The following is a 244,156-nucleotide window of genomic DNA, read 5'->3' on the forward strand; positions in this document are numbered from 1 at the left end:
CTTCCCTCCCTCCAAAGAGACAGTCAGAAAACCTCAAAGACACCTTATGATGTCCCATCAATTCCCAGTGTACTGCCTGGGTCCAGAAGATTGAGGACAGAGGCATCGGCTGGCAGCCCTAAAGTTCCTGTGTTTTTGTACTGGCTCAGCTCCAGCTAAGATGCTTGTTGGTGGTCAGATAGACACGTGTCTTTGTCTGGACCTGGGTTTTCCTATTTGTAGAATGAGTGGATCTCTGCCTTCACCTCCCTTCCTCTGAATTGGCTATGGGGGAAAGAGCACCAGACTTGTGTTCTGATCTCAGTTGTCTTCACTAGCTGTGGCAGTCTGGAGAACTCACTTAATCTCCCCAAACCTCTGTTTTGCAATAATGCCCACCCCCCCCCAAGTTTTTGTGAGCATCAAATAAGATAGCATGTGCTGAAATGCTTACTTAACTAGCTCAGGGAGTAAACACGAGTTAACTGAAAGGGTCATTTGAAAGAAAAGTTCCAGATGGCAAAAGATTTTGCATATCTCACATCTTCCACTGCCTCTAGCACAGTGTTGGGGGCACAGGACAGAAAGTCAGTAAACACAGGTCAAACTGAACTGAAGACGCATATGGAGAGTTATTAAATGAGCTCACCGGTATCCTAGATGACTTCTTTCTCGGGTAATAGACAAGAAATGGTGCATAGATATGCTGGCCCCTAAATGCAGTGCCGTGTGGCGTGGAGAAAAGCGAGCTGGGAATCTTCTAACTTCTAACTTCTGATTCTCCCCTCCCCTCCCCTCCTCCCTCCGCACCCCCCTCTCGCCCCCCACCACGAGCCGAGCGTTCTCGGACCAGTCACTTCCCCCAGCTGCATGTTGGGGCGCGTCCTGCAGGCGGCGCTCTCCCATCATCTCAGCCTCGGCTGGGGCAGGGAGCGAGGGGGAGAAGGGAAGTGTGGAGGAAAAACAGCCCCACGCGCCGCTCACATATTTACATCTGAACTGTCAAAATAGTTATTTTTAAGTCGAGTTCCGTCTGCTGCGGGCTGGGAAGCGGCCGGGACGGGGGCGGGGGCGCCCCGCGGCGGCGCGAGGGGGCGGGCGGCGGGGCCGAGCGCGCGTGCGCGCGGCGGCGGCGGCGGGGCCATCTGTCCCCGCCAAGGGGCCGGGGGGGGGGGGAGGTGTCCGGGGGGGGTGTCCGGGCCGCGGAGCGCGCGAGCGGGGTGCCTGCGCCCCCGGCGGCCGCCCCTTCGCTCGCGGCTACGCGGTCCCCGGCTCGAGGGGGAACGCGCGGCCCATCCCAGCCAAGATGGAGCTCTGTGCACTTCTGTCCGCTGGAAAGGAGCTGCCACGACTGTGGTTCTCCACGCGCCCGGTCCCTGATCGCCCTCAGTCTGCAAGTTCTTCTCCTTAGCCCGTCTCCGTAGCTCTTAGCTACACCGTGGGCCCATTCCAGATCCAGGTCCGATTTTGAGGGCCAGCCCCCCACCTACACACAGCCATCCCCACCATCAGCCCTTCCCAGGAGAGAAGGAGTTGAAGGATTTTTCGGGAGCTGGTCAGCGTTGGGGGGTGCCTGAAGATAAGGACCCTCGGGTGTGCAGGCAGTGGTGAGAACGACTTAGCCCTAAATGTCCGGAGTGGCAAGCACTAATTTTTCTCGGCAAAGTGAGGGGCCTGCGGGTTTGACACTGATGACACTTCTTTCTGGCTCTTTCGCTTGCTCTCTCAGGGGCAGTAGGATTTGAGACAGACGCTGGCTGGCCCTGCTGCCATCAATATGTGTCCCAGCCCTGTCCAATGTCTGCCCTGTAATGAGTAGTGTTTCGGAATGTCACCTCTGTTAATGGGGAAGCGGCACCTGTGCACAGCCAGAACCACCTCTCTGTCTTCATTAGGCAGTCCGCAGCCTGGCTGCCGGGGGCTCTCGCTCGCTGGGTGACAGATGATGGGGATGAGGAGGGAGAGTAGCAGCCTCCTGCTGTCCAGGATTCATTCCCAGACAATGACTCTGAATGCCCATCCCTGCCCTCCCCTCCCCCCAATAGACAGCTGGGGGAAAAAATGCCCTTCTAGGGCAAAATGCAAGGACTGATGAAAATCAGGTGAAGGAGAGTTGGAGGTGTCATTTCCAGAAACAGACACCTGCCTAGCCACCGCGGTCTCCTGTCTAGACTGCGTTTTGGGGCATCCTCCTCCCTACCCCAGCTGTCTTCACGGGCCATCTTTTATGTCCCTGCTAATTTGTGCGCCATGCAAAAGTCACAGGACTGAAATTCTAATGCTAGGCTTCCCTCTAGCTGGACCTGCATATTGCTTCCCAGCCAAATCCTGCTCCTTTTGAATCTCAGCCATCATAACCACCTGAGACAGGGGACATTGAGATAAGCCAAGCCCCAACATGGCATGAGACACAGACATGACTTCAGAGGACCCCTGCTATGATGATAAAAGCATCACCATGGAGACCATATTCCTCTGATTCAGCTTAATGTTCCCACCCTCCCCCAGAGGCTGTGGCATCTCCTTCATCTCCTCCACTGCCCAAGCAAATTAAGCTGGACGCAGAAGCATCCTTCCATACTCTCTGTGTAATCTCTATGTGATTGGAAGTGGAGGTAGGTTAGTACCAACTTTGGAGGGTTAGGGGTAACAGTGGTGATATTTGGAATTTCCTGAGGCAACTGTCTGATCCAGAAGCTGCATAGATAGGTGGTTTCTTGATTGGAGCTGGTGGTAGGAGTGGCTTCACTTTGCCAGGCCCTCACTTTGAAAAGCTGTGAGGGGGCTCCCTGGGGGTCTGAGCTCCGCCCATTACCCCTCTTCTCTGTCTCAGTAAAGGGCACCCTGTCCACCTAGATATTCGAGCCAGAAATCATCCTTTCATTCAAGCTGGAGAGTCGTTCTTGACACCCCCACTCTCCACCCTACATGCGAATCATCACCAAATCCTGTTGGTTCTCCCTCCTAAATCTCCCCCAAATATACTTACCTGTACCTCCACCGCCGCCACCTCAGTCCGGGCCATCACCTCTTCTTGCCTTGCCTCTCTGGTCTCATCTCTCCCATGCTCTCGCTGATGTTGTTGCAGCCACCTGGCTTTCTTGTTCTGGGCACACGAGCATGACCCTCCCTGACCACTGAATCTGAATTAGCCCCCTGCCCCCCAAGTCCTTCTCTGTCACATCAGACTGTCTCATTGTCACACTCTGAAATGTTCACTTCATTTGCTTATTTGTCTGCTTTCCCCTCCTAGGACATGAGCTCTAGGAGGGCAGGAACACCATTACTTTATTTACCCTTAAATTCACAGCATGAAGAACAGTGTCAGGCACGTGGCAGAACTCAGGAATTATTTGTTGAATGAATGAATGAATGGTTGGTTGGTTTGCTGCAACCTAATGATACCCCTGCGTCCAGTTGTGCACTCTTCTCTCAGAAGCATCTAAAGGCATCCTTCTCAGACACAAATGCCTTCACGTCACTCCCTTGCTCAAAGCTCTTTGCTGACACGCAAAATGTTCACAACTGCTGAAGCAGAGTGAAGGGTATGTGTGAGTTTCATTAAACTTTCACTTTACTTGCTTATAATTTCCTTCTGCTTGAAACTTTTTTTTTTATTCATTTGACAGAAAGAGAGAGAGTGAGCACAAGCAGGGGGAGTGGCAGGTAGGAGAAGCAGGCTCCCCACTGAGCAGGGAGCACAATGTGGTGCTCAATCCCAGGACCCTGAGATATGACCTGAGCAAGTAAAGCCCAACCACCTGAGCCACCCAGGCACCCCTGCTTGAAACTGTTTAAAATTAATTGGGTTATGGGCGCCTGGGTGGCTCAGTTGGTTAAGCGACTGCCTTCAGCTCAGGTCATGATCCTGGAGTCCCGGAATCAAGTCCCGCATCAGGCTCCCTGCTCAGCAGGGAGCCTGATGCGGGATTTAATTTAATTTAACTGAATTTTTAAAAAATTCAGTTAAATTAAATTAATTGGGTTTAAAAAATTATGGAAGAGCACCTGGCTGGCTCAGTCAGTGGACCATGCGACTCCTGATCTCGGGATTGTGAGTTTGAGCCCCATGTTGGGTGTAGAGATTACTTAAACATTAAAAAAATAAAAATCTTAGGGGCCCCTGGGTGGCTCAGATGGTTAAGCGTCTGCCTTCGGCTCAGGTCATGATCCCAGGGTCCTGGGATCGAGCCCCGCATTGGGCTCCCTGCTCAGCGGGGGGCCTGCTTCTCCCCCTCCCTCTGCTCTCCCTGCTCATGTTCTCTCTCTCTCTCTCTGTATCTCTGTGTCTCGAATGAATAAATAAAAAAAAACTTAAAGAAATCTTTAAAAAATTATGGAAATAAAAAATGGCTCCCACTGTTCTCAGGATAGAGCTGAGAGCTCCTTGTGTTTCCCAGCACCCCTCCTTCCTGTGCCCCACCACTGCCCGTTCAGCCTCGCCCCTTAGCTGTCACGCCATTGCTCTACACACTCAGAGGTTCCCCAAGAAACATCCACACTTCTTTTTAGTACCAGGAACAGATAGAACTCTCTGGAACAGTTTTGTTTTTATTTTATGATTATGGAATGGACTAGATTTTTGTGTGGCTGCTGGAAAGCTCTGTCAAACTGGAACTGCTCCGGCCAGTGCAGTAACTGTGTATACAGGCCATTAGGGTTTCTTTCTCTCTTAGCCTCGTTCTTGGCTCCATTTTATGTTCCTACTTGTTCTTTCTTCTTTTGCTTCCACCTTGATTACCTTTCTGTGGCTGTCCTAAACTCTTGCAGAAGTCTCCTGTAAGCCATGAGAATTGACCTCTCCTGGGTTTTCAGGACAGGTCTGGATCTCCCACCATGCCCTCTCCACTTGGTTTGTCTAGTCTTTTCTCAAATGTGGCGGCTCCTTAGTGAGTGTTCTGAGTGCTCCTCGTGCCAAATGAACACTCTCCCCTGACTGAGCTGGAAGCCCATCTCCCCCCCCCCCCGGCCCCACCCCAGTGCAGTCCCTCTCTCTTAAAGTTTCCTTGGAAGAAAAGCAGATCCCTGACTGTTCTTTATAGAAGGACAAGCTGCTTTCAGTTTCCCTGGCTTCAGGAGGAAAGGTGGGGTTGAGGTTGAGAGATGCCCCTGTCATACCTGTGTCCCCTCCCCACAGACAGCCCCGGGATATGTCCCTAACGCATGGCATAGTAATGAGGCTTTACTTACAACTCACACTTTTGAGCGCTTATCCATGGGCACTTATTGGAAATAGTGTTTTAGGGGCGCCTGGGTGGCGCAGTCGGTTAAGCAACTGCCTTCGGCTCAGGTCATGATCCCGGGGTCCTGGGATCGAGTCCCGCATCGGGCCCCCTGCTCGGTGGGAAGCCTGCTTCCCCCTCTCCCTCTGCCTGCCTCTCTGCCTGCTGTGCTCTCTCTCTCTCTCTGTCAAATAAATTAATAAAATCTTTTTAAAAAGTGTTTTAAGCACTTGGGATGCATTAATTCAGTCTTCAGTAATTCCATGAAGAATGTACTATTATTATTATAGTTCCACTGTAGAGATGTGAAAGCCAGGGCCCGGGGACACAGAGCTTATAGTAAGTGGCGGGACCAGGATCCAAACAGAGGCAATCTGACCTGAGAGTTTGTGCTCCTGACCACTCTGCATTTGCCTCCCAAGGTCCTCTGGTGGCTTCTGAGCTCCTGATTGGGACTCTGGCAGGCCAAAACCTCACTGCGTTCCCTCCACTACCATTCATGACCATTTCGTGGGGAGACTAGGGCCAAGAACCCACGGCATCTCCCTGCTGGTGTCTCTTCCTCCAAAATGCATCTTGCCCTGCACTCTCAGGCTAGTCTTCCTGATGGCCTTGCTCTCATCACTGAGCACCCTCTGTCAGTGGCCTCAAGGGGCAACCCATCATTGTCATCAGAGGGCCCCAGAATGGGAGGATCCTGGAGGCAGAATGGTCCTGGGGGCCTACACCTTAATAGGAAATCCTCGGGCTCTCTGGTTCAACCACATCTGTCCGCTTCTCTAAGCAAATCCTTTGCCGACGCCAGCCTACTCCATTCCTTTGTTCATAATGTGTCCCTGCCCAGAAGGCCCATCCTCCTGCTTCCTACCTAGCCAGACCCTGCCCATGCGTTAGCTCACACTCTGAATTCCACCTCCTCCAGGAAGCTTTCCCTGAACACTTGCCACTCCCAACCAGTGCTGATGTTTTTCCTCTGCTTCTGAACTTCCGTGGCACTCATGGGTACCACTGTGTTGGTATTCGATTATGAACTTTGATTTACCTTTTCCCTTGTGTGTTTTTTATTTCTCCATTTAGAACATAATCCCTTTGAGGACAAAAACCATCAGTGAGAGAGCACAGCAGGCAGAGAGGCAGGCAGAGGGAGAGGGGGAAGCAGGCTTCCCACCGAGCAGGGGGCCCGATGCGGGACTCGATCCCAGGACCCCGGGATCATGACCTGAGCCGAAGGCAGTTGCTTAACCGACTGCGCCACCCAGGCGCCCCTAAAACACTATTTCCAATAAGTGCCCATGGATAAGCGCTCAAAAGTGTGAGTTGTAAGTAAAGCCTCATTACTATGCCATGCATTAGGGACATATCCCGGGCTGTCTGTGGGGAGGGGACACAGGTATGACAGGGGCATCTCTCAACCTCAACCCCACCTTTCCTCCTGAAGCCAGGGAAACTGAAAGCAGCTTGTCCTTCTATAAAGAACAGTCAGGGATCTGCTTTTCTTCCAAGGAAACTTTGAGAGGGACTGCACTGGGGTGGGGCGGGGGGGAGATGGGCTTCCAGCTCAGTCAGGGGAGAGTGTTCATTTGGCACGAGGAGCACTCAGAACACTCACTAAGGAGCCGCCACATTTGAGATGACAATCCATGGATTATCTAAAATTTCTTGCAGGTTTATGCACAATAAATCTCCATATGCAGGACTTATAGGACACCAGGAAGGAAGCCCTCAGGATCATAATTTGTCAGTATCTAAGGTTTGGTTTGTCTTCATAACACGACTAGAAGTCATTTTGCTTTTAAGAAGCAGTGCAGAAAACGGTCTAGATTAGTAGCTTCCTAACTTTGTGTAGTAGTGACATTCTCCCTTTAAAGGCAGGCTTCAGGGGCGCCTGGGTGGCTCTGTCAGTTAAGCAACCTATTCTTGATTTCGGCTCAGGTCATGATCCCAGGGTCATGAGATGGAGCCCCAAGTTAAGGCTCCGCTCTGCGCATGGAGCCTGCTTAAAGATTCTCTCTCTCCCTCCCCTCGCCACTTACCCCACCCCGACTCATGCTCTCTCTCAATAAATAAGTAAATAAATAAAACAGAGGCAGTCTTCATAGGAGCTCAATATGGAAAGCAGACAGGGGTGAGGTTGCTCTGGTTACACTTAAGTGGGGCTGCTCTGTGCCTCCACCCCTCCATGGTAGCTCGGAGGAAATCTTGGAGCTGAAGTATTATAGCTTAAAAATCATTAGGGAGCATCACATCTTCACATAAGAGGAATTTATAAATTTGAGTTACTGAAAGAAAAAACCGTATGTACTCATTTTATTAAAAGCGTATTTGCTGGGGCGCCTGGGTGGCTCAGTCGGTGGAGCGTCTGCCTTCGGCTCAGGTCATGATCTCAGGGTCCTGAGATCAAGTCCCACTTGGGGCTCCCTGCTCGTCGGGGAGTCTGCTTCTCCCTCTGTCCCTCCCCCCTCTCATGCTCTCTCTCTCAAATAAATAAACAAAATCTTTTTTAAAAAGCATATTTGCTGGTATGTTTAAAAAACAGCAATTAAATGACTTTCTCCCCTTTGTTTCATACAAATTTGTTTTTGGTTTTTTTCTCCATAAACCTTGTTCATGCCTTATTCTCTTGAGAAGGTGCTTCTGCCAGAGCCCTGACTGCATTTGATTTAAAAGATCTGTTTACTCCTCCGTTGTCCCCATTAAACAGGCAGCTCCTTGACAGCAGAGACTCTGCTGTGTTTGTCTTATCTTCAGGCTTAGCCAGGTGCTTGGCACATAATAGGTGCTCAGTGCATGGACTCCCAAGGGATTTGAGTCTCTAGTTATAGGTGCCTCTCAGTGAGCTAGACCCAGCTCGTGGCCCCCACGGATGATTCACCCTGAATTTTTATTTTTTTTAAAGATTGTATTTATTTATTCGAGAGAGAGAGAGAATGAGAGATAGAGAGCACGAGAGGGAAGAGGGTCAGAGGGTCAGAGGGAGAAGCAGACTCTCTGCCGAGCAGGGAGCCCGATGTGGGACTCGGGACTCGATCCCGGGACTCCAGGATCATGACCTGAGCCGAAGGCAGTCGCTTAAACAACTGAGCCACCCAGGCGCCCCACCCCGAATTTTAAATATGAAGTGGCTTTCTCCTGCTGCTCAGCCTGAGTCTGAGCAGCTACCCTGCCCTCCCCTTCCCCCGCTCTCCCCCTCCCCTGCCCAGCTGTTACAGGCTCGGAGAGTATTAGTTAATTTTAATATTAGCCTAAGAAAGATTAATTAGGAAGGCAAATTTGCTCTAAAAGGTGTAATTAATTCCAAAGCCAAGTAGAAGAGAGTTATGGATTATCTGCCTTGCTACTGCCTTCAAGTAGTGTGGATAATCAAGGGCTGATGAGAAGAGAACAGAATCATTTCGGTGTCAATGCTGTGTAGACCACACTCCATACGGTTCCTTCCGTAAGTGGTCTCATGGCTGAGACAAAAGATTTAGAGGGAGCTCGTGCCTGCGCCACTGAAGTCAGGAGGAAACATCCAATCAGACATCCTGCCCTGGCTCTTCTAGCTCCTAAATCATTCCTGAATCCTGTATCTTCCTCTCCAGTCCTCCCTCCCACTGGCCTGGTCCAACTCTGAATCAACTCTTTTCTGGCCTGTTTTAACAATTCCCCCAAGTAGCCTCCAGACCCTGCACCACCAGCTCAGCCTCTGCTCAGAACCAAACCTCAAGTGTATCAAATGCATGAACACAGAACCCCCCCAGCCAGTGTCAAACAGAAATTTAATCTTGCGGTGTCCCACTTCCAAACTTCCAAATGTGCCCAAAGGTGAAGGGTTAACTCTTCCACATGGCCCACAAGCTCCTTCACAAATTATCCCCACCCTGTCCCGCAGCTCATTTCCCTCGCTTCCCTTCTATCACTATGCTCCTAGAATGGCTCTCCTCAGTCCCCTTGTTATAGGCCAAACTACTGCTCATTCTGGAAGTCTCAGCCTAAATGAATCTTTGAACGCTTAGGGGCTTCAGAATCTGGGCTCTGGTAGCCCTCTGCTAACAGCTTACCTGATTTTCCCATCATTATTTGTTCTCTTTTTCTTTTTTTTTTTTAATTTTTTTATTGTTATGTTAATCACCATATATTACATCATTAGTTTTTGGTGCAGTGTTCCATGATTCATTGTTTGTGCATAACACCCAGTGCTCCATGCAGAACATGCCCTCCTCAATACCCATCACCAGGCTAACCCATCCCCCTACCCCCCTTGTTCTCTTTTTCTTAAAGGAGACAATGAGCACCTTAAAAGGAGGACTGTATCTTTGTATTCTCCTCCCCCACTCCCTAATTTAGGCCAAGCCTGATGTCTGTCCCATAGGAGATGATCAAAAAGTATTTGTTGAAAGGGATGGAGTCAGTTAATGACTCCAATGATGACGCCAACTGAATTTGCCCATTTGAAATCCAAACTTCCTCTTTTCCCCCTAGTCAATAGTAAATGCATTTTGAAATATCTGGGAAGATGCCTCAGTTCTCCACTTCCTTTTGCCCGCCTCGCTGAGGCTCAGAGGCAGGTGCCTTCAGGAGGAAAGTCTAGGATAATGGCAAGTGATGCAGACTTCAGCCTGACAGCTGCTGATCTTTGCTTTAGTTGATTTCCCCCTTTGCAAACGGTTATTGGCAATTGAAACTGCAAATCTACTATCTGCTCCCCTATGTAAATTGCATTTACATTTAAATTGTGCATTCTTCCAAAGGATGGGGTTGGTAAATAACAGCAGATTAAACTTGAGAGGAAATTGTGCCCCACGTCAAACCTGAGACCGAAGTGACATCTGGCTTTTACTATTTCCGTTATTTCGGTTTAATAACAGCATGTGGCATTAAGGGAAAAGAAATTGGATCTACATTTTAATGAAAAGAGGAAGCTCTCAGGGTTTAGATACCTTATCATGCTGAATACCTACTCGATTGGCAATTAAAACTTGCTTCCCTCAAGAAATGGAATAAAATATCTTTGCAGCCATGGAGGGAATAATAAACGAAAAACAAGCAAATACCCAGGATTTCACAGATAAAACCGAGGAAAAGGGGTGCTGCAAACATCAAAACCAAGTATTTCTGGATCCTGCAGAGTATAGGAATTCTTAAACAGAATAATGCTGAGAACAGAATCATGGATAGGCTAGTGGGCTCTTCAGGAGAATAATTTCAGACAGAATAGTTTGCACATAATAATAGGAGGCTCAACCCAATCAGATCATCTGATTGGATCCTTTGTCAACCTAGCTTCCTTTAAACCGCAGAGGTCTAAGAAAATATTCTAGAAATGCCTGTTTCATCCTAATAGTCTGTTTAAATGCAAGCAGTTCCACCTGCTGGCTGCTTTTTTGTTGAAAGCAATTCTGGGAAATGTAAACAAAATGCTTATGCATCCTAATAACCCAAGCCTATCATTTATTTGCTTTGATTGAAACAAATGTGTCAATTTTCCAAGTCTTTGTTTGGTGAATCCAATGTTTGGATGTTGGCAAATGTTTGCATTACATGTTTGTTTGGCAACTGATGCTCTATTCAGAAACTCTGGAGCTATAGCCCTCGAAACTACAGCCTGGAATCAGTCAATGAGTCTCCCTGATGATACACACAAAGATGCTTAATCTTTTCCCAGAATCCTGATAATGTTGAAATGGTCAAGTCCCATGGGCAAGTGTAAATGGGATGGGACCTCCTGAGGAAGAAACTAGATGTGGAGACTTTGAGGATATGGCTCACGAATAATTAGAATAATGGGAAACATTTATATAGTGCTTACTAGGTGCCAAGCATTTTATGTGTATTATAAACTCATTGCCACCGAGTAACAATCCTGTAAGGTAGGTACCATTGTCATCCCCATTACAGATGAGCAAAAGGAGACACAGTGAGGTTAGTAACTTACCTTCCCGATGTCACCCAGCTGGGAAGAGAAAGAGCTGCAATTTGACTCCAGGCAGCTTGGCTCACTGTCCCCTTCACCCTTTCAGGTGACTCCCTCCTATCCCTGGCACTTAATTAAGGCAGTGTGTTCTCCCATATTTACATTTCGTCTTGCATAATTGTTTCTAAAGTCTCAGCAGTCTTTTTTTTTTTTTTAAGATTTTATTTATTTATTTGACAGAGACAGCGAGAGCAGGAACACAAGGAGGGGGAGTGGGAGAGGGAGAAGCAGGCTTCCCACGGAGCAGGGAGCCCGATGTGGGACTCGATCCCAGGACCCTGAGACCATGACCTGAGCCGAAGGCAGACGCTTAACGACTGAGCCACCCAGCCGCCCTCTAAGGTCTCAGCAGTCTTTTTTAAAAAGACTCAAGCTAATAGTCTGAAGAATGTTCTTATTCTTCAATGAGCAATCCCCTGACAAGTTAATACAGCTGTCTTCTCCTTTCTTACTCTGCCTAGAGTCCGTGGCCAAATTACCCATCTACTACCGTGGATCTTTTGAGGATGGCCAAGATGCTTGAGTTTGTTTGATTTTTCCCTTATCTTCCCAGTTTCCTCTTACTGTTTGGTTGGGTAGCAGCACTTTCCCCCCACTTCCTGTGCATAATGATAACTTCTCTGCATCTCTTGACATTTTATCATGGCAGGCTGCCTATAAAGTCAACCAGTGACTCCTTCTGTCTGAACGTAGGTTAAATTAATCATCTGGCTTTCACATCAGTCTGTTGCTATGGGGTTTACTGATGTCACACTGTCATATTGTGATTATCATAATATCTAACAGGCAAAAAGGGACTGGTTGCTACTAGAAACCCTTGGGTGAAACTCCTCCAGCTTTAGTACCCAACCCAACTGCATAGACTTTAGACAACCATGTAAAGGGGTAAGTAGATTAATCATCCAGCTGGATTCCATTTGAATACTTTTCTTCCATATGTGTGTTTCCTCTGGGCGGTTGTCTAGTGTCGCTTGAAATTGATGAGGGTTCTTTTGGAGGTTATTTTGGAGAAGGCTGTGAAACAACAGACAGCTGTTCTCAGGAAGAAATGTCGTAGGATGGGCCTAAGCTAGCTTCTAATGGTAATAACAATAAAAATAATCTGAGGTGTATTGTTGGCTTCCTTTCTATATTAGATCGTTTCCTAGGGGCCAAAAATGTTAATTCAGCTTCCCCAACACATAGAAAAGAAGGAAACTTTCATTTACTAAGCCCCTACTCTGTGCCAGAATGTGACTCTGGTCCAAGTGTAGCTTTAAGGAGAACTGTAAAGCAAGGTGTTCTCCAACAACCCTGTTATACATGACAACTCACAGCTTCTTCCAGCTTGTATACAATGTTCTTAATTGGACATTGATTGATCACCAATAAAGGCAAAGTCATTACTTAAAATTGGTCCAGATCCTCTGATGCTGAGTGATCTTCTTGCGGTTGTTTTCACTGCAATATTAAAAAGTCTGGAAATGTAATAGCAGTGAGGTACAATAAATAAACTTCTACATTACAAATCTCTGTTGAAAGGTGTAACAAATGCGTCTTTTTCAGGATTTTGTTAAGTAGGTGGAGGGGTCCTTTTGGGGGGATAAAGAGATCAAGTGCATAAATGTGATTGAACTTGAGACTGGTGTAGGACAGGAAAGCCAATCAAGACTTGTGTAAGCTTATGTAAATCAATTTATGTGCCAGAGAATGAATAGCTGACTTTTTTTTTTCAAATGCCAATTTAGCAATTACAAAGTCTGCTGGCGGTTAATTAAAAACTACCATCTCGTTATGTTCCGAGTTAAATTACAAGTGCGAAAACTACTAGTGTTTGCAATAACTGAACACTCTGGACTCTGTACTCTCATCAAAAGGAGGGCAGGGATAAATAACTTTTATTTAACTCACTAGAAAATCTCTCTCAGCTCTTTCGTATTTAATTAACTTCTTATCTTCTCAGAGCCTGAGTCTTACTCAGAGTTCCTGAGCAGTCATAGAAATATTTGTTCACGTGTTCGTTTGGTGCAGAAGACTTTTCTCACATGAGTTAGGTAGAAAAGTTAGAAATAATTCAACCCCGGAGACATTGGGGAAAGTGACACCCAAACCCAAGAGAGATTTATTGCAGAGAATGCTGATTTGGGGGGTTATTGCCCGTGTACCTTCAAAACAGGAGAGATTGGGTTGTAAGCACTTCTGTGGACTTTCGGGAAAATTTTAGTTCTTATTTGTAAGGCTGCTTTAAAGAATTTAATGTTTTCCGGGCGCCTGGGTGGCTCAGTCATTAAGCATCTGCCTTCCGCTCAGGTCATGATCCCAGGGTCCTGGGATCGAGTCCCACATCGGGCTCCCTGCTCCGCGGGAAGCCTGCTTCTCCCTCTCCCACTCCCCCTGCTTGTGTTCCTGCTCTCGCTGTGTCTCTCTCTGTCAAATAAATAAATAAATAAATAAATCTTTTTTAAAAAAAGAATTTAATGTTTTCCTCTTTCATAGATTCCACTGTCTGAAAGAGACCGAACTCCTGTCACACCATGGTGGATGTGAAGTGTCTGAGTGACTATGAATTACAGCATGAACTTAATAAGCTTGGATTTTCACCTGGACCAATACTACGTACGTATGAGGCAAATATTAGAGACTCGTTGTTTATTACTTATAAACTACCTCCCAAGATTTAAAATTATTTACAGTGGAAGGAACATATGCAATAAAAAACACTGAAATGGAAATAGAAAAAATTTCTTAAAACACAGAAAACCATAAAGGGGGAAGAAGTGATAAATACACCCAGATGCTACACACAGGTTACTATGTATGATGCCTGAGAGAAAGGATTGTTTTTTTCCAACAAGGAAAACCCATTTATTCTTGGTTGTATCACCCTGTTGGTTTTTATCGTTTCTAGGATGTGCACTATGTTAACTGTTTATGTACTTATTGTTCATATTCCCCATAGATGGGAAGTGCAACTTTGTCAGTCTTACTTTTGGATATATCCAATGCCTGCCTCCCTGGCTAATCCATGGAGGCCTCAACTTAATTGTTTGTGGAAGGATAGGAGTGTGTTGAGTAGCTGTGGGGTGGGCCCAGTTGTAAAAGGCCATAATTAACCAACAGTGTAAGTTACAAGAATAAGGATCCCGTGGTGAAATACCGTATGTGCAGTGGGATCGCCTACACAAACGAGATAACTTAATCTGTTCTCCACATTCTTCTTCAGCTTCCACCAGAAAAGTGTATGAAAAAAAGTTGGTGCAACTGTTGGTCTCACCTCCCTGTGCATCACCTGTGATGAATGGACCTGAGGAGCTGGACGGAGCTCAGGATGATGACGACAGTGAAGGTACCATCAGAGGCTGTGCTGCTAGATGGCAATTGCGTGCTTATTCATACCTTGTCTGGGATGATCTATATAGTTTGAAATGCTATGCAAGGGTGACCTATGAAATGTCCAGATGGCCTGTTTGCACACAGTGCCTGGGCTGCAAGAGGAATCCGTTATTCCATGTCCATGTTCATGCCAGCGACCCCATTGGATGGAAAATGGAGGGGGGCAGATCTGGTCAATTTGCATGTCCTCTTACTAGCCAGAGCCAACTCTGTGTTTGATTTCTAAAACCGGGAGTTCCTGTAGGTAGTTTCCACATCTCCTTTGAGGTCCCAACCTCTGCTTTGCCTCAATCAATAAATGGGACAATTATTTTCTTCAGATTAAATGATTTCAAATCCATTCAGAAAGATGAACCAAATGGTACCTTCCAGAACTCTTATGCCTACTGCCCTCCTGACTTCACGGGAGCTGACCACAGCTGGTCTCTTCTGGGCCCCAGGGTAGGTGCAGAGCTGTGGGGATCCAGGGGCTTCTGTTCCGGTGGCCCCTGCCCCCACAGGCACCATTCTCCTGTAGGAGGTGGGCTTGAAGATTCCTACAATCCATTCCAAGGCTGTTTCATTCAATAAATATTTATTAGGAGTCCTCTGTGAGCCACAGTAAAATAACAGGAACTACCATGCCTTGAAGGCCACCACTGCACTTCTGGCCTTAAGTGCAATATCTCATTTAACCCTCACAAGCTTTTAGCTGAAGTTCTGAGAAGCTGAGTGACCGGCCCAACATCGAATAGCTAGGAAGCAGCCCCAGAATGTGCCATGAAGAGCAAGATGCATTGTCTCTGTCACCATTACACGTCTAGCTCCTGGAACAGTACCAGGCACGGAGCAGGAATGCACAATGTGTTTGTTGAAAGAGGGTGGCAGAACTGAGATTTGAACCCAGGTCTGGTTCTCATAATTGTGCTCTTTCCACCACACACCTTACACTGTTCTCACAACTTCTATTGTGAGGATGAACACATTACCTTTTTGACCATGTTTGACCTACCAAAAAATGGCAATTTCATACAGCTCGAGTGAATAGTTTAACAAGTAAGGTAAGTGCCTGGGGCCTTCTGAAAAATCCCCTGGTGGTGCAGTTCTGAGAGCTTCCCCTAAGTCCTGCGTGGCTGGCCTCATTTGAAAGAGCAGCAGGACTGGGGGATGGACCCACCGGCCCCTGAGCATACCCCAGACCCTTTCTGGTTGGGGGATATGTTCAGAGTCCTGCCCCAGGCCTGGGACTGCGTGTGTTTCCTGCCCTACACAGGAACTGAAGGGATTAGACTAGCCCTCTGATGAAATGAAGGGCCAGGTTGGAAGATTCCAGGGAGGAAGCCCTGTGTCCTTATTGCTCACAGCTGCCCAGGACTGCGGGTCAAAGCAGCACAGCCGAGCTGTGGTGGTCCCAGGCCAAGCTCTCTTGCTTCCCAGCGCACAGCACTCTGCAGAGGGGCATGTATGCCCAGGCTGCGAGAAAATGGGTCCTTCAGTTTGTAAGTTTTGCCTTTGCCTTACAGACTGTATTCACCTGATGCCAGCCAACTGCAGGCAGTCAGGTCAGAGGTGAAAGCTCTGGGTCAGTCCCTCCCTTGTCATGCAATGCTATGGTGCCAGTGGACAGTGCTTAGGTCAAGTAGGCAATGACTGCTGTCTCCGGGTCAGGTCTGAATCAGATGTTTGAGTCTGCTCATTGGAGGATCCTCAGAGACCCCGTTGCCATCAGAATGAAGGGGTTGCCACGGGACTGATAAGGTCCTGGGGAGATCCAGCCTTGGGAGCTTCACAGAAACACCTCGTAATGGGGTGGGGTCGCGGTGGGGAGCCTGTGACAGGGGCCCAGTTCAGACCTAAGGCGAAGCAGTAGGTTATCCAGACAATGGGTGGGTTTGATTTTTTTTTTCTGATTTTCACTCATTGTTTTGGCACCGAGTGGACATAGCTTTCATAAGGTCGAACCTCTTTTCCAGCTTCCCAAATATTCTGGAGTCGTAGGGCTCCTTTAAAATCCCCTCCAACAGCTCTTCTGAGTGTGTAACAGCCCCTGATTGCTCCGAGTTTATCAAAATGCTTCTCCACCGGCTGAAGCCAAGGGTTGATGAACAACCACCTTTCCTGCCCCCAGCAGTTTCCCGGATGTTAAAGCCTTTTAGCGCAGGTCTGGCCTTCCCTCCTCTGGGGGCTTCTTCGGACACAGAAGGAGAAAATCCTCCCGCCCGATCCAGACATTCAAGGATGCGTGAGGCTTGCAGCTGGTTCAAAGGGGCACCAACTAGACTGAAACCAGCCGCCCAGAGGAGCGGCCAGCTTGAGCTCAGCAATGTATTTCTCCCGGAGTCAGACAGACATGATGGCCTTCCTGTTAGGAGCCCTCCCCGTGTCCCCCGGGGAAGGCCTCAGCGCTTTGCACAAAGGCCACTGCAGAAATGCCCTTTGCCCTCGGAAGGGCAAAGTGAATTTTATTCCCCTCATGAAACTCTTCTGCCCTACAATTGGTAGAATTCACCCCGATGAGTGGTGTTTATTTCCCTTTCTAGCTCGTATGTTCTCATGGCCTATTTTCCTTTTGTTTTCCATGATCCAGAGCTTAATGCCACTATCATTTTGAAAGGAAATACCATTCTCTCATCAGAAAAAAACAAGGGACCCAAAAAAGTATGTACAATTCTAACGCATGAATACTTTTACCCATAATATATTAAATATAGGAAATAGCACTCCCCCTATGTATTAAGAAAGGGAATAGCAAGTGACTCCATTCTGGTCGAGCGGTAAAACCCTAGTTTACAGCAGCTTGTTGTAATGCAGGTTTCTGTTTTGTGAAACTATTTCCGTGTCTGACGCTTAACCGACTGAGTCACCCAGACGCCCCCATATTATTTTTTATTTTTTATCGGAACAATTGTAATATCCTCCTAACTGACCTCCGCCTCTAACCTTTCGTGATTCCAGTTCAGATGTACAAGCAGAGCTTGAGCCATGACATTCACTTCGCCTGGAAACAAGGCGCAAACTTACCACACGCCACGAAGAGACTCCAGTATCTCCCTCATCACCCTCCAGGCTCTTCCCTGGTTTCCCACCTCTCGCACTTCCTTCCCATGTGCCTTTGCCTCAGCCGTTCCTTATGTCTGGCATTCTTTTCATCCTCCGCACCCCCATCCCCTGCCCATTTTTCTTCTGGTTCAAATCCTGTGACTGTTTAAGGACCCGACTCCAAAGCCATGCCTGTGCATCCGCTTAAAATTGCCCTCCCTCCCCCGCAGTAGCTGGTACAGGCTCCCACACAGAGTAGGAGCCCAGAGCTCACCTCATCACATCTGCCAAACTGCTCTAGCGACAAACAGGTTAGTTTGCCAATATGGTCTAGTGTTTATTTGTTTATTTTTATTTTTTTTAAAGATTTTATTTATTTATTTGACAGAGACACAGCGAGAGAGGGAACACAAGCGGGGGAGAGGGAGAGGGAGAGGGAGAAGCAGGTTCCCGCTGAGTGGAGAGCCCAATGCGGGGCTCAAACCCAGGACCCCGGGATCATGACCTGAGCCGAAGGCAGACACCTAGTGACTGAGCCACCCAGGTGCCCCGGTATGGTCTAGTATTTAAACTCCTCCCTGAGTTTCAGCAAGTGAAAAGGAAACCCCAAGTACACATTCCTGTAGTTGGTGGTAGCTTTGGCTTCCCATTTGAACAGAATTCAAATCTGTTGAAGTAATTCTGATAGCTTATCAAACTTTCTAAAAGGATGTTTTAAATCTTCCAAATGGCTCATCAGAGGAATCCTTTCCATTCAAAAAACCTCCTGTGGGCAGAGCACCCCTTTGTCTCGATCCTGCACAGACACGGAGGGGAGAACAAAGCAACCTGAGTATTTGCAATGCATGGGGGCGGGGCCAGCGCCCTTCGGGTCTTTGCTTTCCATAAACCTGAAATAAAACCACATCAATATTTTGAATTGGCAATAGAATTCAACCAAAAGTTTGTGAGGGCCCGAAATGTTTGGATCTGAAGGATTTATATAAGCCGTTCTGATTCTCAGAAGGGCCTCAAGACATCTGTTCAACTTTAAATTCTGAAGTAAATGTAAATAAGCATTTAAATTTCCATGTAAAAGGTGGTAAAAAGTGTGTTTATGGAGTCAATTGTCTAACACCATAGACTTTAATTACTTAAGAGCAGTGGTGTGTACCTAACTGCCCTCAGAGTAGCTGGAGAGGCAGAATTCTCATTTTTTTGAAACATCAACGAATACATATTTCCCTCTCATCCTAGCAGGGTTTCCAGTGGAATACAAACCACTTTGAGATTTTGATTATGTCCGTTTCCGGATGCTTTGTAATCCTGCATGTGTGAGTGTTTTATCAGATCACGAAGGCAGCGCACTGCTTTGGAGATTAAGATCACCCAGAAAGTCAGGCCAATATATATTTTTTAATTGGGGACTTCTTCATCAGATGGACTTGGGGCGCAGCAGGTGCCTCCTGTGATGGAGAAGGCAGGAAAGCCAATGTGTGTAATGCAGGCTCTAAGTCCCTTCTACCAAAGAGGGGGAAATGGGATTTGGGGTGTTCGGGAAGCAGAATGATCTGCAACGTCAGGCTGCATAAAGTGGCCTCTGAGTAAGGCGACCATGTCATTTACACCCCCGGCAGGATGCTTTTGAGAATGAAAGGGGACACTTCTAGAAGAGAGGCTGGAACAACAGGAATCAGACAGGACTGTCCTGGCAAACCAGGGCATCTGGGCACCCTGGGCTTAAGAGTGGTTCCAGGGGTGGAGATGTTTGCACATGCACTCCCATCTCTGGACGGCTGCTTGTCCAATCCCAGAGGGCTAGTGGGCCTGGGAGCTGTGTGCTCTGGAGCGCTCCTGGCCCCCTGGGTGTCTCCTTGTTCCCTTCCAGACACGCATGCTCGTTCCTGCCAGAATCCTGGTTCTCTGTTCTCCCAGCCCGGAATACTCTTCTCATCTTGCCACCTATGCGACACATTCCTCTAGGAGCTTCTAAAAATGTGTTCTGTGGGTCTGGGTCTAGCAATCTGCCCTTTCAATCTGCCCCAACTCCCACCCTCTGCCTAAGAGCTTTGGCTTCAGGTTGTAAAACTCGGAGCGTGAAAACCTATGTCTTTGAATCCTCTGCATTGAATCCAGTGCCAGCCGTATGGGGAGAGGGAGGAGGGAGTTACTCAGTCTTTGTTGGCTGAACCCAAGGGAACCTTTGTTATATATTTATGTTGATGATCTCCCTTTCTCTGACTTCCTATTCTGTACTATCTCTTTTGTCTCTTAGACATACCTTAACGTATTCTCCTGAGGGACAATGCTTAGGGCACAGTGAATTGATGACCACCCAGGGAACGGTTGGAACAGACCTTCCACCCCTGGGTCTCAGCCTGTGAGTTAACAACTATTTATACTGGGCATTGTGCTAGACCTTTTTGAGGAAGAAAATAGATGCAAAAGGAGCCATGGTTCCTGCCCTGGCGAAACTTTAAAATGAGCTTTGGAAACAAAGAATATGTGTATCAAAAATCTGGACTCCAGAGCCAGACTGTCTGGGTTCAAATCCCAGTTCTGAGACTGACTTGGACAAGACACCTGACCTCCCGGTCTTAATTTCCTCATCTGTAAATCAGGACAATAATGGTCTCAACTTCATAGAGCGTTGCGAAGATTAAGTTAACGTATGTAAAACAGAGTAGTGATGCTACACCGTAAGAGCCATATAAGTACAATAATAACTACTATTATCATCAGTACTCTCATGGAAAAAGCACGATATTTAATTATCTACAAAACAAAGCAAACTGCTTAATGGAAAATAATATGATGGCAACTGAATCTCAGTATTGAACTCCTAAGTGCTGCAGAGAAGGATTTATCAGAGTGCCCACAGGTATATTTATCTATTATATAATTATATAACAGGTATATTTATCTTTTTTTACAAGATTTTATTTATTTATTATTTTATTTATGCACAAGCAGGGGGTGAGGCAGGGAGAGAAGAAGAAGCAGGCAGGCTTCCCGCTGAGCAGGGAGTCCGAAGCAGGGCTCCATCCCAGGACCTTGAGATCGTGGTGTCCTGAGCCCAAGGCAGAGGCTTAACCATCTGAGCCACCCAGGCACCCAATATACAGATATAATTATCTGTGATAATAATCCCTGTGAGTGCTGTGTGTTGAATGAGGCAGACCAACCTTAAAAAAAAAAAAGTCCTATGTGCCCTCCTTGTATATAAGGACTCCTTCTTAATTTTATGCTAAATCCTTCCCCTGCCTTTTGAAACATTGAAAAAATAATTTATTTTGAACTAACTTCCAATTTAGGGACAGTGGCAAGATTAGTATAAGGAACTCCTAGGTTGCTTCCACCCAGCTTATCCAGGGGTTAGCTTTTACTGCATTTGCTCTGTGTGCATATGCGTGCACGTGCATGTGCGTCTGCACGCACGCGACCTACCATCGTGTCTGAACCGTTTGAGGGCCAGCTGTAGACGGGAAGTCTCTCAGCTCCCCTGCACGTCTTCTGCCTACCACCAAAGGACACTTTCCTCCATAACCACCATGTGACACTCCAAAGAAGGACATTCACATTTATTCAATGCTACCGTCTAGTATTCAGACCCCATACAAGTTTCACCACTTGTCCCCAAAATGTCTTTCTGCATTCTGGTCCACGACCAATCCAGGAATGCACTTTGCCTCTCGGTCTGGAGGAGCGGTACCTCAATCTTTTCCTGTCATTCACGCCCTTGACTATTTTAAAAAGTACAGGTCTTTCATTTCTGTTGGGTGATTTTTTTCTGTCTGATTTTTCCTTTTGACTATTCATAGAGGCCTTGCATTCTGGGCAGAAATTCCTCAGACGGGGTGCTATGCTCTTCTCAGAGTGTCACAACGGGGAACAATGTCATCCTGTCCACTCCTGGTGATGGTAACCTAAATCACCTGGGAAAGTTGGCATCTGTCAGATTTCTCCATAAAGCCGTCATTTTCCCCTTTGTAACTGAATGGTCTTTTGTGGGGAATTATTCTGAAATGATACCAACATAGTGTTCCTCATCAAACCTCATCCGTTAGCCCCAGCACCCGTGAAGGACTGCCTGATTCCACCTCCATTATGATGATAGCCCATTAAGATTTTTTATTCCTAGGGGCGCCTTGCTGGCTCAGTTGGTGGGGCATGTGACTCTTGATCTCGGGGTTGTGAGTTCAAGCCCCACGCTGGGCAGAGAGATTACTCAAAAAATCAAAAATAAGGATAAAAAGATTTTCTATTTCTATCCTTCCTTCTATATTTATTAGTTGACATTCTACTGTAAGGAAGAGCTCCCCTTATTCATTAATCCACATATATTAGCATGGACTTGTTGATTCCTTTTGATTCAGTAGGTTGTATACATTGATATCGTTTTAATGCTTAAATTGTTTCAGATTTGGCCAGTGGGAGCCCCTTCAAAACAGATACTGTGTCCTTTTAACATGTCCTCATTATTCCTTGAGGATTTTCTTAATTTCTGGCACAAGATATTTCAGCCCCTTCTTGTGCTTTTCCTGCTCTGGGAGCCTTGGTTCCTTTTATTGCAGGGTGGTATTTGGAAACCCAAATCTAGACCTTTAGGGAGCTCATTGCTACTGGGGAGTCATTGCTTCCAGGCCCTCTCAGTGAATAGAGATAAAAAATAAATGTCTGCAAACGTACACATACAGCTAAACGCCTATAACTCTCTCTATATAAAGTTAAAAGCCATGAGTCCATGTTGATCTCCAGTTCCAATCCACCATTTCAGTGTCCCTTCTAACCTTTCCCCTTCCTACAACTGTGAGAAACCTGGCTTCCATTATCCTCAATATATTTTGCTCAATTTAAAAATTTTACTCAGTGTAACCAATCTCCCATCGTAACAGCCACCACTCCTTCTGCATAACCCCCATCACCCCTTCCTCCACCACTGGACTTGCCAAACCCTCCACGTGACCGTCCCCTCACCGTCTCTCTTCCTTGGACACAGGGCACACTAAATGCCTTCCTGCTGTCCCCTCCCCTACCGTTCCCATTCTTCAGCCACGAGGCACCCCAGTGCCCCCCTCCATATACGCAGCCCCCCTGCACTCCATCTCTTTGGCCTCTGGACATGCTGACCCTCTGCGTCCATGTCCCCCCTCTTCCCACGCTGACTCCCAGGGGAGGAAAAGGAAGGGAAGGAAAGCTTCATTTCTCTTTTTTGCTTCCAATTTTGAGGTCTGTTTCCATATCTTTGTGCCAAAACTTTAATAAGATTTTTACTCTCTTAATATTGCTGATAAGTTACCTTGTAGGTCTATAATTAGCAGGTGCATTGACTACCCCAAATGCTGCCATCGGGAAGCCCGATGTGCCAAGGGAATATGTATTAAAGGACTACTTAAGTGTGCAGTTTAGGTTGAGTTGTATGTAAAGGTTTTAGGAGACCGACGTTAAACATCACTGTAACAGTTTTGTAATCAATTGAAAAACATCCTTATTCCCAGCAGTAGTTGTATATTCCACTTGGGACAAAGTGAAGGGTAAATTACATATTCTATAACTACTTAATAAGCCCTCTGTTCTTACCTGTAACATGTGCTAATGGGAGCTAAATGCTGTCTTTACAAGGAATGTAATTCAACATTCTCCCTATAAAAATACTAACCCCCTGGTAGATATGCTTAAATATGCTTAATGATCAATATGACTTTATCTTATTGATCACATGCTGATGTAATAGAACCCAGTTTTTGAAATGCAAGAACAGCAGGAAGAGATAGTGAAACCAAACTCTGATTACAGTGATAATATGTTAATAAAGGTAAAGTTATTTTCATAAAACTGAATTATGAGTAGTGGTGTTCTCTTTCTACTGGAAAATATGAATTTATTTAGAAAATTCAGCTTCTCCTTTTCACCTCCGAATATAACCCTGACTTTAGCTAATTTATCCGTTGCATTATGGGTCTATGGCTATATGTATCAATTTAGGGAGAGGAGTTTCCCCGTTGTACCTCCCATACGAGAACCCCAGATTACTTTAATCTCTTGGGACTTGTTAAGGTTTTGCAAGCACCAGGCCCTGTTCATCACAATTCATGAGTTCAGGAGTGATTTATTGTAATTATTGATCATGGAATTTCCTGTTTGAAAGTCTTCTTGAAGGAGGCTGTGTGGTTCCTTACAGATGAGGAAAACGGCCGAGAGGGATTATGACTCGCCCAAGACCACACAGAGAGGTAGCAGAAAAATCGGAAATGGACTTCCAGCCTCCTAATTTCCATCCTATTGCCGTTTCCATTAGATCAGGCTGCCATAAGGCAAGGAAAGACAACCAGGCACCTGAGTAGTGAAACAGCTCCCCCCAGTGTCTCTTTCCATGATATCGCAGAAGGACTCCTGGACATCTGTTCACCCATGGAAGCAAGAGGCTTCTTTTCTGATGATTGCTTTGTAATGAGAATCCCTATGAGGCACTCTTTGGTGGCCCTTCCATTCACACATAGAAGCCCTGGTACAGAAATCAGCACAGTTTAAATGGGCCGACAGATATGCAGATGGGTAGCTGGAATTTGCCCAAGGGAATAGAAAAAAATTCAAACCTGAAAATATTTTTTGATGGTTTATGATAATAGATCTTATGCATCTAAAAAAGGTATAAAGAATTCTATAATGAGCAGTTAGATTCCCATCCCAGAGATTAAAAAAATAAATCAATTCCGTTGAAGACCAACGTAGCCCTCCCTGATCATATTCCTCTTCCTTCCTTTCCCCCCAGGTTACCACTATCCTGAATTTACTACTTCTCATTCTTTTCCTTTCTTTATAGTATCCACAACTTTAGTTTCTCCTGATTTTAGATTTTATTTAAATGACATCATCATGGGGCACTTGGGTGGCTCAGTTGATCAGGCATCCCATTCTTGATTTACGCTCAGGTCATGCGTGGAAGACTGCTTGGGATTCTCTCTCTCCCTCCCTCTGCCCCCGTGCTCTCGCCCCCCACTTTCCCTCGCTCCCTCAGTAAATAAATAAATAAATAAATAAATAAATAAATAAATAAATAACATCATCATGTAAGTATTCTTCTATAACTTCCCATTATCATTCAGCATTATGCCATGGGCTTCTTCCAATATTTGTAGTGCTGGTTCTTTCATTTGCACTGCTATATAGTTATTGTAAAAATATATTGATCAATTCCTTATTTATTGGACATTTGGATTGTTTCCAAGTTTTTCTGTTATGAGCAATGCTGCTACAAACATTGTGATGTGTGAACCATTATATACATGTGCAAGAATTTTTTTCTGATTGAATGAATACACCTAGGAGTGGAATTGCTAGATAGCCAGGGACACAGCCCTGTTCAACTTTAGAGATCATGTTAAATCACCCTACAAAGTGACCGCACCATCTTACATTCCTACCAGCAATATATGGAGAGCTCCGTCATTCTCAATCTTCTTCAAAATTTAGTATCGCCACACTTAATGTTTGTCAAAGTCATGGGTATAAGATTGTATTTCATTATAATAATAATTTGCTCATTATTGCTTATAAGGTTGAGCATCTTCTTACATGTTTTTGGTCATTTGTGTTTTCTCATCTATGAAGTGCCAGTTCGTGTCTTTTGCTCATTTTTCTATTAGGTTATCTTTTTCTTGTTAATTTACAGCATCTCTTTATATATTTTGGATACTAAGTCTTTGTCAGTCATAAGTGTAGCACATATCTTCTAATAGTCTGGGCTTATCTTTTTTTTTTTTTTTTACAGGAGTTTTGGGTTCGCCGCAAAATTGAGAGGAAGGTGCAGGGATTTCTTATCTACTCCCTGCCCCCACACATGCATAGCCTCCTCCATTACCATCCCCCACCTGGGCCTTGTCTTTCACTCTTTCCTCAGTGCCTTTAAAAAAAAGTAATGAAAAAAATAATTTCAAGCTTACAGAAAGTTTCTAACAAATCTTCTGTGGCCTTCACCCAGATTTATCGATTTTTAACATTTTGCCATATTTGTTTTATAATTTTATCTGTTCTTTTCTTGGACTAAATTGTAAACATCCTGATCATTTCACTCCCTCCCCAAAACTTCAGTATGTATTTCTTTAGACTGAAGACATAAGGATATTCACACTACAGTGACAAAAATCAGAAATTCTTCTTTTTTTAAAATATTTTATTTATTTATTCAAAAGAGAGAGCATGAGCAGAAAGAGCACAAGCAGGGGGAGTGGCAGAGGGAGCTGCAGAGGGAGAGAGAGAAGCAGACTCCCTACTGAGCAGGGAGCCCAGGACTCTGGGATCATGACCTGAGCTGAAGGCAGATGCTAACCAACTGATCCACCCAGACGTCCCAGAAATTTTTCTACCAGGATTAAATTCACATAAAATTCACCATTTTATTTTATTTTTTAAGATGTTATTTATTTATTTGACAGAGAGAGACACAGCGAGAGAGGGAACACAAGCAAGGGGAGTGGGAGAGGGAGAAGCAGGCTTCCCGCGGAGCAGGGAGCCCGATGCGGGGCTCAATCCCAGGACCCTGGGATCCTGACCTGAGCCGAAAGCAGACGCTCAACGACTGAGCCACCCAGGCGCCCCTAAAGTTTACTAAAGTGCACAATTCACTGGCATTTGGGGCATTCATAGTGCTGTGACACCATCACCTCTATCTAGTTTCAAAACATTTTCATTACCTCAAAATAAAACTCGGTGCTCGTTAAGCAGATCCTCCCCAGCCCCTTCTTGGCAACTACTAATCTGCTTTCTGTTTATGGATTTACTTCTTCTAGCTATTTCATATAAATGGAATATTCAGTATGTGATATTTTGTGACTGCCTCCTTTCACCCAGCTGATGGTTTGTAAGCTTCATCCACATTATACCATATATTTGCATCAGGGCTTGAGTGAATAGTGTTCCATTATATGAAAAGACCACAGTTTGTTTATTCATTCATCTGTTGATGGACATTTAGCTTGTTTACACCTCTTGCATATTGGGAAAAGTAATACTGTAAAAATTCAAGGACAAGTATTTGAGTACCTGTTTACAATTCTTTCAGATATACACCTAGGAGTGGAATTGTTGGGTCATGTGGTATTTCTGGGTTTAACATTTTTAGTAATGGCTAAATCATTTTCCACAATAGCTGCAGCATTTTACATTCACACTAATGTCTGAGGGACCCAGTATCACCATATCCTTGACAACACTTGTCCTTCTATGCCAACTTGTTTTTAGTAGCCATCCTGGAAGATGTGAAATGGTATCTCAATGTGTTTTGATTTACATTTTGATGACTAATGATTAATGATGTTGAGCACTCTTTTCATGTGCTATGGGCCATTCATGTATCTTCTTTGGCGAAATGTCTAGTCCAGCCCTTTGTCCATTTTTTAACTAGGTTGCTCGTCTTTTTATTGTTGAGTTGGAAGAGTTCTATATATTCTGAAAGCCAGGCTGTTATCAGATGAAAGATTTGCAAATATTTTTTCTCATTCTGTGGGTTGCCTTTTTACTTTCTTGGTGATGTCTCTTCATGCACAAAGGTCTTCAGAAGTTTGATTATGATTTGGATTTGGCATAGATTTCTTTGCATCTGTCCTGTTTGGAATTCACTCAACTTCTTGAATCTGTACTTTTATGTCTTTGGCCAAATTTGGGACATTTTCAGCCATTATTTCTTCAAATATCTTTTTCAGCCTGACCTCATTCTCCTCTCCTTTAGGGACTCTGATGACACAAATGTTAGATCTTCTATTGTAATCCCCCAAGACTCTGTTTATCTGTTTTTTGTGCTTTTTTTTTTCTGTTTTCTCTCTGTGTTTTGTTGTGGGTGATTTATACAGTTCTATCTTCACATAGATTGATTCTTTCCTCTGTGCTCCCCATTCTTCTGTCAAGCCCATTTAGTGAGTTTTTAATTTTGGTGGTTGCATTTTTTTCCCCACTTCTAAATTTACATGGGGTTCGCTTGACCTACACTGAGAAAATTTCTTATTTTCTTGTTAAGAAATTGCCTGACCAATTTCTTCCTGCAAAAAGCACAGTAAAGTCGGTGCCCATACCTTCCCCTCACTGCCACCCCCCGGGGGTTCTTCTGTATATTTTCTACTTCTCTGCAAGGAGTTGATTTTTTTTTTTCATTTATTACAAACCTTTTCATATTGCTCCTTGAAGCATTTTATGATGGCTGCTTTAAAATCCCGGTTAGATAATTCCAACACTTGTGTCATCTCCATTTGTTGATGTTTATGAGACTCTGGATTTCGGTTAAACCTTTTGTTTTAGCAGGCCTCCTCAGCCTCCACACTGCTTGGGATAGAGGGGTGTCAGCTCTTTGCTGTCAGGTGGGGATAGAAGTCCAGGTCCCCCACTGGGCCTCCACAGCCACCCTGGTCTTCATGTGGGGTGCCTTGTTGCTGGGCTGCTGGGGTGGCTCCCACGTGGCCTCCATTGACTCCACCCCTGTGGGAAGAGGGAGGGTTTGACACCTGGGGCTGGTGGTCCAGGCTTCCCCCTTGCACCTTGGCTGGTGGGGACGGAGGTAGGCTCTGTGGCTGGGGTAGGACAGTGACTGTCAAAAAGTCTTCTGTCTTACTTGGCCGCCCCTTTCTCCTTTCCTGTCCTTTGGCTTTTCTGGGGGCTTTTTCCATTTGCACCCATTACCGTTTTCAGGTTGCCAGTTTTTCCAGCACTGCCTCTGGGGTATGGGAGGTAAAAAGAAGACCCAGGGCACTCACCACACATCAGTCCTTGGGTGCCAAGGTCCCTAGTCCCTCTGCTTCTCTCCACCTTTCAGTGTCTTCTCACCTTTGCTTTATATATAATGTCCAGGCTTTGGAGAGATATTCAGCAGAAGAAACTGAGAGAAGCATATCTATCCCATCTTGTTCCCAATCCCATTTTTGAAGTCTGTCCTTTTTCTTCTGCTCTGCGTTGTTAGTTTTTGTCCTATATCAAATTTCCATACCTACATGGGTGTTTCAAACTGTACCCATCAGGTACGGTGACAGACATGAGGCACTACCACTGAAAGAATTCATGGCATGCAGGGCCACGTGGGGAAGTATCAGGGTCAAGTGGGGGGGTGGCAGTGAGGGGAAGGTATGGGCACCGACTTTACTGTGCTTTTTGCAGGAAGAAATTGGTCAGGCAAGGTATGCATTTTAGGATTGGCTAGTTTGAACAATTTCAGTGGACTCCGGGCTACAAGACTGGTTCCTAGTTGGCCAGTAACTGGGCTGAATTGCAGCGGGGGAAAATATTGGCTTGGCATATGAGAGACAAAGGAGGTAGCTGGGGATATGGCATTGGGGTTGGTTGACTTGCCTATGAAAGGCTTGCTCATGTGCATTCTCTCTACGATTAACAAGACTCGAGATGTCAAAGCATCATAAACCATGGAAAACAAAAGCCGTGATTAGTTCAACGGGGTCTCTATTCTGATCAGCTTGTCCAGCCTGTGCCGACAGCAGAATGTTTTAATGATCTTAGCAAGCCCCTATCCTCCTTGTTGTTTTAAAATAGTGTCTCTATTTAACTTATGCTTTTGTCCTTCCATATAAATTTTAGAATGAGCGTATCAAGTTCCATGAAAAATTCATATTGAAATTTTGATTGAAATGTTATTGACTTTATGAATTAATTTGGAAAGAGCTAAATCTTTACTCTGTTGAGTCTTCCTGTTCATGTTCTTCACATTAATTTACATTTTCTTTAATGTCCTTCAGTAAGATTTTATAATTTTCTCAGTGTAGGTCATGCTCATCTTTTGTTAGCTTTAGTAGGTAGCTGTGCTAGGTTTTTAATTTTTGTTACTATTGGGGATGGTATCTTTTAAAAATTATGTTTAAATGGTTTGTTGTTAGTATATAGAAACAAAATTGACTTTTGCATATTGATCTTATAACAATGACCCTCTGCAATTATAATAATTTTTCTCTAGATTTTTTTTAGTCCGGTTTGTATACCCTTCATTTTTTTGGTCTTGTTTTGTTTTACTGGACTGGCTAAGACCCCTTTATTATAGTATTAGGTAAGAGTGATAATAAGAATTCTTTCCTTGGGGGCGCCTGGGTGGCTCAGTTAAGTGTCTGCCTTTGGCTCAGGTCATGATCCTGGAGTCCCAGGGTCGAGCCCCACGGCTGGCTCCCTGCTCAGTGGGGAATCTGCTTCTCCCTCGTCCCCTGCTCCGACTCTCTCTGTCTCTCTCACTCTCTCAAACAAACAAACAAACAAAGAATTCTTTCCTTTGTTCTGATTTTAAAGGAAATGCATTTAGCATCTTGCCTTTGAGTATGGTTTTTGGTGTAGGTATTGGAAGACACTTTTTGTCAAGTTAAAGAAGTTCCCGTTCTATTCCTGGTTTGCTAGAAGATTCCCTTTAAAAAAAACAAAACAAAACCAGGAATGGTGATGATCATAAGGTTGCCAACCTTTCTTTTGTTAATGTGGTGCAGATTACTTTAGAAGGCTTTTAATAAATTCAAAATCATGACTTAGGTTAACAGAGCACAATGTTGAAAATGAGAGCTTTATTAAATCAAGGCTGAGGTAAAAACAACGAAGAGTCTGAAATTACTGTAGGATCTTTTATTAACAGAATCATTTTTAGTCAATAAAGGGATTTGAGGTTAACTCAATTTTAAAGAGCTCTAAATCAAAAGGTTTTTTCCCAACTGGGAGCAGGTTCACAAGTGCCAGTTTGCCAAGCCATTGGTAAAAATGTCTGCTTCTATAATATAAGCTGTTTTTGAAAAACTACGTCCATGAAATAGAGTGGAAAGTGTAACGCATTGCAGTTAGGAGAGGATCTCATCCCCACCGCCAGGAACAGCACTGCCTCCTGACTCCTCAGAGGCCAGCAGTAAGAAGTCCTGGGAGAGGGATGCCTGGGGGGCTCAGTCGGTTGAGCGGCTGCCTTTGGCTCAGGTCCTGGTCCCAGGGTCCTGGGATCGAGTCCTGCATCGGGCTTCCTGCTCAGCGGGGAGTCTGCTTGTCCCTCTCCCGGTGTCTGCTTCTCTCTCTGCTTGTGCTCTCTCTGTCTCTAACGAATGAATAAATAAAATTTAAAAAAAGAAGAAGAAGAAGTCCTGGGAGAATAAGAGAAAGGAACGGGGAGGAAGTTGGCACAGCCCACGACACGCCCTCTCTGACTGCCTGTAACTACAGGGCTCAGGCTATGGTATCTCTGGCTTGGTTTGGGTCCTACCTTGTCAAATATACATCTCGCGGAAATGCAAACACACTTGTATTTCCTCATGCCCCAAAATGAATGGCTTTAGTCAAAGGTGATCATTTTCAAAAACCAAATACGTTTTTTGATGAGTAAGTATTGAATGGGAAAACAAAATGTTTCTTGTTCTTCTGGTTCTGGATATTAGCCCAGAGTTTTGTACTTCCCTGTAATACAGGAGAACATAATATCTCATACACGCTCCACTTTCGGATTCCACAGATATACTAAGTAGGCCAGAATTAGCACAAAATTAGCCTACCTAGAAAAATCTTCTTAAAAAAAAAACAATTCATCGAAAATATTTAAGAAGAGATCAGATGGCTACAAGTGTCACTTCCACGGGAAATGAATTAATGATTTGATCATTTATCAATTAGTGAAAACAGTTTTTAGAAACATGTTTTTGCTCTATTTTTCATGATGTTTCCCCAATAGAAATATTATAAAACAAGAACAACGGGGCACTGGAGACAGAATATGGGGGTTTCAGTTACGGTTGTGCCTTTTCCTAATTGTGTAACCTGGGCAAAAAATTTCACTCCCATAAACCTCTCTTTTCTCATCTATAAAATGGTCACTGCAGAGTTGTTAGAAAGATTACGTGGCTCGGGGTATGTTGAATGCCCAAGACAACAGATGCTCAGAACACAGTATTTCTAATTCTCTTCTAGTAAAGCCTCATTATCCACCCTCTGCAGGACAGCAGGGTGATCGTCAGCAGGGGCTCTGAGACTACACTACCTGAGTTGACTCCTGGCTCCACCATCTCACCAGCTGTGTGACCGAGGGCACTTGACTTAAATGCTCCATGCCTCAGTTTTGTCATCTGTGAAATGGGCACCATAAAAGCACTTTCCTCATAGGGTGGTATTGAGAATTCAATGGGTTTATTTATGTAAGATGCTTAGAGTGGTGCTTGGCACACAGGAAATAACTATATAAGTGTCAGCTAGGATTATATTAAGACACTCATTGTTTATTGCATTGGCATATCTCAGAATTATTATATTTGTAACTACAGTTGTGATCAATGATATGTGGATGGGTGTCATTTTCTGACTTGAAAGCCAGGGGCAGTAGTGAAGAGGGTGGGGAAGCAGAGGCGGCCCCACACCCCCCTCACCTTCAGCTGTGAATGCTTTGGAAATAGCCAGCTTTTTTTTTTTTTTGCAGATTCTAGCTCTGGGCATAGGGAGAAAGGAGCATTACACTCCCCCATGGGTACGATTTCACTCCCACTAAGCCATTGCTTTAATGAACACCAATATTTTTTCGTTCCATTGTAAATGGTGTTCATCTGAAAACCGTATTTTATCAACATTAAAATAATTTTTTTAAATGAAAAACGAATTAACTCTAAACACGCCACCTGACACAAAAACCGTTTCATTGTTTCTATTTCCCTCTAGGTGTTGTTTATGTGCGTATGCTGGGTAAGTTTAGCCAATTGCCATCACTGTGTGTGTACAAGTCTATACGCTGTTTACTGTGATCAATAACCCTTTCCCCTGACTTTATAATTATTATTATTATTGATGGCTGCACAGGCAGGTTAATAGGCCATAATTGCTCCTTTTTTGAAAATCGCAATGTCCACATTTTACATGCTGTAGGAGAACTCTACATGTGAATGATAGTAAAGGACAGCAATGATCAAAGAAAAGGCAATCAAAGACCTAAACCTGCTGTGGCAGGGGAGAAGAGAAGGGTGGGAGTATTGGATGGCCTAAGAGCTGTGAAATCCTATAATTTGATTTTGCAAAAAGCTTCTACCCCCAGTGTTTTATTTAACAGACCTATTTTTACATGTAAGGGAATTAAGAAGAAGTTGCATGTGTTGGGTACGTGGAGGCTCATTATACTGTTGTCTACTTTTGCGTCTGCTTGAAGCTTTCTGTAATTAAAAAGGTTGAAAAACAAATGATGTGCTTATAAACAATTTTTCCTACACCCTTGGAAATAGTTTGAAGTGTCTCTCGATGAGCAAACACTAGCCCACATGGCTCCTTGGTGAGAATTTTCAAAGTCCCTTTTCCTCAAGGGTCCCCCTCTTCCAGGAAATTGTAGAGGTGTGTACGTGTGCAGTGTCTACACTGAGCTGCTTCATTGGATGCGGCACCCCTGTGCTAGGCACAGCTTCCCACCATCGGCAGAGGCCTGGCTTGGGTACCACTAAACCACTGTTAAGAACAACTTCTTTGGGGCACCTGGATGGCTCAGTTGGTTAAGCAACTGCCTTCAGCTCAGGTCATGATCTCAAGGTCCTGGGATCGAGCCCCACATCGGGCTCCCGGCTCAGTGGGAAACCTGCTTCTCCCTCTGACCCTCCCCCTGCTTGTGTTCCCTCTCTCGCTGTCTCTCTCTCTGCCAATTAAATAAATAAAATCTTAAAAAAAAAAAAAAGAACAACTTCTTTAAGAAGGTGAGGCAGGGAGTGGAGGCGAGGGGCGGAGGCCGTAGCTGCTTGGGCATCTGTGGCCAGTACTGGGAAAGGGGTGACCAGCCGTAAATGATGGCACACCAGGCCCTGCCCTCCCCAGCCCACCTTGGGCTGAGACCATCGGTCCTGCAGACACAACACACCTGGCCTGGACATTGCAGACATTTGAGGATGAGGAGGCCTGCATCATAACCATGAGTGGACAATCAAGGAAAACCAGGCCTATGAGGAAAAACAGCAACGCGCTGTTGTTGTTATTATTAATGTTATTAATATGCTGTTATTATTAATGTTATTATTAATGAATAATAATTACCAGAATCATAATTATTATTGCTAATGTTCATTCAATGCTGACTATATGCCAGAAGATGTTTTCATCATTTTGCGTATGTTATTTTTTTTTCTTTTTAGACTTTATTTATTTATTACAGAGAGAGAGCACGCAAACATGACCAGGGAGAGGGGTAGGGGGAGAATCAGGCTTCCCACTGAGCAGGGAGCCCAATATGGGGCTCGATCCCAGGACCCCGGGATCATGACCTGAGCTGAAGTCTCGACTTCTATCCCTCTTACAGGACAACATTTTCATTTTCTGAAATTACTTTCCAGTTTTTGTCCATGGCCAACTTGCTTTTTTATTTTATTTTATTTGTATTTTTTATTTATTTATTTAATTTTTTAAAAGATTTATTTATTTTTTGAGAGAGAGAGAGCATGCACATGTGAGCGCACAAGTCGGGGGGTGGTTGCCGAGGGAGAGGGAGAGAGAATCTCAAGCAGATTCCCCACGGAGCACGGAGCCCCACGCAGGGCTCAATCTCATGACCCTGAGACCACGACCTGAGCCAAAACCAAGAGTCGGTCGCTTAACTGACTGAGCCACCCAGGCGCCCCCCGAAATTGTTTTTTAAAATGACGTTATTGTTTATATACAAATGACGCCTGCTCGTAGAGAAAGCTCCAAGCAATAAAGTACAAGAGCAAAATAAAGAGTTGATATTTAAGACCAGAATGCTACTTCCATCATGTGACCCTCTTTTGTGTCAATTGTTAATGTGTGAGTCACTGAAGTAAAATATTACTCCATGGCACTTGAATGTTTTTGCTAATTACTGAGTAAAGGCAAACTTAAAGTTTGTGTTATGAGGTGGCTAAATACCTGACATACCAAAAACATCTATCAGGACTCAGATTATATGACTTTTTCTAGAATAAAAAAATAAAGTCCTTTGTACAAGACATTGGAAACAATAAATTCTTCTTGATATTTTCTTTCTGTTCATTAGAGACCCGAGACTTCCATCACTAAACAAAAAGCCCTAGATATCTACTGCCTGGCTTGTAAGACTTCTGAGAGAATAAGGTAATGCTTTTCTTAGTGTACGAGAGGATATTGTTGTCTTATATAACTCCTGGGGAAAATTTGTTATTCAGATTTCTGTGAAAGATTTGAGGCTGAAAAGAATCTGTTGAGAAAGAAGAAAGATTCATAGTATCTCATCATTTTTTTTTAAATTTTCACTTATTTGTCAGAGAGGGGGAGAGAGAGAGAGAAAGAGAGAGCACAAGCAGGGGGAGTGGCAGGCAGAGGGAGAAGCAGGCTCCCCGCTGAGCAAGGACCCCCTATGCGGGGCTCGATCCCAGGACCCTGAGATCATGACCTGAGCTGAAGGCAGATGCTTAACCGACTGAGTCACCCAGGCGTCCTGTATCTCATCATTTCAAAGCTGAAAGGACTTTGCATACTGTCCAGTTCACCACTTATATTTGGAGATAAAGAAACAGTCCAGAAAGGCTGAGGAGGATGCCAAAAGTCACAATGAACTGAGACCAGAAGTCACGTGTCTTGATTTGTAGTCTTTGGAGACGTTTATTCCTATTTGTGTCTTGGAAAATAGGGAGAGAGGGGGGGAAAAGGAGCAGGTAGCTGAAATAAGAGCTCAAGACAGGCTGTATTATTTGTTGTTCAGAAAGTAAAGTCTTCTGGAAAGTTCCAGAACTTCTGAATAAAAGGCAGATTTCCAGGATTAGACAAGTGGGTACCTAGAACTCTAAGAGATTTCAGAACGTACCATCTTGTCCTTTTAAACCAACATTAGCCGATTTCAAAAGCACTTCCCATCCCACCCCTGAGGGGTAGCCCTTATTCACACCTGTGAAGAGAGAAAGGAGAGAGCATGGGTCCTGGTGTCCCCCATCCACCTGTACCGGTTTCCAGTGGGGACTGAAGGATCTGCAGCTCCCTGCGGCAGGCCTTGGGCCAGCATTGAAAGATGTTATGCAAGCAGGTGGTAATACTAAATAAATGCTTTTGGAGATTTTAGGGATCTCACATTCCTGTGATACCTTGTTAATCTCACTTGTTGAAATCAGCATAGGTTTTAAACAAGTAGAGGGCTGCTCACTAAATTTTAGCCCCACCACGGTTGCTCCCTTGGGGCTCAAGGGCCACATTCTTTAAGGGGGTGCTCAAATCATAGCTGTCCACAACCCTAAGAGCCACTAATGTTTTCACAGGTTACCTTCAAGAGCATCAGACACCCGATTCAAAGGATGGAGTAGCACCCGAGAGACAGACTACTGCCCCGTGAACAGGAGTTTTGAGTGTGGGAACCTAGAAATTCTTCCAGTGGGCTTGAAGCTTGCTATGTTTGGCATCTTCATCATTGTGATCTTTGTCTACATAACGGTGGAAAGGAAGCCGTTCTTTGGCTAAGTGCTTTAGGAAGTAACGAGAGAGCCCCTGAGTGCTACTCTAAGCCCTCCGGGTGCAGGAGAGAACAGAAAGACTGCTCCGAAGGGGGATGCCCAGCCCCATAGCTTCCCACTATGCTGCTCTCACAAATCCGTACCCAGCTCATAATCTCAAAGCCGAAGGGCCTTACGCACTGTCTAGTTCACCACTCGTGCTTCAAGATAAGGAAATAGGCCAGGGCGGTAGAGGGGAATGAACAAAAGTCATAATGACCTGAAACCAGCATCCACGGTGGCAGGAGCGAGGGAGAGAACGACGCACTCTTGTCCAAGAGCTTGAGGACAGGGAACTCCCTGAGGCATGCTGGCCATCATTAAAAACGCTGCCACATTTGAGCATACTTCTGAAAAGAAAACCACGCCTGGTGTTTTTTCTTTTGAACTGCGGTGCTAAGCCCATAGGTCCCACTTTATTCACTCTTCCAATGGTAGAGTCGACTATGCGAAAGGCCACAACACAACAGGTAAATAACAAAAAAGGAATGTGTCTGGTTCGGCAAACACCGAGCCGTATCCAGCATCACCAGTCGTGAAAGGAAAACAATTTAGAACAAGACAGCATTTTTGCCAACCTTGCCAAACTAGCAAGGTTTGAAGAAATTAATGCCCGATGAGGGAATGTTGGCATTGTGGCCTCCGGGAGCAGGCAGAGCTGGGGAGGCGCCTGGCTCCCCTATTTATTGGTTCTGTGAACTTGGGTGAGTTCCTTGTTCTCTGTGCTTCAGTTTCAACTTCTGAAATTAGGGATAGAATAGACCTCTTAGGGGATGAAGAATTTGAAGAAATAATCCATACAGAGTACTTAGTGTGATCCACACCTAATGGGTAATAAGCCTTCAAGAAATGCTCAAACAGGGGTGCCTGGGTGGCTCAGTCGTTAAGCATCTGCCTTCGGCTCAGGTCATGATCCCGGGGTCCTGGGATTAAGCCCCTCGTCAGGCTCCCTGCTCGGCGGGAGGCCTGCTTCTCCCTCTCCCACTCCCCCTGCTTGTGTTCCCTCTCTCGCTGTGTCTCTCTCTGTCAAATAAATAAATAAAATCTTTTTTAAAAAAATAAAAAAAAGAAATGCTCAAGCAATGTTACACTTCAGCACAATATTTCTACTTCCTGGAGGGACTAATTCTAGATACAGAGACGTCTTCCCCCATCCCTCTCTTTTTAAAGTTTTAATTTAAATTCCAGTTAGTTAACATACAGTGCAATATTAGTTTCATTTTTGTACAATATAGTGATTCAACAGTCCCATACAAGACCGGGTGCTCATCACAACAAGGGCATTCCTTAACCCTTATCACCTGTTCAACCCATCCCCCACCCACCTCCCCTCTGGTAACCAGCAGTTTGTTCTCTATAGTTAAGAGGGAGAAGTCTTTTTTTTTTTTAAGTAAACTCTTAAGTAAACATGGGGCCCGAACTCACGGCCCCAAAATCAAGAGTCACTCACTCTATTGACTGAGCCAGCCAGGTGCCCCAAGAGGAGTCTTAAGTATCAATAAGTTGACTGTAGCAATTTTTATGATAACCAAAATGTAGAACCATCCCAAATATCCAACAATAGGGGAATAGTTTGATAAATGGAAGTATAGCCTCTTGATAGATTATACAACAATTAAAAATACTAGCAATGAATTTATCATAAGAGAAAATGCTTATTTATAAAAATTTAATAACAGGTTTATTGAGATATAATTTACAAGTCAGACAATTCACCTAAAGTGTACAATTCAATGATCTTTAGTATATTCATAGAGTTGTACAGCCATTACCCAATCAGTTTTAGAATATTTTCATCACCCCTAATATGCTTTTTTTTTAAAGAAAACTTTACACCCAATGTGGGGCTCAAACTCATGACCCCAAGATCGAGAGTTGCACATCTACTGACTGAGCCAGCCAGGTTCCCTACCCTTAATTTACTTTAAAGTTTTTATTTTTTATTTTTTATTTTTTTAACTTACTTTTGTTAATGGTACACAAAAGACACGGGTTTGTTATTACTGTGTTATCCCACTGTCCACACAACACCAGAAGAAAATACACAACAATGTTAACAGTACTTCAATGATGGGATTCTCTAATTTTCTTTTTTTTTTTAAAGATTTTATTTATTTATTTGCGAGAGAGAGAATGAGAGATAGAGAGCACGAGAGGGAAGAGGATCAGAGGGAGAAGCAGACTCCCCGCTGAGCAGGGAGCCTGATGTGGGACTCGATCCCGGGACTCCAGGATCATGACCTGAGCCGAAGGCAGTCACTTAACCAACTGAGCCACCCAGGCGCCCCGGGATTCTCTAATTTTCTTTTCCTTATTCCTACTTTTCCACATTTGTAAAGATTTCGTAAGCAGCGTGTGTTAATTTGCTAATGAGAGAGAATAAATTTTAATATTTAAAAATGGTAATACTGTATTACGGTTCGACTGCAAGGAACATAACACTCTGGTAAGGGGACTTAAATAAGAATTTATTTTTAATCTCATAAGAAATTTGGAGCTTAAGACATACAACATTGGTAAAAATAACCAAACATAATATGATTCTGATTCAACTAAATCAACTGTAGAAAAAATTATGATCAAAAAAATCTGAAACTGACTAGCTATTCAGTGACATTAAGAGAGGTTGGGGACTGCCTGGCTGGCTCAGATGGTAGAGCATGTGACTCTTGATCTCAGGATCATGAGTTTGAGCCCCAGACTGGGTGTAGAGATTACTTAAAAAGAGAGAGAGATGTTAGATCTCATTGAGCAGCAGCAGCTATTCTGTGACCATGAGGTAAAAAGCATATGAGAAAGGCTGAGAGAATCACAAAGACATTGGCCTGCTATCTTTTTTTTTTAAGATTTTATTTATTTATTTGACAGAGAGAGACACAGCGAGAGAGGGAACACAAGCAGGGGGAGTGGGAGAGGGAGAAGCAGGCTTCCCACTGAGCAGGGAGCCCGATGTGGGGCTCGATCCCAGGACCCTCGGATTATGACTTGAGCTGAAGGCAGACGCTTAACGACTGAGCCACCCAAGCGCCCCTGGTCTGCTATCTTTGAACTGCTGAAATTAGTTCTGCAGTTTAGGCCAGTGCATTAGCATTTAAGGCAGAACACAAGGGCTAACCACATCCCTATCCGTAAGAACAGTAAGGGAAGGGGGCACCTTGGTTAAGCGTCTGCCTTCAGCTCGGGTCATGATCCCAGAATCCTGGGATCAAGCCCCGCCATCGGGCTCCCTGCTCATTAGAGAGCCTGCTTCTCCCTCTCCCTCTGCTGCTCCCTCTGCTTCTGCTTTCTCTCCTTCCCTCCCCCACTTTCTCTCTGTCAAAATAAATAAATAAAATCTTAAAAAACAAGAAGAAGAAGAACAGTAAGGGAGGCTGGGGAGAGTGAGGGTTTGAGCTTTAGCAGCCGCTGTATGAGACAAACAGGGGAGAAGAGGATTTGGTACAAGAATGGGAGGAAGCAACCTACAGAGATGGTCCCATGTTCTTTAAAAAGGACACTTTGGTTCTTAATATAATTAAGCATTAAAAAACCCAAATGTCTCCTAGAAAGGCTGCTTTAGTGCTTTCCACTTTTGCTAATAAATTTTTGTAAATTAGAATCCTGGAATCGGTTAAAGAGACTGCACAAGGCACCTGGTTATTGCCTTACCCCTCAAGGTGTGAGTCCCTGACCAGCGGCATTAGCATCTCAGGACCTACCCTCACCTACTAAGCTGGAACCTGCGTTTTCACAGGATCCCAGGATCCCAGGATTCCCACACATATTAAGGTTTAAAAAGTACTGCTGCAGTTCATCACCATCAGCTGCTTATGCAGGAAGAGTCCTAGCTCAAGCCTCAGCCAGGCTGACCCTAAGAGTTAGGCCAGAGGACCAGTGGGGTAGGTCCATCCAGAATCTATGTACTCTGGGGACTGGTTCCCTCTTTGGGAAAAAATTTGTCTAAAAGGAAGAGACTCAAGCATACAGAACAGGAGAGAAGACATCCATCGGGAGAGCAGCCGGGGGCACCTCCATGGGCCACCCAGGGAGAAAAGGAGTGGCCACGGTTGCCCAGGGCAAATAAAGTGGGGAATGAAAGGAAATCGTTAAAACCCCCAAAAATGCACTTGCCCTGTTTTCTGAATATTGGTGATGTGACCAAGTATTTCAAGACCCTCTCTTCAAGGCTCACCTTCCCCTGGTCATGTGGGGAAACTGTGTATGGGAAGTGGGACTGACTGTCCTCCCAAGACAGCGTCGTCCATAGGAAACGGCCACCACCAAGCTGACCTCAGCAGAGGGCTGGAGCAGAGAAGGCCACTTCCACCACGGCCCTGTGCCCAAATTCTTCACAGCACTGTAACTTGAGCTATCTAATAGGCTTTTCGGAAATTTCAGACATAAAGAGGAAGCTAAAGTGTGGGCAGGAGAGATGTGAGCCTACATGGGTGCTCTTCCCAACAGAGTCATCTACCTGCCCCCACCCCACCTCCAGCTCCACATGGATCCAGCAGAAGCCACGACACTGAGATTTTCTTACCCTGGGGCAAGTCAAATTCTCAGGCAAGCCTCCCTCTCCCCCTAGTCTCAGTAATAGAAAGGGAATTTGTATAGAGATTTATTCTCCTCTTGTCAAGAGCAGACTCCCAGTCATCAGGATGTTGTATTTTTCCAGTCCTAACTACTCGTCTGCCTTCCCCTACAAATCCTGGAGCTGCTTGGGTTGGGGACTGTATCTTAATCATCTCTGGATCTCTTCTCCAAGTGCCGGCTTCACTCTATGCAGAACGAGCCCACTTCCTTTTTAAGCCTTTTCCAACCCAAATAGACATGTGAAACCACAAAACCAATACCCCAGATTTTGCCTCCTTTTCATCCCTGTGAGAAGTTCCTAAAATGAGCAAGCCGCTGCTGCCGAAAGGCATTCCCAATCAACCTCATTATGCAGTGTTTACCCCTGTAACAGGCTGTCATCCCCAGAGCAGCAGAGCGCTCATTCCTGTAAATGTCACTACTTACCTCCGGGGAAGACCTGCCGCCCAGACAAGGGGCTCTGTTTCTCCTGATTGCCAAACAGTTCAGCGCTGGAGTGCTGGCTGGCAAAGCCGAATCCAGCTAATTGCATGTCACAGAGGGGCGCTGGGTTTCATGGGCTTGTGTTCTGCATAGGGGGCGAGGAGGCCCATCCTATCACATGTGTGCTGTTAAAATCTCTACCCAGCCAACATCCAGGCTGGCAGATGGAAGAAATTCTTAAAATCTCTATTTCTGGTTTGCAACATTCAAAGAAACACTGTGCTACCACCTCTTAAAAATAATTGGTTAAGTACCAAGTTATTTTCATTGCCACAGTCATAAATAAAGAAGTGCTAGACCACATTATTCATATCTATAGTAGCTGATGATAATTCTTCATGCAAGGAAAAAAGATTATTAACGTTGGGGAGGTTGCATTTTCTTGCTTTTTGTTCGCCCCCTCTTTCCTTCTCTCCTCAGGCCCCACCCCCACCCCAGCCAAGAAAAGTCTTGTTGATTAGAGTAATGTGAAGGGGCTGATGTTTGGAGTAAAATTAAACTTCACTCTTTCCTGAAGCAAGAAATGATCTCAAGACTAAAATGAGAAAGTGCCTAACCACCGTAGCGTGTGCTTTGGGAGGAAGACTCCCCGTAGAAACCTGCGTGCCTTCTACGCAGAAAATGAGACAGAAGCCAGTTAGCTTGTGTGAAGCCCCCTAATTTTTAACAAGCTTGCTCAAGAAGGAATGAACCTGTTAAGAGGGTACAGAATGTCAGTGCTGCTGCCACCCAGAGCTCCCGTGCCCACCTGGGTAGGCAGCCTGCCCCCGCATCCTTCTGGTGCGTTCTGGCAAAGCAGGTGAGTGCAGAGGAGGGGGGCAGATGGGCCAGGTGCCACGGAGGTGCAGCAGGGAGCGGGGAGGACATATGCATGCTCATCAGCATGGTTACCACGAGCTCCCTCTCAGCCTTAGAAGACCACATTCGCTGCTAAATAATTGCTCCTGCGAATGTTCTCTTGTGTGTTGGGGTCGGGGTGGAGGGATGTAACCTCGCGAATCAATCTCCGGAGAGCCAGAAGGAGGTTATTCTAGAAACACTCAGACATGAATGAGGGCGGCTCTCATTTCCTGGCAATAAGAATGGTGTGACAGCTACAATTTCCTAGAGAGCCATTGTTAAAATCCTCTTTGGAGTTCAAGGATTCACTAAAAGTATGTGGAGGGGACAGGGTGAGTTTGTCTTTTTTTTTTTTTTTTTTTTTTTGGTTGCAACTATGTTTTGGCCTTTAGGAGGGGAATCGGTTATTAATGTCCATCACTGTCCTCATTAGAGGGCACCTCTTTCCCCTTTCACGAGACCGATGTTGGGCAACCCCTCCAAGGGGCCAACCAGGAGGAGGGCAGGTTCACAACCCGTATGCACAAGGATCACTCTGCTGCTGTGAAGAACACATCTTTCCGACTTGCCCTCCTGGGGAGCTGAAGTCTGGTCTAAGAAGAACAACGTGGGGCGCCTGGGCAGCTCAGTGGGTTAAGCATCTGCCTTCAGCCCACATAGGGCTCCCTGCTTAGCGGGGAGGCCTGCTTCTCCCTCTCCCTCTGCTGCTCCCCCTGCTTGTGTGCTCTCTCTTTCTCTCTCGCTCTCAAATAAATAAAATCTTGAAGAAGAAGGAGGAGGAGGAGAAGAAGGAGGAGAAAGAGAAGAAGAGAAGGAAGAAGAAGAGTGACATGGAGGAAAAGTGCCCTGAGCAGGGACCGAGAGGATCCAGGTTCCAATCCCATCTGGGCCCCGCGCTGCTTGTAAGAATGTAGGGCTTTCCTGGGGCCTCAGTTTCATCCATAAACTAAGCCCCAGAATTCTGAGTCAGAAACTAAGCCATGAGGAGTCTTGAAGACATTGTGCTAAGTGAAGTGAGCCTGTCACAAAAGGACATGTGCCGTAGGACTTCCCTTCTACGAGGTACCTAGAAGAGTCCAATTTCTAGAGACAGAAAGTAGAATGCTGGTTGCCAAGGGGGCGTGGAGAGTTGAATAGGCACAGAGTTTCCATTTTGGAGGATGAAAGGCATTCTGGAGATGGACGGTGGTGATGGTTGCACAGTAGTGTGAGTGTGCTTCGTCACAGAACTGTACACTGAAAAACGGTTAAAATGGTAAATTTTGTGTATATTTTACTACAATTAAAAAAAAAAAAGAAAAAAGAAACCAAGCAATTATCCACAGCATTTGCCCACAGTATCAGGGGTCTCAAACTCACTCACACACCCACAAGGGCCACGCAAGGTGCACAAAGGGAAGTGTGAGCCCCGTGACTTGCAGGGCGTACATTATGCCAGAGGGAGCAGTGGCTCCCCAGCCCAACAAAGATGTGCCAGGCGTAGCGATGTGGGTAGATTTTTCTAAAAGAGCGAAAGTTCTGGGTATTTAGGTGAAATCTCTGAATTCTTCAAATTGGCAACTCATTCAAAATTTGTAACAAAACAAAACTGTGGGCCAAACAAAATACATCTACAGTTTATATTCTGCTTCCAGACCTCCAGTGTTCTCCGTCTATGGAAATGCCACTTTGGAGCACCTGCTGCCCTTTTCTTCTTTCTTTGGCAGCATCCCACCCCAGACAAACTGTATCTGGATAAGCCCTTTGACTTTCCACATTGTGCCCATGGGAACCCAACCAGAATGTGCCAGAACAGGAAGGGCCCACTCAGGTACTGTAACTCGTGGATATGCGGGCATCAACCTTGGGGTGGTTCTAGCAGAGCCCATCTGAGATCTGAGGTACCCACGTGCACTTTCTAGCCCCAAAGTCACTTTCACCCCCCAAATTCCACCAATGCTTACCATTATTTTGTTTGGTTTTAATGGAGATCTAGTGAAATAGCCCTTAACAGCCCCATCTCACTTGATGCCTTCCATCTCTTGATTTTTGTTTTGAAACCAATCCACTTCCCCACTGCATCTGGTGTCCGTTCCTGTAACCGTATTCAGAGGTCAGACAATATCGTGCATCCTTCTTGATTTTTGACAAGTGTGGAAAGTGAAAGTACATCCCAGTATGTGAGATCCCAGGGTCAAGGGATTTTCCTTTATCGGAGTAGTAGCGGCCGTGAGGATTCCAGAGGTCTCTTGTATTTCACTTATAACTCCAGTACTGCGGCTTGGCAAGAGAACATAGACAGCTTTCTGCATTTGCTAGCAGCTTTATTTAAAGGTGGGACGTTGCTTGCAAAAGTAGGCCATTTGGAGAGGTGTAGAGAACACATCACTAATCATCTGCCAGTCTACTTCTTGCTTATACCAAGTCTGGTAGCAAAAAGGAGAAAATCGGGCATTTCCTTAGGCTAGACTTTTGACAATTAATTCTCAGTGACAGCACATAAGTCTCCTGCTTGTGAGAAGCTATCAAAACGTTCTTTTTGATGTGATATGCTCTCCCAAAGTGGGGAAGCAGTATTGCTTAGATGAATAGATCTGCATTCTCAGCAAACCCGGCTGCCGATGGAAGTTTGGGGCCCCGTATTCAATGAGTCTTTCTGCCTGTCCTCTCTTGAGCTCCAGTGTGGCCCTAAGCCCAGTGATACCTCACTTAAATGGCAATTTTTTTTCCAGATAACTGTAGTTTGCCTCTTTGAAAGCAGTGGCAATTTTCCTCCTGTGAATCATTCTGCTGATATTTACACAGAGCCTATTATGTGCCAAACCCTGTGCTGAGAACTGAGATATAATGACACAGAAGCTCACGATCGGGTGGAAAAAGCAAAGACACAGAGGATTACACCTTGTCCAGAGTATGTCAGTGGATGCTGTTTGGTGCTCTGCCCGGATTTCCTCCCTGGCCCAGTGTACCCAGCCCTACTGTGTGGGTTGGCTGCTAAAAGCTCATGGAGGACCCCTCTTTCTGAGAGTTGTCCTCAGCTGCTTAGGGCTACTTCTCCTGCTCAGTTTATACCCACCCTGGGCAGCCTACAGCTGCCCAGACCTACAGACTAACCGATATGGAAAAAATGAAAGGGCAGCCCCTTGGCATCAAAGTGGGGAGAGGACAACTCTGCCATTTTATTTATGATCCAGAGGACCCTGCCTACCCACCCATCTACCGTGAGTCAGGCCAGGGCTACAATTTGCCTGGCACCAAAGCTCTATGTGGCTCTTTCCCTTTATCCCTCTTCAGAGCCTTACAGGTCTTTCTGAAGAACACTTCTTTTTTATTTTTAGAGTGGGGAGGGGCAGAGGGAGAGCGACAAGCTGACTCAGCGTTCAGCACGGAGCCCAATACAGGGCTCAATCCCACAACCCTGAGATTACAACCTGAGCTGAAACCAAGAGTTGGCTGCTCAACCAACTGAGCCATCCAGGCACCCCCTGAAGAACACTTCTTTTTTTTCTTCTTTTCAAGATTTTGTATACTTATTTGAGAGAGTGATCAAGAGAGAGAACAGTAGCAGGGGGAGGAGCAGAGGGAGAAGGAGAAGCCGACTCCCCGCTGAGCAGGGAGCCCGACGCGGGGCTCGATCCCAGGACCCCGGAATCATGACCTGAACCAAAGGCAGACGCTTAACTGACTGAGCCACCCAGGCACCCCTTGAAGCACACTTCTTAACAAGTCATAGACCCCAAGTGTCTATCTCAGGCTCTGCGCCTGGGGAACCCAGGCTGTGGCAGTGTTATGGGGATAATATTTGGTAGAAATCTTCCTGAAATGTTATACCCTTCTTTGCCCTTTTAAGCAAAGAATCTTAATAAATATAATTTTGCATATTCGGAATGACTTTCCCTTCTGTTTCCTCCTCAAACAAGGACCTCCCTGCCAACTCTCATGTGCTTTTGACTTCATAACCGTGAGCATCACTTTGGGGATGGGTAGAAAGCGAGATAGATGTGGGCTCCAATTCCGACCCAGCACCTGCCAGCCGGGGGGGGCCGGGAAGCTGCCTGGCTGGGCTTCAGTCCCCCCTCTGCTGAGTGGGGAACTGAGAGTCACGCCGGGTTGCTGTGAGGGCTCACTGAAGCCGTCTATACCGGAGCCCACATGGTGCGGCATCTAGCAATAAGTCATAGCTGTTATTATTAGTTATATTTTACTGCCATATTAAAATAGGGGTGCCCACAGAGGCCTATAAGACAGCTTGCCCTGCACTAAAAGCCCCAGACTGCTGTGCTTTCTGAGCTGTTGATTTTGTTTGTTTTTTTTCCCTCTGCTTTCAGACTTCCAACTATTTCCAGCAGTTCTTCCTTGCATTTGCATCTTCTGGCTGTAATCTTCTGGAGGTTGGAATGTTGTGGAAGGTCATCGAGAAGATGTGACAGCCAGTTGATGCGTGAGCTGGATCCGGGTACTCAGAGGCTCCTCACCCCCTCCCCTGTCCTCAGAGTGTGGGTTCCCCTTGTCTTTTCCACTCCCAGAGGCTGCTCCAACGATGTAGCCCTGAGATGGTGAAGTGGTGTTGAGAACACCTGGACAGTATGCTTGCCTGAACCCAGTTAAGGCTTCTCTCTCTCTCTAAATTTCAGATGTAGGGGGCGGCTGTGGGGATCCATTCATCTTGCTGCTGCCTAAGACAAGCCTCCTGTGTAAGTTCCCTTGGCATGTTAAAATTGTCACCTACCAACTTGGAGTGACCTGCCTCTTCCTTGGTCTCTCCCTGCCCTCTGAGTATGGGTTGGGGGTGGGGCTGGGGAAGTGGGGGTGGGGAAGGCTGGGAAGGTGGGGGAGGTGGGGGGGTGCAGTTTCAGATTTCACCGGAGTAGCTCCCGAGGAGGTTACAAACCAACATGGAGAAACCCTCTCACTGGACTTATAATTGATTGGGATTTTACTATTATTATTATTATTATTAAATCTCTTAGCCTAGTCGGATTCATCACCTGGTAAGGGGCAGATGTGTAGCTTTCAACTAGATTGTGAACGCAGAGCACCAGGGCCGTGTCTGGATCCCCGATAAGTCCCCAGTGCCTAGCCGGTGCTGACGGAGAGTAAGGATCCGGTAAATGTTAGTGGGAACACAATTCTAATAAGGACTGGAGAGAAAATGTAGGTCAAGAGGCTCCAAACGAGGGCCTGAACCTCTGTCACAGAAGTCAAGCCCATGTTTTTGTCCTGAGTAGCTGAGATTTCTGCGTAAATGATTTTGAGATTAAACTAGGTGTTTATACGCATGTGGATCCTGAAAGGGAAAAGGGGAGGGTGAATCTTACCTTTCAATTAATGTTAATATGAGGGCTAAAATTCAGAATGTTAACATTCTGCTTTTCTTCTTCACAATCCCTGAGATGGGCAGAGTGTCCTCACAGTGTGGGGTTTGCCAACAATAGAGAAACCCCAGGGAAAATCACATGGGCTCCCTACTCCTCTGGTTCCTGATCGCCTGCCCGTCATTCTCCTTGGATGTCTTTCTCCTGTGTTTCCCAAAATGACACAGATCCTCCCAGCCTGTTTGGGGGCCAAGTCATCCCTTGCTCTTGAAGCGTTGGAGAGAAGCCAGATGAGAGAGGTAGGCTGCTTAATCAGCTGTCTTTCCTGTCCAGGCCACCTGGTAGGTGTGGGAGGAGAGCCGGTTTTCCTTGCATCGAATTCCACAAACTGCTGCAGGGGTGCATTTTGTTCACGCAACTATTGAACTGACTAAGCAACTGCCTGACCCCGGGATTGCTGGCTGAGAGCCTAGGGTTTGGTCTTCTTATCTAACAGGAGCCTACGATGCAAGAGTATTGGCTAGGCTGTCTTTAGGCCTGGTAAGGAAGTATTTTTCTTCTTTATCTTAAAGGCCCAGCAGCTTCTGCGCAAATCTGATTGGGCCACGCAAGTGGAGATGGGGCATCTCCTCAGAGTCCTTCACGATGCAGGTTTGGACTGAAGGCTCAGAATCCTTACCATGCAGATTCCCCTGATCCAGTGGTCCTCAACCTGGATGCCCATTAGAATCACTTGGGGACTTTATTGTTTTTAAACTTGAGAGAGAGTTGGGGGGGTGGGGGAGGGACAAGCAGACTCTGTGCCAAGTGAAGAGCCTGAGGCGGGGCTCAATCCTGGGACCCCCAGATCATGACCTGAGCTGAAACCAAGCGTGGGATGCTCAACCGACTGAGCCACTCAGGTGCCCCACTTGGGGACCTTTTAAGTGCTCTCTGACCCCAGGCTGTACCCCAGACCAATTACATCAGATTCTCTGGTGGAGGGACACAGGCAAGTTTGGAAATGAGTTGCCTTAGGTGAAGGCCACTGTGGGGAAGGTTAAAACCTTTCAAATGATCTAGCTCAGAGAAGAGGAGGCGGTGTGGCTTTGAGATTGGTCTTCACTGGAGAACCAGGCCAAGTATGAGAGAGGCCCCAGTGATCTGTGGTAGAAGGGGAAGAAGCTTCTGTACAGTATCAGACTCATGGGGGTCAGGTTCTGGTGCAACCATCTCCTACCTCTGTGATCTTGGGAAACTCACTCTGGGCTTCCGTTTTCTCATCTATAACGCAGGAGTTAAAATAATCCCCCCACATGGGTTTTGTGCGGTAGATAATATATTAAAAATCTTTGTACATAGCAGGTATTCAAAAAGCAGCATTTCTTCTTAATATAATGTTTCTTTGCCCCAATTGAGATCCCTTTGGTTGGTTGTCTTATCTACACTTGTAAGTCTTTCCCCATTTAAGTCAGACAAGAGGATTAGAAGAAATTTAAACTGTTAAAGTTGTTCCTCCAAATGATTTCTTTTTTGCTCTATGCTTTTTTACATTATTTTCCAATCTTCTCATATGTTCATAAGCAATTATGTTTGCCCAGCATACCTTGCACGTGTAAATACAAATGCTTAATTTTCACGGTTCACGTTTGAATGATGGAAAAATAAACACATGTGGAGGCTGAAGAAACTGGTAGAACTTTTCCTTGCTGTTCTGGCCCTGGTTATACCTTCTTTTAGTCAATCACATACCTACTAAGATGTCTTCATTGAATTCCTCTCAAAGGGTGTGACGTTGACATAAATGCCCCATGCTGAGTTTGCTGTGAAACTTTTAAGTTAAACCATGGCTGTCTTTGTTTGTTTGAGGATTGAGTTTCAACAGTTGAGAAGTATATTCCCTCGTTTCGAAATGCTATATGGAATGACACAGTTGTAACTTCCTTAAATGTATACACAGGCCCATGAAGTTTCCAGAGCATACTTTTGTATAAGTGAAGGTGCTAGAATTAAGTGTGGTCTGTGGTCACACAATAGGTTTGGTACTCACTCAAACTTAGTGGCATAGGTAACGTTAATTAAAAGCTTATTGTATGCTTGGAGCTGTGCTAAGTGTTTTTACATGCATTATTTCATTTACTTCTCTCAGCAGTGCTGTGAAATCGGTATTATAATAATCCTGATTTTGCAGATGAGGAAAAATTAAGACCCAGAAAGTTGATTTATTCAAAATCAAGTGGAGAACTGGGATACAAACCCATATCTACATGATGCTGACAGCTTTGCTCCTAAAACAAAACAGAGGGCGCCTGGGTGGCTCAGTTGGTTAAGTGACTGCCTTCGGCTCAGGTCATGATCCTGGAGTCCCTGGATCGAGTCCCGCATCAGGCTCCCTGCTCGGCAGGGAGTCTGCTTCTCCCTCTGACCCTCCCCCCATCTCATGTACTCTCTCTCTCTCATTCTCTCTCTCTCAAATAAATAAATAAAAATCTTTAAAAAATAAAGAAATTGAAAAAAAAACAGAAAAAGGGGTTACTGGGTGGCCCAGTTGATTAAGTGACCGGCTCTTGATTTTGGCTCAGGTCATGATCTCAGGTCATGGGATCGAGCCCCCCAACAGTCTTTGAGCTCAGTGGGGAGTCTGCCTAAGATTCTCCTTCTCCCTCTCTCTCTGCAACCCACCCCTCTCCACCCACATGGGTGCACATGCGTGCTTTCTCTCTCTGAAATAAATAAATCTTAAAAATAAATAAACAACAAAAAACAAAGCAAAAGATTTAGAGATATAATTAACATACCATACAATGTAACTATTTAAAGTGTATGATTCAGTGGCTTTTACCAAACAGAGCTGTGCAACCATCACCACAATCCATTTTAGAACATTTTCATCACACCCTCCCCCCAAAGAAACCCTGTCTGTCAACTGATGAATAGGTAAAAAGATGTGTCATGTCCATACAATGGAATATTATTAGGCAAAAAGAAAGAAAAAAGAAATGAAGTACTGATACAAAAGATTTTTTTCTTTTGTTGCTTCTGTTTCTGGTGTCCTAACTAAGAAACCATTGCCTAACTAGAGTTAACAGTACTGTATCATATACTTGAAAGCTGTTGGGGGCGCCTGGGTGGCTCAGTCATTGAGTATCTGCCTTCGGCTCGGGTCATGATCCGGGGGTCCTGGGATCGAGCCCCACGTCGGGATCCCTGCTCAGCAGGAGACCTGCTTCTTCCTGCTTCTCCCTGCTTCTCCCTCTCCCACTGCCCCCTGCTTGTGTTCCCTCTCTCACTGTGTCTTTCTCTGTCAAATAAATAAAATCTTAAAAAAAAAAAAGCAAGTTGCTAAGAGAATATATCTTAAATGTTATCACCACCAAAAAAAGGGTAATTATGTGAGGTGATGGAGCCGTTAACTAACCTTACTGTGGTAACCATTTTGCAATATATACGTGCATCAATCATATCAGCACTTATACATCTGAAACTTACATATATGTCAATTATATCTCAATAAAGCTGAAAAAAAAATGGCCTAATCCAAGGTCATGAAGATTTATGTCTCTGTTTTGTTCTAAGAGTTTTATGGTTGCAGGGCGCCTGGGTGGCTCAGATGGTTGGGCGTCTGCCTTCGGCTCAGGTCATGATTCCGGGGTCCTGGGATCGAGTCCCGCATCGGGCTCCCTGCTCCTTGGGAGCCTGCTTCTCCCTCTGCCTCTCTCTCTCTCTCTCTCTCTCTCTGTCTCTCATGAATAAATAAATAAAATCTTTTAAAAAAAAAGAGTTTTATGGTTGCAGCTCTTATATTTAGGTCTTTGGAGCTTTTACTCTTAGCCACTATGCTTTACTGTTTGAATAGACACAAATACATCCATAGCCCATAGAGGAGCAGGGAGCATGAGACACTATGCAATTGGAATTTAGAGTGACTGCTAGATTTTAGTGATCTATGTTTCTCCCACTCCAACTATCCTTATAATTAAGAATCAGGGGCTCTTGGGTTGCTCAGCTGGTTAAGCATCTGACTCTTGATCTCCGCTCAGGTCTTGATCTCAGGGTCATGAGTTCAAGCCTGTGTTGGGCTCCATGCTGGGCGTGAAGCATACTTAAAAAATAAAGATAAATTTTAAAATGTTTAAAAAGAATTAAACCACTTGGGCATGTGCTGAATATATTGTAAAATCTTGATTTACAAAAGCAACATACAATCCCATCTCCATGGCTCTAATTCAGGTCCTCATCTCTTCGCCAGTATGCTATTTGCACAGTCTTCAAAGCAGGCCAAGTTCCTCATTCATGGTACTCATCACCCTGTATTGAAATCAGTTGCCTGTCGATCTATTAGGTTAGAAGACAAAGACTATGCCGTTCCTTTTCATCAGCATGACTTTGATGCCTCGTGGATGCTCCATAAACCACTATAGAAAGGAAAACAGCATGGCATCCTTCTCTCTCAGCTCTTCACCTGGACCAAACCCATTTTACAGTCTGAAGCCAGACTGAGATTCCAAACACTGCTCTGATCATTTCACTCCCTTGCTCAAAAACCTTCAAGGATTCTCTATTGCCTTTGGAGCAGCCCAGCTCCGTAGCCTGGCACTCAAGCACGAGCTGGCTCTGGCTCTCCCAGCCTCCCCTCACCTGGCATTTCAGCACTCCCAAGGCATCTCAGGAGTCCGTCAGGCTGAGGGCGAAGGCCTGTCTCTGCACCCGTCAATGCTTGACTAGAGTCACACGCTGCTTAAACTCTGTAAGCCTCAGTTTCCTTACCTGTAAAATGGGTGCTGCCTTTGTAGAGGTCGTCGCAGTGGGTTACAAATAACACATTTAGGCACCTGGAATATTGTAGGGACTTGACGTGAGAGCGGTCATTTGCTCCTGTCATAGGATTGCCAGATTCAGTAAATAAAAATACAGGATGCCCTTAGTTAAATCAGAATTTCTGATTAATGACAAATACTTTTTTAGTATAAGTATATCCTAAATATTCTAATTTAACCAGGTGTCCTGTATTTTATCTGACAACCTATAGTCAGTCTGCAAACATGGATCTACTTTGTCTCTGCTTAAATGCCTTCCCCTCTGACATACCTTTGAAGACCTGGTTCAGAGACTACCTCTCTTAAAAGGTGTTCTCTGGCGGTACCTGTGTGGCTCAGTCGCTTAAGCATCTGCCTTCGACTCAGGTCATGATCCCGGGGTCCTGGGATCAAGCCCTGCATTGGGCTCCCTGCTCAGCGGGGTTCTGCTTCTTCCTCTCCCTCTGCCCCTCTCCCCACTCATATTCTCTCTCTGAAATAAATAAAATCTTAAAAACAAACAAAGGTGTTCTCTGGTACTCTCAAATAATTATGATTTCTTCTTCCTCTCCACCTCGAAAAAGCAGGCTGGTCTTACGTCACTCAACCCATGCCCCTTCCACTCTGGAAATGTATGTCCTGTGTTTTATCCCCTCTAGAGCCTGAAAGCTTCCCAAGCACACAGATCGTCCCTGCTACCCCTCCTCATGCTTTGTGCTCAGGAGGTGCCCAGTAGCTATGTGTTAAGTGAAAAAAAAAAAAAAGAGACTTGATTGTCCTAAATCAAAGCTACTTTTTATTTTCATTTTCAGAGTGGATCTTCCCCTGTTAAATCCTGCAGTCAGTGGCACATGGGCGTCCCTGACATATGTGGCTTTTAAGAGACTTAATCTGAAATCTTCCAATTTAGGAGAAAGGGGAGAAATGTTCATCTTTTCCTTCTCTGGACAAAGGAACACGAGTTTATAAAAAGGAAAAAAAAAGACTCAACATTGACAACACGTTACAAAATAAGATAATTATTATAACATTAAATGAAAACATCTCCCTGTGAACGAAGTTCTCTTGTGTGTGCAAGCGGACAGGTGTATTTCTACATCTGTTTGAGTAGGTTTGGACTGAAGAGAGAAAAATGAAATCTCCCGGGCACTATTTGCCAAGGGATTTGCTCCCTTCCTTTGTCTGGCGTGTAAACCCCAGAGTGGCTGAAAGCTACCCATTTGTCTCTGGGTTCAGGCAGAAGGGAGGAATCTTTTCCAAAATAGCCCATAGGATGGCTGGGCTCCCTGAGGCAGGATTTGGGGGAGGACAAAGGCATCATGTGGGCATTTTATGAAGGGTGTCTGGACTGGGGGCTCTGTCATTTGGAAGGCATCTGCTCCTGCCATTTGTACATCTTACAGTAATCCCCTCCTGACTGCCTGCCTTGCTTCGTGCCGCCCACCCCCCCGCCCACTTCGACTGGCCCTCCCCGCCGTGCCCTCTGATGTCAGGCCTCCTCTCTTACTGCTCTAATTTAATGCCTTCTAATTGGATGCTCTGCCTGGCTAATGGCTTCTACCCAACTGCAGGGCTGACATTTACTTACTTGATTTCCACCCCTCCCTGTGCTCTCTGGCCTTCTTTGTGAGCAGATCTTAAATTAGGCAGGATTTCAGATCCAGCACCTTTTTATATTTCAGCTTGGGCCTCTTTGTTTTTTGGTTTTTTTTGTTTTTTTTTTGGCGAGGGTCGGGGTGGGGAGCGGCTGGGGGTGGTGGCTGAGTAGAGAAGAGCCTTGGAAATAGACCCTGGGCTGATCAATTCTGACACCTGCAGATAAAGCCAGCTTTGTGACTTATCTGTATCCCAGAACCCCAGCTGACTCCGGGCTGCTTTCCTTTGTTTGCTTTTTAACCTGGACCCCAGCCTGCTAATTTCAACTGGAACACGCTTTCTTTCTTTCTTTCTTTCTTTTTTTTTAAGATTTTTATTTATTTATTTGACAGAGAGACACAGCGAGAGAGGGAACACAAGCAGGGGGAGTAGGAGAGGGAGAAGCAGGCTTCCCGCGGAGCAGGGAGCCCGGGAGCCCGATGCGGGGCTTGATCCCAGGACCCTGGGATCATGACCTGAGCCGAAGGCAAATGCCCAACGACTAAGCCACCCAGGCGCCCCTGGAACACGTTTTCTTTATTTCATCACCTAATATCAGATCACTGCCAAAAGAGTCGTTTTCATCATTGGAAAGGTTCTGGGCTGCACATCAGACCTCCTTGTCCCCAGGATTTCACGTTCAGAACTGTCATTTAGGGCAGCCATCATCTTAATGGCTACCTTTGCTGTCATGGTCTCGCCTCCTCCCCTTTTCTTCCCTGGCCCTGGGTGTGAGCGTCACTGGAGAGATGAGAATTTTCCCCGATGGATTTCACGTTTGAAACATCTTCATCCATCACCATCTTCACACCTGTCTCTCACTCAGTCTTGTAACCCCGAACAAAACAGAGAAGAAAGAAGAGCCAACGCCTCCAAATATTTGCTTAGAATGGACCATCACCAATTGAGGTTCAAATTATTCTCAGATTATGGATTATGGAATTTATTTATTTATAGGCATCTCCCCACAGGACAAACAGGGATCAGCAAGCTTCCCTTTGGTTTGGGGCCGTCTGGCAACTTGGCAGATCTCATTTAGGCAAGCTGTTTGCTTGTGGTCTATAATCTGTCTCCAGGGATCAGTTTCACTTGATTCTTAATTATATTCTACTTTCCACCCCCTCTAGTCGCTTTACACACACACACACACACACACACACACACACACACACACACACACAAACACACACCTTCTCTTTAATTGAGCTGTAGCAATCTCTCAGGCATTTCTAATGTGGTGCATAGTTCGTTCTTCGGCTGTTCTGATGGACAGCTGTTTTCCCAGGCCAACACTTCATTAGATGTGACAGCCTGAAGCCAATGGTCACCATGTGACCCTGTTCAGGGGCCAAAGTGCAGCTCCGAGGGGAGTCTGGGAGACAAAGGGATAGTTCAGGCAGCGAGGCCATGGTGAAGAAATAGCTCCTGGAACAGATATTGAAAGCAAACTGGAGTACCGTTTGCTCCCTTAGACCAGGTCATGAAATGAGGAGCTGCGTTACTAAAGGCAACTCAGTCACCCAGGTGTTGCCTCTGCAGCTGAGAGATTGATGTTCAAGCCTCAGGAAACCTCCAGAATATCTCGAGTCTCCATAGGTGGCCCATTACTGACAACATCAATAGGGCTGATGTACAAGCACCTCCTCCCTCTGCAACCGCCCCCTTGAACTTCTCATGCTCCCTTTCTGTCCTCTCATTATGGGAAGAAGGCTAGGGCATAAGGAGGGAGTGACTCTTCCCTACGTTGAAATGCTCATGCTGATGTATCTGGTCACATAAACTCACATGAACATTGGGGTGTCATTTACATACAAAAAAATCCATCATTGGATGTTTTTTTGACAAATGTATAGACCCTTGTAACCACCCCATCAAGTCTGAGCTCATAATGAATCCTCACATTGAACGCCCATGAGACAGATTGGTGTTACCGGCTCCGTTTTAAAGCTGAGGAAACAGGACCCAAAACCTGATGACAATAGCAATGATAATGGCAAACACACCAGGCCAGGCGCTGTTCCAAGGCCGTTTCACACATCCCCGCATTGAATCTTCTCCACAACGCCACCGGTCTCATTTTACAGGTGAAGAACTTGCCCAAGGTCTCACAGCTAAATAGTTGGAGTGGATGTCCCGTGTTCAGTTTACATTTTTTTAAAGATTTTATTTATTTATTTATTTATTTATTTATTTATGAGCGAGCACAAGCGGGGGGAGGGGCAGAGGGAGAGGCAGACTCCCTGCTGAGTGTGGAGCCTGACATGAGGCTCCCGGGAGGATTTGATTCCAGGGCCCTGAGATCATCACCTGAGCCGAAGACAGATGCTTAACCAACTGAACCACCCAGGTGCCCCTTCAGTTTACATTCTGACCCCAACAGTACCTCCTCAGAGAATACAAAAACGTTCCCCTAGTTAAGATTTTCTTTTACTCCAGAGAAATAATGCCCCCAAACAGAACTCAAAGTCCTAGAAAGGAGAAGCACCCAGACCGCAAATCTGTGAGCCCGCACCTGCTCTCTTTCCACACCAGACACTGTTCTAACTTCATGGACAGAGGCAGCTGGGCTTAAAAGGCAGCCGTGTTTTGTTATCCCTTGAAAAACTGGGCTTTTCATCTAAGAAACTTCTGTGAGCCTGATCCACACTGTCCTGAAAGGTTCAACTCGACCTGGTAGAGCCTGTCTAGCTTGGCCAGCAGCGCTGAGCGTTTCTGAGGCAGGTGCTCACCCTCTCTGAACGCTGCTGCCCCATCTGAGAACGGAAAGACAAAGGTATGGGGTGGCTCTTCGGGACTCTAGCACAAAAAGGTCACCCCACTTCTCCCCCTTTTGCCCACAGCAACCCCCCCCCCTGCCCCGTGCAGAGGGAGCAAACCTGCAATCAACGGATTAAGGGCTGGGGTGGGCTTTTGCCCCATGCTTAAACGCCCTTCCCTTTCCCTCTTCCTTCCATTCTCTTCCATCTGGCAGAGGACTCCGGCTCCCTAAATCTTCTTTTTGTTGGTTAGTTTCCATGGCAGTCATTGTCTGTGTGTGCGAGCGAGTCCGCCCCTCACCCTCTCCCCCTTCCAGAGCGGGCCCTCGCCGCGGGGGAGGCAGGCAAAGACTCCAGGGCTCTGGCCCATGCGCTCAGGCCTCCTGGAGCTCAGGGACCCCCGAGCTTCCGTGCATTCAGGGTGGGGCCCTCTGCAGCCCGGCCTGGCTTTATCCTGGTTCAGCGGCTGGAGGCAGCAGCCGTGGACTTGTCCGTTGTGGAGGAAGCCCCTCAGGACCCTGGGGCTCCAGCCGGCTCCTGGGAGGAGACTCCAAGCCAACCCCTGCGCCACCCTCTGCAGCCCCCTCCCCTGCTTTGTCTTTGGCAGATGATCACCTGATATCCTTTATTCCCAGGTCAGGTAAGTTCTATTTCAGTCTGTCTATGCAGAGTGTGGTGGTGGCATTCCTAGCGGCCCCTGCCGGGGAGCCAGGCAGTGGTGGTAACGGGAGGAGGGCTGCTCCGCCCAGACAGGCCAGCCGAGATGCGGAGAGGCGAGGGTCTCAAAGTGCCTTTCTTGTTCAGCTGGGCCTCTCTGGCTTTGAAGTTAAGGATTCCTTCCCAGCTGGTTTTAACCCAGATAATTACATTCAGAGATCAGCATTTAGGGCACAGACTGACTGACGTACACCCAACATCCAGGGCTTCTGGCTTCTGGTCTGAATTCAGTTCAACGTATTCGATATCAAGCGCTACAAATTGTTGTGCCTGGCTCCAAAGGAGCTGCATGAATGGCCCGCAACGGGGTTCTGCTTTTGAATGCTTACCATCTGGTGAAAAAGATAGAACACCTACACAGATGGGTATATGGACTCCTTGAATCAGGTATGCTGGACTCCATACCCTAGTCTGGCTATGTGACCTTGGCCAAGTCACGTAGACCTTCAAGTCTCAGTATCCTCATCTGTAAAATGTGGATAATAATAGTGCCTACCTTATAGGCTAAATTACACACGCACACACAATCATAAAATTTAGGTCAGTTCATGACGTGTAATGATCACCATATGCTTGCTAACTATTATTTAAATTATAGAAAATGTGTAAAGAATTCAGCGTAGCCTTCTGAATACTGGTGAGGATGGTTATTATCATGCAAGGCAGTCATTAAGTGCTAACACGGTGGCACTTATAGAAAGTTCTATGGAAACACAGGAGAGCTTGCTCTCACCTGCAGGGATAGTGTGAAGCTCCTGGAGAAGGTGGCATTGAGACTGAGCACTGAAGAATGAATAGGATTTTGGCATGCAGCGAGGAGTGTGTCCAGCAGAGAGCACTAAGCTGAGGTGTGGAGAAAGGAAAACAGAGGCCCTGAGAGCAGTTTGGCTGGGACCCAGGCACTGAGCCTGGCCAGAGGCTGGGCTGCACTTTGGGCTCCCCAGCAACTTGAGGACCAGGGCCAAGTTTGGGGTGTGACACTGTAAATACTGGAGTAACCTAGCTAGCATTGGGAGGAAGGGGACCCAGGCTGGGAGCCTGAGACCAGGGGGCGGGTCCTGGCTGAGCTCTCAGTTGAACTGGATGCTCTGAGGCTAACCTCTTCACCTGCTCTGGGTTTGTTACTCACCTATGAAATGGGAATATTGAAACTTGATATACCTAACAATTTTACTATCATTATTAACCATGGCATAGGTGTGTGCCATTGTAAATCAGTATGTAAAATGCAAAGTACTACTCTTCAAGATAAAGGAGAATTACGTGTATCATCAGCTCAGCTCTGGGGGAAATGCAAAGGACTAAATCATTTAACAAGGAGGCTTATGAAAATCATCTAGTACAATGCCTGACTCATAGTGCTAGTTGAATGATCTCTCTCATAATTGATTGGTTGACTCATTCATTCATTCATTCCATGTTCGTTCAGTACCTACTGCAGGCTTGGTGATGGGAAAGGGGGTTGAATGAGACAGGCGTGTGTCCTGCTCTGAAATGCTTACAAACAGCTCGCGGAACTGGCAGCCTGAGGATGTCCCTGTGCCCCTTGGGCAGCTTCCATTCCCCTGGCCGCCTTCCGGCTTCTTACTGCTGGTAGACATTTATTTTTAGTTGATTTTAGGCTCCCAAGACACACCACCCCCATGGGTCTTCAGAACACCTCCTCTCTGCCCTCTACTGGCGGGGAGTTGTAAGGGTTTTGCAGTAAACAACTCAATATTCATTACTCATAAATACCAAGCATTCCCTCTACCTCCCATCACCCCTGAGATGAACTGAAGTGCCTTAATATTTAAGAAGGAATGAATTTGTAATTAGCACCTTAACGTTATATCTGAGCCATTCCAGAGGTTTTCTATTTAAATGCAAATTGAACTTTCCCCGAAGGAAAGCTAGTAAGTGATGAAAATAGATAGTAGGAGAGGAGGAAGCAGGCAGGAGGAGGGAAGGGGAGCAGATGTGGAGTTGTTACAGTTGCCATGTTGTTGCTGCCTGTGGTCTACACTCCCCTCACCCAAAGATCAGGCTCAGGGAGCCAGAGGAGGGGCCTGGGTACCTAACCTGAGTCTCAATTTCCCCTGTCTGTTCAGGGGAAGGACAGGGGGTGGGGGGAGGGGTGGAATCTCCAAACCAGCAGCCATTTGGGTGGGCCCTTACTGGGCTGCTGGAGGTCATCTCAGCATCATGGTGGCCTAGAGAGGCTATGCACTTTGGCGTCAGCCAGACCGGAGTTTGAATCCAGGATCCTCTTCTGAGTAGCTGAGAGCTCGGGCAATTTCCCAATCTCTTGGTGCCTCCGTCCTTCCATAATGTAAGCAACTATTATTGCTTGTGCCTCTCAAGATTGCTGTAAAGATTATGGGACAAGCAGAAAAAAACGTGCCTGGTATACAGTAGGTGCCTAACAAATGTTAAGTTCCTTCCGTTGTCTCAAGATATTGCTGTACCGATTTAACCTGTCAAGGTAAGTAAGAAAAGAAAAAGGTGGTATCCCTCTTTCCCTTAAAATAACCCAGAGGAGGGGTCTGGGAACAGAAACGTTTTCTGTAAAGGGCCGGATAGTAAATATTTTGCACTTTGCGGGCCACATGCTCTCTCTCTGTTGCAGTGACTCCACTCTGTTGTCGGAGCGGGAAAGCAGCCCACAGGCAACACGTAAGTGAATGAGCGTGGCTGTGTTCCAATATAACTTTATTTAAAGACACTGAAATGTGAATTTCATACAATTTTCACCCATCACAAAATATTTTTCTTTAGATTTTTTTCCCCCCCAAACATTTAAAAATGTAAAAACCGTTCTGAGATCACGAGCCCTAGGCAGCAGGCTGGGTTTGGCCAGCAAGTAATCGCTTGCTCACCCCTCCCCTGAGATAGGACAAGAAACCTTCACCTGGGATTTGGGTGGAGTCTGTACCAAGGAACCCCTCGGAGCGTAACTCCTGAGGCTAGGACCACAGGGGAGCGATGTCATCCAAGAAAGCAAATATCCCTTTCTGGGCCAGACTACCAAGGACCAAAGGACACACAGGATTCCTGATGGTAGCCTCTGCTGGGGTGCCAGCCATTAGGTCAGGGCTTGAGTACAGGTGTCCTTCTACTTCTTCCTAGTGATGTCCAGGGAAGAACTAATGGCCCCTGGGTGCTGAGCAGGCAGACACATTCTCCTGGTGACAAGCCCTCGTCCAGCACTGGGAGGAGGGGGGAGTGTGAGCCTGAAAGAGATCGAGGCTAGGAGCCTGAGGCCAGGGTTCCAGAAGGATGCTCAAGGGCTCAGACCCTGCTGCTCTCTCCTCAACCGGGAGCTTAGTGCGGGTTCCCTGAGCTCCTCAGCCCGCCCTGGGAGTGCCTGCTGATGAGGACGGGCAGGCCTTCCGATTCACCCCAGGCTTGGCCTGTTTCTCCCCTTTCCTGGGCGCTGCTCTGACGTCTGTTCTTAAACACGCACCCAGAGCTCACGTGCAGCTAGCCCGTCATGCCTCCCCGCCTCGTCTCCATCTCGCGCACAGAGGGAACACAGGTCACCGCACCAGATGGCAACCTCACTGCTGCAGCAGATTGCCGGCTCCCCGGGGGAGGAGGGTTAACGCGGGGCACTGGATGATGCCTGTTCTCCGGGCCCCACCCCTCCTCTGTACCTTGCCTCTGCCCAGTCCCTTCTCCAGAACGTCTGAGGAGGAGGGTATGTGTGCGTGCACATGTATACACGTGTGTAGTACGCGTGTGTGCATGCATGTGCAGTGAAGCACCAGAGAAGAAGGGGAAGGGGTGAGGAGAGATGCTGCCGGAGTGAAAGCCACTCTGTACCTCTGTAGCGGCCCTGACCACGGTGGACCGGCCCCTCTTCCCAGCTGCAGGGGGAGCAGGACCTGCCTCTCTGGCACAGAGCGGGGTGGGCTCTTGAGGTGGGGGTGCTTGAGGCATGGCGGCTCCCAGAAGGAGGCTGCTTTGCTTTAGAGGCTGCCCCAGGGCCTGGCTAGAAGGAAGAGGCCAGGGAGGGGCAGAGACCTCCGAGGGGCCTGTGCTCCCGTCCTGGCTTTCTAGTGTCATCTCATGAGGGTCCACCCTGTGGACCCCCAGCAGCCCCTTCCCTGCCCCGTGAAGGGGGCCATCCGGCTCAGACAAAATGTGGTGCGAGCAGGGGGGCAATGGCCAAATAGAAGCCCAGGAATGTTACTTATCAGGTGAGCAGTACCCATCTGGAAATGGGGGGAACCTCTAGGGATTGGCCCCTTTCTCTCCTGGGAGATGAGACAACAGCCTCACAGCGTGAGCTCCTGTCCTCCAGATGAGACAGTCTTGTCAGGATGAGGGACCCCAGCAGGAGGTAAGCAGGAGAGCCTTTTGTTTGGCCTTCTGTTGACAGAAGGCTTTACCTCCGGGTCTGCAGAGATCTATGGGACTGGGGGTGAGTCCCCGCCCTGCTCACTCAGAGCCTGTCAGAAGGAGAGCCAGCCCCCCTTACCTCCCCCGCCCCCAGCACACACACATGCGCCATCCATGACAGGCAGGCTGGCCCATCTGCCAATCAATTTTCCTTGCCGATTTCCTAGCTGGAGCAGCGGGGCTGGTGTGTAAATCCTTCAGAGCCCTCTCCCAGCTCCGCCAGGACGTGGAGCTCTTTTTAATTAAGAAGAATGGAGGACGCTGCTGGCTCTAGAAATGGCGATAGTAGCTTAGTAATGGGCATTTAAAGAGCCGTGCTGGAGTGGTGGTCTGCTGCTGCCTTCCCCAGCCCGCAGCCTCTGCTCCTCTACCCAGGCCCCCACAAAGAAGGTTCTGCTATCCTCTCCAAGAGAAGGGTTAATGTATAAGCCCCCCACACACCCCCCACCCCCACTCCCCTCCGCCACCAGGGCCCCAGCACCCAGCCGGTCTCCCGCCTGCTGATCTGGGACAAACTGGCTCAATTTTGCATTTAGGGGAAGGGGCAGAATCCGATGACTTGAGCCCTTCAGTCCTCCGCCTCCTGTCCTGGCAGCCTGGCTCCCCAGCAATGTCAGGACCCAATAGGAAGCGCAGTTAGGCTACCAGGTGGGTGGCCCAAGGCCCACAAGGAGCCAGCCCATCCGCACTCGCTGCAGCTGTTGGAAATGAGGGTGGTGGCAGCAATAGGGCCAGGCAAAGGCCCTCAGTGCGTCCCTTCTGGTGACTGGACCTTGGGTAGCTGGCAGTGCCTATGAGAGCCGATGGAGCTAGACTCCTGCGTTTGCGCCACCGGGGAAAATGCGAGGATGTCCATTCTGGAACCCACTGCTTGGTCACCTTGGTTAAATGACCCTTTCCCTCGGGCTTCCCACCCTGTATACCCCTAGGAGTAAAGAACATTCCAGCTGGGAGAGACCTCCAGCTTGTGGGTTCTTCCTCTTTTTCCCTTCTCGTTGTACACACCAGAATGGACACAACTGGTCCAGGGGCGCCCAGCCCAGTTATGACAACACGTGGCTGGAACAGAGATCTTCTGACTTTCGGGCCCGTGTCTTGCCTATTTCCAGTATCTCCTGGGGGAGGTGACACCACGGCCTCTCAGCTCACCTCATGCTGGTGTTTTCATTTTCTGATGCTCTTGGGCAGGAAGTTCTTCCTTGTTTATAACTCAGCCTTTATTCTAAGCCCCATTTCCTCGTACAGTCTCCTCAGTAAGCACAGGGAAGGGGCCACGGTCTCTCCAAAAAGGTCTGCTCGCTGCAGTCCCTCTCATCTCTATGCACCAAAGAGCACACCAGGGGGCAACTTCCCGACTCTTCCTTCCAAATCGTGCAGCTCCTGAATCTGAAAACCAAAATGACCTCTTCCCTGCACCCCACCATCCCATACCTGAGACTCACTTCCCAGCAGAGGCACCCCTTAACTGACAGCCACGAAGTCCCTCTAGGTCCCAGGCTGGTGCTCTGCCCTGGAGGAGGAGGGGGCAGGGCAGGTAGCTGAAGGCATGCGGCTAATTCAACTGTCTAGTCACGACTGTGGGGTCAGGAGGGGGCCGTTCCGCAGGACCCCAGACTGCCAACCCCAAGGATTATGCTTCTGACTGCTGACACCTGTGTCACACCGCCTCACTTCGAGTCCTCTGGATCTCTAAATCCTTCTTCTGGGCTCTGTTGGGACTGGGTGGGAGGAGGCCCCGATGAGGCTTTTCCATGCGGGGGAGGAATTTACCCCTCCCTGGATCTGCTCGGAGCCTCAGTCCTGCCTGGATGAGCCATCCTTACTTCTACCCCTTGCATGTCGCCACGTGTCTGCTGAGGAAGGAGAGGTGGTTCTCTACAGGAAGGGCACCAGCTGTTCTCCAGATCAGGATGCCATTTAGGCAGTGGAGGAGATTTCAGTGTGCTAAAAGGGAAGAAACCCTGCCCAAGACACAGGCCCAGACATGGTTGGGCATAGGAGAGCATGAACTCTGGTTAAGGGGTCTACTTTGTGAAACGGGCACCTGCTGTTTGGGTTCACTGGCCTGTATGCACAGAAAGTCAGGGTGCAGGAGCTTGTCGTCACACAGGGAGGAACGGACTACCTCCTACAGGCCCAGGATCTATGCCTGGCATCTCGTTCCTCCCATACCTCTAGAAAGTAGATTTTCTTATTCCCCATTTCCCAGATGAGGAACTGAGATTCAGGGATATAAGTGACTTACTCATGGTCATACCGCTATAGGGGTGGCAGAGCCAGGATTCAGGCCCAGTCTGTCTGATTCCAGAGTCCATCCACTTTCCCCCTACCCCCTGCTCTGTGAGGCACCGCAGAAAATGAACCACAGAGAGAAGGTGATCCCGGCCTGGGGGAGCTCCTAGTGTGTCTCATGGAATCCCACAGAAGGTGTCCAAGTGGTGCCCACTGAAGGGAGGTCAACTGTATTTCCAAGGAAGGAGAAGGAGCTGCTCCAGCTTCTAATAACCAAACAATTCCTCCTTCCCCATCCCCCCAAAACATGCCCTACACTCCGAATTCCACCAGCCCCTTGTGGCCCTTCATGGTTCCTCCATCCATGGGCTGCCATGCTGGGGCTCTGCTAGGGAACGGGGAAGAAACTGTCCTCCCACCCCGCCCTTGGCTTCCCCATGACCTACCCCAAGGTGGTGGCGCTAGGCCCCTGCTGAATACCTAATGAATTCAAACACTACGGTGCATTTTATTATATTTGAAATAGACCTTGGGGTGCCTGGGTGGCTCAGTCGGTTAAATGTCCACTCTTGATTTTGGGTAAGATGATGATCTCAGGGTCACGGGTCAGGCCCCACGTCGGGCTCTGCACTCAGTGTGGAGTCTGCTGCTCCCTCTCCTTCTGTTCCTGCCCTCTTCGGTTCTCTCTTGCTCTCTCTCAAATAAATAAATAAATCTTAAAAAAAAATAAAATAAAATAGACCTTAAAAAACCCAAGGTGCGACTTCAGAAAAAAAATACCGAGTGACTTTTTCTAGAGCTGAGCACCCCCTTAACAAGGTTGATGCAGCAATATCACAGTGAGAAAGACACCACAGTACCAAAGAAAGGCTTTACTGTTAGATGCTTTCATCAACTTTCTTTCCCCCACTTCCTCACCGTCCCCGTGCCACCTTGTAACCAAGGCAGAAAGTCAAACACTTTTTCAGAGAGAAGAGAAACCCAGGCCCCATGGGTAATGCAAGGTCTCAGAGCAAGAAGGGTTTAGGTTTGACAGGAGGAAGAAGGTCCTGACAGGGAAAGTGGCCTCACTCCAGAGCGGGGTGGTGAGGCATCCAAGGGGTCCCCAGACTCCCTGCCTCTGCTTGGCACGCCTTCAGGCCCCAGCGTGGTGCACTCTGCCCAGGCATGGAAACCGCCTGTGACTCAGGGAATCTTAAGTGGCGGTTGCTAGGTTACAAGTTTCCTCAATGTGCACTTCAGTGTAAGGATTAAAGGATGTCACCTGGCTGAGAGGAAGAGCCGTGGGGGAAGGAGAGAAGCCAGTACTTCAGAACAAGCAATTAGACCATGGCCTGAAAGGCATCCGGCTCTTCGTACTTTTCCAAGGGTCTGAGTCCCTAGATCTCGTGGTCCTCACAGAGGGTAGTGCTTGCAAAAGAGAAGTGTTAGGCTAGAATGGGGCCTCTTCTGCAGCTGGATTCCAGTCCTTTCCCAGCGATGCTGCCCAGCACACAGTCTGGCAATGGGGAGAGAGCAGTCGCTGGAACCCTTCTGGGGGCCTGGGCTCCTTCCTTCACTGTAACTGGACAAAAAGCCAGAAGCCAGGTGTGAGTGGAAAAGCTTGGTGTCCTTAATAATACACAATCTTTTGTTTGTGATTTAACTGTTAAAGTGGGAGAGTGTTGGATTTGGAATTCACAAACCAGACCTGCCCTGGTCCTGGCCCTCGAGTGGCCATAAGTCCATTACTTTATCTCAGGAAGGCTCAGATTCCCCATCTGTGAAAATGCAGACTGATACCTGCCCAGGGCCACCTTTCCCAGGGTTGTTTCAAAGATTGTAAGAAAATGGATGCGTGAGGGCTTACGTTAGCTGGATGAGTTTTGCAAACACAAAGTAGTATGGAACTCTGCTGCCCCGGCTGGGGTGGGTGGGGGCACAAGGAGCCTTGCCTCACTGCTCTGGGAAAAGGCTCAGTAGGCAAGGGGTGCCTGGGGGGCACAGTGGGTTAAGCGTCTGACTCTTGATTTCTGCTCAGGTCATGATCTTGGCTCAGATCATGGTGTCGGCTTAGGTCATGATCTCAGAGTTGTGAGATGGAGCCCCAACTCGGGCTCCACGCTCAGTGGGGAGTCAGCTGGAGTTTCTCTTTCCCTCCCCCTGCTCCTGCTCTCTCCCCACCCCTCTTTAAAATAAATAAATACAGTTTTTTTGGTTTTGTTTTTTAAAGGCTCAGTGGGTAAAAGAGACTGAAGACCCACCCCAACAAGCCCCTTTGAGGAAGGCCTATTGCTTTCAGTCTTCCTGATCACCCTGCCCTGGTTTTGTGAAGACAGCTCAAGTTCAGGGTTGAGTCTATTCCTTAGTCCCCGGGGGGAGATTGTGATCCCTAGGACAGAAGAGAAATGTTTGGTGTTTCCTGTAAAACACCATTAATTCAGACCACATTCTCTTGGAATTTATGAGTTCTTACTGAAGAGAGAAAACAGAACACAACCTTCCTCTGATGGTTCTAGAGGTGCTTACTTTGTAAATACAGAGAATTCAAACTAAAAGAAACAGTGGAATTTCTAAGCCAAGAACTCAAGATACTAAGATGGGCCTGTTGTGAGTCGTGACTTCTGTTTCTCACAGGAAGTCCTTTCTGAGCAAGGGGCAAAATGTCTGTTTGTTCTCAGTCTCCCTTTCTCTGCAAGTTGGTGACAATAGTTGGTAGTAATGGTATTAATAGTGATTTACCAGGCCCTTGCTCTGTGTCGGAAACGGAATTGAGCCTTTTACAAACAGTATTTCATTTAATCTTCACAAAAATCTACAAGGATCCATCCATACCATGGAATACTATGGGTACTTCTATCAGAAATAAAAAGGAATGAACTATTGACACACATACGACAACCTGGCTGAATCTCCACGGAATTATGCCCAGAGGGGTGTGGGTAGTCAATCCCAAAAGGTTACACACTATACCATTCTACTCATATAACATTCTTGAAATGACAAAATTATAGAGATGGAGAATAGATTAATAGTCGCCAGGGGCTGGAGAGAAAGGGGTGGGAGGGAAGTAGGTGTGGGTATAAAAGGCAACAGGAAGAATCCTAGTGGTGGAAATGTTCTATACCTTTACTGATCACTTTCCATAGCGTGGTTGTGATATTATTGTACTATAAGTTTTGCAAGATGTTACCATCGAGGGAAACTGGGTAAAGGGTGTTATTTCCTACTGTTGCATGTAAATCTCCAACTTATCTCCAAATAAAAAGATAAATTAAAATAATATAAGGAAATTGGGTCTCAGAGTAGTTAAATAATTTCAGAGCCAGAATTCAAACCCAGATCTATCAGACTCTCAAGCCTGAGTGTTTCAAGACTTGACTGTTTTCAAGGGAACCAAGAAGAAGGGGGACTCCACAGGCCTTGCGGTCCTTCGGGCCAGGTGGCCCACTGGTGTCATGTCCCCCTTGTTAAAAGGGGACTGCTATCCTGAAAAGGCTATGAGAATGTGGCTTGAGAAAACTATTTGGCAAGCCCTGTGGGTTGGTGTTGAGGGCCAACATTGAATAACCAGGTTTCCGCATCTCAAGGTGTGTGAAGAAGGGACTGAAGTGTTCGTCTGTCTACATTGGTGTCCACATGTCTGTGCGTTTGTCAGTTACTCCGTTTCCGGGTGGGAGAGGGTAGGGTGATGTGTAAGTCATGCAGAGGTGTGCGGGTCAGCGGACACGCTATGTTTGGGTGCACGTGTGTCAGGTCTGCGCGTGTCACACCCACGGAACTTGTTTCTATTAGGTTAAACCATTTGATCATACCTCCCCCAAAGCAAAGCTGACTATTGAGCCAGCCTGTCACGAACTGGGTCTGTGTACTGTAGATAAACTGGGTAATTGGACTCTCCGCCTCCTCATCCAAAACAAACACTCACAAACCGCCCACCCCCACTTTGGAAGGAGTCTGGTCCCTGTCATCTGGGTTCCTGGCTCCAGGGCCCCGCCTCCTCTGACCCTGTAGACAAGGTGAGCGGCTCCCGCGGGGCCCTTTCCCTCCCCCGCGGGCGGGCGCTGCCAGCGCTTATGTAAAGAGGTCATGGCCTGCTCCGCCGCGGGGCGCACGCGGCCTCCCGCACAGGTGTGGCGCCTGCGGGTGGGGAGGTGCGCGGAGCAGCCGGGCCGGCCTCCTCCCCGCGGGCGGCTCCGCTTCCCCTTCGCGCTGCTCGTCCCTTCTCCTCGCCTGCATGTGTGACGGCGGCGTGCGGGCTGGGGAAGGACAGCGCGCCCTCTCCCCCGCTCCCCGCCGCCCCGGCGGGGGTGGGGGGCTCCCCGCTCCCCGCTCCCCGCTCCCGGCTGATGCGCGGTCTGCCCCTGGCCACCGCGCTCCTCGGGCCTGGCTGTGTACGTGGCTTGGGGGCGGGGGCGGGAGGGCGCGGGCAGGGGGGTGGCGGAGCCCGGAGGTGTTAACTCCTCGCTCCGCCGGGAGGCCCCCAGCCCTGCGCGCGCTCCGCGGGCTTCGGAGCCGCCAGCCCGGAGGGGAGGGTGGGGCGGGGGTGGGGGGAGACACTTTGCTGCGGGGCGCGATGCCGCCGCGGGGTGGCGCCCTCGGCCGCCGCGCCTTTCCTTTAAAGTTGGCAAGACCTGGGAGCCGGGAGCCCGGCCGGCCGGCCGCGCGAGGAGGCGAGGGCGCCGGGCCGCGACCGCCCTTGATTCACCCCGTTCCTCCCGCAGGGCCAGGCGCGGACGCCGCCGGACCGTGCAGTCTGGAGGGACTGTGAAGCGCTGGCCGGCGTCGGGGCCCTTGCCCGGGGTCGGGCGGGAGCCGGCGGACGGGAGCCAGATGGAGGCGGCGAGAGGGGGCACCGAGTAGCAGGCGGCTCCCCGGGCTCGCACCTCCCGCGGCGCCCTGGCGCTCCGCGGGCACGGGGGTGCGGCGGGCGGGGCCCCCGGGGCTGCCATGGAGGTGCGTAACGTCAAGGACTTCCAGTGGAAGCGCCTGGCGCCGCTGCCCAGCCGCCGGGTCTACTGCTCCCTGCTGGAGAGCGGGGGGCAGGTCTATGCCATCGGGGGATGTGACGACAACGGGATCCCCATGGACTGCTTTGAGGTCTACTCCCCCGAGGCCGACCAGTGGACCGCCCTGCCCCCCCTGCCCACAGCCCGGGCCGGGGTGGCCGCCATCGCCCTGGGGAAGCGGATCATGGTGATCGGGGGTGTGGGCGCCAGTCAGCTGCCCCTGAAGGTCGTGGAGATGTACAACATCGATGAGGGCAAGTGGAAGAAGAGGAGCGTGCTGCGCGAGGCCGCCATGGGCATTTCTGTCACGGCCAAAGGCGAGTGGGGCCAGGGCTGAGGGAGGGCAGAGAGACGGGAGTGGGGGTTCACGGGGAGAGGGATGGAAACCAACACTGAATGGGGGGTCCACTCTCACAGGCCTGATCCCATTTGATCCCTACAATAGACACTGAAACTGAAGACCCACTGGCCTTATTTTACAGATGGGAAAACAGACACAGCAGGTGAGGTGTCTAGTAATTCCATATGATACCAGAACTCCACTCCCCCAGGCTCCTCCCAGCAAGCTGGGCGGGCCTGGCCAGAGGGGAGAGCTGAAGGTTTAGGGCCATGTCTCCGCAGACCCCTTCATTCAGCAGAATGACGGAGCCTCCCACCCACCCACAACACCTCATCCCCTGACATCTGCCTTTTAGGTACCACCACCTCTAGACACATATTTGGCATCCTGGGGACGTTCCCTGCCTCCTTGTACCATCCCCAGGCCCCACTGGTGGGGCTTTGAGGCCTGACTCCAGGGCCTTTCCCGCCACCCTCAACCTCCCCCTCTGCCTCCTAATCTCAGAGATGCTAAGGAATGGAGACTAGAAAGTTCCTGAGGGTGGTGCTCCTGCAGCACCTTGCCCAGGTTTACAGGTCTCGGGGCAAGCATGTGCTGACCACACGGTTATTTGATCTTCAGTTCACTTTCTCAAAGCCCCTTATTTCTTTCTCACTGGGCCTGGTACAGCCCAGAGCACAGAGGGGGCTCCAAAAGCTCTTCTGCTGAAACACAAAGGGTTTTATGGGAAATGGTCCAACAGGAACTAGAAGATCCCAAGTGCAGCTCAGACAGCCCTGGTGGGATACAACCCTCCCTCCATCTCTGGCAAAACCATCCCATTTACCTGTTGGGTCTACCGTAGATCAGACCACCAGTATTTCTTGAGCACCTGCTGTGTCCCTGCAGTTCTAGGTCCCAGGGAGAAAGGACAGAGGCAGAAGACCTGGCCTCTACTTTCAGAAGTCCGGGTCTGACCAATGAAGGCGACCAGTGAGAAACTCTAACCCAGAATCCCTCAGGGCAGTGGCCAGTGGGGCTTCCACGAACTCTGGGTAGGAAGGACAGGAGACCCGGAGGCCTGTGGAGGCGGGGGGGGGGGGAAGAGAGGGAAAGGGTATTCACTGGTCTCCAGGCCTCAGTAAATGTTGCTGGGAGATTAAGAACTAACATTTATTGAGTCCTTACTATAGGTGCTTTATATATTTTAGCCCCTCTGATCTTCACAACCTGTGTGATGAGGTAAGTGCTATCCTCATTTTAGAGGGATGCCATGTGGGGCCCGAAGAGGTTAAATACCTTGCCCAAGGTCACACAGCTAGTGAGTGATGATGGAGTCTGTGCTCTTCACTGGGGCACTGCATGAATGGGTTCAGCAGTTAGTCTGATAAGCTTTCATAGGCTTGTGTGGCAGGCACTGAAGCAGATGCTGGGGCCACAGACAAACAAACTCAGGCACCCAGGCGACCGTGAAGGGATGAGTAGGAGCTGGCCCAGGAGTCGTGGTGTGGCGTGGACGGAGGGTTCTCAGCTGGAGGTGTGCCTCGGGTGACACAGGGATGGGAGAGGCAGAGTTCGTGTAAGGGAAATCCTCCCAGTATTAGGAGGCCCAATCTCCTGACCTGAGGCTATGGTTGGGATTTTTTTTGTTCCTTTTTCAGTAAGACTAGGGGTAGTACTCAATAGGAGGAAATAGTACTCATCCCTGTAATTCCCTCGAAGAATAAAAGCCTCTTAGAGCCAGAAGCGGTGAAGACTGGCTACTGGGAGATGGAATCCCAGGCAGGGGTGGGTCCCTGGGAAGGAGAGTGGCTTGTGGGGTGGGGGAATAAGGGAAGCTGTGTCTCTGGTGGTAGGCTGCAGGAGGTACTGGGGCGAGGCCCCGGGAAACACGGGAAACACGGATGCCTTGCTCACCCTCTCTGCTACAGTGTCTCAAGGAGGTGCCTTCAGCCTAGAGCTGAAGGCTACCTGCAGCCAAGAGCAACAGGAAATGAGAGAGGATTCGCTTCTTCTCTCAGAATGCCCAGCTTAGGGCCCTGGCGGCGTTCCTTAAAGGGGCTAGTCTTCTGTCCTTCAAAGTCTCATCCTCATTCACCCCTAACCCTATCCCATCTAGTGCAGGATGCCTTCTGGAGCCCACAAGCCTCCCAGTGTGTGAAGGGGGATGGCATTCACCCCCATGGGGCTGGCAAACAGAGAAAACCAGCAGCAGGCCAGTGTCCCACAAGGCCAACGACAGCAGGGCTGACCTCATTTCCAAAGGCTCCTGCTGGGTCTGGAGAGTTCCGATCTAAGAGTGCCTAAGCAACAGTCCACTACTGGAGGGCATCGGAGGAATACCCCCTCCTCTTTGGCATCCCCTCTAGCTTCCTACGCGGGAGGAACGTGGAGAGGTCAACACCTGCCAAGGGTTGTCCGGGCCTCCGCCCCAGTCTACCCCGTGCGAGGCTCAGCCAAGGGCTGGACACCAGGGAAGACTAAGGCATGCAGGCCTGACATGGCTTCAGGAAGACCCAGGCTCAACCCGGCAGGGACTTGTCGTGGTTCCATTAACCTCACTCTAGCACAGCAGTGGTTGGGAACCTGGCCTGGACTTGGTGCCGGTGTTCGAGGGGTTAATGGAGCCCGGCCTGGTAGGTGATTACTGATGGGCCTGTCTCAGGGTGTTCAGAGCTGAGCCAGGGGGTGTGTGTGGCCTTTCTCCTTAGATTACCGAGTGTATGCGGCAGGCGGGATGGGCCTAGACCTCCGTCCGCACAACCACCTCCAACATTATGACATGCTCAAGGATATGTGGGTGTCACTAGCACCCATGCCCACCCCGAGATATGCTGCCACCTCCTTCCTCCAAGGCTCCAAGATCTATGTGCTGGGTAAGGACAAGTTATCGGTCCCACATCTCTCTCTCCTTCCCTCCCCGGGGCCCGTTCCCACGGGAAGCAGTGTGTGAGTGCTGAGCATCTCCTCGGTACTAGGGGGTAACCATGATGCCCCACCCCTCAGGGAGCCCCCTGTATGGTTGGGTAATAGTCAGAAGGGGAAATCCAGCCCCTTGCCCTCAGGTACTTACATGGCCCCCCCTCCTCCACCCCTCCAACCCCATCCTGGCTCCTAGGGGGACGACAGTCCAAGTATGCAGTCAATGCCTTTGAGGTCTTTGACATCGAGACTCGCTCTTGGACCAAGTTCCCCAACATTCCCTGCAAGCGGGCCTTCTCCAGCTTTGTGACCCTGGATGACCGCCTCTACAGCCTGGGGGGCCTGAGGCAGGGTCGGCTCTACCGGCAGCCCAAGTTCCTCCGGACCATGGACGTGTTCGACATGGAACAGGGTGAGCAGGGCACTGGCCTCTAGCTGCCCACCACCCCTCTGGCTGACTCCCCCCCCCCACTTTCTCCCCGATCCCATCCAGCCTCCCAGGGCTGCTGACCCAGTGGCATGAGCCTTTCAGAGGTCTGGATAGCCCTCACCATTCCGGGCTACTGTTGGGCTCGCTTTCTTCCATCTGGACAGGGCTTCTCTCGGCCGGCTGGTTGCTTGTCTCCAAGCCTTTCCCGTCTATTTTCTTGTCTTAACAACATCCTGGCAGGGCCAGGGGAGGGAGGGCTTTTCCTGCTTTTTACCGATGCAGACACAGAAGGATCCTGACCGCCCCCATGCCTGCTGCCTCTAGTTAGCCTTCTCTCCAGCTCAGAGCCCACGAGAACGGAGGTAGAACGGGGTGATTCGTTGCAGGGGATTACGGTTCCTTGGACTATAGCAAGCCTGGGGGCGGGGAGAGGGGAGAGGCCACAGAGCTGTCATTTCAAACAGCAGGAGGCATAGTTTATGCCCTGAGCACGAAGGGTGGATGGAATGGACTTCTGTCTCAGGTGTGAGCTCAGGGGACTCAGTGTGTATTTGGTGGGGGAGGTCAGCATCTAATTCTCTCTAAATTTATCCTGCCACGATCTGTGGCCCGTAGGGGGCTGGCTGAAGATGGAACGCTCGTTCTTCCTCAAGAAGCGGCGGGCAGACTTTGTGGCCGGCTCTCTGAGTGGACGGGTCATAGTCGCTGGAGGACTCGGTGAGGATGGCGCTTCCAGGCTGTTACTGCGGGTGGGGAGCTTGGTGGACACTTGGCGGTCTGCATGAGCAGGAGAAGGTCCTGGCTGCTTGCATACTGCCTACCTACCCCTTTATCCCAAATAATTCAAAACACTCCCTCCCATGTATCCACAAACGGGCCCCCATGTGCTCTTTCCGTCCTCATACACAGGGGAAACAGAGGCCAAGAGAGCATGCAGGACATTCTGCTCGCCGTGGAATGCAGGCTTGCTTGAGCACAGCTCCCTGGGGCCCTATCCAGGAACACTGGAAACAAAAGTGTAGCAGGGATTAGCCTGGTCCTCTTTCTCTGGCCAGCTCTACTCCCTGGATACCCAGCTCCATCTTGGAATAGGAAAGCAATCTGGTTAGACAAATTTTTGTAATGGATTCAGGATTTGCTGGGTTCCTCCTGGCAGAGAGTAGTGGTGTTTTGAAGGCAGGACCCCAGCTTCAACAGGGCAGGGATACATGGGCAGCAGGGCTTCTAGGCGCCCAGAGTTCACTCAGTGTGGACAGACTCCCACTTCACCCGAGTATGAAAGGAGCTCAATGTGAGCCAGACCTTGGGGACAACTTTTGAGTAAAAGGCAAAAGAGAGGCAGCAGCAGTATCTAGAAACTTCTGGTAAAAGCAGAGGGTGGAGGAGATGAAAAGAGGGAGAGAAGGCAAGCGGGGCGAAGTGGCTGTTTGACAAGAGCCAAGGCCCAGGGTAGGGAGGGAGCCGTTCTGCAGCCCAGGGACTAAAGTCCCTTGGCTTCCGCTTGTGGGTTCCAGAGGGAGCCAGGGAGGTGGCGGCACTGTGGGGCATGGATCAGTGGCTGGGCTCCTTTGTAAGGTCCGGTTCCCTTGGCACTTTCAGGGAACCAACCCACGGTCCTGGAGACGGCAGAGGCGTTCCACCCAGGGAAGAACAAGTGGGAGGTCCTCCCCACCATGCCCACACCCCGCTGTGCCTGCTCCAGCGTTGTCATCAAGAACTGCCTCCTGGCTGTGGGGGGCGTCAACCATGGTCTGAGCAATGCTGTGGAAGCGCTGTGTGTCTCCGACTGCTAGCTGTCCCTGGGCCCAGCACCTTTGCCCCGGACCAGATCGCTCCACTCTTGGGCAGTTTGGGTGACTCCCCAGGATGCTGGGTCCTGTCAGCAGCTAGTGGGGTCAGGCCCTGGGGCTCTGAGGGACCTCCCTCCACCTCCAAACCATACCAATCCCAGGAAACCGCAAGAAGACGCGCTGACTCCGCCAGCCTCCAGCTGGAGCCCAGCAGAGCTCTGAAGAGACTCCTCCCTTAGTGCTCAGGCAGAGGAAGGCCCAGGAGTACCTGCTACCTTCCCTTCCGGTGAGCTCTGCACCGGCCTCCGGGGTAGGAGGTGGGTAGGGCAGAAGACAGCGGCCACCATTATGAGTCTGGGGAGGATTGGGATGGAAAATGGCGAAGGGCTGCAAGGAGTCCCAAACCCCTCTTCTCTCCCGTGGTCCCCATCCCTCCCCCATTTGGCGGTCAACCGCAGGCCTGCCCTAGCCCTCGTCTGCTCAGCGAGAACTGGCCTTGGAACAGGGGCCGCTGGGTTGGAAGGGAAGTCAGGTTCAAATGGACCGGTCCAGGTTCTGCTTCCCCGCTCCTCTCCGCACTCGCTTTGTCCTTCTGCCACCCCTCCCTGGCTCTTTTGTCCCCGGCGGCCCCGGAGAGTTTCTGTGCAAAACCTCACGTACACTGTGGCATCAAAGTCCACAAAGGCTGGGTTCGCGGAACTTGGGTTAACAGGAGCAGCACAACGATTAAAATCTATATTCCTATCCTGTCGGGCAGCTGGTACAGGGGCGGGGTGGACGGGTGTCTTGGTGGGTAGAGGGTACACCAGGAAATGGTCCCTCTGACAGCCTCAGACCAAACAGGGCCCCAGGCGACCGGCTGTCCTTGGCTGTTCCTACTGAGGAGGCTCCATCTCCAAACCACCCCCCGCCGTGTCACCTCGCTCCCAGTACAGCCACATCTCCGCCTTCTCTTCAGCGTGGAGACTCCGCTTCCAGGGTAGGAGAGGGTGTGCTCGTAGGCTGACATCTCCACGTCTGGCCTCAGTTCACTCGGCTCAAGTTCACTCCTGTCTTACCCCAAGTTGAAAGGGGATTGCTCATGGACTTAAAGACTTGAAGCTTGTAGAGCACCTCTTTCTTCTTCTTCTTCTTTCTTCTTCTTCTTCTTCTTCTTCTTCTTCTTCTTCTTCTTCTTCTTCTTCTTTCTTCTTCTTCTTCTTCTTCTTCTTCTTCTTCTTCTTCTTCTTCTTCTTCTTCTTCTTCTCCTTCTTCCTTCTCCTTCTTCCTTCTCCTTCTTCCTTCTCCTCCTCCTCCTCCCTCCTCCCTCCTCCTTCTTCTTCTTCCTTCTTCCTTTTTCCTTCTTCTTCCTTCTTCCTTCTCCTTCCTTCTTCCTTCTTCCTTCTCCTTCCTTCTTCCTTCTTCTTCTTCCTCTTTGTTCCTCTTTCTCTTCCTCCTCTTCCCCCCCTTCCCCTCCTTCTTCTCCTCATTCTCCTCCTCCTCCTCCTCCAAGATTTTATTGATTTGAGAGCGACAACAAGCGGTGGGGAGGGGCAGAGTGAGAGAAGCAGGCTCCCCGCCCTGAGCAGGGAGCCCGACGTGGGGCTCCATCCCAGGACCCTGGGACCATGACCTGAGCCGAAGGCAGAGGCTTAACCGACAGAGCCACCCAGGCGCCCCTAGAGCACCTCTTTCTGATTCCCAGTTATTTTTAAAAGCTCTGTCAGCACTGGGGATACAAAGAAAAACCTGCCTTGGGAGGGGTTGCAGGGTAGTCAGACAGCACTTACTGCCTGACGGTGTTAATTCGTTCTCGAGAAGCAGGAACAGAGAAGAAACGCCTGTCCATGTCTCAGGGCTCAGGGGGAGCCTCCTGGAGGATCCCCTGGGCCTTCAGGACAAGGGGAACCTGGGTCTTCTGGAGCTGGAGGATGGGTGCTGCCCCCTGCTGGCCCAGCCTGGCCTTCCCACCCAGGCTAGAGGCGGCTTGTGGCTGCGGGTGCCCCCTGGTGAGCAGACTGCAGGGGAGGCTTTCCTATTGCTTCTGGACACCCGGATTTTGGGTCTGTTAGTTGCTGAAGTAACTGTTAGAAGAAGGTGCTGGAAGAGCTACAGATCCTCTGAGGGATGGATCAGCATGTTTGGGAAGTCCAGCCCTGGTCTGGCCCCCCAACCCTTCCTCTTCCATTTCTTCACTGTCCCCTTCCACCCTCCCTGAGAAAGGTGTTTACAAGCAGGGGTCCCTCCACCCTTTCCAAGAGAGGCCAAAGCTGTGTGTGTGTGTGTGTGTGTGTGTGTGTGTGTGTGTGTGTGTGTGTGTGTGTGTTGGAGGAGGAGGCTTTCCAAGCACACAAAAGGGTAGCAGATCCGTGGATGGGACTGAAGCATTTTTAAATGGTCAGAACTTCAGGGGTACAGTCAGCCTGAAAAAGGACCTCCCCATTATGAGACTGGGGGACTGCCACCAGAGCCCATGGGGGCCACCAAGAGCTGGAGCTGGTGTCTGCTGAGGACTTACCTCTTAGAGGTCCATTCTGGGAAAGACTTTGGGGGCACCTCGCTGAGCTAGGGAAATGGAATTGTCAGCGGTAAGCCACATGGTCTGTACCTCATGGTGCCATGGAGGCCACTCAGGATCTGGGGTGAGATGGCCTGGCTCCAGGCCCTGCTCCCGCCCTCCACCCCCACCCCCAAAGGCTTTCATGTCACAGTCCCTCTCTGGAAATGTCCCTCCCCTCCTCTTTCTCATCTTCATCTTCCAATCTGTAGAACAAGAGCAAGGATCATGCCATCTGAAGGTGCCAAAGCCCTCACTTCATCGGAAGACTGGACACCCGAGGTGACACCTCGAGTTGTAAGTTTTCTAGGCAGTTCAGAGAGAAGTCTGTTTCCCCCCGGCCTCCCTCCACACTCCACATTGCTGGAGTGAGGACCTCCAGGCTGGCTGCTGGTGGCCTGGCCTACCTGGGCCCTAGCTGGGCCTTCCAGACTCCTCCTCTGGGGTCGACCTTGCAGGGGGAGGTGTGTGGCTGCGCCCTCACGGCGAGGGACTCCTAAGGCCCTACTCACTGTCTCCAGAAGGTGGCCCACCCTGCCCTCCTTATCTGGAGGCTGAGAAGGGGATTTGGGGGCACTCTCCCTCCCACTCAACAGAAAGGGAGGCCTGGTCCTAACGCAGCTCACATCCTTAAAAGCAAACATTTGTAAGGGAATAGTAATGTGCAAATCCCTTGCCCAGGCTCCCCTATCCAGATCCAGCGTCTCCATCTATGGGAGAAGGGGACTTGACTGGAGCCACCCTTCCAGATGGGTCTCTGTTCACCTCAGACTTCCACATCCAACACCTGTGGGAAGCAGGCTCAGCCCTGGTGACAAACGAACAGCCCACCTTCGTTCTTCTCACCCACATCGCCCTCAGGCTGGCCCCTCCCCGATTCCCATGGCCACCACCTGGGTTCGCACCCTCATCCTCCTTCCTGCCACATGACAGCCTCCCCACAATGCTACCCCCCCAGCCCTGTCCTCCAGCCCCCCCTTTCGCATCGCTGTTAGGGCTCCTGCACTGGGGAAATCTTTCTCATCTCCGAATCCAACTGTCCTTGCAGAGCTTAGCCTCCCCAGCAGCTCGCCCTACCCTTCAGGTGATTCCCAGCCTCAGTCTGGGCCTCTGAGGCCCTTGGCACAGGTCCCGCCTCCCCGCCTCCCCTCCTTGCCTCTGCCCAGGGTTCCTGCCCCTTGTGTACCTGGTGAATGCAGCCAGCGCCCCCACACATCACCCCCAGACACTAAACTTTGTAGGTTCTCCTTGGGACCATGACAGTGCCATTCGCCCTTGGAGGCTCAGAGCATCACAGAGGGCTGGGCACGCAGTGTCTAAATGTGTAACAAATAACTGATGGAATAAATGTGTAGCAAACAACTGAGTTGAATGAAGCCAGAAATCAAGGAGCCAAGAGACAGCAGTAACATTGAGAGTAAGCTTTACAATGGCCCCTCTTCCTCGGCTTCCGTCTACAGCCTGTGGCTGGCACAAAGCATCAGATTCAGGAAATCAGCAGTATTTCAAATCCCCTCGCTGAGGGATCGGGTCCCGTCTCCCTTTGCAGCAGGCTCTGACGGGAGTTGTAGATCAGGATCGGGCTTCTCATAAGCTGTGGGGGACAAGCCAGCCTATTAATCCGGGCTTGTGATAACAACCCCCAGCACCAGATTGTGCTGGTGTCATTCGGGGCCAAGAGAAATGCTGGCTCCTGCCTTCCCTTACCAAGGGTCAGGAGCTGGTGACCGGCTCAAGAATGTGCTTTGTTTGGGGTTTACATTCCAGGAGCAGCTTGGGAGGCCAAGGGCTCAGGTTGCCAGTGGGAGCCAGACACGGGGTAGGGAGGTGGCACCGGGCAGACCTTCCCCCCTCCTCCCTCCCGGGCACACCTCCTAGCCCCGCCCTGCCTGGTCCTCTCCGGACCACCCTCACAAGGGCCGGGGTGGGGTGGGGGCGGCTGTGGACGCAGGGCCAGGAGGAAGAACACACTCAGCTCCTTCAAGGGAGCGGCATTTAAGTGGAGTATGGAGTACTAAGCTCTGAGCCACCACCATAAGTGCCCCGCTGCTGAGGAGCCTTTAACAGTGTACAAAGAGCTTCTGTGTTCAGGGTCTCTTTTGACCAATTACAAACTGAGATGTAGGGAAACTGAATCATCTGCCCCAGGTCACGTGGCCAACTGGGGAGAGAGCCAGGTGTAGAACCCCATCCTCTGACTGCCTTTCTGGGGCTCATGTACCCCTTGCCTCATGGACATCGACAGCCTCTGTACCCCAGGATCCAACCTAACCAAGGCCCTGACTTCACAGGGTTAGTGAAGGATCAATAAAATCGTGGATGTGAAAGAGTTGACCCTGTAAAAATGAGGACTTATTTTTATTTTTTTAAAAAGATTTTATTTAATTATTTGACAGAGAGTATAAGCAGGGGGAGCAGCAGAGGCAGAGGGAGAAGCAGGCTCCCCGCTGAGCAGGGAGCCCAGTGTGGGGCTCGATCCCAGGACCCTGGGATCATGATCTGAGCTGAAGGCAGCCGCTTGACTGAGCCACCCAGGTGCCCCTTATTTTTATTTCTTACGTCCCATTTCAGTCCATCACCCTGTCCGATGGCTAAGGCAACAGCACAGCAGAATTAGTCAGTGGAAAGTACCTGGTGACTGGGTGCCCAGGAGATGAATCCCATGAAAACTTTCACCCCAGTCCTAAGCATAGGTGCCCCCGCTTCCGCCTGCAAACCCCGCAGCTATGGGAGTTACACAGGCTCAGAGACTGAGAAACGGACATGGGAATGAGGGGCAGAAAAAGAGAAAGACCTTTTGGTTTTGCCACCAACAACAGGGTAAGAGGACCCTTTCCAAAACTCCATCTAGAAGCCCCGCACTAAATCTACACAAACAGCCGCTCAATCCACCTCCCAACCCTCAAGAATATCCTTGTTCTGGAGCAAACCAGCGCTGAGAGTCATGCACGGCTCCTTCCTCTTCTCCCCCCAAGTCAGGCTCCTCTCTCCCTCCCCAGCACAGAGCTCTAACCTTGGGCAGTTTCAATGCTTATCTCAACAGTCCTGTGTCCCAGATCAGATCTGCTGTAGCTCAGGGAGTCTGATAAGCCCCTTGGTGTCACAGTGCGTGCACATGCACGTGGGTCTCTGCCAGAATTGGGGGGAGGGGATTGAGAGTACCAGAGCTCAGCAAAACCCCAAGCAGACATAGGAAATCATCAATCTGACCACTTCACATCTTGTTTCATCCCACAGAAAGCCCACAAGGCAGTCATGAGGCACGTTTCAGGTCGAGTAAACTATGACATCGAGAGGCATAGTTTATTTGAGACTCTGGGCAAATCAAATATCCCCTCTAAGCTGAAGAATGAGGGCTAAGGGAGCTGTTTCTGAAGCCAGATGGCCTGGGCTCCCGTCTGGCTCCATTACTTGCCAGGTTTGTGACACTACAGTTCTTGAATCTCTGTGTCTCAGTTTCGTCATCCTTGCAATGGGGATAATCATATGCCGGCACCCACGTCCCAGAGTTGTGGCGAGGATGGAATTCATGTATACAGTGGCTGGCACGCAGCGTAGAAGACAAGAATTCTCGTCCACAGAGTTGCCAAGAGATGCGAGAGAGTCATAGTCACTCAGCGGCAAGGCAGAGCAGAACCTGAGCCTGGGTTGTAGATTCCTGAGCCAAAACATCATTCCAGTCTGGGGCTGGGAAAGGGAATGGAGCCCCTGAATGTCTTGTAGCGATGGAGTCACCTGCCAGCTGGGCAAAAGAATGGGAGTGATGGAGATTTCCAATTCGTCCTTTCTTCGATATGGCACAGGAGTCCCAGAAGAGTTGACATGAAACTCAGAGTTGGTTTATCCAAATCTCTTTTTAAAGACGAGGAAACTTTCCCAGGAGAGAAAGTCCTTGGCCATGACCCAAGTGGTGTGTTAGTGGTCAAAAGAGGAGCTGGAACCCAGGACCTCTGACTCTTCATCTGCCCGAGCTCTCCCTGGCACCCCAGGCAGGAGATAGGCAAACTTTCTGTTTCGGGGAGAAGAGCTAGGGTCATGTCCCTCCCAGGCCTAACCTGTGAATAAGATTCGATTTCCTGTTGTAATCGAGAGCATTTCAGTGTTTGCTGCACACGATTCCCCCAGATTCCTGGTAAGGCTTACAGAATTTAGATTGTAAGCAGCTCATCAGTTCCAGCTTGTATTTCCAGAGCCCATTTGGGTGCTGCAAAGCAATAGCATCCTTAGGAGCTCGAGCTGTGATGTTGGACCCACAGGGTTAGCCTCTCAGCTCTGTCCCAGTCAGGGCTGGGTGGTCTTGGACAGGACACTGCATCTAAGACAGTTAGAACCAGGGCTGGCTCAATATATGTTAGATATTGTTATACTTATTATCGTCATTGCTCAGTACATATTTGTTGAATGAATGAAGGAAGGAACGAACGAACGAACGGAGTGATTGGCTCATTGAAGGAATAATTACCCAAGCAAAGCTTGTGGTTCCCGGCTTTGGGCATCCCATAGGGCTTGCTAGGCTTGAGTTGGTCAGCAGAGAGCAGCATTGAGTCAGGCATCCTAACTTGCCGGCCAGTTCCAGAATTGAAAACCCTCTCTTTGGACTCCCACCTCCTAAACTTGGAGGGCCACTTCTAACTCACAGGTTCCTATCCAGACAATTCCACCAGCTCCTGAGAGGGGAAGGGCAGCCCCTTCAAGGCCATATTGTCCACCACCTGGGGGTGGACTGAGAGCTGTAACCCATCCTCAGGGCTCCAGGGAAAGGGAATGTAATTGTTGGCGTCTCAGGCCGGAAGGGCCCTCCAGCCTGCAGCAGCCCTTTTTCCAAAGAAAAGAAAGATGGGTTCAGGCACCAATACTGAGGTAAATCCCGAGGGAGGAGATGCTCTAGGGCCTGGGAGTCTCCCTAAAGTTGATCAGATCCAGAGAGTGCTTGGCTGGCCCTTCTCTACTCTCCTACCTGGCCCCCAACCCCTCACACACACACTCAGCATCACCTCCCCTCACCCACCTCCACCCCATCCCTGAGGGCCTTTCCTCACACTTCTCCCTCTAAGGTCCTCCGTCAAACCCCCGAGCCAGAGCCGGACCCGTCCTTTCGGCCTCACGTGGCACCTTGTCGTTCTCTTGAGGCCCTTCCTACTTTCTGCCTTGGGTTATATGATAAATTGTGTATTTATCTTATTTCCCTTACTAAACTGTATCCTTCCTGAGAGCAGAGAGCTAATTCTTGGTCACCCCTCAAGGCTCATCTTAGATGCATTTCTTTTTCAGAAGAAATGCTTTACCCCTCACCCCCCAAAATATGGCTTTGGTGTCTCTCACCTGCCCTCCCACCAACACCCTGCATTCCACGCCCCACGACAGTCCTTCCTCTGAGCCACGTTAACATCTGTTTTTACTAGTCTAGACCCACACAGACACACATGCACACAGGTTGTGAGGTGTGTAGGGACTGGGACAGATGCTTGTTTCTCATTGCTTGCCTGATGTGGCCCAAAGAATGGTTATCCCCAGAGCCCTTCCCACAGTGATCAGTGATGGGACATGGGGGGGGGGGGTCAGGCTTCCCCTTCCCAGGAGGGGATGGTGGGGCAGGCAGGATTAACATGGCCTAGCTCAGCCCAGCTTTCCAGCCCCATCCAAGCACATGACCCAGGAATGTCCTGAAATCTGCAGCAGGCGAGGCCCCAGATATAATCAGATTCCCTGTCAGGGAAATCTCACTCTGTTGCGACAGACCAGGTCTCCCTGTAAGGAATTTGAGAGTTGAGTTTCAGCAGTGAACCACATTTCCGAGTCACAGGTGTTCTGGCTCTGAGTCTGTGCCTCCGCCTGTCTCTGTGGACAGACAGCAGCTTGGTCCACTCATCACTACTATCTTGTAGTCCCTTGGGGACCACCAGGGTGCACCTGGCTGGAACAGGGCAGATTTCTTTTCTCTGGGCTCTTTGATCATGCATGGCTTGCCTCCTAAATAAGGATTCACATTCTGGTCAAAGGAAGCTGAAGTGGGGTGGGGAAGGCCCAGGAGGGTGCGGGAGATCAACCCCCCAAGGCGGCCAGGGCCCGTTCAGGTGGTGATGGAGGGAAATCAATCATCTGGAGATGCTTTCACTTTAATCTTTGAATTCCATCGCACATGCGTTCCTTCAGTTCAGAAGCATCTACCGAGCACCCTTTTTCGTGCCTAACATTGCACTAGCGATATTGGGGATATCTGAAAGAATTTATAGGAGTCTAGATTAAGCTTGAAAGGGAATCTTAGGCTCATCCATATAATTCTTTCATCTTATTTATGAAGAGGTGTTGATTCATCTGGCTAATTGTCTCCCATCCTTCAGGTCTCAGCTTAAAAGGCCCTGTCTGCTGGAAGCTTCCCCTGACCAACCTTCTCCTATTAGGGCTAAGGGCTCCCTCCTGTTATACACCGCAAGGGCATTCTGTTCTCCCATCTTGAGCACATCTTCCTCTGTCCAGGATTTGCTTGTTTATTTCTCACTAGACTGAGACTTCTCTAAGGGCAGAGACCATGTCCATCTTGTCACCATCATGTATATCCAGAGGCCCAGCGCCTAGCCAGCACCAGTATGTATAGAATGAGTAAGTGATTGGTAAAAGGCCACAGAACTGGTTGGTGTCAGCAGGACTAGAGCCCAGGACCCTGTGCTTGCTCTAATACTACCCATGCTTCCTCTTAAGAATCCTAATCCATCTGGATGGCCCCGGCTAGCTGGGCCCCCAGGATGGATGCAGATCTCAGGGGAGAAAGGAAACAGGAGGTCAGGGGGACTATTACCCGGGCCTCATTCTATTTTGGCAGATGACTCAGAGCAAGAAGGAGGCTGGTAGAGGGAAGAATACCAAATTGGGGAAGGGAGGTTGGTTTTCTACCTAAGTGGATCCTCTCCTGCTACAAAGGAAGCATTCTCCACCCCTAACTCACACTAGAAAGGATCAAAGAATCAGTAGAAGTAGGAAAGTGGGCAGACACTAAACACGAAATCCAGTCACTGGGGATGTAGTCCTTCTTGATCTTCAGCATGCCCTGAATACACAGCTGGAGACACAATCCTCCTGGCGGGGGGGGGGGGGTGTCTGAATCCCAGCTCTGCCAGTTTCTCTATATGGCTATGTGGCTTTTGGCAAAATAAGACCCACTTCAAAAAACTGGGTTAGCATGAAGACTCAAGGGGAAATGTCTCTTTCTCCCTATTACACTTAGAGGAAGGAGAACCTATGGATATTCTCATTTCATTCTAAATGACACTCAGAATGGGGATTCTAGATGACACTCAGAATGGGGATTCTAGACCCAGTGCTCTAGGCCTTAAATACCAAGCCAAATCTCATGACTTAACACCAGTCCTCCTGGCTGTCAGAGAGGAAAACTTATGAGTGGGCAGCTATATACAGATTTAGGGAACAGAAGTTAAATAATCAGAGTGTAAAGCATTTTTAAATGAATGAATGTTCCCCTTTGCCTTGCTCCACCTCCTTCCAACACTTCGTAAATTCCACGACATCTTGAGGGAGCCACTCAACCCTACAAGCCTTCTTTGATGAAGAGGTAAGAACTTTCCAGAACCACATTTCTGGGATCCAGTGAAGGTTTAACTAACTGAGGACAGGTGAACTCAGAACCCTGGAACAGCTCTCCACTAGCCCTCCCACTTCACTGGGGTCTGCCTGCATCCCACTCCATTTCCCTTTTCCCCCTTATGGTCTGAAAGAAATGGTCAAGTGACTTCACAGATTTTGGCTTGGGAGATGCAAATTAGACAGGATGGAGAAAACACTTCGGCGACCTCTAGTACTGTCAGATTGCCCTCTCGATAACAGAGAAAACAGTACAATAGGAGGACGACAGGTGGCTCTAACCAGGACAGAGTGCCGCTCAGAGGCAAAGGCAGTTCCAGGGCCCCTCAAAGGTTCCAGACCCCGGCAGTACCGACCAGCCAAGCAGCCTCCTCTGATGTCTCCTATTCCCCGGAGCCTGTCCCTCTGGGGCCCAGGTGGGCGGGGCTCCTTTGACACCTTTCCCAGACTCGGCTGGCGCGGGGCGGGGGGGGGGGGGAGGTTCGGGGCCGGAGGCCCGGGCGAGCCAATGCGGGCGGCCCTGCCGGCCGTGCCGGCGAGCAGACCAATGGGCGCGGGGGGGGGCGTGGCCAGGGCCTCGGGCTCCGAACGTTTATAACAACTTGGAACGGTGCGACTTGCCGCGCGCTGTTGTGCAGCTGCGGGTTCCCCGCCCGGGCGCGGGTCGTGTACCCCCGGCTCTAGCTCTGCTCTCCCCGCGCAGCCGGCTCCCCCTCCGCCCTCGCTCGCCTCCTGCCCGCCATGGAGCCGTTGGCATTCCCCCGGCGCCCCGGCCCGGCTCCCTCGGCCGCCCCCGCCCTGACCGCCGAGCTTGCCCGGCCCCTGACAGACGGGCTCATCAAGTCGCCCAAGCCCCAGATGAAGAAGCAGGCGGTGAAGCGGCACCACCACAAGCACAACCTGCGCCACCGCTACGAGTTCCTCGAGACCCTGGGCAAGGGCACCTACGGGAAGGTGAAGAAGGCGCGGGAGAGCTCGGGGCGCTTGGTAAGTGCGATTCCCTCTCGCTGCGCTGCTCGGGGCGGGGCGGGCGCGGGGCGGGCGCGGGGCTCGGCCGCGGACGGTGAGGGATGCAGGCCGGGCCGGGGGCTAGTGCCCTCCTCGGTGGAGGGGCCAGCATTCAGTCTGCGCGCGCGCGTGTGTGTGCGGTGGGGGCCGGGGGTGGGGCGTGCATGGGACCTGAGAAGCCCAACACTAGCCCGCATACGATGACTGCCCAGTTAGTGAGGCGGACGGCTGGTGCAGGGTGCATAAAAGATGCATAGTGTCCTGTCTTGAGAAGACTCCCTACAGAAGATGAGACTTAGGTTGAATTTTGCTTGGAGCGTACTATCCAAAAGAGTGGAATGGGAAGAGGAAGTAGAAGGTGCCTGATCTTAGTATGAGTTTAGTAAATGATAAATGAGTGTGTGCTTGGATGAATGTGTGAGGTCCAGTTCCTCAACTCAGTTCTTATTATCTGGCAGGCCAGCCTACATGGAGATCTGCACTGGGGTGGGGTGGAGTGGAGATGGGCTTGACACTTAGGTCCTTTCTGGCTCTAAAATTGACTCCAAGTTTCATTGGGATGGATTTTTTATTCTGGGAAATGTGAAACCAGGCTCTGGTGCAAAGTCTACTGTGTCCCAGGATACCTTTGGGTTTTCAGCCTTTTCAGAAAGATGTCCAGTTAATGTGGGGTCGGAGGACATAGGTAATAGTAGTAGTAATCTGTGAGAACTGAGCAATTTATTGTATCATTATACTCAGTTTCACCTTCTACAAAACTGAAAAAAAAACAACACAGCCTCCCTCCCAAGCTGCTATGAAGATTGAATGAGTGACAAATGTGAATTTAAATTGATCCTGATACACAGAAACTGCAGTAAGAACCGATATTTATATCTGGAAAGGCAAATCCTGAAAGGGTAGCAAATTTGCCAAAAGTGAGTTAACAAACGTGTTTAACGTGCATAGGAATCACCTGGGGTGCTTCTTTTGAAATACTTCTTCTCTGGTTCCACATCCAGAGGATTTTATTCCAAAGTCTAGGATGGGTCAGATAACCTGCATTTTTTTTTTTTAAGATTTTATTTATTTGAAAGAGAAAGAGTGAGAGAGCACAAGCAGGGGGAGCAGCAGAGGGAGAGGGAGAAGCAGGCTCCCCACTGAGCAGGGAGCCCGATGCCATGCGGGGCTCCATCCCAGGACCCTGGGATCATGACCTGAGCCAAAGGCAGACGCTTAACCAGCTGAGCCACCCAGGCGCCCCCCACCCCAACCTGCATTTTTACAAGCTTTTTAGGGCAGGTGGTCTAGGGACTGTTTTGCAAAATTCCGTTGGGTGCTGTTTATGAGACATGCGTGTGTATTTGTGTGTCCCTGGTTTACCCCATGGGCTGTGGGACCGGTGGCCTTCCCAGATTGTTTGCTTTCGCAGTCAGTAACTGGTTTGAAATTCAAGAAGTCATTTCATTGGTGAGGGAGAGTGGATGCTGGAGAAAGGGAGTGGATTATGGCCTCATCAATAGGGCCGAGTATGTTTTTCCTGCTAAGGCCTGGCACTGTCCCCAGTTGCCTGCTGCCAGGTTACAGCTATTGGGCAATCATGTACTTCCTGGCTTTCCTTTCTTTCTCTTTCTCTAAAATGTGAGGGCCCAGTGAGGCTCCAGGCTTGAGACTGCTGGGCTCAGGCTTTGTCAGGGGCTTAGCTGCAAAACAGCATGTGCCTCTTGTTGACGGACAGACTGGGTTGGGGGCCTGGGGTGGCCCAGGAACTGGGAAATTGAGATTGAAGTTGAGATCCCATCAGACTCTTGACCTGGAGCACTGTGTGTGTGTGTGTGTGTGTGTGTGTGTGAGAGAGAGAGAGAGAGAGAGAGAGAGAGAGAGATCTCATTGATTCTGGAATGAGATAAACCAGCTTTCAGTTTTCAAACCTCAGTGGCTGTAGGTAGGGATTCCAGCTCTTATTACATCAGAACAGAGAGAATTCAGAAGGTACTCCCCGGCCTCCTGCCTCTCACTGTGTGCAGGGAGCTAAGGTCAGTAAGCATGGGGCCACCCTGATCCACAGACCACCCTGTATTTCTGCAGGGAACTTCCTCAGGGTCTCCGTCCTGCTTGGAGAGTAGCTGCCTGGGGGCTAATGGCTTCTCCGTTCTGGAGAGGACTCTTCTTCCTCACCCCACCCCCACTCTGGCCTCTTCACTGTCCTCCCTTAAGAGAGGCTGACCTGGTGCCTCAGGATCTCCTGTGAGGGAGAGGGACATGAAAATGGCCCATGACATCCCTCAAAATGAACTGAGGTTGTTGGTGGGGGCTAGATTCAGAGGAAAGCCTGCTGCCTGGCTCCCATCCCAATATTCTCTCTCCCCTTCTAGCATTTTCCCCTTTCCCAGCCTGCCTAGATGAGATTATCAGGGGCCAGATGGGACTGCCCCAAGGGAGGGGCAAGCGGGCAGGACGAATGGCTACTCCAGGAGGGCATCAAAGGAAAAACAAATATTTGCTCTGGAGCTTCTCATCTCTGAGTACATTCCTGGTATCCAAATGACACTTCCTCCTGTGACTCTCCCAGCTCCCCTGACTGCCCCTCCTCCCAAAAGAAAAACACCTGCTGGGGTCCCTGGAATGGTAGAATCCACCAAAGCCTTTGGGATGATCTGCATGGCTGTCTTCTCTCCAAGGGGTGCCATGAGGAACATTAGGGGAGACCAAGTGGATAGTGATCTGGGACAGGGATGCTTCTGTGTCTTATATATGTTGGACTGCTGCATGGGATGTCAAAACGTTTGAAAATGACCCAGATGGTCTGATTCCTTCATCGACAGATGGGGAAACTGAGGCCCAGAGAGCGGATGGGACTTGTCCCGTGGCTGGTTAGTGGCATGCCTGCAACACAGGCTCCTGACTTGACCACCCCAGGCCATGGATGACCAATACTGAGTCTTGGACGGGGAGTTGGCCTTGAGCTGAGCCCGGGCTTGCCTCTGTGTGCTTTGTCATTCCAACAGCGAGCACAAGCCGCCTTTCCCAGAGCTCCAGGCAGTGCTGAGGGTGGGAAGAGTCCCTGGGAACGAACTCCCACCCCCACATGTGCTGACTATGTTGAGGGATCCTGGATGAGTGAACTACACGACATTCCTGGGTTTGACCTCGTCAAGGAGGCTGTGTAGCTCAGAGTCAGACCGTAAGTGTTCCAGTTCAGACTCTCTTGCTTACGAGCTCTGTGACCTCTGTGTATCTCCATTTCCTCCTCTGTCAGTGAAGGAATCGGACCGTAGAGTGGGCATTATAATACTTCCTACCTCCTGGGGTTCTCAGGGGATGACATAAGATCATATCGGTAAAGTGCTCAGCAAAGGAGCTGACACACACAGTGTTTATCCCAGCAAGGCTGGCTTTGACTCTCTCCTGGGGTACCCATCCTGGGTCTGTGCTGCCCTGAGCAAGAGATGGGTTGTGCTGTGCTTCCCTAAGCCAAACCACTTTGGTCTTTGCTTTGTTCAAAGTCCTAGTCTCTCCTCCAGCCCCTGCTCCAGAGAAGGGCTCCGCCTGGCCAGCCACCAAAGTCCTCTTCTGCATGACGCTGCCCTCCCAGCCCTGACTACACCTGCCTGCTCAGCAGCAGGGAGGGAGGCTCCGGCTGCAGGCGACTCTTGTCCTTGGGCTGTGGCCAAACCACACAAGAGGACCGGGCAGGGAAGCGCCTTGCCCAGCAACCTGGCAGAGTGGGCAGGGAAGTGGCAAGGAGGGGGCGGGCACAACATGGGGCTTAGGGGAGGTGGCTCAGGTTCCCCTCATTCCCGGAGCCCATTCCTGCTCCCTGCCTGGGTCTCTGGCAGGCTTGGTGGTGAGCCACCCCCAGACCCATTCCCACTCTGCCCAGGCTAGCCCAGGCCAGCCTAACCTCTCCTCCGTTATCTAAATGGGTCATCCTCCAGCTCCTTGCCCTGCCTCCCAGACAGCAGGTGCTCCATGAAAGGCCAGAGAGGAATCAAGGATCTTGGCTCCAATTCCTGGTGATAGCTATGACCAGAGATGCCCAGCTTGCACCCTGTCTCCTGGGACCTGAAACCAGCACCTCTAGATCTTCTTTTTCTAAGACCTGATCTGAGTTCCCGCAGGGGAGGCAGCGTCTAACCAATTGAGCCCCCAACACCCATCTCCCCGGTGTGGTTGTGGATCTCTAAGAGGGACGGGGTGCCTGGTGGTACTGCACAGCCTGGCCCAAGGCAGGGGGTGAGGCCTTCCTTTCTCCAGGGGTGGGAGGCACGGAGCCCGAGGCAGGGCAAGGCACCTGCAAGGAACTTTCGTCTTCTGAGATGGCAGCTTCTGCAGACAACACCGTTCCATCCTGATTCTGCCTTGGTGTGTCAGGGAAACTTGGCAGTCAGTGGACCTTTTTGGACTTCAGCATTTGCCATTTGCAAAAGGGGATGGGGGAATTAGTCCTGCTGTCTTTGCAAAATGGGCCAGCATCCATAGGACTTTTGCCCCGGCAGGTTAACACGGACATAGCACAGGGTCTCCAAGCAAGCCCATTCCAACAATCCTTGGCCAGCACCTTCCTGGCAGAGTAGCCAGTGACCCACTTCTGAAGAAGCTCAGCAGAAAATGCTAGAGTTTGGAAGGGAGCTTAGAGGTCCTGATATACACATTCGTGAATGGTTCCTTTCTTTCTGGCCTTTGCACAAACCTTTCTCTCTGCCTATAATGCCCTATATGCCCCTTCCCAGCCTACCCCCTTTGGCTTGGCAAACCCCACTCATCCTTCAATATCTGAGATGAAGTTTTCTCCCAGAGGTGGTTTTCCCTGCTCCCCCAGGCAAAGAAAGCTCTCATCAGCACTCCTGAAGCCCCTGGGCAGGCAGGGACCACAACTGTCCTATTCATCACAGTAGATTTAGTTGCCAGTTCTCCCACGGGACTGAGGGCCTTGGTGCAGGGACCACCCATTTTTTGTCTAAGTCTCCAACACCTAGCATAGCACCAGGCACATAGTAGGTGTTCAGCAGATGTTTGAAGAATAAATGCCCTTTCATTTTTCAGATGAGGACATTAAAACTAGCCACACCAGTTAACCACATCATTTAAGTGGCTTGTCTTGAGTTGCATGGTTCCATAGGGACAAATAATAATCAGATACCTGGGCTCTTGACCCCCACTCCACTGACCTGGCATTCACACTTATATTATCACATAATTGTTGCACCTGGGTGTCCTGCCCCACTGTAGGGTGGCCATATAACATATCACCTTAACTCGGGTACTTTTACTTTGGAGAGTAAAAGGGGTTCTATTTTTTTTAAATTAGGGTGAGCTTTTTTTTTTTAAGATTTTATTTATTTTAGAGATAGAGAGTGAGAGAGCACAAGAGTGGGGGGAGGGGCAGAGGGAGAGGGAGAGAGAATCTCAGGCAGACTCCCTGGTGAACACGGAGCCGGAGGCGGGGCTCGATCCCAGAACTTGGCGATCATGACCTGAGTCAAAATCAAGAGTTGGACGCTAAATGAACTGAGCCACCCAGGCGCCCCTAAAAGGGCTCTATTAATAATTATACCAGGATGAACCAGGATTGTCTCTAGGCGCGTGGCCTTCCTACCTCCAGGAGATCCATTCAGCAATTGTTCCCCTCCTTGGCTCTGGTTAGTATATTTTAATTCTTTGAGAATGGATGCTCAACTAACTTGAATATGAGAACAAAGGTCTCTCAAATTCATCCTGTAACTGAAGTTGGCTCCACCCATACCTGGGAAGAAGGGCAGAAAATCTTATCTGGGTGTTCATCCCATCAGTCAGGGGACCAGCCAGTGACTTAGCCAATAACTACTGACTTGTGATGTGTGTTCACCAGTAAACAGTTGTTGAATGCTTTCTGTATGCCGAGCACCTTCTAGGCCTGAGCTGTTTCTGTATCTCCTCTACTATGACAGACTAGCCAGCAGATGGTAAGGGGCCCGTCCTGTGGGGCAGGAATAGGTTGGGAACAGTGGCCCAGCGCCCCCAGGGCTGTGACACATCATTCTTCCTGTATGTCACCTGCTTGGAGACTACTGGAGGCCTGATGACATAACTTGTTTCCTTGATAGGAAGTGCCAGCCCCTGTGGTCTCCTCGGACCTAATGTGGGTAACTTGAGGTGGGGAGGTTGTCCGGGTGGAGCAGGCTCCTTGACCTAGCCCCCTGATGCTGGAACGTGAGCTAGCAGGAAGATGGAGCCGTTCACTGAGGATTAACAATCCTCACGTGGAATCATAGGCTTCATAGTTGAAAGAAATGGATCTCGGGGTTCAACATTTATACTCTCTACCGACCCAGGGACTCCTAGCCCTGCTCAGACCCTCTTTTTTGGAACCTCATTTCTTTTAGGCCTCGTCTTTGTGAGACCTCTCCCCCTAAGCCTGTGATGATTCATCTCCTTGCTGTATAGGCTTGTGTGTACACAGTTGTAATATGCCTAGTTTTTGCATACACGTGCATCTTAAGCTCTCAACTATTTCTGTTTTATTATCTAGATATGTGATTTATATATGGTCTTTATTTTTTTTTTACTACCTATTAACGCAATGTTTACGGCCCTTTATCTGAAGAGCTCATAGGACTTTATCTATTGTCTGATTTTTAAAACAAAGAATTTTAGAAAAGAACGAGTCCATAAAATCTCCCCTTCAGGGAGAGAACGGGGTGTGGAGAGAGGGGTGTGCAGGATTGATGCTGCAAGCTGAATCCTCCTCGTTGGAGGAGGATTCAAGGCCCTTCCTCCCCATCCCCATCCCCCTGTCCAATTCTAAGCCAGGGATTTTTCTGCTTAGCTCATCAGGGTGGTTTGGAGCACAAGGGCAGGGGGCGGGGGCGGTCCCCAAAGAAAGCCCCTGAGAGGCGGCCCCGTCCCGCGCCGTCCCCTGCAGCTGCACCGTGGGCCTCTCCCACATCTTGGGGAGCAGGCTCCATGGTGACAGGTCCCTCCTGCTGCCATTGTCCTCCCTGCCCTGCTCCGGGAGGGCACAAGAGCTGGGCCTCCCCTCTTTCAAGGATGCAGCTCCAGGGGAGGAGCGGGGCGGAGGGCACGCCATCCCTGGCCGGTTGCCGGGGCGACCGGGCCGGCCATTGTGCGCAGCTCCCCTTACGGGATTAAGGCTGTTCCGCATTCTTGTCCGATGGGGAGCGCAGGCCTGCTCGGCGCTGTCCCCGCGAGCCGGAAGCCATTGTCTGCCTCCAGAGCCTTGTGAAAGGGGGGATTAGAGGCCCCTCCCCTGGAGCTGTGGTTTCCTTTCTCCCCCGTCTCCTTCTGAACCTTGAGGGGAGGCAAACCCTCCTGGGACTTGGAATGAGAAGCAGTTTCCCTCAGTCTGGGCCTTCAGATTTTGTCACAACGCATCCGCCTCCCCTAAAGAGGAAGTCTTGAATTTACCATTCGTGTCCTTGGACGGGACTCATCAGGAACTGACCGGCCCTGTGGCACCCCCCCCCCGCCCCCGCCCCCGCCCCCACCCCCACCCCCACCCCCACCCCACCCCCACCCCCACCCCCACCCCCACCCCACCCAGCACCTCAGCCTCCCTCGGCCTGTTGTTGCACAGAAAAGGCAACCGAGGCTCTGAGAGGGGGTGGGACTTGCTCCTCGGGACAGTGACCCCAGGTCCCCTGACTGTCCCCCAGGCGGCATTTTCCGCAGGCGGGGAAGGCTTCTTGTCACCCTCTTTCTGCCCCGGTGGCTGCTCAGTGGGACAGGGCAGAGAAAGAGGGGCTCCTCGGGCTCTAAGAGTTCTGCTTGCTGGCCTGGCATCTTGGCACTTCTTTCATTTCCTGTTGCCTCACCCCGCCCTTCCTGAACCCACCGCACTTGCCAGCCCCCGGGCTAGATCCTTATATGGTATTTGCACCTTTGCCGAGGAGACAGCAAAGCCCAGGGGACTCTCACTGTCTGGTTGGTTGTTGCTAAGAGAGGGACATTCCTTACCTAGACTGAGGGGACTGGTGTGGGGTTTTTGTTCATAATTTTTTTTGTGGTTAAAAATATATATAACATATAATTTAGCATTTTAAGCATTTTAAAGGTACAATTCAGTGACCTATTAGGTACATTCACAATGTCATGCAAACATCCACACTACCCATTTCCAAGATCTTTTCATCACCCCCCATAGAAGCTCTGTACCCATGAAACAATAGCGCCCCCCACCCCACTCCCACCGCCACCACCTCCCTGGGAATCGCTGTTCTACTTTCCGCCCCATGCTTTTGCTTATTCTGGTTACCTCCTATACAGAGAACAGGGCCACCTGGGTGGCTCAGGTCATGATCCCAGGGGCTCCCCGCTCAGCGGGGAGTCTGCTTCTCCCTCTGCCCCTCCCCCTCGTTGTGCTCCCCCGCCTTCTCTCTCTCCCTCTCTCTCTCTAATAAATAAATAAAATCTTTAGGAAAAAAGAATCATCCATCTGTACTTGCGTGTCTGGCTTCTTTCACTTAGCATAATGTTTTCAAAGTTCATTCCTGTTTGTGCCGGTAAGTCACTGCACGACCTTGAGCAGGTCCTTTAACCTCCCTGGGTCCCAGTTTTCTCCCCTACCGGTGAGGGCGATGGAACTTTCTGGGCCTACCTCTCAGGACGGCTTGGAGGGGCCGATGTGTTAGTAACAATGCAACAGATGCTCGTTCAGCACCTCCTGTGTGCCCAGCACTGTGTGTGGCATCAGGGATCCAGTGCTGAGCAAAACCAGGCCAACCTTTGTCCTCGTGGTGTCCTATGGTAAGTTTGCTTTGTAAGTCATAAAGCATCGGCCTTACGAATGCAGGTTGTACCTTCCTTGTTCATCTGTGGACTCTGAATAAGGTCACCGGCCCATACTCCTTCCTGCTGTGTGGTCTGCGCCTAACCCAGGTGCTCCAGAGAAGGTGCTCTCCAGCCTCTCTGTCACCTACCCTGGGGCAGGATGGAATGGTTTCTCAGGGTGCACGACACTGAGGACTTTGTAACAGCTGCAGGCGGCCAGGGTCAGAGCTCCCAGAGTATCCTTAGGGATGCCTTTACCTGCCAGACTTTTCTCCTCAGTCTCCTGCATTCTCTGTTCCCAGGTGGCCATCAAGTCCATCCGGAAAGACAAAATCAAAGATGAGCAAGACCTGATGCACATTCGGCGAGAGATTGAGATCATGTCGTCACTCAACCACCCTCACATCATTGCCATCCATGAAGGTACAGAGGCAGGGCATTCGAAGCTGTGTGTGTGTGTGTGTGTGTGTGTGTGTGTGTGTGTGTGTGTGTGTGTGTGCGCGCGCGCGCGCGCGCACGCACAGTCAGAACAGAATACAAAGAAGTGAAAAAGACACAGGCTTTAGAGTTGGACAAAAGGTAGATTTGAAACCCAGCTGTAGGACTTTGGGCAACTAATTTAACTAGGCTCTGGGTAGGGCCTCAGTTCCTCGTTTGCAAAACGGGACAATCCCACCTACATCACAGGGTAGCTGCAAAGATCAAATTAAATGTCACTGAGTATTCACTCATGGGAGGAACTCAACAGACTGTAGGCTTTCTTGTTGTCATTGTTAGGTTTTCCATAATGGAACACTACCTCCCCAACCCAGTGAGATCCTTAGCATTCTGGGGGAGGCTGGAACACACATAGACCTGTACCTGTCTCAGGTGCGTGGAGGTTATTCTTCACCCGTCCCAAGAGCCAGGCCTCCTACAGTCTGACCTGGACTCTGAATCATTCCTGCCATGGGGCTGGCTCCCACCTTTCCTCATCTTTCTTAGCCTCCTCTTGCTCTGACATCAGTGTTGGCTTTCCACCCCATCTGCTCTCTTCCCTGTGACCCAGACAACCAAGTGAGCAAGAGAGGGTGACGAGGGAAAGGGGGAGCATGCTCCCACACACGCCTGATTCCAGCCTTTCCATAATATCAGTGAGCTGGAAAACCAGGGGTAGCAGTAGCAGCAGGAGGGAGGGAAGACGGCCTGTAGCTTTGCCCTCTGTCTGAATATTCCTGGTGGGAAGTCAGGGAGAAGGCTTTCCTGGGTTCTGTCCATAGGAAGACTAAGGGCACGTCCACTTAGCCACACGGAGCCCAGGCAAGTGGGTGAGGAGGCTAATTGTAGCTCTCTGTATTTCCCCAAGGGAAGAGTGGGTAGATGACAGAGCATTGGTTAAGCCAGCTTGAGCTTGGTGATTGGGCAGAGAGAGAGAGAAAGCGTGAATTCTCCCCTACACCCATACCTCCAGCTACCTCTGGGAACTGAGTCTTGAAGCTTAGGATGTGGATCCTCCTGCCCCTCAGAGTCCACAATTGTAGGTAGGGGTGTCACAGTTACTGTGTGACAGGCTCACCCCCTCCCCATCCATCCCCAGCCTGCCCTCGTCTTCAGGAGGTACGGGTTCGGGGGAGGCTCCAGTTTTAGGAACATAGCAGCTCTCCAGAATTTACCGGGGCTAGCTCTTGACCTCCAGTTTCATGGCACAAAGGTGGCACGCACCCCTACAGACATCTGGAGGACCACGGGAGTAGGGTCTCACCTGGGTACCCCCCAGGAGACGGGGCCACCATGCATCAGGAGCACTTGCCCGTGTGGGAGAGGAAAAGAGCACAGTTCTCCCAGCCATGTATCCAATCGCCTGGCACCCAGGATTCCTCAGGCAGAAGCGTCCTCTCTCTGCTCCTTCTCCCAGGCTAGACAGCAGTAGTTCTGGGGCTGGCTCAGCAAGCCAGACTCCTAGGACTCGTTTGACACAGAGATGTAATGTCACAGACATACATGCTCTGACCACACCTAGCCAGTTTGATGAACCAGTCCTTCCCTACACTTCTGGGCAGCTCGAGCCAGGACAAAACCTGAGTGGCACATGAGCCGGGATGGGCTTATTGCCAGGAAGTCAAAGATGCTGAGGGTACTAGATCTCCAGCTCAGTCTTCCATGGTACTGTATAGTTTACACACCACATTCAAGTACCTTTATCCCTCTTCAGATCCTTGAGGCAAACATTATTATGGGCATTCTTTTTCAAGTTTATGCACCAGGATGCTGATCATAAATATAACAGTAGGCACCATTTATCGTGTGCTTGCTCATATGTCAGACCCCATGCTAGCTTGCTCAGCCAGCCCCGGAGCTATCCCTGACTTCTCTCTATGTCTTCCCCAGGCCTGTGAGGTTACCATTATATCCCGCTCTTCAGATGAGGAAATTGAGGCACACTGGTTGAGTAACTTGCCAAGGTCACCCGGCTAGTCAGTGATGGGGCCAGGATTCAAACCCCAAACCTGAATTCTTACTGATGTATCTGGACGAGATTTGCCCACCATCCCAAGGTACAAAGTACCAGATTCTGAGCCAGGGGACATGACTTAGTCTCATCCCTTGATGTCCTTGCCTTCCTGGGAATTTGCAGGCTGGTTTTAAGAATCCCCAAAAGCCTGGGGTGCCTGGGTGGCTCAGTAGGTTAAACGTCAGACTCTTGATTTTGGTTCAGGTCATGATCTCAGGGGCATGGGGTCGAGTCCTGTGTCAGGCTCTGTGCTCAGCACGGAGTCTGCTTGTCCGTCTCCCTCTGCTCCTCCCCTTGCTCTTTCTCTCTCTTAGGTAGATAGGTAGGTAGGTAGGTAGGTAGATAGATAGATAAATGGAAAGAATCCTCAAAAGCCTGAACTTGCAAAGAGAGGGAGCATAAGCCAGTTCCCTTGGCCTCACCTCGTGGCTCCTTCAGCAGCCCTGTTCCTGCCCTTACTCGCCCCTGTCCCATCCCGTGAGCAGATATCACTGCAGGAAGGTCCTGTCTGGTTTGGGGCCAGCGGGGGGTGGGGGGGCAGCACACTCTGGAAAGGCCTGACAGTCCCACCTTGCTCTGCCGCAGTGTTTGAGAATGGCAGCAAGATTGTGATCGTCATGGAGTACGCCAGCCGGGGCGACCTGTACGACTACGTCAGCGAGCGGCAGCGGCTCAGCGAGCACGAGGCCCGCCATTTCTTCCGACAGATCGTCTCGGCCGTGCACTACTGCCACCAGGTGAGCCCCGCCCCCCCCGCCGCGTGCCCCGTCCCAAGGGGCGGTCCCTGGGGCTCTGGGACTGGCTTGCACCAGACAGAGCCACAACCCGTCCAGGATCCCACAGGGAGACCGAGGCAGAGGCAAACTTCTGTCTGGACTCTGGGGCCTGGGGATGTTGGCTTCTCTCTCAGTGGCCCCAAGGGGTGGAAGGCTCTGTGATCCGTCCAACTCTGTTCCAGTGAGATGGGTCCTCCCAGCCTACCCACGCTCCCCCAGCTTGGCCCCCTTTGTGTTGACCTCACTTTCCAGACTAGGCCTTCATGTCCTCCTGTCCCTCTTGGGGACCTCCCCCTGACCCTCTTTCCTCCCTCCCTCTTTCAGAATGGGGTTGTCCACCGGGATCTCAAGTTGGAGAACATCCTCTTAGACGCCAATGGAAATATTAAGGTGAGCGCACTTCTTTGTTTCCCACAGCTCCCCCTACCCCACCCCAGCCTTTCTGCCCTGTTTCCTTGTCAAGCGTCTATCTCTAAGCACTTAGGGGATTCTAGAAGCTCAGATTTAGATGTTGGTACCAGTAGGGAACTCAGCCATTACCCTTTCCAGTACCTCGTTTTATGGATGAAGACCTGAGGCTTCAAGATAAGGGGTGACTTACCCAAGGTCCCGTGGCAAGGGAGTGGTTGCGTCTGGGCTAGAACCAAGGTCTGCTGATTCCCCAGCCAATGCTCTTGATGTAACCGACTGATAGGAGCCTAGATCTAGGGTCAGCTTTTGAATGCGGTCTTGGGCCTGGCAGGGAGAGAGGGCCATGGCCTCGGTTCTCCCCACCTGCCTGCACGCCTACACACACATATTAACCTGCTGCCATTCGGTAGCCCTTTTGGCACTTTCCTCCATAGACCAAGCACCCCAGCACCAGCTTTCTGCCTCCTGCAGCTGCTGAATTCCCACGCCTAAATAGTTAAGCTGAGGTCCGAGAGGTGCTGATGGCATAAACTCAGATCTCAGGGATAGAAGGGGGAAATGACAAGAGCTGGCCCCTGCAGGTGCCTGGGAGGGCTCCGACCCTGCACTAGGACAACTCCTCAGAATCTTCCTGAACCCAACACACAGTCCCTTCCCTTCAGTGGCCCTTGAACCCATGCCCTGAAGTACCCTGGCACTGAGTTTATTCCCCCTTACCCAGCCAATTCCCAGAGCAGGTGGGGCTTTCTTTGATGCTAAGCAGGGGGAGGGGAGGCAGAGCCAGGAAACTCACATAACCAGACAGGCACGAACTTTCCATCTGAACCAATCATCTGCCTCTTTATGGGCTTCAAATGGTAACTGCTTGATAAGAGGCCAATAAAACCATAAACGAAGGAGCCAGAGTTTCATAAACAGCCCCTCCCCACCCTGGGCACCCATGACGCTCTGCTGGGGGTGAAGAGGCAGGAAGCAGCAGGGCATTGACCTCTGCTTCTATCTGAGGTTAGCTGGGGGAAAAAGTCTCTCTGGGGAATGAGAAGATAGGCCTGGGGCCTCTCAAGCCCTTGGTATCAGATGGCTCAGGGAGTCCTGCAAGAAGATTCTTCCTTTTGGGCTCTAACCACAGCCCTGATCTTTGTTCTGACTTCACCCTTGCTTCTTAGCTATATTGGCGTGACCCCACGTTCCTGCCACTACATTCCTGCCCAGCTATGGGCAGAGATGAGCCCTTTGCTAGGAAGGGCCGGCCAACCCTTGCACGGTAATCACTAATGGGGCTGGCTGGCTTCGGAGAGCCATGGTGTTGGCATGAGCAGTCGATTCTCTCCCTACACTTCCTTCAGTCACTAAGTGTCGGTTGAGTCCCATCCTTGGGTCACACCTGTGCTAAGAGCTGCAGGAGGGGTAGGGGCAGAAGGAGGTGAGCATGGGGAACATGCTGACAGGGTAATAGGAGGAGGGAGACTGAGGAGCAGGGACTACCGCCAGCCATTGGAAGCGGTGGGGCTTTGTGGGAAAAGGAGGTCTCAGGGAAGGTGGGCTTGCCGGGTGAGGAGGATGTTTATAGGCAGGAGAGTGCATCCCTGGAGTGGGGGTCCAGCATCTCAGCCAAGGGGCCGGGGGAACGGGGAGGACCCCGGAGCCTCCACACACCTAGGCATTCCTCACTGACACAAGCTCCGCAAGGTGCTCTCTTGCAGGGCCTGAGCTGTGTTGTCTGTGCCATGGGGGGCAGGGGTCCCGGCCCCCTTTCCTTCTGCGAGGGCCTAGATTTCCCTGGGATCTGCAGAGGGGCGGGCCGAGAGCTACGGAACAAGCCAGGCCTTGGCATGACCCCCGCCTGTGTTTGACCCACTCCTGCAGATCGCGGACTTCGGGCTCTCCAACCTCTACCACCACGGCAAGTTCCTGCAGACGTTCTGTGGGAGCCCCCTGTACGCCTCGCCCGAGATCGTCAACGGGAAGCCCTACACGGGCCCGGAGGTGAGTGTCTGCTCTCCACCCGCAGCCTGCCTCCACCACTGACGGTGCCTCTAGATTTTCTGAGAGAGATGGGCTGGCTTCCCAGTTCTTCCCCTCTTCAGAGCACAGAACTCCACCCCCACCCTCCACACAAAAGTCGGGACTTGTCAGGTCCTAGCAGGAGCAGCAAAACTGGGCCGAGAACTTAAGTCTGCTGACTCCCCAGTCTGGTTTTGTGCCCCCTCACCTTCCTAGTTGCTGTTCTCTTTCCTGGCACCTGGCTAGGCTCCCTGAGAGCTGGGCTCTCTCATCACCACCCCATCCTGCCCAGAAGGGATGACCTGAGCACTGCTGTCGCTGGCAGCCACCCCTCCTACCTGCAGGGGACGGACAACACCTGTCCCCCTGAACCTCAGTCCCTCTACAGCGTCACCCTCTTTGCTCCTGGGTCCCAGAGGGAGGTGGTCCTCAGATGCCCCGGCCCCCTGAGTTCTCCGGCGTGTACCCCTTTCTTCTCTGGTGTTGCTGGATGCCCTCTAGCTGGTAGCATTCAGGCATCCTCGCTGACCCTCTCTCTCTTTGTCTCTCGCTCCCTAGGTGGACAGCTGGTCCTTGGGTGTCCTTCTATACATCCTGGTGCACGGCACCATGCCCTTTGACGGGCAGGACCATAAGACGCTGGTGAGACAGATCAGCAACGGGTCCTACCGGGAGCCGCCTAAACCCTCCGGTGAGTGAGAGGTGCAGGTGTTGTCCTCCAGGGCCCGTGTGTCCTTCCCTTGTTCCTGAGGTGGGCACCAGGCAGGAGCAGGGAAGTGAAGAGGCCCACCCCCCACCTGCTGTCTTCTCTCTGCCTCCAGGGTCTGTAACTCCCAGAGGGGAAGTGCATCCCTTCTCTCCGGTATGGGCATGCTGCTTCATACTTGGAAAGTGCTTCTGATGGTTTAACTTGGATCCTCTTTGCTGCAGTCACCTCATTCCCGACTGCTCTAGGGCTCGTCCTTAGAAGTCTCTTTGTCCTTTCACGTCCGGTGGAGAGGGCAGGAAGAAGGGTGTGAGAACCTTGGTTTACTCTTGAGCACAGCCTCTCCCCTCAGGGTTGCATTTCCGGGAGGAAACACCAACGTAGAGCAAGGCTAAAGAAGAGGCCCTGGTCCTGAGGGGCCGAGGGAAGGAAGGAGAAATGGGCAGTCAATCCCAGAAAGCTGGAGACTATGGGGAGCTGGCCGGGCTGTGGCATCTGCGCGCCCAGGTGGGACTAGACGCATCTGACACAGGGGTGCGCGGTCTTAGCGCAGATCAGGGTGAACCAGTGAGAGGGGGCTGCAGGGTGCCCATTCCCATGGCTGCCAGTCTGAAGCCCCGTCTTCTGTCTTCCAGATGCCTGTGGTCTGATCCGGTGGCTATTAATGGTGAACCCCACCCGCCGAGCCACCCTGGAGGATGTGGCCAGTCACTGGTGGGTCAACTGGGGCTACGCCACCCGTGTGGGGGAGCAGGAAGCTCTGCACGACGGAGGGCGCCCTGGCAGCGACTCTGGCCGGGCCTCCATGGCTGACTGGCTCCGGCGGTCCTCCCGCCCCCTCCTGGAGAACGGGGCCAAGGTCTGCAGCTTCTTCAAGCAGCATGTGCCCGGTGGCGGCGGCGGCGGCGGCGGCGGTGGCGGCGGCGGCAGCATTGCCCCAGGCCTGGAGCGCCAGCATTCACTGAAGAAGTCCCGCAAGGAGAACGACATGGCCCAGTCTCTCCAGGGGGACCTGGCGGACGACCCCTCCGTTCGCCCTGCCAGGGGCAACCTCAAGCTGCCCAAGGGCATTCTCAAGAAGAAGGCACTGCCCTCTTTGGAAGCGGCGAGGGAAGACCCTGAGCCCAGCCCAGGCCCCGCAGACGCAGGACAGGCTGGCCCCCTGCTCCCCAGGAAGGGCATCCTCAAGAAGTCACGGCAGCGGGAATCTGGCTACTACTCCTCTCCTGAGCCCAGTGAGTCTGGGGAGCTCCTGGGTGCAGGGGACGTGTTTGTGGGTGGGGGCTCTGAGGAGCAGAAGCCCCCCCAAACCTCAGGGCTGCCCCTCCATCGCAAAGGCATCCTCAAACACAATGGCAAGTTCTCCTGCACGGCCCTGGAGCTTCCAACCCCCACCGCCTTCGGCTCCTTGGACGGACTGGCCTCCCCTCACCCTCTGGCCCGGGCCAGCCGCCCCTCAGGGGCTATGAGTGAGGACAGCATCTTGTCCTCTGAGTCATTCGACCAGCTGGACTTGCCTGAACGGCTCCCCGAGCCCCTGCTGCGGGGCTGTGTGTCTGTGGACAACCTCATGGGGCTTGAGGAGCCCTCCACAGAGGGCCCTGGAAGCAGGGGCCTGAGGCGCTGGTGGCAGGACCCCCTGGGGGATAGCTGCTTTTCCCTGACGGACTGCCAGGAGGTGACAGAGGCCTACCGACAGGCACTGGGGTTCTGCTCCAAGCTCAGCTGAGGGTGGGGGGGGGGGGGTGGGCACTGCCCGGCCCTGGGCAGGTTCTAAAATGCAGCTGGCTGCACCCCGAGGGGACACTGCCACGTCCCCCCACTCCCAACACTAGCCTCCTGGCCAGGAAGGCTGAGGTGGTTTGCAGTTGAGCCCTAGGGAGGGCTAGATGGGAAGTGGGCAAGTAAAGCACGTCGAGGGAGGGTTCAGGTCTTCAGCCCTGGGGAACAGAGAAGACAGTAGAGGGGAAGCTAGCAGAGAGCGAGGAGAGGAAGGCGTGGGGCCAGTCCAGGTGGCCCCCTTCCTGTTCACACTGTAGGGCCACAGGCGTCAGGAAAGAGCACTCTCAGAGCCTGTCTCTTTTCTTGCACTGAGTAAGTTTTGTGCATGGTGACTTCCTGCCAAGGTGGGGATGGAAACTCTCCCCATACAGGTCCCATCCCCACCTGCCACTAAAACTGGAATGTGGCACCCCCTCATGTGCCCGGGGTGTCCTGGGAATGGTCTCCTAGGGGGTACCCATCCTGATTTATCTCCGTGGTAAGAGAACACAACCTCTATCTCCTCAAAGGTTCTCTCCCCTTTCCCACCCTCCAAACCTGGCCCAAGCCTCCGGGAGTCGGAGTTGCTGCTAGGAATCTAGAAGACTTGAAAGGGCTCAGGCTGCTGCTATTAGATTTCATCTCATGGGGCCCAGATTCCCCTGGACCCCACCTTGGACCTTGAAGACTCTAAACATCTCTGGCCTCCAAGCTGCTCCTGCTACTGAGAATGGATGTGTTTATTACTCTGGGCTTTTGGGACCCTGGAATGCCCTTATTTATTTTTATGTGTTCAGCTCTCTGTCTTTTAAAAAAGCTGTTTTCAATAATGTGAATACTGTGTTCTGGGAAAATCCACTGTGACGTCTTAAGTTTTGTGAACAGGGAGATCTTTCTGTAATGATTCCCTACTGATCATGGAGGTGGGGGGCGGGTAATCAATCCGCATGTCCTGCTGCACTGTCAGGAGGGCCTCTGGCTCCCTGGCTCCATGACTCCTGACTGTGTCTACCCGATGGTCCCTCTTCCTTCCTCTGTGGCCGAAAGGGACCACTCCATTAAAAACCAGAACCGTGATTGGAAAATAGCCTCTGTTGTTCTGTTGGGGCACGTGGGGCGCAGGGGTTTGAGCCTCCTCTTAACCTACACTCCCTCTGGGCTGTCACAGGTGGGATCTGGAGCACTTCATAAAAAAAAAAAAAAAACCACAACCACCAAAAAGCTCAGCTCTTAGCTCCCAAAGGCTCCCGTGAGACAGCCCTCCGCGGCTCTGGCCCGTTAAGCAGGCGGGGGAGCCCTGGACGGACGTGCCCAGTTTGGCACTAAAGGAGGAGTTGGGTTTGGTGGATTATACAGCCCCGCCCCCACCCTCCCGCATCTCCCACCCCTCCCCCAGCCTTCTCCGTGCCCGGCAGCTTGAAGACACCACCCCCCCCCCCCCCCCCCCGCCTTTATTCTCTCCCTCCAAAGAAATCCCCTTTCCTCCAGTGCTGGGCAGCTGCTACCCCTCTGGCCCCTCGCCGCCCGCCTCCTCCAGGAAGTAAAGAATGCTTGGAATGCCCCCCCCCCTTGTCGGCCAGCCCTCTCAGCCCCCTGCGGAGCATTCCCCAAACGCCAGCTCCATTGAGAAACTCCCAGACTCCGAGGGCCGGGATGAAAGGGAGGGTAAGGACAAAGTGCAGGCCGGCAGCCGGCTGGCTCCGGCTTCGAGCGAGCTCCCTCCCTCACGCCCTCCCCGCGGCTGCCATCCACCGGCTCCGGGACATCCCCAGGCCGGGCCAGCTCCGCAGCACACCTGTCCCCCTGCCAGCCAGCGGTACCTGCCAGGGCAGAGCATCTGGACCTTCGCTCCTCCTCCCTGCATCTGGGGGGCAGGCACAGTCGCGGCGTGGGGGGAAGAAGTGAGGGGGCCACTAACGGGGTCGAGAGGCAAGAACAAAGAAGAAGTTGCATGGGCTCCACCTGGGGTATTGCAGTCGGGTATCTTGGAGGCCTGGAGAAAGAGGGGGGGGTCTTTACCCTCAAGAAGCAGAGTTCCGCTGTGGAGCTGGCTGTGCTCCCTTATTCATTCAATTCTGGAGCCAAGCCCTATTTGTGTGCTAAGCTCAGTGGAAGACTAAGCGAATTGCTGTGTCCCCAGTGCCACACTTAAGATCTTAGGCTCAAGGGGCGCCTGGGTGGCTCAGTCAGTTGAGCGTGGGACTCGATCTCAGCTCAGGTCTTGATCTCACCGTCATGAGTTAGAGCCCAGCGTTTTCTGTTTTTTGTTTTTTTTAAAAAAAGATCTTGTCCTCAAGGAGGTTGCAGACTGGCCGGCAAGGTGGCATGCATAAAAATACATAAAATTCAAAAGAGAGATTGTGGTCAATTCAGGTAATGTTGAAAGGGAGTTTGGATAACCGAAAAGCATTGCATCTTAAGAGATAATGATGGGGCGACCATTTATTAGGTACTTTTAATTTTATTTTATATTTTTAAGATTTTATTTATTTATTTGAGAGGGAGAGACGGAGAGAGAGCACAAGCCAGGGGGAGGGGCAGAGGGAGAAGCGGACTTCCCAAGGAGCAGGGAGGACCTGAGATCCCAGGACCCTGATATCAGGACCTGAGCCGAAGGCAGACACTTAACTGACTGAGCCACCCAGGTGCCTCTTATGATGTACTTCTACAACAAGCACTTTATATGTGTTATTTAATGCTCATGAGAGTGTCATTAATTCGGTACAATTGTTATCATTCTCATGTTACAGAAGAAGAAATTTAGACTCAAAAACATTAACTTGCCTGGCCAGCAAGAGGAAAAACCAGAACCCAAATTCAGGTCTATGGGATGCCAAATCTTAGCAGGGGTCGGGGGGAAAGAACTACAAATAGTTACAAATACTTACTGAGCATCTATTGTGCACCAGGCTTTTTTCCAGGTGCAAGGAATCTGGCAGTTTCCTCAGCCTGAAATGCCTTCCCCTGGTCTCCGCAAGCCCCAAAAGGGAGCTGAGAAAAAAAGAGGGTGGGTGGGAGATGGGGAGGGGGGAGAAGCTGAAGTTGGGGGGACAGGATGGGAGAGAGTGGGGAGGCCACAGTGGAGGGAAACTGGCAATGTGGGGGAGGGGGAGGCCACAGCCCCGGCAGCCCTGTCCTATCAGCATATCTGGGAAGGGGGTGGGGTGCGTGGAATTTCTGGGAAGGAGAGGGAACAGAGGTGTTTTGTCCTGAGGTCTTTGTCCTCCTTGGGGGTCTGTTTGCTTAGTGTCTTCGAAGTCAGGGGTGGGAGCGCTAGGCAGGAGAGGGGGTGGGCATGGGGGAAGGCTGCTGGGGAAGAATCTAGGTGGGAAGAGAAGGTCTGTTACCCCTGCTCCAAAGAGACCCAGACTCTGGGCTGCAGAGTCCATGCAGCAGGGCCCTTCTCCTTACCTGCTAGGGAGCTTCATACCAAAAACATTCCAGAAAGCAGGCTCAGAGAGATGACGCTGGGCCCCCCGGGGCAGAAGGCTGGAGCCCTAGGAATATTTAGTGCCACATCAGCGCTTCCGGAATGTGAATAACCGAGACAACAGACTTGGGGGGGGGGCGGGTGAGGGAGCGAGGCGGGGGGCAACTGGGAGACAGGAAGGGCCTTCTGAAACCAAGACAAGAAACGTCTCCATCAGAATCCTGTCCCATTCTTGGTCCTTCCCTGGGGCAAGTCCACCCAGACTGTCCCTGAGTAGAAATCCCCTTGCTGGGGAGTACCGAGACTCCTCTGTGTGGAGGGAGGGAAACCCCCCTGGCATGGCAGCCTGTCCCCACCATCAGGATGACCCCTTGGTTTCTCCTTCAGCCCATCCATTGGGGGCTGCCTTGAGCCCTCCTGGCGGGGGGGTGGGTGGGGAGGGGAGGCTCACGCGAAGGGAAAATGGCAACCAGGGTGGGCCCGGGACGAAAGATTAGCTGGAGAGCCTGGACAAGTTTAGGCAGAAGGGGGCATTTTTAGGCATTATGGGAAACCACATAATAGATGACAGGGATGGTCTTCTGAAAATGTGAATACACTTGTAGGCTTGTGGCTCAGAAAGCAGCACTGAGACCAACGGGTAGGGGCTTCTGAGGCGCGGGATTCAGATAAGGCCATCACCTGCAGAATGTGTTCCTTCATTCCTTCAAGAAGTATTTGCCTCCAGAGTCCCGGCAGTATGCACTGTTTCAGGCTCTAGGGGATATGTCCGTGAACAAAACTGACAAAAATCTCTACTCTCATGGGGCTGCCATTCTACTGAAGGTAGATAGATAAAGCAATAGTACAATAAAGAAGTAAATTATACTGTATATTCACAAGTCCTAAATATTAGGAGAATAGGGACGGAGTGCAGGGGTGGAGGGAAGAGGGAATCAAATTCTAAATGATCAGAGAAAGCCTTGCTGATGAGGTGGCATTTGTACAAAGACCTGGAGGGAGTAACCCCGTGAATATTTGGGGGAACAGTGTTCCCGGGGTAGGGAATAGCCAGTACAAACCGTGAGGCTGGAGCAGAACGGGTAAGGAGAGCGTGGTGGAAATACGTAAGAGAGGTAAGGAGGAGGGCGCCTGGGTGGCTCAGTTGGTTAAGCGACTGCCTTCGGCTCAGGTCATGATCCTGGAGTCCCGGGATCGAGTCCCGCCTCGGGCTCCCCCGCTCAGCGGGGAGTCTGCTTTTCCCTCTGACCCTCCCCCCTCTCAAGCTCTCTCTCTCTCTCTCTCTCTCTCATTCTCTCTCTCAAATAAATAAAATCTTAAAAAAAAGAGAGAGAGAGAGGTAAGGAGGAGTGAGGGCGGAGATCACATAGGGCCTTGCGAGCCATTATTCAAACTATGGCTTTTATTCTGAGTGAAATGGGGAGCCAGTGGGAGGTTCTGAGCAAAGGGGGGGAACGGCGGCGTGATCAGACTTTTTTTCCTTTTTAAAGTTCCTCTAGCTGTGTGTTGAATATAGCTGGGGGGTGGGGTGAGGGTCAACGATTTTTGGCCTGAAGGACTGAAAGGAGGACTTCCGTTTGCTGAGACAAAAAAGGGTACAAGTGAAGAGCTGTGGGGGAAACGAGCGAGCCCTTGGACCTCAATGCAGATAAGAGGTACAGAGTCTGGAATTTGGGAAAGAGCTGTGAGTCGGGTGAGTGATAGAGATTTAGCAGTTGTTGAAGAACTTTCTGCTTTGCGTGCAGGCTAGACAATCTGCAGAATCCCTGAGTTATGAAGATCCTAGGGTTTTTATTGAATCAGAGGGCAGGTGTTTCCATAGCTGATCAGTCCGCCGGAGAGCTTCAAAGTGGGGGAGGTGGCTGGTGCTGAGCCAGGCAGGCAGTTTTGCCTGGTTGGAGTCAGCTGTCTTCTCTTGAAGAGGACCCAGGGCTTTCTCTTAGGGATGGGGAGAAGGTGGGAGGGAAATGGTCCTTCATATAGTTGAACCTTCCTGAGACTCGGTTTCCCCATCTGCACAATGAGAGGACTGTACTAAACCCTTCTCAAGGCCGTCCAGCGCCGAAACTTTGGCCCTGCACGTCTTCAGAGGCTTTCACAAAAATGTTGGGAATGTCGCCCTTGGGCCAGGGCCCTGCCTCTGACATTGGCAAAGGGGATGGAAGTCGCCTTGTGCCACCAAGGCCGGGAGAAAGAGCCAGCTCCTCTGTTCCTGTGTTTCGGAACTTCCTGCTTCAGATCATGGGGGAGCTTGAGCGCTGCCCACAGAGGGCCAGGAAATCTGCATTTTAACAAGGACCCGTAAGCTACCACTTACTCATACTCACCTGGAGTAAGTTCTCAGCCTTGGGTGTGATTGGAGCCACTTGCCAGGCTTGTTAAGACACAGATTCCCTGGCCCTCCGTGGGCAGTGCTCTAGCTGCCGCCTTTAGAGGAATCTCACACCGCTGGGCATGCAGCTTCTCTCTGGAAACAAACCTTTCTCTGTCATTCTGCCTCCTTCTGGCTCTAAAATTCTTCCCTCACTGGAATCCCCCATCCTTTTAAGTCATCTCTTCCCGGGTCTCTCCAGTCCTCTCCCCAAGCTAATCCCACCTTCTCGATGTCACAGTGTCACTGTTTCCCCTCTCCAGGGGCATTTAGGTCAAGCAGGGGGAAATGAGTCATCCTTGGGTGGGGGAGGGGGCTTCAAGTCCATAAATGGGCAAAAGCTCTGATTTCAGGAAAAGTCCGGTCTCTCCCCTCTGTCATCCTCCTCCCCCAGAGGAATTCCCCAGAGACAAGGAAGGCATGGGGTGGGGAGGCTGGCTTTGACCAGTGGAATTCTAGAAACAGCAGAGCTTTTTAGGGAGATAGGTTCCAGTCTGACTCAGCTTCCCTGATAAACAGACACTGCCGGCCAGGATTTTCCCAGCCCAGGAGGTCAAAGCCCCATTTCCGGGTGCAAGTGTTCAGCTCTCCCTTTGGAGTTGAGGGCCCAGCCAGTACCACCTCCCTATGGCACTGGGTGAGGGTTGGGGGGGCTGGCTCTGCACAGCGAGGCCTCTGGACTCAGTTACTGTCGCAGGACTGGCCACACTCCCCACCTGGAAGCTGGAGGGGAAGGGTGCCATGACCTTTCACAGCTCCCCAGCCCAGACTCTGAATCACCCTCCTCGCTTGGCCTGCGGTGTCTCTCAGGCTTCCTGCTCCCCGGCTGTGATCACTGCTGTGCCCACCAAGCAGGTGGGTGCTTGCTTGGTTGCAGCTTCACCCTCAGAGCAGGCCCGCCGCTGGCATGGATCTTCCCTCTGTTAAGGGACACTGCTGGTTCTGCCTCCCACCCCAGTGCCCAGGCCCCTGTAACTGGAAAAGCCATGGGAGAGGCCAGGTGGTGCCTGAGGAGAGCTGGGTGGCCCGCCAACAAGCCTCACCTGGTGGCCAAGTTTGAGTCCTTCTCACCATTCAGGGTCTGGGCCGGCTCTGCTGCAGAAACCTTGCTTACGACAGGCTCAGGAGGCTCAGGGGCAGACTCGCAAAGCTCCAGATACAATCAGAATGCCAATTCATTGACTTATAATGAAAAATGTAACTGCTGTGGGGCGCCTGGGTGGCTCAGATGGTTAAGCGTCTGCCTTCGGCTCAGGTCATGATCCCAGAGTCCTGGGATCGAGCCCCGCATCTGGCTCCTGGCTCTGTGGGGAGCCTGCTTCTCCCTCTGCCTCTCCCCCTGCTCATGCTCGCTCTGTGTATCTCTGTGTCTCGAAAGAATAAATAAAATCTTAAAAAAAAAAATGTAACTGCTGTCAAACCAACCAGATATTTGGGTTTGCTGATGAGCATGTTCACTGTATGGGGGCCGTTTCACGTAAGGGGAAGCCAAAGTTCAACAGGAAGGTAACTCCAAGAGCACGGAAGGCGGGCCAGGAATGCTAGCGGAATGGCCTTCATGGACTGCCAGGCTGGCCTCTGCCAGGACACCCTTCCCCAGCACAACTCTGGAGAGAACCCCACACACATCTTTGGTGCCACAGAGACCATCTCACGGGCTTAGCGCATCCTTTCTTGAGGCAGAGCACATTGCAACTCTTCACAGTCCCTCTCCTAGTTCACACCCCACCAGTCATATTGCTTTAGGGCTTAAATGAAACAACTCATCCACTCACCCTGTGAGCAATACCTCATCAACGAAAACCGAAGGAGTGAGAGTAGGTGCTCAGTAAATGTTTAATAAAGGGTCTCCACCTGCTTTGTGGGCCCCAGCCCCTTATAAAGGGGAATCTGATAAATCAGCGAAAACCCATCCCCTCATAAACCCATCAACACGTATTGAGAACTTATTATTGTTCTAGGTGCCGTGAAAAATACAGAAGCAATAAAGGGACGGTCCCCTCCCTCAAGGAATTACTATATAATAGAATTGAAGCTATAAATGAACACCTACGGGATGATCGTGAGCAGCACAAGTGGGTGTGCCAAGGGTGTGTGTCTGGCACAGAAAATGTGTAAGATCCTCAAGTCCCACTGGACTTGGTTGTGATGGGACCACTCGTGTGGATGAGGGATAGACGCCTGGCTGTTTGGGGTCCTCACTCTTTGGTCACGAGATTCGTCAGTAAAGGGTTAAGCCCTGCTGACTGGGGGCTCCAGGCGCCCAGGTCCTGAGGCAGGCTCTCTCTTGAGGCCACCAGCTGCAATGTGAGAAAGCCACAGCCCATGTTAGACTCACTCCCACCCCATCTAGCTGTCACGGGAAACAGGGAGGGTCAGAAGGAACAGACACACATCAGGTAGGGACAGGGGACAGAATTGGTTACCTCCCTCCCTCCCTGCCAGCCCTGGTTGGGGGTAGGGTGGGGCAGCAAGCAGCAGGCTCACCCATTCTTTTCTCCCTTCCTGGAGGGGTTTACCTTCTTTCTTTCTTTCTTTACTTTAAAGAGCTATTTATTTATTTTAGAGAGAGAGAGAGAGAGAGAGAGAGAGAGAGAGAGACCAAGCAGGGGGGAGGGGCAGAGGAAGAGGGGGAGAGAGAATCTCGAGCAGACTTACAGCCAAGTGCAGAGCCTGATGCGGGGCTCGATCTCACAACGCTGAGAGCACAACCTGAGCGGAAATCAAGAGTCGGACACTCAACCAACCAACTGAGCCACCCAGGTGCCCCTGCTTTACCTTCTTTAGATGCCTCTCAGAGCCTCAAGATGAGGCAGAGTTGCAATTCTCTCTCTGTTTCAGCTGAGTCAGCTTGGTCCACTTGTGTCCCATGCCCAGGCCCCTTGGGTCAGCATCTCATTAGACCCACTTTTCCACCCCTATTGGGGCGGTGGGTAAGACCCAGCCTCAGCTTCCTCCCCTCCCACTACTTGGCTCAGAAAGAAGAACCAGCTTGGAATCACATTAAATGATGGGTTCAGTGTCGTCCCATCCCCACCCCAAATTAATTTTAGGGGCAAGGGAGCTGGTACTGATCATCACCGAAGTCTCTGGTGTTGCTCTAGAGCCCCAGTTCCCAAAGAGTGGTCCAGGGGACCCCTAGGGGTGTTCCCCAAATCCTTCCAGAGGATACATAAGGTAAAAACTTACTTTCTAATAATATGACAATATCATTTACCTCTTCACTCTCATTCTCTAAGTGTACAGTGGAATTTTCCAGGGGCTTCATGATGTGTGATGTTACAATAGACTGAATGCTGAAAGAGATGTGAGGATCTAATTCTGTCCAACAATGTGAATGGATTTAACTCTGTGAAGTGTACACTTAAAAATGATTGAGATGTTGAATATTTTGCTATGTATTTTTTTACCATTTTTTAATTTTCAAGAAAAGAATCTAGCTTTCTTTCATTAAGCCAGACATTAAAAACATTTGCAAAAATGTACAACAATGCCTCTCTTCTCACTATTTTTGTTCATTTGTTTTTGAAAATAGAGTTTATTTTTGGAGAAATATTTTGTTCATGTAAACACATGAGTTATTACTATTACTTTTTAACTGTTATTTGAAAATAACAAATATTTTTTAAAATTTGTTTTAATTTCTAATCTGGTAAACATCAACTCACCCACATAATGGCTCTTTGAGTGTCCTCAATAATTTTCAAAGTGTAAAGTGATCCTGAGACCAAGACATCTGAAAACCATTGCTCTAGTGAGACGGAATAGAGCAGGTGGGTTTGCCGGATGAACTACAGGATGCCCACGTGAATTTGAGTTTCAGATAAATGAGTAAAGTATTAGTGTAAGATTTTTTTTAAACATTTTATCTATTTATTTGTAAGACAGAGGGAGAGCACAGCAGGGGGAGCAGCAGAGAGAGAGGGAGAGGCAGACTCCCCACTGAGCAGGAAGCCCAATGCGGGGCTCGATCCCAGGACCCTGGGTTCCTGACCTGAGCCGAAGGCAGATGCTTAACCATCTGAGCCACCCAGGCGCCCCAACTGTTTTTATTTTTTTCAAAGATTTATTTATTTTAGAGAGAGAAACCACACGCATGAGCAGGGAGAGGGGCAGCGGGAGAGGGAGAGACTCTCAAGCAGACTCCGCTCCGTGCGTGGAGCCCAACATGGGGCTTCATCTCACGACCCTGAGATCATGACCTGAACTGAAACCAAGAGTCGCACACTTAACCGACTGAGCCACCCAGGCGCCCCATGTATTAGTGTAATATTGCCTGGAATGTGCTGAACTAAAAAATTATTTGTTGTTTATCTGAAATTCAAATTTATTTCTTTTTATTGTTTTTTTATGTAGGCTCCACGAGCAGCGCGGAGCCCAACATGGGGCTTGACCTCAGCTGAGATCAAGAGTCGGAAACCCAACCAACTGAGCCACCCACAGGCGCCCCTGAAATTCAAATTTAAATGGGCGCTCTGTATTTTTATTTGTGAAATCAGGCAACCCTGATGGCAGGAAAGATTTAGGTTAGACTGAGAAGAATTCGGGTCAGACAATGGGATTCTGACCCAAGAATGGGAGGAGAATTCCCTCTCCTGGACAGCTTTTCAGAAAGCAACTGTGCCACGGGCCTCTGTGCGTGGGGCTAAGGGTCACAGCCTGGGGGGACAAAGGATCTTCCATGAGCTGGGCCCCAAGACTCGCCCACCCTCCCAGAAACCTAGGCGAGGCTGAAGAGCCAAAGTTGTAGAAAGTGAAACACCTCTTAGGTTGCTGTTATTTAAAGAGGGAAGTGACAGTGGGGGGGGGGGTGATGAGTGGGTGGGGGCAGGGTAGGATGTCAAAAACATGAGGCAGTGAAGTCATTCACCTCTCCTCTCCCGGTGAGCTCTGCTAAAAATAGTTGGGGTTGAGGTCGAGTCAAGGGCGGCTGGGAGGCTGGGGCCGGGGCGGGGGGGGGGGGGGGGGGTTGACTCTGGGTGGGGCTGTGCAGAGGTACAGCTGGGGTGGTTGGGGCTTCGGGCCAGGCGGCAGGAAAACCTAAGAAGTTTGGGTCTAGAAATAAACAGAAACCAAGAACTGGCTTCGGGAGGAGCCCAGAGAAAGGCCCTCCCGTCCAGCTAAGAGAACGGAGGGAGGATGGGCCAGTGATGTGTCCCTCTTCCCATCAGCCTCAGGGAGCTCTAAGAAGCCCTTTCCATGAAGAAAGGCAGTTGTGCCCCTGAGATAAGACTTGCAGGGAGGTGACCGTGCTTTTAAATTTTTTCTACTCCATCCCTGACATTGTCCCCAGCCCTGAGGATCCCAGATTCATGGAAATGTGGTCCCTGCCCTCCAGAGCCTGCAAGTCCAGGGGAGGAGACAGCAGCATAAATCCCATAGGATCCCATGAATTCACTGTGACAAAGAGTTTATAATGGAAGGCCCAAGCGAAGCTGGGCCTCTCCCTCGGCAACCCCCCAGTCCTGGGCCAGGCTGCAAACCTGCAGAGAAACAGGGCGAGCTCCAGACCCCTCCTCTGCTCAGCTTTGCCACCTGCAGCAAAGAGAAAGAACCTGGTCTGGGAAAGAACAGAAAAAGGACAGGTTTTCTCTCTGGAGCCTTCTCCTTCACCTATCACAGCTTAGGAAAAGGAGTTAGATGCTTTTTCAGAGCGTTTGTAAACACCATTATGGCTTTCCGTTAAGAGGGAAGTGGGCAGTGGGAGGGGGCTGGCCTACTTTGACCCTGGGGGTCTGGGACCCAGCTTGAAGTCACAGAACACATGGAGGCAGGAGATGGTTCCTCCTTCCTGGAATCTAGAGCTTATGGGACCAACACGGACTGAGCCCCTCCCGCCAGCAGCCAAGGGGGGATACCGAGTCCAGAGCTCTAGCCTGCTGGGTGCACAGTCCTTAGAGGGGTCAGAGAGTGACCAGGCAGTGCCTGACAGGGTTCTGAACACGGCCGGGTGGAGTGAGCAAGGCCCTCTGCCAAGGTGCACCAGGGGAAAGCTTCTTGAAGGGAGGGAGCTGGGCCTTGCCAGCTGAGTAGTTTTCTAGGTCAAGTTAAGGGGGTTTTAGGAAGCAAGAATGTCTTGGCAATTTAACCCTGACCTCAAATAGTCAAGTGTGGTGTCTGTGTGTAAACCTCATCCACTTAGCCACACTCTATCCTGAACCCTGCCTCCTCTCCCACCACATTTTATTCTCACGGGTGTGCGCTGCTGCCAGGGGAGGAGTCTGCACTCACCTGGAGGGAGAGGAGGCGGCCAGGGCCTCTTTCTCTGTCCCTTGGGTTCCTGGGGTTCAGGGTTCAGGTTCCAGGCCTGGTTTCTGCCCCTGTTCCTCCCCTCCTGCAAGTCACAGCCTGGCCGCCTGGCCCTTGTCTGCCTTTGCCAGGACGGAGGCCTCTAGAATCACAGCTCACCGCAGGGGGCCAGGCTAGGTGTGCCTCCGCAGAGCAGCAGCAGGGGCCCGCTGGGTACGGGCAGGACCGGTCTCCCCAGCAGCCAAGAGCAGCCGTTTCTCCCGTGTGTCCTCCCCACTGGCAGGCAGACTGTGCTGGGCTTCTCTGGGGCCCCATGTTGGTAGGAGAGCCTAGCAGGACTCTGTCCAGACGGGCTCTGTGACCTTGAGCAAGTCGCTGGACCTCTATGGGCCTTGACCTCCTATGTGTTCGTTCAGTCATAAGGCTTTCTCCGGGGTTTGTGGGAAGCAATGTACGTGTGAGCATGTTCGGGGAGCTGTCAAGCACAGCTCTTGGAATGTGCCCTAGGCCCCACAGTTTGGACAGGGAGACTGTCTCAGCGTTTAGTTTTCAGACGTCAGCTCTCACCCTGACCTGGAGTCCAGGGATGGCCTGTAGGAAGTCCTGGTGCCAATTTGCAGAATTTTTGAGGAGGTCCCTTTTTCTGGGAAGAGAATGCAGTTTTCCATCAGGCTCTCAAGGGAGTCCATGAGTGAAAACCTATGAAGAGTCACGGCCTGAGCCTTGGGCTCCCATCATGGGGCTCATCGGCCAGGGAAGCCCCTCACAGCCAGGCAGGCAGAGAGAACTGCAAGCCCTTGGGGACAGCAGTTACACAGGCCAGGGTGACCCATGTGTAGCCCTCCAACCTGAACATGGCTAAGCAGTCACGTGGTTCCAAAAATGCCAAGGAGGACTCCCAAGTTCAGGGCAGGCCAGCCAGACAACAGGGCTCCCGAGAGTTTCCTTATGCCAGTCTGGGGGGTGATGTTTCACGACCGCTCCGTGCTGACCGGGCTTCGGCCACAGCGCCATGCCCCCTTCTAGACTCCATGTTCCAAGAAGAATTCAGATCAATGGAGATGTTTGCAGAGGACACGGGCCAAACTGTCAAATGGTTTTAAAACCAATCTGAGGAGGACAAACCGAGCACTGAGGGTATTTGGCAACTACTGAGCAAAGAATTCGAGAATAGATCGGGATTGGGAGTGGACATCACATTCCTGAAGCGCTGTCTAGTGGATTCTACAGGCAGAGAGATCGTAATTCGGCAAAAAGAAATACTTTCTAATACTGAGCTCTGTCCTGCATGAGGTGGATGGACTGGGACTCATCACTGCCCCGCCTGCTTGTCCTGCTGGAAGGGAATAAATTGCAGGGTCTAAGCTCTATGCTGGAAGAAGATGAGAAAGAACAACAACCACGCAGGGACTTGGGGACAGTGGGTGATGCCCTGGGGAGGTGGGTGGGGCAGGGTAGCAGGGCGGGAGCGAGCAGGCCCCTGTGGCGTCTGCTGGCTTTCACAGGGGAGTCTGCTGTGACCGCCTGGGGTTGCTGAGCTCCATGGACCCAGATGCGGGGTGCTGCGCAGAGCGGGCATCAGGCTGGGCAAGGACAGAGGAAACTGGCAACCGAGGAAGCCTGGTCTCCAGCCCCTGTGGAGGGCAACTTGGGCTGGCATGGGCTGGGCCCAGGGTATGGGGTTGGGAAGATGGCTCATTGGTGAGTCACCTGCAGCCATTGTCTGCTCCTGCCCCCTCTGGGGGAGGGTGGCTGGGGGAGACAAAGCAGCTGGCCCGCCGGGCCTGTGAGGACCGGATCCCCACTCCCGCCCTTCCACATCCGGGGGCCATCGGAGCTTGGCCCACCACCCAGGAAGGCAGGGCTGCTGAGCGGGCTTTGGGTGGGTATGGCTGGCGGAGGCTGCCCGACTCGGCTCACCCCTTGCTGAGGGCTTGCGGTGGTCACGCAGCGGGCCTGTGGGAGAAGCCGCCGGGCCAGCACAGCAGAGGGAGCTGGAAGGTGTGCCGCCTGTCTAGGGATCACGCCTGAGCCGGAGAGGCGCAGCCTCCCGGCCACACCCTGCCTAAACTCCTTCCAAACCGGCTCTCACCTAGCAGGCCTGTCGAGCACCCCACCCTCCCTCGGGGCCCCAGGGGAGCCTGGGAGAGCCAGGGTAACTCGGGGTTGGTGTCCACGGTGGCCACCCCTGCCCCTCTCCAGTGCCTGGTCGGGTCCGAGGGGCAGGGCTGGCCTCCTACCCGCCCATCAAGCCCAAGTCTGGGTCCCTGATGTTTCCTGGGGTCGGAGGTCACAGAAGTGCAGGTGACAGACAGGGTTGTTATCTGTATGGGGAAACTGAGGTCTGCAGAGGCAGAGACATGTCTCCGTGAGAAGGTGGCGGAGGGAGGACCCTGTGGGAGGGGACTGTTGCCCTCCCAGGCCCCCGCAGGCCTCCAACTTGGGAAAAGTCGGAGGTTGAGGGCTACCTTGCAGTCTTGCTGTTGCCTCCTATCCGAAGGTTCTGGAGCTTAGGGGCTGCCCTCGGGGGGGTGGGGGGGGGAGAGCAGCAGGGGCTTCGGAGCCAGACAGACATGGGTCAGAAGCCAGGTTCCTGCCCCCTCCTGCCAACAGGAGCTTGAGAGGTGCCTAGACCTCACTGAGCCTCAGTCTTCTCGGCTATAAGATGATGATACTATCCATCTCACGCCGCAAAATGTTTTACATCTATCCTCCCGCTCAACTCTGCGAGCAACACGGAGGGAGCCACGGTCCTGTCCGCTCCGCAGGTGAGAGCAATGAGAACGCAGGGGGAGAAGCCCAGCCACGCCGGGCAGGGTCCTGGGATCCCGGCAGGCAGGAGACCCGTGCCTGATCCGGGGCCATGGCCTTGACCCTGCTACACTCTGCTGTCTCCAAGGATGGCTGGGAGAAATGACGTGGGGCCGGGAGCTAGAAGGACAGAGTGCGGGGAGCAGGGAGCCGAGCCCCGTTTCTGTGAGGGGAAGAAGGACGAGGGGCTTCTTGGGCAAAGGGTGCCAAGAGGGTCCCAAGCAGAGGCAGCCGAGGGGGCTGCTCGGAGGGCAGGGACCCACCCCGAGGGCCCCCAGCTGTGCCTGTGGCTTCGGGTTCGTGGAAGGGGAAGGACTGGAAGTCTTGAAGCCGCTGACAGCAAGAGACAGCGAGCTGGGGATGGTGTGGTGAAGGTGGCCCCTTGGTGTCCATGAGCCGGTGGGGCTGAGGAAGGTATGCCAAGCTGCTGACGGTGCTTTCCTCTGGAGCAGGGGTCTTGAGGGATAATTTTACTCTCTACACCCCTCTGTTGTTTGCAGTTTTTCGATGACTGTGCATGATTTGAATTTTCTTTTAAAGGAAGAATAAGACTGGGGGGCCATAGGTCAAATGCTAATAGTGGGGGGACCACTTGTGGTTTGAGTTTCCTTGTTTTGTTTTGTTTTTTTTTAAAGATTTTATTTATTTATTTGACAGAGAGAGAGAGAGAGAGACACTAGAGAGGGAACACAGCAGAGGGAGTGGGGGGAGGGAGAAGCAGGCTTCCCGCTGAGCTGGGAGCCCGATGCGGGGCTCCATCCCAGGACCCTGGGACCATGACCTGAGCCGAAGGCAGACGCTTAACTGACTGAGCCACTCAGGCGCCCCTTGAGTTTCCTTGTTAAATTTTCTCTTTTTTGTTTTAAGATTTTATTTGAGAGAGAGAGAGCGCGCATGCACACAAGTGTGGGGAGGGGCAGAGGAAGAGGGAGAGAGACAAGCAGACTCCCCACTGAGTGGGAAGCCCAAAGCGGGGCTTGATCTCACCACCCTGAGATCATGACCTGAGCTGAAGTCAGATGCTTAACTGACTGAGCCACCCAGGAGCCCCTCCTTGTTAAATTTTCTACAACAAACATGTATTAATGATACTCAAAAATATTTTTAAATGAGATTACATCTGTAACATGTCTAGAGTTGCACTGTCCCAGTACAAACTTCCACCGTGATGGAAATGTTCTCTGCCTGTGCTGTCCAATACGGCAGATGCTGGCCACACATGGCTACGGGGCGCTTGAGATGTGGCTGGTGCAGCTGAGGAGATGAATTTCTAATTTTGTTTAATATTGACTCATTTAAATTTAATTTTAAATAGCCCTGGCTTGTGAGGGTCCAATAAGACTGAACGATAATGCTGGGTCTTAGGAGTCAGCTTCCTGCCCCGCCACCATCTGAGCCCCGCTGACAAGAGCTTTCTCCCCTACCCTCTCCCTCCTCCCTGGCTTCAGAGCTTCCTCTACGAAGCGCGGAGTCAGGGCCCCATCTGCCTCTCCCATACCATCTGACCTTCCATCTTTGACCATGCACAAACCACGGTCGTGCCTCCATCAAACCCCTCCCTGTGTGTGTCATGGTGGGGACCTCTCCTACAGGTGAGAGCCTAGGCTCAGCACCCCCTGACTGTGGTGATCTTGGGCAGTCACCTCCTGTTTCTGGGTCTCAGTTCCCTCATCTGTATAATGGGAGTATTGGCCAGAGATTCCATCAAGGCCCCACGGCCCTGCAGCTAACTGCTGAGGTCACAGGGTGGGGTCACGGGCATGACCAGCTGTACTGGGCACTGTTGGGAAGAGGGACTCAAGTAAGGCAGCGAAGTGGACTTGCGGAGGCTCTGGGTTGGGTGAAAAACATGTGACAAAGGATGTGTCATCGAGCAAAGAGACCTTGGCCAATCCAGCTCCCCTCTGGCAGTTACCTGCTCTTCCTTAGATCATAATTCCGTATTAGCAGTTACCAAGCTGTATTTTCATCGGTCTATATTTATCTTTATTTAAGGGTAGATTTCGAGATGCTCAAAGAGGAAAAGTTTGTGCAGCTCACCTCAGCATCGTCCATCTGTTACACAAAGCAGATATTCATACGGGTTTGATGAACAGAGAAAAGAATGGCTCGTTGGGACCCCCCCAGCCTTTCCCCTCTGGGACTGAGCATTATACTCTGGGGCTTGAAGGACCCCGCCTTGGGAAAACACAGAAAGCCAGTGGGGTTTGTATAAGTTTTGTCTTCCATTTCTGACTCTTTGAAAGTTGTTTTTTTTTTTTATCAACTCCCCCCAGCCCCCCACCCTAATCTTATCTTTCTCTGGCAGAGTAAAGAGTTTAATGGGATAAACTAATTCATACTAAGAGGTGACTGGCTGATGGTTTTACCCCTCCTCAGGTCACCTGCCTTGCACGTGAAGAAGCAACACTTAACCATGGGTGTCAGGCTTGCTATGAGCGGTGGTGCTGTCCTCAAGCCCAGCTCTGTCCCCGCTCTGCCATTCACCAGCTGTGCCCATGAGTAAGTTCCCCCATCTTGCTGAGACTCAGTTTGCTCATCTGTAGGGTTTGCCACACTCCAGGGCTGAGGTGAAGATCAAATGAATCAGTGCACACAAAATTTTTTAGCTGAAAAGGTCCCAGACAGAAAAAGGGATTGAAATTGCCATGACTTTGGGCCAGGCTGAGGCTTTCCCACACCCTCAAACCATACCTGAATAGACCATGGCTGTGTGTGGAAGCTACCACCTCCTTTTTAATCTTACAGCTGTCAAGCAGAGAGGAGAACCCTGGTATCGCTTTCATCTGTAGCCCCACCGCTGGGGGAAGGCGAGAGGGAGACCAGGATGCCCCAAGGAGCCCACCAGGCTCCTCTCACTCCCCTGAGACACCTGGGCTCCTCCTCCCCGCCCCCCAGCCTGAGCATCCAGCAGTGAGGACCCCTTTGGTGGTTAGAATGTGGGCCTTGAGGGCGCCTGGCTGGCTAAGTCGATAGAGCATGCCACTCTTGATCTCATGGTCATGAATTCAAGCCCCACACTGGGCGTGGAGCTGACTTTAAAAAAAAAAAGAACCTGGGTCCCGGACCTCTCATTGCTCAGTCTGACTCCTCTGTCAGCACACGGTACTGCTCACAGACCTCAGCCAAGCCAAGCCTCCCCTCCACACTGTAGGGGGCCTGCCCTTGAGTTAGGTTCATGCAGGGACACCTCTTTGGATCTTCCCTGAGACTCATTAGTGACATCAACCTCTCCATCCTAAGTTCTCCATTTGTGTAGCTTGGAGACACTGAGGCCCCAGAGAGGTTCCATGACCTGCTTGGTATCACACAGCATAGCTGAGTGTTAGCCCCCAAGCCCCAGAAGTTCTGGGGTGGGCGTTTCCTTTCCTCTCTGAAAGCTGTCCTCATTCCTGCCCCTTCCCAGTACAGTGGACTAAGAAAGCCGTTCCCCAGCAACCCACCCTCTGGGGTGTTGGCTGGGCAGCACTGATACCTGAACCACATATCCCTTCCCACCATGGAATGATGCCTTCTACCCGGCCTGCAAACCTGGGACCTGACCCAAGGCCCCTGCTGTAGGACTCTCCCCCTTCTTGCCTCTTACCCATCCTGCAATGCTCTGAGAAACCTCTAAAGCTCTCCATCAGACTGACACACTCTGTCCCAGAACCTCCCACCCCAGCCCCGGCTCCAGCATTTACCTCTGCCTTCCCTTGTTTCGGAGGGGTGTGTGTGTGTCCGTGTGTGTGTGTCCACTAGGCTGTGAACTCCATGAGGGCAGGGACCATGTCTTACTTTACTTACTGCTCTGAATCGTGTTTCTGAAATTTAACTGAACCTAAGGTGGGGTGGTTTGGAGGCCACACACCTGGACCCTCGGCCACTAAACTATGATGAGAGTTCCAAGACTAGTAGAGGAGGAAGAAGAAGGAGAAGAAGGAAGGAGACCCCCTTTTAGCCCCTTTCTCCTAAGCAACCATGTTGCATCTCTCAGGTCTTCCCATCCGTGGCCCCACCTGGCTGAGAAGATGAGGAAGAAGTTCCAGTCGGAGACACATAACAGGTCCGTGTTGGTGACTTGTCTCTTGCATGAGTTCATTTAATGCCCAGTTTCGTGGGAAACCCTCTCCTCCTCACCTCCACAGAGCTGGGGACCCAAGAGGGTGGGAATGAGCCAACTCAGCCTTCCTGCAGGAGACCAGAGAGCAGAGCCCCCAGACCAGCCAGAGAGACCCAGATATTTCTGAAGCATTTACTTCAAACTTGTCTCCTGTGAGCTGAAATTGCGGCAAGCACAACCAAAAGGGGCACCTGGGTGGCTCAGTTGGCTAAGCATCTGTCTTCAGCTCAGGTCATGATCCCAGGGTCCTGGGATCAAGCCCTGCATCGGGCTCCCTGCTCAGCGGGGAGCCTGCTTCTCCCTCTCCTTCTGCCTGTCGCTCCCCCTGCTTGTGTTCCCTCTCTGTCTCTCTCTCTCTCTCGCTCTGTCAAATAAATAAATAAAACTTAAAAAAAAAAAAAAAAGACAACCAAAGGAAGGCAACCAAAGAACTTTTAGCTGGAAGGTACATGGGCAGCAGAGCCCAGGCACCTGATCAGAGTTCAGGGAATCTCCTCTGGGTGCTTTTGGAAGCAGAGCCAGCTTGGTGGGTTGCTGCCTGGATCTGGTGCACAGTGGAGGGGACCTGTCCAGCACCGCTGGGTCCAGGCTACCTCATCTGGACAGTTGGCCTTGGGAAAGGGGAATCAAAGGCCAGAGATGGGCTGCTGGGGAGGGAGAGTCGCTCCTGGGGAGGGAGAGTCGCTCCTGGGAGGAGCTGAGTGTGGGAGGCAGGGCCGCCATCTCCAGCCTAGACTGCCCTTCTGGCTGACTCAGGTCCTGCCTGCAGGTCTGGATGTGCTGGGGCAAGTCGCAGCCTCCCCACCCTCCCCAAGTGCCGTGCCAGCACACTGGGTGGGGGCCGAGGTGCGTCCTTCCATTTTCATTCGGAGGTTGGCTACAACCCGTCCGGCTGAGGGTCACTGTTGGCCACTTTTTCAATCCCTGCCCGCAAGGAGGTCAGAGCCCTCTCTGGGGGCCCCAGATGGCCCAGCAGCGGCCTTACAATATCTCCCCTAGGGCAGATCTGGGGGTGGCCTCGGGCAGGCACCCACATCGGACGTCTCCTCTGAGCCTCACAGAAGTCCTGCCACTCGGGTAGCACAAGCATCATCACATTTCAGATGAGGAAACTGAGGCCCGTGACCTCACAGACAGGGAGTGGCTGAGTCTCTGCTCAAACCTGGGCCTCTGGATGCTGATTCCGGAGCCCCCCTCCGGCTGGAGGAGGGAAGGCCCTGCGTACTCGTATACTTGTAGGACCGGGGTGGCCCCGGCAGCTGGCCTGGGCCAAGCGGGCCTCATTCCGTCCTCCCTCAAGCTGGGGCCTGACTCCTTGGGACTGGGGTTTGTCCATAAGACTTAGGTGAAAGGCCTCTGGAATAAGAAGGTTCTCAGCTCCCGGGAAAGGGGAGCTGTGAGGGCCTCTCCTGGGCTGTCGGGGATCAGAGGCCAACTCCCTGAGTCACCCTCAGCCTTGAAGTTTTCTGCAGGGTCTGCCTTTCACTTCCTGGGCAATTCTTCTGCACTTGAACGTCCCCTGGGGTCAGGAACGAAGAGAAAATTACAGCTGCCTTGAGTTAGTCTCTGACCATATTCTAGGTGCTGGCTACAGCCTCGAGGCGCAGAATGTCATCTTTCTTGTACCCCAGACCCGCGAGCCCACACTCCTAGCCTGCTCCGAGGGCAGCTGGAGCCTTGTCTAGGGTGAGTGGCAGTGCTGGCATTTGAGCCCAGGTTGGCAGGCTCCAAAGCCCACGCTGTAATACTGGGATCTGGACTTCACTTCATGGCCCCCGCTCTGATGGGGGAATGAAGCCTGCCATGAGGATCCTTCCAGGTGCCCCAGCTCCAGCTCCCTCTTCTTCCACCCTGTGGCCCCAGGTCTCTCCTTCTGCCCCCTCCCTCCCCACCCTAGAATCAACCCAAGAAAACTGGAGTAACCTGGAGCAGCGAGGGGTGAGTCACCTGCCTCTGCCGGTTGGCTGTCAGAGGGCTTGATGTCTGCCAGGGCCCCTGCTACCGCTGGATCTTTCCGCCGGGCCTCCAGCAAAGCAAGCTCTGCACGGGCACGGTCAACAGTGCTGCTCCGGCCAGCCGCCTGCGTGCCCAGCGCCGCCCGAGTGCGAACACCAGCGCCAGGCCGAGATGCAGTCTCAACTGCCCCCACCAGGGGCTGCACACGGCCTGGCTGAGCCCCCCGGGCCCCCACGGGTGGCGCTGGGGCTCGCAGGACAGAGCCCCTGGGAAGGAGACCGGCCCTGTCGGTCCTGCAGTCTGAAGGAGGATGGTCCCCTGCAGAGCAGGCCACCCCAGGAACCCGCGGTGGGAGAAGGAGGCAGGTGTGGAGTGGGGACAATTCACCCCCTTTTTACAGAGGGAAGGAGAGGCTCAGACACAAGCAAGGAAGTGTCGGTGACCATCGGAGGAACAAAACCCCACTCCCAGTCAGGGCAGAGCAGGGCTTTACTAGCTGCCTCCCCTGTCAACTGAGGCCTGGGTGGCTCCCTCCTTTCTGCAGATGACCCTGTGGCTGGGGCTGATCTGTCCCCTTTTCTTGGACTTGTCACTTTGCAGCTTCAGTTATCAGCTGAGAATGACCCCTGCACTCCCTCCTTCCCTCCTCCCTTTTAGTGCGGACTGGGGTTGGCAGGGACATTTAAGAGCCAATGCGGGGGGGGGGGGGACAGGGGGGAAAGCACCTGACCTTGGGGAGGAATGTGGGAAATGTCTGCACCCTGGAGCAGCCACCCCCCACCTGGGGCCCAGGAATGCGGCCCTCAAGGGAGGTGTGTGTGTGGTTGGAAGAGAAGGGGGGTGCAGAGCCCAGGAGTGCCGAAGTGTGGGGTGGCCCCATAAGGTCACCTGCTGAGACTCCTACATGGTTACAGAGGGTGAGGATGAACTAATTCTGCCCTCCAGGGGGCGCCAGCACGCCACTCTCTCGGACCGGTTAGGGAGTGGTCCCTGACTCCTAGGGCCACCTCAAGCCCAGGGCCACAGATGCAGCTGCAACTTGTGACTTCTCAGAGCCCTTTGAAACCAGCAGCTACCACATCCATCCCCCATTACAGATGTGGGAACTGAGGCCCAAGAGGGGAATAGGAAATCGGCCACAGGTGTGCTAATTATGGGCCAGGACTCTGGGATGGGTGCCTTCCCCACACATCCTCCTGGCACCCGGCTCCCTCCTCTCACTAGGAAGATTTGGTGGCACCCCCATCCCCCTCCACACACACACACAAGGTCCTACAGGGTTCCTGCTGGGATTCCAGTGCCTTCTGTGAGTGCCCTGGACTGCCAGGGCCAGGAGCTGCACCCACAGGGCAGAGACTGGGGGCCCGGCCTCCGTGCTCAAAGCCTCACCGCAGCTCCTGGTGAGCAGGTGATCTGTGCTCTGGCTGGACAGCGGATAAGGTCCAGGTAACTCCAGCAGATGCCCCTCCTTGGGACTGCACCGGGAGACAAGGGTGTGTAAGGACTCTGCTGCCCTCTCGTGGCCACACGCGGGGCTTGCCTGATGCTGTCCAGGCCTCGGGCATCTCTCTCCCAATCCCCTCCCCCTGGAAAGGGCTCCTGGCAGCCGGATGGGCTGTCATCGGCTCACTTCCCTACCGCCGAGGCCACAGCTTTGGCTGCACAAAGCAGGACGGGAAGGGTGCGTGATGGTTTGTTCAGCGGTGGATCCTGGAAGAAGGCAGCCTCGGGCCAACAGGGGAGGCCCAATCTGTTACCCAGAATGCCTGGGTGTGGGGAGAGACCCGGTGCTTTCCACAGAGATGGCCCCATCAACCAACACTAGACAGGATGCTCTGAAAACTTAGAGGATATTTATTTTTCAGGAAAGTCCACCACAGCTGACGGGCACTACCCTCCACCGCTCCAGGGGATTTCTCTTTCGCTTTGCGAGAAATGCCCTCTCTTCTTGGAAGTGCCCGTGGGAAGGCTGGGATGTGAAGAGAAACCATACACAACACTCCAGAGCCTTAAAAAAATAAAGCAACAAACAACCTCCTCCACACAAATACACACATACAAAATAAATAGATGTATAAAAGAGAGGCTACGTTCCTCCCATCCTGGCCGAGGGGCTACTTTGGGAGAGTGGGGCTGGGTGGCTCTGTCCCCTTTCCCCCAGCCAGGATTATCCAGAGGCGAAATGGTATGGAAATGCCGGACAGCCGAGAACAAGCCAAGAACAAGCCCTGGCTTCCGGGAGAGGACCAGGCAGGCCCTCTCCCCGGAGCTCAGTGGGGGTAAGGTAACAAAGGAACAAATAAATAAATAAATAAATAGAACCCGTGCTCCCAGAGGCCTAAGGGCTTAGGCTGAGGCTCGAGGCCCCTGGGGCCTGTTTCCCTGAAAAGAGCAGATCCAGGGACAGGCAGAAAGAATCACGGGGAAAACACAAGTCCAAAGCCACCCCCCACCTGGCCTCCAGAGCCTGCATCCTTCATACCCTGGGAAAGGCCTGGCCCAGAAGTGAGCCTCAAACCAGTTCTGGAAGGAGGGGTGGACGGCGCCTACTCTCTGGCCCAGCAGGTGCCCAGAGGGTGGAAGGCCCTACCCTCTCTCCCTGGCATTCTCTGAGGCCAGCAGAACCCCTCCCCACCCCCACCCTTGCCCTCTGACCTCTACCCTGGCCATTTCTGTAGGAGGGAACTGTCCAGCCTCCGGGTTGGGCTCTTCCCTGGAAGGGAGAAGGGTTGGGGCCTGGCCCTCTCCTGCTCCTATTCTTATTGGCCTTCCTGACTTGCCGCATCCTGAGTCAGCTGGGACAAGTCCTGGGGTGACTAAATAATCTGGAACAGTCCATCCTGGTGTCCTCCTCTGCTCCCTTTGGCCACAGATGTCCCCACCGTCTCCGGTCGGGGCTGCCCTCGAAGCTCCCTTCAGAACATCGGGGGGAAGGCGGCAGACAGAAGCGAGAACAGAGAAGGGGGCAGGAGCTGCTAGAATGAACAGTTTGGGCAAGAGGCCAAACCAGACACACGAAGAAGTTCTGGGGACTCGGGAATGCCCGGGTCCCTCCTGGAGAAGCGCAGGCACCCTGGGGCCCCGGGAGAGCATGGGGTGGGGGCGGGCCGGCCGCTCAGCTGGGCAGCAGCACGTGCTCCAGGAGGTAGGTGAGGGAGTCCCAGTGCTTCCAGAGGAGGAAGAGGGCGAGGACCAAGAGGGCGGTGCTGGTGATGCGCAGGCGCGTCTTCATGAGGGGTGTGATGAAGCTGGCGACGGCGGACACGAACACCAGGAGCACGGCCATGAGCGCCAGGATCACATTGATGAGCTTGCCCAGCAGAGCCCGCGCGTTGGCGTTCTCCACGCCCTCCAGCTGCACCACCTGCTGCTGCTGCTGCTGCAGCTCCAACTTGGTGACCCGGGTCAGGCAGGACTCCACGGCCTCCTGCGGGGGGTGGGGCGCACGCGGGGGCTCAGGGAGGGTGTGGCCCCCCACCCCCACCCCAGGGGGGCTGCACCCTACTGCCCCTCGGAGAAGGTGACTACGCCCAGCGGCGGGGAGAGGCTGATCAGCTGCAGCAGGCGGCAGGCCTTTGATTACAACTATTTGGGGACGATGGCAGGAAACAGGAGTGGGGTGTGTGCGTGTGTATGTGTGTGCGTGTGCGTGTGTATGTGTGTGCATGTGCATGCGTGCGTAGGAGACACAGCTGGCCCAATCCCCGGGAGCTCCCTCTCCAGGCAGTCTGGAGCCTGGAAATCCCAACTACTCATTGGCAAGGCTGCCATCAAAGAGCCAGGGGCACGGGGCCCATCGGCTCGCACAAACCTGGCTTCGGGCCTGCCTCGCCCCTGTCTCCGCCCTGCCCCACGCTGCCCCCCGCGTGCCCAACTGCCCCGCCAATGGAACAGCCTGCGCCCATCATCCCCCCCTTGGTGGGGCCCTCCCCCTCCGGCGGCTCCCAGCTATCTCCGCACGTCCAGGCCCCCCCACCCCCTGCCCCCAGCCCCAAGGGTCAGGGTCGGGTCGCACCTGGATGTCCCGGGCCCTCTCATAGGACTGGTAGGCCACCTTCTCCTCCATGCTAGCCAGCTCCTGTTTCAGGTTGGTCATCTCATTCTGGTGAAGCTCCGTCAGGTCATTGAGCTGCTCCTCCAGGCGCTCGTACCTGGCCAAGGGACAAGGTGTGACAGCAGTCCTGGCCCCCTCACCTCCCTTCTCTCCCCACAATCCATTTCATTCCGCCACCCACCCAGGGTGTTCAGCCCTGTTCCAATTTTAACAGCAAGGACAATGGAAGTTACTACAGACACAGCCCTGCTTCCATGTAGACACCGGGCCAGGACTTCACGTACATTATCTCGTAGGTTCCCCGCCACCCTCAACCCCACAAGACAAGTACCTATGTCATCCCATTTTACAGATAAGACTAACACACAGAGAGGTGAAGGAACCTGCCAAAGATCAGAGTGCTCACGAATGGAGGAGTCAGGGACTAACGGACTTCAACAGAAGCCTGTGAGCCCTGGACTAAGAGGCTCTCCTGGGCACCAGGGACACAGCGGGACAGACACACGATCCCTGCTCTGCAGGCACACAATCTCCAAACACACACAGTGTGGGCTAGTTCGTTTTCAGGCAGGGTTTCCCTTCGACTTCCCAAAACTTCATATATATAAAGAAGAAAAAGGAGAAGTGCTAATTAAGGAAAAGATGGCCAAGAATCCCAGGGAGCGAGTGCCAAGTGCCATGCGAGAGGCACCGAGCACAAGGGTGGAAGGCGCAGAGGGGAAGGAGGGACCAGAGACTCCAGCATCAGCCAAAGCTTTAAACTGAGCATGCCAGATGTTCACGTACTTTGACTTTACAGGTTTGGACTCATTTAACCTTCATGAACCCTCGGAGTAAGGATTCATGTTATTCCCGCTGCACAGACAAGGAGACCAGGTGTGGAGAGCAGTAAGTATTTTGCTCAAGGTAAACAGCAGAGTAGAGCTGGGCGGGCTGGGGGGGATGAGGAGGTGTGGGGCGGTGGGAGGGCGCCTGGGTGGCTCAGTCAGTTAAGCGCCTGCCTTCAGCTCAGGTCATGATCCCAGGGTCCTGGGATGGAGTCCCGCATCGGGCTCCCTGCTCAGTGGGGAGCCTGCTTCTCCCTCTCCCTCTGCCTGCCACTCCCCCGGCTTGTGCTCTCTCTCTCCCTCTCTTAAATGAATAAAATCTTTAAAAAAAGAAAGAAAAAAAGAAAGAAAAAGAAAGAAAGAAAGAAAGAAAGAAAGAAAGAAAGAAAGAAAGAAAGAAAGAAAGAAAAAGAAAGAAAGAAAGAAAGAAAGAAAGAGAAAGAAAGAAAGAAAGAAAGAGAAAGAAAGAGAAAGAAAGAAAGAGAAAGAAAGAGAATAGAGCTGGGGTTTAAACGCAGGTAACTTGGCCTCAGAGTCAGTGCTCTTAATCTTTCCAGATGAGAAGCCACATAGCTGGTCCCTGCCTCAGTTTCCCCTCCTGTACACGGACCCCATAACCACCAAGGAGGGGCATTCAGTGCTCCTGAGACCGGCAGCACCTTCTCCCCACACACAGGTCCCATAACCCTATCTTCCAGAGGCTCTGACCAGTCTGGAGGAAGCCTTCCCAGGGCCTTCCCAGGGCCTCTTCTGGCTCCTTCCAGCAGCCTGGGACCTTTCTACGTGCACCTCCGTCTGCCTCCGCCACCTGGAGTCTGCAGACTGGGGCCCATCACTGACGGCCAGGGCCCCGCGGGCGGGGGCAGCGCCTACCTGTAGCGCTCCTCCTGCAGACACTGGGTCATGTAGGTGTAGTCCCTCTGCAGCTGAGCCTTCAGGTCCTCCATCGAGTCCTCCAGGTGGGACTGTCCGTCCTTGATGTCCCGCAGCTCCTCCAGCAGAGCGTCCAGGTTGCCAGGGGCCCCATACAGCGCGTTCAACTTGGGGCTCCCCAGCGCCCCTGCTGGCCCGGCCCCCGAGTTGCTGCCCGCCCCGGCCGAACTGGCACTGGCGCTAGAACACTCGTCGTCACTGCCGTACTTGGGGCTGGACACCAGGGTGGCACTGCCGCTCAGCGCCCGGGCCGCCTCCTCGGGAGGCCCGTCCTCCAGAGGGTCCTTCAGGTGGGCAATGTTGTCGGCGCTGCCGAACTTGTTGCGGATGAGGCTGGCGAACTCCCGGGGCTTGGACACCACAGCGGTGTGGGTGGCCTGCGAGAGGCCCGAGAGGCTGCCCTTGACGCCCTCCACCACGCCACCCCCGAAGCCACTGATGCCTGCGCGCACATTGGCGCCCACGTCCTTCAGCCCCTGCTGCATGTCCCGCAGCACGTCCTTGGGCTGCCGCGAGGGCCCATTCTGCTCAATCTCCTTCAGGCGCCGGCGGTAGTGCTCCAGCTTCTTGTGCAGCTGTGCGATGGTCTGTGCCGACTTCTGGTTCTTCTTCTCGAACACCTGCTTGATGCGTGAAGCCTGCTGCTTGTCCGCGTTGTTGGCCAGCTTCAGGTACTCGGCCACGTTGTCGTCCCGCGCCTCCTGCTCGATCTTGATCTGCTCGGTGATCTTCAGGATCTTCTGGTGCAGATGGTCAATGGCAGCCTTGGTCCGCTGGGGGTCCGGGGCCCCGTCTGGCACGTCCAGGCTGATGGGGCCATCGGTGTCACCGTGGCCAGGGCCGCCGGGGAGGCTCAGGGCCACCGGGTCTCCCTTGTCGACCTGGGGGAGAAGGGAAGCAGGGCAAGCATGGGTAAATCGCGAAACCATGGCAGGGGACACAGTGGGGATCTCTCGTGTGTCCCTGGACACCCCCGGACTTGGTTGCTCTGCCTGGAGGACAGATGCAGGATGAACAGGAAGCTTCAGGGCAAGAGTCCAAAATAACAACAACATAGTATTCCTTTTACAGCTACCATTAAAAAAAAAAAAGATTGTATTTCTAAGTAACCTCTGCATCCAAAGTGGGGCTTGAACCCACAGCTCTGATATCAAGAGTGGCATGCATGTTCCACCGATCAAGCCAGCCAGGTGCCCCTACAGAGGCCGTATTTGAAGGGCTCTCGCATCTGTGATCTACCTAATCCTCACAACTTCCCTAAAGTGCAGTCTAGGCAGATCTACCTTTGGCCCAGAGAGTTAAGCAAGTTGCTCAGGGACACACAGTTATGAAAGGATGGAACCTCTGACCCAGAACTCTTGTTGCTCCATCACATGGACTAAGCCGGTCTGAGGCTTCAGGGGAGAGTCACGGGACTGACTTGTCAGGGATGAGAAAACTTGTCCCTCTGGACCCAACCTCCCCAGAAAGCTCCTGCCTGGAGCAGGCCTCTCCCCGAGAGCTATAGTCTGGCCCCACACAGGTGCAGGAAGCCTCCCCGCCCTCCTCACCCCGGCTTCCCTGATGCAGTTCAGCAGGTCGCCGGCCTCTGCTGACACCCCCCCCCGGCAGCCCCTCCATCACCTTCCAGCTCTCTTGAGTCGTCAGCAACCTCTTCCGCTTCATGATGGTGGGAGCACCAGGCCCTGCCCAGTCTCCCCGATGCAGGAGAAGAGCACAGCCCCACCCGCCCTGTGGGCCAGGGCCTGGGGACTCGGGTCCCAGGAGCAACCCCCGGGGCCAAGGGCAGCAAGGGCTGGTCCGGGGGCCTGAGGGCAGCAGGGCCCAGCTCAGAGGGGGTGAAGGTGCAGGAAGGAGGAGACAGCCCCTTTCCACACCAGCAGGTAGGCTTCCCAAGTGCATTAGGATGACACAGAGGAGAGAGGCTGAGAAAAGATGGCAAGATGGGGCCGGTAGGGAGAAAGGAAAGAGGTCACAAGAGATAGGAAAGATGGGAAACCCAGGGTCAGATGAACGCGGGCGGGCCTGGAGTCCTGCTCTCCCAGGGCCGGCTCCCCCTCGGCTGCTGGAGGATCTCTCTGTCTGCAGCTGGGTCCCCAGTGTCTTATCGCCATGCAAGAACGGAAGCGGCACGAAATGGCTCAACCCTATGTATTTTTACACACAGCAACCCCCAGGACGGCCGGGTCGGATCATTCGCTCTTCGTGTGTGTGGGGCGGGAGGAGGTATGTGTGGGGGAAGGGGTTAAACACAAAGAGAGTGGCCCGGTCACACACACCGGAACCGGAAGCAGCCTGTGCCAACTGCAGGCAGAAGTCACTGCACTCGGCTTCTGCTGAGGTGCAAAGTTATTGGAAAACACTATTGAAAACAAAAGCCCTGCTAAAAATCATCAGGGGAGGGTGGCTCCTCTGGGGCCTGTTCAGGTCACAGAGTCACTGGGGATGCTGGGGACCACGCTGATCCCTTTTCCAATTTCTCCCCTTACATTTGCTTTGGGTCTCCCCTGGTGTCTCCTGGCCCTCCCTCCAGGTGCTCAGACCTCCAGAACCCTGGCTTCTCGGATTTTCTGACCTTGTATACCAGAGGAGGCACTTCCACAGTCTCCTTTAAATGATCTGTCCCAAGGTCTGTCACGCCAGTCCGACTTAAAACCCCATCCTGCAGTTAAAACCCCTTCTGCCTGTGCTGTTCCTGCAGTGAAGACAAACGGCCTGCCTCTCCACTGTCCTGACCCTCAGTACCCCCACCTGAGAAATGGAAAAATCCTGCCTATTCTCAGGTCTTTGTGAGGATTACACAAGATGATGTCTAGCAAGCACTTAGCCCAGTGCGGGGCATACAGAAGGCACTCATAAATGCTGTCTGAATCTAGGCAGCATAATTTGTGGTGGGGCGGGGTGGGGGATGAAGTTTAATTAAGAGATTATGCAAATCAATTCACTCAATACTGATACTACAGCACAGATAGGCAATACAAAAAATTAAGTTTTCTAGGAATACATGACTTTTTTTTCTTAAGAGGGGAGAGCACATGTGAGCAAGTGGAGGGGGGCAGGAGGGAGGGGCAGAGAGAGAATCTGAAGCAGGCTCCATGCTCAGCACGGAGCCCGACACACAGCTTGATCCCACGCCCCTGTGATCATGACCCAAGCCAAATACAAGAGTCACACACTCAACCGACTGAGCCACCCAGGCGCCCCTAGGAACACATGACTTTTAGGATTAAATAATCCAGTCCTCTGCTAAGGCCACTGTGCTTCCCAAAGAGGCTCAATTCTCTTTCCCCCTCTTTGTGGGAGAAAAAAAATCCAAAAAGCGAGTTTTGGATCTGGCTGAAGCCTGGCTTGATGCTCAGCGCTAGGCGGTTTTTTGTCTCTATGAGGAGCAGAGCATCTGTTGCAGGGACTGGGAGGGGTGTGGGAGGAGCTAACGAGACAGGGATGCTTTAGGACTCCAAGGGTGTATAAAATAGCAACTCTTCCCCCTACCTTGGCCTTAGTCCGGCAGCTTGGTGTGTCTCCTCCCGTGATTTAGAGTCTGTCTAGCTTACAAACGGAAAAGCAGAGTGGAAGCTGGCTGTGAAATCCCCATGAATGAGAGGAGAACAGACATTCCTGGGGAAATGAGCTGGGGCCTGATGATGGGCTGCAGTGGCCTGGGGCTGGGGTCCCGGCCCCCTTGCCTGCCCCTCTCCCCTGTCCTGGGGCCCAGACTCGAGCCTGGGGGTCCCGCAGCAGGACATCAGCTCCTTCCTGCCCCTCCACTGGCGTCTACCACATCTGGATCCCGCTGGGCACCTCCAGTCACGGAACACCTCCGCTCTGCCCTCCTCTCCCATGGAGGAAGGCACATGTTGGAGTTGGAGGAAGGTGGGGAGTTCTCCACGCTCCCCCACCCCAGCACACCCCCCCCCCCATGGCAGCAGGGCCCTTTCAGGGCTGAACCAAGACAGAGTGATTAAGGAACAGAAAGCCAAGAAGGTGGCAGACGGCAGGCAGAGGTACGAAGAGGGAGAATACTTTACCAAAGGAAGGAAAATTCACGCATAAGATGACAAAACGATGATGGATGGAATAAGCAGAAGAGGAGAAAGATATCTGAAAAAAAAAAAAAGCACACAGAAAACAAAAAGCACAAAGAAAAGCGATGAGACCGTGGCATTACTGACAAGAGCCAAGGAGGGAAGCAGCCCCAGTGTCCACGGACCGACGAGTGGATAAAGATGAGGCGGTGCGCGCATACGGTGGACCCTCCCTCAGCCGTAAGGAGGAGGGAAAGCTTGCCGTTCGCAAGGACATGGACGGAGCTAGAGAGTATAATGCTAAGCAAAATAAGTCAGTCAGAGGAAGACAAACACCATATGATTTCACTCACATGTGGAATCTTAAAAAACAAAATAAACAAAACGAGAAACAGACGCCTAAATACAGAGAACACACTGGTGCTCACCAGAGGGCCGGTGGGGGAGGGGTGGGTGAAACAGGTGAAGGGGACGAGGATTTAGACTGAGAAGCCCGGCTCTGTCCCTCACACGCTGTGTGCCCTTGGAAGTGTCATTAACTCTTCTGGGCCTGCATCTTCTCATCTGGAAAGGGGAGGCGATTCTACCTGCCTTAAAGGGCTGTCGGGAGGATGAAATCAGACACAGTACAATCTCAGGGCAGCCGGCAGGTGCTCAAAAACAAAAATAAATCGGTACTTCACACTCACTCGCGTGGCTGCAATGTTTAAAGGGAAAATAACAAGTGTTGGCGAGGATGCGGAGAAACTAGAGCCCTCGCACCTGCTGGTGGGAACGGAAAGAGGTGCAGCCGCTGCGGGAAGCGGTTTGGGGGTCCCTCAGTAAGTTAAACATCGGTCTGCCATATGATCCCCCAATTCCACTCCTGGGTCTACACCCAGAGGAATTAAAAATGGGTGTTCAGGGGCGCCTGGGTGGTGCAATCAGTTAAGAGTCCAACTCTTGGTTTCAGCTCGGGTTGTGATCTCAGGGTCCTGAGATCGAGCCCAGCATCTGGCTCCACACTCAGTGCGGAATCTGCTTGAGACTCTCTCCCTCTGCCTCCGTCACTACCCCCTGCTCACTCTCTCTCTCTAAAATAAATAAATCTTGGGACGCCTGGGTGGCTCAGTTGGTTAAGCGTCTGCCTTCAGCGCCGGCCATGATCCCGGGGTCCTGGGTCAAGCCCCACATCAGACTCCCTGCTTAGCGGGGAGTCTGCTTCTCCCTCTGTCCTCTGTCCCTTTCCCCTGCTCATTATCTCTCTCTCAAAAAAATAAATAAAATCATGGGGCGCCTGGGTGGCTCAGTCGTTGGGCGTCTGCCTTTGGCTCAGGTCGTGATCCCAGGGTTCTGGGATCCAGCCCCACATCAGGCTCCCTGCTCAGCAGGAAGCCTGTTTCTCCCTCTCCCACTCCCCCTGCTTGTGTTCCCTCTCTCGCTGTGTCTCTCTCTGTCAAATAAATAAATAAAATCTGTAAAATAAATAAATAAATAAATAAAATCTTAAAAAATAATAAAATAAAATAAATCTTAAAAAAATTAAAATTAAAATATTTAAAAAAATAAAAATGGGTGTTCGAACACGTGCTTACACACAGATGCTCACGGCAGCACTTCTCACAATAGCCAAAGGGTGGACACAACTCAGATGTCCATTAGCCAGTGAATGGCCAACAACACTGGTACATCCACACGGTGGAATATTATTTGGCTATAAAAGGAATGAAGCAGCTCCGATACATACTACAACATGGATGAACTTTGAGAACATCCCACTAAGCAAGAGAAGCCAGACACAAAGGTCACATACTGAAGGATTCCATTTATGTGAAATGTCCAGAATGGTTAAATCCATAGAGACAGAGGCAGGGTAGTGGTGGCCCCAGGGGCTGGGAGCAGGGGAGGAATGGGGAGTGGCTGCTTCACGGGTCTGAGTTTCCTTTGGGGTGATGACCGTCTTCTGGAACTAGACAGAGGTGGTGATTACAAAACCAGGATGTGGAAGGCAAGGGGTCCTCCAGCCTGCTGGCTCTGGCCACAGCTCCAATTAATGTCCTATCACTGCGTGGGCCTATGGGAGGGTACCTGGTCCTTCGTCTTACTGTCTCATTTTCAACAGGGCAGAAGCTCTTTCTAACTCACTCCCCACCCCCTGTCCTGGGGCTGGGTCCAGATCGTTCAAGTCCTGGTCACTGGGGGATGAAAATCCCCTGGGTCCCCCAGCTGGGGCATGGCAGTGAGAGGGCTACACGGGCATCACCTCTCCTCTCTCCAAACTGTCACAGAGCCTCACGCGGCCCAGGCCACCCAGCCCTCCGTCCATGCCCTGTGGCCAGCACCACACCTGGAGTTGTGGCCCCAGCACCATGGCCTCCCCACCCCTCTCTCCTGAGGCACCTGACCCCAACACGAATCCCTGTGCACGGGCCAGGCAAGTTCTTACAAAGGGAGAATGGTGGAGGGAGGGTCATGCTTCCTTCCACGATGCCATTCCATCCCCAGGAGGCCACGTCATGCCCCCCACTCACAACAGTACCTACCGGCCAGGGCTGAGGTCATAGACCTTGTTCTAAACAGTGACTGAGATCCATGAAGTCCTGGTGAATGTTCTGGAAGAGCCAGAGATGCGACGTTGTCTGAAGTGTCCAGGGTGCAACTTTCTTCCTCTCCCTGCTTCCTGCACCTGGAAGCACCCCCTCCACGTGGCCTCACAGAGCTGTGGACTCTCCTCCCTGCCCCCTTCTGGCAACTCTGAATGAAGCCAGATTAGGCACACTGCCAGATTACAGGAGCTCCCAGGCCCGGGCTCCTGTGGGCCTCCTGGGGCTCCCAGCTCCTCCCAGGCCTGAGCTCACGTCCTCTGTTAACTTGGGCCCAGACATGGGGCAAAGGCTTGCCCTCCTGCACACCACCCAGCCTGGCCGCCCGGATCCCTGAGGCCAGGAGCACACCGTACACGCTCCAGGGCCCGGAAAGCGTCCCGGCTTTCGTGAAGCTCTGTGCAGGGAGGGCAAGGGACCAGCTCTTGTGAGATGGGGATCATGGTTCTATTTCTCCAGCAATGGACTAAATACACGAAGCGTTCTTCAAGGTGAGCCGTACAACAAGCACCACTTGCAAGGAGGGTGTGCTCCACACCTGGGCTCCCACGTTCCCACGAGGCTGCAGAGGGCTCCCAGCCTGACTCCCCGCCCCAGGGTACAAGAGCCCCTTCCCGGATTTACAAAGTACTACTGTTAGGGACCCCAGGGCAGGCTGACCCAGAAGATGAGGACTGCCCATCCTAGCTCTCTGCCCGGGGATCGGAAAGCCAACACTAAGGTCACTCCTAGACCTAAAAAAAAAAAAAAAAAAAAGGAGAAGGGAGGGGAGAAGAGCCCTAGAGCTTCTGTGCTTCCCTTTAGGAGAGCAGGCAGCCCCTGCCATCCTAGGACAGGTGGCCTTCAGGCTCCCTCCCAGGGTGGGAACAAGAGGGTCTGTGGATCTGGCCAAGCAGGCTGAGATCTATGCAGGATGCTGCTCCTGAGCAGGCCTGGGCTTCCAGGGGCTAAGAGCCCAGAAGGCAAGTGTGTTGGGGGCCGTGGGGCCCACGTGACTGAGCAGAGATGCTTCCATCTGCTGACTTCTGGCCCCAGGACGCTGATCTGAGCACCCCTCTCGGGAGGGAGAACACTCAGATTCAACTCTTTCTACCAGTTCCCAGGGGGAAAGGGAGGCAAGGCCGGGACCAGGACGGAAAAGAACGCTGATGGCCAGCTAACATCCTTCTGCCTAAACAGGCAGTTTGACCTGATGGAGAAGCAGAGAGGACAGGGACCTGACATCTCCCACAACAACCTGATATTCCAGCCGGAGCTGGAAACATGATCCCAACCCCTGGTCCTGGAGTCAGGGGCTGCCCCCATCCTCCCAGATCGGTAGGCATAGCCCGTGGGGCCGCAGGCTCTTTCTCTGCCTGGCGGGGGTGGGAGGGCAATTTGCAGTCCCCCAGTGCCGGCTCTGGACACACCACCCCCGCTGAGCCAGGCACCCCCACATGGGAAAGGTGCAGGGCAAGGGGGATGGGGACGGTCCCCACCCACCCGGCGGTCCCACTGGTGCCTGGGAGCCTAAGCGGCTTTTCTCCAGAAGGCAGGGACGCAAATGCTGAGGCACTTAATGGGGTACACGTGGGGGGCCGTATGTACACCCAGGTCTGTTCCCCGGGGTACAGTGGGGTGAAGAACTGCTGCAGCGAGGCCCCAGCCACCACAAGGGGGATTCACGGGGTAGGAGTCCTAGGGCCCTGGCTCTTCCTGTGGTGCCCCTTCCCTCCTGCCATGGCATGGCCTCAGCGGCTTTACAGGGAACTGCATGCTGCAACAAGGGATTTGAGGGCGCGGAGCGCAGATGAGGAAATACACTCGCTCATCCTTTGGGACAGCACGTGCGATCTCACGGCAGCTGGGCACTGGGGTGGAGGCCTACCTCAGCCTCTGCCTGCAGCCGGCAGGCGCCCCCTCCCACCTGGCCCTCAGGGCCACCCTCTTCTCTTTCTCCCCTAGCTTCCCGTCCTTTCTGACAGGCCCATCCACTGGTTCTGGTCAAATCCATACCCTCCCCTCAGTTACCTCATCCCCTGCCTTGCTGACAACAATGTCCTTCTCCACACAAATGTCCTGCACCCTCCCCTGCCTCCTCACACTGGTTCCTGGGTTGGCCCGGAGCTACCCTCCTGCCCTGGGGCGTCCTCCGTTTGCCATCCTGCAAATTCTCCAAAAGCTCCAGGCACCAAGCACTTTGCTCCTTCTGGACCCCCCACCGTCCACCTGGGGTCAGTGCTCATGGGACCTTCACGCCCCTCCCTCCCTGGCAATGTTTGTAGGCAGAAGTGATCGAAACCAGGCACACACCTCCCACCTGATTTCACATCAGCTCCTCGGGCTGCGAGAGGAGTGACGCATGGCCACCGGTTTCTAGAGGCATCTGTGCTAGGGTTCAGCCATGCTCCCACACAAGACCCCCCACCCGACCCCAGGGGCCCTCCCGACACTCCTCAGCCGAGGCCTGGTGTTCACCCCCTCCTCCCTTCTCCTATCCACAAAGAGTTCTAAGGGAGAGAGGGGGCCACACCTTGAGAGACCAGAGGGTAAGCACAAGGCGCCTGGCTTTCTCCCAACCCTGCCCAGTGAGCTTCTCTTCTCCCACCCCCCAGGGGCCTCACCTGTGTGGGTACCGCTTCCCGAAGCCGTGCTGGTGATGGGGTGCCAGGACCTCTGGGGCTCCAGCTTTCCCCGGGCTGGGTCAGGCCCCCGGGGTCACAGTCCCTGGGCAGCACAGGGCTTGCCAAGGGAAGCCGGGGTCTGCGAGCAGGTGTTCCCAAGCTCCCAGGCTCTGCAGCCGCCATCTCCAGCCTGAGGCCCAGCCTGGGGATTAGGGGCGGATTGCTCTGGGAGATTCCCCTCCCCTGGGCTCATAGGCTGTTCCTTCCCAACTGGGAGGAGACAGGCAGGATCACTGAGCGGGCAGACCCAGCTCTGATGAGGTGCCCCCCTGCTCTGCCCATCCGCAAGTCCAGCTGTTGCCACAGTGAGGTCAGTGTGCATGACAACCCCCAGGTGTGACAGGCAGCAACTCCAGCCCCGGTGGGGGTGGGGCAGTACATGGGGACACAGGTACCTGCACCACGCACCCACCTAGACAGGTGCTCTGCTCATCCCCTCCCATCGCGCATGCCTCCCACCATCAGAAGCCCTTCTCACAGAGGCACGGTCCCATGGACTCCCCTTTTTCACCTTCTAATGGAAGTAGGGCTCCTAGCCAGCCTTCCGGGATGGAGGTCTCGAAAGCCAGAAAGGCTGGAGCCTGGAGGGGACTTCTTGTCAGATCCTAACACAGCAAGCTCAGCCTGGAGCCCCTTACCCCTCTCCCTGCTGCTCTGCTCACTGGCTTATGGCACCGTCACTCCCAAGGCGCCCTCCCCATCCAAGAAGTCCCTGGGGGAGTCAGAACTCAGCCAGCCTCATCTGCGGGACTCCTCTGCTCTCAGATTTTCTTCCACAAATCCACTCTTCTTGGACACCACTGCAACTACTTCTCCTCTGGCTTCTGCTCCCCATTCCCTGCTCTCCTCCCCACCCCATCCCCACCCCTCCACCCCCAGCATGGCCCAGGCAAAAACACCCAAGAGCAAACACAGATGGCAAACTCACAGCAGTCCCGACCTCCTGGGACTTCATCTCGACTCTCCCAGCAGGAAATCCTAGGAGTGGCCAGCAGAGGGGGCGAGAGGGCCACAGTTGAGGAGAGGACGCTGTGAGCAGGCAGACAGGACGGCCTGCCCGGTTCAGGGCCCAGCTGGGTCTCTCAGGGAGGCTTCGGAAGCAGACTCACCAAAGGCACGGATCCTGCACCTACTTGAGCCAGGCAAGGGGCTCAGGGCTTAAATACGGAGGGTCCACACGTGGTAGGGTGGTCCCAAGAAGGTGCAAAGAGATAAGGAAGGCCCAGGGCTATCTCTGGGGCCCAAGGCCAGGGCAACCAGCCAAAAACACCAAGAGCAGGAGTCCCCACACCCTGGGCTCGTGAAACCTTACAAACATTAATGGTGGCCAACGACTTGGAGTTTGTGACGACAGGAACCTAGCAAAAGCCCATCACATAGGTCCCAATTTCTGAGGCCAGCTCAGCCAGGAGCAGTCAGGAAACACTTCCATCAGTTCCCGACATCTGAAAACGATCTCCCTCCTATGATACCCGATTTTTACTTTAGCATTATGCACCACTCCTCTTGCATAATGGTTATGTGTAAATAGGCCTTAGGTCTTACTTCCCCGAGGAAGGCACGAATCACATCTTAAATATATCCGGGCCCCTCACGGTGCCCAGCATAGGACTGACCCTCCCTGCATATGCAGAATGACCGAATGACCTGACTCATCAAGCAGCAACAAACATAGTGCATCTACTACAGCTCTGTCCTGCATGGCCACACAACACAGCTGGGTCTTCTCGAGCAAAGACATCTCTCTCCTTCCAAGACGAATGACGGTCCTATAAAGTAATAATATCTAAGGCAAAGCGTAGCGGGACCAAAATTTTTTAAAGCATATTTTTGCACTCATTCTTAACGCAGTCTAGATAATAACATTTTGGCTACTTCAAAATTATCATCAAAAGACTACCTTTTTCGAAATCCAGAGCAGCTCTTACTGATTTTTTTCCCCAGTCTTTCTCACTGCAAAAGTGTTTTGTTTTAAGATTTTATTTATAAATCATCTCCACACCCCACGTGGGGCTCAAACTCACAGCCCTGAGATCAAGAGTCACACGCTCCACCGACCTAGCCAGCCAGATGCCCCTGCAGAAGTGTTCTGTTTAAGAAATTTTGGTTGGAAAACATCCATAACCAATCAAAAAAGCCATAATTTTAAAGGCCTTATTTTTGTATATCATGTGTCAAGTCAAATTCAGCATAATAACTAGGAGTGCTTCAAAAAATGTTTGTTGAATAAATGGAACAATTAAAAAACAAAAAAACAAAAAACAACAAAAACCACCCATCTCTCCCCTGCCTCCCTCCTTTCTAGGCTCCACCAAGCTAAGATCTGTAACTTTCCCTACAAGCAGAGCAGAAGGCCGTGCCAAAAGGCCAGAGCTGAGGGGGCTGGGGGAAGCTAAGCTCTGGGGCTCTCTCATGAGTCTCATTCCCTGGGCTGCCCAGGATCGTGAAGGCTCAGATGCACCAGAAAGAGGTTCCTGCAAAACACACTGCACCACCAAGATGACCCGGAGGAGAGTCACCGTACACAGGCCTCCGGTGTCTCCCTCAAGGGAGGGTTCAGCTCCTCGGCTCCGGGGACAACCCACCCATCTGCACAATAACCGAACAGCAGGAAAAAGGGGGGTGGAGCGCAGGGGTGAACCAACAGTCTGCTAAGAGAAAAAGAACAAACAGGAATCAGGGGGAGGTCTGCCAGGCAAGCCAGAGGGAGAGAGATCCCTTTTCCTCTAGAGTCTGTTCTTGTCTTTACACATATGAAATGTCCCCAGACCTATCAAGGACACAGAATTCCCTGCCCTGGGGGTGGGAAGCAGGGAGCCCGAGGCGTCGTGAGGTGGTAGGAGAGGTGATGCGAGGCCTGGATTTGGGTCTGAGTTCCATACTTGCTCTGGGACCTCGGTCAAGTCCGCACAGGCCGTGAGGCTCAGTGTCCCCAAGTGCAATGGGAGGAGGCATGTGGGAAGAGCAGGGGAGCCTGGGAAGCCCTGGCGGAAGGAGACTGCATCACAGGAAGACTCGCCGAGGCTGGGCTCTGTGAGGGATGGCTAAGCCTTTCAGTGGCACAGCACAGGGCCTGGAGCCCGAGGCCTGCCCTAAATCCTGCCCCTGCCACTCGCTAGCTTCCTCACCAGTCCAGGAGAAAGCAGCAGGACCCACACGGCAGCAGCCTGGGAGAAGAGGCCTTCAGGAATGAGACCGGGGGCATCGGGAGGCGGGAGGAGAGGGTTAATGAGCCCAGCACTGGAGGCTCTCCGTAGCTAAGCCTCAGTTTTCCTGGCGGCAAAATGGTACATATGATCATGAACTCCCCGGGCTGCAGTGAAGATCAAATGGGAACATGCCTGACACGTAGGTTTTACTGAACAAGATGACCAGCGCTGAGGCTCCCTCACCCCATGTGTATGTCCTCGCACACACCACAGTCGCCCCACGCGGTACCTGGGAGACGGGGCCTGGGACAGAAAGAGGCAGAAAAGCAGCTGCCATCTGAAGCCAAGAGGAGAGGGGCAGGCAGATGTGGAAGGGCTGCAGTAGGCACTCAAGCACTGGGCTTGGAAAGGACCCTGAGCCCCAGAGCAGAGAAGGTGCTGCTGGGTGCACGCCACTGCGTGTACTTGCTGGTAAAGTCCTGGCCGGCCCGAGAGCCCTCTGGCTGGCCAAGACGCAGCCCCACATTGGCCAAGGCAGGGTAGTCCCTGTTCCTCCAGCGCACGGGCCCAGGCAGCTGGGCTGGGGCAGGTGTCTCCGGTGGCACATCCTCCACTTTCCCAGCTAGCCTGAGTCTGGGGTGACAGATGGGTTGGCGCCATCCTGGGAGGGGACACTGGACAGGAGCCCAGCTCCTGCACTGAACCAGCAGGGCCCCGGCCTCTCCACTGCTGTGCTCCCCTCAGTTTAGACTCTCCTCAGAATTCTCAAGCCAGGCCCCTTCTTTCTCCAACACTCTAAGTATCACATTTTTCTGGTCTCTTCCTCTGCCCTTGTTATGGTTCAGCCCCCTCCCCTTTTATCCTTCTACTTACTCTTCTTTCTCTTAGGGGGAAAAAAAAAGCACAAAGCACATATTCTGAAGGATGGGAAACCAGAGAAGCCATTGGCTTTAGGAGCTAAAGACAGCTAAATTTAGGAGCTCAGAATAGAAGGTGAGGCCTTCAAACTCTCGGGCTCCAGGTGCACTGTGAAAATCTCCCCGGTAGGATCCCTCCGTGGGAGGGTGCTGCTTCTCTACCACTCACCTCTTTTTTTTTTTTCTTAAAGATTTTCTTTTTTTTACTTATTTATTTGAGAAAATGAGATGGAGCATGAGAGAGAGCAGGGTCAGAGGGAGAAGCAGACTTCCGGCCGAGCGGGGAGCCCGATGCGGGACTCGATCCTGGGACTCCAGGATCATGACCTGAGCCGAAGGCAGTCGCTTAACCAACTGAGCCACCCAGGTACCCTCTACCACTCACCTCTTAGAAATGCGGCTCAGCGAGGGGTCAGCATTCCGAGTCCCTCCCCTAACACTCACTTGTCGACCCTGCCAGAAGGTGCATTTTCTTAGAAACTCACGTTACCGTAAAGAGCCCTGCTTTTCCCCCGGGGAAAGGCGGGAGGGGAGGAAGGTTCACAGTCTTCAGGATGAAGTACAGCAACCAAGGTGGGCATGTTTTCTAGGAGCAGGTAGAGAGGCTTGGCCCCCAGGCAGCAAAGGCCACAGCGGAGAAGGCTGGGGGGGGGGGGGCGACGAGCATGTACACACCAGGCCACCTTTCGGCTGCGTCCAGGGAGGGAGGAGGCTACCTCTCCCACCTGCTGCCCCTTTGCCCGGCCGATGCTGAGGACCCTCCTGTAGGAAGCCCTCCACAGGCACGGTCGTGAAGCAGGTGCTGGGCAGTGGGGAGAACCACTGACCTTGGTCACTTTTAGGAAAATCAAAATTGGGTGTCAGGTGAGTAGAACAAGCCACTCCATCTCCTGGGTGGTAAGGACACTGGGGAGAGGTCCAGGAGAAAGTGACCCAGAGAAGATGTAGCATCTCCTTTTTGGACAGATTTTAGGAAAGCAGAGCACTCCCCCCTCCACCCCCACTCTGTCTGCCAAGAAGAATTCAGAATGATTCCTCTCGAAAAGCACAGGACTGAAATGCAGAACTCTTGGGGCATCCTGCTGACTCCAGGGCTCCTCACTTCCCATGAGCTGCCCTGATTAAATGAGAAATGGGTGTGACAGCACTCTGCAAGGTGCGACACGTTGCTCTGCTGTGTGCCCGAAGCCAGCTGGGCTCAGAGTGATGCGAGCGGCGAGTCCTAGGGGCCTGTCACCATGCCCCTGCACCCCTGAGAAGTCGGGACCCAGGCGCGGGGCCCAGATCACATGTGGGCCTGAAGCCGCCTGCTCCGGCAGTGAAGAAACTTTATATAATGACGTTAAGATTACAGAGCCCTTGTCTCTCCAGCCACCCGAAGGAGGTCACGGTATCGCTTTGGATCTGACTGAGCTTCTGCTGAGAATGCTCAATTATTCACTAGCCCTGGATACTGGCCCAGCTCTGGGGTCCTAGAAGTGGGCTATCTGGAGAGATGGAAAAGGATGCCGTGAGAACGCCCCCAATCCAGACTGGGGTGAAGGTCCAAGAGGACAAAAGAAGCAGAAGCATGAGAGTCAGCCTCTGGAGGATGTGGGGGGCAGGGGGCAAGAACAGTCAGACATCCCAGCGCCTGGCAGAGAGAGAGAGAGAGTGAGAGTGAGAGACGGGAAGGCTGGACAAGGCTACTGTTCCCAGAAACGTCGCTCATTGCCTCCAGCCCCCACACTGTAGGGCAGGGGAGCCCTTGGTTCCTGGAGCCTAGCAGGAAGGCAGTAGGGTGTGTGTATTCACCCCTGCTTCTGTTTCAGAGCCCTCTGCTCTGCGGGGTATAAACAGAGAAAGCCCACACCGCCCGTGAGAAGAAAGAAGAGGCAGAAGAGGGGATCAGGTTAACGATACTATATTTCCATTGCCTCATCTGGCACCAGAGGGGACCAGGGTCATGTTTCGCATCTCAGGGATGTGGTGGATCCAGGGAGGAATGGGCACGGTGCTGGGGAGACCTGTTGCCAGCTCCCATGACCCATGCCCACATCACCAGCGCTGGCTCCTCACTGTCTGGAACTGGATAAGAGAGAGCTCCTACTGCTGCTGACTGTTACTGGCTCTGGCGTGGGGCTCACACCCCAGGGCACGCCTTCCACTGGGGTGCACCTGAGGGGGCTGAGGATCCCAAGGGAAGAGGCTGGGGACCCATGTCTGGGCTGGAGTCCACTCAGTCCCCAGGGGCCGCAGAGAGCCACAGGGTCTCCCACAAGTTTTTCACCTGAGCTAAGACACAAGAGGGTTGAAAATGCAAGACAATGGGTCTTATTAGGTAACTTGGACATGATCTAACTTCACCACCCACCCCCGGAACTCTGTACTTCCAGAAGCCAGGGCTAATCTGGAGAACAATGGGAACTTTCCATCTAGAAAGAAAGTCATGGGTGTCAGTGGGGAAAAGATGAACAAAGGCTAATTCTAGAAGCCAGGTGCCTCCTGGGACAACTAACTGAGCCCATGATCCTATTCAAAAAGAGAAGGCTGTAGCTCATGATCTCTGGGGTCAGAGCTTTAGGTAAGGGGCAGACTCCTCACCTTTTAGCCCCTCTCCTGCTCGGACAGGACCCCTACAAGGCAAGGCGCTTCACCCGAACATGAGGAACTCAGACTAAAAGCAGAACCCCTTGATTTGCCAGGTACCACAAGACAGACTGCTGTGTGAGGCCCGAAGGACCCTGGCAAACAGGGTCTTTGAATCACTGAGACAGGGAACAAAGGTTCATGGCAAATCACAGAGCTATCCTGCCTAGCTGACGGCACGGGCACAGCCTCAGGAGTCTCTTTGGAGGCCACCGGGCTGGCTGCCTCTGGTTCTCCCTCCACCTGAGGAGCCTTCCCATGCAGAGAAGAAGAGAACGGAAGAGGGCACGGGATGGGTGGCAGCGGGGAACAGAGACGGTGGCTATCCCTCCAGCAATTGGGTGTGAGCTCTGGCTGGCACAGACCCTAATGTGTACAGGAACAACTGAGCCGGCAGAGTGCCACATGGCTCTGAAGGTGGATGTATTCGTATGGACAGGCCAGTTGACCCTAGAGCAGGGGCCCCTTGGCCTCCCATGTTATCTGGCCTACAAGCTCAGACATACGAGGAGGCCCCACAGAAGAACGGTCTGGCCTCCCCCAGCTGCTGAGGGGCCATGGTTTGAAAACCTCTCTCAGCAGAGCAGCCCCACCCACCTCTGCCCCAGCAGGCTCTCAGGCATAAATAAACCAGGGCTCCTTTGCACCTGCCAACATCAATCGTCTCGGCAAGTACCTAGGGCTAAGGGTGGCCCCTCACTTGCCATCCCTAGGTGTAAACAGGGGTGCTTATTTATGCCAGGGCGGAGAAGAAATCTCGTTGTCGAATAAGTCTGGTGGAAGAGTCTGCTCTGTGTCCAGAGTCTGCTCTGGTTTGGGTGATGAGCTGAACATCCCTGGTTTCCCCACCTGGAGCCTGGAGATAAGACCTCCCCAAGGCCACAGGAAGTATCCAGTCATGACATGATTCCTCCACCCTCTGCACTTCACTGTGTGCACCTGGCCCTCCCCCACCCTGACTATTCTGGTTCAGCAGGGGCAGCAGGCCAGCCTGTCAGCAAAAGTCCTGCCACACGGAGCACCTCCAAACTGGTCTCCTAAGGCTATCCAGACACCCTCTGTGAGCTCCAGGCTCCCACCGCATACCCCTCCTTGTCCTCAGAGCGCACCCACCATACCACACAGAAGGGGAAGGTCAGGCGCCAGCCTGGCAGAGCTGGCCATCAACCCAGCGTTCCTGCACGATCCCTCTCCCGAGACCCTCCAGCTGGGTGCCCCTTGCAGAAGCCCAGAAGGGGTGTGGGACATGGGGTGACAGCTGGGGCAAAGTTTTGACCAAGGCCAAGAGGGAAGCAATGACCAAGCCAGATGTGGAAGAAATGAGGAAAGGGGGATATAAGCCTCTGACCCCGGCAGGGGCTAATCCGCTCCCTGAAAGGCTGGGAGCAGGAAGTGAAGGTGGGACAGGAAAAGTTACTAGGTTTCTCTGAGAGTACACATTTTCTAGGAACTGCTGCTCAGCAAAAAGAGGCAGAGACAGGGAGGGAGGGAAGGAGAGAGAGAATGAACTCATCTGCCGGGAAACCAGGCAGCCCAACTCCAAGGCCCCTGCACCCAGTGGTTCCTGCTGCAGCCCCGGGGCCCAGGATTCCCAGAGGTTAAGGCCACGCTACACACAGATGGAGAACCCAGATGTCACCAGCATTCTCTATGCACCTGCCAGTGTCCCAGTGCCCCAACAAATGGTGACAATTTTTTTCCGCTTTCTAGCTATCAGGCAGAGGGAGAAGCTACACTGCTCAGTGCTCCACAAATGGTAGAGAGCAAGATAGGGGACAGAGATGGGCATCTGTTTTTGCTTTTAAGGGGAAATCATTTAAGGCACAATGTCAAAAACAGCTCACTGGATCTGGAGGGAACAATGACAGCCCAATGATGTCACCAAGGCTGAGATGCTTCCCAGGACTGTGAGCCCCTGGCTTGTCCCCCTGCTGCACTCCTGCTGTCCTCGGGGCACCAGGCCCTCTGCTCTCTTTGGGTGGGGGCTAGGTGAGCCTCTCCATGACAGTTGAGGAGCTAGAGCTGCTTCCAGGCTGTTCCAGGAACTCAACCCCCGCCAGGGCCGCTCTGGTCCGAAAGCCAGCTGGTGAGTTCCAAACAATGGCAAGGGGTGTGGGTAGTGGGGGAGGCTTATGAATTAAAAATAGATGCTCGTAATCACCAGGGAGCTTGCAGAGAGCATGTGGGGAGCTGTGTTTACTAGAGAGAAGAATACCTTCTATTCATGCCCAGAGACTGGGGAGGAACCACTAGAGCATCTCACACGGACCAATGGTCTCTGGGTCTGGGGGAGTCAGCTGACACGGCGGACTTTCCTGGAGGCTAGAAGACCCCTTTCCTCCTCAGGAGCTCCCCAGGGCCTCGCCTATGCCTGGCGGGACAGTTACAGGGCAGGAAAGCTGTGTAACGGGGGGGGGGGGGGGGAGGCAACCAAGCCATAGTGTCACCTTCTTGAGCCTAGGCAGACCCGCGCCCTGTGGATACTGCATAAAAGGGTCCCTACTACTTGTAGTGACTTCACGTCTGTTTGGCCCGACGAACCCCCTAGAATGTGGGATCCGTTCTCCTCTCTGCCAGGAAGTGGCCGGGTGTCCTCGGGAAGCAGTGTCCTCATTCGTCTAGGCCTTGTCTCTTCAGCTGGAAAACGGAGATAGGGCCCACTCTGGCAGCTTCATGGGGATGTTATTAACCAGGCAATAATACGGCAGAGTTTGGGAAAGCTGAAAGTTCTAAATACTGATAGAAGACAATCACAGGAACTACCCTTTCCCCTGTGACCACCCTGAACCCAGGGAACCGTCCTTCCCAGCAGGTCGCCTAAGAGTGTCCAGCCCTGGTCTTCCCCCAATGGCAAGAGGAGAACTCGGGCCACGTCGGGGGCAGTGTGAAGATCAAGCACCAGCCACGGGCAAAAGCCTGGGGAGAAGCTCCCCAGCGGATGCGCCTGCCCCCAAGCCCCAAGCCCCAAGCCCCCTGCACGCCCAGTCACCAAACATCAACAAGCCTTCATCAGCTTCGAACCACCGCCCGCCGCCCACCCACTCCGTCTGCTCAGGCAGCCGGAGAATACAAGGTTCACATTCCCCCCTCAGAAAGCAGCTGTGGTCCCAGGGACCCTCGCTTGACAGGATCGTTCTAATTTCATTTTTAAAGTGTTTTCACTGGGCGCCTGGGTGGCTCAGTCGTTAAGCGTCTGCCTTCGGCTCAGGTCATGGTCCCAGGGTCCTGGGATCGAGTCCCACATCGGGCTCCCTGCTCCGCGGGAAGCCTGCTTCTCCCTCTCCTACTCCCCCTGCTTGTGTTCCTGCTCTTGCTATGTCTCTCTCTGTCAAATAAATAAATAAAATCTTAAAAAAAAAAATTAAAAAAAAAAAAAGTGTTTTCACTGACTCAGCACAGAGAGGTGGGCCGGGCTACGGTTGCACGCAGAGCACTCACTCACTACAAGCTGATAACTCGGTTCATTCTGCTGGGCCCCTCCAGGTCCCCACTCCACAAGGCCTTTCAGCTGACAGAGGCAGATCTCACTCTTGGAACACACCCTCCACAGCGAAACGACGCTTGCAAATGGTCCAGTGCCATCGTTTTAAATCCTGTCTCTACAATGACAATTCCCAAACGTATGCCTCCAGCCTGGATCTCTCCCCAAGAATCCACTCACATATCTGACTGCTTCTTTGGCATTTCCACGTGGATGCTGAATAGTCATCTCAAACATAATCCGTCCAAAACCTTGCTCTGATTTCTGGCCCCCATGGCCCCTGCCAGATATCTGTTCCATTTGCCTGTTTCCCCAACTCAATTAATGGCAATTTCTTCTTTCCAGCTGCCAGGCCAAAAACCTGTGTGCTATCTTTGCCTGCTTCCTTCCTGTCATGCTCCACATCCGTCAGAGATGGGGGTACCTCGAGCTCGGAAGCAAATCCAGGATCCAGCCCCTCCTCCCCACCTCCACCACTCCCACCCAGCTGCAAGCCACCACCACCTCATGCCCGGGCGATTTCATTAGCTTCCTGGCTGGACTCCAGGTTCGCACCCTGGCTCATAGCCTGTTCTCCACACAACAACCACAGAGATCTTCTTCTTCTTCTTCTTCTTTAAAAGATTATCCGTATTTATTTGACAGAGAGAGAGCGCACAAGCAGGGGGAGCGCCAGAGGGAGAGGGAGAAGCAAACTCCCCGCTGAGCAGGGAGCCCGATGTGGGGCTCGATCCCAGGACCCTGGGATCATGACCTGAGCTGAAGACAGACACTTAACCAACTGAGCCACCCAGGCGCCCCTACAGCGATCTTCTTAAAAGGTGTCCCATATCTGTACAAAAACCTTCTAATGACTTCCCATCTCACTTGCGAAAAACGTCAGAAGTCCTTTTCCTTGCTGGCGAGGCCCTCTGTGATGCACAACTCTCCCCCTGCATCTTTAAAAAACCAACAAAACCCAAAGTGCCTCAATCCAGTATCTGCCATCCTTTCTCCCAGATGAGCAACACATGCTGTCCCCAATGCCACCATCTCCTCAATCCACTGAAACAGGTTTCTTGCTAGTTACCAATGACCCCCACTGCTTGCGACTGCGTGTACATTTCCGAACTCCGAGGTGACCTGTCACTCCTGCTACATTTCGCTCTGTTGAGTACTTCCCTCCTCCTGCAAACTCCTTCCACCTTTTGCTTCAGCATCACCTCTCTCCAGGACGACTCCTACATGTCTGGCTGCTCTGTCCCTTATACGTCGGATCTGTCCTTGGCCTCCCGCTCGCTCGACGCATGCCATGAGTTCCAGCTCAGTGCTGACTCCCAAAGTGCTAGCCCAACCCCAGACCTCTCCCTCAGGAACCCGACTGACTGCCAGTTGGTGCTCTTTAACTGGATGGCTCCCGAAGGTCCCTGCTCCCACTCCCATGTCTCCTGGTCTATTGATTCCAACTTCCAAATGCCTTCTGAATTTGTCTCCTTTCCAGCCTCCCTGCAGCCTAGTCTCCTCTGGTAGCTCCAAACACAGTTTCCTTGACTCCACTCCTGCCTCCACTCCACTCCTGCCTCCACTCCACTCCCAGTCTATCCTTCCAGTCCTACACGGAGACCCAGAGGGACCGCCTCCCCCCAGCTGGCTGCCCAACACCCATGGATAGTTTCACACTGCCCTTGTGATCCCTGCCAGCCTCCAGCAGAGCTGGATGCTCCGACCACAGTGAAGCCCGGGGCCCCCTGCCCCAGCTAGCTGGTTTCTGTGCATGCTACACCCTCCCCTCCCCTCCCCCTCTCCCTTCCCCTCGTTCTTCCCTGGCCAAATTATACTCCTTCAAGATTCAACTCAATGGCTTCCTCCAGAAGGTCTTTGCCAACTCCCCTCTCTTCCCCTGCCCCCAAAACCCCCCATAGCCTCTATCACAACCTTATCACCCTATTCTGCCCATCCACCCACCTGCCTCCCCTCTGCTCAGTAAGCTGCGTGAACACAGCACCTTCATCTTGTTCACTCTTACAGCCCATAACAAGTGTTCAGTAAGTACTTGTCATGCGAAGAAAGGAATGAAGACAGAAATTCAGGAAGTGCCAAACTAGATGTTCTCCTTACCAAACAACCCTTCATGGATTCCTCTCCTATCTTCTTTGGTTGGTAATAATAATAAAAATGATACTGTGCCAGGCTCCATGCCAAGTATTTATATAAATATGAACCCATTCGATCCTAAAACAACTCTACTGTTATTATTCTCACCTTCAGTTGGTGAAACTGAGGTACACAGAGGTTAAGTGACTGGTGCACCAGCATGTGGCAGAGCCAGGGTCGGTGCTAGTCTGGGCTTTTAACCAACTGCACAAAGGGCTTCTCAATAGCATGTTTAAGGTAAACAAGCTGGAATTCACATCAGCCGGAGCAAACTAAAATTTTGAAAAGCCCTGAAACAGAAATGAGCCATTCAGGGATCATCTCTTGCTTTGGGTCAGTCCTACCTCTGACTCCTGGAACAGGGCAGAGAGGTCTGAGGGGAGCAGGGTCTGGGTACCCGCCAGGCAGGGCCCTCAGCTCAGGCCCTCTCCACACCCCCCGGGGGGGTGGGTATCCGGCGGCCCCTCCGCCACCGCCGCCGGCTCTGGCCTCTGAGGACCTCCTCGCCCCACCGAGGCCCCCTTGCGCCCCGCCTCACCTTGTCGCCGCCGCCCTCGGCCTCCTCGGCCAGGAGGTACACATTGGCCCCGTCGGCCAGCAGCAGGGCCGTGTCGGTGGTGGAGGAGGAGCGGGGGCGGCACTGGTGCTGGTGCAGGATGGCGGCCAGACTGCTGTCCTGGGGGGCCTTGCGCAGCAGGTGGGGGCTGCTGCGCTGGGGCTCCAGGGAGCTGCTCTTGGTGCGCCGGCTGCCGCCGCCACCCCCGCCGGCCCCGCTGCCGTGCAGGCTGGCGCCCCGCTTGATCGATGGCCGGGAGCGGATCTGCTGCAGCACGCGGTTGAAGGCGGTGGGCCGCGCGGGCAGGTCGTGCAGGGACATGGCGTAGGAGACACGGTGCATCTCCGGGGAGCGCTCCTTCTCGTCTGGGGAGTCATGGTCGGACATGCCCTGCTGCTGCTGGGAATCCTGAGACGGCTGATGCTCCCTCTCCCGTGACCGGCGCCGGCTGTGGAACAGGTGCTTCAGGCCGTGGCCAAACATGGAGCCCTCTGAGAGCTGCTGGATTTTCTTAAGGGAGAGAGATGAAGAAGCTAGTGAGTGGAATGCTCTGGAACACCCAGTTGGTGAGGACAGAGCTGGGGGGGGTGTCTGTCTGTCTGTTTGTTTTAAAGATTGTATTTATTTGACAGAGAGAGACACAGCGAGAGGGAACACAAGCAGGGGGAGTGGGAGAGGGAGAAGCAGGCTTCCCGCTGAGCGGGGAGCCTGATGTGGGGCTCGATCCCAGGACTCTGGGACCACAACCTCAGCCGAGGGCAGACGCCTAACGACTGAGCCACCCAGGCTCCCCTATGGGGGGGGGTCTGTTCTTGGGAGACCAGTGAAACCACTACAACTGTCTGAATCTGGAAGATCCCTGCAAATGGCCTGTCATGCCAAGGAAGGTGGTAAACTCTGATCCACTCCTCTTTTAGTCCCAAAGAGATGTACCCCCCACGACCCCCCATAGGACATTCCCAACCAATACATGGTTCGGGGTTACTGGGCATGATATCCTGTGGCTAGCCCGGGGCTCAGTGGCACCCACCAGTAGCACTTGGCCCCCAGGGTTGTATCCCTCTGGATTGATTCCCCACCCCCTCCCTACCCTCTGGTCCCTCCCTCCTTCTAAGTTAGGTTCTCCTTCAAGCTGCACTGGCTCTTTCAGACCACCAGGCAGCCATTTCCAGAGATGCCTCGTTGCAACATTCTCTGAGAAAATCGGGGCCATACTGTTGCGGTACACTGCTAAGTGCCTACTGCACGTCTATTCCCCTTTCTTACCAGCCAAACTGCCTGGCCTTCATGCACCTTGCTGAAAATCCTTCCTTCATCACACTCCCTTGCAGCTAGGAGTAGCCACATGATAGCTTTAGCCAGTGAAAAGCAAGGTGAGAGTTTCTAGCAACACTTGCTTTCCTGATAAAAGATCCTCGCCCTTCCTACTTCTTCCCGTCTGGAATGTAGATGTAATGTCTGGACCTGCAGCAGCCATCCTGCAGACACAAGATGACTGGCATGATGATGAAGGGCTGCACACACACACAAGAGCCGCAAGACACAGGCTTGGGAATGTGATGGCCCCATGGTGCCACCAGCACAGTTGTGAATGCCTATCTTGGAATTCTGGCTGCATGAAATAAATAAACTGATTTTTGTCTACAGAACTCCAGTACGACTTTCTGTTATTTGTAGCCAATCTGATTCCTTTTTTTAAAAAAAATTCAATTATTTTCGAGTAATCTCTACACCCAACATGGGACTCGAACTCACAACCCTGAGATCAAGAGCCACAGGCTCTGCTGACTGAGTCTCATTTCTGATATAGTTAGCAATAAAATAACCTTTACTGGAACTTCCAGGTTGGTGAACACATCCACATGCCGGAGGGTGGTGCACCCTCGTTCCATCAGAATAGAAGCTTCTGCCCTCAGGACCCTTCCACACTTCGTCCCAGGTACCTCTCCATCTGGCTAGTCATCTGTAGCCTTTGTAATACCTTTTATAATAAACTGGTAAACATAAAAAATAAATAATAAACTTTACTTCTGTGGGCATGCCTTGTAGTGCAGTCAGTAATGTGACCGCTTCTTTAGAATGTGGTTTCTAAATGAGTGTCTTGCCCCTCAGATTGGAACCAACCACTTAGGCTGCAGAGCCCGGCGCTGCCCTGGCCCCAGCCTTCCCCCGCAGCTCTGCTGCTCCTACAGGCAGGACGGCTCAGGCCAGGGCGAGACAGCGTGTGGTCTAATTCCAGACAGCATCTGTCCGGGGGTTGACTGATTTGGCCAGACCGAGCCCCAGGCAGAGAGCTTCGGAGCCAGAGTGGGGGACGAGGATGTGCAGGAGCTGGTGAGAACCACACTGTGTAACTCCTAAGAGGGAACCTCAGAACCCGGCCATGTGGGGCTCACGGAGCCACAGCAGGTCTTTGTGAGGAACAACCCATAATCTCATGAGACAAACTCATTTTTTTTTTTAAAGATTTTATTTATTTATTTGAGAGAGAGAGAATGAGAGATAGAGAGCATGAGAGGGAAGAGGGTCAGAGGGAGAAGCAGACTCCCCGCTGAGCAGAGAGCCCGACGTGGGACTCGATCCTGGGACTGCAGGATCATGACCTGAGCCGAAGGCAGTCGCTCAACCAACTGAGCCACCCAGGCGCCCCGAGACAAACTCATTTTTGAAAAACAGTTCAAGAGGCACCTGGGTGGCACAGTTGGTTGAGCATCTGCCTCCAGCTCGGGTCATGATCCCGGGGTCCTGGGATCAAGTCCCACATTGGGGGTGGGGGGGGGTCCCTGCTCAGCGGGGAGTCTGCTTCTCCTTCTCCCTTGGCCACTCCCCCTGCTTGTGCTCTCTCTCTCTCTGTTAAATAAATAAAATTTTAAAATCTTTAAAAAAAAAGGAATATCATAAGGAAAAGAAAGTACCTTAAAAAACTAATTAAAAAAAAAAAACAGTTCAAAGAGATGGGATGCCTGGGTGGTTCAGTCAGTGAAACATCTGCCTTCAGCTAGGTCATGATCTAAGGGCCTTGGGATCTGCATCAGGCTCCCTGCTCAGTGGGGAGTCTGCTTCTCCCTCTCCCTCTGCCACACCCCCCTACTCGTGCTCTGTCTGCTCTCTTTCAAATAAGTAAATAAAGTCTTAAAAAAAAGTTAAAAGAGTTACATGGACTGAATTTTCTTTTTTTCTAGAAACAAGCTCACAGAGCAGAAAACCTTAGACCGCCTGGGTGGCTCCATTGGTTAAGCGTCTGCCTTCAGCTCAGGTCATGATCTCGGGGTCCTGGGATCAATTCCCACATCGGGCTCCCTGCTCAGTGCGGAGTCTGCTTCTCCCTCTATCCTTCCCCTCCACCCCCGCTCATGATCTCCTTCTTTCTCTCTCTCTCAAATAAATAAACAAAATCTTTAAAAAAAAAAAGAAAACCTTAGACCATGCAGAAACCAAGAAAAAAACCCCACGTTTAGATCTGAATGAGCTGACCCAGCTCCTTCTGTGTCTTTACACCTCTGGGCTGTTTGTGGAGCAGCTGTGCCGACATCTGGATGTCAGTAACTACACTACCGTGGATTTGTGTAAAAGTTTAGGATTTCCATTTTTGGCCTCATTTGAGTCTCCCCACCACCATCCTCAAAGTAGGCAGGGCCCTTCCATCACCCATTTTACAGACCAGATATGTCACCTCAGCACAACTCACCATGGACTCACGGTTTACAGTTTTCAAGGTGTTTTTCCTTCTCACGTTATCTTACTCGATTTTCCCAGACACTAATAAAAGCAACAGTAGAAACACTTCTACGTTTCAATGAGGAGATGAAGGCTACCACCATTCCTTCTCAAGAATTTAATTCCAGAGTAGCCCTGGCGCCGTCAGGTTGCGCTGCGCCAGGCTCCCCCGTGGGAGGAACCCTCCCCGCAGGGCCAGCCTGAGGCAGGGCCAGGAGGCCCACCTGCATCTGCTCCGGGCAGAGCCAACATGTGCACGGCAGACGAACTGGGGAGCGCACTCTGCCATCAACCTGGAAATGACCAGATCCTGTGGCCTCCAGACCAGAGATGGCCAGGACATGCCTTCCTCCTCAGGCCCAAGCTGATACCAGCCCTCCCTCCAGGCATCACGGATGGGGCCAGCTGGCTCTGGCATTGGCCCAGCTGCTCCTGCCAAACAGTCACATTACATATTACACATCGTCCTTCTAGTATTCCATTCCAGGTCTCTTTGTCCTCTCCCGACCACTTCTGACCTAGCTTCTCCAACTCCGAGGCCCATCTTCTAGATCTGCTCGGTTCCCCTCAAAAGACTTCACCAGAGTTCCCCAGAGCTCGGAGCCATTTCCTCCCCCCTGGGCCCCGGGAAATGGGCAGAGGTGTGGTGGCCAGCAGCCACCGTCTGTCCTGTTGCCTCGAATCCTAAAATCCTTGGTCAGTTTACTTTAAAACCATACAGCATTTTTAAAAGCGCTTTCCAATTGACGCGGTCATTCTAACCTGATGCTAGAGCTTCATCTCAGGAGGGAGAGCGGGACTAGTATCAGCGTCTCCGTTTTGCAGATAAAAAAACTGAGGTTCAGCACAGTGCAGTGGCTCATCCAAGTTACACAGACAAGGCTCCGACCTCCGGTCTAATTTACCTTCACTGGCTCACACACTGATTCCAAGACTAAAGCAGACGTAGTATTTACAGACATCCCAGAACAGTCTCACGGGCAGGTTTAAAACAAACCCAAAACACCTGGGCCAGGGGGAGATGGGGCCCCCCCCCCACCAACTGTGGTGGTTGATCTGCCCATGCTACATTGTAGGATGCAGGTAAGGGCTTTAACCACTGTCGGCCTTCAGTTCACGCCTTCCCCATCTGTTCTGCGGGTGAAGGAAAGCTACGGATAGCGGCTGGATGACCACAGGACCTTTGCCCCAGCAGCACCGAGGAGCCTGCTAAAGTCTGCAGTAGGCAGGAGGGGAAAGAACAAAAAAGAAGTAAAAAAATAATGGGACGGGGGTGTTGCTCCAAATGAAGGGGTTTTCCCTCACAAAGTGCAAGGCCAGAAAGCTGGGTGACACAGGAGCTGGGGTGCTTCTGCAGGTAGGTGTCAGAGAGGAGACAGTTGAGGAGTTTTGACATAACATGGTAAGTAAGTGTTCCAAAAAAAAAAAAAAAACACAACACCAACAACTCAGCCCGTACACATAACCAGCCACAAGTTTTGGAAATGAGGAAAACCATGGTGACTAGCTTCAGGGAACTTGGCCACCAACGCAGCAGAAAGCACCACCTGCTCTGACTAACAGGTTCCAGCTACTAAATGTCACTTGCTTTTCCACACTGACTTTTGCTTTTCCCCAGCTGCCAGAAACCATTTTGGTGGCCAAACGAAGCCATGTATTAGAAGAGAGCTGAGATGTTTCAAAGTTAGGGGTGAGACATAAACAAGAGCTCTTCCGATGTAATAGAATGCGGGAAAACTGTCCCGGAGCTGCCCGGAAGCCAGGACTTAGCCAGAAAGGACGGCTTCCCAGGGCAGGTGCCGAAGCCCGGGGAGGGGAAGGCCAGGGCATTTGCTGTCCCCTCCCCTGGAACTATTTTTCAGGGCAGAGAGGACCCCCTGTCCTTGGGGTGCCATCATCCTCTCAGGAAGAAAGGGTGACTTGGATGATTTCTGAAAGATCCTTCCTGAGAAGGCTGTGGTCTCTATAAACATTTAGGCTTCATCCGTTTTCCTCCCTGCGTGTGGGTCCCCCAAAGGGGAAGTGTGCTCCAAAATCTGCCAACACAGCTGCATGAGGCCAGAAGTGAAATGCTTTGGGGTACAGTGTCTTTGGCACCATCTGGTTAAAAATAGCCAAAAGCGGCTTCTGATTCCTACAGGTCCCTGTGTTCTTAACTCCCAGAAAAGCTGTGAGGCTCTTAACAAGTCACGCTAACCTATAGCTATTTACCCCAACCTGACAGCTCACCACACGTCCCTTCCTCCCACCTGGGTTCGGAACTCCCTCTGCCCCACCACAGCGTCGGCTGTGAGGGTTCAGTGGGGTGACTGGGTCACCATGAGCCTTAGCAAGCCTAGGTCGCCAACGTTCCTCTATTTATAGGGTCTCTATGGAAACAGGGCCAGCATTAGAGAGCTAATCGCTGTCAAAACCCACAGAGTCCTACTCTCAGGATACAAAGTGGATTGCGGAAGTCTCCAATTGCCCTTAAGAAGCTTTGGGTGGGAAGCCTGGGGCTGGAGCGGGAGAGGCACCCTGACTCCAGGTCTGGCACCCACGAAGATGATGTGGGAGAAGAGTGAGGAGCTGCCAGTGTTCAGGCCTGTCTGGGGTTTCTGTTAGAAACAGTGATGAAAGATTTTTCGAATCATTTTTTTCTTCCCCAGTATCACAGCTGACACTTAGAAAAACAGATCTCAACCCAGGGGCAAAAATGACTTCCCCACTCTCAATTTTATTTTAATTCCTCCTTCCTTTATCGCTTAGAGAATTCTGCCTGGTGCCAGTGCAAGTCTGGGAAGGTGGCCACAGCCCCTGGGTCTCTAGGCAGAACTGACTCAACATATACCAGCACAGAAGATTTAAAAAGTTACCTGTGTACCTCCTGTGGTCCTCCCCACCCTTCCCTGCCTGCCCCCTCTGTGAAGCCATTCCCGACCAGGTCTCACGGCCCTGCTCTGAGCTCCAGAGAGCTCATTATCTGCACCACTCACCTTGCAATTAATCATGTGCGTTGTGACATGTTCCTAGTGCTCTCTCAAATTGTTATCCAACTTTTCACTGGCTTATGGACAGAATCCTCAATGAGACTATGAGTGAACGGAGGGCAGGAGTTACACCATCTATATCTTTGTGTCCCTAATATTACCCGGCGATTGCTGCCTCATTATTTATTTTCTGACCAGAAACCATCCAAGCCTACAAAACCCTCTGAAAAAGGATTTAATCCTTAGACAACGACCTTTTCCAAAGACATAAAATGCTCAGTCAGGCAGCTTTCTCTTGTGTCTAACCCACACCCCTCCTGCTACAGTTCAAAGCCTTATCTGAGTCTATGTCATCCCAGTAAGCGCCAAGACTGAGCTGGCTTGGAAGGAGATGAACAGAGACCCAGAACCCTGAGTGCGTTTACCGACTTCACACACAGCTTGGGTCAGGGCTCGTGGGCTCACAAGCCAGCTTTGTTTTCCAGGGTGGACATGACTCAGTTAACTTGGCTGGAATAAGGAAGCCGTTAGCCACTTGATTTGCAAAGTCAAATACTGCTTTTCTCACACAACCACAAAACATACCTGCCGTCCTTCAACCGCTTTGTTCTAACTTCTTAACATGGAGAGAGGTTTAAGTGTTTGGCTGATAAAGGTGCACACTGTCCAGTCCTGGCCTCCTTCTAAGAACGTACCCTCCTGGTCTGTGAGGATTTCAAAGGGAGAGGCCATTTCTTAGAGGAGAGATGAAAACACAGAGGAATTTTGAGTTGGCCTCCAAAACTACCACTAAGAAGCCTTGTGAGCTTTTTTTCCCCCAGCTCCTGACACTCACTTTTTTTTTTATTAACTTATACCCAAAATTCAGGTCTCAACTGATGTTTCAATTCCTTTTTGAGGGAGAAGGAGACAGTGCTGTTCATGGGATTGGCTGCTAAGGATGGTTAGATACACAAACAGAAGCACATTCTGTAAATACTGAGCCTGCAAGACAGTTCGCACTAGAAACAAGAGGGCAGCTGCGAATTCATCTAGAACCCGAGATGTGGCAGGGGAACAGAGAGCTGCCTTTGCCACGTGCTTTCCCATCGGTCACCAATTCCTCTGGAGCCCACAAACAGGGCCGCTCCGAAAATTACCAAAGGCAAGAGGGGGTGGGAGTGGAGCAGCCTTGGGCCTCAGGATCCCCTGCCCTCCGCACATTAGGTGCAGGTGGGGTAAACACCAGGCAACCTCGACATTCCTGCTGCCCCTCAGCTATCCCTGACTATTTACAGGGCTGGGACAACAACCGCGTTCTAGTCAAGAAGGACCCGGGACCCACAAAGCCCCTGGCACTTGCTATCCTACTGCCCCCATTTAGAAGGCCCCTCTTATTTGGCCATTAACATCCTATTCTCTCTCTAATACCCTGCTCTAGGGGCGCTTGGCTGGCTCAGGTGGTTGAGCGTCCGAATCTTAATTTCAGCTCAGGTCATGATCTCAGGGTTGTGGGATCGAGCCCCATGTCAAGCTCCCTGCTCAGCAGAGTCTGCTGGTCCCTCTCCCTCTGCTCCTCCATCCACACATGCTCTCTCTCTCTCTCTCAAATAAATAAATAAAAGCTTTTAAAAAAGCATCTTGCTCTCAGCCCATCTCTTCTGATCGACTCCATCGAATGTTGCTCAAAGCACCCTTAAACCTATGTGTCCTCTGATGGATGATTTTCTTGCAAGTATTGCGTCCTGTTTGAGCGGGAGCTTACCTGGAAGGCCAAGGTACCACCTGCTGCCAAAGAACGAATTTCCCCTTCCCCTGATCCGAGGTCTACAGCAATCCTACTTCCCTGAGGAAATCTATTCTAGCCTCTCGTCAAGCCTGAACATATCACCTCTAAAGCAGAACTAGGAGAAGGCCACAGAGGGTCCGCTCTACCACCAGAACCCTCCACTGGAGTCCCAGAGCACACACACTCCTTCACCCCACCCACGTTCCCATGAAGGAGCTTGTCTTCTCCTCCACTGAACGAGTGGAGACGCTGAAACCCATCAACTTGATCAAGAGCCATGGTCTTAAACAAACAAACAAACAAACAAAACAACAAAAACAAATAAGGGGTGCCTGGCTGGCTCAGTCGGTGAAGCACACGACTCTTGATTTTGGGGTCATGAGTTCAAGTCCCACGTTGGGTGTAGAGCCTACTTAAAAAAAAAAAAAGTCAAACAGAAAAACAAGCAGGGCTTTCGGGAATGTCAATGTTCTCTTTCTTGACTTGGGCGGCAGGTAGATGGGGTGTCTGTTTTGCTGTTGTAAACTGTACATACGTTTTCAGACCCTTTTCCATACATGTCCTACGTCACAGCTTAGAACCGTGCCTTTCCCACTGCAGTTGTTCAGTATCTGTCGACTCCTGACCCCTTCCCCATGGACTCTCTACAGGAGTGCTGAAGGAACACGGGCCATTCGCGGGGGGCTCCCACGCCCGTGCTCACCAGGAAAGGTGGTCTCCCACACAGTCTCCGGCTGGGACTTCCCCCCAGCTATTTGGCTTCTCCTTGCCTTTTCTCATCTTCACTGTGATCAGGCAGGGAGGCCAGGGCATGGTGTGAATGAGAGAACATAAGCTGGAACCCACATGAGTCTTGAGTCAAAAGCAGTTCGAACCAGGACTGTAGTAATGGACCTCAGGGTACCCCCTTTTTTCTCCTGGGAGAAATATGAATAGTGCCCAGAAATCCCTGGGGAAATTATTCATAGGGGCTTTTGTGAGGGGAAAAGAACATCAGGGGAAGGCCTCTGGCCGGCACACCCAGAGTCTTCCTTTCAGGAAGGGCTCGATTCTTCTGGCTGCAGAAGGGGTGGGAGAGGTGCTGAGGCTGGTGATTTCCTCCTTGCCTTGAGGCTTCTAGAACTCAGGGACAGAACCAGCTGACTCTTAATGCTTAGCCACTCATCCCAGGCCTCAGCAACAGCTACCACATGCTATGTTGTTAACAGGAATGTGCGTTCCGTGTCCCTCTCTGTAGTTACCCCTGAGCTCCTCCCTACCCCCATTCTTACTGGAGCTGGGTTTTCTTCCTAGAGAATTCCAGTGTACTCTGGGTCCGTAAACTCTCTCCATTACCAGCTATCCTGGCCTGTCCCCCCAACTAGCAGGGAATGTGGTAGCAGCACATGATGAGCACAAATGAACCAAGACATGAACCGAGGTGGTTAAATAGGACTTCCAGGCCACACGGGGCTGGGCAATGGGACTCTGGACTGTGGGTTCCTGTTGCAGGCGGTGTCGCATCAAGTGTGTGGAGCAGCGAAGAAGGCCCCCAAGTACCCACATGAGCCTCCTGTGAGGCAATGTCCCTTTTCAGGTGATTTTTCAGTAACAGTTATATAATTGCTCCTTTAAGATTGCTGTGTAACTATTTTTCCTTCTTTTCACTGGCCCTCCCACCCCATAATCCCGGATCCCAGACCCAGAAATTTACAGTGCAGAGTAATACACTCCACAACACTGAAGGACCGTGGAGAGAGGCCAAAGGAGCCCCTGAAACCAGTGGCGACCACCAGTTCGGGCATTCAGATCTCTTTGGCAAACACTAAAATCCCCCTGCCCCAATTGCCACTGGAGGTAGTTCAGACAAATCTTCTTATTTTTTTGCCCCTTTCTCAGGAAGATTTCCTCCAATGCACTTAATCTATCACAATGCCTGGAGTTGTCACAAGAAAACAGAAGCGGGACCAGGGGACCCAGAGTCCTTATCTTCCAAGTTTAAAATGAAAACAAAACCAGAGCTGCTGATGTTCCTAGGCCAAACACAGGTGTCGGGGGGGGGGGGAGTTACAAAAAAATGAAACTTGCCCCTTTCCGGTACCACCGGAAGAAACAAGCCTGCTTCTACCCAGTGCTAGAGCCAGGCACGGAATTTTTCCATCATTGGAAAACCGTGCCACCACTGGTAAACAACTTTTCTGGCCCTGTAAACCAAGTTTGGACACACTTCAATATTCCTATTCCTTTTTCCCAGAAAAAGGCTCAGAAAAGTTGAGTGATTTGCCTGCAATCACCCAGCAAATCAAATTCCGATGGCCCCCAAGTTCCTATCTGGTTTCCAAAGTCCGTACCTTGTAAACATGTTTTGATAAAGCAGACAGAGATAAACACGAAAAGGCGCTGCTTGTCTCCCCACGCTCCCACTGAGCAGATAGCAGCTATGTTTTTTCCTCCTTGTTGCCAGCCTGGGTCCACACGGCTGTGATCTACCTCAGGGATATGTGTTGCGGGGGGCGGGATGAGGCTCCCGTTCCCACATCGAATCTCAATTCTGCTTCAGGGAAGTTCAGCAGTTAATATCAGGTGCGGAGCTGCTGCTGAGTCTGCCCTAACCACAGTGAGGGTGTCGCCAAAAAAAAAAAAAAAGGATGAAGAAGAGAGAGAGAGACGATATAGGAGGGTGGAGATGAACGAGCTCCCTAAGGCAGCATTATCTACAGAGACAAAGACACCACAGCCCCCACACCAGCAGCAGCCCACCTTCGCTCGTGTAGGCAACCGAGGGGAATGAATAGAGCTGGCAGTCTCCACGGCTGGCCTGAGCTGGAGAGTGGGGGAGTTCCCAAGGCAGCTTCTCATCAACTCAGGGCAAGGGACCCATCTGGCCATGGAATCGGGGTTTGCTGGCCAGACTCATCTTGGACGGGCCCGGGATGAGGCTCAAGTGTGCAGCAGAAGGTTCCCCTCCTTCCCACATCCACATTAAGGGCACCCATGTCCGTTCATCATCTCACTGAAAATAGGAACCGCACCTCTTGACCACACAGGGTGGGCTCAGAGCTGACAGCTGGGACAGGCACCAAGGACTCCTTGGGCCTGACTAAAAGCACAAGCCTCCTGCGCAGGGCCTCTCCAGTGGAGCTCAGCGTTAGACATAAGGCTTGCCCCCAAACTCCGGAAAGGGCAGCCACAGCCCCAGAGGTCACACTCACGTAAATACCACAGTTTTTCTGAAGTACACACAAGGAGCTAGCTGTGTCCCTTCCTACCCCTCCCCAAGGCACACAAGACAGGTAACACAGAGCACACTCACCTGCGCTCTGACTTCCTGACTCTGAGCTGCTCAGGCCAAACGAGGAATGTCATTGGCTTATTCTGGTAAGCTCCTTAGTGGTTGCTGCCATAGGATACAGGCTCTATTTAACATAATGGAGTCCTTTGGCTCCCCTAGCCCAGACCTTGCACCCCCTCTGGAGAATATCTCCCCGGAGGCATCAGTCTCCAAGGCATCTAAGTTCCTTCCTCGGGCTGACATCTTGCTCAGCCCCGTGGTGAGCCGGCTTGCAAATCCTGAGCCTGCAGTCTCCGGGGCAGCTCCAGCAAAGGTGCATTATGTTTTAATTAATATAGAGACATATTCAACATAGCTCGATAATTGTCTCGGCAACCGCAGGCCAGAAAATAAAGGACTCCCAGCTGCATGTGACAGGCTCTTTCGGATTCTGGTTCTAACTGCCGGCTCAGCATGTGTGCCCCAAACCAGCCCAAGCACCGCTTGGCCACCTGTCAGTTCTCCACCCTGGGGGTTGGTTCAGCAGGCAGGCAGGGATCTCCAAGCACTAGCTTAACCTCTGGCTCCACCTAACGGCAAGAACTCCACACTCCCCTTTCACAGATGGACAAACTGAGCTTCAGCCAGGAAGATCCCAAAAGGAGGAAATTAATTCAGCAAAGGAAATGAATGGTCCTCTGCTTGGCCTCCCACGCGGCAATTCTCTTCCCCTGCCATCTTACAGGAGGGAAAGTGATGTCAAGTTTTTAGTTAGCATCTTGGATTTCTCCAGCCCTTTGTCTGCGAACAGCACTTCACACACATTATTCAAACAATCTCGGGTGGGTGAGTCACTAGAACGGTCTGCTGAATAATGAGGAACAAACACAGAGGCCTGAAATGGAGCTGAAAGACGGAGGCACAAATGGTACCTGACGTCCAGCCCAGGGTTCTAAGGCCGAACATCCTCTCTGACCTTTGCCTGGCTTCCCCATCACTTTCAATCCGTGAAAGCACTTTTCTGCGTGGAGCGGGGAAAGCTAAGTCGCCGGCCGGACTTGCCAGGGGATGGTCTGCGCTCACCTTTAAATCAGGAGGCTTGCTTCGGGGCCCCGGGTTGGGCGCCGCGGCAGCGCCCGCATCTGAAGTTGGCCCGGCTGCCGAGTTAGCACCCGTGGCCTCCCCAGGCCGGAGGTCCGCGCCCGGCAGGTGGCCAGCGACATCTTCCAGCCCAGCTCCATCCTCCTCGCCCTGCTGTTGCTGCAGCTCGTCCGATTTGCACCTCTTCATGGTGTATGTGGGTCGGCAAGGGGAATCTGTCCTTCCAGCGCGCCGTCTTGGGGGAGACCGCACCCCCTCTTACACTCAGAAAACGAGGCCCGGGGTCTAAATTAATAACGAGGAGGAGGGGGGAGTCGGCGGGTCACAATTTCTTGAATTAAAAAATAAATCTTTTTTAAAGGAGGGTGAGGGAGGGGCGAGGACACGGAGCCTCGGTTACAGCCTGGAATAGTTCATTCCGACCTGGGGAGCGGAGGCAGGTCACAGTCGAGGCTGGGCAGCAGGAGTCCTTGGGCAGTCATTGGAGCGGGAGGAGGAAGACAGCCCCCGGCCCCCCAAACTTTCTGCTCCAGGGTGCGGGCAGGGCGGAGGGGAGCTGGGCGGCACGGCGCATCCCTCCCGGCGGGCCGGGCTGCTGGGCGAGGCAAGGCACCCGGCAGCCGGCCGGGCAGGTCTTCGGCGGCCGCCCGCGGCGCGGGCTGCGGCCCGCCCCCCCCGGCCCTGCCGCCGGCCCCCGCCCCGCATGGGCCGGCCGCGGAGCCCGCAGGGCGCCCGGGCCCCTCCCCGGCCGCGCGCCCGGCTCCCCGCCCGGCGCGCCGCTTGCTGCAAAGCCGCGACCGCGGCCCGAGCCAGCGGCGAGCGCGCAACCTACCCCGCCCGCTGCCTCCGCCCGCGAGGGGGAAGGCGAGGCAAGCAGCGAGTGACAACGGCAACGGGCCAATGGGAAGCCCGGAGGGCTGAGGGGGCGCCGCGCGGCCACGTTTTTAGGGTTGGTTGCACCGCGCGGTCCCCCAGGAGAGGTCTGGAGGGCTCTGCTGCTGCTGCGTTTTGGCATTGCAGAGAGCGGGCTGCGAAGTAGAGGCGGGGCGGCGCGCCACCCCCGACGCGGTCTTGGCAGGGGTGGGCGGGACCCTCCCAGAAAAGGCTCTCTCGGGATTTCCCCCACCCACTCGTTTTATTTGGCAGGGAGGGGGCGGGACAGGGATGTTTATCATCAGTGCATTTTGCTCTAACTTTGCACATTACGTGTGTAGAGCCCTTCAGCGAAGGAGATACTGATCCCCTCCAGGATGCCTGGTCTGAAACACAAACATATGCCTACATGCAGAGCTGCAAATGCAGAGGGAGGGGGTGATCTTCTGTCCCTTCACCCCTTCTCCCACTTTAAGTAGCTATCTCGTATGAGTTTTAGCTTTATGCTCAGAAATTAGAAAGTATTAAATTATTTAACATAATAATGCAAACTGTGAGAAGGCTTTTAAATAAGGGGTGTTAATGGCAGGAAGTTGATACATATGGAAGAGAAGAAAAAGGAATGCAACCTTTTTTTCCCCTGAATCTCAGCCAAACTGTGCTAGTAATCTGGAGGCAGAAGAGAGTAAATATTGGGGCTACCAAGATATGGAGCAGAGTAATAACAACTCCATCTGAGTGTCTACTGTACGCTTACTATGGATACGATGCTTTTTGCCCACCCAGCAACCTAGACCAATGGTTCTCAAAGGATGGTCCTGGAACCAGCAGCATCAGTATCACCTGGAAACTTAACAGAAATGCAAATTCTTAGACACCAGCAAGACCGACAGAATCAGAAATAGCCCAGACGTCTGGGGTTTTTAATTTTTTTTTTTAAGATTTATTTATTTATTTATTTATTTGAGTGAGGAAGAGGGAGGAGGGGCAGAGGGAGAGAGAGAGAAAATCCTAAGCAGACTCCCCACTGAGCGTGGAGTCCTACGCAGGACTCGATCCCAGTTCCCGGAGATCCTGACCGGAGCTGAAATCACGAGTCAGACGCTTAACCGACTGAGCCACCCCGGAACCCCCAGAAGTCTGTTTTCACAAGCCCTCCAGGTAATTCTGATGCTAACATCTGAGACCCATTCATTGGCTTAGACTATAGTGAAGGGGCCACTCAGTCTGTGAGTCACAGTGACGATCCCTAAAGTGTTTTATGGTTTACCAATCGCTTTTACACCTGTCATGTCATGCTAGCCTTGCCTCTGTCCTACCAGGCTATGAGTTTCCTGACTCTGTCCTCCCATTCCAACCACTCATTTTAATGTGTATCCTAGAAGAGCCTAAGTTGTTAAGAATTTACTTCAGTCAGGCAGCTACTTTCTAAACTAGGCAGCTCCATTTTTAGAAGATAGGAATTTAGGATGGGCTGGGAACACAGAACCACCCCCTACATCCACTACCCGGTATCGGGCACAACGCGGAAACACAAAGCTTCCCTAGCACTCTGCTGTGAGCATTTTAAATGATGAGGGATCAAGACAGAAAGCCGGTGAAGTCCGTGGCAGGACTAAGCAGAACAAGAGGGAGCAGATTCCCATGTGCTGAATGTCAGGCAGAATGGTCTGCTACCCCCTACCTGACTCCTGACTCGCTCTAAAGAAGTATAGGGACCCCTACAGATCCTGGGCAAGTCCTAGGCTGGGAGGTAAGTGGTAGCCTTGGGCAAATGGTGAGCACGCGTTCATGACCTGACTGGAAGCTGAAAGAAAAGTGGAGGGAGTCACTGTGAGGTTTTAAGAAAGCAGAGGCCATTATCATTTGAATTATGCCCCATTTCTATGGTAGGTTGAAGTTGGCCTTAACTTTGACTATTATCATACACAATAGCATGATGGCCAAATTTCCTATTTGTGGCCATATTTAGTAAGGTGTCGTGCAGGTCAACAAAAAAGTCTGTGGTGCGTTTCATGAAATCAGTTAATGCTGTATATTCCATTTTGGAGAGGCAGTGTTGCATAGTGGAAGTTAAGAGCTCTAGACTCTGTGGCCAGACTGCTTGGGGACAAATCCTGGCTCTGTTCTACGCTCACCGTGTGATTGGGGCCAAGTTATCCAGCCTCTTTATGCCCCAGTTTCCTAATTTGCGAGTGAGGATCGTGACAGAACCTATCTTATAGGGTGTTGGGGTAGTGAATGTAAAGCATTTAGGCATTGCCTGGCACAGACTGAGGGCCCTAGCTATTATCAGAGATGTCATCCAGTTTCAGAAGTGTTACACATCCCATTTCAAGTGTTCTAACCTTGTTTCTCACCCATTCCAACTTTCTCTGAGGTCATATTATAGAATGAATACACTACTGCCAAAGAAGTTTGGGTGGGAATTCTATAAAGAGACCTGTGTGACTTGCAACTGCCAGTTTGAAGCTGATGGCAAATTTTCATTAGCCAGAGTAAATTCTTGAGTACCTAAGATAACTAGAACTTGAAATGACTTTGAATGAAATTCTGTTGAAAGGATCGATCATTCTATTTTTCTAGGCTTCTTTGGAAGAACACAGGCACATAGTATGCTTTTTTAAAAGATTTTATTTATTTATATGACGGGGAGAGAGAGACAGCAAGCGAGGGAACACAAGCAGGGGGAGTGGGAGAGGGAGAAGCAGGCTTCCTGAGGAGCAGGGAGCCCGCCGTGGGGCTGGATCCCAGGACCCTGGGATCATGACCTGAGCTGAAGGCAGACGCTTAACGACTGAGCCACCCAGGCGCTCCAGGCACATAGTATGTTTTGATGCTCAAGATAAGACAAAAATTTGCAGATTCCCAATGCAAGAGATGATATTTGGTATGTAAGAGTAGCATTTTCCATTCTGCTTTGACACCACTAGTTAATTATAAATAAATAACATGGTGTTGAGGGAAGCACACAGGTCTTGGTGTTAGACCATCCATGTAAGAATTCCGGTTCTGTTACTCCCGGTGTGTTTTTGGTCAACCAGTTAACTTCTCTCACCCTTGGTTTTCTTATCTATAAATAGGCACTAATAATATCTATCCTCACACTGTTATCCTAAGGATAAAACTAGATAATGCATGTGAAAACATCTGACACATAGATGTGCTCAGTAAACCTAAATGAAACAAAAATAATTAGCAAACTTATCTAAGCCCCCAGTCTGCCACATGAAAAAAGCATAATTATTTCACTAAGCTTAATGCTTTTTGTGAAAGGAAATCCCGGGTAGGCTAATGAAAGGGGGCACTCCTGGTAGGATCAAATTTGCCAAATGAGTACGTGTATAACCAAGAAGGATTAAGATCAGGGTTATGGAATCCTGTTCCCTTGTCAACAGCCAGTTCAATTAGCTTGATAAACGGAAGAGGCTTTAATGATAGAGGATAAAGTGCCAAGATCAACAGGTAAACATAGAGTAGAGTTTGTTTTTTCTTTTTTCAAAAGGCTTCTCTTTATGCCGTTAGCAAGGAGTTTGCAGATTATCCAAGAAAATTCTGTTTCCTACACTGTAGGAATTCTTTAAAAAACATTTTAAACATCAAATGGGTAATAGTGGCCAGCTCTTGTGAGATTTAACATATTGAGAAGAATGCTTTGCTTAGAAGGTAGAAGTACTCTCTCCTGAGACCAGATATAATAATTTCCATCACTGTATTTTGATACCAACATCATTATAAATATTCCTTTGTTAATGTAATTTTCCTTCCTTTCTTTTAGAGATTTCCACTTCCACTCAATGCTCCTCTTAAAAGAAATTGGGTTCCGTTGGATTAGGAGAAGTAAACTATGCAAATAATCGTCAGGGAGATTGGCCGGATTGTCAATGACATCACCATCCCACCACCTAAATACAGGCTTTTTATTGGCTCTTCTAAGAGGCAGACAGGACCGGGAAGGCTCTGTCTGCATCACTGGTGAGTTGGAGAAAGCTCTGAGTCTATACTAAATTTTATTGTTTTTTACTTAAAATGTACTCAGAATCATTATCCACATATTAGTACATCTTCCATGTTATTCCACATGGAAATATGTCTAAACAAATATTTTTAGTGACTACTTATCCATTCTATCAGGTGAATATATCATGGTTTATTTACCCACCACCATCTACCTTATTCTTAGATACTTAGGTGTTTCAATTTTTTGCCTTCAGAAATAAATCTGTAATTACTATTTTTATTCAAAATTGTACGTGTTATTTCCTCCATAGCATAGAATCTCTGATACCTAACTGGCAATGTTTTAAAAGAGTAACACTGAAGAGTTTGCCATTCCTGTGTTGCTTCCTCTCACATCCCTGAGACCTGCATGGGAGATCCCAGCGTCCGGCTCATTCCTGGGACTGCTAAATCTCCTCTCTGTAATAGAAAAACCTGGAAGTGCCTGCATTTCATTGCAGGTAGGATGCATATTCTTCATTCTGGGTGCTTGTTGCTCCTTAGTATGGGAGAAAGGTCACAATAATCATGGCTATGAACAGAGGAGGTTTGTGAAGTGTAAACTTAAACCCTGATTGTACTGCTCTGGGTGAAAGCCTGGGACTGGTAAAATGGCTGCTTTGTGTCCTTTTCCATCTCTATAGGGAATCCATAGAAAACCTCTGGACAATCTGTTACTTAAAGCTGAAAAGGCTAGACCTTAAAAAAATAAAATAAAATGAAAGAAGAGGAAAAAAAAGAGAAAATATCAGCTTTGCTCAGAGAGAATCAGTGGTTTATTATTTTATATCTGAAGACAGATGTCTATGGCAGTTGCATCTATTATTCTAATGTGGTACTTTTAGATATGATAATAAGAATAAGCAGTTATACCATTGAAAGAGAACTCAGGTGTTGTGCATTTTGCTGGGAACCTTGTGAACACTGTCTTACTTAATCCCCACAGCAGCTCTGCAACGTAAATTATTCCCGCTGTACAAATGAGAAAACAGGCTCAGAGGGATTCTAGCACTTTCTTTCATAGGCCTGAGATCTGCACCCTGCCCTGTCTGGCTCTAAACGTGAAAAAGCCCAGTAGCTCACCCTTCACAGCTATAATTCTGAGCCATTCCTGTGGTAAAGAATTTATCAATGAGAACTAGTCTACAGTTAAATATATCTGCATTCATTCAAACATATTTTTTTTAAAAGATTTTATTTATTCATCCGACAGAGAGAGACACAGCGAGAGAGGGAACACAAGCAGGGGGAGAGGGAGAGGAAGAAGCAGGCTTCCCGTGGAGCAGGGAGACCAATGCGGGGCTCAATCCCAGGACCCTGGGATCATGACCTGAGCCGAAGGCAGATGCTTAACGACTGAGCCACCCAGGCGCCCCCATTCAAACATATTTATGAACCACATATCATGTACAAAGGCTTTACAAGATGCCTGTGAAGACAGAGAACCAGAAAACACATGGGTCCCTGCCTTTGGACTTAAAGTCCAGGTGGGGAAATAAAAGGCACAAACAAAATGTAAAACAACAAAAGATTGAAATGGTGATGTGTGTCAACATTCCAAAGGGGAAATAGTTAAGGCCCCCAGTGCAGAGGGGAGAGAGGTTTCCTACAAGGGACGGAAATGACTCTGAGAAAGAAGTGTTTACACACATTCATCCATATCATGAGTGTTTAAAAGAATAATATGTTGTTTTAGGATGATTCAGAAGCCTTTAAGTAGGTAAGAACTATATAAGTCATCTTTTAAAAAAAAGATTTTATTTATTTATTTGAGAGAGAGAGAGAGAGAGAGAGAGCACACAAGCAGGGGGGAGGGGCAGAGGGAGAAGAAGAAGCAGTCCAGACTCCCCGCTGAGCAGGGAGCCTGCCGCAGGGCTCAATCCCAGGACCCTGAGATCAGGACCTGAGCTGAAGGCAGACGCTTAACCGACTGTGCCACCCAGGCGCCCCAAGTCATCTTGAAAATAGAGTCATTCAATATTCAGATCTCTTTAATTTTACATCTGTATATTATAGAGTTTTTATGGTATATTCATGATGGGAAAAACATTTTTTTTCTTTTTATTCTCTGAGACCATAGGACAGTGTTTCTCAAAAAGTATGTTTCATGGATTACTGGCAACATAAATCACCTTGGAGTTTAGTTATATATTCAGATCTCCAGACCCTACACCAAAAGGATAGAAACAGAATTTCCTGGGGAGAGGGGGAGGCTGAAAACCTGCACCTGAAACAAGGATCCGAAGTGATTCTTATACACAGTGAAGTTTAAGAACCCCTGATACAGGGGAAGACTTAGTTGAGCACATTTATTATTTTTTTAATTCAATAAACATGTAGATTTATTTTAAATCAGAAAAATACGGAGTGCTTCACAAATTTGCATGTCATCCTTGTGCAGGGGCCGTGCTGATCTTGTCTGTAATCGTTCCAATTTTGGTATATGTGCTGCCGAAGCGAGCAGAGTTGATCACATTTATCGATAGGTTTGTGAATTAATAATATCTCCAGGGGCGCCTGGGTGGCTCAGTCTGTTGAGCATCTGGCCCTCGATCTCAGCTCAAGTCTTGATTTCAGGGTCATGAGTTCAAGCCCTGCTTTGGGCTCCATGCTGGATGTGGAACCTACTTACAAAAAAATATAACAGTGTTGAAAAAATAATAATATCTCCTATTTATTGAGCACTTACTATTTGCCTGTCACAAGCTCCCATCTGGGCTATAAAACAAACTTTGTAGGTAAGTTCATAACCTCCTTTTCGCAGATGGGAAACTGAGGCTCAAAGAGGATTAAAACTTACCTGACGTCACCTGACTAGGAAGAGCTAGCCCAGCCAGTTCTGTTTGCCTTCAGTGTCTTCTCCCACAATGCCCACTGCCCTGTTGCTTACGCATGCTGTGGCTACACGCTTATTAATAATAACAACAGCTATCATCTGAGTGCCTTTTATGTGCCATATAATTTCGGCCTAAACCTTTCAATAAGTTCAAATGGTACTTTGCCATGTAAGTAACTAAGAGGCAGAGATATTAATGCATCTCTCAAAATTACCTTCCACCCATTGAAACAGCGCTTTCTTATTCTGGTAGGACTTTTCCTCACTTTTACTTCCTCTAGACTGTTTCTAAAACCTTTTTCAGCTCTGCTGAAAAAGGGACTTCCTTTCCTTGGTGTAATATATCCTGACCCTCTTGCACCTAGTTTGGAATGGCAAACCAAGGGTGGAATGTCGGCTTTCTCACAGCTACTACACCTTTTCCCAACACAGGAACGGACAGCTGTAGTCTGAATTAAGAGGGAAGTGTCAGTTGCTGGAAAAACCTGTTGATCTTGTGACTGCAAAAAGAAAAAGACAATTTAATTAAGGAAGTCTTTCTGGGAAAGGGGGATCACACTATCCCATGTGAGATCTTATTCTGGATTATGTCATAAATCATTTTCAGGGAGTCTCATATGGCCCCGGGGCATCCCCAAGCAGCTAGAGGGACAAAGGGCTGTTTTCATTGCTGAGTCCACCCAGGCTTGCCTTATGCCTCTCACAGGGTATGGTGAAGGAAGATAATATTCTCTTTCAAGATGCAATGATTTTGTACAATTCAGTCACATAAATAGCCAAAAATATATACATGTCTATACCCTTTTACCCAGTAATACCCTCCTGGGAAATAATTCAAAAGAAGGAAACAAAGCAAAAACACAACAAAAAATATATAAAGCAGCATTGTTTACAGCAGGGGAGAACCTGAAACGACCTACATGCCCAAGAATAGGAAGTGGGTGAGTAACAATGGTGTAAGAATGTAATGGAATGTTAGCTGCTATTGAAGAGATCCCTATGATAAGTATATAGAAACACAAAAACCTTCTTTAAGTAACATAAAATGAAAGCATTAGAGTGGGAAATTGTCTTGAGCTAGATAGAATAAGGAGTCAGGCAAACATGTGTTCTTAGCTATATGGACAAATCACTTAACCTGAGTCTTGATTTCCACATTTATAAAACAAAGATAAAATACCCATCTTTCCAGGGTCATTGTAAGAACTAAAGTTGATATAAACCGTGGATAAAGACGGGCAGGGAGTACTAAGCAATAATTGTAAGTTTTATGCTGGGGTATGGAACCATTGAAAACTTTATTTGGAAAGTACTTATTTTTTTAATATTTTATTTTTATTTTTATTATTTTAATATTTTATTTATTTATTTTTTAAAGATTTTATTTATTTATTTGAGAGAGAGAGCAAGCATGAGCAGGGGAAGCAGCAGAGGGAGAGAGAGAAGCAGACTCTCCACTGAGCAGGGAGCCCATGCGGGACTTGATCCTAGAACCCTGGGATCATGACCTGTGCCAAAGGTAGGCACTAAACTGACTGAGCCACCCCAGCACCCCAGAAAGTACTTATTTTTATGATGTTTTAAATGTTATACTATTTTCCTCCTTTCTTCCTCCACGCCCTTAAAAAATTGCATACTCCTTATGTGGGAAGTATGTGCACATGTCATCAGGAAATTTGCCTAAATGGATCACTAAGCCCTATTGGGAGAAGGGTCCTAAATCCGAGCATCTGGAATCAGCTCTAGGAAAATAATAGGAACCCCAAACACTAACATGTAGAAAGGTGGCTCAGTGAGGTTCCAGGGCCTGTTTTCTAAGCAAAGGGAGGGAACACAAACAGGGGGAAACACAAGCAGGGGGAAACACAAGCAGGGGGACCAGGAGTGGGAGAAGCAGGCCTCCCGCCAAGCAGGGAGCCCAACGTGGAGCTCGATCCCAGGACCCTGGGGCTCATGGTCCTGGGATCATGACCTGAGCCGAAGGCAGATGCTTAACAACTGAGCCACCCAGGGGCCCTAGAAAAAGGTATTATTGTTAGATTTTCATCTGTCCATCTTCATCCAAGACCAGCGGAGAGATACAAGAATATAACTTGTTGCAAGGTTTTATTCTGGGCAAGTAAAGAAATTGATTTAAAATGGGTCCCCTTGAAGTGTCAGGCAACATAGTGCAGAAAGGATGAAAATCATTTAGACTTGAAAAAGCAGTAGCAATCTTCTCTTACTAATGAGAAATGAATTATGGCAACAGTATGTCCAGGGCTTCTTCTGGAAAGCTTTGGGTCAGTTACTTTAGTTCCTCTAAAAAATTTCTGGAAACTTTGTTCTACTTGGCAGTAAAACAAAGATGAACTCTATTTAGGGTTATACCAAATTCTTTTTAATTGATTGTTTTTCCTCCCCATGCTCTACCTTCCGACAGCCGGGGACACCACTGATGAAATATTCAGCATTGGAATATTTGATGTATAATTAAATAGAATACATTTAGAAGTTCAGTTTTATAGACCTTTAATCTTTTTTTTTTAAAGATTTTATTTATTCATTTGAGAGAGAGGGAATGAGAGATAGAGAGCACGAGAGGGAAGAGGGTCAGAGGGAGAAGCAGACTCCCCACCAAGCAGAAAGCCCGATGTGGGACTCGATCCCGGGACTCCAGGACCATGACCCTAGCCGAAGGCAGTCGCCTAACCAACTGAGCCACCCAGGCGCCCTAGACCTTTAATCTTCAAGTTAATAAATCTTCATGGAGAGAATCTCACAAACCAAACCAAAATATTTTTGGAAATACCATTCTCCTTGGAAAAATAATCTTGAATGTAATTACTATACATAGGAAAAAAAAACATTCATCAAGCACTTTTATATGCCAGGCAAGGTACTAAACGCTTTACACGTTATTTCATTTAATCCTCATGACCCTGTAAGTCGGTATTATTAGCCCCACTATATGGATGAAGTAACTGAGGCTCCAAGGAGTTAAGCCATTTGCTTAAGATCACAAAGTAACATGTTAGCACATCTAGGGCTAGAACTCAGGTCAGATTCTGACTCTCATGCTTTTGCTTAAATCTTTACAGGAGTTCATTTCCAAAACACTTTCATTTATGGCTATGGCTCATTCCATCCTCCCACCAACACAGTGATGTTGAATACAACCTTGGTATCCTCTCTTTTACCAGAAGTCACAGAGCCAGGGGCAGAACCAAGTCTTAGAGCAATCATAACTTCAGTGACCTTCTGTTGAGTGCCTTCTATATGGTAGGCTCTGTAATAAGTATTTTTTATACTTTTTCCCCCATGTTAATCTTCACAATAACCTTTTGAGGTGGGCACTATTATTATCCCCTTTGATGGATGAGAAAACTAAGACTCAGAAGGGCCAACCTCTTGCCCAAGTTTATATAGCAGCATGTCAGGACTAGAATTCAGGTTTGTAATAATGATAACATAATTGATATAAGCAGTTGCCATTTACTGATCTGTTGTCATGTGTTAGATATTGCTTTAAAAATTTTTTCTCAACATACTTTGAGATTTACAATTGGCATCGCTCTTTTTTTTAGACTATTTTTTTTTTAAAGATTTTATTTACGTATTTGATAGAGAGAGAGAGAGTGAGAGCACAAGCAGGGGTAGAGGCAAAGGGAGAGGGAGAAGCAGGCTCCCCATGGAGCAGGGAACCCGACGTGGGGCTCAATCCCAGGACCCTGAGATCATGACCTGAGCCGAAGGCAGATGCTCAACCAACCAAGCTACCCAGGCGCCCCTAAAGACTTTATTTTTAAGTAATCTCCACACCCAGTGTGGGACTTAAACTTACAATCCTGAGAGCAAGAGTTGCATGCTCTACTGACTGAGTCAGCCAGGCACCCCTGGCATTGCTCTTGTGATGCTCACAATTTTTCAGATAAGGAACTAAGATTTATAGAAAATAAGTTAATGCCTCCAAGGCATACAAATGGGAAAGGGTAGAGCCAGGATTTGAAAGCAGGTCTCTGGGGCACCTGGCTGGCTCAGTCGGTAGAGTGTACAACTCTTGATCTCAGGGTTGTGAGTTTGAGCCCCACACTGGGTGTAGAGATTACTTAAAAATAAAATCTTAAAAAAAAAAAATGAATGCAGGTCTCTTTGACTCCAAGACCTATGTCCTTAACCCTGAAGCTTTGCTCACTCCTATTCTGTCTCTGTATATCCTTGCTACTCAAAGTGTCGTCCCCAGACCAGCAGCATTGGCACTTGTTATAAATGTAGAACCCCAAGCCATGCCCCACACCTATTGAATCACAAGTGTATTTTGACAATATCCCCGCATGATTCTTGCGTCCATTAAGCTTTGAGAAGCACTGCTCTGCAGCACCACCAGCAATATATGAAATAGAGATGAGAAACCAGATTGTCAAGAACAGATTCTCGAGCATATTCCCTTGGAAATCAGTTTTGAGCTGGAGGAAGGTATGTCCTGCTGCTAAACTTGATAATGGTGACCTTTTTTCAATTCATAGATCAAATTAAGTCAACGAATTATATTTTCTTTTTTTTTAAGATTTTATTTATTTGACAGATAGAGACAGCGAGAGCAGGAACACAAGCAGGGGGAGTGGGAGAGGGAGAAGCAGGCCTCCCGCTGAGCAGGGAGCCCGATGTGGGACTCGATCCCAGGACCCTGGGATCATGACCTGAGCCGAAGGCAGACACCTAACGACTGAGCCACCCAGGCGCCCAACGAATTATATTTTCTTGTCTTTTCTTCCATCATTTTCTTTCTCTTCTTTAGAGCGGACTATCACTTGCCTGTCAGTAACTTTGGAAGATGACAATAATTGAACAGTAGTAAAGAAATACCTATGGAAAACTCGAAGTGTTGTTTGTTGTATTTTTTCCCCCTTTAATTTGTAGGTTTTTAAATTCTTGGATTTTTGGGGGGTACCTGGGTGGCTCAGTCATTAAGCGTCTGCCAGCTGTTCAGGTCATGATCCCAGGATCCTGGGATCAAGCCCGGCATCAGGCTCCCTGCTTCACGGGAAGCCTGCTTTTCCCTTTCCCACTCCCCCTGCTTGTGTTCCCTCTCTCGCTGTGTCTCTCTGTCAGATGAATAAATGAAATCTTTAATAAATAAATAAATAAATAAATAAATAAATAAATAAATAAATTCTTGGATTTTTTTTTTAAAGATTTTATTTTTAAGTAATCTCTACACCCGATGTGGGGCTCGAACTCACAAGCCCAAGATCAGGAGTTGCATGCTCTACCAGGTAAGCCAGCCAGGCACCCCCTAAATTCTTGGATTTGTGATTGTGATTTTATATTGCATAATAGAGAACAGTTATTCTTTCTCTTCGTAAACTTGTTCCTAATTCACACTGCGGAAATGAATGTTACTGTCTTTTGGTGTCCCACAAAAAAACACCCGATTTCCACCTACATGAACATGAGGATCAAGACTCCAGAATCTTGGGGCACCTGGCTGGCTCAGTTGGTAGAGGTGATCTCTTGATCTCAGGGTCATGATTTCAAGCCGGGCATTGGGCATGGAGCCTACTTAAGAAAAATTAAAAATAGGGGTGCCTGGGTGGCTCAGATGGTTAAGCTTCTGCCTTCGGCTCAGGTCATGATCCCAAGGTCCTGGGATCGAGCCCCACATTGGACTCCCTGCTCAGCAGGGAGTTTACTTCTCCCTCTCCCTCTGCCCCTCCCCCTGCTTGTGTGTTCTCTCTGTCTCAAGTGAATAAATAAAATCTTAAAAAGAAAAAATATTAAAAATATAAAAATAAACCTAAAAAAAAAAGACTTCGGAATCTCTCTAGAAATCAAATCATCTAACCAAGAGGAACTTGTCATAGTTCCAAGAGGAACTTGTTCTTACTGGATAGTAAAAATGTTAGTTTTTATGTTCTCCTTTGTGCTTTCCTGAATATTTAAAAATATCTACAGTGAACATTCATTCATTTGACAAATATCTAGGTGCTGGAGAGAGAGCAGTGAACAAGCCAGGAAAAAATCTGTGTTCTGGATTGGTGGTTGCCAGAGGCAGGGCAGGGGGATGGGGCAAAATAGGTAAAGGGAGTCAAAAGGCACAAACTTCCAGGTAGGGAATAAATCAGTCACAGGGATGTCACCCACAGCATGGGGACTGGTGTTAATCATACTTTATCGCATATTTGAAAGTTGCTAAGAGAGTAAGTCTTGAAAGTTCTCATCACAAGAAAAAAATTCTTTATGTATGGTAATAGATGTTAACTAGACTTATGGTGAATATATATTCATATACTGAATCATTATGTTGTATACCTGAAACTAATATAAACTTCAATGTCAATTATATCTCAGTTCAAAAAAAAAAAAAAATCTCTGTTCTGATATATCTTTGGGCTTTTCCTTTTGGCCTGGTCAGAGTCCTTGAAGAAGACACGTCACATTTCCTCTGTGGAAGGTCAACGCCTGGTAGCCAGACATCTAGGAATTGAATGGAGGAAGAGGGCTGGGAATCTAAGCATCCAATATCCATAAATCCACTTATCTCCCTGTTTATACAGAGACTCCTCTTCGACCCGCTCTGGAGAATAAATACTTCAGTTTTCTTTTAGAGGAAGGAGTGCAGCCATTGAAGAAGGGGAGGTAAACTGGAGATGTTAAACAGCTCTTGAAATTCTTATTTTAATCCCTGCCCAGGGTACAACATGTAGGTGGCTCCTAGGCATCGCTGGTGGGTAGTGTGTGTGGGGGGTAACGCCACCAAGTTTGGAGACTTGAGGGATTTGGCATGTATAAATCAGGTTGGGCCTCGGCTTTATCCACTTTGGATTTAGGGTTCAGATTTCTCCAGGTTAACTTAGTTAACGCTTGTCCATTTGCTTTCCAGCTTCTACTTTTTTTTGTTTTTGTTTTTCCTACTGGCTCCTCTCATTATTGTATGCTTACAATACATGCTTAAAAAATGCTTCATGCTTAAAAAATCCCATTACTGTCATTTTCGTGGTGTTGTAGGAAGAAACAAAAGTAGATCTGTGTATTCATCCTTATTAACTGCTTAACTCTCATCACTTTTGAGGAACATTTTCCTATCTTAAGTTCTCTCTTGATACCATTCAAATCTTTATTCTCTTCCATTTGTCCTTAGATATTTGAATAAAATATGTGTTTTTACGTGTAGCTCATTGTGATTTAGGAAGAGTTCACTGACAGTCGCATATTTAAGATTTTAAGTAGCAGGAAACAAACGATCCCTTTCCTCAGCGAAGCAAAAATAAAGATGAGACATACACATACTCAAATTTTTAAATTACATATGTAGAAGGTTCGTTATGGTAGCATTATTTGTAATAGCAAAAGACTGCAAAAAACCTACAGGCCCATCAGTAGAGGACTTTTTTTTTTTAAACATTTTATTTATTTATTTGAGAGAGAGAGCCCGAGCATGCATGCACAAGCAGGGGGAGGGGCACAGGAAGAGGAAGAAGCAGCCTCCCTGCTGGGAGCCTGAAGTGGCTCAATCCCAGGGTCCTGGGCAGAAGGCAGACGCTTAACCAACTGAGCCACCCAGGCACCCTAGTCAGTAGAGGACTTGTTAAATAAAACATACCAATCCACATGGTAGCATATTATACAGTTAAAAAGAATGAAGCAGATCTTTATGTTCTGCTATGGAAGAGTCTGTAAAGGCAGAATAGAGTAAGTATAGTATGCTATCTTCTGGTTTAAAGATACATACCTATTTCTGCAACAGGGTTACCTCCTGGGAGGAGAACTAGGTGACTGGGAGACAGGAAATAGAAGACTTAGTTTTCCCTTGTATAACCTTTGTAGCATGTGCATTTTATACTACAGTCTTATATTACTTATTTTAAAAATAAAGTACTAGTGAATAGTTTTTTAAAGAATGAGCAGGGGCGCATGGGTGGCTCAGTCAGTTGAGTATCTGACTCTTGGTCTCAGCTCAGATCTCCATCTCAGGGTCCTGAGTTCAGACCCTATGTAAAAAAAATATAAATAAATAAAAGAATGAGCTCCATGACCTTTACTTGACATAATGCTCTCCCTGGTGACTTCCATCTTTCCAATTGTTACTTCTTCAAGATGGATATTGATTCCCAAATCCTTTTCTGGACAACTCCAACCCCAGTACTCTCTCATCTGATCTTCTTTGTTAGAAATGATTCTGTGCAGTAAAACTGTCACACGCTGATTTGCTATGCTGCTACTTCTCTTATTTTTATTTTTTAAAGATTTATTTTAGAGAGAGAGAGTGCACGAGCAGGAGGGGCAGAGAGACAGGGAGAGAGAGAACCTCAAGCCGACTCCGTGGAGTGTGGAGCGCAACATGGGGCTCAATCCCATGACCCTAAGATCATGACCTGAGCCAGAGTTGGATGCTCAACCAACTACACCACGCAGGCACCCCTGCTGCTGCTGCTTTTAAATAGTATCAACCATCTTGTATTAAACTTTCCATTTTGTATTTTCATTTGTGTTTTACTAAGCCTTTTAGGGGTTGCATGGGGGGTCTTGCAAAATGAGGAGTGGCCAGTGGAGAATATGTGAGCAAGTAAAAGGGAGGAAGTACATGAGAAAGAGTTTAGAGGCTCCCTCCTAACCTTAGTCTTTCACATGCACTTACCAAGCAGAGATTCATGTGAACCAGCGACCCCTTTTTATAAAATCCTAAAAGCCCCTGGAAATGTAAAGGCTTCACATTTTACGTTGAATTAACACAATTATCATGACATCACTTTGCTAAAACACTTGCACTCAAGGGATGACAGGTTGGGAGACAGAAGCAAATATTTTGAAGCAAGACTCGCAAAATTTTAGAGCCAAAAGGGCTTGAAGATCAACTAGTCCAAACCCTTAGGTCCAAGACAAGACATTGGAGGAATTCAGGCTCAAACCCAAGTCTCTTCTTAAATCCAGTTGAACTACACCATCCAGCCTGTGGGAGCAGAAGTCCGGCCTGGATGAAAGATGGGGTACAAGAAAGACAGGAGGGTACTGTGTCTGAAGAAGAGAAAAGAAAGCAGCAGGCGAAAAAGGGGTGGTTGTTAAGTTTTGTCTCCTCCGTAATTGTGTCCAGGGCTCCGTGGGAGTCTGTGTCAATAAAAGTCTATATTAGCAGAAGCCAAATTAAGATAATCAGAACTGGTTTGAAAAGCTGCAAACCTCAACTTCCCCTTACCCAGCCCAGTCTCTTGACTTCCAGAAACCAATGAACTTCAGCTTAAAGCTCTTAAACGACCTTTTCACAACCCCCTTTTCCACACCTGGAGAAGGAAAGTCAGAAGAGGACGCAATACAAACAGGAGCGGTTTCCCTATTTCTAGGGTATTTTCAGCAGATTCCCCAGTATCTACTGTATCGGGAAAGTGAGAACCATTTAGGGTAGGGTAGCCATGGAGGTATTACTGGCCTCAGGCTTGTTTCCTTCCTTCTCTTTGCTATTGAAATCTTTTGCTTTGATTTCAGTAAGACACCCCACTTCTGCTGACGCCGGATTCTGCAGCCACCTCTCTCTCGTCTCCATGCAGGGCGCGGGAACACGTTTTGGAACGAGCCGAGCGGGTGAGCACAGGAACCCGCGAGGTTCAATGGGGAATCAGTCCCATCCACCGTCTCCAGGCTTCGGAGCCCGCCCGGCCCAGACTACAAATCCCAGGAGACGCCGCTGAGGGACGGCGCGTTCCAGTGATCCTTCCCTCACTCTCCCGGAGAGTGGAGACAAAGGTTCCGTTGGCAGCGCACTGCGGGTTGGTTTATTTTCCTACGGCGGTGACGGAGGTTGGAAGCCCGGCCGACAGCAGGCGGAGGCGTCAGGAGGCGGAATCCTCCTGTCCGGAGCACTGGGGTGGGGAGGGGGGCGGGGAGGAGGGAAGCGGGGCCACGGGCCGCGAACCGAGCCGCCCGGACAGAGCAGGCTAAGGAGATGGAAGGCGACGGGGTGCCGTGGGGGAGCGAGCCCGTCTCGGGTCCCGGCCCGGGCGGCGGCGGATTGATCCGCGAGCTGTGCCGGGGCTTCGGCCGCTACCGCCGGTACCTGGGCCGCCTGCGGCAGAACCTGCGCGAAACCCAGAAGTTCTTCCGCGACATCAAATGCTCCCACAGCCACAGTTGTCCCTCCTCCCCCACGGGCGGCGGCGGGGCCGAGCGCGGCCCTGCCGGCGACGTCGCCGAGCCCGGGCTGCAGGCGGGTAAGGAGGGCAGCGGCGGCGGAGACAGGGCTGGAGGGAGCAGCTGGAGGGCGGACCGCACCCCTGTCCCTGCAAAACAAGCCGGGAAGGGGCGGAAAGTGGGAGAAGGGCAGCGTGGCGGGGCCGCGGGGCCTGGGCCGGTCGGGTCGGCGAGGCCGTGGGCGGGCATCCCTCGGGGCGGGGGTGGGCGAGGGACGCCCGGGGCCGCCCCGAACTCCGGGAGCGGGCTCCGGGGCCCCGGGTCAGCAGGCCGTGCGTAGGGGCCGGGGTCCCCCGAGGAGCGGGGAGGGTGGCTCTGAGTGAGGGGTGGGCCGCTGTGGTCGGAGACCCGCTTAGGGATGGAGGAGTGGACAGGCAGAGGAAGAGTAGCAGGCAGGGTGCCCCTGGAGACCGAGGAGGCCAGGGAACTGGAGTGGATTGTGTGTGTTGTGCGCGCGTGTGTGGTTTTGTGCAATGTTTTTGCACCAATCGCGAGGCAACTCTGTGAAGAAGCAGGAATGTACTCTAAATGGGGCTGGGGTCGCTGAAGCAAATATGTGTCTGATGGGTGCCAGCGAGTTGCCTGAGAGGTTGCTCGTGCTTATGGTGAAGAAGTTAGAGAGGAAGGGATGGGTTTTTGGGTGGTGGGGCTGGTGCTGGTGCTGAGACTTATTGCCTTGCTTCTCCCTGGGATGTGCTAGAGTTCCTAAAGCACTTAGAATCGTGCAGGGGCTTTAATCTTTTCTAATTTCTCGCTTCATTTTCAAATGCTCTTGGTGGGGAACCGGAGGGTTTGTTAAGTACTCTGTCTAATTAGGAAATAGATTGGAAGGGAGAAGGGACTGGCGTCCTATGTGGACAAGTACCCTGGAGCCAACATAGTAAATAAGTCAGTGGGTTTAATGTAGTGATTCTCAAACTTAAGTGTGCACTAAAACCAAATTAGCATGAAAAATGTCTCATGCTCTACCCCACAGATAGAGTAGGTCTCATGGGTGGATCCTGAGAATCTAAACATGAAATGCCTCTGGGGTTTCTGTTGGAAGTGGTCTACAAACACACTTTGGGAAGCACAAATTAGTTGCTGATAGCACATTTGAACAGGAGGCTCAGAACAGAATGAATTGTTCAACTCTTCAGAGTTTGTGTGTTGGGTCCTGCATTTCCAAAGTTGCATGTTTGATATCCTAAATTTGTCCGAGACTCCAGAAATGGTGACCCAAGTAAGATAATAAGATTCTGATATGATCTTAAATGATACTATTCCATTTAGTTGGCCTGGATGTAATAAACATGGGAGGAAAGGCATGATAGCTTTTTTGGAGTTGTGGTTTTGACATGTGTGCCCAGAGATTTGCTGTTCTGAAAATGGACCTACCTACAGAGGCTGTCAGAACTGGCAAGAAGGACTAATGTTTTCAGAGATGATCCTCAGAATGTGTACTTTCACCCTCTCCCCCCGAGCAGTGCTTTCTAGCAGCTTCCCTGCTCACAAGTTTTTCTTATAGCTTACCTCAAAGAGTCCTCTATTGCTGTTACTTTATAACAACTATTTATTTTAGAATCACTACTGAAAAAACAGAGAGATGGAGGTTTTCAAGGCACTTTGACGCGGTCTTGTTTTTATTCTTTAAAAGCCAAGTTAAGAAAGACAGATGTACCCTTTGTATTTTGCCTCATTGGCTTTTCTAGTTGACTGCATCATGAACTAATCTTTGCATATTGTATTTAACTAATTCTCTTCACACTCTGGAGTCTGTCCATCTGAAATAAAAACCAGGGTAGGGTGCAGATGACTGGACTGGGAACAATTTGATTTTGTTCCATAAAATGCTTCCATTCTTTTCAGTATGGAGAGTTTTGTCCTTGGAGGTGAAAATGAGCTGATATCAGGGAAGATTAGTGAGGTGGCACTTACTATTTATATTTTGGGAATGCCATTTTCCCAGCTGTTTAGGTAACTGTGTTAGAAAGTAGAAACCACTCCTTAAAAGACAACTAGCTCTTGTTTTCTCCTTTTACAGGCTATCTGTGCAAGGTCAAGTTCACTCAGAGATTGTCTCAACTTTCTTTTGTGAATGTTGGTTTCTGAATAGGAACTTGGAATATTAAGAGAAGGAACACTCAAAAAAATTTTTTTATTCCCTTTATCTAACCAACCCCTACCCACCTCTCCTCTGGCAACCACAAGTTCTGTTTTGTTTGTCCCTTTTTTTTTTCTGTGCCCATTTCTTTTGTTTCTTCAGTTCCACATATGAGTGAAAGAAACAGTCAATTCCTAACCTAACAAACCTCTAGAAGTTTTGTGTTTTGTTTTTTTTTTTAAGATTTTATTTATTTATTCGAGAGAGAGAGGGAGCTTGCACAAGTCGGGGGAGCGTTTGAGGGACAAGCGGACTTCCCGTTGAGCAAGGAGCCCGCCATGGGACTCGATCCCAGACTGGGATCATGACCTGAGCGGAAGGTAGATGCTTAACTGACTGAGCCATCCAGGCGCCCCCTCTAGAAGGTTTTAATCATCATTTCAGAGTGGAAGTGTACTTCTAGGTTGGAGGTAGTATAGTATTTGAGCAACTGAAGATCATCGATTAACTCCAGATTTTTATTATATCACTTTTAACCACAAAGGAGATGGGAAGGACCCCAGAATAATGCTTTCTTCTTAATTTTGACAGTTTTGTATTCGTTGGAGTCAGTTTAGAGAGTATATAACATACATGATGTTTCAGGAACTAAAAAGTACGTGTGCCTGGCCCGTACAAAGTAAACTGAATTACAAGTGAAATTTCTTTAATTCCATTCCTCCCCTGCTGCCCAAATCATTGGCCTTCTTTTCACCAAACTCCAGAAGATGAGTTAATTTTCCAGCTTCAGAAGTAATGAGAAAAAGACTTTGAAAACTTCTTTGAAAAAAGTCAGAATGGAGTGTTACAAAGTAGCAGAGGGAAAAGTATTTTTCTTGTTTTGTGATCCAACAGAGTTCTTAGCTGTTGTAACATATCATAAACGTTTGAAGACATTGGAATGAGTTGGAATGCTTGCCTCTGTGCTGTATTCCTTCAATCCTGTTTCCACTCCTTAGTATCTGGATGACCTTGGGCACATCACAACTGTGCTGTGCCAGTTTCCTCATCTGGAATCGGAGATTCCGACAGTAGTGCTTGCCCTTAGGGTTGTTGGGAGTTAATATATGGTAATGTGTATGTTTAGAATAGTGCCTGTTACCGTGCTGTGTGGGTATTATAGGTAGGTCATATTATTCCACAGTTATTCAGTAAACATTTAAGTATCTGGTATAGGGGACAAAGAGTCAAATAAAGACATTGGCCTTCACCTTAGGCTAGTGGGAAGCAGTCTTTCCCTTCTATACTTTTCTCCTAAAAAAGAAAAAAGAATTATAATTATCATCATTACAGTGCACCTATTATTTGTTTCTGTTGGAGGAAGGATGAAAAGGACTAGGTAGACCTGAAGTCCGTCCTCTAGAAAGAGACAGTCTGACTTCAACCATATACATAGGCAGCACCTAAAGCAGAACAATGGCGGAGAGCTAAGGTATGGCTAGATTATAGGCATTTTATGGGAGTTACAATTCTTAGATTTTTATAGCTTTTTGCCTTTGGTTAGCAAACAGCTTAGTTTCTCCGACATTCTTCGCCTTCTTTTTTTCACACCTAGTATAAACTGGTTGCCAGAATTTAAAAGAAGAGGAAAAGCACTACTGCACTTATTTGAAATAGACATTTTTCTTGGACTCCTTAGACGGAAATCGGTATAGGTAATTAAGTGGCAGAGTGACATCTGGGGAAGAGACAGAAAACTGGGGAGAAAGGAGGTTGTTTACAGCCTGGTTTCATGGGGCTGCCTTCTTACCTGGCTGCGTGGTGGGAAGCCAGGTTGTGGGGTGAAACAGCCAGAGACTGGGACAGGTGTGCTTTCTAGAAAGTAGTTTGCCCTGATCTGTTTTGGCTCTTCGGTATAACCTCTGCAGGGATGGTCCTGTAATTGTGGTTCTTACCTATGACTTTTATTACCCCAAGCATATCGAAAACTTTTGCTTTCTCTCTCAGTTTTCTTCCTGTATGGAAGCGGTGATAGTGGTTGAAAAGCAAGCACAAGCATTGGAATCAGACCTGGGTTTCCTGTTGTAGTTCAGCCTCTCCTTCACAGTGTGACTTGGGCAAGTTGCTCAACCTCGTTAAGTCTTGGCTTCTTCCTATGTGAAATGGTAGTGGTATGAAATGCTATATATCGTATGATTCCATCTGTGTGAAATGCCCAGAATAGACGAATTCATAAAGATAGTAGGTATGTTAGTGATTGCCAGCGAATGAGGAGAGAGGAAAATGCGGAGTGACTGCTAATGGGTGTGGGATTTCTTTAGGGAGAATGAAAATGTTCTGGAACTAGATTGTGGTGATGGGTGCACAGCTTTGTGAATATGCTAAAAAAGACTGAATTATACACTTTAAAAGGGTGAATTGTATCTAAATACATACATACATACATAAAATGGGAGTGCTAATGTCTGTCTCCCAAAGTTGTTGTGACATTTAGAGATGATCTACTTTAAAGCACTTAGCGCAGGCATATAGTTAGCGCTAAGTAGATGTGGCTGTTTGAGTGTGTGTACGTATGTAGTTGGTGAGCACTAGATTAGGAGGTTGGAGCATGGTGGGTTGGGGGAAGAATAAGAGGAGCAGAAAGATGGAATGTGGGACAAAACAGTTTTGATCTGGAGCCAGATTCAGCCCCGCGTCTCTAAACTCCCCAGTCCAGTTCTGCTTCTGTGATTCCTTCCTTGTTTTCTGACCTGGCCATGAGAATATAAAATGCACCCTGGCAATGGAGAGATTTTGTTACAAATGAGTCATAGCCCAGCTATGGAGCCATAATTGACTTCAGTGGGAGACTTTATCTGATTGAATTGAGTATAATATGACTCTACCTACCCTAGCCTCATACTCGTTTCTAGTCCCCAACATTTAGGACACCCAGCCCTCCTTTGCTGATTTTGCTACCTCCCATACCCTGGGAGGAGCCTGGGAGGAAGCCCCCCACCCTCCCATCCCCAAACACAATGGCTCTTTGCACCTTTACTTTTATCAGACTCTCCCTTCCTGGGATAATCTGTTTCCCATGGCACAGGGCAGCCCACTATGAAAAGGCTTAGATAATTTTGCCTGCCTTTAGAAGAAAAGACGTAATTACCTTTAAGATGTGCCGTGCGTGTAGTTTAGTCTGAAATGTCATCACTGATTTCAATACATTTAGTTCTTCAGCCTTGGAAGTGGTTTTTAAGGAAAGCATGGATTTAAACAAAAATCCATTCTGGTTTGTAAATTTTGTTTTGCTCTGTCCACTTTCCCAGCACCTCCTTTTATTTCTCTATGCTTCTCTTCTCCATCTCATTTCCTGCATTAAATGTACTTCTCAAAAACGGTCTTTTGAAAATAAAACCTCAAGAAATATGTTGTTGAAGTAAAGGGAAATGCGAATTTCACCTTGTACCTTTTGCTCAATTCCTGTAGGTTCTGGACCTACAGAACATGCTTTTGTATATATGTTGTTTTGTTTGTATGATTGCTATGGATGTATTTGTTTTATCCCGCTTACTAGATAGTGAACCCTTAAGGCTAAAGGCTGTGTTTTATTCATCTTTGTATCCCCTGCAATGCCTGCCATAGTGCTTTATACATAGTAGGCAAATAAAATACCTGTTAGGGGCACCTGGGTGGCTCAGTCATTAAGCATCTGCCTTCGGCTCAGGTCATGGTCCCAGAGTCCTGGGATCGAGCCTCACATTGGGCTCCCAGCTCAGCGGGGAGCCTGCTTTTCCCTCTCCCACTCCCCCTGCTTGTGTTCCCTCTCTCGCTGTGTCTCTCTCTGTCAAATAAATAAAATCTTTAAAAAATATATAAATACCTGTTAAATTATTTCCATGGCTGGTAGATATTGGAATGACTTTTTTTTCCACTTCAGAAGGACGTTTCCTCCCCATAAAAGATAGGGATTTTTGTAAATTTGCCCACATTTTACTAGCTGGACCCCTAAAAAAGAACAGTGATGCATTTGAGAGATGACTGACTAGGCTGGGTTGCATTCTGTGCTGATACCCAAATGATTTTCATGCCCCAAAGAATGAGTTGCATGCAATCCTAGTATGGCGGAGCATCACCATGGTAAGGGAAATAAATCCTTAATATTCATTCACTCAACAAATCTTTATTAATGCCTGATTCAGTAGTGGGCACAGGATACGCAATGGTGAACCACCATCCCACTAGCTGATATTATTACAAGTTGATGTTATGGAAAGAAGGATTAGTGTTTCATCATGTTCCCTCTAGAGGATTGTCTACAAATTGGTTATCTACTTAACTCTTACCTGTCTTTGAGGGCATGGGATAAGGCATATGGGAAGTTGTAAGATTAAATGACATTGACAGAAAGAGGAGTTGAGATGCTTTACTAACTTTCTGACAGAGTTCATAAAAATTAGCCCCAGTCTGTCTTTGATGGAGTAATTGTGATTGTCTTGTTTGTATGGCTCAAAAGCAGAATGCATTCACAAAGATTGTTGTTAGAGTGGCTTTCATCTTCCTAGCTTCCCTCAGAGCTTACTCAGAGGGAAGCCAGCAGGAAGAATATGAGGTGTGTGGGTGGGTGCATGTGGTTATCTCCCTAACAGTGTTAAGACCTAAGGTGAGTTTGGTGTAGGAAAATAGTTCACCTCTGGGGATGAAGGGCTCTGCTTCTTACACAGCGCAGGGAGTCTGGTGGTGGTATTCATAGCCAGGGTATAGAGTGAGTCCACGTGGAAGATGCAGTCTTTCTTGACTCTCAAAGGTTGGTCTGGAGTCCCCCGTAGGATTTCCAGTCTAAGTCTAGGCCACCCCATGCTTTGAAGATGGATTCAATTCTTTGCCAAATGAGGATCCTGGAATCTGACACCTTAATGAAGAACAGATGTAGCTGTGGTGGAGATAGGTGCCCCTTGCTCAGAGCTATCTCTGAGAAAGTCCCCTTAGATAGGATACTCGTCCAAAGCCCAAACCAAAACTCTCTGAAGCAAAGTTGGCCAGAGCATGGGGACTCCTTGTGTCGCCTGTGGCCCCTGGTTGAAGTGCCCATCACATGCAGCGCTTTCTGTCTTCTTTAGCAGGCAGTGTGAATGGTTTGGACTGTTCCCCCAGCCTTGGGCCATGCGGCTGTGGGAGCCTTTTGACCACAGCTCTCTTTGGAGTTGGGCTTTGTAATGTGCTTCCGTTCCCTGGGGTGGTGTTCTCTGGGCAGGAAGATGGGAAGTAGGACTTGAGGATTGTTTTGCTTTTCACTTGTCTAATGAATAATGCCTCAAAACTATCCCGAAGAATGATGATAGGTTATATACTCATAAAGGCCTTTGATTAAAAACACACACACACACACACACACACACACACACACACACACACAACTCACATTAAAAAAAAAATGCTTTTATCCCTTGTCTTTAATCAGATGTTAAAAAAAAAGTCCAACTTTAGCTTCATCAGATTAAGAACTTTAGTGCCTTATTTATGCTGGACATATTTTATAGCTTAGTGGTTTTTACCCTTTCCAGTTGATGTAATGGGGAGAAAATTACATTTCCCAGGATTTTTTTTTTTTAATCAAGCCAAACTTTCCAGAGCAAAGACTAAGGCCCTGTCATAAATGCAGTTAGATTCAAGACTAATTTGAATAAAAGCTCACTCTTTATTTAATTAGAGGGCTAGTGTCTGAGCCCATATGGAGTGTATTTTTTAAGAATATTGTGTACAACATACTATAGCCTTAACTTTTTAAAGAGTTATTTATTTATTTGAGAGAGAAAGAGAATCCTAAGCAGACTCCCCGTTGAGTGCAGAGCCTGAACGGGGCTCAATTCCCCTCTGAGATCATGACCTGAGCAGAAACCGAGTCAAAGGTTTGATTGAGCCACCCAGACACCCCCCCAATTTTTTTAAAGATTTATTTATTTATTTATTTGAGAGAGAGAGAGAGAGAGAGAGAGAGAGAGAGAGAGCGCACCGGGGGGAGGGGCAGAGGGAGAGAGAGAGAATCTCCCCGCTGAGCGTGAAGCCCTGTTGGGGGGGGCTTGATCCCACACCGCTGAGATCATGACCTGAGCCGAAACCAAGAGCCAGACACCCACTGAGTCACCCAGGTGCCCCTAGCTTTAACTTTTAATATTATGGAGATATGTAGGTGCAAGGGGGCAATGTAGGGGGAAAATAGCCAGTAGGAGAAAAGTCGTTCATACTCTTCCTCTTCTGGCGTACAAGACCCCACTGGGGGAGCCTGTTTCAATTTTTCCTGAGTGAGTGATTGGCCTCCTCCGCAACCTCTTATTCCATGGAGAGAAATGGAGGAGTTCTGCTGCCCCAACTTGGAAACGTGCTTTGTAACTATGGGATACAAGTAGTTACATGGTATGAAGAGGTGGAGAGGTGTTCCCTACTGCTGAGTAATCAGAAGGGACTTCTGCAAGCGATGCAAAGTCATGCAGCTTCTGGTGGTTTCTCATTCAATGCACTGGATGCTTACAGGTAATTTTTAGCAGCTCCTGTCCTGGAGCATGTTTGTGTGTGCTGCTTAGCCTTGAGGATTTGGGTTCTAAGTCTGCTCCTGAACTGCCTACTTAGATGAGTGCCTTGAACTCCCCAGACAGAACCGCCCACAGTACATACACTATCACAGGAAGGTAGAGGAGAGAGGAGGTGATGTGCCAGGCAAAAGGAGGGGCAGTGAGGAAACAGTTCCTATTTCAGTTCTGTTAGGGCTGTATTTGATGTGTTTTTTACCTGTTGGGTTTTTTGTCAAGTAAAATTCTCTCTCCATCTCCTTCCCTGTGAGATCCAGAACTGGGTACACTTTGCTGGGTATCCTTCTGGCTCATTAAAAAAAAAAAAAAATTCCTTTGAAATAATTTCAAATTTACATAAATGTTGCCAGAACAGTGTAAAGAACTTCTCTACCCACCTCAGGCAGATTCCCCAGTTGTTAACATTTTATTGCTTTTGCACTTGCTGATGTTCGTGGGTGTGCTCTAAATCTCTCTCTCTCTTCCTCTATTATATCTGTTTCTCTGAACCTTTTGAAAACAGACTGTTGATAGGTGGTCTTCTCTCCTCTAAGCACTCCAGTGTGCCATTGTCCCCAGCAAGGACTTGCTTCTACATACCAGCGCGCAACTCCCCAAGTCAGGGCATGAGCAGTGATGCGATGCCACCATCCAGTGCACGGGCCCCACTCACATTTTGCCAACTGTCCCAAGAATGGCTCTTTTTCTTTCTGATCCAGGATCCTGCCCAGCAACACATGTTGCGTTAGCTGTCATGTGTCTTCGGACTCCCCGAATGTGTAACAGGCCCTCGGCCTCTCCTTGGCATTTAGATCTTGGACAGGTTTAAAGAGTAGGCTTTATATTCCATAGGATGACCCTCAACCTGGATCTGCCTGTTGTTTCCTCACGACTAGACTCGGTCCTGAGCTTTTAGCAAGACGAGGCATGGAAATGATGGAATGTGCATCACATCGGGGTACTTGATGCCAATAACCCCCATCCCTGGAGATGTTAAGCTTTATCACTGGTTGTGTTGCTGTCGTCTAGGTCTCTTCACTTTAAGTCACCATCTTTTCCCTTTGCAGTTGATTAGTCTTTAGTGGGAGGTGTTCTAAGATTTTGCTGAGAATCCCATTCCTGAAAACACCTCCCTCCGCTAGACCTTAGCACCCATTCACAACTCCCACCTGGCTCAGTGGGATTTTCATATCTATCATCCTTCTGTATTTCTTAGTTGGTATTCCATGGTAAGGAAGAGTTTTCCTTTTCCTTTCTTTGCTTAGCAGTTTATTCAGTTTTTTCAATGGATTATAATCCCTTACTATTATTTAAGAACATTTTTATGCCTGATTGTCCCTGATTTGGTCAGTGATCCCCTCCCCCTCCACCCCAGGTTCCTCTGTCCTTTTAACCCATTCCCATGATGGAGTCATTCTTAATGGTTATTCAGTGTAAGAGGCTCCCAAGGGACAGAAGCTAAGCCATCTCTGGAGCTTGGGATTGGCTTTGTTGGTGGAGCTCCTTCCATCTCTGCATCCCATAAGCTACAGCTGCCCACTGCCTTTCTGTTCCCTCTGCAGCGCCACCGGCTTCAGCAGCAGTTTTGCCTGGAAGGGAGCTTGTCAGCAGGCTGCTGAGTTTGGGCTCTGCATTTCAGGGCTCCCACGGTGTGGAAGCTTCCAGGGCTGGCCCTCTCCCTCTTCCAGGTGCCAGTACAATCTTCTTCTTAAAAAAATCATAAGAGACCTTAACATGACCTCCAGGTAGGATAAGTTACTGACATTTCTGCCAGCTCGACTTTTCAGCTTTCGAGAAGAGCTTTGGCTACTTGAGAACATTTCAATCTCTAATCTCCAAAACCATTCCCGTTCCACCACAATGTACTTGTCCGACTTGGTCCTAAGGATTCTGAAAACCAGACTACCTGGGCATATGTTTTCCTTAAATTCTCCTGGGCTCCTAATGTCTCCCCTGTAATTCAGAAGCCTTTAAATTGAGCTGACAGAGCTTGTTTGGGAATGATAAATAAATGTTTCGTGGAAGAATTCTTTCTCTCAGCTCCTGGGATTTTTGTACCTCAGTGGTAGTAGAAAAACCATATGACATTCATTTCTCAACTTAGGAGTTTGTCTTTTTCTCTACTCTTGGCACATGTAGTTCGTAAGAAATAAAAATGTCTCACTGCTTATTTGTGGAAATGCATATTTATGTCACTGATTACCTGAGCGAATTATTAAATCCTCCCATAAAATCCTGTGCATGTCACTCACTTTCAGAGAGGACTACAAGTTCACTGTTAAAAGCGAGGTAAACAAACTGGACCCAGTAGAGGGAAGTCCTCGGGTGCCAGGAACAAGGCTTGCAGTAGTGACTATCGGGATCTAAATTGACTATGAAGCCCCACCAACTGTGTGAGTTTTAATAGTATGAGAAGGCCACGGTAGAGTCCTGTTCACCTCCGTTCACCTGCTCCATACCATGCCTTCCCTACGTTGGCCGTGCTCTGGCCTTCACTCACCTCTCCAGTGTGTATTAGTGATGGGAATGGAAAACAGGCAAGGAGTGTGCATTGACATAGATCCATTGCCATTACTCCAGAAACAATTTAAATAAAGTATCCTAATGGGTCACCAGAGACATAAGAGGTCGTTAGCATTTCTTCCCTCCAATTCTTCCTTTTTATAATAGTCTTAACCTCAAATGCAAAGGATAATACAAGCTGATAAGAGGAGCATGAAAAATTTCTCTGAAAATTTATTTATTTTTTTTTTTTTAAGATTTATTTATTGTTTTAGAGTGTGCATGTGGGGGTGGGGGGAGGGGCAGGGGAAGAGGGAGAATCTCAAGCAGACCCTGTGCTGAGCGTGGAGCCCGACATGGGACTCGATCCCACAATCCTGAGATCATGACCTGAGCCAAAATCAAGAGTTGGATGCTCAACTGATTGAGCCACCCAGGCACCCCCCCCCCCCCAACCTTTTCTTTTAGAAAGGGACTCTAGAGATCTTGGGCAGAATAACAACTTTCTTTAAAAAATGTGCACCAGCTAGTGGTACTAATGTGTTTTTTTTCCCCAGGCTTTATTTATTCCTCATGATTTGGGAGAGTTTTTGACAGTTTTCATAGAGACTCCGTCAGTCTGCTTTAAATTGGGTTCCTGGGGTACAGAGCCCACCTGAGGATTCTTTCCCCCCTCCCTCTGCTAGAGCTCTCTCTCTCTCTCAAATAAATAAATCTTAAAAAAAATAATAAATTGGCGTCCTGCAATCACCAAATTGTGTTTGGCTCCAAACTGGGAAAAATGTGGTAGTGGGTGCAGGGGAGGAAAAATTTCTCCTCTGTCCTTCTGGAGTCTCCAGCTGGGCCTAAGAAACTGATGTAAGCGGGTACACAAGAGAAAAGCATACACATTTTATTACGTTTTACATGTACGTGGAGTTGCCATGAGAGATGAAGACACAAAGAAGCAGAGCTGAACATTTATATACTGAATTGGACAAAGAGAAGTAAGTTATGAAAATGTGACAAGATAGAGGGGCTAGGCAGTTCCTAGTGGCAAAGTGACTAGGAAGATAAGGGTTAGTGTAACAAGGCTTATTTGTACTGATTTTCCTTGGCCTTGACTCCAGGTCTCTGGTGATAAGAATGTTCCTTTACTTCTGGTATAGGGAGTTCATCATCCAGATGGGGGTTTTATCTCCTGCTTTCAGGAAGAAAAAGGGGAGGAGGTCAGAATGCCCTTCTTATAGTGCTGTGTGTCAAGTCCCTTGAGCTCAAAATATCCTTTTGGATGACATATTCTGCGGCTCTTCACGGACCCTGTTTACCACCAGGTATTGAGCTGGCCCCCTGAGACCTAGGTCTAGCTCCTGCACTGTCCCGTGTTCCATCTCTTATTTGCTTCGATAAATGGAGAAACATGGGCTCTGCTTTGTTTTGTTTTTCAAGCTGCTGGTTCCTCGTCTGTAAATGGGGATAATAATAGTCCTTGTCTGGTAGAATTGTGAGCATTAAATGAGATGAGGCAAATAAAGAGATGTACTTAGAAAGGGCTTAGTAAATGTAACTGTGGGGAGGAAAATACTTCTTCCTTTGCCCTTCTAGGTTCTTGGCCAAGACACCTCTGTGATAAAAAGACACATTAACAGGAGAAAAACAAACAAGTTTAATAATGTGTATACCTCCTATATGCGTGTTTTTTCTCCAGGAAGAACTCTCCAAAAAGGTGCATGCCACCACCTTAAACATCATCTCCAGCTAGAGACAAAGATGTTGGGGGTAGGGAGTCAGTTATGGGAGGTTACCAGGAGGAGCGCTGTGAACAAGGGTAAACGTTATGCATTAAGATAAGGGTTTCTAGAGATTTAGACTCATCTTTCCCTTCCTGGTACAGAGAGGGAGACGCCCTTGCAAATGGAGATTTCCCTTGTACTACTGTAAGTGTCAGTGTTTCTTATAAAAGGGTAACTTGTGCTGAGTTTTTAGAGCTTCACCTGTGTCTGCTGTTTATTTAAAAATAACTAGCTTAAAATAGCATGCCAAAGAGGCATATCTTGGAGTGGTATATTTTGCTCCTCTTTGTGATGGAAAACAAATAAACAAAATGGGTTGCTACTGTAGATGCTTTTCTCCTCCCCCTTCTAGTTGGAAACCTTTGTTTAGAAGTAACCCTAATCAAGATGATCTGTATTTAAGAAGCATCCAGAAAAATAAATAAATAAATAAGAGCCTTGGCTTGCACTTGAGACCATTTGAGTCGCATTTCCCTGTAGCTAATGTTGGCAGGGTTATTGTGCTCCAGCTGAGAAGCCCTGCTGGTCCCTTCTGGCAGCCCCAGATGCAGATGCTGTTATATTAATTACAAAAGAAAACCTGATTAACTCGGAAGTCCTTAAACTGTCAGCAAGGCAGCTGCTCACGCTCTGGAGCAGGTCTTCTTCCTCCCTCCTACTGTCAGGCCACAGTTTGGAATCTCTTTTTTTAGAGAGCTGCTGAGACTGCACTCTCTCTAGGTCCTCGGAGCCCCTGGCTAGTTCAGTGAACTTTTTGATCTGCTGTTATAGTAGTCCAGGGAGAGCTTGCATGATTAAATTCACAGATAATTTAAGATAAAAACAACCAGCCCAGCCACTCATCCCCCTCAACTGTTGGTCTTGCACCAGTTAAAACCTGATGGCGTCCTGGAATTTTAGAACTGGAAAGATGTTAACGATGATGTCATGCACTTCCCTGAGTTCACAGATGAGAAATCCAAGGCTGAGGAAACTCAAGTGAATTGCCAAGTCACAGAGCTGATGAGCAGTGGAGCCTGGGATTCACAATCTCTGCCCTCCTCCCTCTGCTTTTCCTCTTGCTGCACTCTTCCTTCCCTGGACCCTTTGCCCTTGGAGAGGCAGGGAGGGAACCGATCTAGTGTTGACTTTCTGTCCCGACCGTGCCCTTGTTCAAATCTGGTAGACCTATGTCGGAGATCAGTGGAAAAGCTCAAGATTAGTGGCAGAAGTGAAGCACTTGAATCGTGACGTATTGAACAACAGATGGCGATACTCATATTGAACATTTTATGCAGTCCACTAGTTGCCTGGAGAACCCCAGCAGGACAGTGCATGGAAACAAAACACCAGCCCCCTCTCCCATTGCACTGGTCTCTATGGTGGTATGAGCCTAGCTAGTTTATTTGTAGTGGCTGTTTTTGTCACTACAGAGATGGAGGGGAGAGTGATCATTTGGGTCAGATGATTAATGGGGTGTGTCTGCTGTGGTTTTGGCAGAGGCAGCATGTTTTACTGGCTTTCCTATAGTTGACACTTTGTCTCAGAGGTTTTTGTGATCTCGCCCTCTGGTCCTGAAAAATGATGAGTTGGTTTTAGTTCTCTGTTATCCACTTTCCACGCTCATTTAGGTTTCTTTTTATCATGTGTCAACTTTTGTGGTAGGAGTTATGGAGGCCGTCAGCGTGAGCTTACACCTGGAGCCTCTCTGAGCATCTGAGCAGCACTGGGAAAAGAGGAAGGGATGGAAAGTATGGCTGAGAGTGATTCCAGCTGGTGAATCTGTCTTTCTCACAGCTCAGGCTGACACCATTGTAGTTCATTTCTGCGCGGTGAAGGGGGAGGTCCTCTTCTGTTGTCCACATCCACCCTCTGCGTTGAAATGAAGGTTTTTAGGAACGACGGTTGCCCCTGGACTTTCTTGAGTACTTAGTGGAGCTACTTACAGCTTTTGGTAGATAATTCTCCATAGTAAATGGATTCTTACACAGAGCAAACAAGCACATAACTTGAGTCCTTGCTAATTGTCAGTCACTGGGTTAGGTGTTGAGGATACAGAGAGAAATCTGATGGTCCTTCTTGCTTTCAATCATTATAAACAGATAACCAGAATAGACTGTGATAAGTGTTGTTGAGTTGGGAACAAGATAAAAAGGGACTCAGGACAAGCCCGTTGCTACTTGCTCAGTGCACATACAAGCAATTGGCTACGTCCCCTTCCTTTTATTTATTTATTTGAAAGATTTTATTTTGAAGTAATCTCTACACTCAATGTGGGGTTTGAACTCACAACCTCAAGATCAAGAGTTGCCTGCTGTACCGACTAAGCCAGCCAGACACCCCTGTCCCCTTGCTTTTAGATTGTGGGTCAAAGGTTAGACCAGTGGTCTGGTGTGTTACGCTCGGGCGTGGTAAATGCCTTGCACACAGTTAGGCACTCTGTTACCACTCCTTGCTTTTTCGAAGGAACCCATCTCTTTCCCAGGAGAGTTGATTTCCTTATCTTGGTGTCCCGATGTACACACACAGGCCAGGTGTTGGGCTTACAGACAGACACGGAAGGAAGGGCTTAATGAAACGCACAGAGGGGTTTGGGCGAAAGCAAAACCTTCTTGAAACCTTTTGGTGGTGCCGTTTGTGGAAGGGAAGGGGGTTTGAGGATTTGTAACAGGATAGATAGAGGCTGAAGCAGAAGAGCCTCTTAAATCAGACCTCCCTTACACGGACGAAATAAACAGCTTACGAATGGCTTAACAGGTCACGCACGGTGAAGTGACTAAATCTAAAGTGAATACTTTTCAGCTGGTGCCACACAAAATTTCAAAAAGGTGTATTTGGCCCAGAGATCAGCCTTCTTCCGGCCTAAGAACCCCGGGTCTGTGCCTTTCTGAACAAGCTCAGGGGTTGCCTGAATCATAGACAGGAGCAGGCACTGGGACCGAACAGGTCGGGAATGATTGCATTCAGAATCTGAGAGGTTCAGGTCAATGAATTTCTGGTTCCTTTTCCCAGGCAGAGGTTTCTGCCCCTTTAAGAAGCTTTTTGTTCTCTCTTGAACGATACTTGGTGTGTTTGTGGAAGCTTGCCATTTACATGAGCGTGGTTGTCCTGAGTGGATGTTTCTGAGATAGATCACATTCCTCCTAGATTTACCCAGATTTTCTCCTAACAGGCAGTTCTTCCCTTTGTCTTACTCAATGCCTTGTCCTCTGTAAACTGAAGGAATGTGTCTTGATCAGGAGTTACTGATCCTCACCGATCACCCGAAGTTATATGAGAACGGACAGGGCAGCTGGGATGCTGTCACCAGCTATCAGAGGGACGAACTGGAAAAGATTCTAGAACTAAGGCAAACTTGAATAACATTTTATTTTGATGTATGCATATGTAAAGATTAGCTCTCTCTCACATACACAGAGAAGATTAGTTCACACATTTAGTTATAAAAGATGTCACAAATGAGGAAAGTAACAAGCTAAAACTGCAGATGGTAGAGCCATTTAAAAGGGCCTTCTGTGTGCAAGTATTAGGTGTTCTGTCACGAAGGTTTTCATTTTGACATCTTCAGGTACAGTTTCTCCTTGGATTCATGTCCTAGTTTGTATAGTCTTCTCTGGCTCTGCCAATTTAAGGATCTCGAGATTGTGGTGGAGTCCTGTTGTACTCCTTGGGCTGGCCCTGCACTGCATGCAAAAGGAGTGGGGAAGGATCAGGTCCCTGCCACCTTTCTAGGTAGAGACACCTGCTCTGGGGACAAGCCAGGAAGGGGACTCCTGTTCGATCTTTGAAGAGCCTTTTCTGGCTGAGATGTTTTCCTGGTGTCTCGTCCAACCAAGAGCTTCCTGGAAATTGCTTCCCTAGGGCCCTGCCGTCCTGACTGGGTCTCTGGGAAAGTCTCTGTCTACCCCTCCTCACTGTCTCTCTGTACTCCTTTCTCCTCCACCCTCCCCTTCCCCAACCAGGCCAGCTGAGCTGCATCGCCTTCCCACCTAAGGAAGAGAAGTACCTCCAGCAGGTTGTGGACTGCCTTCCCTGCATCTTGATCCTCGGCCAGGATTGTAATGTCAAGTGCCAGCTGCTGAACCTGCTGTTGGGGGTGCAGGTGCTTCCCACCGCCAGGCTGGGCAGTGAGGAGAACTGTAAGCTTCGGCGCCTCCGCTTCACCTATGGGACTCAGACTCGGGTCAGCCTGGCGCTCCCTGGCCAGTACGAACTAGTGCACACACTGGTTGCTCACCAGGGCAACTGGGAGACCATCCCTGAGGAGGACCTGGAGGTCCAAGACGATGGTGAGGACGCCGCCCCTGTTTTAGCCGAACTGGAGGTGACGATGCACCACGCTCTCTTACAGGTACCAGTCTCATATTTATACAATTGCATACATGTATACCAGCTTTTCCTGTATTTGAGCTTTCTCACAGAGCGATTTGGCAACATACAGTCTTGGCTCTGAGCATCAGCTGATAGAGCACATAACCTAGGAAGTTGAAAAACAGACAAGGCCTTAGCAGTGCCTGTCCGGAAGTCTGCTACCACGTGGCAGGAGCCTGAGCAATTTGCTTATCTCCTTGCCCCCCATCTCCCTTTCTACAATAGAAGGGATGTGCTGCTTGCATCTCGACAGACTTTTACAGAGTAATTATGATCAGGGCCAGAAATCCTTTTCCATTTCTCAGCAGGAAGGCATGGCTAGAATTGTCTCCAGCCATCCCTTTCTAAAAGGACTGCTAAGATGATGGATTATTAATGTCCTTACTCAAGTTGAGACCGAGTAAAGAATTTTATGAGTTTTTCCTTAGACCTAGCCATTATTTACTAAGCGGGACAGAGCATGTCTCCTACTTTCTAAGGAACTGGAGAACCTGAGGACAGGTCTGGCTCAGTGTAAGGAGATACGGAGATCCCGTCATCATGAAGGATATCTTCTTGGCTTCTCTCTTAAAGTAAACTCCCGAGAGAGAGCACAGCTCTTGCGGTGACTTCCAAGAGGTCATATCGACTCTCTGGTACTCATTTCTCCACTTAGGAAGGACTCAACTCTGGTGCTAGGCTTCCTGTCCTGCTCTATAAGCTGGGACTGGGCTATGTGATTAGACCGAGTGGGATCCACAAAGAATGTGACTGTGTCAGGGGTCAGGAGTGGGTAAGATGAAAATGCAGACCTGCTCGGAACAGAGAGTCCCATCACCTTGATTAGCCGTGCCAGGAAGGAAGGGCTAGTTTAGCAGGACTAGGAAGTTTTGTTTCTTCTTTCTTATAATCTCTGCACCTACCCCTGTTCTGAAAGGCCTGATCTCCCAGTCAATGAATGAGTCTGGTTGTGGCCATGGCCTTTGACACTCTAGAAGTAGAAACTGTCATCTTATTTCCTTCCAGAGACTACATTTCTTTTATCTTGATAAATGCCAGAGGGGCTATGTACATAAGCCAGCACTTTCTCTGAGCAGAGGTTCATCAGTGGCTTTCCTCTGTTTTCAGACCAAGAGCTCACACTCCTTAGGTCCAGGATGCTGAGAGGGTTCTTGCATAACTCTGACCGCAGCTCTGACAGTAATCCTTGTTTATTAACTGAGGCTGCTTGGTTGACCGTGAACTTCTTCACAGTTCATAAGTGTTTGAGCCACACACAATCTCTCTGTGATATACTGGCCCGATCTGGTTCCTTCAGGTTCCAGGGGTTCAGTGGCTTTCAAACTTTTCTAGAATTTCATTCACTGGGTCATCTGGCTGGCTCAGTTGGTAGAGCATGCTACTCTTGATCTTGGGGTTGTGACTTTGAGCCCCACATTGGGTGTAGAGATTACTTAAAAATATTTATATATATGGGGGCGCCTGGGTGGCTCAGTCATTAAGTGTCTGCCTTCGGCTCAGGTCATGGTCCCAGGGCCCTGGGATCAAGCCCTGCATTGGGCTCCCTGCTCCGCGGGAAGCCTGCTTCTCCCTCTCCCACTCCCCCTGCTTGTGTTCCCTCTCTTGCTGTCTCTCTCTGTCAAATAAATAAATAAAATCTTAAAAAAAGAGAGAACGTCCTGCCTCTTCTTTAAAAAAAATATATACATATACATATATATACACACATATATAAAGAATTTCACTGTAAGAAATAACATTTTGTATCAGGACCTAGTACATATATACACGTATACTTTTTTTAAAAGATTTATTTATTTGGGAGAGAGAGAGAGAAAACACAAGCAGAGGGAAGGGGTAGAGGGAGAAGCAGACTCCCCACTGAGCAGACAGCCTGACGCAGGACTCAGTCCCAGGACCCTGGGATCATGACCTGAGCCGAAGACAGATGCCCAACCGACTGAGCCACCGAAGTGTCCCTACACACATAGAAATAACATTTCATGAAACAATACTTTTACTTTTTGTAAAACACACTATTGTCTTCTCTTTTCTATTTGATTTCATTTTTTAAAACTGATGGTAGCAACCCACTAAATTGATGCTGTGAGCTGCTACACTCTAACCTGCAGCTTAAAAAACACTGTTAAATAGCTCGTCTGACTGCTATTGGTCAGGTGGCAATTCTTCCTGTTCTTGCCTTTTAAAAACAATCTTGGACTGTGAACAGAGCCATGTGCAGGAGAGGCACATGACTGGATTGATTTCTCTGGGTCCCTTCATTTTTTTGGCTTTAATTTTTAATGCTCATTTACTTTTGTTGCATGAATTGAGGCAGTTTGAGCAAGTGCCAGGCAGGAAAGTGAGAGCCGTCCCCCGTGCGCACAGCGGAGTGCACCCTCACTGGGGAGAGCTCACCTGGTTGCTCCCGACATGGGCTAAGCACTCCACTGAGGTAACAGGTGAGGGGGGGCTACTTGGTTGGGAAGTGGAGGTACCAAATCAGCTTTCTCTCTGCACAGGTGAAATATGTATTTTCTTTCTTGAGGAATACTCTCTTGTCTTGAGGAATTCTCTAGCCTCTTGCATTCTGTTTCATGTGGTTTGTGAGGCTTCCTTAGCCCTTGTTTTTCCGGATCTGCTTTATTCTCCAGTGGTTTTGATGTAGAAATAACAACGGACCCCAACGGTTCTAAGTTTGGAACCCCTTGATGCCATGCCTCAGGTGTCCTTAGGAGCCCTTGTGGAGCTCAGGCCCTGCTGGGCCACCACAGTCAGGCTCCTGGCTTCATTGCATTTGTGGCCTCGGTTTCAGGAGCTCACTGCTGGGGGCGCTTCCCAGTTACCTTGAAGATTTGTGTGCCGGTGAAAAAGATCTTTTTGTTTAGCTCCAGTTATATTTAGGACCAGTGAGTTAGCTCCAAACAGCCCTTCCATTTGGTTTGCAAAGGGGCTGGTAAAGAAAGGAAAACTTGGCTCAAGGAAACCAAGACTGAATTAGGGGAAATGAGTTATTCATTTTCAACTGTCAGATTAGCAAAGCAGAGTTTCCCCTACCCTCTTATACAATGGTCATTCTTCTAATATGGTGCTTTAAAGTCCTCATAAATTAGCCACTTTCAGTGTGTTCCAGAATAGGCTGACCCACATGGACCCACAGTGCTTGGTATTCCCACCTTTTTAGCTCTGGGTCCCCTGAGATTCTCAGAGGAACAACATCAAGCTGTTAGTTTCCGTAACCTCTGTTATTGTTAAAACATAGTAATTTTCCCATTGGCAACACATTTCACCAGGTCTGTCTCCCCTCACACGCCTCCCCTTCTCTACCCTCCCCTGCTGTGTGGCATGCATACCACCACCTCCTCTCATCAGTCCGGGGGAACACGGCTGTCTGCTTTGGAGTTGCCTCAGTCCGATGTGTGTGTGTGTGTGTGCGTGTGTGTATTTTTCCTGTGAACACCTATGAGAAAAGGAGTAGCAAGGAGCCAAGAGGATTAAACTCTCGCAGTCTGAGGTGGGACTCCTGCAGCCTGGCCGGTGTTTCACTCTTGGTGGTGCTGACAGAGCTTTCGGTTCTTCTGCCGGCCTGTTTATCTCCACCCTTTGGACAAACGTACGTGTTGCCTGACGGCCAGACTGCCACACGCGGACACAGTCATTGGCTCAGGATGGTGTCTGATGGGGTATCTTTCCCGGGGAACTGAGGTAGACTATAATGTTTCCAGGAAAGGTCTGATGACTTGCAAATAAACTTTATTTTTAACTCTAACCAGTTGGAGTAGTCAGTCTCAGTCAATCGCTAGCAATGGAAATCTATTTTTAATATCATACAGACCCAGGTGTTTTTAATTTCTCAGCAGTTAACACTTTCACAACCCAAAATCATTAAAGGATTTTACTTAAAAATAACAAAAGTTTATGCAAAATTTTAGCCCCCAAATTTACTAAATACTGTTTGTTGCTAGAAAACTAGCTTCTCTCAATTTTTGTCTAGTTTTTGGCATTTATGATGATGCCTTATAAAACTAAATCTTTTGTGTGTTGTTCAGGTTTACTTAGATACCATATCTTATCTTGAATGTCTCTAGATTGAAAGATAACAGTTGATTTGTAACAAAACGGAAAGAAGGCTGGGTAAAGGTCCTCAGGGCAAAAAGATAACCGTTAGGGGGAGATAGTATATGGAATTGGGTCAAAAATGGCCATTCTAAGGAAAAAGACCCAAAGTTGGGATAACATGTATAAGATGGAGAATGGCACTCTGGAAATAAAATTACAGTAAAGAAACCATGATTTTATGGGGCAAAGAAAAAGGGGAACTAAAGTGTTATCTTAGAGAAGGGTATCAGAAGTCCAGGCAAATGCGAAAATATAAATTCTTTCTAGGCAGCGAGCCTGTACCCTTCATATTTAACATCTCTCTTGCCTCTCCCCTAACACACTAACAGGTGTAGTGGAATGTAAGCATCCTGCATATCTGCATGTGTTGCTCTTGGCCAAGAAACCTGCAAATACCTAGTGCAGTGTAATTTACCTATTGAGGATGGTGGGTGGTTTAGAGGCAAGTTTTTTTTTTTAATCCCCATGCTCACTAAGATAAAAGTAAAAAGAATAGCTTGAATCTGAGGCTGTTTTCTCAGTTCACCACCAGGGATTCATTTGTGGCCTTCCAAAGTTAGCTCTTGGGGAGAAAATCTGGCAGAGATTATAGTCTTAATCTTCCTCTTTTGTCTCTTTTCTAGAATCCCATCTACCTCTTTTTTTTTTTTTTTTAAGATTTTATTTATTTGTCAGAGAGAGAGGGAGAGAGAGCACAAGCAGGAGAAGAGGGAGAAGCAAGCTCTCCACCGAGCAGGGAGCCCGATGTGGGGCTCGATCCCAGGACCCTGGAATCATGACTGAGCTGAAGGCAGACACTCAACTGACTGAGCCACCCAGCCCCCTGCCCCCTTTCTTACACCCAGAGGCTTCCCTGTTTTCACTATGTCAAAGATCTGTGTGGGTTTCACCTGGAGGCGAGGATGGTGGGGATTGGGAATTCAGAGACTCAGGGGTGGAAAGTACTGTCACCAGGCAGAAACTCTGTTGTTTGGGCTATTAAAAATGTTCTCTTTTTTGACTTCTTTCATGGTATCTCAACCAGTCCCTGCAAGTTTGTTTCATGGCAGAGCCTTTCCTTCGTAGGATACACTTTTTAACCTGGGACACTAGAATTGTCAGGGTCCCTAAAGGTATCTTGTCCGTCCTTTATTCATCTTTCAGAACTTGCTCAACATCAGCCCAGACAGTTGCTGACAAACCGTGGACATTCAGTAACTGTTAAAGTGTGCTCTTTGTGGTCAGGCGGACCTGGATTTACATCCTGGCTTTGTCAGTTCACTGACCAGGGGACTGGGCTGGTTCCATCTTGTGCAAGATGCGGGTAGCGATCCATATCTTCTAGGACTGGTGGGAGGCCTCAGTGAGAGGGTGTGTGTGAGGACTCAGCACAGTGTCTGGCACGGAGTAAGCCAGTTCCCTCCTCCCTTTGAATGTATTAATCAGCATCCTTGAGGAGAGAATTTCCCCCTCTCTCAGTCACCAGTCCCTTCCCTGACAACCATGGTGGAACGCCTTCCTTTTGTCAAACATGTAAGTCCTTCTGGTTCCAACTTACTTATCGTCATTATTCTGCTCCAGTTAGACACAGAGTTCTTCATCATTCATTTTAGAGGTTCTTTTGTAATGGAAGAAGAGAAAGATGTTATTAAAAGCTACATAAGACAAAAGTTAAAGTTATAAAGTTAAAAGGTAAAGTTTTCCCTTCTGCCTTCTCTCTTCTCCATTCTACTACTTCATCTCTCTGCTTTGATGAATCTAGTAAGTGACAAGAGAATAAAGCTTCAGATTCCTGCTTTTGTCTGTATCTCTGGGTACTGGATGTTTGAATAGCTGCAAGGTAGATTGCATAGAGGCTATTCAGTATGTATTCAGCCAGATATTTTCTACAATGTAGCAAGAACGGAGAGGTATTTTCCTTAATATGTAATTAACGTTTAAGAATGATCCTTCTGGGAATCACGTAGAAATGAAGAAGAATCAACCTGTGTAAAAACAAACAGGAAAAACCTCTGGACTGCCCCATGAGAATGACGTGGGAGGAGAATGGACAGTAAAGGTAGGTAGGTAGATAGGGGGACAGGGATTGAGGTCGAGACAGGATTTGTTGCTGAGCTTGGGCAGAGCTATGTTACATAGGCGTGTACTTCTTTTCGGTGTGATGTGAACCTGAGGCTTCAGAACTGTAGAGAAAGTGAAGACCTTTGTGACCTTCCTGAGAGCATGGCTGTCTTCTGCTTGAACCATCAGTTAGTATACTCATTCTTGGCCAGAACTGAGTTTCAGGGATGTGCCAGGAGCTGTAAGAGCCAGTGTTCTTAGGAAGTGGTCAGGCTTCTTCAGTGATTGAGCCATTTCTTGGCATTTAACACAGTATCATCTTACACCAAAGACAAAACCTAAGCTGGTGTTTGCAGAGTAACACTCTCCTGTTCATTCTCTTGATCTTGCAGAGAAAACTGATGGTTAGCACACCAACTTCTATCGATTCTGTAGATTTGTGCAGAACTCATTCTACAAGAGAAATCTCTTTAGGAATTCACTGTGACTCCCAGTGGGAATTTTGGGGGTACTCTCATTATTCCCTGAGATTCTTTTTCCCTGATTGAGTTAGGAGCAAAATGCTTACTCACTGCTTTATTCTTGGAGTAGGGGCAAACAGAAATCAGAGCTAAATGTATGGGATATGGGTTGAAAGATAGGAAGTTTTACATATGATTATTGAAAATGGTTTTGAGCAGGTAGTGAAGGCCTCATTTATTCATCCATTCATTCCACATGTATTTGTTGGATGCTCACAAAGTGCCAAGTGCCATTCTAGGTCCTAGGAAGGCAAATAGCCTTCCACGAAACCATCTGAGGTCAGACTTCCCTCTCAGGGAGCTAGAATAGGTCTGGCTCCTCCTCTATATATTACTGATGACTTTTTTCACTCCCTCTCTCCAGGAGACAGTGCTGGCTTCCCTTTTTGTTTATAACTGTCAGAGATGAGTCATCCCTTCACCGTAAGTGTCACAGAATCACACAGCACATTCCAGCCTGGTTTGTACTGCTGCCAGGATGTCAGGCAGGCAGCTCTTTCTGCCTCTCTCCCGCACGCACGGTCATCGGCGTGGTGAGACTACCTGGGGAATGGAGGAGAGAGAGAGCATCGTACTTGTTGTCTATCCATTTTTGTTTAGTACAGGATATATTTAGGAGTGGACAACTTCTTCCTATTTGCCAGTATATCAGGTGGTATCTACCATTAGAAAGCCCTGAAGCCTTTAAAAAATGAATTTGCACCTGTGAGCAAATGAAGTCAGCAGTCTCCTAGGAAGGATATTGGTTCTGCAAGTGGACCCCACAGCTTTTGGTTTTCTTGCACACACAAAATGGTTCTTTGAGGAAACCCTGTGAATTTATTTTAGAATTTAGAATAAACAAACAAACAAAATTATTCCTGACGATTTTCAAAGAACTCTTACTTTGGTTTTGCATATTTAGGCTTTTTTCTCATGATATTCCTGTAATAAGTTTGGTTGGTTTATATCTTTCAAAATGTATATATTTAAGAGAGGTTTGCAACTTTAAAATACATATTTTTAAAAACATGTTCACCTGTAATTCTCTATCTTACTATAACTTTTCATTTCTTGGGATTCTCTCCTAGTCTTTATTAAATTATTATATGTATTATAATGTTGGTATTTAGGCATTTGTGTGTTCTACTCTAAGCCATAAAAGTTCTTACCCACTTTTTGAATATGCCTCATGAAGTGATTCATACTCCAGCATTGTGACTCAGTGTAGTGAAGGGGGTTTGTCTTGAACAGTGGGGTGAGTGTCGACTAGTCTACCGACCAGAAAACATTTCATGCAATTCAAGGCATAGATGAAATAGCAGATCTCTTTTTGGCCTAGACTTGGATGGAAAGTAGCCGGATTTTCAGTGTTTGCTCAAATTAGAAATGGTGAGATGCTAAAAGCACTTTTAGCTTTAGAGAGTTCAGAGTGGCCAAATAATAGTTTTGTGATCTACCTGAGAATTAAACTTGCTAATTCTTTATTAGGGAAGATGAGATCTTTGTAAAGCTTTTCTGGGGATGGGAGATCTCTCTCTCTCTTACACACACACACACACACACACACACACACACACACACACACAGTACAAGAAATAATAGGCTGGCATTTCCCAGCCCTTTCTTATCTAGGCAAGGAGATCAAAAAGGAAAAGGTCCCAGGTTTTTATTTAAAATTTTTTTTTCATCAAAAATACCTGCTACTCAATAGGGTAAGGAATGAAAACAATATAAGCCCGAAAGAAAACAAATTGCATATTTTTTACATTTCAAATAAAGTACATTTGCAACATCTGATAAATGTTAAGGACACAAACTTGAACAGGTTTGTGTTGAATTCTTTTACAACTCTGTAAAATGTGCTAGAATTCCGTGGAGGATTGATTTTGAGTTTGCGGGTCCCTGAAGACATCCCCTTGGTGTGCCTACAATGGTGATACAGGTATGAGCCTCCTGGTCGACCCTTAGGTCTGGAATGCCAGGCAGAGTAGACAATTTCAAAGATAGAGAAGAGCAGCCTATGCCATGGATGGAAACATATGCTCTCTAAGTGCCTCAGGATCCTCAGGAAAGAAGTAGAACACAAAGCAAAAACTATTGGCTAGAAAAGGACCTGTAGAGGTTTGTTTCTAAACCAAAGATCATTCTTGAAACTCACTTTAAGATCTTGGGTGTATGGGGGCGCCTGGGTGGCTCAGTCGTTAAGCGTCTTGCCTTCGGCTCAGGTCGTGATCCCAGGGTCCTGGGATCGAGCCCCGCATCAGGGTCCCTGCTCGGCGGGAAGCCTGCTTCTCCCTCTCCCACTCCCCCGTTTGTGTTCCCTCTCTCACTGTGTGTCTCTCTCTGTCAAATAAATAAAATCTTAAAAAAAAAAAAAAGACCTTGGGTGTATGAGTTATGATTGGGTTCAATCATATGTAACAGACGATCAGAAAAATGCGCTTGCTTAAACAAGTTAATTTTTTTTCCCTCACATGAAAGGAGTCTGAAGCCAGACTGGTGTGCCCACTCTGCTGTCACCAGGGACCCAGGCCCCCTATTTCTTTTTGCTTCATCATCCTCAATGCTGACTTCTACCCTCAGGTTTGCTTTCGGGCTGTAAGCAAAAAGGGTGAGGCCAAAGAGCATACTTCCTGGTAGAATTGAACCCCCTCTAAAGAACCTTCCTGAAAGTCCCATGCACTTACCGGGCAGCCTTGTCTGTAAAGGCCATTGCCTTCCCAATAATGCAGAGGGTAAACATTGGATAGGCAAACCTTAGTCTCTGTCATACCGTGTGATCACGAGAATAAAGGTATTACCAGGACTTTGGCGGCTAAGACTTTGGGATACCTGCAAACTTTTAGAACAGGACAGTGATGTTTGGCAAACCTGGTTTTAATTTGCTCCTTGATTGATTCAACAATAGTGAGGGCTATATGTTAGGCACTGGAATTACCATAGTTAACAAGGTAGACATGGTCCCTGCCCTCAAAGGGTTGACAGGCTATTGGGGAAACATGGATTTTATTTATTTTTTATTTTTTTTAAGGATTTTATTTATTTGTGGTGGGGGGGCAGCACAAGCTGGGGAAGAAGCAGAGAGAGAGGCAGGCTCCCCGCTGAGCAAGGAGCCTGATGCAGACTCGATCCTAGGATCCTGGGATCATGACCTGAGCCAAAGGCAGAATCTCAACCACCTGAGCCACCCAGGTACCCCGAAAAATGGGTTCGAAATAAATACATTATAAATGTGTTGAACATTAAGGAAAGGAGAAGTAGAGAGTGCTTGGGATTGTGTACTAGGAAGGACTCAAGAGCATGATAGGAATACGCAGGGAGATCGGAAAGCTGCTTGGGAGTTAGCCTGGGAGTTAGCCACTTTAGAAAGGTGGGGCTGGGAAGATGAGCAAAGAGGAGAGTGGGAGGAATGTTCCAGGCAGCCTCAATCCCGATCTGATCATGTCCACATTAATTCTTTCTCCTTCCATCATTTGTCTTACTCCTTCATCGGAGGTCATCAGTGGGTTTCCAAACAGCGAAGGAAGCCAGGAACTAAAGTCTTTTTATCTGCCAGCCTTTCTACAGACTGTTTTCTCACTCACTCTAGATGAGTGCCTGCCTCTTAGGCTGCGGTAGGGAGTGTTGGGAACTCAGGGAAGGAGGTGGGCAAGTCGTTGGGGCGTCCCGAAGTCCCACTGCCCCGTCACGGGTCTGGATTTTGGTCTCATTGTGGGACTTTGGGGAGGCAAGGATTGGTTCTGACCCTGAAGTGCTGATACGACCCCCCTTCCCCTTCCAGGATGTGGACATTGTGGTAGCACCGTGCCAAGGCCTCCGGCCTGCAGTGGATGTTCTGGGTGACTTGGTGAACGATTTCTTGCCTGTGATAACCTATGCACTCCACAAAGACGAACTGTCTGAGAGGGACGAGCAAGAGCTTCAGGAAATCCGAAAGTATTTCTCCTTTCCCGTATTCTTTTTCAAAGTGCCGCAGCTGGGCTCGGAGATCATTGCCTCATGTACCAGAAGAATAGAGAGTGAAAGATCAGCCCTCCATCACCAGCTGATGGGCCTGGGCTACCTGAGTAGCAGTCACTGCAACTGTGGGGCCCCTGGCCAAGACACTAAAGCTCAGAGCATGTTGGTGGAACAAAGTGAGAAACTGAGGCACTTGAGCACATTTTCCCAGCAGGTGCTACAGACTCGCCTGGTGGACGCAGCCAAGGCCCTGAACCGGGTGCATTGTCTCTGCCTCGACATCTTTATTAACCAGGCCTTTGACATGCAGCGGGACCTACAGATCACTCCCAAACGTCTGGAATATACTCGAAAAAAGGAAAATGAGTTGTACGAATCACTGATGAATATTGCTAACCGAAAGCAGGAGGAAATGAAGGACATGATTGTTGAGACGCTTAACACCATGAAGGAGGAACTTCTGGATGATGCTGCCAACATGGAATTTAAAGGTAGGTCTAGAGAGCTTGGTGTGGGCTGCTGGGACCACAGGATTCTTTAACCCTTGCTTAGCTGGAAACTGAGTCCCATGAATTCCAAAGGCCAAAGGCAGCTCAGGAACATCTTGTCTACCCAACTGTCATGAGTAGGAGCCCACCTTAAATCACTTAGCCAGAGTGGCCTCTCTTCTCAGAGGCCTTCCTGGAAGATTCCACTGTCATTCCTTCCTGGGACTGGTAGTCCAGCTTCTGGTAAGTTCATCCTAATAGCGCTCTTAAATTTCCAGTTTATATCTATATCCCCTTGACCTTGACGGAGCTGGAAAAGAGCTGCCTGAAGAGCATTACTAAGTCATGCTTTAACCTTGGCTTTAACCTTCAGCATGGCCCGTGCTTCCTTATTGGTTCTTTTTTGTGTGCTTTGGTCTCATTTTCTTTCCAAGCTGCTCCTGAAACCCAGCTCAGGAGTATTTCCCAAAGTTGTGTTTACAACTTTTCTGGAAGTCCATTCTTCATGAGTGGCTATTAACAACATTGGACCAAAGTGATCCGTCAGGTCTTTTGGGGTTGAGGTCTTGATGTGGCTGACTTTGTATACTGACTACTCTGTAAACCTCCCTGTAGGAACATTAGCCCTACCATCCATTAAGAACAGTGATGTGGTTTGCAGGTTACCTTGAGGTTCTCAATCATTGCTGTACATCCAAATCTCCTGGGGGGCTTTTTGAAAATAGATGTTTGAAATCACCCCAGAGCGCTCCAGACCGATTAATCAGAATTTCTGACGTGGGACCTCGCATCAGTTTTTTCTCAGTCCCTCCATAGATTCTGCATATTGCCATCTTCCTGATGAGAGAACTGAGGCTTAGGCAGGTTAAGTAATTTGCTCAAGGTCACAGGTACTGAAGAGTAAAGGCAAGAGTTTGAAACTAGCACTCTGATACCTGAGCCCATACTCTGAATTTCCATGCTTTACTGCCTCTGAATCTCTTCCCAGTTACTGCCGCCGCCATCTTCCTAGTAACCGGCTTCGGAACCTTAGCATGGTCTCCAGCTCTTTGCTCTCCCTTGTCCCCACATCCGGTCAGCGGCCAAGTTCTGATGTGTCTTCTTCCATATTTCATATCTACCTTTGCTTTTCTGTTCCCTCTTCCTCAGTCCACCTGAGCTACTGCTCTCCCTATAGCTCCTAGCTACCTATTGTTCTCCCAGACATCTTTCTCTCCCTTCTCCAGTTCATCTGCATTGGTTCTGTGTTCCTACAGACTAAGTTTAGACTTGTTAGCCTAGTGGTAAGGATCTTCCAAAGCCTAGCCCTGACCAACTTTCCTGGTCCTGTTTCCCACTAGGCACCTTCTGCTAATTTCACTTTCTCTTGCTCTCAGCTGCTTGCTGTCCTCCATCTCTTCTTTTGCTTTTTCTTTACTCCTGCCCTGCCCTAAACCCAAAAAGTCTTTTATTTGTGAATTTCCAAATCCTACCTACCCTTCAAGGCTTCTTCTAAATAACATCTTTCGTGAAGGTGTCTTTAATTTTCTTAGCTAATAGATATCACATCCATCTGAACTCCCACTGCATTTCATGCGTACCTGAAATTTCTGGCATATTTCATTTTCTTTTATTACAATTGTTTATGTTCTTCTGAGTGTTTTCTAAAATCTGAGAGAGGAAGGAGAATAGGGTCTTGTTTATCATCATATCTCCTACAGCAGTTCACACAGATGTGTACACTACCTCATGGGAGTTTGAATGAGTATGTGAATTTTGGTATATAGCTGTGTCACACTTACACAGAGGAAACAGAGTCCACTTTAGCAAGCACAGGAAGCTTTATTTCTTATAGGTCTTTCTAAAGATGAGCAAAGGTAACTCTGGTGAATTCCCAGTGTGGGGAGGACTTGCAGTGGAGATCCTAAGAAGGTTCCTGACCAACTTAGGATGCTGGGGCATCAGCGTCGGCATCATAGCGCACAGGATAAAAGGGGCAGGGCAGGGAGGTTGGGCAGTCTGTGAAATATTTGATTGTTTATTATGTGCCAGGGATACCATGTCTGGTACCTGGGACGCAGTGGTTAGTTCAACAGACGCAGGGGGAACTGGGAACAAGTACATCAGACATCTGGCTCTGTTAACTACATGGTGGATTTGTGAAGCCACTTTCCGAGTTAGCTGTGTATTAGATGGGACTAACCTTGTTCTAAGTTCTTTCTGGGGATCCTTGAGGCAATGGTAAGTAGATTTAGAAGAGAGCTACCACGTAACCTAAGGAGCTGGATTTCTGGTATTGGTTTTTGTTTTAAAATAAAGGTAACGTGGGGCACCTGGGTGGCTCAGGCGGTTAAACGTCTGTCTGACTTGGGCTCAGGTCATGATCTCCGGGTCCTGGGATCAGGCCCCATGGCAGGCTCCCCCCTCAGTGGGGAGTCTACTTGTCCCTCTCCCTCTGCCCTTTCCCCTGCTCGTGCGCATGTGCGTGCTCTCGCTCTTTCTCTCAAATAAAATCTTAAAAAAATAATAAAATAGAGGTAATGCATTACATATATACTTTAGAAAATACTTTTTTTTTTAAAGATAATACCTACATGCATAGTACTTCACTCAGAGATATAAAGATACTATCCTCCAGCCACCTAGTTTTCCTCCATGTGTTCTTCTGCCCCTTGCTTTTTCACTGAACTCATATCGTAGAGATCTTCCCATAAATGTACACATGGATTTGTCTTCTTCTAATAGATGTACCTGATTTTATTCAACTATACCCCTACTGATGGACATTTAGGCTCATTCTTTCTTTTTTCTTTTTTGCTGTTACAAACTCTACTGCGTTATCATTTACATGCATATCTTTGGGGCTTGTAAAGGTATATTTCTAGAAAAACAGTTCCTAGAAGCAGAATAGTTAGGTCAAAGGCTATGTAGATATTTTTGTTTGTTGGTTGGTTAGTTTAAAATTTTGATAGGTTAAAAAAATTTTTTTGGTAGATATTATGAGATTTCCTCTAAAGAGGTGGCACCAATTTAAATTCCCACAGTAGACATCAGAGTGCCTTTTTAGGAGTGGAGTTTTTGCAGGTAATTTGTCTTCTCTTAAGTTCTGTCCTCTGACTTGCAGAACAGATTTCTAATTCTGGGAAGTAGTAGCAGGTTGGCGACAACATTTCAGGCTTACTTTTTATTTAGTAATTGATTAGCATCAAATCCCCAACTCTTGGCTTTTTCCAGGAGTCCCGCAGTGTGAAATATTACAAAGATCCAAGGCAGTCCCTGAGCTGGGGTTTAGGTGCTGGCTGTCGCCCTTCCTAACTGTACCGTCGCCTTCCCAGTGCCCCCTCTGTCCTCTCCTTGAGGTTGTTTCCTGATCTATAAAATATCGCCAGTAATACCCACCTGACAAAGTTATCATGAGGATTAAATTCGATTACATATATAAAATACTAATTATGGTGCCTCTCAAATTGTCTGCACTCAATAAATATTCCCCCTGTCCTATAAATGTGACATAAAAGCTGACAAAATCAATAGGTTCATTCTGGACACAGTTGCTCCCTCTCGGGATTCTTAGATGCCCTAGCAGTAGAGGACCGTGTGGCCCCGGATCACGCTGAGGGTCAGAGTTCGCCAGCCAGCCATGTGTTTTATAGCCGTAGTCATGGCAGCTCCTTGGCTTTGATGGGGAGAGACCTTTATTCTGAGTGCCTGCCCCTTCCCCTCACAGCCAGCTGGCTTCTCTCTCTGCCTCCATAGATGTTATTGTCCCTGAGAATGGAGAGGCAGTGGGCACCAGAGAAATCAAATGCTGCATCCGGCAGATCCAGGAGCTCATCATCTCCCGGCTCAATCAGGCAGTGGCTAACAAGCTGATCAGCTCAGTGGATTACCTGCGTGAGAGCTTCGTCGGGACCCTGGAACGCTGTCTGCAGAGCCTGGAGAAGTCCCAGGACATCTCTGTTCACATCACCAGTAATTATCTCAAACAGGTACTCGAAGACCAGTTAGACACCACATCACAGATAACACAGGAAACAGAGCCCACACGCAAGCCTGACCTCAAGCTAGCTAAGAATTTCCCTTTCACCACTTTGCCCATCTGGTTGGAATTTTATTTAGTTTTCCCATCACATGACCCCTACCCATCGGAGATGCTTGTGAACTGCAAAATCGCAGTTAAGGCAACACGCAGGACGGTGAAGATGTAAGTAAAGGGGCCCAAAGAGTCACAAAACAGATGATCAACCCATGGAGACTCTGCACGTTTATGGAAGGATATATTTGGGAACCTTGAAACAGGACTCTGTGCTTTAAGTAAATATTTATCACATTTTTTAATCGGCCACTCTGCTCAGGGCATCTTGATTTTCTTTTGTGTGTTCTCTTTCAGATCTTAAATGCCGCCTATCACGTTGAAGTTACGTTTCACTCAGGGTCCTCGGTTACAAGGATGCTATGGGAGCAAATCAAACAGGTGGAGCTTCCGTAGAGAAACATTTTCCGCCCCTCGTTGGCTCAGATGAACCTTAGTCACTAAAAGCGACTGATGTCTAGGATATTCTGTTGGTGTAGGGTGGCCATTTGTCCTGGTTTGTCTGCCTGGGAGAGTTCTGATTTGTGCCTATTCTGAAATAATAAGGAGCAGTGCCCCTTTAACGCTTAAAATAGTGCGTTTAAATGAAATTTTATGCAGCCATAAAGCTCTCCTTCACCAGCTTCTTCGTATTCCTTTTTCCCAGCTTAAATGTTTTCTCAGACCCAGGCTTTGTTGCCAGAGGCCATTTGTGTGGTTTCTTTTCCTGAATTTGATGTGGCTCTTTTTCCATACTGAGTTCAGAAAGAGAATTCTCAGGCACCCCTGGCACTAACTGTACATGGTGAGGGCTTGTGAGCACGTAGACTGGGCCTAGTGTTCCTTGATGCTTTCCCTTGGTCTGAGCCCTGATTCTGAGGTCGATGGAATGGGAGAGGGATCTTAGCCATCACGTGGCTCCTTTCTTCACAGCCTGCTCCTAACTAGTGGCTAGCCCCAAGGGGAAGGGTTGTTGGTTCTTTCTGGTGGTTCCTGTCTCCCACCCTTGAGTGTTCTCACTGACCTCATCCTGCAGATCATACAGCGCATCACATGGGTGAGCCCACCTGCCATCACGCTGGAATGGAAGAGAAAGGTAGCCCAGGAAGCCATCGAGAGCCTCAGCGCCTCCAAGTTGGCCAAGAGCATCTGTAGCCAGTTCCGGACCCGGCTCAACAGTTCTCACGAAGCGTTTGCAGCCTCCTTGCGGCAGGTGGGTGTGTGGGAAGAGAGAGAGAGAGAGAGGAATCTACCCTCTGGGGAATATTTTGCCCACTGCTCTTCATATAATTTTTATAAAATTACCGGTTATTTTCTTCCTAGCTATTAAATGATAATATTATGGGAATTTTCATCGGTACATTTTTCATGTGGAGATTTTTCTAACTCCAGGGAACATGGAGGGAACTCAGTTAATATCTCCCCATTTCACTGAGTGAGGAATGAAAATCAAGGGGTAGGAATTTTGGGCGCCTGGGTGGCTCAGTTGTTAAGCGTCTGCCTTCGGCTCAGGTCATGATCCCTGGGTCCTGGGATCGAGCCCCGCATCGGGCTCCCTGCTCGCGGGAAGCCTGCTTCTTCCCCTCCCACTCCCCCTGCTTGTGTTTCCTCTCTCGCTGTGTCTCTCTCTGTCAAATAAATAAATAAAATCTTTAAAAAAAGGGGGTAGGAATTTTATTTAAGTTATTTAGTATTTTAGGAATGAGTCAGAAAAAGGATGACTTTGTAACTGTCATACTGGTTCACAGTTATGTGACATCTGCTTGTCCCCTTGGGGTGGATGTGCGTTCATGTGTGTGTATGTGTGTGTAGAGTGTGGGGTGCAGAGATGTGGGTATGCATCCAGGAGGAACAGTTATTGCTTACCAAGAGTTCACTGTGTACCAGTCACGTTACAAACGTCTTGTGTAACTCTCATAGTTACCTTAGGAGGTAGCTGTTATTACCCCATATAATAGGTGAGGAAGCCAAGCTGGGGACTTGATAAGTCACATGACTTTTTTCTGTTTCCCTCCCAGCTAGAAGCTGGCCACTCAGGCCGGTTGGAGAAAACAGAGGATCTGTGGTTGAAGGTTCGGAAAGATCATGCCCCACGCCTGGCTCGCCTTTCTTTGGAAAGCCGTTCTTTACAGGATGTCTTGCTGCATCGTGAGTCCTTGTTTTTCCCAAGTAGATGGGAAGAAGGTTCTGGATACCTGACATTCTCCTGTTCTACCTTGGAGAATCCCAGTGTCTAAAGCTGCTTCCTTGCAAAGCTGCCTCAGCACCCCCTGATGTGTTTTTGAATTCCTAAAGTCTGTTTGGTCCTGCTATTTATACAGTTCAGACAAGATGACTGAAGTTTATTTAAATCGGAGCAGTTAGGTTACTTTCTACTAGTTTCCAGTAGTATCAGAATTTCTCCCCCCAGCATAATTACGACTTCCTACTCCTAGGTCCACATCTAAGAATCTTTTTTTTTTTTTTTTAAGATTTTATTTATTTGTTGGAGAGAGAGAGCAAGCAAGAGAGCACGAGCGGGGGACAAGGGCAAAGTGAGAAGCAGACTCCCAGCTGAGCAGGGAGCCTGACGTGGGGCACGATCGCAGGACCCCAGGATCATGACCTGAGCCAAAAGAAGATGCTTAACTGAGCCACCCAAGCACCCTAAAAATCTTTTTTTTTAACAAGAGATTTTATATATTTTTTAATCTGCAGTCTTCGAGATTTTATTTTTAAGTAATCTGTACACCCACTGTGGGGCTCGAACCCACAACCCTGAGATCAAGAGTCACGTGCTCCACTGACCAAGCCAGCCAGGTGCCCTGCATGTCTAAGAGTCTTAGGGAGGTTGCCCAGCAAGTTCTCATTCCTCCTGCCTTATCTCTGTGTCCATACTTGATAGGTAAACCTAAACTGGGACAGGAGCTAGGCCGGGGCCAGTATGGTGTGGTGTACCTGTGTGACAACTGGGGAGGACACTTCCCTTGTGCCCTCAAGTCGGTCGTCCCTCCGGATGAGAAGCACTGGAATGACCTGGCTTTGGAGTTCCACTACATGAGGTAGGTTCTCCTGTCATTCATCTCTATGGGAGAAGATCCAGAGAAGAAGCCAGAAGCCTGGTACGAATTTTGTACCAAGAGCTACAGCACGCCGTGCCTCTCCGTGCCTGTGTCCGCAGATGTTGTAGCCAGTGTTCCCGTGTTGGGCCCAGAAATGTGCTCTCTTGCAGGCCTTCGTGGTCTCTTCCCTCTCCCTCCCATCCCAATTTCTCAGACTCTGCCTTCCGTTTGACTTCTTAGTCCTGAAGGCCTGTCAGTCTTCAGATTCCGTAATTCCGACTCCTTGTTAGAGGGGCCATTCTCTTGGCCCTCCCTCTGCACTGAGGGCCATGACGTCCGGCCCTGGACAAGAGCGGTCTCAGGGGACTCCTGCCTATGTGGCAGCACGCTGTCGCGATTGGAGCCGGAGCGTTGCAGCCCCGGCCTCTCTCGTTCGCACCAGGTCTCTGCCGAAGCACGAGCGCTTGGTGGATCTGCACGGCTCGGTCATCGACTACGGCTATGGCGGGGGCTCCAGCGTCGCCGTGCTGCTCATCATGGAGAGGCTGCGCCGGGACCTCTACACTGGGCTGAAGGTGAGGCAGGAAGAGGGGGCTGCGGCGCCGCCGGCAGCCACACCCGCAGGGTCCTCTCCGGCCTGTCTTCTGTTCCTGTTCATCCAGACCTTCTGGCTTTCACAGGACATTTTTGGGCAATAATCAAGCTTTATTACCCTTACTTCCAAAAAACCTTAAACATTTCTCAGAATCGATTTTTTGGCCCAGTTTATATCTAGAGTACCACTTTTACCTCTTGTGGTGGTGGTAAAAATCTAGATGACTCAGAAGAGCAGAAAGGTGTCCTGTAACTTTGCTGTTTTTCCTCTTTTTTTGCTCTTGATGGATACAGCCAGTGTTTGTTTAGTCAACAAATATTTATTCGTGACTACTTTGTACAAGACCCTGTGTTAAGCACCATAAGGGGATATCAAAAAGTGTAATTGCGAGGGACACATGACTGACTCAGTCGGGAGAGCATGTGACTCTTGATCTTGGGGTCCTGAGTTCAAGTCCCATGTTGGGCATAGAGCTTACTTAAAAAAAAAAAAGTGCAATTGCTAGAAGCTTTTAAGAGACTTGCTGTTGGTGAATATTTCATTAAGATTTGGTGTTTGAGTGTGATAAATCCACCTTGATGGGTAAAATTTGGGCAGGTAGAAGGAAGAGGCTGTCCCAGCAGGAAGGAATAGCATAATGCCCAGAGAATTTGAAGGACACTAGTATGTTGGAACAGCTGTCTGGGAATAGAGGGGCATGATGTGCAAAAAAATGTTGAGAAGAAAGTACAGAACACCAAAATTAAGAATTTCCATAGAATTCAAATTTCATTGTACATCATGAAATGCTGTTGAAATATTTTTTTTTTAGATTTTTATTTATTTATTTGACAGATAGAGAGATAGTGAGAGCAGGAACACAAGCAGGGGGAGTGGGAGAAGGAGAAGCAGGCCTCCTGCTGAGCAGGGAGCCCGATGAGGGGCTCAATCCCAGGACCCTGGGATCACGACCTGAGCTGAAGGCAGACTCTTAACAACTGAACCACCCGGGCGCCCCGCTGTTGAAAGATTTTGAGTGAAGGTGAAGTACCCTCAGATGGATGTCGAATTTCCCGCACCCAAAGCAACCACAAGGGACATGGAGACGTTCCTTTGTCTGGTCCCTACATGGGGGCAGAGTGGGACGGGGGAAGCTAATCATTGAGTATCTGGGTAGGTCCCTTCTCACAGATTACCTGGAAGCTTCTGGATAGAAGACGGGAATCCTTAGAAATGATTGCAAGAGCCATGAGAAATCAGTAGGGTGGAGGAAATGACTCTCCTACTGGCTCTCCCTCTTCATTTCAGAGGAGTTAGGCTCAGCACTGTCTGATGCTTTCCCACAAGTGGGCTGAACTTCTGGATGAGTGATGTAATGTTCTCTGGAATTCAAGAGGCCCTAAGTTGGAGGCATGGTAAAAGTAAGATGAATGACTTTGATATTTGAATCCTTAAAGCCAAACCTGGGCTAACCAGGCCTACAAAGCAGTGGAAGGCAGTCTGCCCGAGAGACCTAGAAATCCTTTTTTTTTTTTTCTAATACTTTTATTTTTTAACTTTTTAAAAATAATCTCTACGCCCAACACAGGGCTGGAACTCACAACCCTGAGATCAAGAGTCACATGCTCTACCGACTGAGCCGGCCAGGCACCCCGAGACCTAGAACTACTTTGAGCCTCAAGGGCAGTTCCAGGGTCTGTTCAGGGCTTGGAAATGAGCTCATGCCTCCAGGTGTTGGCCTGCGCCACCTCTAGTGCCATGTGGGGTCATCCGGCCACTGCATGCGGCCTCCGAGGGGTGTTATCAGGCCTCACAGCTTGTCCTTCCTTGCTTTCCCTTGGCTTCCTTCTAACTGCTTTCCTCTTCCTTTCTTCCCGCCTGCTTCTCTGCCCTTGTCCTCTGTGTGCCCCAGCACCGGCTGCCTCGCAGTGCCCCGCAGAAGGAGCTCTTAGTGGGTTTAAGCACGCTGGACTGAGGAGTTGTCTTGTTAGTGACGAGTGAGCCCTTTTGTCTCCCCAAGGCTGGGCTGACGCTGGAGACCCGTCTGCAGATAGCACTAGATGTGGTGGAAGGGATCCGCTTCCTGCACAGCCAGGGACTCGTGCACCGTGATATCAAGCTAAAAAATGTCCTGGTAAGTAGAGCTGTTTCCCCGAGATAACGCCCTGCCTCTGTGGCTTAAGTGGCTGTCCGAGGGTCCGCCTACATGTGAGTGGGCTCACGGGGTGCGCCTGCCAAGAACGCACTGGAGTTGACAGCAGATAGGTTGATGGCATCTTGGACGTAAGGCTTGGGGAGTGTCAGGCTGCCTCCTAGACCAAGCTTCTGTTGCTTAAAGTTTTTTCTGCCGACACTGTTGGGAACATGTAAACGTACAGAACAGAGTGGTCCGATGGAGACCCACATACCGTTCATCCGGATTCATGTTCTCTTTCTCTGGGGTTCATCTCTCTCTGTTCCTCAGTCTCTCTCTCTCTCTCACACGCACGTGCACACACACACACACACACACACACACACACTTTTTTACTCAACTATAGGAAAGTAAGTTACAGATAGCACAGTACTCCTAAATACTTGAGCTCGTATCTCCTATAAAGGACATTTTTCTGTGTAATAAAAATGCTATTATCACACCAAAGAAATTTAACATCAATACAATACTGTTAGTTAATAAACAGTTTATATTAACATTTCCCAGTTACTCAGACACAGTCCGTTTGTTTGCTGGTTTGATCCAGGGTCACTCCAGGGATCAGACGGGGTACTTTGTTGTCATGTTTTCCTGTCCTCCTTTAATCTAGAATAGTCCTTCTGCCCTTTTTTGCTTTTGTGATGTTTTTGAGGATTCCAGGTCTGGTTGTTGTTTAGGGTTTGGTCAGAGGTGCTGGATAAGGGCTTAGATGGGTAAATGCACCGTCAAAGAGAAGGTGATCATGAACCCAGCAGTCCTGGTATCTCAGTTCTAAAGAACCTTCTGAGCCGCTCCTCTTGAAGCTGTATTGGGTACCATCAGGGTGTCTCTGGCAACAGACATGATACATAGAAAGATGGCAGTGGTGTGGGGGAGGGGAGAGGTTGCCCTAAAGTCATAGGCTGAAACCTGAGAGGCTTATCAGTAGTCAAATGAGGCACAGATTTATTCTCTTGGACCTTTAGGAAAGGAAACTGCAGGGAATCCAAGCAACTCTCCTCAGCTGACCAGAGGACCTCAGCCTTCTTCCTTCGTGACTTTCTGCCCTGGGGTCTGGAGGTCCGAGGACAATCATCAGGAACTGAAATACTTTCCTCGGTGTCTTTCACTTTATTCATTCTTCCAAGACTTACTAAGTTTCTGCGATGTGCCAGGCACTACGCTAAGGGCGAGGTATACAAAGGCGAAGAAGATAGCCCCTGCCATCCAGGTTGCTGACAGTCTGGGAAGAAGGCAGGAGTGGGAACAAATCTGGAGACAGGGAGGCTTGATTAAGTGCTACTTGAAGGAGGACACCTGCTTCTGAGCTTGAGTGTGCATCTGAGTGCTGTGTGCAGGATCTGACGCAGGCTCACTCTCACCCTGCTTTGTTGGCAGCTGGACAAGCAGAACCGTGCCAAGATCACTGACTTAGGATTCTGCAAGCCAGAGGCCATGATGTCAGGCAGCATTGTGGGGACGCCAATCCATATGGCCCCTGAACTTTTCACAGGTAAGCCATGGGGCAGGGAGTGGGCTTCAGCAGGGCTCCGTACTTTAACCCTGAGGGCTACCCCTTGGGCTGAGTAGTATCCACAAGTACTCCTGGCAGATCTGGTGCAGGCAAGGGAGAAGCAGAGGAGGGAGACCTAAGGCAGAGCAGGTCGAAGGGAAGAGGTAGAGCGGGGAGAAGGAAAAATGCACACAGGAGACACCAGGTCTTCTTGTGCAGGTTTCTCTAGCTGTTCGCGCTGTAATTGCCATAATCAGCCAATTGGTTGATCAGTAAATACTGATTGAATGCTTTCTATATGCCGGGAGTTGGCCCTGATCATTAAGGAACTTGCAGATGACAGAGATGCACTGAGAGAGGTAGGATAATTAGGAAGCAGTATAGGACAGCATGTGACAAGGCACTAAAATGGGTGCCACCTAATGTGACGTTGGTGTTCAGACAGGTGATAAAGGAAGGTTGAAATGTTTGACTTTTGTGGTAGAAGTGAGATGTTGGGTAGAACTTGAGTCAGGTCTGGAAAAATTGGTCTGTGGGAAGGGAACCTGTAGGAAGTGTGTTTTTTGAGCTGGGCAGCATGAGTATGCTTTTTCATATATTTTGTTCCATTTAATACTCACGGCCCTTCTGTGGTGATGGTGATGCATTTTTATGGCCACGTCACAGATAAAGTCGAGTCCAGATTGGTGAACTTCAGAAAGCCACCCCAAAACACTAGAGTTGATGGAGCTGGGATTGGAATCTAGGTTTTTCTGGCTCTAGAATCTAACCATGTGTCACGAAGGAGAGAACGTTCTGGAGGCTGAGGAAAGGGAAGTAGGAAAATTGCAGCATCAGCATGACAGGAAGGAAATCCACGTGGGGAGTTAACAGCAGACAAGGCTGGAGATGAAATGCTCTGAGCTTGAACTCCGCGCGGAGGAGCGAAGGCTCAGTGTGGGGGCCGTGAGGAACTTGAGCTTGTGCGCAGGCGCGGGCAGAAAACATGTTCGCGGAAGGTTAGCTTAGCAGCAGGAGGTGGAGGGGTTCGAGTGGGCAAAGCAGTGGGGCTCCTGTCCACGAGCAGGCTGCTAGTGGTGTGTCGGGTGCCAGGGCAGCTCGGGGGGGGGGCGGGGGGAGCGGGCAAGATCGTGTGATCAACCGAACACCTGCGACCAATAGCAAGGAAGGGCCGGGCGAGGACCCGAGGGCTCGAGCCTCACGGACGGGGCATGGTTGTGGCGTTTGCCGAGGCAGATGCGAAGGTCACGGCAGGCCCCTCGGCCGCGCGGGGAAGAGCTGGAATCGGCGACCTGCACGGCCTCCGCTCGTTAGCCTCGCGCACAGGGCTGCCCCCGGCCCTCCGCGGAGTCGGGCATGGAAAGATTGGGGTTAGCTGGACCCACAGCGCAGCCAAGCGCGCACGCAGCGTTTCTCTTCTAGATTTACTTCCTAAAGAAGTTCTATTGCCACTGCTTTTGTTTTCCTTTGGCGACTTCATATTTCATTTCCCTGGATTGTTTCTCTGCAGTCCTATTGCTGACAGAAGAATCTTCCAAAATACATTCTTCGTGTCACCTGCTGCCCTAAAACATAAGGGACTTCCTGCTGTCCATTGAATCGAGACTTTTCTGTCGGACTTTTAAGATCTTTACGTTCTGGTTCCAATCTACCCACCCACCTGTTTCCCAACCTTATTTCCCTAATCCGACCTTTCAGGATGAATCGTTTTGGCTGTTCCATCAGAATCAAAGGCCTGTCCTCCTTCTTTGTCAGGCTCTAGCCTCGCTCTCCTGTTGTCTAGCACTACCCTCCCGGTGCTGTGGTTTTGGGTGTAGTAAGATGGGCGTTGTAAACGGTCCTGCCAATCAGGGTTCTTAGGGTAGGCAATGGATGTTAAAAGCTTTCGGAAAAAAGGTGTGGAGACCTCTGCAGACCCTGTGAGCGGGGATGCAGTCGCTCTCTCTCCCTGGCTCACTGTCTCGACCCTTCTCGCTCCAGGGAAGTACGATAATTCCGTCGATGTCTACGCCTTTGGCATTCTCTTCTGGTATATCTGCTCGGGCTCTGTCAAGCTCCCTGAAGCATTTGAGAGGTGTGCCAGCAAAGACCATCTCTGGAACAATGTGCGGAGAGGTAAGAGCCACAAGTCCTACCTTGTCCTGACCCCCCACCGCCCCACCACCACCACCACTGAGAGCAGCAGGACCACATACCGTCACGGAATCCAGGAAAGACACTGAAGTCAGGCCTTTGCTTTCAGGCAGTACTGTACTGAATTGTTTTTCTTTCTTTCCTTTCTCTTTCCCTTTCCCTTTCTTTTTCAATATTTTATTTATTTGACAGAGAGCACAAGTAGGCAGAGCGGCAGACAGAGGTAGAGGGAGAAGGAGGTTCTCTACTGAGCCGGGAGCCCGATGTGGGGCTTGATCCCAGGACCCCGGGATCATGACCTGAGCTGAAGGCAGACGCTTAACCAACCGAGCCACCCAGGCACCCCTGTACTGAACTGTTTCAAGAAGGCTTTTTTCTTGAACACTTCCAATTCTTCAACTTCCTATGCCAGTGCATTCCAATTTGTTGTCACAGTTACTACTAGGTTCTGACCTCAGTGTTTGCGGTTGAAGCCAGAACTCCTGAGCCCCGCCTGGGTGATTAGTCTGTGAGCTGGTCAGGCCTCATCGTGGCACGGGCCCTCTCCCTGACTCTGGCTTTGTTTCCATGTGCCTTTCTCCAGGGGCCCGGCCAGAGCGTCTTCCTGTGTTTGACGAGGAGTGCTGGCAGTTGATGGAGGCCTGCTGGGATGGGGACCCCTCTCAGAGACCTCTCTTGGGCATCGTCCAGCCCATGCTCCAGGGCATCATGGACCGGCTATGCAAGTCAAATTCTGAGCGGCCAAACAGAGGACTCGATGATTCTACTTGAAAGCAAAGACCTTTCTCCTTTACTCTCTATTTCTTTCCTTCCCCTCACCTTTTGGCCATGGGAAGAATTTGACATTTATTCAGAGAGCTCCCGAGGGAACTGATGCTTGCTGGGCAGCTTGAGACCTTCCCAGGCAGCGATGCCTCCCGGATAGTGAAGAGTTGGCTGGCTGTGGGGCGTGTTAAGCACCTCACTGATGCCCCAAGCCATCCTGTTAGCAAAAGATTGTCTAGGACATGTAAACGCCGAAGAATGCAATGTTCCAGCCTCAGTACTGAAAAGGAGGCAAATGTACCAATTGTCTGTTCACTGTATGTTGCTAAGACAGGCGGGGCACTGCAGTGGCGATAGTATTAAAAACTATAATTTTCATAATTTGGGCTCTAGCTAGGAATAGTTTGGTTCTATCCCGTCGTCGGGACCCTTAGGAAATTTGAACTAAGTTCCGGGATTGTGAGAACATAGGAGCAAAACAGCAACTTGCTGCTCCCTGCACCCGGATCTCAGGTTGCAGAGGTCAGAGGCCCCAGTGAGGGAGCTAGAAACAGAGCTGTCTGTTCCTTTTAGTGCCAGCATGTTTACATTTATAGGACTGACTACTGGGGGTGGGTGTCACGGTTACATCACCAAGAGGCCACAGAAAGAAAAAAAAATGTGTACACATATGTATATGTATACATATGTGATTGGATTTTGAGTTACTGCTAACCCCAGGATAGAATCTCTTCTTCTTCCCTTTGGTCTTGATTTTTTTCCCCCCTTTTTGGTCTCAAGATGGGGAAATTCCAGTTAACATGGTATCTGAGTAAAACTGACCGGTACGGAGTAACTGGTGAGACCGGAGATGTGGGCAGTGATCTGGAGGCCGTGGGCTTCCCTGCAAACCTACTAGAAGGATACCAGGTTGTTTCTAAAACTTAGAAGAATCAAAAATTCCCATTTTTGTGTTTGAATCTAACACACTGTTTTTAAATTCCATCAGTGAGCTTTTTAACTGAGATTTCTTTTGCAACTTGTCCCTTCATTTTACTTTATTTTGAATATAACGTAAGAAGGAAAGCACCAGATGAAAGAGAATGCTTTTTGTAGCTCTGTGTGTGCCTCTCACATCTGTGTGTGTGCGTCTGGGACGGTTCCCCTCCCCTTCAGCTGGGAGGCGTGCTGGTGGGCTTTTGGAGCGTGTGTCAGGAAGTGTGCCTAAGTGGAGAAATTCTGGAGGGGAACAATTTACATGTTGATGCATCTCAGATCTTGACTTAAAGCCCCGCTCAACCAAGATGGTCCATTTGATTTAGAACACCAGGTGGGTGAAGGAATAGACAGTGGAGGTCAGTAGCCTCTGTCCATCTGCCTAATTTCCAAGCACTCTGGTCTCTCCCCTGTGCCTGGCCCCCAAGTCCGTGAAGCAGGTCCCTGAGTAGGTGTGTAAGGAAATGGGCAGACTTGCTGCTAGAATTTTGTAGGGTTGTTTCTGAGAGAATGACCTCTTCAACATTAATAGAGTGTAAATGTCATCTACAAGAAAATTTTCATATAACTCTTAAAGTTCAGTTTTCACTCTTTGACTCTGCTGGGCTCTGATGATGATACACTTGAGCGTAGTAAGCCTCCAAGCACTTGGAGCCTTTTAGAAACTCCGTATAGTGCTAAGAACCTTTTTACTTGCAAACAGTAAAGTGACCGACCCAGTGTCTTTGGGTTCTGTGTGAGCTCCAGCCTTGTTCTGGTGGAATGTTCAGTAGATCTTTTAGAATTGTTAACAGCCATTTATAGCTTTACTTCTTCAAGTCCACTCTATTCTTGTCTGCATTAACTTGTTTGTCCTCCTGGGGACTATGTTGGGGCTTCCAGGAAGCCAGATTTTCAAGTTTAAAAAGGAGAGGTGAATAGTGTCTACCTGCCGAAAAATCAGTCTGTTCTGTACGAAATTTCAGGAAAGGTCTTCTATAGTTCCCTTTCCCAGAGAGTCTTCCTTTACTCCAGCTCAAATCAGGAGTCCGTGCTTATGCTGTGGAAGCCGCATTCCTAACATTCTTCCGAAGTCTTAGTCCCTCCCCCCATTCAGGCAGGGGCTGGGGGGGGGGGTCCTCTACCCAGTGGCCCTTTTCAGTTTGTCCCCTTCCCGCAGCTTAATCTGCTCCCAGGCACCAGTTTCCCAGCAGATTCCCACATTTTTTGCCTGAGTGAGAAGGGAGGATGGGAGAGACCAATGCTAAGTGAGACAGTAGTTGTGTTAACAATGCATTACAAAAAAAGCATTTTGAGAAAAGGTGCAAGATATTCCGGAAGATCTCCAGGCCAGCCAAAGTCCACGTGGAGATATTTGGAGGTGTTGTTTGAACACTCAGCGGGCTGAGTGCGGGAATACATATATACAACATATGCATACTTTGCTTCTGTTTTATAACATTGTCAGCTAATTTGGGATTCTTTGTTCCTTGGCATCCATTATTATTAAAGTGATGGAATGCCATGAAATGTACTGTACTGTATATTACTTGGGAAGACACTAGGTATTCAAAGAAGTCTGGGAGCACTTGGACTGTAGCGGGCTCAACAAGACCAAAGTCCTAAAGATTTTACCTCCTAGCTTTGGTTGTATGTGCTCCCAAGTGGTGAGGTGAGATTGTGGCTGGGGGAAGAGGAAAGATGGGTCGGGTTACCCTTACTGTGTTCCATCCTTCTAATCAACTTCATTGGGGCAACTTACCCCAGCCTGAAAATGATCACCTGGCCATTTTTAACACGCTTGAAGTCCAGTCACTTGCGTTACTTCAGAACTGAGTGAGGGACCTTCTTGCAGAGCAATCAAGAAATGGCGGAGCCTGGGACCCCGGAGCCTGGGGCCCTGGAGCGGCTGACCCTGTGCCTAGGGAGCTGGCAGGGAGGTCAGTCTGGCATGAGTTGGGGAAGGCTTGTCTGGCTGAGGTTTCCACGGGCGTGCCCTAGTTCCTTGACCCTCTTTATAAAGAGTGGCTCATTGATGGAGCAAGCCTTCCACTTCTCTAGGAAGGAGGGCTGTGCGGGTTCTTCCCAGACCAAAGAGAATCACTTGTGACTCCATCAGTTTCAAGGGGACAGAGCCTATGTAGCAGCTTCTCCTAATTTTTAACACTACAATTCAAGGAAACAGTGAAGGAAAGGACATATTACTGCCACAGATGGAAACGGGGGCAACGGTAGAACTCCCCCCAGTACGTGCCAGCTCTCCGGTACATTTTGGTGCATCCTTGCTGAGCTGCCAAAGATGGCTTGGAAGTTGTTTACCGACGAGAGAGGGGGTTTGGGGCGGCAGGGCTCCAAAGTAGTAACTGCACTGAATGACACTTTATTTTTTTGGCTTATTATTTAGCACTGAGAAGCCAAGAGGGATCGGTGATTATAGTAGCACTTAGGGGGCAGAGGTCCCCTGTGGCCTCGCTTTGGAGAGAAGGCAGGCTTGCTGTTCATCTGGCTAATCAGGGAGTCTCCGAAGCCCATACTTCGCAGCAGGATAAAGGGCCCTTGAAGAGTCCTTCGCCAAAAGAGTAGTTGCTTTCTTTGAGTTTTCAAAGTTTGACTTCTGGATTTGCTGGATCATATAACCCACTTTTTCTTTAAAAGAAAAAAGTGGTTTTATCCTTCTAAATATGGGGGGAAGCGGTTAGGGCTAGTGCTGTATTTAAGTGGGTGAGGAGGGAGCAACCTTCAGAAACTTGCATCGCAAACTCCTTTGGAGGTTGCGAGGAACACTGCTGTTCTTAAAGGGGTTTTATTTTTAACTTCATCTGCTTTGTTAACATCCAGTCCAGTCGAGATGCACGTGGAGACCATGGGAATACCTGGCCATCCGACTCAGAGGGTTGAGAAGGAAACCGGTCTGGACAGCGTGTTGTCTTTTATCCTTATGTAATATTTTTGTTTGTTTTAAAGGACTAATGTCTATTACAGTGTTAATAAAAGTGTAACATACTAAGTGTGTAGAATAAAAGTGCAATAACAAGAGGAAGTTACCTTGGCACAAACCTCAGTCCTTCACTCTCCCTGTGCCGCCTCTTTCCATAATATGGCAAACAAGACTGTGTTGTGTTTTTAAGAGTCATACCTATGGGTTAAATCTTTAGTGTCGTTTTGGATGGTTGGGTTTGGTTTTATAGAGTGTTCTGTATCCTTGTGGGGTTGCACAGATACCACACGTGCTGTAGAATAAAGATCACATTAACGTTTGAAGTTCACCTCCCTTTGGCTTTGTTTCCCTTCCCTCCTGGGGACAGAAGGATGCTGGAGCACCTTACTCCCCCGGACACTGCTCCGGATCTCTGGGTGCTTGACGTTATCACTACCAGAGGCTGGGGCAGGAGGATGGGAGGAGCAAGTAGGGTGAGAGCAGTTTATTTTTCAGAACCTTTCCTGGATTCACACCCTTTTCCCCAGCTTCTCTTCAGCACGGACTTGCTGCATTGGGAGCTCGTGTATGAGCCGGACTACTCTCTATTCCGCCGTGAGAGAATCTGAGGGTGGAAGCTACATACTGGCCCATCTGCATTTTCTATCTGGGCTCACCCCACTGTTGGGATCCGCTTGCTCGGCATTGCGTGGCGGGCACCAGCATCGGCCCCTCGCAGCCGAGGGCCACCCCTGGCCGTCACCGCTACCGTGGAAGGTCAGCAGGCAGCTTGCCGGGCTCTTGCACAGGGTGTGTGCCGGGTGGTTTTTTTTTGTTACGGGATCCTGCTAGTGTGGCGGCCTCACTTTTTGCTGCAACTGGTGCTCCAACTGCAGCACCCGTTCAGCCAGGAGGGGGCAGCACACCCCAAACAGTTGCTGTGTTTGTGCCCGAGTCTTCCAGGAAAAGCCGCAGTGGAACCCCAGCGGTTCCCAGCCCGCCCTGCCACCATAGACGTTTCATGCACATAAGCCTCTCCCCCTGGAGAAACTTTCCACCGGCTCCAGCCACCCTTCACAGCTAAATGCATCCGTCCTGGATGCATGTTCTCTCTTGTCATGTAAAGTTCAGGGGGACAGTTCGCTTCACTTCCTCTCTTACCAGGACGACTTTGGAGAACGTAGCAGGTGGTAACACCTTTTTAGCCTGGGCATGCTTTCCCAAGAACACCTCCCTCAGCAGGCGACTGTGCAGGGTAATCAGGGTGGCCTTCCCGGTCCTGTGTTTGGGTGGGGCTCAGAGGGGAGAGGCCACCAAGTGTCTGAACATTATTAAATTCAGCTTCAAAACGTCTGCCTTTAGCAGGATCCCAAGGAGGCCCCAAAGTACTCACTGACTAGCCTCCTTTCAAGTGCAGTTATCATGGGGGGCTGTGCGCTGGTTGAGCCTCGTGGGGCCCTCCTCGGGATGACCTGCTCCTCAGTCTATTCTAACGGTAGCATTTCAAGTCAGTGGAAAAACAGACTATTTTATAAAACTGGCTATCCACCTGAGGAAAAGATCATGCAACAGAAAAGGTAAAGATCTAAATGTTAAAAAAATAATAAAAATGAAGGAGTTTTTCTATCTGCTAGGCACTATTCTAAATGCTTTCCATATATTAACTCATTAATCCCCACCACCACAACCCCATGTTACCGATGAGAAAATGAAGGCACAGAGAGATTAGCCAGAGCTCGGATCTGAACTTAAGAACTGCAGCTAGCTCCAGAATTTCCGCTTCTACAACTAACTGGTACACCATGCTGCCTCTGGGGGAAATGCACGTCAGTATGCTCATGGATAGTTTGGGGACAGGGAGAACTTTCTTGAGTGTGGTCAGGAACCCAAAAGCCATAAAGAAAAAAATTATAGAAATTACAAAGAATGTAGGGGTGCCTGGGTGGTGCAGTCAGTTGAGTGTCTGACTTGGTTTCAGCTCGGGTCGTGATCTCAGGGTTGTGAGATCGAGCCCCGTTTTGGGCTCTGCACTCAGCAGGGGGTTTGCTTAAGACTTTCTCTGCCTCTGCCTCTGCCCCTCCCCCCTGCTCTCCCTCTCTCTCTCTAAAATAAAGAAATTTAAAAAAATTATAAAGAATGTATATGCAGCCAAAGACACCAAAACCAAGATTTAAGACAAATCACTAATTTGGAGAGAATAATTGCAATATATAACTGATAAAGTGTTCACATTTCTTTTTTTTTTTAAAAGATTTTATTTATTTGACAGAGAGACATCAAGAGCAGGAACACAAGCAGGGGGAGCAGGAGAAGCAGAAGCAAGACTCCCCGCTGAGTAGGGGGGCCAATGCAGGGCTCGATCCCAGGGCCCTGGGATCATGACCGGAGCGGAAGGCAGATGCTTAACGACTGAGCCACCCAGGTGCCCCAAATGTTCACATTTCTAATACATGAAGAAATCAAACAATAAAAAAATCTACAAGCAAATCGGCTAATACATTTTTGAAAAAAGATGTGCATCCTCATCAATAGGGAAATACATATGAGAAACAAAGATTTCCATCTATTGAATTACTAAAATATACTGAACTATTCGTAACTGGGGGGGTGAGCACTTCCCTACATTGTTGGGAAGTGGGTGTAACTGCAGAAGGGCAATTTAGCAGTATCTTTTATGAAAATTTTAAATGCATATATCCTTTTCTCCAGAAATGATTTCTATGCAGTCCTTACCTACAGAAGTATTTTCACAGGTATGCAAAATTATGTAAGTATAAGGATATTTACTGCATCATTATTTGTAATACTAGAAAGTTGGAGGCAATGTTCATGTCTGGCAACAAATGAGGATTAAATTGTGCTCACCCAGTGGAATACTATGCAGCCATTAAAAGGAATGACACAGATCTCTATGTACTGACAAGGATGTTTATACTAGGTCACTGAGGGAAAGAATAAATAAGAATATATTTCATATGATCCCTTTTTGGGGTAATAATCCCTCCCATCTCCCATAACCCCAAATTCTCTAGAGATCTAGTCTCTCTGTATATGGCTAGAAAAAGGTTTGTAAAGATACATAACAAACTAATAACAGTGGTTTTCCTGGGAGAGAACTCCAACTTCAATGTATTGCATTTCTGTTATTCTTTTGTTCATCTGCTGTGAACACCTATTTTACTTGCAATTTAAGAAAATAAGTGGAATGGCTAATTCAAGAGAAAGGAAATAAGTATTGGAAAGATATTACAGGCCCACAGACCAGTGGGTAGGAACCTCGGTAGATCTGCAGGCAGCTGCCAAGGGCTTCACTGTGGCTGTGAACAGTCCCCTTCACTCCCTCATGAGGCGACAGTCAGGGAGAATTTTCTCACTTGGCCCAGCACAGGTCCCAGGCCCATCTCGTAGCTGTGTTGGCTCGCAGCTGGAAGGCTCTGTCCCCTCCAGATTCCACGGCGGGAGGCAGGCATCTAGACCTGTCTGCCCGTCAAAACTGCATTCAGTGGAGGAGATGTAATTCCTGAAAGGAAATCAAAGAACCGTTAGGAAAGGGACCTACGTTCAGGACAGGCTCAGATGACGTATGTCCACTATAGTTCACCTCTTGAGCTGCTCAGCATCCGCCCCCTCCCTTCTGGCACTACTGGGAGGCAAGGCGGTGAAAGTAGATGTACAGATTGAAGCCCAAGCATGGAGGGGTCATGGCTGGGGCTCTGGGAAGGACATTAAAGAGAAGACCCCCTTGGCTTCTCTTTCCTTTCTTCTCCCTTCCTTGTTGTCTCACCAGGGCGTCCCAAGGAGATCAATCCTAAAGATGCTCAAGCATCTAAGAAGATGCTAAATGACAGCCTTTCTATATGTAGAATCCAGGAGTTGAAAAGGTAGAAGGATGGGCCAATGCCAGACTCAATGTGAAGCCACAGGCTCTGAGATCCAAGCTGGGAATGTGCCGAAATGATGCTTAGTCTGAGACCTCTTAGTGAGCAGGATTTGCTTACAATTTCTAAAAACTATTACTTTCTATTTGATGCCTGCTAAAAATATATGCATAACATCCTTGCAAACTATGAACCATGATAATTTTAAAACCATGTGAACTTACCACAGTGTTGAAGCCCCTGTGTGTTCTTCCAGATGCCAGCCCTGTGTCTCTCTCCTGCTCCATGGTTACCGTTGTGCTCGTCATTCTCTTGCTCAAAAAACAAAAAGCTTTTCCAAATATACATGCATTTTAAACAATATATAATTTTGGATTGCATGTTCTTGAGCTTTAAAAATGGTATTACCGGGGCACCTGGGTGGCTCAGTCGGTTAAGCTTCTGCCTTCGGCTCAGGTCATGGTGGGATCGATCCTGCATCGGGCTCCTTTCTCAGTGGGGAGCCTGCTTCTCCCTCTCCCTCTGCCGCCACCCCCCCCCCCGCCGCCGCTCATGCTCTCTCTCAAATAAAATCTTTTTTAAAAATGGTGTTACTTGTATTTCATCTTCTATAACTTTTTTCTCTTCACTCATTATGTCTGACTTTTATCCAAGCTAATTGGCTGTCACTCCAGTTTGTTCTCACCATGAGAGATCATTCTAATGTGTGAATGTACTGCGATGTGGCCCCTTTCTCAGAGAACCCACTTTCGGTTTGCTTGTTTCTCTAACTGCACCTGTTTCCTAGCCCACTAATTCCTTCTGTCTTATTTATCGTCTTGGTTCTCCCTTTAAGGGTGAGTTCCAAAGTCCATTGTTTTCCCCCATCTTTTTTAAAGTTTTTATTTTTACTTATTTATTTGAGAGAGGGAAATCACGAGTGGAGGGAGGGGCAGAGGGAGAGGGAGAAGCGGACTCCCCACTGAGTGGGGAGCCCTATGAGGAAGAGGGACTCGATCCCAGGACCCTGGGACCATGACCTGAGCTGGAGGCAGATGCTTAACCAACTAAGCTACCCAGGCGCCCCTGCCCCATCTTCTTAAGTTGGATACTTAGCTCATGAATTTTCAATTTTCTTCCTTCCTCACACAAATGCTGATGTTTCAAATTTCCCTTGAATTATAACTGTTGCTGCAACCCGTAAGTTTTACTATGAAACATGTTTGTTATGGTTCAGTTTCAGTGTTTTCTATTTGCTGTTACTATTTCTTCTCTGCTCTGAGTTTTACGTGGGTATGTTTTTAAATTTCCAAGTGTGAGGAAGAATTTCTTTGTGTTTTTGTTAATGACTTACAACGACGACGTTGTGGGCAGAGAACGCGGTCTGTATGACGCCAGTTTTTAGAAATTTGTTGGAACTTGCTCTGTGGGCTAGCTCGTGGTAAATTTTTGTAAGTGTTTTATGTGTTCCTGAAAGTACTGGGTATATTCATTACTTTTTTATGATTCATTGATGCGAGTCCAGTGTCCTCTTTGAGACTGGAAACGACAGGATGGCAAATGCTCTTCTGTTTTGCCCGGTGTCTGGCACACGTCAGGGCCCACACTGAGTGCTCTCTTTGCCCCTCCACACACACTCTGTCCCCTCTCCGCTCAGCTCCCCGGCCTTTGTGCACCCGATCTTTTGCTCTGCGCTTCCATTGCTCTCGTGGGAGTTTGGAGGGTGGCGGGAGAAAGGCTGCGGAATTTTTCACCCTAGCTCACCTTCAGCAACGGCTGCCTTCCTTCCCCCTGAAGGTCAGAGCTCCCGTCTGATGGCACTCCTGCAACTACAGCTTTTTTTTTTTTTTTTTTTTACGATTTTCTTTTTTTCTTTTTTTAAGGAATCTCTCCCCGCAGCGTGGGGCTCGCACTCAGACCCGGAGATCAGGAGCGGCGCGCTCCGCGACTGAGCCGGCCGGGCGTCCCGAGCTCGCACCCTGCACCCTCCACGCACCACCCCTCCCTTTACCCATCGCGCTCGAGCTTCCGTGGCTAGGAGTCTTGGCTGCTTTGCTGGCCGCCCATCGCCCTGCTTCCGTCCTTTCGACAGCCCTTCCCTCACCTTTCCTCAGTTCCCCGTTTCGAGGACGCCCTCTCTTTCCTGTGGTTGACACCGTAGCATGACGAATACGTGTTGAACAAATTATGTGGAAACATCATGCACGGAGTCACACAGAGCTCAAGAGGGCATCTGGTGTCTGGGGAGCTGAGAGTTTGGTGAGGCCGAGGGGTTAGCGGGCAAGGTGGCCCTGGAGAGAAAGACCGGAAAGCCTGGCAGGGGCCCGAGGGCGAAGGAACCTGCAGGCCACGTGTCACGTTCCCAGAGCTCGGGTTCCTGAGCCACAGACTCCCAGGCAGAGACCCGTGCGCAGGAAGTAGCAGGGAGCCCTCCGGGCCTCCTTGGATCAGCAGTGAGAGGAGTGAAGGAAGCATGAGTGAACCCAGGGGCATCTGCAGCGTAGGAAGTGGCCAAGGAGGCCTCCGCCGGCCCGCAGAGAACCGCAGGCCGCAGACAACACTTCCCACCTGTCCCACCTCGAGGCTGCAGGGAGGAAATCCAAGGTCTCGGCTTGTTTTACCCAAGAGAGGGCACAGCCCATGTCTTTGGCCCCAGAGGCAGATCTTAAGAGCCTGCATTCTTCCGCCCCAGACTTACACTTTCTCCCCCTCCAGCTTCTAGGGCCCTCACCAACTCAGGGAATACTTGATCATGTGGCCTCGTGAAGACCTAGTAAGTAGAATGAGAAGCTGTGATAAATATCCCTGCTGTTACCTTTTTCTCTCCTGAGACACGTGAGCCCTGGGCAGCAGCTCAGGAGGCTTTCAGAGACAGAAGTGGAGTTGGGAAGACCACTTAAAGCATCCCATTTAGGGGTGTCTGGGTGGCTCAGCCAGTCAGGCGTCCAGCTCTTGGTTTCGGCTCAGGTCATGATCTTGTGGACTGTGGGATTGAGCCCTGCATCAGGCTCTGCTCAGCATGGAGTCTGCTTGAAAGATTCTTTCCCTCTGCCCTGCCCCCTGCTCGCTCACACACTCTCTCTCTTTCAAATAAATAAATCTTAAAAAAAAAAAATAAAGCATCCCATCTAAGCTCCTCTGTGACAGCAGAGAACACGGAGATGCAGAGAAGTAAGGATGTTGCACAGCCAGCTGGCAGGGAGGACAACACTAACACCCATGTCTCCTGATCCCAAGCTGGTTCTCCTTTCGTAATTATGGCTCCCACTGGCCCTCTGAGTTGAAGAGCAGGCTGGCCGACGGGTTTCTTCATCTCCCTTCCAGTGGTGGGGTCTCAGGTATGGCATCCCCATCCAATTTCAGGCACGAAGGAGGAGTCTGTGGCCTGAGATACAAGAAGAGCTTTGCAAGAAGAGCTTGCTGAACCAGAAACTGAGGTGAGGGATGAAGGCCAGGGCAGGTGAGCAGAGAGGCAGCCTGAGGATGCTGCCAGGTGCTCACAAGTTGTGTAGTTGAGGTGGGGGGGTCACCAGCTGGGCTGGGGTTTGTTTGACAGGTAACTTCTCCATCCCCTGACCCGAGGAGGAGGACCTTTGGCTGGACAACACCACAGGCTGGATCCAGAAGAGCCAGCAGGAAAAGAAGAGTCTGGCAGAGCAGAGAATGAGGGCTCTGGGCAGCTTGAGAAGGTTTCCATTTGTCTTTGGTGGGTCTGTTGAGCTGCGGGAGGTAAGAGATTAAATTTTAGAAGGTAAGGCCTGGCCCAAGGAGGTAGAAGATTTAAAGATTTTATTTATTTATTTGACAAGAGAGAGCACAAGCAGGGGGGGTGGCAGGCAGAGGGAGAAGCAGGCTCCCCGCTGAGCAGGGAGCCCGACGCAGGGCTCAATCCCAGGACCCTGAGATCATGACCTGAGCTGAAGGCAGATGTTTACCCGTTTACCCGTTTAACCAACTGAGCCACCCAGGCACCCTACCCTTGAGCTCTTGAGGCTGGTGTTTCTGGAATAAATTAGCGTTTGAATTGGCAAACTGAGTAAAGTGAACAACCCTTCCCAGTATGGGTGAGTATCATCTAATCCACTGAGGGCAGAGGAAGGATAAATTTACTTCCTCTGTTTGGGCTGGGACATCCATTTCTCCTGCCCTTGGATTGGAACTCCTGGTTCTCAGGCCTTTAGCTTTGGACTGGGACTTACACTATCAGTCCCACCTGGTTCTCAGGCCTTTGGACCCAGACTGAATTACACCACCAGTTTTCCTGGTTCTACAGCTTGCAGAAGGCATAATATGGGATTCTTAGCCTTCATAATCACATGAGCCAATTCCTAGAATAAATCTCTCATATATATTCCATACACACACACACACATATTCCATTTCTCTGGAGAACCCTGACTAATATACCAGTACTTAGAGGGAAATTCATAGCACTGAATGCATATATTATTTTATTTATTTATTGAGAGAGAGAGGGAGAGAGGGAAGAAGGGAGGAAGGGAGAGACAGAATCTTAAGCAGGCTCCAAGCCCAGTGCGGAGCCCAATGTGGGGCTTGAGCGCATGACCCTGAGATCATGATCTGAGACAAAATCAAGAGTCAGATGCTTCCCAGATGCCCCTGAATGCATATATTAGAAAAGAAAAAAGCTCTAAAACCAATAATCTAAGCTTCCACCTTAAGAAAAACTAGAAAAAGAAGAGCAAATCTGTCATCGCACACTGAAGTAAAGTTCTCAGATACCAGTCCGAATGGCTCTGCAGGGCTGCCTCTGCAAGGGAGAGTCGCAGCAGCTGAACCCCACACATAGCTTTTGTTTTATTTTTTATCAGAAAAGCAAGGACAGATGCCTCCAGGCGTGGGAAAGGAGTACAAAGGGATGGCAAATGAAGCAGGCTTGCATTTTCCCCTATGCGTAGGCATGCAGGGAGTCAGTCATGGGATAAGGGAGGAGTGGGATGTTTGGGCTGGCAATCACCAGGTGCAGAAAGCGGAGCCTGAGGGTTACACTCCTTCATAGCTCCTAACTTATGCCCTGTCCCTGGGGATCATGGGATCCTGCTCCTACGGGGCCATTGCGTTCAACAGTCTGCGAACAGGAACACTGCTGATGTTTCAGCTGCTTCCACAATCACTCCTTTGGGTTTATAATATATTTTCTAAGAAAAACTCCACAAGATCAAATCCAAAGTCAGCAGAAGAAAAGAAATAATAAAAATTCGTATTACATCATAAGTTACTTACATTGAAAACAGGAAATCAACAAAACCAAAAACTGGTTCTCTGAAAATATCACTAAAGTTGATAAGGCCCCACTGAGCAGGGAGCCGAATGCAGTTCGCAGTTCCCTTCCAGGACCCTGGGATCATGACCTCAGCCAAAGGCAGAAGCTCAACCAACTAAGCCACCCAGGTGCTCCTAATATCATTCTTAATAATGAGAAACTAGAAGCTTTTCTATTAAGATCAGGAACAAGGCAAGGATGTCCTCTATCACCACTCCTTTTCAACATTGTACTGGAAGTCCTAACTAATGCAGTAAGGGAAGAATAGGAAATAAAAAGCATACTCACTGGGAAGGAAGAAACAAAGCTGTCTTTGTTTGCAGATGACCTAATTGTCTATGTACAGAATCTGAAAGAATTGCCTAAAGCTTCCTGGAACTAGGGAGTGATTATGGCAAGGTTGCAGGAAACAAGGTGAATATCAAAAGTCAATTGCTTAACAATAAAAAAAAGTTTAAAAAAAAAGTCAATTGCTTTCCTATATATTAGCAAGAAACAAGTAGAATTTGAAATTAATAAAACACAATACAATTTACATTAGCACCCCCAAAATGAAATACTTTGGTATAAATCTAACAGAAATGTCTAAGATCTATGTGAGGAACACTACAAAACTCCGATGAAAGAAATCAAAGGAGAACTAAATAAATGGAAAGATATTCCATACTGATGGCTCAGAAGACTCATTATTGTCATGATCAGTTGTTCCCAACTTGCTTTATAGTTTCAATGCAATCCCAATCAAAATCCCAGTAAGTTATTTTGTGGGTAGCAAGAAATTGACTCTAATGTTTATATGGAGAGGCAAAAGACCCAGAATAGCCAACACAATATTGAAGGAAAAGAACAAAGTCAGAGGATTGACACTATGTGACTTACTATAAAGCTACACTAATTAAGACAGTGTGGTGTTGGTGAAAGAATAAATAGACCCACCTAAATACAGTCAACTGATCTTTGACAAAGGAGCAAAGGCAGTACAGTGGAGGAAGATTATCTTTTCAACAAATGGTACTGCAGTAACTGGACATCCACCTGTAAAAAAAAAAAACCTGGCCTTCTTCTGCCGCTCCTGGTGCTGCTTGTGTGCTCGTTCGGTGCGGACCTGGTACCTCTTTTGTGAAGCGGCAGCTGAGGAGACTCCGGCGCTCGCTATGGCCGACGAAAAGCCCAAGGAAGGAGTCAAGACTGAGAACAATGATCATATTAATTTGAAGGGTTTGTCAATGAGGCAGATCAGATTCCGATTTGATGGGCAGCCAATCAATGAAACAGACACACCTGCACAGTTGGAAATGGAGGATGAAGATACAATTGATGTGTTCCAGCAGCAGACAGGAGGTATCTACTAAAAAGGGAACCTGCTACTTTACTCCAGAACTCTGTTCCTCCAGACCAAGAAGACATTCTCAATTAGGAGGCCGCAATTTGGTTCCACCACATCCTGACTACTACAGTATAGTTTTCTCTATTCTTTCATTTTCCCCTTCCCCATTCCTTTATTGTACATAAAGTAACTGTGTATGTGCACAAGCATATTGCATTTTTTTTTTTAACTAAATGGCCAATGGTATGTTTTGATCGACATCAAATGGAGATGGGATGGGGGAAAATACTGCTTCTGTGAAAATACCCTCTCTCTCCATTAGTGGCATGCTCAGTCAGCTCTTATCTTTATATTCCAGTAAGTTATTTTGCTCTCACTGTTTAACAAAAAAAGAACAACATAAAAATCCTTGCATACCTTGTTCGATTGGAGAATTTTAATGTTTTTCATTTATCATTGTAAAACCAAGGACAATTTTATAACTTTTTTGTACGTAGCTGTTACATGTAGGGCAATCTGTCTTTAAGTAGGGATAAATTACTCTAAAAGAAATGAATCCTAGATAGTTTTCCCTTCAAGTCAAGCGTCTTGTTGTTTAAATAAACTTCTTGTTTAAAAAAAAAAAAAAACCTGAATCTAGGGGCACCTGGCTGGCTCAGTCAGTACAGCATGCAACTCCTGACCTTGGGGTTTTGAGTTCAAGCCCCACGTTGGGCATAGAACTTACTTAAATGAAAATGAATCTAGACACAGAACTTACACCTTTCGCAAAAGTTAACCTAAATGGCTCACAGGACTAAATGTGGGGCACCTGGGTGGCTCAGTCAGTTAAGCAGCTGACTCTTGATTTCGGCTCAGGTCGTGATCTCAGGGTTGTGGGATCCAGCCCCACGTTGGGCTCCGCGCTCAGCACAGAGTCTGCTTGTCCCTCTCCCTGCCCCTTTCCCCACTCTCTCTAATTAATAAATAAAGAAACTAAATATAAAATGCAAAACTACAAAGTTTTTAGAAGTTAAAATAGGAAAAATACAGATGACCTTGCACAGAGTGATAACTTTTAGGTACAACTCTAGGCAGGATCTATGAAAGAAAGAATTGATAAACTGGACTTCATCAAAATTAGAATGGTCTGTTCTGTGAAAGACACTGTTAAAAGAATGAAAACACAAGTCACAGACTGGGAGGAAATGTTTGCAAAAGACATATCTGATAAAGGACAGTTATCCAAAATATACAAAGAACTCTTAACACTCAACAAATAGAAAATGACCTGATTAAAAAATGGGCAGAAGATCTAAACAGACACCTCACCAAAGAAGATACAAAGATGGCAGATAAGCATATGAAAATATGCCCCACATCATATGCCACCAGCAAAATGCAAATTAAAAGAAGAGATACCACTATACACCTATTGGAATGGCCCAAATCCCGAAAACTGAAAACACCTTATGTTGATGAGGATGTAGCAACAGGAACTTTTCATTGTTGCTGGGAATGCAAACTGGTACAGTCACGTTGGAAGAGAGTTTGGTGGTTTCTTAGAAAACTAAACATATTCTTACCACACAAACAAGTGATCATACTTCTTGGTATTTATTTAAAGGAAGTGAAAAGTGTGTCCACACAAAAACCTGCACATGGATGTTTTTGGCAGCTTTATTCCTAATTGCCAAACTTAGAAGCAACCAAGATATCCTTCAGTAGATGAATGGATAAACATTGTCTGGTACATCCAGACAATGGAATATTGTTTGATGCTAAAAAGAAATAAGCTGTCAAGCCATGGAAAGACATCGAGGAAACTTGAATGTATATCGCTGGGGCGCCTGGGTGGCTCAGTCGTTAAGCGTCTGCCTTCGGCTCAGGTCATGATCCCAGGGTCCTGGGATCCAGCCCCGCATCGGGCTCCCTGCTCAGCGGGAAGCCTGTGTCTCCCTCTCCCACTCCCCCTGCTTGTGCTCCTGCTCTTGCTACCTCTCTCTCTGTCAAATAAATAAATAAAATCTTAAAAAAATTATTAACAAAATGCATATCGCTAAGTAAAAGAAGTCAATCTGAAGAGGCTACATATTGTATGAGTCCAACTATACGATGGTCTTGAGAAGGCAAAAAAACCGACGGAGATCATGTAAGGATCACTGGAGGCCAGCAGTTGCGGGTAGGGCAGGATAAGTTGGCAGAGCCCAGAAGGATTTTAGGGCAGTAAAATTACACTGTATGACACTATAATGGTGGATATATGTCATATATTTGTCAAAACCCATAGAATATACAATAGCAAGAGTGAACCCTAATGTAAACTAAGGACTTTGGGTGATAATGATGTGTCATTTCTTGTATGTTCATCAAAGGTAACAAGAGTACCACTCTGGTGGGAGATGTTGATAATGGGAGGTTTATGCATGTGTGGGGGCAGGTGGTGTATGGGAAATCTCTGTATCTTCTGCTCAATATTGCCGTCAACCTAAAACTGCTCTAAAAAATAAAGTGTATTAAAAAAATAAAGACATTCATTTTTGACTTAAAAAAACTAAAGAATAAAGAAAAGAATTACTGACTTTTCAACTCATTTTATGATGCTAATGTGATATCAATAGCAAAACCTGATAAAGATACTAAGAAAACTATATAGACCAAACTCAAGACCCTGAGATCATGACCTGAGCCAAAATCAAGAGTTGAATGCTTAAATGACTGAGCCACCCAGGTGCCCCCATATTTCTTGATATATTCTGGATGTAAACCCTTTTGAGGTTGTCTGGATGAATAAGCCTCTACAAGAGAACCTCCCAGTTTCTGGGAGCACTGCATCAGGTTTCCACACCCCCTAGCAGATGAACACTCTCAGTATTTGGATTCTGGCCTGGGATGAGGTAGACCTCAGATTCTATTTATAGATCACTGAGGTTGGGAGACATTAGAGAATAAACTCTTCTTCCTTCCCTCTATACAGATTCATTGCCAAACAGAACAGTTCTCTTTCCTTAAAGTGCCCATAGCTTGAAGTCTGACTTGTATAACAAGTTATGTAAGTTTTCTTTAAAAAAGAAAAAAGGTAAGGGGTGCCCGGGTGGCTCAGTTGGTTAAGCGTCCGACTCTTGATTTTGGCTCAGATCAAGATATCTCAGGGTTGTGAGATCAAGCCCCGTATCAAGCCCTGTGTTGGGCCTTCAGACTCAGTGGGGAGTCTACTTAGGATTCTCCCTCTCTCTCTCTGCCCCCCTCCCCCGCTCATACTCTATCTCTCTCTAAAATAAATAAATAAAATCTTTTAAAAAAAGAAAAAAGGTAAAAATAGGCGTTATAGAAGGAAAAACAGGTAAATGGGGAAAAAAAGCTACACTGAAAATCTCATCAGGTGTTTTATCTAATTTTTTTTTAAAGGGCTTGAATTTGAACTTCATCAAGTATATTAGCATCCAGTCCAGTAAAGACGATTGAAATGACTACATTGGATTGGAGACTCAGAGACTTGAAAGAAACCAATGTGTTGTCTTTATATAATATTTTTTTGTTGCTTTTTCCTTTATGCAATGTTTTCCTTTGTTTTTGACAAGGAGCAACTGTGGGTTTTCTTTATTTAAAGCAACTTTGAATGGTTGTTTTGGTTTTAGAAATGGTTTTGTAAATCTTTTCAGTTTGAAATGATACTCCCTTCCAACAGAAATGGGGTTTGAGCATTCTGCCTTGTTGGGGATTGGAATGAATTAGGACTTTTGTAATCAACAGAACATGTTTTGGAATAGCACAAGCAAAAAAGGTTTTCTTTTATAAAGGTCCAAGGATATTTAACAGAATGAGAGGATGTTAATGCAGTATGTTCTTGGGAACAAACTGGGTGCAGAAAGTATTATCTTTGATTTGCTTCTGAACCTCTGCTTTATTGTGCAATCTGAAGCCAACTACCATGGTTTCCATTTGTTAGATGCCAGTAGCCCTCTCATTCATATCTGTTCTCTTCAACAGATGTGCCAGACTACAGGGCCACTTAGTCCACATTACAAATTCTTGGGAAGGAATCTAATTGGGTTCAGCTTGGGTCAGGGGCTTATCCACAGAGCAATCAACTGTGGCCTGGGGGGACAGGGTGCACCATGTGAATGAGGCTTCTCTTTCTGCTAAATTATGGTTGACAAGTGGAGGCAGACCGAACTCGCTACCTAATTTGTGGGGCCCTGTGCAAAATGAAAATACAGGGCTCCCTTGTTCAGAGATTATTAAGGATTTCAAGATTGCAACAGCAGAACAGTAAACCAAGGGTGGGACCCTTCTAAGCGTAGGGCCCTGGATTACTGCACAGGTCTCATGCCAAGAGGCTGCTCCACGCTCTGGACCTGGAGGAAGAGCCTCCAAAATGAATTTCTAGACTCCATATGTCGAAACTTGGAATAAGGGATTCTTGTTTTTGGAATTCATAATTTAGACTAAGGGAAACCTCCACCCCCCCACCCCCACTTCTTTATCTTCTTCTCAGATCCAGTAACTTTATGTGGAATGGCTTGAGTGTGAATAAGTTGGTTTTTTAAGTCTTCTGTATCTTCCTTTCTATTATGAGGCAATGATCTGGAAGGTTGTACAAAGTGTGCATTTGACTTGGGTCAGTCATCCTCATAAGAGTTGATGAAGAAGGAGTTAATGTCCTTTTTTAAAAAAAGCTTTTTACCAAACCCCCCCCCCCACCTTTTTACCTTGAATTATTTTAGACTTACAGAAAAGTTGCAAATATAGTCTTGAGAGTCTTCATACATCCCTCCCGCATCTTCCCCTAATGTTAACGTCTTACATAACTATAGTACAATTGTCAGAACCAAAAAAATTAACGTTGGTACAATACTACTAACCAAAGACCTTTCTTGAATTTTATCAGCTTTTTTGCTCATGACTTTTTCTTATTCTAGGCTCCTGACCAGATCCCACACGGCATGTAGTTATTTCTCCTTGGTCTCATGCAGTCTGTAAAAGCTCCTTTGACTTTGTCTTTCATGACTTTGACTTTTTTGAAGACTACCGATCAGTTATTTTGTCAAATGTCCCACAATTTGGGTTTGTCTGACATTTTCTTATGATTAAGCTGAACGTTACGGGTAACATTGTGTCCTCAGCGCGTTGTATCAGGTTCATGATTTTGCTTTGTCTTGTTACTGGTGATGTTGACCTTTATCACCGGACCAAGGGATCAGGTGGCTTCGGCTAGATTTTGCACTGTAAAACTACTATCTTTCCCTTTGTAGTTAATAGATATCTTGCAGGAGATATTCTGAGACTATGCAAATTCTGCTTCTCTTCAAACTTCTGCCCACTCATTTTTGCACTCATCAATGGCGCTTGTGTGCGACAATTACTAGTGTTTAGCTAATGGAAGTGTTCTCTGTAGTTCTTCTTTTGTCTCTAGGCTTGTGGTATCCAACCGAGGGCTCATGTTAGTTCTTCCCATCCTTTTTAGTGTAGCTATGTTTTTAACTTACAGTAGGTTCACTTAGTATTTATTCCATTTGGGCTCTCTCCACGTCCCAGTTGGTTTTAGTTATTTCTTTATTTTGGGGGTATGGGAAACACTACCATTGTTCTAAGAGTCA

General features: G+C 49.4%; 6 protein-coding genes and 1 non-coding gene across 13 annotated transcripts; 5 read left to right on the forward strand and 2 right to left on the reverse strand.

The window, feature by feature from the left end:
* Positions 1 to 13,667: 13,667 nt before the first annotated feature.
* Positions 13,668 to 35,922, forward strand: LEMD1 (LEM domain containing 1). Of its 2 annotated transcripts, XM_088016960.1 has the most exons (6): positions 13,668 to 13,749; positions 14,357 to 14,479; positions 17,093 to 17,163; positions 23,258 to 23,338; positions 34,493 to 34,569; positions 35,724 to 35,922. In XM_088016960.1, exons 1-6 carry the CDS (start codon positions 13,668 to 13,670, stop codon positions 35,920 to 35,922), a joined length of 633 nt encoding a protein of 210 aa, XP_087873086.1. The 2 variants fall into 2 exon arrangements, with proteins under 2 accessions (XP_087873086.1, XP_027975896.1); XM_028120095.1 differs by lacking the exon at positions 23,258 to 23,338.
* Positions 35,923 to 68,570: 32,648 nt separating this feature from the next.
* KLHDC8A (kelch domain containing 8A) lies at positions 68,571 to 74,772 on the forward strand. The gene is made up of 5 exons (XM_028120321.2): positions 68,571 to 68,946; positions 71,660 to 71,824; positions 72,067 to 72,282; positions 72,916 to 73,017; positions 73,900 to 74,772. Exons 1-5 carry the CDS (start codon positions 68,571 to 68,573, stop codon positions 74,091 to 74,093), a joined length of 1,053 nt encoding a protein of 350 aa, XP_027976122.1. The 3' UTR covers positions 74,094 to 74,772.
* Positions 74,773 to 84,834: 10,062 nt separating this feature from the next.
* Positions 84,835 to 103,212, forward strand: NUAK2 (NUAK family kinase 2). Of its 3 annotated transcripts, none has more exons than XM_028120282.2 (8): positions 84,835 to 85,209; positions 94,281 to 94,401; positions 97,055 to 97,206; positions 97,570 to 97,635; positions 99,523 to 99,642; positions 100,219 to 100,351; positions 101,002 to 101,601; positions 102,658 to 103,212. In XM_028120282.2, the coding sequence occupies exons 1-8, from the start codon at positions 84,964 to 84,966 to the stop codon at positions 102,810 to 102,812; spliced, it is 1,593 nt and encodes a 530-aa protein (XP_027976083.2). In that variant the 5' UTR covers positions 84,835 to 84,963; the 3' UTR covers positions 102,813 to 103,212. The 3 variants fall into 3 exon arrangements, with proteins under 3 accessions (XP_027976083.2, XP_087872887.1, XP_027976082.2); XM_088016761.1 differs by having other exon boundaries at positions 101,002 to 102,044; positions 102,658 to 102,821; XM_028120281.2 differs by having other exon boundaries at positions 101,002 to 102,750.
* A 15,782-nt stretch (positions 103,213 to 118,994) lies between these two features.
* LOC148162778 (uncharacterized) lies at positions 118,995 to 123,022 on the forward strand. Its single transcript, XM_088017370.1, has 5 exons — positions 118,995 to 119,193; positions 119,368 to 119,490; positions 120,965 to 121,033; positions 122,672 to 122,776; positions 122,988 to 123,022. The coding sequence occupies exons 1-5, from the start codon at positions 119,093 to 119,095 to the stop codon at positions 123,010 to 123,012; spliced, it is 423 nt and encodes a 140-aa protein (XP_087873496.1). The 5' UTR covers positions 118,995 to 119,092; the 3' UTR covers positions 123,013 to 123,022.
* A 1,855-nt stretch (positions 123,023 to 124,877) lies between these two features.
* On the reverse strand, positions 124,878 to 164,439 carry TMCC2 (transmembrane and coiled-coil domain family 2). 4 transcript variants are annotated; one of them, XM_028120227.2, is made up of 6 exons: positions 164,223 to 164,439; positions 163,782 to 164,084; positions 150,977 to 151,504; positions 128,801 to 129,741; positions 127,062 to 127,197; positions 124,878 to 126,473 (listed from the first exon to the last, which is right to left on the reverse strand). In XM_028120227.2, exons 2-6 carry the CDS (start codon positions 163,986 to 163,988, stop codon positions 126,162 to 126,164), a joined length of 2,124 nt encoding a protein of 707 aa, XP_027976028.1. In that variant the 5' UTR covers positions 163,989 to 164,084; positions 164,223 to 164,439; the 3' UTR covers positions 124,878 to 126,161. The 4 variants fall into 4 exon arrangements, with proteins under 4 accessions (XP_027976028.1, XP_027976029.1, XP_027976030.1 ...); XM_028120228.2 differs by lacking the exons at positions 163,782 to 164,084; positions 164,223 to 164,439 and adding an exon at positions 162,741 to 163,165; XM_028120229.2 differs by lacking the exons at positions 163,782 to 164,084; positions 164,223 to 164,439 and adding an exon at positions 158,266 to 158,340.
* Positions 164,440 to 171,027: 6,588 nt separating this feature from the next.
* On the reverse strand, positions 171,028 to 171,135 carry LOC114222043 (U6 spliceosomal RNA). The gene has a single exon (XR_003611855.1). It is a non-coding gene; the product is annotated as a U6 spliceosomal RNA (small nuclear RNA).
* A 10,245-nt stretch (positions 171,136 to 181,380) lies between these two features.
* On the forward strand, positions 181,381 to 228,453 carry DSTYK (dual serine/threonine and tyrosine protein kinase). The gene is made up of 13 exons (XM_028120259.2): positions 181,381 to 181,688; positions 198,491 to 198,879; positions 209,322 to 209,991; positions 213,724 to 213,956; positions 214,358 to 214,441; positions 215,076 to 215,252; positions 216,058 to 216,187; positions 216,924 to 217,080; positions 217,523 to 217,655; positions 219,675 to 219,788; positions 221,226 to 221,340; positions 223,321 to 223,455; positions 224,057 to 228,453. Exons 1-13 carry the CDS (start codon positions 181,424 to 181,426, stop codon positions 224,242 to 224,244), a joined length of 2,790 nt encoding a protein of 929 aa, XP_027976060.1. The 5' UTR covers positions 181,381 to 181,423; the 3' UTR covers positions 224,245 to 228,453.
* The last annotated feature ends 15,703 nt before the right edge of the window (positions 228,454 to 244,156 follow it).

The sequence above is a fragment of the Eumetopias jubatus genome, unplaced genomic scaffold (assembly GCF_037043125.1).
Source record: "Eumetopias jubatus isolate StellerSeaLion01/CBP00866 unplaced genomic scaffold, mEumJub1_p1.0 scaffold_12, whole genome shotgun sequence".
Lineage (NCBI taxonomy): Eukaryota > Metazoa > Chordata > Mammalia > Carnivora > Otariidae > Eumetopias > Eumetopias jubatus.

Excerpts from the sequence above, each read along its gene's own strand:
- LEMD1 (XM_088016960.1), top strand. The coding sequence starts at position 13,668 with ATGGTGGATGTGAAGTGTCTGAGTGACTATGAATTACAGCATGAACTT. Across the intron at positions 17,164-23,257 it reads AAAACAAGGGACCCAAAAAA|AACCCAGTTTTTGAAATGCA; the intron begins GTATGTACAATT and ends CTGATGTAATAG. Across the intron at positions 23,339-34,492 it reads GTGATAATATGTTAATAAAG|AGACCCGAGACTTCCATCAC; the intron begins GTAAAGTTATTT and ends TCTGTTCATTAG.
- KLHDC8A (XM_028120321.2), top strand. The coding sequence starts at position 68,571 with ATGGAGGTGCGTAACGTCAAGGACTTCCAGTGGAAGCGCCTGGCGCCG. Across the intron at positions 68,947-71,659 it reads CATTTCTGTCACGGCCAAAG|ATTACCGAGTGTATGCGGCA; the intron begins GCGAGTGGGGCC and ends CTTTCTCCTTAG. Across the intron at positions 73,018-73,899 it reads CATAGTCGCTGGAGGACTCG|GGAACCAACCCACGGTCCTG; the intron begins GTGAGGATGGCG and ends TGGCACTTTCAG.
- NUAK2 (XM_088016761.1), top strand. The coding sequence starts at position 84,964 with ATGGAGCCGTTGGCATTCCCCCGGCGCCCCGGCCCGGCTCCCTCGGCC. Across the intron at positions 94,402-97,054 it reads CATCATTGCCATCCATGAAG|TGTTTGAGAATGGCAGCAAG; the intron begins GTACAGAGGCAG and ends GCTCTGCCGCAG. Across the intron at positions 102,045-102,657 it reads CCCTGACGGACTGCCAGGAG|GTTCTCTCCCCTTTCCCACC; the intron begins GTGACAGAGGCC and ends ATCTCCTCAAAG.
- LOC148162778 (XM_088017370.1), top strand. The coding sequence starts at position 119,093 with ATGGCTCGTTGGGACCCCCCCAGCCTTTCCCCTCTGGGACTGAGCATT. Across the intron at positions 119,194-119,367 it reads AAACACAGAAAGCCAGTGGG|GTCACCTGCCTTGCACGTGA; the intron begins GTTTGTATAAGT and ends ACCCCTCCTCAG. Across the intron at positions 119,491-120,964 it reads TTCACCAGCTGTGCCCATGA|GTCTTCCCATCCGTGGCCCC; the intron begins GTAAGTTCCCCC and ends TGCATCTCTCAG.
- TMCC2 (XM_028120227.2), bottom strand. The coding sequence starts at position 163,988 with ATGAAGAGGTGCAAATCGGACGAGCTGCAGCAACAGCAGGGCGAGGAG. Across the intron at positions 129,742-150,976 it reads CCGAGGGCGGCGGCGACAAG|GTCGACAAGGGAGACCCGGT; the intron begins GTGAGGCGGGGC and ends CTTCTCCCCCAG. Across the intron at positions 127,198-128,800 it reads CTGCAGGAGGAGCGCTACAG|GTACGAGCGCCTGGAGGAGC; the intron begins GTAGGCGCTGCC and ends TCCCTTGGCCAG.
- DSTYK (XM_028120259.2), top strand. The coding sequence starts at position 181,424 with ATGGAAGGCGACGGGGTGCCGTGGGGGAGCGAGCCCGTCTCGGGTCCC. Across the intron at positions 213,957-214,357 it reads CCAGTAATTATCTCAAACAG|ATCTTAAATGCCGCCTATCA; the intron begins GTACTCGAAGAC and ends GTTCTCTTTCAG. Across the intron at positions 217,081-217,522 it reads TTGGAGTTCCACTACATGAG|GTCTCTGCCGAAGCACGAGC; the intron begins GTAGGTTCTCCT and ends CGTTCGCACCAG.